Source organism: Artibeus jamaicensis, unplaced genomic scaffold (genome assembly GCF_021234435.1).
Source record: "Artibeus jamaicensis isolate MK-2021 breed Jamaican fruit bat unplaced genomic scaffold, CSHL_Jam_final contig_452, whole genome shotgun sequence".
Lineage (NCBI taxonomy): Eukaryota > Metazoa > Chordata > Mammalia > Chiroptera > Phyllostomidae > Artibeus > Artibeus jamaicensis.
In genome coordinates, this window is record NW_026521837.1 from 11,747,982 (window position 1) to 12,016,204 (window position 268,223).

Here is a 268,223-nt window from a genome sequence, read left to right on the forward strand (position 1 = left end):
AAAGATGTATATTTTGCTGTTTGGGGGTGAAATACTGTGAAGATATCAATAAATCCTTCTGGTCTCAAATGGGCTCTTTTTAATACTCACATGAGTATATGTTTTATTGATTCTAGAGAGAGAGGAAGGGAAAAGAGAGAGTAAGAGAGAGAAACATCAATTGGTTGCCTCTTATAGGGGCTCTGACCTGGGATTGAATCCACAACCTAGGTTTGTGCCCTGGCCAGAGATCAAACCTGAAACCTTTTTGTGGGCATAGGACAACACTTTAACCAACTGAGCCACCCAGCCAGGGCTCATATGTTCTTTAAGGCTGCTCTGCCCTTGATTGTGGTGGAGGGGTCTAGAAGATCTATCCATTGATGTCAAGGGGATGTTAAAATTCCCTCCTATGACTGTGTTATTGTTGATCTCTCCCTTTATGTCCATCAAGATTTGCTTTATATATTTAGATGCTCCTATGTTGGGTGCATAAATGTTTAGTAGGGTCATATCCTCGTGTTGGATTCCTTTGTCATTATGTAGTGTTCTTCTTTGTCTTTAACTATAGCCTTGATTTTCAATTCTCTTTTGTTGGATATAAGTATGCTAATCAAGAATTTTTTTCCTTTCCATATGCATGAAAATTTTTTCCATTCTTTTTTATTTTATTGCTTTCATTTAATTAATTTTATTTACATTTGTATCTTTTGTTTTGAGATGGTCTTTTGTAGACAGCATATATATGGGTTTTGTTTTCTTATCCAGTTAGTTACCTTATGTTTTTTGATTGGATTGTTTAAGCCATTTGCCCCTTTATTCTTTATAACTATGTTACTCTTTTTTGTTTTTTCTTTCTTCCTCTTAATGAAGACCCTTTAATATTTCTCATATCACTGGGTTGGTAGTAAAGAACTCCTTTAGCTTTTTCTTGTCTGGGAAGCTCTTTATTTCTCCTTCATTTTTAAATGATACCTTCTGGGGAGCTCTTTCAATCTTGCTTATGTTTTTCACAGTACTTTTCATCATATTAATTTAATTTGTGTGTTAAACATATTTGTTTAAAAACTACAAAAATTTTCTTTTAACATTTAATATAGTTTTGATTAAGATACTTGCCATGGCTTGGTATCTCAGTGGGCTAGAGCATCATCCAGATATGCCAAGGTTGGGGGTTTGATCCCTGTTCAAGACATATACAGGAATCAACCAGTGCATATACATAAATAACTGGAACGACAAATCAATGTTTCTTTCTCTCTCTCTCTCAAATTAGTTTTAAAAAAAGAAATTTTTTTCTACTAAGATTAATTAAGCTGTATCTATATCAAGGTCTTTGTTAAAATAAAAATACAATAAAGTAAAATTAGATACTTAAAAATAACTGATAACTTGGTTTTATTTACACCAGGTATGTAAGTACTTTATTTTTAAGATTTAATTTGTATGTTTGGTTTTGTATTGAAGGAACAACCATATATGTTTTCAAATTTTCCTTTCTAGAAAAAATTCAGAGAGGGACTAAAATATTCTGTGCAGATTTTAATTGATTTTTTAAACTCTTTTTCACATGCTGAGAAATGTTATTATTAAGAGGCCTTCCCTGACTGGTGTGGCTCAGTGAATCAGGCATCATCCTACAGACTGAAAGGTCACTGGTTTGATTCCTGGTCAGCGTTGTGGGCCCAGTCCCAAGTTGGGGTGTGTGAGAGGCAACCAATCTATGTTTCCTTGGCACATCAATGTTTCCTTCCCTCCCTCTCTCTTTAAAAATAAATAAATAAAATATTTTTAGAAGGCCTTTTTTTCTGTAGGGAAGGCTATAAATGTTACTATAAATAATTGTTTCAGCTTAAAATATTTGAAGAAAATGATCGGGTTACAAGATTTATCCCTTAATCTTGAAATGACTTATTATGATCATTCTTTTTTTTATCTTATTGCAGTTTATTCATCAGTACTCCTTGTCAGGTGTATAAAAACATAACAATCATCAAGGAAGATTATCCTCAATGAAAACATCATTGGGCTGAATCAGACTTGCATGAGACAAACATTTCAGAGATACAAACTTCCACAATACATTCTGTGAGAGCAGCCACATATTTTATTTGTGTATATGTACTCTATAGTCAAATTGTTTGGGTTGGAAACATAGCTCTGCCTGTACTAGCAAGCTGTACAGCTCTGAGTCAAGTTATATTGACTCTGTCCTTTCTGAAAATTATAGTACCTAGAGTCTACAAATGCTGAGGATAATATATATCAATACATATAAAGGAGTTAGAAGAGTACCTAGCTATTAGCGGTTAATAAGTAATGATTATTATTCATTATTTTATTTTGTTCCAAAGGTATTTGCTATGTGTATATGCCAATGTATATAACATATATGTATATATAGCATTGTCATGTGTATTAATATGTACTGAATATGGTACTCCTAATTTTCAATTTATTAAGAAAGTAAAATGTTTTCTTTGGAAAGTACAAAAAGGAAATAGAATTAGGATAAAAATATACCAAGTTTAACCACATAGAAGCAACCATTGATATCATTTATACCTAGTCTTTTTTGTGAATATTAAAATGTAAATTTTAATGTCTAAAATAATAATATTTAAGTAAAGATAGATGGATTTTGTTACCCATACCTCACAAAACTGTAGTTATTTTGCTAAAGCTCTTAAATTCTGAGAAGATGCAGGCATAAAACTTTGGCTCAAGTGTAGTTAAAAAATATGTTGTTATGTGAAATAATCAGATTATAAAAATATTTAGACTCCAGTTTCATATCTCATAGATTTTTTTTAAAGTCTTGCTTCCTTTCTTCATTAGTTAACCTTTCCTAGCTGGCAGAAAGTGAGCTTGAGGAATTTCCCATAATTAATTTTATGAAACTAAATACCAGTAGGTAGGTGCATATTACACACTGGCAGAATTGCATGTGGTGTGTAATATTAAGTATAGTTTTAGTTTAATTATATATCTATACTCATTCCCTAAAATCACTTGTTATAAAAACAATTCCATATTTTAATCAGATTTTTGATAAATTGATATCACCCTTGGTACTCCATTCATTATATTTTGGCTAAGAATGATATGCCTTAATGCATTCCACTATGTCTACACATGTGGATACCTTCCAATGAAAATATTAGTTTCCTTGCTTTTCCCATAGTACATAAAAAGATTTTATAAACATTTAGAGGTACTGTTTTTTGTGTGAAGATATTTTATTGTAAATAAAGCATGTTAAGATTAGATTTCCCCAAGGATATTTCCATCTAAAATACCACTTTTTAAAATGACCTTATTTGTATACTTGTGAGTAATTATGTCCTCATAGCTCTGACACTGATGGAGATACATAATTTAAACAGCATTAAAAGTTCTAAACCCAGACAATGTAAAGGACCAGCTAATGGATCAGTAGAGATTAATCAGTGATTTGGGACAAAACCATGCTTTAAGAAATTGAGATTTAAAGGTCAATTAATTTTAAGTTAATTTGGGACTAATAATAAATTTATATTATCATGATAAATTTAGTCAGTTCATATACTTTATAAGAAATTGGTGTTGCTTTACTCTCATAATGGATATAATGCCATATTCTCTAAAAAATTGAAAAATAAGACAAGGTGAAAAATTAATGGCTTCACAATCCCATCTCCCAAAAATAACTACTGTATTTTTTAAAAAATTGATCTTAGAAAGAGCAAGAGGAACAGAGGGAGAGAGAGGAAAACATCAACTTGTCGTTCCACTTATTTACACATCATTGGTTGATGCATGTACGTGCCCTGAGAGGGGATCAAACCCACAGCCTTGGCATATTGGGAGATGCTCTAACCAACTGAACTACCTCAGGGCCAATGCTTTATATATACAGAGATAATCTCTAAATTAAGAAGTATTTTATTTGTGATTCAGAATAATCACAGTTGCTAGCTCTCTTATTGGTAGAAATATGGCAATGTGAAAAAGAATTTATATCCAGGTTCTAAGTGATGGTGAATGATACCACAATATTTTAATCTAATGAAATGCTTGCAAAAACCAAAAAAAAAAAAAAAAAAGGAATGCCTAACTTAAAAAGCCTTCAGTTTTAGAAATTCAAAAAACAAAAATCCAATATTTTTTCAGAAAATGAATTTCTTTTAAAATCACATATCAGCAGTTGAGGCATGGTAGATACTCAGTAAAGAAGTGTACTGAGTATTTTAATAATTTTAATAATTTATGCTAAGGCGTTGATGATTCTTAGTGACAATTCTCACAGTGAGCTTTGTAAATCACCTGTCTTCACATTTTCCTTAGCTTATTCACCAAAAATGTGCAAGGCATTATAATGGGTACATGGAAAGCTAACAAAACATATTTTTTATTGTTTTAAATTATTTTTTATTGATTATGCAATTACAGTTGTCCTGATTTTCCCTCTTTGCTATCCCCCACCCAGCACCACCCACTCCCTCAGCCCATCCCTACACCATTGTTTGTTTCCACTGGTCATGTGTATAAGTTCTTTGGCTACTCCATTTCCTATCCTGTACTTCACATCCCCATGGCTATTCTGTAACTACTTATTTGCACTTCTTAATCCCATTACCTCTTCACCTATTTCCCCACAGCTTCCTCTCATTTGGCAACCATCAAAACAGTCTCCCTATTAATGATTCTGTCTCTGTTCTTCTTGTTTGCTTAGTTTGTATTTTAGATTCAGTTATTGATAGATATGTATTTATTGCCACCTTATTATTTGTAGTTTTGATCTTCCTCTTTTTCTTAAATAAGTCCCTTTGACATTTTATATAATAATGGTTTGGTGATGATGAACACTTTTAGTTTTTTCTTCTCTGGGAAGTACTTTATTTGCTCTTCAATTCTAAATGATAGCTTTGCTGACTAGAGCAATCTTGGCTGTAGTTCTCTGCTTTCCATCACTTTGCATATTTCTCGCCAGTCCCTTCTAGCCTGCAAAGTTCCTTTTGAGAACTTTGAGAAATCAGCTGATAGATAGTCTTAGGAAAACTTCCTGGAGGTAATTAACTGCTTTTCTCTTGCTGCATATACTAATATGTCTTTATCTCTAACCTTTGGCAGTTTAATTATGATGTGTCTTGAAGTGAGCCTCTTTGCATGCATTTTGTTTGGGACTCTCTGAGCTTCTTGTACTTGCATGTCTATTTCCTTCACCAAAGTAGGGCAATTTTCTTTCATTGTTTTTCTTCAAATAGACTTCCAATTTCTTGCTCTTTTTATTCTCATTCTGGCACCCTTATGATGTAAAAGTTGGAATGTTTAAAGTTGTCCCATAGGCTTTTTACACAATCCTCTTTTATATTTTGGATTCTTTTTTTCCTCCTGTTTTACTGATTGGTTATTCTGTGCTTCCTTATGTTACAAATTGTTGATTTCATTCTCAGGTTCATCCACTCTGTTGTTGTTTTCCTGTGAATTGTTCTTTATTTCAATTAGTGTATCCTTAGTTTCTGACTGGATTTTTTTAATGCTATTGAGGTCCTCACTAAATTCCTTGAGATTCTTGATAACCAGTGTTTTGAACTCTGCATCTGACAGATTGCTCATCCCCATTTGGTTTAGTTATTTTTCCAGAATTTTTATCTTTCATTTAGGCCATGTGTCTTTGTCTCCTCATTTTGACAGCCTCCCTATGTTCATTCCTGTGTCTTAGGTAGAGCTGCTATGACTCCCTTTCTTGGTAGCATGGCCCAATGTAGTAGGTGTCTTGTAAGGGCCAAGAGGCACAGCTTCTTCCCCTAATGCCCTAGATGGGTACTCAAGGTGCACCCTCCATTTGGGCTGAGTACATCCTCCTCTTGTAGTTAAGCCTGGATTACTATTGGCAGATCAATGGATGGGATTTACCTAGACCAGTCCGTGGCAAGGACTGGCTGTGACCACTGACCACCAATCTCTGCCCTCTGTGGAGGATCAGCTTCAGCTGTTCAGGGGCTGGGTGGTGGTGCTCAGACATGGTCAGTAGCTGTCCACTGGGTGCATAGGCTCTGGGGTTTCCCAGGTGATGCAGGCCAAGGCCAGCCCCCAACTGGGTTCTGCCTAGGGTCACCCTGCGAGAGCTATAAAATAGTCTGTGTATCTACTACTCGTGCAGGGCTTGGAGATTCTCAGGTGAAGCCAAACTGTGAATCTAGTCTGGTTGCTGATAGTGCCAGGCCCAGGGTCACTTAGTGAAAGGTAGAGGGCCTTGGGATTCACTGAGTCTGGTTGTTGCTTATTTGATAAGATTTAGAAAGTTGTGAAGCATGAGCAACCATTTATATGGAAAAGTCATGGTTAACAGCTCGGGTAGGCTCATAAGTTGGGTGAGATGGACTCTCAGCTCATCTCCAGGGTGGAGCTAATAGTGTTAGCCAGAGTCTCAGAAATGGGCGCAGCCTGCCTGCTCTTTGACTCTGTGGAGGGAGGGCTCAGAAAGGGACAATGACTTCTGCTTACCTTTGTGTAGAGAGAAAACTGTCCCCCAGCTCTCACCTTGATGACAGACACTTCGGTCCCTCCCTGTATGCCACTGGTGACGTTCAAGCTGCTACCCCTGTGCTGGAGTAGAGCTCAGAGAGAGTGAATCTTAGTAAGTACGTGTGTGGGTTCCTTAAGGAGAATTGCTTGGGATTATAGAAGTTTCTTCCACTGACTCAAATGCTATTGGTTTTCGCAGCCAGAAGTTATGATGACTATGTTCCTGGCACTGGAACCCTGGGCTAGGGGACCTAGTGTGGGACTGGGACTCCTCAGTCCTGAGATATTCCTCCCAAAATTTTATCTACCACACGGGGGGGGGGTGAGGGACCAGAGCATGCGTCTTCACCCCTCCTACCAGTCTTGATGGATGTGGTGTCTTTAACCCCAAGTTGTCAGACTTCCATTCAGCTCGATTTCTGACAGTTGCATGATGGTTGTTCTATTATTTTAGCTGTAATTTTGATGTGGTTGTGAGAGGAGGCAAGCTGTGTTTACCTATACTGCCAACTTTGATAATTTCTTAATTTTTCTTTTTTTTTTTTCATTTCTGAGCCTACTGCTTCTCAACTGTTTCTACATAAAGGCAAACTTGGAAACTGAGGGAAATGGAAAAAGCTACTTCATAGCCTGTCCTGACTCCCAGGCCGAGGAGATTAATTTTAGTGAAATAATTGGGAAATTGTGCCCAGGCCCATTGCTTACTTTCTTGACTTTCTTCAAATAACAACTTTCTTAATATACTAAACTTTTAAAATTCCTGACCTAGATATTTGTCTCTGTCTCATTTCTAAATTCACATAGTCTCTATCCTAAAAACCACCCACAATGACTCAATCTAAGTAAAATATAAGACTGTTAAAACCTGGATCTTGTTATGAGAAATATTCCTCCCTCCTAAAATCTAAACTTAAAACTTCCCAGTACTTTTTCCAGTGCCCCAGTATCTACCCCTCCTGTTCATACCCCTCACTTAATGATTCGCTCTTTTTGTTTCTAGAAATTGCCAGTGAAATGCATAGTCCCTTCAAACTTGCTCCCCTACCTTCAGTATCAGTTATTAATAGCACCCATGAAAACCAAACATGAAACTTCAAAGCTAGTTTTACGAAGTTTAAACTTTTTTTTCACTTCTTCCTTGACCACACATTTGCGTAGGCTTCATGGATCTCTTCTTGGGGTCATTCTTATCCATTAATTCCTTTGCACTTTGCCTGCCTTCATTCTGGCAGGATTCTGTACCAGCCTTTAGAATGACGCTGTGCCTTTGGTCTCTTTCTCCCTAGATTACTAAGTGTTTCTTTAGTTATTAGAATAGTTAGTACTTCCTCCCTATTCTAGACTTCAATTTACTTAATCATACCTATGAGTGGTGTATTTATCTTTCAGGATTAATACTTAAAAGATAAATTGACTTGGAGTAATGTAGGAACTTTTCAAAGACTGGTACTTTATAGTTTATTGGGTGAAACTGTAAAAACTTGTCACAGCCATACCATCTTGTGATTAAAATTTTCTGTTATTTTTTAAGCACTGAAAGAGGATTCTGAGTCATGCATTGGCTAATAAAATGTTAGCTCAAACATTTATACATTTAAGTAAATACTGTTTAGATGGAATATTCTTTAAAAATATTCCTGCTAAGCCAGTTAATCTTTTGATCTACTTTTTCTTTTCTACTTCAGCTTTTTGTGCCCTGGTTATGATAAAGGAAAGTCTTTAATATGGTATTCTTTGTGGGAGGCACCATTGCTTAGCAGGTAGACTTAATGAGGCTAAGGAAATTGATCTGACTTCTCAATGGATCAGTTATCTTCCTATTAGTCTGTATACACAGACTGTCCTTCAAAACATGACTGACCATCTCAAAAACGTTAGTCATGAGCGAGACAGAGAAGGGGAGTCAGAATGGCTCTGGGGCAAGTCACTCTAAAAGAAGTTAAGGCACACGCCCCTACCGGAAGTGGTTAAGAGTATTGTTCTCTTTTACATACAAGTAACTCAGCATTTACTGAATTTCAATAATTTGCTGCAGATTCTGCCTCTTTGGCTTCAACAGTGTTAGTTGCTATTCCATCTCATTTCTCTGACCTTTTTTAAAGTATATTTTATTGATTATGCTATTACAGTTGTCCCAATTTTACCCCTTTGCTCCCCTCCACCAGGTTCTCCCTTTTATTCCAGCAATCCTGCTCCCCTGCCTTAGTTCATGTCCATAGGTCATGCATACAAGTTTTTTGGCTTCTCCATATCCTGTACTGTGCTTAAAATTCCTCCATCTATTTTGTATCTACCAATTATGCTTCTTAATCCTTGTACCTTTTCCCCCATCTCCCCCTCCCCCTCCCCACTGCTAACCCTCCATGTGATCTCCACATCTATGATTCTGTTCCTGTTCTACTTGTTTTCCTAGCTTTTATTTTACTTTTAAAATCTTTTTAAAATTATTTATTTATTTATTTATTTATTTATTTATTTATTTATTTTTAGAGAGAGGGGAAGGGAAGGAGAAAGAGAGGGGAAGAAACATCAGTATGTGGTTGCCTCTTGCACGCCCCCTACTGGAGACCAGGCCCACAACCCAGGCATGTGTCCTGACTAGGAATCAAATGGGCAACCCTTTGGTTCGCAGGCCCCTGCTCAATCCACTGAGCCACACCAGCCAGGGCTGTTTTTTGTTTTTTTTTTTTAAGATTCAGTTGTTGATAGTCATGAGTGTGTTGTCATTTTAATGTTCACAGTTTTTATCTTTTTCTTAAAATGTTCCTTTAATATTTCATGTAATAATGGCTTGGCAACGATGAACTCCTTTAGCTTTACTTTGTCTGGGAATCACTTTGTCTGCCCTTCAGTTCTAAATGAAAGCTTCGCTGGATAGAGTAATCTTGGATGTAGGTCCTTGCTTTTCATTACTTTGAATACTTCTTGCCAGCCCCTTCTTGCCTGCAAAGTGTCTTTTGAGAAATGAGCTGACAGTCTTATGGGAACTCATTGGTAGGTAATGCTCTGCTTTTCTCTTGATGCTTCTAAGATTCTCTCTTTATCTTTAGCCTTTGGCATTTTAATTATGATGTGTCTTGGTGTTTTCTCTTTGGGTCCATCCTGTTTGGGACTCTCTGTACTTCCTGGACTTGCGTGTCTATTTCCTTCACCAAATTAGGGTTATTTTCTTTCATTACTTTTCCAAATAAGTTTCCAATTTCTTGCTCTTCATCTTCTCCTTCTGGCATTCCTATGATTCGGATGTTGGCCCTTTTGGAGATATCCCAGGGTCTTCTTATATTCTCCTTATTTTTTTAAAATTTTGGTTTTTTATCCTGTTCTGATTGAATTTTTATTGCTTCCTTATGTTTCAAATTATTGATTTGGATCTCGGCTTCCTCCCCTTCACTGTTGATTCCCTGTGGATTTTTCTTTATTTCACTTAGTGTAGACTTCATCTCTTTCCTTACGTTTTTACCATAATCAATGAGTTCTCTGAGCATCCTTGTCATCAATGTTTTGAACTCTGCATCCGATCCATTGGCTATCTCTGTTTTGCTTAGTTCTTTTCTTGGAGTTTTATTTTGTTCTTTCATTTGGGCCATATTACTTTGTCTCCCCAACTTGGCAGCCTCCAATTTTGTTTCTGTTTTTGGTAGAGCTGCTTTGACTCCCTGTCTCATCACACCTGTTAAATTGTAAGGGGTGGAACCTTAGGTATGTGCTGGGGCAGGACAACTTGCTTTATCACTTTGTGGTGCTATGTGGGAAGGAGGGATAGGAGAGAGGACAATGCTGCTGCCTGACTTGTAGAGGGTTTGTCTGGTACTTGCCCCATGTCCAACCACTTCACCTGCTTCCCATAAGTGACTGGTGCCCTTCTAGCTGTTGCCCAGACGCTGAATCACAGAGTGGATGGGTTTACATACATTCTAGGACCATACAAGTCCTTTAAATGGACACTCCTGAGAAACCAGCAGTTTTTCTGCCACCCCAACCCCCACTGGTTTTTAGAGCCAGAAGTTGTGAGGCTTTATCTTACATTGAAACCTGGGTTGCACTGGTGCGGCCCCGGGCTGGGATCGCTTGCTCCCAAGGTACTCCTCCCAATTTTTATCCATCACATGTGAATGTGGCACCACCTGTTCTGCCACATAGCTGCTGTCTCCCTTCACAGTACCATGTCCTCTCTGTCCCAGGCTCTCTGTCTCTGCTCCTACGCATCTGGATGAATGTTGCTTCTTTGAATCCTTGTTTGTCTGACTTCCACATAGTTGGATTTTTGGCAGTTCTGGGCGTTTTTGTTTTGAAATTAACTGTAATTCTTCTTGTGGTTGTGAGAGGCTGTGAAGAGTGTCTGACTACAGCTCCATCTTGACCAGAAGTCCCCTTATTTCTCTGGTCTTTAAAAACTGGATGGCTTATTGAATTTACTGAGAGGCAGGTTGTTGAGACAAAAAGGACATGGTGTTTGGATTTCTATCCTCTGCTCTACTTCTATCATAAATCAGTTGTGTGGCCTTGGTTAAATATCTTAACCTTCAAGTCTCTCTTTCTTCCTCTTAAAAAATACCTACTTCCTATCATTTTAAGCATTATGATACTGCACGTAAGTCACCAAGAACAAAGTAAATACACAATAAATGATGAAGGGGTGTGCTTGTCTTCTCTGATGCATAAATAATTCTAATCAGTTGCTTAGTAGAGTTTCATTTGGATACAATTTATTTAACATCTATTTGGTGCCAAGCATGTTGTGAAGTATTTTATATGTGGTCTGTCCAGGAGAAGTCCAGCCATTGTTAATATAATGAGAATGGTTTGGATGACATTGATGTAACCTGTCAGCCAAGGAGAGTGGACTGGAATGTGCATGTGTGAACAGCGAGGACTTTACTGTACTAGTCAGTGGGGGCAGTAGATACCATTCAGTGAGCATGGGTACTGTGTGGCTGTTGCATTCAAAATGACTGCATGGGTAGAGCCATGAATCACCTCAAATTTTGCATTAAGTTTGAACATTGCTCCATGGAAACTATTTGGATGAATCAGAAGGCTGCAGCTATGGGCAACTGGTGATTGGCAACTTCATCACAACAGTGCATCCAGTCATGTGTCATGTCTCATGCAGAGTTTTTGGTGAAACATCAAATTACACAGGTGACTCATCCCCACTATAGCCCAGATTTGGCTCCCTACAACTTCTGGCTTTTCCCTAAATGAAAATCATCTTTGAAAGAAAAGAGATTTAAGACTGTCAGTGAGATTCAGGAAAATGAGACAGGGCAGCTGATAAAGATTGGGAGAACAGTGTGAGGTCCCAAGGTACCTACTTTGAAGGGAACTGAGGCATCATTGTCTAATGTACAATGTTTTTTGTACCTTCTATCTTCTTCAATAAATGTCTTTATTTTTCATATTAAAGGGCTGGATACCTTCTGGGCAAACCTAGAGTATATATTATCTCTACTCCTCATGATAACCTCAAAAGTTTATTTATAATTATCATTTCCTGTAAGATAAAGAAACTGAGATAAGTTGCTTAACCTAAGCATAATATACAGTAGATTGGGGATATAGGAATATTTCTAGGGAACTGGTTTTTAAGTATTATAGTTTAATAGTTACCTAGGGGTCAGGATGAGGGGAGGGAGTATTAGTTAAAAAGGCAAATTCCTGGGGTCCACTTGCAAGGATTCTGGGTCTCTGGGTAAGGCCCAGGAAAATGCGTTTTAACAAACTGCCTATGTCATTTTAGTGCAGTCAGTTCTTTGGAAAACACTTGGATAGATACTGGTCTACGCATCACACCTTAGTGTGGTTCATCTATTCTATACCCCAAGCTCTAAATTGTGGTAGGAGGATGAGGATTCAGAGGCAGAGTAGCACCTATAGGCTGAAATTGAATTTGTCTCTGTAAGTAACACTCCCCTCCTTCTCAACTCTTCTTTATCACCTTAAGATATTTATTCTCTGGTAATACCTTCATACCCCACCTGCAATTATTGACGTCTTTAGTCAACCTTTGTTGATACAGGCCTAAGGTAAATGTCAGCAGCAAACAGATGAGAAGGAACAGAGATGGAACCCTTAGAGAATAACTGTAACCAGTGTCCTGAAAAACTGTCATAAGCTGTAATCTCTTGCAACCTCAATTTTATTAACTATAAATGAGGATGACATTCGTGTTAGAAAGTTATTGTAAAGGTTACCATATTGTCTACCACATGGTAGCTATTTGTAAATGGCAGCTATTGTTATTATTTATTTAATTTTGGTGAGATATCAAATGTGACAACCCATATTAAAGCACTATGTAAATGAGCTCTCACACTAAGAAATCTTTCCCTCCAACACAATCTTTTCTAGAGTGAAATGAGAACTATGGACCAGCACTGTCAAATGAAAATAGAATGCCAGTCACATAGGTAATTTTGAAATTTTTAGTTTAAAAAACATTTAAAAACAGGTGAAATTAATTTAATAACCTTTTAACCAAATATAAAAATCTCATACTGCCAACATGTAATCAATATAAAATTATTAATGAGGTAGGGTACATTATATTTTTCGTACTGAGTCTTCAAACTCTAGTGTGCATTCTTACACTTCTATTATATGTCGATTTGGGCACTAAGTTTCAACAATAAAGTGAAATGTAGTCTTACTCGGACAATAATGTTTAATAGAAATAGGTTACCCTGCCTCTGTTTTTAAATTTAAATTAATTAGACTTACATAAAACAGACAAAAAACCCCAGTAAGTCAGTCACAGTAGCCACATTTCAAATGTTCAGCAGCCACATGTGGCTTAGTGGCTACCATTTGGACAGAGTAGTTTTGGACCTTCTCTAGAATATTTGCACTTCTGGGAATACGCGGACCCTATGAAGCTGATCCTTGCTCTACACGTCCCTTGGTTCAGAATTGTCCTTTTCATGTTTTATAAGCAAACTCATAGTTTAAAAAAGTCAACAAGTTACTTTCCATGTGTTCAATGAATATTTTTCAAGTTTATTTACGAATAAACTCCTTGGGCTAAATCGAAGCAGCTTTATAGAAACTGGACTATCGAAACTTTACTGGAAGTGGGCTATTATTGACTTGGATTTAGAAAAATAAGCTGACAACACAGTGGTTCAACTTTTGGCCGCTGCTCTTTATCACTGCCTTCTGATGTGAACGCAGGGTTTAATTTCTAGATATTAAAGTTACTGATTTTCACCATCCTGACAGGCAAACTTGACGGTTTGTGCTTCTCAGGAAACTTTAAGTTCTCTCTCTCAAAAAAACCCCAAACTAAAACACACACACACACACACACACACACACACACACACACACCCTCCCCCCCCCCCAGGCAGTAGGCGTTGAACTTGCATAGATGGGGATTTAACCAAAGCCCCCTTCTATTTTTAGACAAAGCAACTGCTTGTCAGTTGAGTTTCTGGAGAGAAAAATGCATCCAATGCAAAACAAACTCGCGGAGCAGACGTTCGCTAGACAGTGCTCGAAAATTCTTAAGACTACTCCCACCAGGACTCGGTAGCGCAATTGTCTTTCCGCGGAAGCTCAGCTCGCCCCAGCAAGTCCGAGCGCTGTGCTTCGCAGCTGGCTTCTCCCGCAGCGCCGCGCCGTCTCGCCCAGCCCAAGGGCGAGGCCGGGAGCGAAGGGGGCGTGTCCCGCGCGGGGGCGGGGCCGTGGGGGGGCGAGCCAAGAGGCGGAAGTTCCCGCGGGTTGTGAGGACGGCGCACGCACCACGAATCACTTGTCAGTGCTCCTCTGCGGTGGAGGCATCGCGTCGCTGGACCAGAGGTGAGTGGTCACCCGCCGGGGGTGCGCGTCTCGCGGTCCGGGTGAAGGGGGCGGGGGAAGTAGCGGTCCCCTGGCGCCGAGCGCGAGGGCAGCCCTGCCGGGGAGGCGGAGGGGGCGCCCCTTTAGCGGGCTGTTTCTCAGGTGTTTGGACGCGGAGCGGCGGAGGTGGGAGAGTGGCGTGGGAAGAAGGGCGCTGGGGAAAGGGCTGCGCGAGACTGGGCGTGAGGCCAGTGGACGGGCTCTGGAGGTCCCCGGAGCCCGGTCCAGCCGGGGCGTGCGTGGCGAAGTCAGGGATGCAGGAGCGGGGTGCCCTGGACAGCGAGGCCGGGCGCGGAAGGGCCCCCGGGCACCCTGCACAGACCCGCTGGCGGGCTCCGGGCACCGGTCGGGGCGTCCACGTCCACCCACGCCCGGCGCGAGTCTCTCGGGGGGTGTGGGAAGGAAGCTGGACTCAATGGGAATGGCGAGTTAGTTTTTGTTTGTTCTCACGCTACTGAGAAGCTTTTATCACCCCCTCCCCACCCCCCCCCCCAGATAGTTAGGATTTCGTAACCTGTTTGGGGAAAACTTTGGTGCGTCCGGAAATAAACCTCTTTTAAAAAACAAATCTGTCGTGAACGCCAGGTTTATTAGTACTTGCCTGCTCGTTGGGGCTTTGTAAGATTGTGTCTTCAGTGCGCTTGACAATAAGTGGAAAAAGGAAGGGCGTACAGCCAGGGCAGAGCTTGGAAAGAAAGTTCGTGGCTGCGCCGGGCAGGGCAGGGCTAGGGTGTGAACGCCAGATCCTAGCCCAAGTCCGCCTTCCTGACCGGAGGACGTTGGAACCCGCCTGCCACGGAAACAGCCGGCTCTGGAGCCTTATTTGGCAAACAGGACTAGGCGAGAACATCTGCTGGAAAACTGTCTCGTGGCGGCATTCATCCTGCGCCTGTGGCCTCCGTTCTTGAGCCCTACCTCCACTGCCTCTCAATAGGGAAGAAAGAGAATCTCGACATCCTGCTTCTTAATTTCAGACCCCTGTTACCCTGTGCAGTTCAGCACGAATTCTCTTTTCCCACTTATCATCCTTCAAAGAAACTGGAATAGGAGTGTGGGAAATGACCAATCTTTCCTTCCCAAGTACCAGGGTGAATACATTGTTTAGACTTTTCCTACGAGAAAATCCAGAACTATACAGAAGTTCCAACATTTTCTATGCGTTTGAAAACGGAATAGGCTGCTGTTTCCTGCCTGCTTGGTATTTTAGGAAGAGTTTGGGCACTAATTACCAGATGGAGACCTGGAAAAGGCCAGTAATATTAGCATTGCTTAAGGGATCAGAATATTTTAAGGCAATAAAGCTAGCTGGGGGAGATACTAGAAATGACACTGATTGGAAATGAAATTACATTGGTTTTGTAGCGTAGCTGTGACTTTGCCAGGGCTCGAAACTTTGATAACAAACAGGAGAAGTCAGGAAGGGAAATCCCAAGTAAAAAGAGGTTGAACATGTGTGCATAGATACATGAACACATTTTCTTGTAGGGAACAGTGAAACAGTGAGGCCAGAAGTTGAGCCTAACTTAGGCATTCTTCTCGTGAAAAAGGTTAAAAGATTGAACTAGAAGGGAGGGCAGGCTGCCTGCAAAATATCTGTTAGCTTTATACACTTCTGATTTGTATCATATGTCAATATCAAAACAGTCTTTTCTAGTTTTGAGAAAAATCTTCTCTTACTATTATTATAGGGAGAGGGAATTAAATTATATGTGGCTCCTTATTAGCTCTCTGCTATTCATTTTTCAGGTATATCTAACAGTTTGGCTTCTGGCTTGGCCTTTGGTCTCTTCAAGACTCTGTGCCTATTATGTCAGTGTTGAAGTAATCTGTTCTTGCATAGGACTTCAGTGTAGTGCCATACCAGTGGGAATACTCATTTAGTTTCTAGGTAGATGTCATGCAGATTTTCACTGATTTAATTTTTCTTTAAGTCCCAGACTTATTTGAAAGTTTTTCTCACTTTCCCTTTATGAAGAATACAGAATGTATTTGGTTTTAATATACCCAGTGGTTCAAATATCTACATCTGCCACTATCAATTTGGTATGATGGGATAGAAATTTTGAATGGGTTAAAAATAATTTAAGACAGGTAATATAGGGTGATTTAGTTGAACAGCACAGGTTTTCTGAGAAAGTATGTCTTAAACAGCTTTTTAAAAAAAGTTGTTTTATAATCGTTAAATTATTCATGTGTTATATTTTTAAAGAGGGAAATATTATGTTTCTTAGTACTACCAGTACATCTTAGAAAATGTCCATTTCTCCCACCTACCTATAACTGCCTTAACAACCAGCCACAAACTCCAGTGCATACTTTTTTGCTTTAGTTTTTTGTTAATAAAAATACTACCATGGAGTCAACATGAGCACACTTACAGCAAAACACAAAAAAGAAGGCACTAAAGTGCTGGTTCTTTTCTAAAGCTTCTGTTCCCTTTCATCCATTAAATACTCCTACCATGCTTAGTCAGTCTCACTCTGGTAAATGCTCACCTTCTACTTTGCCTGATGAGGTGTGTACCTAAACAAGAAGCAGGCTCTGATTGAAATATCACTGTGTTGCCTATCATGGCCTGTCTGAAGAAAAAGTATAAGTATTACTTTAAGTGTGGAATATATCACATCCCTCTAAGAGGAAATTCAAGTTACAGCTTATGATTGGAGTGAATAGTTTTGTACATTAAAAAAACTCAGAGCATTTAGTAAGCATGAATGAGATGATGAATTAGCATTCCTTTTCATATGTTATAGTAATTTAGAATTTAAGTAAGTGAAATCGAAGGACTCTTGCCAATTATAGGCAAAAGAATGTATGAAGTAGAGGAAAGGAGGAAACCATTTTGAATTAAACTTGAAATAAAATCTTGTTCTTTTTTACATATAACAAAATGTTGTAAAGTACTTTGAATTAAAGTTTGTATGCAAGAAGCCACAAATTGTAGCAAGTTGTAAAACTGATCAAGTGTCTAGAAATATATTCTGATGTAGAATTTTTATACTATAGAAATTGGCATGAGTTTAGAAATTGTATATTAGCTCATATAGTTCTTTTTTTAGGTTGAAGTAAGAACTTAATATAGACTTTTTCTCTGTAGCCCTTCATTTCCCCACAAACAAAATACTGAACATAGTTTACTTGGGTTTATATTAAATATATAATAGGGCTTCAAATAAACATTTTTTAAGTCATTTGAATTTCTTTTCACAGTTTCACTATCTGGGATTGGACTTTGAGCCTTTAGAACCATGAGCAACTACAGTGTGTCCTTGGTTGGCCCAGCTCCTTGGGGTTTCCGGCTGCAAGGTGGCAAGGATTTCAACATGCCTCTGACAATCTCTAGTGTAAGCAAACTTTACAGATTTTGTTACAGATGTTCATTCAGTGCTTAATCCTGGAAACCTCGGGACTAATTATCTCTGGATGGCCTGTTCTCTACTTACTACAATTGCTTACGGGATTCGATCTGAGCAGACTTAGTTACCTGTAATAAAAGATGTGGTGGAAGGGAAGTTAGCAAGGATAGTTAATTTCAATTTTGTTTATTTTCAGTTTCCCTTAATCATCTTAATGATAAAATGGAAAGCATTTAATTAGGGGATAGCCTTCAGATCTTTCAACTGTAATTACTTTTGGGAATTCTCTGGCTCTTACTTTGTTTCTTCATATGTAACATTAGACAGTTGTACTATGGAATTTCTTAGTCCCTTTCAGTTCTAATGCTGTTTATTAAAAACTGTTGATTAATATTAATGAAATGATTGTCTTTGACATTATTCCTCAGTTTACTTTCTGGTGAAGGTGATAGCCCATAGTAAAATGGCCAAAAGCTGCTTACCTTTGAAGAAGAAATGATAGTCTTGGCTCTGCAATTAGTCAGTTTATGAATAATTGAGATTTGGCTGTTTATATTAGTATGAGTTTAGTTTGAATGGATTCTTTATATACATTTTAAGGATGTTCTGGTGATGATGAAGGGAGCAATTATAACTTTCATTTACTGGGCCTTGACTGTGTCAGGTACTGTTTCAATTTCCTCATCAGCAGGTAATTATTGCTCTTAATTACTTGTATAACTTTCTAGAGTGTTTTTTTGTATATTGAAATAAATGTGAACATCTATTACCCTTTTACTTATATGGTAGTGCATTGTACTACCATATAAGTTTCACACTGTGCTTTTTCTCAGCAGTTTACCATGAAGAACTTTCCCTATGAGTATGTTGAGGGTTTTTTTTTAACAGCTAGATAGAATTTTCATGTAGGGAGGTAACATTTATTTAACCATACACTATTGAAGGGCATTTATATTGTTTCCAGTATTCCTGTTACAGACAGTGCTGTAGTGGATACCATATCTATATAGTTTTCCATATATATGTATATAACTTTGATAGGTCATGCTAATTTACACTTTCGTGCAGTACATACAAATACTTACCCCCTGCCCCCAAATGGCCTTACCATCAAATTTTGGGATTTTTGCTAAGTACTTTACGTGCATCATCTTCTTTAATACTCATGCCGTCTTGCCAAATAGTGGTATTATTACCATTGTCCAGAACCATCTGTGAGCTCACATGACTGGTGTGGAAGAACTGGCTTTCAAGCAATTATATTATGCTGCCTCCCTAGTAATAAATCTTATCTTAAATTTAAGTGGATTATTTCTGTAATCAGACATTAGAAGGTTATTATTTTGTTTAATTACATAAGTGTATATATACATACACTGCTTCTTACAATATATATTCAACTTGATTTTGAAAGATTAAAAATCAGTTTGTAACACTTACATGTCTATTAAAATACTGCAAATCCTGTCTTACTAATGAAGTGATCCTGGCTATGGATTTATAAATAGTTGTCACTAATTTATCACTACTTTCTGTCTTGATTTCAGTTTTTCAGATTTTACAAGAAAATACACACATGTAATCCAGCCTGCAAGTTTTAAGACTTTGTGGTTGGATGAAATTTTAAAAGTAAACCATCCATGTAAAAATGTGCCTTGTGATTTATTCTTGTTTGAGTGAGGCAATGTTTTCTCCTACTGAAGACCTATTATGAGGAGTAGAACATTTGAATATTTTTCATTTTTATGTTTTGTTAACATTATTTCATATTGTTTGAATATCCTACTTTTTGATGATGGACTAAAAAATGTTTTTTTCATTAAAAGTACTTCCATTTCACTGAAAAAAAAGTCCAGAAATAAATTGATGCCTAAATAAAAGAAATTTAATTATCACTTTGTTGTTTGGTAATAGAAATGCAAATTGGTATGTAACTATGTGGTACCATGCTTTTTAAAAAGTTTCCTGTGCTTCAGTTCCCTGGCAGACAATTTGAGGCACTAGCTCCATGTTGTGATGCTGATAAAACAGAACACTGTGTACATACATACATGCCCTCCCCTGGCACTGAAGAAATGCTTTCCTTGTGTAGACAGAGTGCTAATTAAAGGATTTTGAACATACTGATTAAAAGAAGCCCGGTAACAAAGCTGCTGAGTTATTTCTGTTCTCTTACAAAAGTCTCTGCCATCTCCTGTGACCTTTTTGGGCCTTGTGCAGTGGGGCATGCGATTCATTCTGGACTGGAGAGGATGGGGAGGGGAGGGAGGGGAGAGGAGGGAATGTTGGCTCAACTGTGCTGCTGGGCTCTTGGCTTTCCATTGTAGTTATTTTTAACCCCTTGTGTGGTTCAAACATGCCTAGTAACATTGCCTAATAAAGTTGTATGCCTAGCACTTAATTTATATTGTTACAATAAAACTATTAATGTTATACTTCATCTTATTAGTTCTCTGGTTATATTTATTCTGCCTTTTATGTAATACATTAATATTTTAGTGGTCACTAGATCAATAGTATCATGAAGCAATTAAAACCTGAACACGTCGTAAAACATGTAATTTAGTGTTTCTCTTATTTTAATAGTGTGTATGAAATTCTTAGCACCTAGTACTCTTTCATTTATTATAATAATAAAATAAAAAAGAATAATTATTTAGAGACTTGAAACATCACATCCCCAATAATTGTAGGGAACATAACAGTTATATATTTTTCACTTATACTTTGTTGGAATTGAAAAAAGAAAATCCTAGCTAGGAAGCTGCATCTTTATATTTAGAGTTCAAAAGAGTACAATGTTTCCTTGGGTCAAGTATTGTTATTTTGAACTTCAAAGGGCTATTTACCTTGTCTTATAACATTGTACCTCTGATATCGAATGCATTTGACATAAATAAGACATTGGCTGGACTTGAACATTTTGGGTCTGTTTTTTTTTTTCTAGATTTTATCGCTACTAGCATGTGAATATGTTGAATATTACTTGTACCTTAAAAATATGGACTATAAAATTTTAAAATCTCACCCCAATTTGTTCATCACCTATATTGTATTAATTTTGCTTTTTTTAGTGTGTTGATTTCCAAGATAAGGTTCGTCATTTCTGCAAGCTCAGAGGGAATGCCAGATTGCCATAGATTCATCATCACGAGTCATTGTTTTTACTTTCCGGTTCTTAAACTGGAGTGCTGACAACAAGAGTTTGCAGGCTCTTTTTATGACCTTGCATTTATGGAATTACCTTGAACCCATATAATGTAGGGATGGGTTTCATTGTTGCAGTGTGGGTTTCTTAAGTCTTTGCCAGTATATTTTATAAGAAATAGGAGACTTGTTGCATGTTCAAGGCCATATTTTGGCAAGTTGATGTTTCTCATGATGAAATTACAAGAAGGATAATATTTTTGTGAATAACACCTTTTAAATGCAGTATCCTAAACTTGAAGTACTCTGCTGCATGTTATTTTCTGATATGTGATGTTAGAGTATTTTACTTAAATGCCAGTATTTGGATTTCCTAAGAATGATCTCCCATTTATCCATAAACAAGTCTATGGTATTTCTTTAGCACGTAAGAATGAGGTCAGACATTTTAATACCCATATAGTAACTTTGATTCTCAAGAATTAGGGGAGGGTCACTTGTTACCAGCTCAGACAAGATTTTAGTTGGATTTGAAAAGCAGGAGATATTTACTGTTTAGGAGTGTGGAGCCCTGTTTGAGTGAGAGTACAACATAGAACAGAGAAAGAGTCGTGAAGTACTTGGCTGTGAATTCATTCATTCAGCAGTTAAAAGAATACTTCCTGTGAGCCACTGAAAAAGACATAGAGTAATGGAGTGTACAAAGGTTGTGGAGCAAAGAAGTAAGTACAGTACTGGACAGTGTCATAAAACCTGTCATAAGAAAGTGTTTGAGGAAATGGTAAAGGTACAGATAAGTACCTTTCTCAGTTTCTCTGGGCATAGATATTTTTTGTATTTGCCAGGGTCAGCTTCCAACAGGAGAAATTGGTTTTTGAAGGATGAAATTTAAACACCTCAAAGTCACATTTCTCTGTGTTGGTTTTCAGTGCCAAATGAAGAAGACTTTTCTTGCCATTGCTTGTCTGTGAGTGAAGCTGTGAATATGGTTGAGTGATTCTCCAGATGGGCTAGCTGCAGTTTCTGTCCTAAGGGAGGATAAAAAGAGACTTTCAGTTCTCTCAAGCTGAAATGGGAGAACCATTCTACCTTGAATAAATGGACCCATTGTTAATTTTAAGCTGAGTATTTTCTTTTCATTCTCTCTGAACTACCCTGTCCTAGTGCCAAGTTGGAAAGTTAATAATTTAGTTTGTGTAACTACATAATATATATTTCACATATATACTCACTCTGCTTTTAAAACACTAATTACCTTTTGTGTGGGGCTCAGAGATCTTTTTTTCCCCACATGGCAGTTTTCTGTCATTGTGTTCGAAAGGGTCAGGAATGTCAAGATAGTTCTGAAGATGTTTGTCTGGTCTGTTATTTGTAAAGAAATGAAAATCTTCTCAGTATGTTTTATTATAAATGAATAGTTTTAGGAAAAAGCGGGCTTTTATAGATTATAATAAATGTTGAGCATTGTGGAAAGTGGTTTTTTTTTGTTAAAATAAGAGGACTTTCACTGGTATTTAGGACTTTTGTATCTGATAAAGGAAACAATATTGTAGAGGTTGAGTAAGGAACGAATAGCACTTTAGATCTAAGCAAAGGAGATTTTTTTTTTTGTTTATAGCAAAGGAGATTTAAGAAATCCTCACCTTAGGATGTATTTATTGATTTTAGAGAGAGATGAATCGGGGGAGAGAGAGAGAAAGAGAGAGAGAAAAACGTAGATGTTATGCCTTGTGTATGTTCCCTGCCTGGGGACTGAAGCTGCAACCCAGGTATTTGCCATGACCAGGGGTCAAATCTGTGACCTTTTGGGATGGTGCTCCAACTGACTGAGCCACCCAGGCAGGATGCAAAGGAGATTTTAATGCAACCTATTAACCTACTTAAGAGTTTTGTATAATGTTTATTCACTAAAACTGAGAATACTAAAGACTATGGATCAATTTTATTATCAGGTTTGATTTTTTTGTTGAGAACTTTCAAGTCAGAGAGCTTTTCTTATGATGATTGTTGGTCAGGTTGCAGTGCGAACATACATTTAACCAGATGTCTGTCAGAAACATTGTGTTTGCATAGCTCACCCAGATGCCCATATACTACAGGACCAGTCATGACCTTTTTCCCCAGTTACAACGGCATGGAGGAGAAATCTGCTCTGAGTTAATTAATCTAGAAGCAAACATTGCCCTGGACAAGAAAGAAATCAGAGATATTAAGTATGTAATATAAAACTTGACCCAAGCATGTGAAATATTAATATACAGTGATGGGCAAAAGTAGGTTTACAGTTGGAAGGACATGAAACAGTTTTATTCTTATATTATTATTTGTACTGCAACTGTAAACCTACCTCTGCCCATCTTGCATGCATACATTTGCAGATAAATTACATAATGGAAGTGAAAAGAGAAAACATTAGTTTAAGTAGCTAATTAGCAGTGACCATGATGACCCCTGATTTAGGTATTCTAGGTACAGAGTCACTCTCTAGCCCTCCTGGGAATGTAAGTTTGGTTTTTTAATTACAGAGTGGGAAAATCACTTTTTCTAGTACAGCTATTCTGTTTCTGGTAAGATTTTTTTTAGGTAATAAAATATTTATGAATGCACTTGGTAATATTGAATAAGTGGTTTAAATTAGTTTTGGAAGAATTTTTTATGATATTGTTAAAACTAAATCTCTCAAATCTTAGTGACTTTTCCCCATCTTCCCTCAGCTTATTTTTTTCTTTCTGTTGTATAAGTGGAGTTATCTACCCTTCTGTAAACACAGATTTCTTTTACTGCTGATGTTGTTGCTCATTTTGTGTTAACATTACTGGAACAAAGTTCATCAACCTCATTGGCAAATGGAACTCCTAGCCCAGCTAAGCAGTTGCTGCAAATGTCCCCAGGAAGTCTGAATGGAGAAGAGTAAAATTCACTGGGACAGTTGACAGGAGGGAATGCAAAAAGAACAATTTAGATGGAAGGAGAAGAGAAAGAGGCAATTTTTAACAAGGCCAAAATAGGAACAGTTATTTACTGGGTCAAATTTTGTACTTAAGAAATATTCTTTACCCTTCACCCTTTACTCTTACAAAATTTAATTATTTTACGTTTTTCCTTAGATAATACATTAATATGGTTTGAAATTCAAAAGATACAATAGGGTTTACAGGAAGGAGTCTCCTGTTTTCCTACCATTGATTTCCTCTTCCTGGAAGCAACCAGTGTTAGCAGTTTCTTGTGTATATTTCCAGAAATAATTGGTATAGATATATGTAAATACACATATATTTTCACCACCCCGTTTTCAACACAAATAATATCCTTAAAAATATAATGAACTGTTTCTGTATTTTGCTTTTTTTTTTTACTAACTCAGAATCAGTAACTATATCTTTTTTTGTGCAGCTGCATTGTATTTGGCTTTATCATAATATATTTAACCAGTTTCTGTTGATGGGCAATTAGGTTCTTTATAGTCTTTCTGTTAGTGACACTGCAGTATAGTTTTTTTGCCATATGTATATATATTTTTTGTATATGTATGAGCATACCTGTCAGATAAATTCCTAGAAATGGAATTGCTCAGTCAAAGGGTTGTTTGCATTTGTAATTTTGATTGATAATGCCAAATATCTTCACAGAGACACTCCTACCCACAATATGAAAATGCTGGCTTCCTTGTATCTGTGCTGGCACACATTCCAACAGACTTTGATCTTTTTAAATCAGATGGGCCTGTTTCCACCTTTCTTCTTTTTGTAGGGCTTAATCACAGGTACTCTACCAAGGACTCTCTCTTTTCAAGTGGGTCATTATTTTCCACTTTGCCTGAGAATATACAAAATAAAAATGTGATAGCCTTCTTTAAATGACTTTATTAATTTCTAGGGATGCTAGTATTTGAATTTTTTCATCCAGAGACTTGATTAATAGCTCTCTTTACCATTTATTTATTTGTTTTTAGTTTTTTAAGAAAGATTCATTCATTCATTTATTTATTTTTTAGGGGGAGGGGCAGGGAGGGAGAAAGAGAGGGAGAGAGACATCAGTGTGCGGTTGCCTCTCGTGCACCCTTACTGGGGACCAGGCCCACAACCCAGGCCTGTGCCCTGACTGGGAATCCAACTGATGACACTTTGGTTCGCAGGTGAGTGCTCAATCCACTGAGTCACATTGGCCAGGGATATTTCTTATTTCTAAATGGATTTTTTTCTCTGTTAACATTGCATTTTCTCTTCCAATTACATGGTCAAAGACTTTTTGTTGTGCTAATGTTTTTGTGGAACAGTTTTGTGGAACAGTTTATGCCCTGCCATAGACTTTCTGAAAAATTAAGCAAGTAACATTTAACAGATTGATACAGTGTGTAATTTCGAATCCCTCTCTTGTCTAGCTCCTTTTCAGTGATGTGGCAAGGAGACTGGTCATGATGAGGCAGGGTCCTGAGACACAGTGATATTCACCCTTTAGGAGTCTCACTGTGTTTTTATACCAAACTTTGTTAGTCGGTGGAGGTTAATTGAAGTCACAAAGGTTTATATAGTGTTCCTTAGTGTAGTGAATCCGATCTTGCGAAGGCATACTAAAGTGTGGCACAATATATTTCTTTATTTTACTTGGTTGTAAGCAGCAGCAGTATGTGTTGTTACCTTTGGTGACAAAAGGGGTAAGTATATCAGGGATGTTTGTATTCTATGTGCTTAAAAATAAAGGAGGAATTTCCTTTAGTGTGCTGCTGTGGATTTTTAAATATGTTGAGAAGTTTGGCACTAAAGGAGAATTTTCACCTTTTTATTTGAATTCTGTGGACTGTTAAACATTTTTCCCATGTTCTAAAAATTGATTTAACAGTGGCCACTGCTGATAATAATTGTCCTGGGAAAATTTTTATTTACCAAAAGAAGAAGTGGTTGTTTTAATGACATTAACAATTGAATGCCATTTACCTACCATTGATTCCAGAGGGGATTTAAGTGTTATAATTTTGTTCCATTGAGCATCCAATTATTAGCCCCGTATTTCTTACATAATTTTTGAGATACTAACCTTTAGAAATGGTAAAAATAAAAAAATTAGTAATGTATAATGCTAGCGGAAGGAAATTATAGATGAATTCTGAAAGTATTTTTATTTTTGAGAAAAGGTGCTAGAGAACAAGTGTCCTTTACAAAAGGAAAATGATTTATCCTTTATGTAGGAACCCTTGGAGATTTATTGGAGAAAGTTTATATATAAATAGAAGTATTGTTACACATGTAATTTTAATAATTTTGGACATTCTCCTGAAATACCTCTACGGTACTAACATCCAAGTAATCCGCAAATGGTTCTTTTGATCTTTTTATACTGTGCATTTCTGTTTATATATACCTTTATCCATTCTGGAAGATTCTAGTTAGTTTGTATCCAGTTCTCACAGTGATGCTTTGACATTTTAACAATTACATTTATTAGGAGACACTTAGATTTATTATTTCACTTATTTATACATTCATTAGTTGTTTCTTGTGTGTGCTCTGACTGGGTATCAAACTCTTAACTTTGGTGTAGTGGAATGATGCTCTAACCAATGAGCAACCCAGTCAGGGCTGATATTTTTATATTTCAACAGTCAAAGTTGTTTTTAAATTTTATCAATGGCTTATCCATTCCTTAGGCTGGTTCCTCATTCTTTTTTATAAACTTTTTATAATATATTTTATTGATTATGCCATTACAGTTGTCCCATTTCCCCCCTTCACTCCCTTCCACCCTGCACTCCCTCTCCCACCTACATCCCCCCTCCTTAGTTCATGTCCATGTGTCATAAGTTCTTTAGTTTCTACATTTCCCACACTACTCTTGCCCTCCCTCTGTCTATTTTCTCCCCACTGTCTGTGCTACTTATTCTCTGTACCTTCTTCCCCTCTCTCCTTCTCCCACTCCCCTGTTGTTAACCCTCCATGTGGTCTCCATTTCTGTGGCTCTGCTCCTGTTTTAGCTGTCTGCTTAGTTTGCTTTTGTTTTAGGTGTGGTTGTTAATAACTGTGAGTTTGCTGTCCTTTCACTGTTCATGTTTTTTATCTTCCTTTTCGTAGGTAAGTCCCTTTAACATTTCATATAATAAGGGCTTGGTGATGATGAACTCCTTGAGCTTGACCTTATCTGAGAAGCATTTTATCTGCCCTTCTATTCTAATTGAAAGCTTTGCTGGACAGAGCAATCTTGGATGTAGGTCCTTGCATTTCATGTGTTGGAATACTTCTTTCCAGCCCCTTCTTTCCTATAAGATCTCTTTTGAGAAATCAGCTGACAGTCTGATGGGAACTCCTTTGTAGGTGACTTTCTCCTTATGTCTTGCTGCTTCTAGAGCTCTCTCCTTCATTTTAATCGTGGGTAATGTTATTATGATGTGCCTTGGTGTGTTCCTCCTTGGGTCCAACTTCTTTGGGACTCTCTGAGCTTCCTATTCTTCCTGGAAGTCTATTTCCTTTGTCAGATTGGGGAAATTCTCCTTTATTATTTGTTCAAATAAGTTCTCCACTTGTTGCTCTTCCTATTCCCCTTCTGGTACCCCTATAATTCAGATGTTGGAATGTTTAAAGATATCCTGGAGATTCCTAAGCTTCTCCTCATTTTTTTGAATTCATGTTTCTTCATTGTTTTCTGTTTGGTCATTTTTTTCTTCCTTCTGGTCCACTCCATTGATTTGAGTCCCAGTTTCCTTTCCATCATTATTTTTTTTATTTATTTGTCTTTAGAGGGGAAGAGAAGGAGAGAGAGAGAGAAACATCAATGTATGGTTGCTTTTTGTGCATCCCCTGCTGGGAACTGGCCTGCAGGGAACTGGCCTGCAACCCAGGCATGTGCCCTGACTGGGAATCGAACCACGATTGTCTGATTCTCAGGCCCGCGCTCAATCCACTGAGCTACACCAGCCAGGGCCTTTCCATCATTATTGATTCCCTGTACATTTTCCTTCATTTCAATTAGTTTAGCCTTCATATGTTCCTCTAATTTGTGACTAAAATCAACCAGTTCTGTGAGCATCCTGATCACCAGTGTTTTAAACTGTGCATCTGATAGGTTGGCTATCTCATGGTCGCTTAAAAGTATTGGCTCTGGGGCTTTGCTTTTTTCTTCCATTTGTGCCATAATTTTTTGGTCTGGTTGCCCCTGTTACTTAGTGAGGGGCAGAGCCTTAGGTATTCAACAGGGTGGGGCAACCCAGTTGCTGGGTTGTGGTGCTGTATGTGGGGGCAGAGTCAGAGAGGGAACAATGGCACTTGCTTTGCTCCTATTTCAGTCCCCTCTGCCGCTTCCCACAAGCAAATTGGGCCCTTCTGGTGCTGGTTCCCAGGTGGGTTTGCTTGTGTAGGTTCTAGGGCCCTGTGGGTCCCTCCAACAAACTCTCCCGTGAGGCCGGGAGTCTCTCCTGGCACCTCTATTCCTGTAAGTGTTTTCAATCAGTGGTTTGAGGCTTTATTTCCCATTGCTGGGGCCCTGGGTTGTGCAGGCTGTCTCGCTGCCTGTGTTTTGCCTTGTTTATCTGCACATAAACGTGTGACCGTGGTCAGTGGCCTTGCATGCCTCACTGGGTCTGCTCATTTCCTCCCCTCGCCCGGGGTCTGCTAGCCGGTGCTGCCCGCGTGCCCGCCTGCTCGCCTGGGTCTGCCAGCCCCCGGCTTTTTCTTGCCCAGATCCCTCGCCGCCAGCTGCCAACTCTGCCCCTTATACCGGTCTGGATGAATGGTTGTCGCACTTTTGTGCAGTTCAGTTTTCTGTCTGTTCTGGTTGTTTTTGTTTTTAAATCTTTGTTGTCCTTAATTTTGGTTGTGCGAGGAGGCACAGTGTTTCCACCTATGCCTCCATTTTGCCTGGGAGTTCTGGTTCCTCATTCTTAAACTGGCACTTTGCCCAGACAGGAATTCTAAAAATCCTACATTTAATGCATTACTGCCCCATTTAAGAATTGTAAGGGCTTCCTGTTATCTACTGAATTATTGCTTAACTCCCCAGTCTGGCATTTGGGCTGCATATAAATGAGCCTACTCAATACATCTGAGTTTACAATCTAAAATGCCCATTTTGAACCCTGAAATTCTTGGTCTCTTTATTATTTATACATACTATCTTTATTATCATCTCTAACGCCCTACTCATCCTTCAAGGCAAGTTCATATACCAGGTGCTCTTTGTAATGTTTAATTGCTCTATCTCACTTGGGTTTCCTTTCTTTCCTATATTAAATAATAAAAATGAAAATACGCTAACATTTATTGAGCCCTTGTTATTGTCTGGACACTGCTCTAGGTGTTTTGCACATGTTCAATTAAATCCTCATAACAACCCTCTGAGAAGGTATGATTTGAAATCTCTGATGTGTAGATGAAAACTGAGAGATGGAGAAATTAAAAAATATGTCAGAAGTTACACACAGCTACTAATTCATTAGGCTTAGGCTTTAAAACCAGTCAGACTGAGTAGTAACAAATGATGCTTTTACCCAGTGCACTGTTTTTTTGGGAATACATGAGAGTTTCCAGTACTGATATAGCTATGTTTGGCCATATCAAACTATATCTTTTATATCAAACATGATATCTTCGGGTATCTTTTATATCAAACTATATCTTTTATATCAACTATATCAAACTATATCTTTTATATAAAATATAGAATAAAAAACTTGGGTATATGGGAATAATTGAGTTATTGAGAAAAAAATATGACTGGTTTCCAAGCTTATCATCAGAATCATCAATGAGATTTAAAAAATGTAGATTCCAAGCCCCAGACTTTGAATTAAGGATGTTTAGGGATTCTCACATACTTTCTAGATATTTCTTATGTACCATTTAAATTCCATTTGTTCACTAGTGATCGGGAACTGTATGTAGCTTTGATTTTTTTAAAAAATATGTTGTTACTGTGAATCTTTTGTTACTTAGATCATTTCAGCAAAAAAATTAAGGCTAAGTTACAATGAAATTGCTATTGACTAAATGTGCTAGATATGCTTATCTCCAACCCCCAGTCTTTTCCTATTTTTCATAGTTTAATCACTATAGGTCAAATCCTTTATGGAAAAAAGTGACAGTTTTAATAATATATGCTATCAGGCTTTAGTTTATTTACAATGCTGTAAGTATTTTTGTGACAAAAGATTTAAAAGACTTTGAAGTTGGTAGTACTGTGAAATTTAATAATGAATCTTAAATTATCAGTGACTTCTGAAGGAATATTTGACTATACTAGGTTTGATTTGTCACCTCATTATTAATTTGAAGTGGTAAAATTTAAGTTAGAAAGAAGTAGTTACACTCTTTTTTAAGGCCATGGACAAAGGATCAGTTAATATATTTGGTCCTCGTAATAGGTTTTACAGCAGTACAGCTTAAGTACATATAAACACATATATATAGGCTGTATATTTTGTTAAATCATGAATATCTCACCAGGAATAAAAAAAAGGCCCTACACACTGAATCTTACTTATTGAGTGAAATAGGCCAGGTGTTGAAAGACAAATACCATATGATCTCACCTTTAACAGGAAGCTAAACAACAAAACAAACAAGCAAGTAGAATAAAAACAAAGACACTGAAATAGAGAACAAGGGGACAGTGACCAGAGGGGAGAGGGAAGGGAATTTAAGGGAAAAAAGGGGCAGGGATTTGGAGGAACAAATAGGAAGGACACAGGGACGAGAACTAAGGGGGGTGGAAATGGGAGGGAGGTGGGGAGCACGGGGCGGGGGAGGCTGGGATGGGACAAATAGACAAAAAACTGTACTTGAAAAATAACTAAATAAAATAAAAAAAGAATTCCCAGTAACTCTTTAGTAACTATTGACTGATGATCATAATGATAACAGAGGACAGATGGTGGAATTTGCAGTTAAATTTCTTCTAATTTGTTTTGTTAGTGATTGATTGAATTAACTGGTGAAACATTTTAGTTTTCTTTGTGTTTTAATTCTAGTCAGGGTCTAAGTTTCTAGGAAATGTTCCAGAGGTTACATTGTGTAATAGCTCCCTTCTTCCAAGGTACAGAGGCTTCCATGTGTCAGCCAGAATGTTTTCTGTATATTTGACCCAAGGGTCCTTTTGTCCTTTACCGTCATGTACAGCAAAGGATAATCCTCTCTCAAATGATAGCTATTTAAATAGGTGACTCAATTATATTTTCATTCAAGTGATATATTCTGTTGGAAGCCATTTTAAAAAAGGTTTCAATCATGGCAATTTTCATCTTCTCACACCCCTGAGCAATTTATCTTTAAAAGTAGCTTAGGTTTTAAATATCTGTATGATACCCAGGACTGAAGTGTTAGGACCAATGCAGAAATACAGTTTGTAGTAAGGAAACAGATTTTTTTGTGTGTGATTGGACAGTGCAGGGTTTTGAAGCCGTTCTGGGCAATGGGCTTTTTAAAACTTGCGTTGTTTTCTCTGTATACTTTTACACTGTTTGAAATTTGTACAATGTGTATGCCTTTTGTTTTTTAAAAAAGAAAGAAAACTATGCTTTGTACATGTGCAAACTCAGGCTTGTCAGGACATATATGGAGGTTAGGAGAGCCTAAGAGAGGCACGGATGTGTGTTTGTTTGCCTTTGTGATGTATGTATGAAAGGTCATGGAACCTCATAGGAAGAACTTCAGGAAAAAGATAACTGAGGTATATTCAAGTTTAGTCCTTGGGGATTTTATTATCATTATTATTTTAGGAGAGATGGGTAAATTTTTGGTACAGAAGGCATATCTGCTTGGCACTGTCATTCTGAATGACTTATGCCAGAACCCTGAGAGGAGAATGTGTTAGACAGCATGTATATGTTGATCTGTTACTGTGTAGTAGGCCTTGGGAATAGAGGACAGTTCTCTTTTTCTGACACAAAGGCACACGGAAAATAATATGGTGTATAGGAAGGAGCTTGGAAGTAGAAGAGGATGTACATGTATTCGGATCTGGGAAAATGCCACATGGTAATGTGTATATTAACCATATAGCCTCTGTTAAGGATAGCAGAGAACTTCTAGACTAGGATCTAGAATCCATGGGGGAAACACAAATAGCAGTGGCAGATAGAATTTTCTGTATTTACATCTGGGCATGGAGTCATTTAGTCAGTATCATTATTGAGTACGTACTGTATGCTCAGTATTGGTCTAGGCATTGGAGATACAAAGATAAGCGAAACAAAGTCCTTAGTGTTAAAGATCTTACATTCTAGTAGTAGGGGCTGATGACTTACAAATATATAAATAAATAAGCAGTACAATTTAATAAGGTTATGTGCTAGGGAATAATTTGGAAAGAGGAGAATATTGGGGGTAAAGGTTTTACTTTAGATTGAGTGGTCAAGACTGGCCCTTCTGACTGAGGAGGCAACATGGATTTAAGAAGAATAAGAAACCAGTCATCAGAAGAGCAAGAAGAGCATTGCAGGCACAGAGAACAGCAAGTGGAAAGGCCTTGAGATAGGGAAGAGCTTCATATATTCAAGAAAGAGAAATGAGACCCACGTGGAGAAGTGAGCAAAAAGAAAAGAGAGGGAGATGAGGGAAGGGAGTGTCAGAATGAGAGACAAGGAGGTTTAAGGTAGTGAGGAGGATAACACTGGGGTAATGGTGAGACAACTCCTGGACATTTGAGAGGGCTTCTCATTACTCTGGATTAGATCTGAGCTAGAGAGAGTGGGTTCCTATTACTGTGATTTTACCATATCTACAGGCTGCTGTAGATAAAATTAGTTTCAATAGACATTTCAGGGGAAGAATTCCAAAAAACTTTTGAGCAGAGGAATAACCATATAGCCTTCTGAGGTGGCTACATAGAAATAAATTACTCATTTTAATATACAGTATGCTTGTTTTAAAAAGTTACATATAGTTAAGACACACACATTATTATTTTTTTCATTGTTATTTGCCCACTGATTACGTTTTTTCTATTTTGTTTTCCTCCAGTTTTTTTGCAGGTTCTGCTCACCTTTTCTTTTTTTAAAATATTTTTTATTAATTATGCCGTTACAGTTGTTCTATTTCCCCCCTTCATTCCCTTCTACCCTGCACACGCCCTCCCCCACCATTTCCCCCTTTAGTTTATGTCCACCTGTCTCAAGTTCTTTTTTTTATTTTAAAATATTATATTTATTTATCTTTAGAGGGGAAGGAAGGAGATAGGGAGAGAAACATCAATGTATGGTTGCCTCTCGTGTGTCCCATGCTGGGAACTGGCCTACAACCCAGGCTTGTGCCCTGACTGGGAATCGAACCACGATACTCTGGTTCACAGGCCTGCACTCAGTCCACTGAACTACACCAACCAGAGCTTCAAGTTCTTTAGATTCTATATTTCCCCTACTATTCTTGCCCTCCCCACTATCTATTTTCTACCTACCATCTATGCTACTTATTTTCTGTACCTTCTCCCCCCTTCTCCTCCCACTCCCCTATTGCTAACCCTCCATGTGATCTTCATTTTTATGGTTCTGCTCCTGATCTAGTGTCCTCTTAGTTTGCTTTTGTTTTAGGTGTGGTTGTTAATAATGTGAGTTTGCTGTCCTTTCACTGTTCATATTTTTTATCTTCCTTTTCTTAGGTAACTCCCTTTAGCATTTCATATAATAAGGGCTTGGTGATGATGAACTCCTTGAATTTGATCTTATCTGAGAAGCACTTTATCTGCCCTTCCATTCTAAATGAAAGCTTTTCTGGATAGATCAATCTTGGTTGTAGGTCTTTTGGATTGAAATCTTGGATGTAGGTCTTTGGATTAGAATCATGACTTGGAATACTTCTTTCCAGCCCCTTCTTGCCTGTAAGGTCTCTTTTCAGAAATCAGCTGACAGTCTGATGGGAACTCTTTTGTAGGTAACTATCTCCTTATCTCTTGCTGCTTGTAGGATTCTCTCCTTCATTTTAATCTTGGCTAATATAATGATGATGTGCCTTGGTGTGTTCCTTCTTGGGTCCAACTTTTTTGGGACTCTCTGAGCTTCCTAGATTTTCTGGAAGTGTATTTCCTATGCCAGATTGGGGAAGTTCTCCTTTATTATTTGTTTAAATAAGTTTTCCACTCGTGGCTGTTCCTCTTCTCCTTCTGGTACCCCTCTAATTCGGATGTTGGAACATTTAAAGATGTCCTGAAGGTTCCTAAGCCTCTCCTCATTTTTTTGAATTCTTGTTTCTTCATCCTTTTCTGTTTGGTAATTTGTTTCCTCCTTCTGGTCCACTCCTTTGATTTGAGTCCTAGTTTCCTTTCCATTATTATTGGTTTCCTGTGTATTTCCATTCATTTCAATTAGTTTAGCTTTCATATGTTCCTCTAATTTGTGACTAAAACCAACCAGTTCTGTGAGCATCCTGATCACCAGTGTTTTGAACTGTGCATCTGAAAGTTTGGCTATTTGTTCATCACTTAGATTTATTGGCTCTGGGGCTGCGAGTTGTTCTTGAGCCATGTTTTGATCTGTTCGTGCCTGTTATGTATGAGGAGCAGAGCCTTAGTTGTTCACCAGGGCAGGGCCACCCAGGTCGCTGGTTTGTGACGTTTATGTGGGGGCATGGTCAGAGAGGGGCCACCCAGGTCACTGGTTTGTGACGCTGTATGTGGGGGCAGGGTCAGAGAGGGACAATGGTGGTTCCCTCTGCCGCTTCCTGCCGCTGGGGCCTGCTTGGTCCGTCTCACTGCTGGCTCCCTCACTGGTTTATCTCTTTGCGAATGTGTGACTGAGATCAGCCCTCGGTGGGTCTGCCCACTTCTCCACACCTGGGATCTACCCACGGCTGCTGTTGCACCTGGGTTGTGCACCCAGGTTGGTCCAGTGGATCTTTCCTGCCAGGCCGTGCTCTGCTGCTGGCTCTGCCCCTCTTACGGGTTTGTCTGAAGGGGTCATTGTTGTCAGACTTACGTGTAGTTCGATTTTCTGTGGTTTGGCTATGTTTTTGTTGCTAAAACTTTGTTGTTTTTAAACTTAGCAGTGCGAGAAGGCGCAGTGCTTCCACCTACACCTCCATGTTGGTGGAAGTCCCTTCAGGTTTTTTTATTATCTCTATAACAAGCAGCTTGTGTCCCAGATGGCTTCTGTTTTCATTTCCTTGTGATGTTACAACCTTTTCTGCTTTAATAAAGAAATGTTGCATACATATTCAGGAGGTGTTTACAAATTAAGCTCATAACACTTTTGTTAGAGTCTGCCCCAAAGATGTTAGGATGTTTATTGAGTGTTAGGATGTTTATTCTAGGTCAGATATGTTGAGCTGAAAAAGGTTTGAAAATATGTCTCTTAAAATAAATGTTTTGGTTTGTGGGTTGGTTAATGTACCCAATGCAGAAAGTTACGTTTTGTGACCTGTTATGATTTCAGGTGGAGGAAGTTTATGAGATTTAATGTGTTTCATTTCTGAACCTTTCAGAGAGGCCATTTGAGTAGGTTAATATCTTGTAAGAGAAGGCTGACAGTTGACACTTATGTTCAGTTTTTCATACCTTAAATGGGTTATTAAGGGATAAAAGTGTTGTCAATATCTTATAGCTGTAGGTCTGCTGTAATTATAATGCCTTAACAAATGATATAACTTCATATTTAAGGTCAACTTTTTACAGTTCGGGGGGAAAATGAGTTTTCCTATCAGTTTTGGAGTATATTTGCAAAGTAATGCTTTATAACCAGCTTATGAATTATCTGTTACATTAAATATGAGAAAATAATACACTGGTGTAAAAGTAATATTACTGTAAGTGTAGTTTGTTTTTTTAAATTAATTTTATTTTTAAATAATTTTTTATTTTTCATTTATAGTTGGTATACAATTATTAGTTGTAGCTGTACAACTGTGATTTAGATATTTATATAACTTATGACGTGATCACCTCAATAAATCTGGAACCCCTCTGACACTATACATAGTTACTCTATAGAGTTTTCTTAATGATTTTATCTTAAGATTTAAAGTAATCTAATAGTATTTAACCTCTAGCTTTAAAAGACACCTTAGGCCATTGTGATTATAAAATAAGTGGTCAAACACCTGTTAATATTGTATTACCAAAACTGATATTTTGGTATTACTTTTTTATTGTTTTTGTTTTACAGTGATCCTTTTAGGGCTATTTTCTCCCAGTATATCGTTTTAAAATTATGGACAATAATCCTACATACCGTTTGTGTAGTTCCTGTAAGTCCAAGCTCTAAAGCTCAGTACCTGGTTGTGAATCCTGGTTCTGTATTTTATTCTGTAATTGTCTGTAATATTTAGACAAATTACTCAACTGTGCCCCAGGTTTTTCAACTGTCAAATGGGGGTAAGAATAATAATTACAGCATAGTATTATTTAATTTTATAAAGCAACACATGTGAAGTGCCTGGCACATGGTAAGTACTAAGTGAAGATTACTTATTACCAGTAAGGTCACTGCATAGTAATTATTATTTACTAGTAATATTTCATTGAAGCAATTTAAAAATAATATAAATAAATAAATAAATATATATGTATATGTTTGTTGACTTTAGAGAGAGAGGACGGGGCAGAGAGAGAAACACCAGTGTGAGACAGAACCATCCACCAGTGGCCTCTCGTAAGCACCCCACCTAGGGATTGTGTCCGCAACCTGGGTATGTGTATACGCCCTGAGTGGGATCAAACCCTCAACCTGTTGGTATATGGGACCATGCTGCAGTCAGCTGAGTCACCTATCCAGGGCAAAATAACATTTTAAGGTACATCTTTCCTTAGATAATATCATCTTCAAAATTTAGTTCTGTTTTTTTTGTTTTTGTAGATGTTAATATAGGATTCTTCAAAAACAACCTTCAGTGTGTGCATACACACACATGCACACATGATATACACAGACCCTGCAGTTTGAATTATTTCATGAAGCATTCTTTAGCATTTTAATTTTTTAGATACATTTTATTTATTATGCTGTTACAGTTGTCCCAATTTTTCCCCTTTGTACCCAATTCCCTCCAGCAATCCCCCCACCCTTGAGTTCATGTTCATGGGTCATGCATGTAAGTTCTTTGGCTACTCCATTTCCTATAGTGTTCTTAACCTCCCCCTATTTTGTACCTACCAATTTGTACTTCTTAATCCCTGCACCTTTCTTCCCCTTCCCCCTCCCAGGTGATAACTTCCCAAATTATCTCCATATCTATGATTCTGTTCTTGTTCTGCCTGTTTTGAGTTTCTCTTCTAGATTCAATTGTTGATAGTTGTGAATTTATTGGCATTTTAATGTTCATTGTTTTGATTTTCTTTTTCTTATGTAATTCCCTCTAACATTTCATGTAATAATGGCTTCTTGCTGATGAACTCCTTTAGTTTTACCTTGTCTAGGAAACTCTTTATCTGCCCTTCCATTCTAATTCATAGCTTTGCTGGGTAGAGTGATCTAGGTCGTAGGTCCTTGCTTTTCATCACTTTGAATATTTCTTGCCAGTCCATTCTAGCCTGCAAAGTTTCTTTTGAGAAATCTGCTGACAGTCTTATGGGAATTCCTTTGTAGGTAACTCTCTGAGCTTTTTTTCTTGCTGTTTTTAAGATTCTCTGTTTATCTTTAACCTGTGGCATTTTAATTATGATGTGTCCTGGTGTGGTTCTCTTTGGGTCCATCTTGTTTGGGATTTTCTATGCTTCCTGGACTTGTATGTCTATTTCCTTTGCCAGATCAGGGAAGTTTTCTGTCTTTATTTTTTCAAATAGGTTTCTAATTTCTTGTTCTTTCTCTTTTCCTTTTGGCACCTCTGTGACTCAAATATTGGTTTGAAGATGTCCCAGAGGCTCCTTAGCTTATCCTCTCCTAAAAAAATTTCTTTTTTCTTTTTGCTGTTCTGATTGAATGCTTTTTTCCTCCTTATGTTCCAAATTGTTGATTTGATTCCTGACTTCATCCCCTTCACTGTTGGTTCCCTGTAGTTTTTTCTATATTTCACTTAATGTAAACTTGATTTCTACCTGGGTCTTTTTCAAGCTGTTGAAGTACCCAGTGAGTTACTTGTGTTCCAGTGTTTTGAACTGTGCATCTGATAGATTGCTTATCTCCATTTCATTTAGTTCTTTTTCTAGAGTTTTGTTTTGTTCTTTCATTTGGGCCATATTTCTTTGTCTCCCCATTTTGGAAGCCTCCCTGTGTTTTTTTTTTCTTTGTGTTAGGTGGAGCTACTTTGACTTCCTGTCTTAATAGTGTGGACTATTGTAGGAAAGCACACCTGCAAGTTGTGCTGGGCAGAGCCCTACATGGTCACCAGGGTGAGGCAACCCATGCAACCCTCTGTGGCTCTGTGTGGGGGAGGGCTTGGAGAGAAGACAATGCTACTGCCTGGCCTCTGGAGTTTTACCTAGGAGGAAGCTGTCTTCTGGCACTCACCCTGTTGCTAGTCACTTTAGTTTCTCTTTGTATGCCAGTAGCGCCCTTCCAGCCATTGTTCTGGTGCTAAATCCGAGTGGCAAGTCTGTGTACGTCCCAAATTCACTGTGAGCCCTTTCAGAGGAGTCTCCTGAGAATCCTGCAGTTTCTTCCTGTTGCCCCAACCTCCACTGGCTTTTATAACCAGAAGTTATGGGGTCTTTCTGGCAGTGCACCCCCGGGTTGGCTGTTCTAGTCTGGGGCTGGGATCCCTTGCTCCTGAGGTGTCCCACCTGATTTTTATCCTCTACGTGCGTGTGTGTGTGGGGGGGGGCTGCCTGTTCTGCATCTCTTTGCCTCTCCACACATCTCTGCCACTCCTACCTGTCAAGATGAATGTGACTTCTTTAAATCCTTATTGTTAAACTTCCATATAGCTTGATTTTCTGGCAGTCTGGCTGATATTTGTTTTCCTAGTCTAGTTATAATTTTGGCTGTAGTTGTGCGAAGTGAGGCATGTTTACCTATGCCTCCATCTTGACTAGAAGTCTTTTATTCACATTTTTAAATAGAAGGTACATGATAAATATTTGTTGAAGGAATGGGGCATTTCTTTCTTCCATCAGTCATGGTCTGGCATAAACTCAAAAGATTTGAAAGGAGGGTTGGCACCAGTAGTACCTCCAATTAAACATTCTTCCCACAGTGATTGTCATTCACTATGTTTTTATTTTTAATTCTTTTAAAGTGTCATGATAAGCTGTTTTCCTTGTGAGAGACTGTTGTTCTAGGAAACAATTTCCTTCTCCATTGTAGGATACTTTTGATTATAAGAAAAAAATATATAAGTGGAATATAGACTATAGACAAGTTAAGCAATGTTTATGTCATTTGAATGATCTCTCTCCAGGAAATTTGCAACTTCACAGCCATTGTGTGTAGGTCCTTGTGCTTCTTATCTTGCTATCCTGCTTCTGTGGCCATTGCCACTGTACCTGGGTTGGGTGCCGTACTCAGAGGTAGCCATCTATACACAAAGTTAGCAGATCTGTATGTGGTCATACTATTTGCAAGCTCTATGAATTTTATGAAATATAAAATTTAGCAGTAGAAACCAATGTAAATCATTGTTCAGTCATTGATGTATTTACTTATTCCACAAATATTTATTGAACATCTTTTATATGTCAGGCACTATGCTGGGCACTAGGAATATAGTGGTATGAGTAAAAAACAAGTCTATGCCCTCTCAGACCTATGTTTTAGGTGAGTGAAGAAAAGACAGTAAACATAACTGGCTGGTGATAAATAGTATGGGGCAAAACAAAAGAGTGTAGAGAAAGGGAATGATGGTTAAATAGGGATTACTAATTTATAGAGGATGAGCAAACAAGGCCTCACAGATAAGGTGACATTTGAGCAGAGACTCGAGTGAAGTGATGGAAAGGAATTATAGGGCTGAAGGTGAAAACCGTGAGTTGAGCATGTGGGTAGCATGTTCAAGGAACAGCAAGATTTGAGTGGCTGGAGTAGACTGATACAGAGAGTGGTAGGAGATGTTTTTAGAGAGTTGAAGGTAGTTATTTCCCAATATTAGTCATATTAAAATTTACCACTGATTAGTAGCTAGGCATTTTACCTTGAGATTAAAATAAGACCTTGTCAACATAGTGAGAGTTTTTTAATTTTTGGAACATAGTATGAGGAAGAATCCAAAAAACCCCTGGAATTTATTTGTAAAAAATTGTATTCTTACATGTTTAAACTTTAGTCACCTTCAAAGTATTATCTATTTGAGACAATAAACCTATTGAGACATTTTCCTGAAGCTCAAACAGTTTCTGAACTCATCAGTTTTGATGTCTGTTAGAGCTTTTGCCATTTTTTATTTCACCTCTTCCACATCTGCAAAATGTTTCCCTTTGAGGGCTTCTTTCATCCAGGGAAACAAAAAAAAAGTCACATAGGGTGAGATCAGGTAAATAGGGTGTGTGGGGCATGAGGGTCATGCCATTTTTGGTCAAAAACTCCTGAATGCTCAGCATGGTGTAGGAAGGTGAACTTGTAAGTCATCCATCATGAAATGAGCAAACATGTAGAAAGAGTCTTCAAAAAAATTCACCGAGGCCAAAAGCAGCCTCTCACAATGCCAGCTGCTGCATTGATTCAGATTGGTTCTTAGAACACTCACCTAGCTGGGGAACCTGTACTACAAGGGGCCCCCCTCCAGAGATACTCTGTTTTTTGGCGGGTCTCCCTTCATACACTTTTGAAGTCAGCTAGCATTAGGTGATCTGGTAACCATAGTATAATCTTGACTTCTCTTACAATTTCTGGAACTGTGTTTCCCAGTTATGTAACTCTACGGTAATTCAATTCTGTCTTCTCTTTAAATATACATGCATACCACAAATATTGGAATTTTCAGGGTGGGCAAAAGTAGGTTTACAATTTTGAGCATGCAAAACACATTTTGTTCCTGTATTATTATTTATTATTGTATTATTTTCCTTACAAACATCTGTAAAATCACTTTTGCCCATGCTGTATATCGCTCCCAGATCTTTTAAAACTATTAGGTAGCTCTTGTAGTTCTATGGTTCCTAAACTAAAAACAAATTATGTCATAAATATGCCTACATATCTCATGAATATGAAATATGGATGTACTTCACAATTTAGTATTACTGGTGAACATACTGAAACCTGATTCTTCACATATTGATGGTCAGCTGCATACATAGCACACACATACATGAGGAGACCCATGATGTGTTTTACTTTTGGCCATCTGGAATCATCCCCTTTGTTTCCTTTATAGTTTTGTAACATTATTTCTGATTGCATGTTTTTTTTTATGATTCTGATACTTTGAGTGTTTTAGCTTGGGTGGATAAGATAGTCGATTCATTTTTTTTCTTTTTTTAAAAAATATTTTATTAATTATGCCATTACAGTTTGTTCTATTCCCCCCTTCATTCCCCTCCACCCTGCACCCCCTACCCCTACCATTCCCTCCCTTTAGATTATGACCATGTGTCTCAAGTTCTTTAGATTCTATATTTCCCCTACTATTCTTGCCCTCCCCACTATCTATTTTCTACCTACCATCTATGCTACTTATTTTCTGTACCTTCTCCCCACTTCTCCTCCTCCCACTCCCCTGTTGCTAACCCTTCATGTGATCTTCATTTCTATGGTTCTGCTCCTGATCTAGCTGTCCTCTTAGTTTGCTTTTGTTTTAGGTGTGGTTGTTAATAACTGTGAGTTTGCTGTCCTTTCACTGTTCATATTTTTTATCTTCTTTTTCTTAGGTAAGTCCCTTTGACATTTTATATAATAAGGGCTTGGTGATGATGTACTCCTTGCAATTCATTTTTTTAATGTAACTCAGACCTCTCTTCCTACTTCTTTCCACCTAAAAATACAGCTTGTAGAATTATGAAGAATTGCTGTATTTTAATTAAGGGTGTTCTCTATCTTCTTTTTTTGTAAATAGTAATTTATAACAATATAAATTTCAAGAGGAAGCAATATGAGTATAAGATTATATTTGAAAAAATTATTAAAACATATATATACACACATTCCAGTTGAAATTGTGTAGGAAACAATGATAACTGAAAAACTAAAAACAAAAAAAATACCCTACCAAATCCGAAATCCAGTTACCAGAAAGCTACTATAGACATTTCCATGAATATGCTTAAGAACAGACATGTCACTGACATTCTTCATGTAACAGTCCATCTTGGGTCTTCCATCATCAGTCTGTGAAGACTTTTATCATCTTTATTTATTTATTTAGCTTTTTTTATTGTTCTACCTGTTGGTTCCGTACTTAAATTTTTTGAGTTCATATGTTAATGGTTTGAAAGAGGTGTAACAAATATAGAGGCAGGATATTTTTTACCAGGGAGAGACCTGAGTCATACGCCCACCTCACCCCACAGCTTGTTCCTCAGTTCTTGACTTGCTCATAAGAGGAGGATTCAAGTGAGAGGCATTGTGTATAGTGGAAATGAGATCGCAAGTTTATTTATGAAACACCTATGGGCACAAAGCTGCAAGCAGTTACTCAGCTAGTCTGAACGCCCCACGAATAGAAACCAGTAAATTTGTAAGCTTATTAGTAAGTTTGTTCTATACACTTGGGCTAAGGGTACAAGTGGACACCCAGTTAATCTGAGTGTGCTGACTGTTGGGGTTCAGGTCAACTTTTAGATTCTCTCTCCTTCCCCTTCCAAACTTTGGGAATAATGTACAACTACAAAGGCCTTCTTTCTCAGCCAGTAAAGATGTAGAAAGAGTCTTCAAAAAAAGATGGGGGGGGGGTCTTTGTCTTAGTGAAATCGCTACAGGGGCTCCCTTTCCCAGCACAGTCTCAAGGATTCCGTCCTCCTGCGCTATCCCTTCTTGTGGTATTCGGAGCACTTGGCAATCTTACTGGATTGGGCTCATGACTGCTGAGTCAATGGGTGAGACATGTCTCCCTCCTCCTATCCGACTTAGTTTACTACCTATCTTATCTAACAGTATTACAGTGCTGAGGAGTATGTACTCAGAGCCAGACATTGTATGTTCAAGTCCTAATACCAACAGTTTATTCCTCTGTGACCTTGAGCAACTTATAAAACTTCTCTGGGACCCTGCTTTCTCATCTGTAAAATGGAGTTATCAGTAGTGTACTTGTCTTGTAGGATTGCTGTGAAGATTGAGTTCAGATTTTTTAGTACTTGAAATACCTGGTGAAGAGTACATGCAATATAAGTATAAACCTTCTTTTGTTGTTACTATGAATGTTGTGTGTAGGATATTTCAGGATAGAGGACTGTTTCAAATGATTTTAGGTTTTAGTCCAAGCATTGCATATATTATAGTATAGTTCCTTACCTGCTCAAAATTTTGGGTATGATATTATGTCTGTTGGATGGAGTTGGTGTGAGACAAGGGTGTTATAAAGAAGTTTTGTGTTTCAGAGTTCTGGATAGAGTTACTTTTGGTGTTTATCCATGCTTTTCTGGCCATATCGCCTTTGCCATCTCTTGGAGGGCCTTTGACTACAGCTGCTTTAAGTAGAGCCAGCTCTACTATATCCTGGAATCTAGGGAATTGTTTTAAAGGATTTCAACCAAGGCCAGTAAAAGGCAATTTAGTTAATATGAGTTAGTGAATTTTGGCATGTAGTTTAGCCCAGAGATGCACTCTGTAACCTTACTGAACTTTACTTGATTTGTGTGTTTAAACATTCTTAAGGCATTAATAGTGGGCTGTGTTATTTGAGAGACACTTCCTTTTTTGGAAGTGGCCTTTCTGACTTCTCTATATTTATAGGTTTTTAAAAAAAAATTGAAATTTAAAGGAAAAGAGCAAAGCTTCGACTTTTAGTTTTTCATTTTAAAGTGCTTTTTTTAATGGCTTGGAAAAGAATAAAGGTAATGAGACAAAAAATTAGGAAAATTTGGCCTGTGGTTACATATATTCATAAAATTTTACTTCAGTTTAATCTTCTGTGAACCACCTTAAAGTCAATGAAAAGTTATTAATCAAGTGAACCTATTTTCTATTTGTCATTAATTCATATTTTGTAAGTACACTTGTAAAATGATGTTTGATTTCTGACTACTGATTTTTATGTATATTTTACTTTTGATAATCAAGTCAGACATACAGGAAATTAAAGTTACTGTGACCAGTAGAAAACCACATCATAGTAAAGTTCATTCTGGTTGGAAGTATTAGGCCACTGGTTGAAAGTTATAGTATCAGTGATTTCTGGAAACATTGGTGTCTTTCATTTTGTAAAACACACCGAGCCACCATTTCAGTATACTTTCTTTTTTTCCCTATTTTTCTTAATCATTTTTTCTCAAAATTGCCCTTCAAAGGAGTTTGATGAGAAGATATACAAAGGATATTGAATTATTTTTAAGGCAAACCATGATGAATAGCTAAATTATTCTTCGATAATTATATCTTATATTAAGATATGGATAAGATGTAGATAGTCTATTGTATCTTGTGATTTTTTTCACATGCAACCTATTTATCTACTTTCACTCATTTGTCATCATTTTGTAGTATTTGTCTTTGCTTCGATTCAGATTTTTTAAATCCTGGCAGACTTGTTGTAAGTCTAATTTTCAAGCTTCTGTATAAAACTTTCCACTGCTTTTGCACCAGGTTTTGAATTTTTCTTGCTCCTGGGGAAAATGTCACTAGGAGGAGGGGGAAGAAGAAAAAAGTTAAGAGTTTTAGAGGAGACTAGAGCTAAAGTTCATTTAATAGTGGGTTATTAAATCAGTCACCTTTGAATTTAATTACTCTCTAAAAATTTTTTCAAAGACTACTTCTTTTACTCATCACGATGACTTTTTAGATAAATGTAGGCCACAGAGGATCTATATAAGTATCATTAGTGTTAAGTAATAATGGATCATGGGTAATTTATGCATCATAATTTTCTGTGTTTTAATGCCCTCCCCTGCCCATAAAAAGTAAGATCCAGTAAGTGTTACTTTGAATTACCTCTCTTCTTTATTGAGGTATCCCATCCTATTAAGGTCTTGACTTTAGGAACTGAATAATTTTAGGAACTAAATGAACACTCTTGGTGTTTTATACAGGAAATTTTAATACAAGGGATTGGTGAATGGGTTTTGGTAGAGGAGTCAGACAGGGTATGGTGGGCAGTATAGAGATGAGTAACAGCAGGAAACCATTTGCTGTCTTTAGGATTGAGACAGTGAGAAGATGTGGTGTTACCAGAGCCTGGACAGAGGGACTGCCTGACAAGAACTAAAAACCACAGAGAGGATCCTGGTCCAGATCTGTGACCATGGAATGTGGGTCCAACTCATGAGCTGTGAAACCACAGAGAATGTGGAATGTGTAGAAAGTGAGGGGAGGGTGTACAATAGCACACCTTTTCTCCTCTTTGTACCCTATAAGTCTCTGCCATTGTGTCCCTTATTGCTGGGACCAATCCTGAAAGCCAGAGCAAAGGAATGTGGGGAATGTAGTTCCTTGCCATACACAGAGGATGAAGAAGGGCAGGGGCTTGATCTGAGCCAAGAGATAAATGACCAGGAGAGACAATACAAAATATGTTGAGTTTTTTTTCCTCTCAGAAACAGATATTATATATGCTTTCACATTATATTCTAAGACACTCCTCTTCCCCTAGATCCCTTGTAAAAGATGGAAATAATTATGATGTATATGGTCTCAGTTTTCAGGAACCATTTATATTTGATGGAACTAAAGTGTTAATACATTTGCTGCATATATTTTTGGCAGTCTCTTTTCCTTTTTATTGTTTATATATTTTGGACACAAAGTTTATCATTTTTACTTGTTTGGATCTTTTCCTTCATTTTTGAACATTTCCTCAAAGATTAGAAAGTTCCCTTGAAACATTTAATGAATATTCTATTCTGTCATATGCCTTTTCTAGTTTTCAACATTTTCAGAGTCTGTAATCTATCTGGAATTAATTCTGGTGTGGAATTGATGCATTATTTTAAAAACAATTAGGACAGTTTGTTTTTAATAGCTACCAATGCTTTGAGAGTCTTTATCTTTTCTTGTTCAATTGCCTTTGTATGATGGATTTCTTGAAATTTAGTAGATAGTGATATATAGTAATATTTCAAATTGTACTGAAGTATCATCCCTGCTGATTCTTTAATTTATTAACTAAATTGTACTTCTATTTTTAATCATCTTTGAAGTAACTATCCAAAGGCATTTTACCTCTTTTTTAAATATATTTTATTGATTATGCTATTATAGTTGTCCCATTTTTTTTCTCCCCTCTATTCTCCTCCAACTTGCACTCCACCTCCTACCAACATCCCTCCACTCCCTTAGTTCATGTCCATGAGTCATACATATAAGTTCTTTGGCTTCTCCATTTCCTATACTATTCTTAGACTCCCCCTGTCTATTTTGTACCTACCATTTTATGCTTCTTTTCCCTTTTTTTTAGCTGTACATAAAGAGTTAAGCTTTAAAAAATTTTTTTTAGACAGAGGGGAAGAAAGGGAGGGAGAGAAACATCTTTATGTGGTTGCCTCTGAGGGGTCCCCTACTGAGGGCTTAGCCAACCACTTAGGAATGTGCCCTGACTAAGAATCGAACCAGTAACCCCTTGCTTCACAGGCCAATTCTCAGTCCACTGAGCCACACCAGATAGGGCCTTTTATGCTTCCTATTCCCTGTACCTTTTCCTCCATTCTCGCTTCTCACCCTCCCAGGTGATTACACTCCATTTGATCTCTGTTTCTGTGATTCTGTTCTGTTCTAGTTGTTTGCTTAGTATGTTTTTGTTTTTGTTTTAGGTGCAGTTGATAGTTGTTGAGTTTGTTGTCACTTTACTGTTCATAGTTTTGATCTTCTTTTTCTTAGATAAGTCCCTTTAACATTTCATGTAATAATGGCTTGGTGATGATGAACTCCTTGAACTTGACTTTATCTGAGAAGCACTTTATCTGCCCTTCCATTCTAAATGAAAGCTTTGCTGGATAGAGTCATCTTGGATGTAGGTCCTTGTCTTTCATGACTTGGAATACTTCTTTCCAGCCCCTTCTTGCCTATAAGTTTTCTTTTGAGAAATCAGCTGACAATCTTATGGGAACTCTTTTGTAGGTAACTGTCTCCTTTTCTCTTGCTGCTTTTAAGATTCTCTTATCTTCAATCTTGGGTAACCTAATTGTGATTTGCCTTGGTGTGTGCTTCCTGGGTCCAGTTTCTTTGGGACTCTCTGAGTTTCTCAGACTTCTTGGAAGTCTATTTCCTTTGCCAGATTAGGGAAGTTCTCCTTCATTATTTTTTTCAAGTTCTTGCTCTTCCTCCTCTCCTTCTGGCAGCCCTATGATTTGGATGTTGGAATATTTAAAGTTGTCCCAGAGGTTCCTAAGCCTCTCCTCACTTTTTTGAATTCTTTTTTCTTCATTCTGTTCTGGTTGAATATTTATTTCTTCCTTCTGTTCCAAATCATTGATTTCACCCCTAGTTTTCTTCCCTTCACTGTTGGTTCTGTGTATACTTTCTTTTATTTACTTTTCATAGCCTTCATTTTTTTCTCTAATTTGTGACCATATTCAACCAATTTCATGAGTATCCTGATTACCAGTGCTTTGAACTCTACATCTGATAGGTTGGCTATCTCTTTGTCACTTAGTTGTTTTCTGGAGTTTTGATCTGTTCTTTCATTTGGGCCATATTTCTTTGTCTTGGCACACCTGTTATGTTGTAAGGGGTGGAGTCTTAGGTATTTACCAGAGTGGGGCAACACACTTGGCTGTGTTGTGAAGCTGTATGTCAGGGAGGAGTCAGGGAGGGGTCAGGGACAATGCTGCTTACTTGGCTCTCTGCCGGTTTTCAGTCACTTGCCCCTACTACCCACAAGCAAACTGGGTCCTCCTGGTGCTGATTCCTGGTTGGGTGAGTTTTTGTATGTTCTACGACCCTGTGAGTCTCTCCAGTGAACTTTCCTTTGAGGCTGGGAGTTTATCCTGCTGCTCCAACCCCTACAGGTTTTTACAGTCGTAGGTTTTGAGGATTTTGAGACCACTGGAACCCTGGGTTGAGTGGTCTATGTACTCCCTAATTGTTCCTCCCAGTTTATCTTCATGCAAATGTGGGATAGCCAACCTACCTTGACCCACCCAGTCCTCTAGCTGCTGCCTTGTCGCAGGACTTCTCTGCCCAGCTGCCTGTCTCCACCTCTCCCACCCGTCTGGATGAATGTTTCTTCTTTAACTCCTTGGTTGTTGGACTTCCATAAAGTTGGATTTTCTAGCAGCTCTGGTTGTTGTTTGTTTTTAAATTTGTTGTTGTTTTTTTGGTTTTATGAGGAGGCACAGTGTATCTACCTATGCCTCCATCTTGGCCAGAAGTCCTCCCTCCTTTTTTTTTTTTAATGAAAAAGTTTAGGATGTCATGTTGTGATTTGAATTAATTTAAAAACCTTTGGACAAATAGGTAACAAGTTCAGTATTGAGGCATGCATCTCTATTTCTTTATTTTTATTTTAAGATTTTATTTATTTTTAGAGAGAAGAGAGAGGGAGAAAGAGAGGGAGAGAAACATGAATGTGTGAGAGATACATAGATAGGTTGCCTCTTACATGCTGCCAACTGGAGATGGACCTGGCCCACAATCCAGGCATGTGCCCTGGCTGGTATTCTGACTGGTGACCTTTCAGTTCACAGGCCATCACTAAATCCACTGTGCCACACCTGCCAGTGTGCATCTCTATTGCTTTTAATGTGCAGGTCAAGAAAGTACTGTCATGATTTTCATTTTTAAAATATACTTTAGTTTTGGGAGAATAAAGTAACCATATTGAATAATGAGTGTCTAATATGTTTTAAACTTGGCCTTTTAAAATCAGCTGCTGTACTCATATTAACCTGGTAATTGTGTTATGGAATGTTATCTAAATTTAGTAGACAGGGGTAAAAGTCAACAGGTGAAGAGAGAGTAAAGGTAGATAGATTACTTAATTCTTAATTCCTTATCTCTTTCCTTGATGAATTTATTGACCTGTGATGAGGATATTGGAAGTCTGAAAATCTTTAAATAGAGAGGGCATCACTTTTTATTTTGCTTCAGAAATGTATATTATTATGAAGTATTTGGACAGTGATAGAATAGTTACTTAGCATTTTTTAAAAAATTGGGATGTAAAGAATTGTGAAGGAGAAGAGATGTGTTTAAAACTCATTAAGTATCAGAAAACATTCTGAAAAACTTAGCCTCTTATGGTTAGTTTTGAAGTAAGAGGCTTTTGTTTTTAATTTTTTCTAGTCACAATTCTAAATTTTGTATAATTGTTATTAATTAAAAGCTTAATATATATGATATATTAAAATTTTATACTTAGCATTTTTAATGTGAAAAATTTCAACATTATAAAAATAGAATAATATAATGAACTCAATGTATCCATCTCTGGGGTTCAAACACTAGCTAATTTCATTTTATCTCTCATTGACTTCTCTTTTCACTTCTGATTTCCTTTGAAGCAAATTCTACCTGTCACAGCATTTCAACTAAACATTTCAGTATGCATCTCAAAAATAAAAATACTTTTTAAAAATCATAATTACAGCCCAGGCTAGTATGGCTTGGTGGACTAAGTGCCAGACTGTAAAGCAAAGGGTTGCTAGTTTGATTCCCAGTCAGGGCATGTGTCTGGGTTGCAGGCCTGGTATCCAGTAGGGGGTACATGAGAGGCAGCCACACACTGATGTTCTCCCTCTTTCTTCCTCCTTTCCCCTCTGTCTAAAAATAAAGAAATAAAAAAAATATTTTTTAATTGTGATTATATATTTTTAAATCACACCTGAAAAGTTGACAATAATTTCTTAATATCAGATATTAAGGGCAGTGTTCTCAATTGTCATTAATAAGTATATGTGTATATATAATAATAACTATTTTTAATCCTCATTCGATGATATGTTTATTGATTTTAGAGAGAGAGGAGGTTGGGGAGAGAGAAAGAGAAACATTTACGTGAGGGAGAAACTTTGGTTGCCTCTAGTATGCTCCTCAACCAGGGATCAAACCCACAACCTAGGTATGTGCATTGACTGGAAGTCGAACCTGCAACCTTTTGGTGTACAGTACAACACTACAACTAACTGAGCCACCTTGCCAGGGCAATAATAATAACAGTAATAATAGCAACAATGGAAGTAATTAAACATGATAATAATTATTTGCAATAATAATTATTAGACATAATTATTTTTAATCCTTGTCTGAAGATACATTTATTGATTTTAGAGAAACAGAGAGGGAGGTGAGGAGGGAGGGAGAGACAGACAGACAGACAGACAGGAGAGAGTCACATTGATAGGTTACCTCCCATATGCACCCTTACCAGGGAATCAGACCTACAGCCTTTTTCAGTATATGAATGATGCTCCAACCAACTGAGTCAGGGCAATAATTATTATTTTTTTAACAATCTGTTTCAATCAGGATGTAGATCAGGTTCATACTTTAGGATTGGTTTATAAATTTCCAACATCTATTTTAATCTATAATGTCCTTTTCCACTGTTCTTTATTTCTTAAAATTTTATGTTAAAGAAACTGGGTCAGTTGTGAGGCATCTTTACCACAGAAATATACAGGTAGTTCCACCTGAGTGTTTTCTAGATTTGTCATTTGTTTATTGTGTTCATAATCCTACATTTGGTTTTTGCTTAGTGTTACATGGTTATTGTCTTGCTTTAAAACCAAAATCTATGCTTGATTATCACTGTAATTATTTACATTAATGAAATCATGGACTTGTGTCTTTGTTACATTTTAAACTACATTTTAAGATGAATTTAATGATTGAGATAAAAACTGTTTATTCATGTGCCATTTAAAATCATCTTGAATATCACATATTAGGAAACACTGCCTTATATTAATGCTGCTTCTTCCGTTCCCTCCACTCACCTCTTGTGTTGAAATCTAATCAGTTACCCCAAGAGGGACCAATTTGAAACCTTAGATATATTTCCTTCATGTCTCCACAAACAAGGTACATTCTGTGCACAGTATGGTTTTGCTAGCACACTGCTTAATGAGGTGTGTTACCAATCTGAGATCATGGTCTAGCCAGCTCAGCATTCTTATCTTTCAGGTTCAGATTCCATTACGTGAGACATGTAATTTTATAGAGGAAGGGAAAAAGAAAAAGAACAGGGATGTGATTCTGTATTGTCATTGAAATCTTCAGTGTATAGTTGATGAATGGAGTTAAGTAATGGCTGAAGACATTTCTTTTTCTGTTGCATAGGAATTAACTTTTAGGGATAATTCAATTTGAAGATTATAAGTTAAGAAAATTGATTTTTAAAGGTTTCTAAAAATTTGTGGAGAAGGCATTTCAATAAAATAATTTGTTTAAAAATATGAACTTTGGGGAAAATAAAATTTATTAATTTACTTTGAATCAATTTATTTAACTAGATTTTATATGTAAGGGTTATCCCATTGATATATTGAAATAAATATACTGTAAATAACTTACAAAGCTCTTACACATACATTCTTAGTTGTATCTTATGTTACTCTGTAAGAAGTTACCATTCTCATTTTATAAACTGGAAAGCTTTGGGAAGTCCGAAGAAATCGTGTGATTTGTCCATAGACACACAGGTAGAGAACTATTTTATACCATTCTGAAGGCACTGGACTTGAAAGTGGATGTTCTGTACTTAGTGCTATTTGTTCGCTAAGTTATATTAGCTTGAATAATTTATTTCAAGTAATTCTCATTACATATTGGGATATTTTGCTATAGAACTTTCTTGAGAATGAGTAGATAATGTGTAAGTAAAAGCAGTGTGGCCCTGGTTGTTGTGGCTGGTTGGATTGAGCATAGGCCTGTGAACCAAAAGGTTTTGGTTAGATTCCCAGACAGGGCATATGCCTGGGCTGCCAGCCAGGTCCCTGGTTGGGGGTGCGTAAGAGGCGAACATACACTGATATTTCTTACCCTCTTTGTCTCCTCCCTTTCCCTCTCCCTAAAAACAAATAAATAAAATCTTTTGAAAAATAAAAAGAAAAGAAAAGCAATGTGAAATTTAAAAAAATTTACAGAATAAGTTCTTGAAATTTCATAATACTATCAGTCTATTAATTTTAGTAATGCAATCTTTAATAAATACTTAGAAATAAAGATTCATTGCCTTTTTAAAAAGTTATCATAGGAATCTAAGTAATGAAACTAACTGAAAGGCATTTTTTTCTGTATGCTTTCTGTCATAATTGGGTTTCTGTAGAGCTCCTTTTCCTATAACTGGGAAATGCAATGTATAGTTCATTCAGTTGGTGAATTTTGATAGGCTCTGGGGGTACAAAATGAATAATATATATTTTATATCTTTGAAGAGATCGCAGTCGCGTGGGAAATAACAAACTTTGAGAAACAAATGAATTGCAACAGAGCATGCAGACGCTTTGTTAGAGGATCAAAGAGTATAAGAGTTTCGGGGGGATCAATTAAAACTATGATATTATCTACAGGAAAAGACTCATATTCCTACTATTTATTCAGATGTGGGAGATTATGCCCATGTGGGGCTGTTGGACAAGAAGTTGTTGTGGGTGGCTTTGTTGAAGAGAAAATGGATAGATGAAAGGGAGTATGGCTGAGTGCAAGGGGTCTTCCCCCCACCAGGGGTATTTCTCCTGTTGAAAGGATGGTGTTTCATGAAGAAAAGGAATGGGAGGGGAAAGAGAAGCTAACATTTTGAGAGTAGAGTCACAGATGAATCCATACCCATTGGCATCTGTTACTTGATAGCAGGACACAGGAAGGTACAAATCTCTACTTTTGTCTCTTTGACTCTAGCCAAATTCTATTTCTCTCCTGTTAATCCATCCTTGCTAGTTTTCAAGCAGAGTTATTTCTCTTAGGCTGTTCATTTAGTCATGTTAGCACTCTAGGATTCTAACTGTAATATGTCTTCCTTTAGTGATGTGTTGTGCTAGAGCTATGTCTTTAAGTGATATGATAAAAATACTCTGTAAATAAAAGCATTTGTTTCATATACTGCGTGGCCAATATATAGGCTGTAGTAAAGGCAGTTGTGAGTATGTGAAACACAGTTTGTTCTTATATTATTATTTATTAGTAATTGTATTATTTTTCATACAACTGTGAACCTACTTCTGCCCCACTCTGATTAATGCAGTTAGGATATTACCTGGTTGAAGTGAGGGAATTACACATAAGTCTTGTGCTTAAGGATTATCATGATCTCCAATGACTCTTCTACCTCTAATGAAACAAATCATGTGATATCTGCGTGGGGAAGGGCCAAAAATTATGAATCTGGGCTACAGATTTTTAGGAGGTCTCAAAGGCTCTTTTCAGGGTCAGGAATGCAGAACTGGGGTGTCAATGTCCTGTGAGATCTCTTAGAGTCACCTCTCAAATGAATCCTTTGCAACTAAATTTTGCCATGAGTATATCAGTTATAATTTTTATGCTCCAACCACTCAGTACAGATCTGCAGATTACTGCCTGTAAATATCCAGCTTAGTATTAGCATTTCTTTCCTCAAAATAGTCTTTTTATTTGTATTTTGAAACACATAATCAAATAATAAAGGATAATATTAGATAAGGATCCTTTAGCTTTTGAGAAATGGTGTAAGTCTTATATGTACCTTCTAGATAAAGATGATGCTGTACTTATTTATAAGGTTAAGTAAGAGTCTAGGACAGTGGTCTCCAACCTTTTGAGCACCAGGGACTGATATCCTGGGAGACAGTTTTTCCATGGACTAGAGGAGTGGGAAGAATGATTTCAGGATGATTCAAGTGCATTACATTCAAGCTCACCTCCTGCTGTGTGGCTGGGTTCCTAACAGGCCCAGAGGTTGGAGACCCCTGCTTTAGGACATAAAGGAAAGACCTTTTGTGAGTAGTATGTATTGAATGTCAGACCATAAGTAAGCTTTCAAGTGTGCTGAGATGACTTTTCCTGTAAGAAAATTTGGGGTGACAGACACTGCAATTTCCTATCCAGTACTTTTCATGCTCCTTTTTTTTATTACTACCAGTACCCTCTTTTTTTTTTGGCAGGGTGGGGCTGCTGTTAATAGTGTGCCTAGCTAAAAAATCATTTATAATCCCATCAAAAACATCTAGAAATAAATTTGAACAAGGAGGTAAAAGACCTGTATCCTGAAAATGATAAGACACTGATGAAAGACATTGAAAAATATACAAATAAATGGAAAACTATTCCATGCTCATGGATTGGAAGTATTAAGTAAAATGTCCATACTACTCAAAGCAATCTACAGATTCATTGCAATTCCTATCAAAATTCCAGTGGCATTTTTTACTGAACTAGAACAAACAATTATAAAATTTGTTTGGAACCACAAAAACATCCTGAATAGCTAAGCAATTTCAAGAAAGAACAAAGCTGTAGGTATCATACTCCCTTGATTTCAGACTATACTACGGAGCTATAGTACAGTATGGTATTGGCACAAAAACAGACACACAGACTAGTGGATCAGAATTGAGGATAATTATCCCCTTGTTCTCTATTTCAGTGTCTTTGTTTTTTTTTTTTTTTCTGCTTGCTTGTTTGTTTTGTTGTTTAGTTTCCTGTTAAAGGTGAGATCATATGGTATTTGTCTTTCAGCACCTGGCCTATTTGGAGGAACAAATAGGAAGGACACAGGGACGAGAACTAAGGGGGGTGGAAATGGGAGGGAGGTGGGGAGCAAGGGGCGGGGGAGGCTAGGATGGGAAAAATAGACAAAAAACTGTACTTGAAAAATAACTAAATAAAATTAATTAAAAAAAAAACTAGATAAATTAAGTTACCTAGGTAAATGGTTCATTATTGAGAAAAAACAATGTAGCATTAATTACTTAATTTAAAGTTTATTTTCAATAAAAAAAAGAATTGAGGATAATTAATTTACAGTAAGGCTAAGAATTTACAATGGAGAAAGGACAGTGCCTTCCATTAGTGTTGCAATCAGGGAACCCCATGCAAAAGAATATAATTAGACCAATCATTTATACCATACATAAAAATGAACTCAAATGGATTAAAGACTTGAAAAAAAACCAGAAACCATAAAATTCCTAGGAGAAAACATTGGTGGCAAACTAGTTGATATCAGTCTTAGTGATATTTTTGTGTATCTGACTATAAAGTGTAAAATTGTGGGAAACAAATGCAAAAATAAATAAATGGGACTAGTTCAAACTAAAATGCTTCTGTATAGTGAAGGAAACTATCATAAAAAAAGAGGTAAACAACTGAATGGAAGAGAACATTTTTCAAATTATACATCTGATAGGGATTAATATCCAAAATATACATAAAGAACTTAATGAAACTCAACAACAACAAAAAACCTGATTAAAAATGGACAATCTGAATAGGCATTTTTTTCCAGAGAAGACATACAAATGGCCAACAGGTACATACAAAGATGTTCAACATCACTAATTATTAGGAAAGTGCAAATCAAAACCACAGTATTACCTCACACCTGTGTGGTGAAAGGCACTTGTTAGAATGTTTATTATCAAAAAGACAGGAAATAATGAGGGTTGGAGAGGATGTTGAGAAAAGGGAATCCTTGTACACTGTTGGTGAGAGTGTAATGTAAATTGATACTATCATTATGCAAAACAGTATGGAGATTACTCAAAAATTAAGATTAGAATCACTGTATGATCCAACTTTTCCACTTCTGGGTGTTTATCCAAAGAATGTAAAAACACTAATTTGAAAAGATGTATGCACCCCTATTTTCATTGCAGCATGATATACAATAGCCAAGATATGGAAATAACTTCTGTCTATCAAAGGATTGAATGGATAAAGAAAATGTGATTGTTGTGCATGCATGCACTTGCACACACGGTCATTTTGGAAGGTTTTTATAAACTTAAACATGTCCAAATATGCCCAAAAGCAGACTTGCAGAACCTCTGGGCTGGAAGAATCCTTAAATATGAGTCACCTTCACCTAGACCAATGTTTCCAAACTCCCCTGTTGATGGAAAGTATGTGGGGACCATGAGACTGATCTCATCAGCAATACATGCAGCCAGACTTTTCTTTTTCTTCAGTGTCAGTGATTTGGGGCCAGTCTCTCTGTCAATCCATCCATGTTTATGTAGTGCTCACTATGGACAGGCAGTGTTGGGAACACAGTTGCAGGAAAAATGGCTCCTCACTTTATAGAACTTTCAGTCCTGCGAGGAAGACTCAAGTAATCACAGCTAGTTGCTAAAAAAAATTAGCAGTGGAGACTCCATTGTATTTACTGCCTCTAAGCTGCAAATGCTCAGAAATTGTTGTTGACAGCTGTCAACATGACACGGCAGTCATTCCTAAGGTGTGGTGTCAGTGTTTAGGCTTTCCTTTGGATGCTTATGAATGGGCTGTGTTTATTTTTTTAAGAAACTTCAGACACTATAAAGGAGTCTCTGGAACAATGTTTCTTGACCCATCTGTATCAGAATTACCTGGAGCTCCTTAAAAAATGCACATTCCTATGCTTCATTCAAGACCTATTGAATTAGAATCTCTGTGGGTAGCTAGGGGAAATCTGTTTTTTAACAAGCATCTCAAGTGATTCAAGGACACAGATAGTCGAGAAACGCTGTGTTTGAGCCTTTCTGGACTTTTCCAGCCTCCTACACAGGTCCCTCCAGTTGCATGTTTGTTTTACCTGTTCCTTCTGATGAGGAGTGCATCCTTCACTACAGGCTTTTGTTATTAACACTAATGTGTTCTAGCTGGCTATGTATGTGAAATCAGCTTTGAGATTGATTTTACATGAGTGTTTAATATTAGTTTGAGGAAAGTCCTTTGTCTTGTAGTAATTGATATTATTCTCGACTTGAGACAGTGTTTATCTACAAAGAGCCAGGGAGTCGTGTTTTCTTTAATAGTGCTTATCTGATTTTCAAGATCCATATTTATTCAGGTTTTCTAAAAATTCCCATTACCTTCATTTTATTGGGGAGATATTTTTTCCCTAGGTGTTAATTTCTGTTACTCTTTCCCAAAGTTTTTAGAAATGAGAATAGATTTTTAACTAAAAAGTTTTGGTGCCATTTGTAAAATAACTTGTTTCTACCTTTGAATAGTTTTGGAAAATGTGGTGCCACTGTTAAATCATATATTTGCTATTAAGTGTGTACTATAAATAACCATAAAAACAAACATCTCATTATTTTTGATACAAAAATTTCACTTCCAAGGAAAATACAGAGGTAAATACACCTTTTCATGAATGTGAATCTAGACATTTTTAAGATAGTACACTTGCACATTTTAAAGTGTTAGCACTTTTGAGTCAGTTCTTCACCAATGCCTTTTTCAGTTTAGCTAGTAGACATTTTGAGGCCTCCTGATTGAGCATGTGTTTTGCCTTCCCCCTCACTGCCCTTTTCTTTATTGGGCTGTTTCAGTCATCATAAAATGCCTTGCCTTTTAGTAAACCAAATGCCATAAAGAATTTGCCTTAAGGGTAATTATTACTCCATGAGTTAAGGAGGTATAAGGAAGTAACATAGAGAGTACAGCTCATCTCCTTTTATGGAAAGCAATTTTGCAGGAAGAACTACTTTATACACCTCCCATTGAGAGTGGTCATAAAGGTATGTTTTCATTTGTTGATGAAATGCAAGTAACCCTAGAAGATTTGGCAGTCCTTCAGTCTCAGATAGTAGTATGTGGGCTCTTTTTAGTCATAGGGGAATGGAATGGACAGTTGAGACCAGCAGGTTATTCTCACAGTTGTGAACAAGACACAGGTCAGTCTGGAACAAGCCTGTCCCAGATACTAGAACTTCACAAGCTGATTGGGAATGTTTAATCATCTTAGGTTATATAACATGCAGTTCCTATGAATACATATGCATGAATATTTTTCATACACTGAATAGATACTTGTATGTGAATGATAAGTATCATATAAATTATAAATTCATTCTTCAGTTTGGCTCTCAGTTGGTTAAAATTTATTGCTTTTATGGTTTTGGTCATAATATGATCCTTACTACTTAGTATAGAATGCCAAGAATATTGACTAATACCTGGAAGTATCTTTTAAAACAAATATATATTTTTATTTAAAAATTAAAGTTTAATGATACTTATAAAATATTCAAAAAATATAAAGATGTACAAAGTATAAGGGGAAATTCTGTAACTTCCTTCTAGCTATTTACTTTTCCTTTCTGGGAAAAGGCACCAGTCTTTTGCCACAAATACATGTTTTTCTGCAACTTTCTTTTTGTTTTTAATACATACCATGAATATGTTTGCAGATCAGTACTTATAGGTATTTATTGTTGATGTACATAGTTTATGTATCAAAGTTTTTGATATTGTAATAATTTTTATTGCAGAAACTTAAAAAATGAATGTTTGCATTTTTTCCCAGTATATATGTTTATGTGGCTGTTAATAACAGAAAAAATCAAATATGGAATATTGATTGTCTTATTAATGAATGTTATGATGGGTTATATACACATTTTAGTTTTAAAGTTAATTAAGAACTTGAAAAATGACTTAAGCATCTTTTTAAACGGTGATTAAAATATTATAATCTGTTTATGAATATTTTTCTGTATATTTATGATATGAATATTCAAGATCTGTCTTAGCAACTTTCAAGTACATAATACAATATTGTTAATAGTAGTCACCATACTGTATATTAGGTCACCAGAACCTGTTCATCTCATAACTGTATTGCTCATCTTCATTTGCCTTTTTGACATCTTTATATTTTCTTTAGTGATGTTTCTCCACCTACTTTTTCACTTAGCAGTATTCCATGAACTAAAATTTAAGTATTTATATGGATCATATATTTATTGTCATAAAAAGAGGTATAATTCCATAGTCATTTTAATCACTGGATAATATTTAATTTCATGAATTATTATAATTAAAAAAACTCTAAACCTTAAAGATGACCATTTACTATTATAAAAGCTGCTGCTGTAAACCTCCTGAATTCTTATTTAATGAGAGTAAATACTTAGAGGTCTTCTTACTCTGGCCAAAAGTTCATGTATTTTTAAGGTTTTCAATAATTATTGCCAAATTTCCCTCAAGAAAGCTTTTACTCCCACAGTGGAAAATTTGTGAGGGCCAGAAAATCCATTAGAAACCTGCATTGACCAGAGAATACTGTAATCTGCCTTCTCATTCTATGCAATAGATCTTGACTAGGTCACACTGTTCCTAGACTTTCTTAACTCCAGGTCAGTGTAACTTTTTTCTCCCTCTGGTATTTATGTTTATGTTTATATTATTTATATTTATATAAGGCTTTTATAGCCACATTTTTTTGTGCTTTTCTGCTCTGTGTGTCTGAAATTCCCACACCTTTTTTAGAGCTGAAGCCAGTGTGGTGCTCCTCAATGAATCGTTTCTCAATTTCAATCCCAGAGTATAAGCTTATTCCAAGCATGTACTACATTTTGTATATTTGTCTTTGACTTATAGAACCTACTCATATGCTTGGCATATATAAATGGTTTTCCTCAATACTGATGAGTTAAATTATGCCTTGATCAAATAGGGTTTCTTGACTATATTATATTGTATAGTATATGTGTCATATTAATACTGTATTCAAAGATAATTGATGTAATTATATCCCTAACTACTAGCATACTTTAAAGATCCTATTTCTTTTTGAGAATGTAGATGACATCAACACATAAATTAAAATAATCTTTTGTTTCAGAATTTTATAACCTCAAATGACCTAACTGTATAAGCATGGTCTGGTTTTACTGCTTGGGATTATAGAATAAAATATTTTGTTAAACTTTAGCTTAAGACTTTTCATTAAGTTATAATGACCTATAATTATGTTGTGTTACAAGTTGACCATAACAACATCTTTTGTAACATGGCAAAAATTAAAAGAGAGACTAGTTTTATTTTAAAGGTTCAGCCTTGCAGTTATTTGTCTGTCTCCTAGGCTTACAGATTTGTCCATCAAGCAGTGAAAACGTAATTTCCACGTAACAAACTGTCTAGCATGTTTTAAAGAATTACAATCTTTTGAATGTTAAATTGAAATCACTAAGTAAATATATTACTTGCTTTGTAGGTAAAAACAGATGTGACTTTTCTGTTATGCAATTATATCTTTCTGTGTCAATAAATATTTTTGCCAGTAATGGAATTCTTGTGGAAGTCTTATTGGATTGATGAATATGTAAGAGGACATTTTTATGGAGATTAGTACAAGCTGTTTTCCAGTAAAGTCTGAGGAAATGTTTTATTTTTGCAACTTGAATAGCACTAATGCAGCAGTTGAATTAATTTAGGGGTTTCTTTGGTCAGCACAACGATGCCCAGAAAATGCTTGAGCTGATGGCTTGCGAGATGCACATCTGACCTAATGAAGGTGAAGCCAACTGACCATGCACTGCCAATTTCAGTTTCCATTTGATTGGATCCTAAAAACTGGAGCACAAATAAATAACAGCCTACAAATTCAATTAGTTTCAGAAAAATCAGATTTACCTAAAATTATGTCTTGTTATAGTTCCTCTGTAAATATTCACTGATGGTAGTAAGTCAAAAGCATTAAAGTTTGAGTTTTTCTGATTTCAGAAGATATATGCCCAGCAGATGTGACACTTTCAAGTGTACACTCTATGAGTGAATTGTGATTTAAGATTTACTCAAGACTATACTCTGGTGTAGGTTTTTTTTTGAAGACTATGTATGATTTTTTGCCATGGTTATTTCTTTTCTCAAAGGAAGGGATTGTCAATGGATTTAACTGAATTAATGCTCTTCTGTGATATTATTGTGTTCCTGGTGATATTGCTGAACATTATGAGGGCATGTCATAACAACAACATACTTACTGTCAATAAAATCTTTCTTCTCTGTATTTTAAAGTTAAGAAGATAATTGATTTTTTGTCTTACTAGTAAAAATTTACTTTCATTTAAAGATGTGAAAATAATCCAGACATGTAATATTAGTATCCTAATATAGGAAAAAATACCCAGTGAGCTCTATAAAACGTGGGATGATCACGATTGATGAATGGTTACCAGTTGTTTGATACAAAATTCATTTTGGAAAGGTAATGAATTTACCTCCTGTGCTCATTTAAGATTTTTTTTTGCAATTACTTTGTTCCTCTTAGATAAAATGGGAAAACACTGTAGTGAATTATTTTTCAGTTCACACTTAAAGTTTGTTCATAGTGTGACTTCTCTGGTCTGTGTAGCAATACAGAGACACATATAGATCATGAAACAACTTCACTTAGTAAAATGGAAATCTGTTTTGTGTTAACTGTGTATATTATTGCAATGTATAAGAATGCTTATCTGGGGTGCTTGCTGCCTCCAGTTTCAAATCATAGGTTTTGGACCACCATTAGCCTCAACACTTTTCTCTTCAAAGCTGCCAGACTAAGTGTGTAGCTACATGCAGTGAGAGAGTTTAAACTTGCTCGACAGCCTGAGGAAATTATTGGAGACTCCTTCTTGCAGAACTAAAATGGTTATTTTTGCCATTGTTAGGTAAACCTACATGTTCAGGCAGTAATCCAAATGAAGAGTGACCTGGGCTTTGAGATCAGGGCTAAGCATTGAGAAATCAAATGTGTGTAAAAGAGCAAGGGTCATGTGGATTGTACCTGCAGAGAGATACTAGCTTTACATTTGTTCTTCACTCAAATGCAGTGACTAAATTTAAAATTTGCATTCCTCCAGAAGTGATTTTAGAAGTCTTTTGCTCATGGCTAAAAATAAAAATTAAGTATATTTAATAGCTGCTTTGGTTTTCATATATTTTATTGAGTTTTTATATATTTTGCTATTCAGTGATATATTCCAATTCAGGATCTTCATACATACTGATCTTCTTTTTGAAATTCCTGCTGCCTGGCTAACACCTGGACTTTGTGTGTCACCTGGTTGACACATAGACTGGATGAGATACCCATATTATTTATTCTTATAATACCTTGCATTAAAAAAGGTAGTACATTTATGGGAATTGTGTTGAAGTACCATAATTTTGCTAATTATTTAGTCTGTCTACTTTCTGTACTAACTTCACAAAGGCAGGGCCTGAATATACATGTATTTTTGGTTCACTGCTATATTGCCTGATTTCTTATTGCCTACTTGGTGCTTAATGGATACATACAGGATGAATGAATATGTGAATGTATCCATTGTACAATGAGGAGGGGAAACTGAAGCAGGAGGGAAGATCTCTGAAAAATATATATATATAAAGTTTTTTAAAAATATATTTTATTGATTATGCCATTACAGTTGTTCTGTTTCCCCCCTCATTCCCTTCCACCCTGCACACCTCCTCCCCCACCATTCCCCCTTTAGTTTATGACCACGTGTCTCAAGTTCTTTAGATTCTATATTTCCCCTACTACTCTTGCCCTCCCCCTGTCTATTTTCTACCTACCATCTATGCTACTTATTTTCTGTACCTTCTCCCTCCTTCTCCCACTCCCCTGTTGCTAACTCTCCATGTGATCTTCATTTCTGTGGTTCTGCTCCTGATCTAGCTGTCCTCTTAATTTGCTTCTGTTTTAGGTGTGGTTGTTAATAACTGTGAGTTTGCTGTCCTTTCACTATTCATATTTTTTTATCTTCTTTTTCTTAGGTAAGTCCCTTTAACATTTCATATAATAAGGGCTTGGTGGTGATGAACTCCTTGAATTTGGTCTTACCTGAGAAGCACTTTATCTGCCCTTCTATTCTAAATGAAAGCTTTGCTGGATAGAGCAATCTTGGATGCAGGTCTTTGGATTTCATGGCTTGGAATACTTCTTTCCAGCCCCTTCTTGCCTGTAAGGTCTCTTTTGAGAAATCCACTGGCAGTCTGGTGGGAACTCCTTTGTAGGTGACTGTCCCCTTATCTCTTGCTGCTTCTAGAATTCTCTTCTTCATTTTAATCTTGGGTAATGTAATTATGATGTGCCTTGGTGTGTTCCTTCTTGGGTTCAACTTCTTTCGGACTCTCTGAGCTTCCTGGATTTCCTGGAAGTCTATTTCCTTTGCCAGATTGGGGAAATTCTCCTTTATTATTTGTTCAAATGTTTTCCACTCGTGGCTATTCCTCTTCCCCTTTCGGTACCCCTGTAATTCGGATGTTGGAGCATTTAAAGATGTCCTGAAGGTTCCTAAGCCTCTCCTCATTTTTTTGAATTCTTGTTTTTTCATCCTTTTCTGTTTGGTAATTTTTTTCTCTTTCTGGACCACTCTTTTGATCTGAGTCCCAGTTTTCTTTCCATCATTATTGGTTCCCTGTTCATTTTCCTTTCACTTAGTGTAGCCTTCATTTTTAAATCTAATTTGCCACCAAAATTAACCAATTCTGTGAGCATCCTGATCACCAGTGTTTTGAACTGTGCATCTGATAAGTTGGCGATCTCTTGGTCACTTAAAAGTATTGGCTCTGGAACTTTGATCTGTTCTTCCATTTGAGCTATTTTTTGTCGGGGGGTTCTGCTCACACTGTTACGTTGTGGGATGGAGCCTTAGGTATTCACCAGGGTAGGGCACCAGTTGCTGGGTTGTGTTGCTATATGTGGGTGTGGGGTCAGAGAAGGAACAGTGGTGCTTGCTCTGCTCTCTCTCAGATTTCAGTCTCTTCTGCTGCTTCCTACAAGCAAATTGGGCCCTTCTGGTGCTGGTTCCTGGGTGGGTGGGTTTGTATATGTTCTAGGACCCTGTGGGTCTCTTCAATGAACTCTCCTGTGAGGCTGCAAGTCTCTCGCAGCACCTCAACCCCCACAAGGGTTTTCAATCAGTACTTTTAGGCTTTATTTTCTTTTGCTGGGACCCTGGGTTGTGAGGTCTGGCTCACTGCCCATTTTCACCTGGTTTATCTGTATGTGAATGTGTGACCTTGGTCAGCCAACAGCGTTGAGCACCTCACTGGGTCCGCTCATTGCCTCCCCATGCCTGGTATCTGCCAGCTGCCGCCTCTACACCCAGGTCCACCAGCCATCGCTTTTTCCTGCTGCAACTCCTCTCCACCGGCCTCCAACTCTGCCCCTCTTACTGGTCTGAATGAATGGTTGTCGGGCTTTTGTACAGTTCAATTTTCTGCCATTTTTTTTGTTTGTTTCTAAATTTTTTTTGTCCTTAATTTGGATTGCGTGAGGAGACACAGTGGGTCTACCTACACTTCCATCTTGGCTGGAAGTCCCTACTTTTTCATTTCTTGGTTGTCAGAGTCCCATGCAGTCTGATTTTTTAGTGCTTCTGGTAGTTTATTGATTTTTGATTGGTTGTTATTCTTCTTTTGGTTGTGAGCAGAAGCGAAGTGTTTCTACCTATGCCTCCATCTTGGCTGAAACCTGTTGATGCTAAAATCTTCAACAAAATATTAGCAAACTGAACATAGAAATGTATCAATAATACTATACACTATGAACAAGTGGGATTTATTCCAGGAATGCAAGGATGGTACAGTATCCACAAATCAATAAATGACATTGACCACATAAACAAAATGAAGGAAAAAAACCACATAGTTATATCATTAGAAGCAGAGAAAGCTTTTGATAAAATCTAGCACCCATTCATGATAAAAACTCTCTGCAAAGTGAGAAAAGTGGGAACATACCTAAACATAATAAGGGCCATGTATGATAAATGCACTGCCAGCATCATACTCAACAGGCAAAACCTATAAGCACTTCCCTTAAGACAGGGGTGTCCACTTTCACCTCTCTTATTCAACATAAAACTGGAAGTCCTAGCCAAAGCAATCAGACAAGAAGACATAAAAGGCATCCAGATTGGAAAGGAATAACTAAAACTGTCTTTATTTGTAGATGACTGGTTACTGTACCTAGAGAACACCAAAAATTCCACCAAGAAACTACTAGAACTGATAAATGAATTCAGCAAAGTATCAGGATACAAAATTAATACCCAGAAATCAGTTGCACTTTTATATGCCAACAATGAACTAACAAAGGGAAATTAAGAAAACAATCCCCTTCAAAATTTCTCCAAAAAGAATAAAATATGTAGTAATAAACCAAACCAAGGATGTAAAAGACCTGTATTTGGAAAATTATAAGACACTGAAGAAAGAAATTGAAGATACAAATAAGTGGAAGTACATGATATGTTCATGCATAGGAGAAATTAACATACTACCCAAAGCAATCTATAGATTATAGTACAATTTCTATCAAGATTCCAATGACATTTCACAGAACTAGAACAAATGTTTCAAAAATTGATATGTACCCACAAATGGCCCTGAATATCAGCTGCCATCCTGAAAAATAAGAACAAAGTTGGAGGAATCATGCTACCTAATATCAAACTATATTGCAAGGCCATAGTAATCAAAACAGCATGGTACTGGCATAAAAACAGACACATAGACCAGTGGAACAGAATAGAGAGCTTAGAAACAAACCCATGCCTTTTTAGTCAATTAATGTTTGACAGAGGAAGCAAGCACATACAATGGCCTAAGATAGTTTATTCAATACACGGTATTGGTAAAATTGGACAGGTACATTTCAGAGAAATGAAACTAGACCACCTTCTTATACCACACAAGAATGAATTCAATGTGAACCAAAGACTTAAGTGTTATACCTGAAGCCATAAAAATTCTAGAAGAAAACATAGGCAACACAATCTTGGACATTGCTCATAGAAAATTTTTTAACAGATTTATCTCCCCAGGCATAGGAAACAAAAAGAAATGAACAAATGGGACTCCATCAGACTAAAAAGTTTTTGCACAGCAAAGGCAATTGTCAACAAAATAAAAAGATAGTCCACAGAATGGAAGAACATGTTTGCCAATACCTCTGATAGGGGGTTAATATCCAAAACTTAAAAAGTACTTAACACCAAAAAGAAACCCAATTAAAAAATGGGCAAAGGACCTGAATAGATACTTCTCCAAAGAGGACATACAGATGACCAATAGACATAGGAAAAGATTCTCCACATCATGAATCATCAGAGAAATGCACATTAAACCACAATGAGATACTGTCTTATACCTGTCAGAATGGCTATCATCAGTAAATCAACAAAGAACGAGTGCTGGTGAGGATGTGAAGAGAAGGGAACCCTTTTGTACTATTGGTCAGAATGCAGACTGGCCCAGCCACATGGAAAGCAGTAAGGAGATACCTCAAAAAATTAAAAATTCATCTGCTCTTTGACCCAGCAAAGGAACCCAAAACACTAAGTGGAAAGAACGTAAACACTCTGATGTTCATTTCAGCAATCATTATTTATGATTGCTAAGATATGGAAGCAGCCCAGGTGTCCATCAGTAGATGAGTAGATTAAACAGCTATGGGACTTGTACACAATGGAGTACTAGTCAGCCATAAAGAAAATTTTACCCTGTGCAACAGTATGGATGGACTAGGAGAACATTATTGTAAGTGAAATAAACTTATCAGAGAAAGACAAATACCATATGATATCATTCATCTGTGGAATCTAATGAACAAACTGAACTAATAAGCAAAACAAAGACAGACCCATAGATGGAGAACAGATGGCTGCTAGTAGCTTGAGAGGGTGTTGGGAAGTGGAGGGATTAAGGAAAAGTGAAAAAAGATTCATGGACATGGGCAACTTTGTGGTCATTGCTGAAGGGGTCACGTATAAGGGGACTAAATGGTAAGGGGAACAATATAAAGATGATATATTTTAAAAAAGGTTATATATATTTTTTGAATAATGGAAGGTAAAAAGGTAGAAATGATGTTTTAATATTCATTTAATGTGCCATAAGATAAGTTATAGTAACTGAACTGATAATTTTTAAAATTTTATTTACTTCTACTAATTTTCAAAATATAGAGTATAAAGAAGAAAAATTTTAAATTTGCCTACAACTATCAATAGTAATTTCTATTGATAATTAGAACAAATATTTTTGAAATTTCTAAAAATATTTTATTTTTTTCAAATATGAAATTTATAGCATTGAAAAATTGTCTTTGATGTTTTAAATTTTTAATTATTTTCATTCTCACCCAAGCACGTGCTTGTTGATTTTAGAGAGAGGGGAAGGGAGGGGGAGAGAAAGAGAGGGAGAGAAATAACAACAGTGTTGTGAGAAACATCAATTGGTTGCCTGTTGTGTGCTCCCTCACTGGGTGCTGAACCTGCTACCTAGGTATGTGCCACAATAGGAATGAAGTGTGTGACCTGAATAAATGGGATGACACTCCAACTGTCTCAGCTATACCACTGAGGGCTGATGTTTTAATACAGTGTTATTCAAAGTGTTGTCCTGAATGAATGGCATGGCACTCCAACCCTCTCAGCTGTACCAGCCAGGTTGATATTTTAATGCAGTGTTACTGAAAGTGTTGTCCATAGAGTTGTCAGTTTGTGATAACATAAGTTCAAAAATTGAGATAGTTACATATTTTAATAACAATGAGGCTCACTAATTTCATGTCTGTGGAATCAGTAAAAATTGGGCACTTGTATTATATATTTTTTAAAATTATTTTTCTGATTATATTTTTGTTGTACATTTATTAAAATATTGGTCTAAAACAGATTGGACATTTTTTAAAAAATTAGTTCTTATATATTTTGAGAAACCATACTCTGTTATGTCACTGATAAATTGTATTTTAGCTGGCCTTATTCCTCCACTCATCTCCTCAGAGAAAGGCTTTGTATCGTCATTCATGAAGGGCACGCCAGGGATCCTCTTATCAAAATAAAAATGCTGGAAGGTAATAAGGTAACACCCCAGTTTGGAAGGGAGAACTGTACAGGCAGACTTCTCCTCCAGATGAGCCTGTAAATTGGATTTCACAGTAACATTAATTTCAGTAGAACTACAGGGATTTTAAAACAAAGAAAGATTTTTGGGGCTTTATTATTTTCTGCCACTTTCCCTCTCTTCCTTCACTTTCTCTTTATTTTTCCTCCTTCTTCCTCCCTTCTCTTCTTCTCTTTCCTCTGTTTCCCTTTGTTTTTTGGTCTAGATAGTTGGAAATTTTGACTGAGGAATTCTTTTTTATTTTTTTTTTATGTATGATGTTGGATAATTGTGTTCCTACTGAAAGCTAGATGAGGCTTAGAGTTAATCAGGGTAGCAATTTAGAGGTAAGTTTTAAGGGAGAGCAGTTTCCCTTTTGCTTTATCTAGTCTCTTTTATCTAAGTGGGAGGAACAGATTGATGGGATTTAGGGAATAAACTTTTCAAGAATAAAACATGCTTTTGGCTGAAGGTGTCATGTATTATCTCCGGAGGGTAAATGGCTAATGATGTGCAGAGTGGGAGGGCAGCCCGTCTGGTAGTCTTGAAACAGACTTTGGAATCATACTTCCTGGATTCCAACCCCAGCACTGTGACTTAGCTCTGTGACATAGTACTCTGCGGTGTTTTAGGGAGGTCACAGCAGTTAATACGTGCAAAACATCTAACACTGCATTGTTGTTTCCCCCTTTCCTCCTCCACTTCTGTTCCTAGCATCAAGCCAGGTGTCATGTTGAAATAGATGTCTTTGTGGGTATTGCCAGTGGTGTAGGTACTAGCCAAATATAGGATGGGAGCATGGTAAAGTTTCTTCATTTCTAGGTTGCCATTTTGAAAGTTTTATTGTTTTTTAAATCAGCAAACAAAAGCTTGTGATAGTGACTATCTTTTTGTTTTCAAAATTGGGGATATTAGCTATTGGGCATTTCTTAAATTATTTCCAGTATCACCATAGAACCGATTGTCACAAAACAGAGGCATGGAAAGATAAATTGTTAGTGATTAAGACAGCCTGGTTTATATAGACCAAACTACCTCTCCTCCCCCACCACCTTTTCTGAACAGCTGAACAAGCTCGGACAGATGAGCTCACTGACTGGTATACCTGGTTTTGAAAATAACTTTCTTCGATGTTAATTCAGTATTTAAATTATTAGTGCAGGATGATTCCTTATCCTCTCTTTAGCCAGTAGAATTTGAAATTAAGTAATTGGGGAAAACATTCACTGACTTCTCCCAAAATAATATTGTTTAATAATAGCGTCTTATTATGTAGGAAGATATTTTGAAGGTACAACTTCTTATTGGAACAAGAATAGAAGTAATATTGGCCAGGTTATATTTGAATTTATTTTAGAGATCTGGCCAGTTTCTCCTCCTTGGTGTATGTATCTGTCACTTGGCTACCAGAAATAATATTTTTGTTACCAATTAAATCACCCAGTCTCTACCGATAGTTCTATTTTAATTTTTTAAAAATTGGTTTTAGAGAGTGAGAGGAAGAGATACAGAGTATCTCTAAACTTTTGAAAAGTGACCTGAGAGATTTTGATCAGCCACATGTATATATGAATTGCTGCCTTGTAAAACAATAAAACTAGTACTGTTTTTGTATTATATACAGCCTTTTTAACACCATCCATTTGTGGTAAGTAACTCCTGGTAGGATGTAATTTATGGATCTTTTACTGTTTTGACTGTGGTGATTCTTCTGATACTGAATTACACTGATATGGTCTAAACATATAGAATACAGTGGGACTAACACTTGCCCTGATGTGGATAGTGCTTTTTTAAAAAATGCATCTGAAAGCTATTTTACTACTTAAAAATATTTTTTAAAAGTCCTCAACAGACTGTCATAGTATTGACTTAGAGCGATAATACAATCTTTTAAAATCTCCTTGATTTAATTTTTGTGGACTCCTTATCAAGCCTTCTTTTATTGAATTTGAAAATTTTTTGAATCTCTTAATTTTGAATCTAAATACTAGATTATAAATTTATCTTTGTATACAAGGGGAAAGCCAAACAAGCCTGGAATTTATTTATAAAATATTGTATATTTATTATTGCATGTTTAAATTTCAGTCACCTTCAAAATACTTTCCATTTGATGCAATACACCTATCAAGATGTCAAGATGTTTTTACCACTGCTCAAAACAGTTTTCGAACTCCTCCATTTTGGTATCTTTTAGGGCTTCTCCAAGTGTTTGTTTTTTTCAGTCTCTTCCCCATTGACAAAAGATTTCCCTTTGACTTGGGGGTCATGCCATTTTTTCAGGCAGCAGTTGTTCATCATGAAGTGGGCAAATGCATTGACAGAGTCTTCAAAAAGAATTTACTGAAGCTGAATGCAGTCTCTTACAATGCCAGCTGGTACACTGATACAGATTGGGTTCCTACTACCCTCACCTGGCAGGGGAAGCCTGTACTATAAAGGACCATATATAATTGTATGGTCCATATATTATATCCATATATAATTCCAGGCTTTTTGGGTCCCCCCTCATATTTTATGTATTTCCAAGTCAATAAAAAGCTTTTTAAACCTCTCTGCAACAGCCCAGCACACTACTCTCTTTTCTGCCCTGTGGTTTGGCATCTAGAAATTGATACACGTTCTTCCAAAGTCTATAACTAGTTGCTGGAAACAAATATCAACTCAGCTCCAAGAAATGATTTTTGATGATTACAGAGTAATTGTTAAGTGAAAATCAAGAAAGGAGATTTTATGCATTTAATCAAATGCCCAAATACGATTTTAGATTTTGGAGTGAAAAAATGAATATAACAAAAAATCCATTTCAGTTAAGGCTGGATCATGTCTGCCAGTTTTTTATTTTGGAGGGATTTTTTTTTTGTTCTCTTTGTGTTTTATATCGCTTCAAGGAGGAAAGTTTTTGGTTTGCAAATCATTTTGGTAAGGCAAAATGCCTAGTGTCCCTCCTTCCTTTCTTATGTCTTCCAAACAAAATAAATGTAACAAAGGAAAAACAATACTTATTTGAAAAAAATTTTTACTCTTGGAACTTGCTATAATTCTAGACAATTCTCAGTAAAAATTTATGTTTTCTATCCCCTTGGTTTTGTGCCAGAACAATTTTTAGTCCATGAAATGTGCTTGTGATTAAAGAATCTGTCACAAGGAGTGTTTCTTACCTTAGTGTTCCTGTGTGATGAGACATTCCATGTGAGTACGTTGCTCTCTAATTTATGTCTGTAAAGTTGAACAGTGTAGCTGGAGAATTCATAGACTGGTTGGAAGTGTGGCTGGAGAACTCATGGACTACTTGGAAGTTGAACAGTGTAGCTGGAGAACTCATGGACTAGTCATGGACTAGTTGGAAGGTTTTGCTACTGAAATTATTGTTTTCTAATTCAAGTAATGTTGTATACTGTTTTCCACCTTGCTTGGAACTAGAGGAAATGGCTTTTAATAAATGCTAGCAGAGAATAATAGCTAAGCTAACCAGGGGTTTGCTAGATAGATTTTCTTGGAAATATATTCATAATGTTTAACCTTTTGGATAGTTGTTTGCATACATCAAAATATTAATGAAAAATGTTAATCTGTGAGATAGAAGAACAAATGTAGCATATTTCATCTGTTATTAGTTTTTGTCATTTTACTTGTAGAAATAGAAGGTTCTGTTAAGAGAGTAGAAAAAGAGAGTAGAAGAGAGTAGAAAGCACTAGCATAGTGCTTTTCGTATAACGAGGAACTCAATAAATTTAGTTATAAATGTTATTTGTTAATTACACAAACTTTTAACAATGAAAAAATATAACACTATGCTACTTCCCTTCGTGTCCCCTACCCTCAGAAGATACCTTATGCACTGGTATATATTATGTATTCAGTAACCATTTGCTGATAGACTGGAACTCACATCAAATACTCTAACAAAACTCAAATACTTGTACGTGAAACACTGGTCTCTCATCATTAAATAATGATCCACCACTACCAGTTGATAGTGCTGATAGTTTTTGACGGACACAAGAAAAACTCTTTGTAGATCCTAGATTTAATTCTGCTAGTAAAGTCCTGTTTTCTCTAACAATAATGGCTTTAGTCTTGTCTTTATATTTAAGTGACTCTGAGCTCTTACTCTCATGGGAAGAGGTGGTATGTTTCATGAAAATGCTGATGTCATGAGTGGGAAACAGGTGGAAATGAAACAGCAGACAGTATTCTTCAGGCCTATTTTACCAGCCAAGTCAAAATCTTAGCCCCCTCCACTGCCTCAGTCCCACCCCTGTGCAGACTTTGCACAACTAGGAGCAGTGATATTGCCTAATATTTCCCTGTTTTCAGCGTTCTGCCCCCTGCCAAGCCAGCCCAGTTATCTCAGCTCAGAAGCATATGGTACACCAACTGCACCAGAACAAGACTCATTCATGAAGTGTTGCTCCAGTCTCTTTTACTCTAAATTTACAGAGAGAGAGAGAGAGAAAGAGAGAAAACAGTGGCACTAACGTAAGAACATTTCCTTTTCTTGCTGCCATTTGTGACTGTGCATTTGCTGTCTGTGGAGGAAGTGAAACATCTAGAACATCCGTGTTTTGTGACTAGAGACCAGAGCACTAGAAGTCATCTATTAACAATTGGTGCTATCTTGATAAAAGCCAGCTGCACAGGCTGTTTGTCAGGCTAGAAAAGTAAACCTGGGTGGGACTGTGAGAAAAGGCACAGAAGACTTCTTTTTGGTGTTGGTGGTAGTTCTGACCTAGAGCAAGAGAACTGGGAGGAAAAGAATCCCTAGGACTTTTTCTTTATTTGCTCAACAAATCGCAAGGAGGATAAATAACTCCATGTACAGAAACGTTAATTTTATGGGTCCAAGTGTTGATGGGTTGTGGTTCTGAAAGGCTACAGATGTACAAAGGAAGCTGAGGCCGTACTTCCTGCGCCAGGAATGAAGTGAACACACATCCATTTTTAAGGGACGAGAAAAAGCGCATGGTGGAAAAAGCACTGAAAGGAACAAGTTGGCAACTGTGGGTTTCTTGGAAACAGTATGGCATCCGAGAGTGGTAGCTGCATAATGTAAGCCATCTGTTCCAAGCAATGAAAGTTTTAAGGAGACCACACTAGTTGAAATAGAAGCAACTTATAAACTTAGATTCTTCAGAAGTTGTTTATTTTCACATACCGTGTCCTTTGTTGTATGGCTTTTGGCAACCTGGCCAACCTGGACTGTCAGTTTCCTTATCACTTTCTCAATAAAATGTAGGTACCCTGAACCACTTGCCTCTCCCTGAAAAGAGTGGTACTTTCATATCCTTATGTCTTTCACATGCTTTTTGTTTTTGTCTAGTAGATCTTTCTGTCTTGTGTCTGCAAATTCCAACCCATACTTCAGCACTCAGGGCAATTGTTGTTATCTTGAGGAAACCTTCGTGCTACCTAAGTATATAAACTTAGTCATTTCATTCTTTGAGTTATGGGTAACTTTATATATTTTATTATTACCCTGTAGTGTATCAAAGTAATTTTTTTTTACCTTTGCTTGTCCCTCTGCTTGGAATGTTGTCCCTCTAGGTGTCTGCATGGCTCTTTATTTCATTTGAGTCTGTGTTCAATGTCATGTCCCCAGGAAGTCTTTTCTGTCTACCCTACATTAAAAGTGTCTCCTGATACTTTCTATTCCTTTTCTCAGCTTTGTCTTCTGTAATACTTCTTATTTCCTGATATTTTATTATTTATCTATATGTTTGTTGTAGTTATTGTTTATGTCTTTCCCCCTGACTAAATTTAAGTTCCATGAGGGCAAGACCTCACTTTGTTCATTGTTGTGTTACATGCCTAGAATAGCCTGCCATATAATAGACATTTTGATAAGTATGTGTTAAATGATAGAATAAATAGATATTTGTTTTCCCCATTACCCTAATAATTCAATCTGAAATTCATTAATATCTGGCCCATATGTAATAGCTCAGTAAATGTATGATAAATGAATGAATGTATAATTTATCATTGAATTTTAGAGGATATAGCTGCTCTCAGTGGAAAGAAGATTCTTGTCTTTTACGCTAGTTCATTCTAAAAGAAAAAAATTATTTCAGGTCTGAAAAAGCGGATAAGCTACATTCTTTTCTAGTTAGCCCTGAAACTTGGCCTTTTGAATTTCTAATGTTGATGAGGTTTTAGGTTTTTATTTTTGAGTAGTTTATTTTTTATTGTATTTTTCATTACCATTTATTCCCCTTATAACCTCTTCTACCTCCACTAATTTCTCTCCCCCAACCTGCAATCACTATACTGTTATCCATATCCATGAGTCCTTTTTCTTATTCGCTTGATCTTTTCACCCCCAATACTCTCCACCCCCTGCCCAGAGCTGTCTGCCTAAGGTTTTAGTTTTTTAAGAAGCAGACATTTGACATTTTAATGTTTTATAATAGAATGATGAGAATAACATATGTGAAGTAATTGGAGAATAGTACAAAATTAGTGCCAAAGCAAGTAACAGATACTAATTGTAATGACTGTTTGGCCTCATGAGAGATTATGAAAGTAAAGCCTGTGTAAATATTTATTATGGTTTAGAGTTTAAAGGGACCCTAAAACATTTGATCCAACTTTTGGAGCAGAAAGAGGCCAGAGATGTAAATGACTTGCCCAAGGTCACAGGATTTATTAGTTATAAAGATAGAATTACCCTCAGGTTCTTTGGTAATACTAAGAGTTATAAGGGTGTGGATAACAGACACTTTTGTACATAGTTTGCAGAATTATTAATGGCCACAGATAGTCTGGCAATCTCTTGTCATAAATCAAAAATTTAAATGTACATACCTTTTTAGAAATGACTCCTAAAGAAAAATCCAGGTAAATGTGCCAAGATAAATATACAATATAATCACTTTATGTTTAATGTAAGAGCAAAAAAGCAAAATGGAAATGAGTTAAATTACTAAATAATAATCAATGCATTAAATACCTTTAATTTCTAATGTGGTAATTCAGCACACTAGAAAATGTTAATTGTGTGTTATATTTAAGTTCATGTAAAATTGACCTGAAGAGAAATATAGTCATTGCCTAGAAGGAGCATCCTTGCTGGTCTACAGACTAGAAAACTGTTCATTGAAGTCTGAGATGGAATAAGGACAGAAATGAAAAGTATCCAGAAACTTTTGTAGTTTGATAGAGCAATTTTATGCCTACTGAGTCAGATGAAAAAAATTGGGTCTTATATTTTGTATAACTTATTTAAATTTTGTTTTTCCAGTAATTTATCATTACTATAGGTTACAGGTGGCAAACACAAGGCCCGCAGGCCAAATCTGGGCTTCCACCTTGTTTCTAGCTGGTAGCAGCACCGAACTCCTTGCCCCTAGTTAAGGAATAGTTACATTTACACAGTCCTAAAATTACATTTGGCCCTTTGAAGGCAACCGTGAGGCTGACATGGCCCCCAGTGAGAATGAGTTTGACACACCTGCCTATGTGTTATAGAAGAATTGATATATGGCAAATTGGGGGGTGGAGGAAACTTTCAAACAGATAGTGTCTTTTACCATAGGTGGTTTTAGGTTCACTGCTATATGTAGAGTTGCATGCAGATGTGAAAGGTTAAAGAATATAAAATAGGAGATGAGGCAAAGGGCCTGTTCTTTTAGATCTTTTCTCAGAACTTATTACTGAATTAGTGCCTTATTGAAATAGGCCAGTGATTTTCAACTTCTTTCATCTCATGGCATCAGAATAACTACTAAACTGATTAAATTAATTACTAACTAGTTTAGTAATTAAACTAATTACTAAGATTCTATGGCACACCAAAAATATATATATTTTTTGTTTCCGGAAAAAAATAGGTGTAATTTTGATTTCTTTACACTGGATGGCTATTATTGTGATTGTCTGTTGCCATTTTAAAAATTGACAATCTAAGGGAGAATAGGTCAGTGCCCCTGACTAAATAAATAGTCAGGTATTAAATGTTTTAAAAATTCTTGCCACACATTAGTTGAAAATCACTGGCATGGGCTGTTATTAAATGTTAGTGATTTAAACCATGAAGATTTAAAAAGTTTCTTAAAAGCAAGTAGTTTTTCTAAGCTACACTTAGTTTTCACTAGCATGAGAAATCATGATTTTGCACCATTTTTAGTAAATATTAATTCTACTTTGAGTTATATTTTCTTGATGTTAATTAATTTTTTTGTTTTGTTTTGAAACATCTCACTCATGAATATTGAAGGACTTGTGATTTTTTTCTGTTGTGGAAGTATGCTGGCACTGGTGGTTTAGAAACTACACTTTGAGAAACACTGTCTAAGACTTCATTAAATCATTAGTTCTTAACATTTTTGGGGTCATAGATGCCCTTGAGAATTTGGGGAAGGCTATGGACTGACTGAACAGAAAATGCATGCATACTTAAATGCAATTCGCATACACTTTCAGGGAATTCATCTCATCATGAACAGAACCTAGTGAATATGCAGGTTGAATTTCAGTGTTAATCTTTTCCCAGATAAACTAGAGTTCACTAATTCATTTTTAACCATTATAGCTGTCTGATTTTTTCTTAATCATTTTTCTTTATTATAGAGTGAATACAGAGAAACGCTAATGTCTACAATGAACAAATTTGTTTGATTTTGAGATGTATGTAGATGTGCTCTGTTGTTTAATAACTAAGCATCATACTTTCCACATTTCTGGTAGAATTATATTCACACATTAACTAAAAAGCACATGAAATCCCTGGGCTTAAATACATATATATTAGTCATAAAATGAAAGTATTATGTGGCATCTTACAGTGAATTACAGTTTAAGAAGGTATGTGTCAGTTTTATTAGGATGGTGGTAGAGATAAATAAAGATGTTATTTCACTAAAGAAGGACTCATGGAAAGTGCATTTAGACTACTAGAACAAACTATGAGCCAAAGTCCTGTGTTTAAAACAGGTAGCTTCAGTGGCTACAAAAAAGAAGCATATCATTCTATTTCCATTTGGTTTTGTAAGGCATAATGACACATACTTTGAGGTATTCTCCTCATTGTTACCATATAAGGTAAATAAATGCTCAGAGTTTTGCATAAAATTGACTACAGTTTGACATGAATCAGGATTTTACAAAATCAGTCACAGAGAGACATCAGTAATCACTTGTTTTTTTCTCACTATTCTAACCTACAAAAACCCAAATCATTTTATTTCACAGAAAAGGGTATTAAAATGAATGCAAAGTCTCCTCCAAATTTAAAGGGTCGTGTTCACATCAGACATCCAAGCCAGAGATTGGCATTTTATATGTGGTTGAGTAGAATTTATAGTCTGTTCAAGGCATCAACACTATATCACAATAGATAATGCAAGACACAACAACTGTTAAGTGCTGAGTAGTATGGCAGGGCAGATTAATAAGCACCAGAGTGATAGTAAATAAATTAGGACTTGAAAAAAGCCCTAAAGGAGTTAAAGGATATGTTTGAAAAAAAATCAGCACTTCTCAAATGTGTTTTTCTTCTCAGTTTAGTGGCTAAAAGCTCCTAAATTTTATTTGTGGTGTTTGGTAGTGATTGAGTAGCACTCATCCTTTGGCAGAAAAGCAAATTTTGTGAGTTCTCTATTTTGGTGTAATGCTTATAAGTTCTAATGTATTTTTTTAATTTGGGGGTATTATCTGTGCAGAAAGTCACTTTCATGGTATTCTGGGAAGTATGTGGTAGATAAACACCTAGAGACTTTCAGTGGTATCAGTGGTAGACTCATATGTGTCGGCGGCAGATTTTTATTCTATAAGTAGGTACTAGAAAATAACATTGTAAAGTAAAATTGAAGGTTGACCATCAGTCAGGTGTTGTGGGTTTTTTGTTTTGTTTTGTTTTTTAAAATAAGACTTGTCTCACTGCTTTTCTCTGCCTCAAGAAAATTTTTTTGGTCAGACTGAAAAAAATTTTATTGGTATATTTCTCCAAATTTTAGTAACATCACTGCTAGAAAAACAATAGCTTTTATTTTCCCATGGTTTAGTTCCCATGGTTTTCAGACATTGGGAGTTTCTCTTAGTTTTTCCTTCTGTAGCTGTCATATTTATATGTTCCTTTTTCCCATTTACTAAGTCTGATAGCATTCCTGTCATGCCCATGGTGTTAGGGTCATACATTTCCAAGAAGTCCATATTTGTTGAAAACATGCAGGAGGTTGTTACCCATAGTATGTAATAGGATAATTACCAAAGTCAATTTGTTTTCAGTTAGTATAAATGATTCTTACCCATCTACATCAATAAATGGAGGCTCAGAGGTGGTTCCAGCATGTGCAGCCTTGTGTGCTTGCAACTTAAGTAAGACCACAAAGCAATTTTTAAAGAAGAAAAAACAGCATTAGTTAAATTTATGGAAAATTGGACAGCTGTTCTGAAAAGTACATTTAAAGATCAAAAGAGAAGCATTTGCTTGTGATTAGTTTGATTTATACTGGGCTCGACCCAGGAGCTTCCCACAGCTGCTTCCTTTCTACATGTTGTGCATTTATGTAACACACCCACCCTTATGGTTGTCGTAGAAGATGTGTAAGATTTACTAATGACAGAAACTTATTACTGCTTCAAACAAATGCAAGCTATTTAGACTTGCAAAAACAAAGGAAGAAAGAGCTGTGCAAATAATGAGTAACCTTATAGTTTTTCTTTAGCTGCTTATTATTTATAATAATGCTATATAATATCCAATTAAGGCAGGAAATTTATCTTTTTAATGAGTGCATAGCTCGAGGAAGTGGTTCTGGAGACAGATGAAGCTTGCAGGTGTATTCAGTTAGATGCCACTTTTCACAAGTCTTAAATTTGTTTCTAGGCATTGACCCTTTCCCACTATATATAGAGCATTAGTTCAGGCTTCTGGTGATCTTTAGTTTAAATCATGAGTAGAAAGCCTGAGTATAGGATAATAAAGATAGAGATTAAGAAACGAAATTAATGTTAAAAACCCAAGACAGCATTACCAAGTTCAAAAAACTGTAAGCAAAAATGACTGACAGATTAAATAATAATGAAAGGTTACATAGGTGATGATTGGTATATGATTGGTATTTGTTTCCATTTCTGATAATTTACTGAGAAAGAGTTGAGATTAAATATAATTAAATACTTGTTTGATGAAATTACCAAGGGGAACTGTAATATCACTTTAGAGGTTCTCAGAAAAATGGCATTGCTAACTATATTTGAACTGGATTTACTTTGTTCTATTGGAATTACATTTTGATTTTTGACCTTATGTCAGTTCAACCTAAAGAGTAATTGAAGATTGTCATTTTCAGATTAGAATCTATTTTCTCTTTTTGGTGAATTAAGTATACTTCTAGAATTTAGTATATTAAATTGATGTGCTGACTTATTAATTTCTTATGTATCTCAGTCTATCAGATATTTTTCTAATATTCACAATAACCAAGGCTCTTGGAGAAGAGCAAATTATAAAACATGATCCCTGATCTTATGGTGCTTGTTTTGAGGTTGGAATCCAGTTGGTGACAAATTATAGATGGCTTGTATTTCAGGTTTTGGCTTTATTTTACATTGTAGGAAGAAGATATTTGAAGTTTTTTCACCCTCATTTATGAAATGAAGGTGAAAAACTATTTCATACATGGTTTACATGATTGGAGTTCCAGTGTGTAATAGTAGTAGGGCCACCATTAGGGAAATGTGAAGCTAGAGGAGGGAGAAAGGAATGTGGGGTCTCGGAGTAGACAGTAGGGCAAGATCAAGGTGACACATGGTCAGATATGGGCTAGCATGGGAGGAGAAGGGAAGAACGGACAAACTTCAGTAATTTCCATAGATGTGGTACTTGGAAGAGGCACATTTCATGGGAGCTATAGGATTTCCATGTTCTACTATCTGAAAATAAGGTGGTAGAATAAAATAATCTTAAAAAGATATAATTCTGAGAAGTTGGTTTTGAACTTCTTGAGGTCATAGGATCTGGGAATCTAGTTAGGCAGCTGGAACAAAGAGGTAAGAAAAGTTTTATCTGATTTTAACATTGGATTTGATTATTAATACATTGTTCATTACCTTTATATTACTACAAAACTGGGAATATTTAAATTGCTTTTGTTGGGTACATATAGAGAAATGTGCCACAGGTTTCAGTGTTACTATGTTAAATGTACTTTACATTAGGAATAGTGAGGTAATTTAGCTGTGCTGTATTTCTGTTTTTTGTTTTTATGCCTGCCTTTTTTGGCTAAAATAAAATCTGGGATAAATTATGTTTATACTTTTATAGGATTGAAATTTTGATTCATCAGTTGGCTAATTTTAATAGGTGTTCCTTTGCATTGTCAACAAAACAGAGTCTTTAAAATTTGACTTATTTTGGAATTAGATCTGTACTTTTGTGCAGGTAGCTCAAAGGTAGATAAAGTTTAAAACTGGAAGGGACCTTAGGAAGACCTTTGAGATCATCTAGACCAGCACCCATGTTTCTGCAATTAGTAATCTGAGGTCAACAGAATAACAATAATAGCTAACATTTATTAAGCTATAATCTCCCATAATCATTATAACAATCCTATAAACAAGTCCCATCCATAGAAAGCTGTGGCATTGTTGACTCTAGAAACTGTTTTCTTTGTAAATGTCTTTCACAATTTAAACAATTTTGTTCGGTAACATTAGAGAAAAACAATTAGCCTTTTTCTATTAAATGATTTTTCAGATATTTAAATTAATAAAAAATAAATGCTAATTATTAAAAGATGTTCCACACCTATTATTTAATATATAATCATGAACTGCTTAACAACAGGGATCTGTTCCAAGAAATGCATTGTTAGGTGATGTCATCGTTAGGTAAATATCATAGAGTGCGCAAACCCATAGGGTATAGCCTACTACATATTTAGGCTCTATGGTATAGCCTATTGCTCCTATGCTACAAGCCTGTACAGCATGTGCCTGAACAAAAGAACACAAGAGTAAATCAAGCACAAGAAAAAGAGATGCAGTCAAGAGATTGGCAAACATGAGCTCTACGAGGCTGTTGGCAGGCTAACGTGGCATAATATTTTACAGCAACCTTTTTTTTACATAAGTACAAAAAGTAGATTCTAACAATAAAAAAGTGTAGTATAGTAAATAAATAAGCTAATAAAATAGTTGTTTGTTTTCTAGTATTATTTCTAGTATTGGGTACTGTACATAATTACATATGCTGTACAGTAGATCTTTTATAAGACTGGCTGCACAGTAGATTTGTTTTCACCAGTCCCCACCAACACATGAACAATGCTCTGGGCAGCACACTACTATGGCTGCAGTGTCACTAGGCAATAGGAATTTTTAAGCTTCATTATAATCTTATGGGACCACTGCTGTGCACGTGGTCATCGCTGACCAAAATGTCGTTATTCAGAGCATGACTGTAGGAAAACCATATCACTTAATGTACTTGTTAATTGTAAAGACTTTTTTCTAAGTCTTAAATACACATGCACACATTCCTCTTATAATTTAATAAATATGCCTGCCAGTATAGTATTTAAGAATATATGTAATAAAATTCTGCCTTAATTCTTTCCTTCTTGATCCTGTGATTCTGAAATCTAATTTATTTAATTTTCATTAAATTTTGGAACTGCTTTGATAACCATACAATATATAATAAAAGGTGTGTATTTGTATACATATATAATAGTTATATTGATGAGTTTTATATGAGTTAAATTTTTACCCATTTTGTTAGTCTGTAATTTTTATTTTCAGTGACTACATTTCATTAATTTTTTTTAACCCTCATATATCTGGGCAGCTGAAAGGAGTTATTTCCATTAGTAAAAAGATGAAAACAAAATCACTATATAGTATGTATAGTATTTCATATACGTACTATATAGTATGTATATGAAAAAAATCACTATATAGTATGTAGTATGTTTTGTTTGAAAGGTTTGAAATATTTTTAGTACTTTGTGTGTGTTAGCTTTTTCATATCCTTGCTCAAAAAGATATATTTTTTTCTATTTTGAAAAATTTTCTAACAAAATTTTACAGAGAAAAGAAGAAAGACTGGAGATTGAAGACTGTGGTACACAAGAAAGTCTGTCTCAGACACACTGTTCCCTTCCCCACTTGCAAAGTGCCTAGAGCAGGAAACACATCCCTTTTAAAAGATACTTGGGCCTGTGATCTAAAATAATTCAACACCACAAACACTGGATATGAATTGGACTCAACAGGAATCATTGTTCATTAGATCCTCGTGTGTATTACTTTTTGTGTTCAAAGAAGAATACAGCTCTCTGAAGAGTTTTAAAAATTACTTCTAAAAGAGTATTAAATACCCTATTCAGCTTACATTGTTTTTTTTCTTGCTAAGATGTAGCATCCTTCTCTTCTTTTTCTCATTTGTAACAATCTTACACTACTCTTACACAGTAAAGAAATGGAGAATATTAGGGAACCTATCTTATAAAATTATTTTAGTTTTCTGGAAAAAATAAGGATTTAAAAAATAAACATGAATGTTATTTAAATTTTAACTTTACCTGTTAAATAAGATAATTTTTATTACTTTGTCTCATAGTGTATGTATACTTTTATTTTGAGGTAATTAAAAATATACTTTCAATCTGTGTTTATTATTTATTTTTTCAACAAGTGACATTCCTAATTACATCTATTACAGCTAAAAGATGGTGGCAAAGCATCTCAGGCAAATGTGAGAATAGGCGATGTGCTTCTCAGCATTGATGGAATAAGTGCCCATGGAATGACTCATCTTGAAGCCCAGAACAAGATTAAAGGCTGTACAGGCTCCTTGAATATGACTCTGCAAAGGTAAATTGCTTTTTGTTTGGTTCTGAGAGAATATAATACAAAGGAATGTGTTTTTGTATGTCTGATTCGTAGTGTTAACTAACAAGCAGTTTTCACTACCCTTTTTTCAGATAAATAAAAAATATAATGGCTCTTAAATTGAGTAATCAAGCAATGTAAGAATTGGTGAAAGCTTTGAATGATTTCTCCATAAAAAAAGCTTGTATTCACATATTCGTGAAAACTGTGTATACAGCTCAGTGAGTTTAAGAATTCCTAAAATTTCTCAGTGGAGTGCTGGCTAAGAATTCTCATATAGGGTAAAACCTTTTGCGTTAATATTCTGGGCATTATATTAGAGGGTATTCTTTTAGGGTATGATAATGACTTCTCTTAGTATGTCTTCTCTTTTTTTCCTATGTAGAAAAATAATTCTTTAATATATTTATATGAAGTCCAGATTTTTTGAACTTACTTTTTAAAAAAAGTTACCTAGGCTTAATTATAAAATAACTAATCATCTCCTTGATGATAGTATGTCAGGCAGTTTGAATATCCCAAAACTTGACCTATATTGAAAACACATTGATTGCTTGTTAAAAATACTGACAAGAATCAGAATATCTGCAAGTAAGCACCAATAACTTTAATAAGTTTCCTGTGATTATTATGAAGAATAAAATTAGAACCACTGCATTGTTCTGGGCTGAGGGGAAGAGAAAGAAGGAATGAAGAAAGGGTGATTGATAGCTCTGAACCTTTAGGTTTATAAAGATGGGAGCTGTCATTTACCAGGTGGTTATGGAAAGTTTTAAACGTCTTGTTTTTAGTGATTACAAAAGTGTTTCTACTCTATTCAATTTGGAAAACACCTGTTTTCCCTGCAAAGCATCTTATAGTCTTTAATAAATTATCTTGGGTATTATAAGTATTTAAGGGGGAACGATATAAGTGGTGCCTTCCAAATATATTTTGCTATGGAAGCTTTTTTTTTGTTTTGAGTCACTCCTGGACTATTAAAAGCATATGTGAGGTCTGTCTGGAAAAAGTGCAGCCATTGTTAATATAAAGAGAATGGTTTGTGTAACACCAATATAATCTGGCAGCTAAGGAGAGTGGACTGGAATGCGAATGTATGAACAATGATGACTTTACTGTACCAGTCACTGGGGGTGGTAGATGTTGTTGAGTTAGTATGTGTGCCATGTGGCTGTCACATTCAAAATGACTGAGTAGAGCAACGAATCTGCATCAGACTTTGCATTAAGCTTGAATATTCCTTCATGGAAACTATTTGGATGATCCACAAGGCCAAAGCTATGGGCAACTGGTGATTGAGAGCTTCATCATGACAACACACCACTCATGCATCATATGTTGTGTGGAGTTTTTTGACTAAACATCAGATCACCCAGGTGATTCAGCCCCCTATAGCCCAGATTTGGTGCCCTGTGACTTCTGGCTTTTCCCAAAACTAAAACTTTGAAAGAGAAGAGATTTCAGACCTTTGATGAGATTCAGGAAAACAGGATGGGGCAGCTAATGGTGATTGGGGGAATTGTGTGAGGTCCCAAGGTGCCTACTTTGAAGAGGACTGAGGCATCATTGTCCTATGTACAGTGTTTCTTGTATCTTGTGTCTTCTTCAACAAATGTGTCTATTTTTTTTTGTATTACATGGCTGGATACCTTCTGGACAGACCTTGTATATAGGATAAATTATATGTACTTGTCTGGGGGAGTATCGATTTGGTCTTAAAGTGAACAGTAAAATTTTTTATGAACTTAGACTTACAGTTTTGCTTTGATGAATTATGATTTTCTAGCTAGTTCCTCCTTTTTTCTTTTGGGAAAAATTCCTTTCAATCGACTGTTGAATCAAAGGTTGCATTTAAATTTTGATAACTATTAGCTGTACATTTTAACTCCTAAAAGAGTAATCAGTGTGAAAAATCACCTTGCTAAAAAGTTCTGTTTTGATAGTATCCTTTCTGTGAGTGAAAGTACTCCTTTTTATTTATGGGCATTTTTTACTAATCATGCTTTTAAAATGGAACCAAGAAGTTAAGAAGCTTAACTTGTGTGAGGTATCAGCAAAACAAAATAAAGACAGATGATGGGCTGTTTTTCATATTCTAAAGCTGAAAGTTTACATAGGGTGTAAGCTTATTTCTTGGACTGTGTATCATTTCTTTTATACTAAGCTACTTGTTTTCACATTGTGCTCCCTGTTTTATGACCTGGGACCCAGTATCTTATTTTCTATTGAAACTACCTTTAGATCCCATAAGAGTAGAGGAAAACCCAGTAGAGGTTACCCTATATGACTATATTTCCTATTTGAATAATCTGGTATTGCCTCTAATAGAGATTCTTTTTGACTACTTAACTACGAAGTCTAACAAACCTAATAAACATTGGGAGATACTCCTTAATCTTGTCTTCATATTTCTGAATAATTGTATTCAGGGACCCAAAATAGGAGAGAGAATTTTTGAGTCCTGTTGTTATTCATTGTAATTCTTCTCAAGTTTTTAAATGCTTTTTGAGTTAGGTAATGTCAGCCTGAAAAGTAATTTGCATTCAAGAAAATACATGGTATAATATTAACATTGCTATTGAAGAAATACATTTTGCCTTTAAAAAAATAAAACTTTGCAGAGGTATGTTCAGTTCTTTTCTTAGACTTCTTGGGGCCATTCTCCTGTTAAAAGTTCTCTTTCTTTCTCATATCAATGCAAGTATTTTTTCTTCTACTTGTTTCCGAATTTGAACAAGAGCATCCTTAATTGTCCTCCAGACACCTTACCTTCTTTATCCCACCTATCATCAACCAAATTGCTCTGCATTCTTCTTCCAAACGGAGTTACCCAGAGCAGTACGTTTTCTGTGTGGTTCTTCATAAACATGTAGTTTTCTTCATGATATTCCTTTACAGACTTGACTTAGTCTGTTTTCCCTAGAAGCTGAACCTGAGGTGGGATTCGTTTGGAAGTGATATGTTAAAGGGAGTCAGTAAAGCAGGATGGGGAAGAAGAAACAGAGATGATCAAGGTTGTGGTTTCAGAGGGTATCTAGCCTCAGTTTGATCCAGGAGGGAACTTGGGAACAAAATTGTACCATAGACCTTATGGTCTCTCCTGTGCTGAGGTGAGGGAACTAGGTTTTATATTTTGCTCTCCTGCATTTATTAGTGTTTGGCCACCAGCTGTCCTGGAAGTGTGTGTGTGTACACGTGTGTGTACACAGGACAGCTAGGAGGTAGCTGCTGTTGCTTCCACAGAAAGTTGCTGTTGTGAACCATTAGCACCAATGAAGAGAACACCTTGGAGATAAGTGTATCAAACCAGTAGAAGGGTTCCAGAGGACTCAGGCTGGGCACCAGTAGCATGTTTTGTGAGATTCCATCTCGACTCAGGTCTTCTGCTCAGAGCATTAGGCTTTTTGTGATGTAGGCCCACCCAGATTGCCCTCCCCTGAGCATCACTACTCCAAAGGGAATACTGTCTTTCCATTTAAGATAGGTTTCTTACTGTTCATCACCTGGCCTGAAATTCTCAGTTCACCTACCTACCTCTTCACTGCTAATACATGCCTCCACATACACAAACTCTGTATTAAACTCATCATCTACCCGTAGTCTTTTCTCACTATTGCAGCTTACTCATTCTTACGCCTCTGAACTCCTATGACAAGTTTGTGCTATTTCATTCAGTATTTAAATATGTACTAGAAATAACAAAGCAGATCCCACGAGTTTACAAATAAACATAATTAATTAATAGTAACACCCAATACTGCCTATGTAATTGACTGATTACTTCATGCATATCAGTTTTGTTTCTCCAATCAGACTTCTTTTTTTTTTTTTAAGATTTTATTTATTTATCTTTAGAGGGGAAGGGAAGGAGAGAGGGAGAAAAATATCAATGTATGGTTGCCTTTCGTGTGTCCCCTGCTGGGAACTGGCCTGCAGGGAACTGGCCTGCAACCCAGGCATGTGCCCTGACTGGGAATTGAACCACGACTGACTGGTCTGCAGGCCCGTGCTCAATCCACTGAGCTACACCAGCCAGGGCCAGACTTCTTGAAAGCAAAAACCATGTTTTTTGTACTACTTGTATTTGACATCTTGTATAGTTTTGTGTTTTTAGTGTCTAATATGGGTACCAGCATTATTTCCCAAACTTGAAACTATTTATTTACTCTGCACATATTTTTTGAGCTCTTGCTAAGTGCCAGGCATTGTTACAGATGTTGGGGACACAGCAGTGAACAGAACAGGTACAATCCTTCCCTCATAGTGCTGACTTTTTATTGAGCAGATGCAGACAAGAAGTAGAAATGTATAGTAGATGACATAGAGATAAGTGCAGTGGGGGAGAAAGTACCTAAGGGATGTAGGGAAAGCTGGAGCAGGGAGTTGCAATTGAAAATAGAGTGGTCAGGAAAGCCTCAGTGAGAAGGGTATTGGATATCTGGGTCCTAAGTGTTCCAAGCAGAGGGAAGAGCCCATGCACTGGCCCTTTCAAAGAGGCCAGTGTGCCTGGAGCAGAGCAAGTGAAGGAAGACTGGTATGCAGTGCAGTCAGAGAGGTAGGAGGAAATGGTAGAGGTGGGACAGAATTTGTGGGGCTTGTGGGTCACTGTAATGTTTGTAATCAAATTTCATTTTTCCTGGACCTGTAACAAATTGTGAGAAAGACTTGGAGAATTATAGCTACTTGGCCAGATCTCCCTCAGGGTTTGGGAGAGGAATGACTTCATTATTGGAAAAAGGGGCTCAAAGAAGGGGCAGACTAAGCCTCTTCCCAGTCTAGATAGTGGCAGCTGTGCCTTTTACTGTAGAAATATTGGCTGATTACCACTTCTGCTGAGTTTCTGCTCACCTCCACCCAAGAATCCTCAAGGGAAGAATATAAGAGAGAAAACTCATTTTGTCTTTTTAAATGAACATTACCAGCAATTTTGTTGCATGAATTTTTTTGCATTAAGTATTGTTATATGTCTGTCATTGAAAAAAATAATTGATTACCACAGGAAAAGGGAGTGGGGGAAGGTTGAAGAGGGTAAAGAGGGGATAAATAGTGATAGAAGGAGACTTGACTTAGGGTGGTGAACACACAATACAATATACAGATGATGTATTATTACAACTGTATACCTGAAACAAATGTATTTTTATTAATCAATGTCAGCCCAATAAATTCAATGAAAATTTAGGGGAAAAAGTGTCTTTAGGCACAACCTCAGCATTCTAAAGTAGGATTTAAGAGGGGAACAGTAAAATAAAGGCGCTTGGTTAGGAGCACTTAGTAACAATTTTTGTTTCTATCTAGTCTAATTTGGGGGTATGTAACAAACCAAACATATTACCTCTCTCTGATAACCTAAAACAGTAAGACTTGACGCACTAGAATCTGGATATCTGATGAATGGAGAGGTGTAGAAGAAAATTACTTTCTGAAACTTTGATGTCTCACAACTCTATTTACTATATTAGAGTTGGAGTCTATGAATAAGATTTTATTGCTTTTACTTTATTTCAATAATTCTCTGCATAACAGATATCCTTGCCACTAACTTACTGTATGAATTGGGGCAAGTTGCTAAATTTCTGGGCCTTAATTTTCTCAACTGTAAAATGAGGTCATGGGTGATTTCTAACTTCCTTTAAATTGGAGTTCTTGTTCTGGTTTTTTAGCTGTAAAATGATAAGTTCCCTAGAGCTTGGTATTAGATCAAACTAATGTAAATTTGCTTACTTTGGCTGAGTGCATCAGGAAATTGGACTTTCTTCATTGGAATTATCTTAAACTGTGCCAGGTTAGCTAAATGACTATAGTACTCTGCTGACTTTAAGATGAAAGGTAGGTCACATGGGTCTTCGAACAGCAATTAATCATTAAAAATACTGTATATATTTGTCCTTATTTTATACTTTTTAATTAATTCTGTTGGAATCACAAAGAATGCATTTTCTAATCTTTCTTGTTTTTTTTTTAAAATTTTGGTAGTGGCATACCTGTGTTTTAATTTTGTGCCTTAGACTTTATTTACTGTATAACTTGATATGATTAGAAATGAAAGATCCAGAAGGACTGAGTTTTGAAAAATAGTGATGTGCTTTCTTTATGTTTCCCTCTTCTTCCCTATCCTTCAAGAAATAATAGCAAACAATTGTCAGAGGTCCAGTAACTCCTACTAATGAATGACAGATTGGAATAACTTCATAGGTGCACTGAGTTACAGGAAAAAAGAAAAAGTAGCTGTTATACCAGTCTGAAGTTTTTAACCATCTTTTGTTTTATTTTAATGATTGCATAACATTCTATTACTGTTAGTTTTATGGGTTCAACTCTGCTGTTTCTTTCACTAATAGCATAGAGGCCAGACTTAAGAAAGCATTCTTTTTTTTTTTTAATTAAAGTTTTCAGTTATATCTGGGATATTTCAGTTCATGCAGATTTAAAGATGTTAGTTCAGTTGTCTTTTCTTTTAATTGGAGTCATCTGTTATCCCATTTCCAGTTACTTTTTCCCCTTGGTGTTTCACATGCTTTTCTAATGTCTGCTCTGCAATTTAGGTTTTCGGGCTTTTGTTTGCTTGGTGGGTTGTTTCTGGTCTTGGTTTTAGTTTTGGTTTTTAATTTTTAGGTTGGAGGGTGACTATTTTTCAGTATGACTGAATTTGTTTGCATCCTCCTCCCATCATTAAAATTGGAAGTGCTGCTTAGGAAAAAGGAAGAAGACAAGCACACATTGACATGCTTTTGTGCAAGATTTTCCACATTTATCATTTAATTCTTATATCAATCCATTGAGGAAGGAGGTAACATGCCCATTTTCTTTGAGTACATTATGCCTTCGAAAATTTATGTTGCTTGCCTAACACACCCAGGTCACCTCAAAGCCTATGCCCTCTGTACACTCTCTGTGTAGCAAGGGACTTAGTTACTGTAGTCTCTTAATAAAATTTGATAAGATAGAATAGGAATACAATAGGGGTAACTCTTTGACCCTTGTGCTTGTAAGCAATATCATTTCTGTCCAAAACATAGTTTGCACATTCATCCTTACCTTTTAGCACTCTATAATAAATATTACACCTAAATTATTTTCTCTGTGCTTCATAGACCCTATATATTAAAATGGAAGTTTTTTTAAAAGATAAGATTTAATAGGCTTATGGGCCACTAGGTAGGAACATTTATTTGGATAGTGACTTGTGTGTATCATTGCCTGACCTTTGTCAGAATGTCACCTTTAATTTTCCCTGTGAAGTTTATAAGCCTATTGGCTATATTTGCTAATTTATTTCTATATTCAAGTTTAAAGACTTGGTTCTTCAGTATGCTTCTATTTGTGTGTTCCATGAATAATTAAATATTCAGGAATTTAAAAGAACATGCTTTTAGGACTTTTTGCTCAATGTGACACTCTGCAAAAGAGACTGTCAGTCAACAAATCAATCAGTGGATATAGAAGTAGTTCTCTTATGTCATTTTTTCTTCAATTCCATATGGATAAAGATTGTTGAAAATGAACTTGAAGGCTCCGACTAGTTTGTCTTTTTTGATAGTCTGTAGCAATTTGAAAACATGGGTTGGCAGGGTGTTTGGTTTGGTTTTTGCATTCTGAAATTCTTCCTTTTGAACTTTGTATCTTGAAAGTGATTATTTTTTAACATAAAAATCTTATTCCTTTGAAGAAAAAATTATTTTAATGTATTGTAGAATTCTGGGAAAATAATCATAGGAAATAATATATTTCAGGACCTATTTAATTTTAAAGCTTTATTGTAAAACTTTTAACACGTGCAGTGTTTTATATATGTGTAGAATTTTTAAACAAGACCGTGAAATGGAAATATAAAAAAGGAGAATGTTAATAACTCTGGCTTTGAAATTAGGCAAACTTGATGCAAACCTTAATTCTACCACTTCCTAGCTGTGTGACCTTAGGCAAGTTATGTAACCGAGTTTCAGTTCACCATTTGTAAATGGGCATAGTCTTAACTGCCTTGTAGGGCTATTCTAAAGATAAATGAAATAGCACATGTAAAAAACCTAGGACGTAATAAAGGTAAGTTTTCTCTCCTTTCTTCCTATTTCTCTCCTCAGTTGATAAGTGAGTATTAACATAGTGTGCATTGTAAAGGTGTTTCTAGGAGATCATATTTATTTTGATAGTGAAAAATGGGTGTGACTGGAGGAAATAGAAAATGAGAGGGCAATCTGGTAACTAGTTATCTGAGGAAGTCAGAAAGATGATGATGCAAGTATTAGAAGAAAGGAGTGTTTAGTCAAGTGAGTGATTTTGATCATATAATTGATATAATCAATTATATGAAGGTATCAAGGTATCATATAATTGTAATTAAAGCTTTTAAAAAGAGTAGATACAAACATACTTACTGTCTGCTAATTACTGCTTTGGTTCAGTTATTATCTTATCCAGTGATTTATGGCAGCAAAAGAGAAACCAGGACACACCTAGTCTTGTTTGTTCTGTTGATTCCTCTTGTTCTCAGAAAAACAATGCAGATGTAATTCTTTTTTTCTGTGGGTTAAGTTAGTAAAAAAAAAGTTTTTTCTCTCACTCTTCCATACAAATTCACCTCTATTCCCTTAATTCCCTGAGTATCATTAAAATCAGGATAAAATACTAACTTTCAGACTGTGCTTTTAGTAGTACTTTTAGAAATAATTTTCTTTTTGAGTTGAGAAGTCTCATAATAATCCAGATTTATAAAAATTGGACTTTACCTCTAGATTTACGTTATGACTAGCAGTCATAAAGGGTAGATTTAAAGAGAATGATTTATAATTTCTACCATTTAGGAATTTATATCTATTCGTTGGCATTAGAAGAGACAGAAAGTACTACAGGAGTTCAAAAAGAGGACAGCATTTCATTTGAATAGAAATGATTCCTGGAAATGCTGAAATTTGGGCTAAACTTTGGAAAATGTGGAGGATATCTCAGATGGAGAAATATTTCCTGAGGTAGTTTGGAAGTGGCCAGTCCCCTGGCATATGATGGGATAAGCATGTTGACCAGTTGGAAATAGAGATAGGAATAAAAGGAAAGTTAAGTTAGAATAGTGGTTTGCAGGGTCTTAGACACTGAGATATTATAATTTGGGTCAGAAAAGTGACATTTTTAGAGTATTTAGTGAGCTGCTTTGGAAGGAGATAAAGGGACACCAGAGAGAGGATGACTGGTCTGGCAAGTATTGCAGTGACTTGGCCAAGTGTGGCCTTGAAGTGGAAAACAGGGGAAAAGCGAAAAATTAGAACTTGTGAACAGTAATTCTAAAAGCCACAATAATGGCATTGATATGAGGAAAGAGGGAAGAACCAAAGGTTGCTCGGGTTTTTGGCTCCTAGACTCAGGCTCTGCTCTTTCACTTCCCTTTGCTCTTCTGCTTAGTAGAATCTGGTTTCTCCTGTTGTCCTGTCACTGCAACTACTTCACACTTGGATGTTTCACAAATTCTTCAAACTCAACAAGGTCAGAACTGAGCTCAACACCTTGTCTCACCAATTTGCACCTCTTGCTGAATTTAACTTGGTGAATGGTCCACCAGCCGCCTTGTTACCAAGATCAGAAAGACTCATTCCTTGCCTGAACCTCCCACGTTTATCTCTAACCACCTGTTATGTAGCATTTGTTTAAGTCTTAAAAACAGAATCTGAATAGAATAGAATTAATTGGCATGGCCTCAGGGTGTGATAGTGGGAAGAGATACAGCTCCTCCTCATACTGCCTATATCTTAAACAAAAATGTTTAGGAGCCATTTGTTAGCATCTACTAATTGAATACTTGCTGAACTGATCTTTTGGAATAGAAGGAAGTCCTCACTCCTGCCCTCAAAGAGCTCACAGTGTGAACCTCTGGTTTCTAACCAGAAATAAAGACCCCTGCCCTTTTTAAAATGTCAGATATTTTTGGGGCAAGCTCTTCTCTCACCACATTAATGATTGTATTTTTTGTAACTGCAGATTTTATAAGTATTGTAATAAGTTTTAAATGAAGAGGAAGATTTTTACACTTGTGTACAGGAATCCACATTTATTTAAAAAAATCTCAGTCTATATATGATTTAATCAGACTTTTAAACAGTGTTTGGTACACAGGTGAATTTGTGAATCACTTGTGAAAAGTTACAACTCTGCCAGTTACCTGCTTCAGATGTGGTTCACTGATTGGGAACCACTGGCCAAGAAACATTTTAGGCCATCTGAAAGTAGACAAGGAAACAGAAACATCTACAGGGAAGGCGAGGCTGAGGAGAGACAGCCTGAGGGTGTGGAGGGAAAGCAGACAGCGGGACAGCAGGACAGCTGAAGGAATAGAGTAACATGAGAAGATTCTCCTGGTCATCTCTGCTTAACAGATTAAAAGGACCATGATCCCACTGGATTATACCAAGTTAACCTTCATTATCATTTTAAAAAAAGAAAAAGAGCTGAATTTCAGAGATTTAATGAGAAGCATGCAATATGTCCTTGTATGAAAAGGAGTGGCTGGTAAGATGTAATACGAACACCAATTAAGTAGCAAGAAGATTATGCCAAACTCTTGAAGGGCAGAACTAATGTTCTATTTATTACATTCTCTAGTACCTATCACTGTAGCTTGGACATAGAAGATAGATACTCAGTAAATATTTATTGCCTTGAGTTGTAGGAAATTTAAAAAGTCATTATTTGTGCTACTTTTACTTGATAAATTTAGAAATAAGTCACAAGAAGTTTATTAGTGAAATGAAGTGAAAAACTGGTCATTCTTATTCAGCAGACTCCTTGGACTTCCAAATAAAAATTTTTGTTCATAGCATCCAGAGCATTTGAAAGGATTGAAATTCAAGTCATTCCCAACTGTTTCCACTGGCTGTTGTTGCTATTGAGGGTTTCAGAGACTGAAATAGCCCAGGCTTTATATGACTTTAAAAGGAAACAGGAGAGGCTGGCTGTGTAAAGTACATGAGCAACAGAATTTTTACACTGACAAACTTACTTTTTCTTTAATCCATTTTAAAGTCTACATTTTCATAGAAAACCAGCTTTATAAATGTGTTTTTAAATGCTACTAGTCCCAATAATTTCTTTTACCAGCCATGAATAGTCTCTCTCTGAAATTTAAATGGATAAGAAAATAGTCTTTCATTCATCTATTATGTGTGTATATGAATTTTAGTTTTTTGAGTAATACAGAAAGACTTCATTTCTGCATTACAATAAAAGTCTGTGATAATCCTGAATTCAATGAATTCTCTTAGAATTAAGTCTGCCTTTATCTTGACTGTTTTGTACCATTTTCCTGTGTAATTCATCCTGTTACAGTGAACACGAGGGACTTTCCTGATTATTTTGTTTTACTGGAATCATGTTATATAGACTGTGCTTTGAAACAATGGATTATTTATTAGTCCAGAATATTTTTTTTTAAATCCTGAGAATGTTACCAGATTATTTGGTTACCAAATTATTCTTAAAACTAAGAAATGTATTTTTGTATTTGAAAGATAAACTAGTTAACTGCTTTTTCAAGAAATATTTTAATCTCTTTGACATCCTAAATTATAGAGCAACATGTCTTTTTTAATATTTCATAAATTCTCTAATGTTTGTGTAGATTGCACTTTTAAATGAGAAGCCTATTCTTCCTGGTGAGGCAAAGAATTATCCCCATGGGGCCAAAGTGAATTGTTCCCTTACCGAACTTTGCTGTGATGTTTTTGATTTTTGCATTCAGTTTTTTTGTTGTTGTTGAATAATATGTACAGTGAAATTTTGGTAATTGCATAAGAGTTTCTTTTTATTTCTTCAAAGAAATTTACATTGATTTTAAAAATACTTCTGTTTCCAAGAACTTAAGATAATAGTTTTTCTTCTGAACTTTATGGTAGGAAGTGTTAACAATTGTTAGGAAAGCAGTTTTTGTCTTGTTTCTTAGTATACACAATAGGCATTTAGTAAGCAAAGCATTAAAGAAAAAGAAACTAGCATTTTAAATTTCTACTCTAACAAGTTACTGAGCTAGGAACTTTATACACTTTAGTCACTTAATCTTCAGAGCAGTTACTGTGGCACCCCACTTTATGGAGAGGTTAAGTACTTCAGAGCCACACAACTTGTGAGTAAGTGAACTAGAATTCAAGCTTGGGTTTATTTCCCTCCTAACATAATGATTTTTCTACAATATCACATTGTCTCTTTAAATAAAGGAATGAAAAAGTATTTTTATTGTACAGTCATTTTAATGCCTGTTGTCTAAAAGTTCATTTTGCTCTTTCAAATACATCAGAGTAAGAATTTTTGCCATTAAATTTGTTCCATAGGAGACAGAGAAGAGGTGGTTATGGAGACATTTATTTGATATTCCAGTAATTTCTAATGCCATGGAAAATACTAGCAAGAAGCCAGTGCTCTTTGAAAAGTTTGCTGTTTTAAAAGTTCACAAAATATTCCAGCAGTAATATTACCTCATTCATTCCTTTAGCAGCGCCAATGTATGCATTCTCTGGGCAAATTAAAGCGACTTTAATAGTAACTTCATCTGTGAAACAGTTTTGCAGTTGAATTGATATGCATGGCTAAATTCAAGTACTGAGAACAGACTTCATAGATTCATACCGTTTTAGAGTTTGAAGCCACTCCATCCATCAACCAATAGAGCTCTTAGTCCATCTACACCATTTGTCTGTATTGATACTTGGAAATTTTGATCTTTGTAAAAAAATACTGACAGTGGCATCTCTGTGACAGTAGTGATGCTGGGATTGTAGTTGTGCAGCAGAGGAGGAAAGGAGGAACAAACAGATGTCAGCCTATCAGTTTATGAACCTTCTCACACTACATGCCTGTTCCCTGGGATACTCTTTTCTGTCTTTCTTGTGATCTAATCAAAACCGGAGAAGTTGGTGTTCATGCTGCCTGTCACTACCAGAACCAATAGCAGAGACAGGGATTAAATCTTTATGGGCACTTTATTCAGATGGCTGACGATCGGAGAAGAAGGTGGGTTGTGTACTGTCTACATTTCCTTTTAACCCAGCCTTTTATGTAAGAAGGAAAAAGTGTAGGTAAGGGATTTGGAATTCGAGAGAAAGAAGTGTAGGTAAGGGATTTGGAATCCAGGAAAGAGGTTAATCAGATAAAAGCTGTAGTCCAGCATTTCCCCTAAATCCTTTTATCTACTGACCAGTGATTTTCTGTCTAGGTCCTATGTCCTGTGCCCTGGGCGATTTTCTTTATCTGTTTTTCTGGGCGCAGTGGACTGTCTCTCCCTGTAACACAGTGGCTCAGATACCATCTTGATTACTTATAGTTTCTTCCAGACCACAATGGTCAATCACTTGTGGTCTCCTGGAGTCAGGGTGGGTCATACCTTCAGTTCCTAAAATAATAGCTTTGTATATGCATTAACTCCTAGGCTTATTAACTATTACATTAAACTAAAAATTTCCAACTCTTGAGTTGGAAGCTCCCACTGTTGGTTTTAAAATAACTTACTTATATGAAGTCAGTTTTATATGGAAGTACTCATTTTACTTTTGAGCATGTATCTTAGCATTAGACCGTCTGGTAGGGGGCTTAGGAATACACTTAATTGCAGGTCCACATAAAGGGGCACATTTTATGCAACAGCAAGCTATGGTACTGAAAAAGAAATGACAAGAATAAAAGTAACAAATGCCTCTTGAAGACGAGTGATACTAGGCAACCAGGAGGTTAGTTTAGAAAAATCAATGACATAGAATCCCTGTCTTTGTTTTATATTGTACACTACATCATTTACTTGCTTTACTTTATGCTCTATGAGCTATAAATTATCAGTCAGGTTGAAACAGCAGAGTCCTTGAAATTCTTTTTTTTAAATCATATTTCATTGATTATTCTATTAAAGTTGTCCTGATTTTTTCCCCTTTGCCCCTCTCCACCCAGCACCCCCACTCTCTCAGGCAGTTCCCACACATTGTTCAGGTCCATGGGTCATGAGTATAAGTTGTTTGGCTACTCCATTTCCTGTACCGTACATCCCCTTGGATATTCTGTAACTGCCTATTTGTACTTTCTTAATCTCCTCACCCTCTTTACTCATTCTCCTGTACCTTCTGCCATCTGGCAATCTTCTGGTAACTAGCTTCTCTTGCTTTGAAGTTCTTCACATCCATGATTATGTTTTAAAAGGAGGTACTCTATAGCCGCGTATTTCTCCAATACTGCTTCTCTTAATTTGTCCGAGTTCTTGACTGATGGCAATGATGGCTGGTGAGGTTGAATTTAAAGCTTTTGCCATAGCACCAGCTAATCTATTTACATTCAAATAGGTTACCATGGCTGGCATTACAAATATAGTTAAAGACTATATGCAGCGAGGCTAAAAAGGTATAAATCACTGTTACACTCAGGTGCAGGGGAGAGTTCCCGTCCAGCCCTGGTGGGGTGGAGCTTCTGAGGCAGGAACACCGTCAGTCTTCCCAGGGAGCATGTTGCCTCAGGACTGTTTGCTGGAACATAGGAATAAATAGTCCTTCCACATATTAGAAACCACCCTGCAGGCAATTTAATGTGAGCAAAAGCCTAAGATACATTAGTGGTGGTGGTGCAATTTATCTTCACATCTACTGAAAGGACAAAACAGTTTTTAGTACAGTTGACAAAAGTTGCACACTCTTTAGGTGGGGCTACATTAGTGACCTTTAAGGAAAACATTTTCTTGTTTTTTAGAGTTGTCATAGGTCCCCAATTATCAATATCAGAATAGGTCATTTCCTTATTAACATTTTTAAACACAGTATAGTTTTGAAGGCTTTCCAAGCAATTACAAACCACGTGTGTGACATGAAGTGAAAATTTATTCAACACAAGTTCCCCCTGCCAGACAAAAGTCAGAAATGTTTGCAACATTTTTTTTTTGCTATGTATACCCAAACATTTTCATCTTGTTTGAAAGGAATCAGTACAAAAAGTAATGAAAACAATGTAAGTCATTATTTTTGAAAGATGACTTTAAGGTCTTCTTGTGGTTTGGTGGTCCATTGTTCCTCCGGTGCTTTCTGTACTCTGATGTGATGAGTCCAGGGTTTTATTCCTTTTAATTTTATCATAGTACATCCCAAGGCCCAGACCACTTTTCTTCTAGTTGGCTCTCTAGAGATCCTGTCCTCCAGGTCTTGAGTAGCATCTTGTCTCCAGGCTCAAAGGGATGTAGCAAACCTGTGGGGAGAGGTCTCAAATACAAGCAAGGTCATTAATTACAACTAAGGTCTGACATAAATGTTGTACATATGTCTTTACCTTCACTTCTGGATCCATATACAGATCTTCCATCCTAATCATAGCCTGAACTTGTTGCCCATGCACAATTTCATAAGGACTCAATTGAATCCAACTCCAAGGAGCCACCCTTATCCTGAGCAAGGCAGTAGGGAAAGCTTGATTCCAATTAGATGAGTTTTTTGACACAGCTTGGCTATATTTTTGTTCAAGGTGTGATTTATCTTTTCTACCTTTCCAGAGGCTTGAGGTCTCCATGCCATGTGGAGTCTCCACTTGATTCCTAAAAATTGACTAACCTTTTGTGTAATTTCTGAAACAAAAGCAGGTCCATTATTGCTCATATGCTGCTGGCCAGGCCAAAGGGAGGGATTATTTCCTTCAGTAAGTACCTTGAGGTTTTCTCCATTCTAGCAGGACAGGCTTCTACCCATCCTGAAAAGGTGTCAACAAAAACTAGCAAATATTTCCACCGTTGCACCCTTGGCATCTGGGTAAAGTCTATTGGCCAGTCCTCAAATAGACTCTGTCCTTGGTATTGCTTCCCTTCTTTCTTTTGATGGGGGTCCGTCTTGGGGTTGTTCTTCTGGCACACAACACAACTAGCAATTACTTTTTGTAGGGTTTTAGCAATTCCAGGACCTGTGAGCCACAGTTTGATAATAGGCAGTTAATGAGTCTCTTTCATAGTGAGTAGCCTCATGAAAATGCTACTTGACTGGTTCTACTAAATGTTCAGGAAGCAGTATAATTCCTTTCTTACTTCTTCGTCCATTATCAGGACCTTCTTCATCAAAACCCCAATCCTTAGCTTTCTCTAAGTCTGAAGTTGAATATTCAGGGTCAGATTGTGATAGGGCTGGGACAGGTACCAAAGGCATTATAAGTGTTCCTTAAGCAGCCTCCTTTGCTGCTCAATCAGCCAGATAGTTTCCTCTGGCCACTTCAGTGTCCTCTTTCCGATGTGCAGGTCAGTGCATAACTGCCACCTGTAAAGGTACCTAAATACCTTCTCACAATTCTAAAATTTCTGCCATATGCTTAATCTCCTTTTTATTGTAGGTTAATAGTACTCTTTCCTTCCATGTGCTTTCCTTCCACTGAACCATGTGCATGCAAAATTAGAAAGGCATATCTTGAGTCAGTACACACATTCATTCTCTTTTCGTGTGACAATCCAGTGCCCTCTTCAGTGTATTCAGTTCAGCTTTCTAGGCAGCAAGGTTCCTAGGTTCCTGGTAGCAAGGCCTTGACCTCCACACTCCTTCAAAGTTACAACTGCATATCCAGCCTCTCTGTTTTCTTTCTCCATATAACTGCTTCTATCTGCATAGAGTCCAGTCTGCTTCTTTTAAAGGATGGTCCTGTAAATCAATTCTGATAGAATAAATTTCATCAGTAATCTTGGCACAGTCATGTATTAGTGCAGCTGAGTCAGGCTCTGAGAAAAGAGAGTCAGGATTTAACTTACTTACAGTTTTGGAAGAGATGTTCGATTGTTGAGAATTGCTTGTACCTGCCTATTTTTCTAGCAGTGACCCACAAATTTCTTTTGCTCCAGCAGGCTCAACACTTGGTGGGGTGCATAAATGGTGGTAGGCTGTCCCAAAGAAAACTCTTCAGCATCTTATAAAAGCTCACAGGTAGCTGTCACAGCTCGCAAGCAGGCTGTCCACTCCTGGACAGAGTGATCTAGTTTCCTTGACAAGTATGTGATGGGTTGTGAAATATCACTAAGTATTAGGCTGAGGATTTCTAGGGCAATGCCCTGCCTTTCATGAATGTATAGCTTGAGGGCTTTAGCAGGTTTGGAAGCCCCAGGCTGGTGCAGAAGTCAGGTACACCTTCAGGGACCTAAAAGCTGTGATATTAGTCCTTCATTCATTCTAAAGGGATATACTTTAGTCCTTTCAAGTTTTTCTGGTTTGATATAGCTGATGTAGAAAGCAGAGCATGTTCCCACAATATCCAGCAGGCTGGCTCCCTAGCCTGACTCCCACTGGAAGTCACTGCAAAAAGTATCAACCTGCTCTGGTAGGGGCTTGTCCTCTACCAAATTTGGTTCTCTGATGGTTTCAACACCATGAGACCAGTTCAGGTGTACTTTCACCAGTTCCATTAGTGGAATAAGAAGGAAGATCCCCCAGGGCTGCAGGGGCCATGGGAACCCTGATTGTACTTTCAGCAGCCATACTATCTAGATCTTCCTGGGCCATCTCCTCTGAGCTTCTGCTATCTTTCACAAGCAAAAGGGAATTTTTTCTTGTCCTTTAATCTGTTTCCTTTTAATCCTGCATTTTTATTATATAAACTCATAAAAGTTTCTAGGTAAGGCATCTTGTCCCACTTCCCTGATCTTTGACAAAACAACTCTACCTGTAGTAAAATACAGTAATTTAAAGACCCATTCAGTGGCCAGCACGCTCCTGAGTCTTAGATTATACCATACATAAACCAAACAGTATTATAATAAAAACTGCTTTCGTGTTAGTCATAGGTTTATAAGCATAGATCAACCAGTCTAGCTAGAACTCACCCCAAAGGGCTGTTTCCTGGAACAGAGGCATTTCCTCCAATTCTACTAGACAGAACTCACTAAGATCACACAAACCAAACCAGAAGGCACTTTAATTAAACCAGAAGATACCGTTTTTACCAGACAGAGTTCTGTAAACCAGAAGGCTCCTTACTTTCCCATGTTCTACGCCATGACCTGGGATTGCAACCTAAACCAGAAAGCGCAGTGATTCAACCAAAAAGTAAAGACAATGAGAGGTGCTGAGAGTTGAAGGAGGAGAGTCCCCAAATGAAATTACTCAGCAGATGCTAGGGAGTCCCCAAATCTGTACCTTGGTGCCCCCAAGTCCAGACAGCCAATGGGACTCCCCACCAAATACCCAGACCTATCGGAGAGCCCCCACAGTCTGTCCCAGCAGAGTCGCCAGAATATGAAACTGGAAAAAGTTGGCATTTCTGCTGTCTGTCACTACCAGAACCAATAAGCAGTCAGGGATTGAATCTTTATGGGCACTTTATTCAGATGGCTAGTGGCCTGAGGTTTATGTACCCTAACAGACTGTCTTACATTTCCTTTCAAGCCAGCCTTTTCTATAAGAAGAGAAAGTATAGGTACAGAATGTGGAATTCAGGAAAGAGGTTGATCAGATAAAAGCTGCAGTCCAGTATTGCCCCTAACATCCTTTCATCCACTGACCAGTGATGTTCTATCTGGGCCTCATGTCCTGTGTCATGGGCAATTTTCTTTCTTTTATTTTTATTTTTCTGGTTGTTCAAGTACAGTTTTCTGCCTTTTATTCCCATCCCAGCCCACCCCTCAGGCCTCCCCACCTCTCTCCCACTTCCACCCCCCTTGTTTTCATCCATGTGTCCTTTATACTTGTTCCTGCAAACCCTTTCCCTTTTTCCCCTGAAATTCCCTCCCCTCTCCCTTCAGGTCACTGTCAGCCTGTTCTCTATTTCAGTGTCTTTGGTTATATTTTGCTTGCTTGTTTGTTTTGTTAATTAGGTTCCTGTTAAAGGTGAGATCACATGGTATTTGTCTTTCACCGTCTGGCTTATTTCACTCAGCATAATGCTTTCCAGTTCCATCCATGCTGTGGCAAAGGGCAGGAGCTCCTTCTTTCTTTCTGCTGCATAGAATTCCATTGTGTAAATGTACCATAGTTTTTTGATTCATTTATTTACTGATGGGCACCTAGGTTGCTTCCAGCACTTGGCTATTGTAAATTGTGCTGCTATGAACATTGGGGTGCATAGGTTCTTTTGGATTGGTGTTTCAGGGTTCTTAGGATATAATCCTAGCAGTGGAATTGCTGGGTCAAAAGGCATATTAATTTTTAGTTTTCTGAGAAAATTCCATACTGCTTTCCATAGTGTTTGTACCAGTCTGCAGTCTCAACAACAGTGCACTAGCGTTCTCTTTTCCCTACAACCTCTCCAACACTTGTTGTTTGTTGCTTTGTTTATGATAGCCATCGTGACTGGTGTAAAGTGGTATCTCATTGTGTTTTTAACTTGCATCTCTCTGATAGCTAGCAATATTGAGCATCTTTTCATGTGTCTTTGGATCCTGTGTATGTTCTCCTTGGAGAAGTGTCTGTTCAAGTGCTTTGCCCATTTTTTAATTAGGTTGCTTGTCTTCTTAGAGTGGAGTCATGTGAGTTCTTTATATATTTTGGAGATTAAACTCTTGTCTGAGGTATCATTGGCAAATGTATTTTCCCATATGGTTGGTTCTCTTTCTATTTTAATACTATTTCTTTAGCTATGCAGAAGGTTTTTATTTTGATGAGATCCCATTTGTTTATCTGTGTCCTGGGCAGTGGACTGTCTCTCCCTGTAACACAGTGTCTCGGGTACCATCTTGATGGCTCATGGTCTCTTTGAGAACACAAAGGTCGATTGCTTGCGTCCTCTTGGAGTCAGGGTGGGCCTGAAACGACAGCCATTTACATGCATTAACTACTAGACTTATTAACTATGACATAAAGCTAGAATTTTCCAATTCTTGAGTTTCCCATCATTATTACAATGTTCTTTTAGGTATTCTATGTGAGAGTGGGAAATATGCTGGATTTAGTGGTAAATTGGTTTGTAGCAAATACCATGAACATTAAAGAAACCAACATATTTTCTCTTTTCTTGAACCTTTCTCCTACTTTAAGTAGCTTATTTTCCTATAATCTTTTTTTCTTTCTTTAGAACCCTGAAGCTGTTCCACTTGACTCTAAGGCATTAAAATGTATTTGCCAAGTGATACATATTTGTAGCTTCAATTTTGTTATTAAATTACATAAATAGAAAAAAATGTTAGTATCAGTATCAGTAGACATAGAGGCCTTAAAAATATGAAGTATAGCTGTCCTGCTCTCTCCCCTGCACATGCACAGGTAGGATGAATGTGGTGGCAGGAAGGAATGGAGTAGCATTGTTCAGTCATCTGAAACTTGAAGCTTGGAAAAGGAAGAATTTCTTAGATTCAGGATAGTACAAAAGTTTGCCAGGATGTTAGACAAGAGAGAGCATAGTTCAGAGTGATTCTATGTTTAAATTCCAGGGTGAGTTATATGTTAGCACAGAAAGTGCTCAGTTTTTCTAGGAATCAAATCAGATGAGCTAGGCTGGAGGTCAGGATCAAGCATAAATTAGGAAGCTCAAAAGTATTGTAAAAAACCTTAGCAATATATGAATGGGTCACAGATTAACAGTTTTCTGTGATTTATGTGTGTGTGTAAATATATACATATTTATTTATTTATTGTATAATTCATACTCCCCAATTTCCTTTGTAACTCCTTCAGAAAACATCTATTTAACTATTGTGGTATGCCAGTACCTATGCTAGGACTGGGGAAATAAGCACCTAATGGGAAGAAACAGACATTTTTATAATACAGGTCAGTGGTTTTCAGAATATCAGTATGTACAGGTAGCATCTGCAGCATAGAATAAGGAGGCAAAAGAGGTGTCCCACAAGTAGAAGCTTGATTATTGAATAAGAGTTTCTCAGTGGTCAAAAGTAGGAGCCAAGAGGGCAAAGAGGCAGATTGAGGAAGGCCACATGGTGTTCTGAGTCAGTAGTTCACTATGGATGAAATGTAATTTTTGAGAGAATAAGAAGACTAGGAAATGGTTAGAGGGTTAAGAAGGTTCAGATTATAATAAAATATTTCAGCTGTCATAAATAAAAATTTGAATTTTGGTTCTTAGTTGATGGGAAACTATTGAAGAATCATTTTTATTTTTATTTATTTATTTTTTTAATATTAAATTTATTTATTTTTTTGAATTGATTATGCTGTTACAGTTGTTCTATTCCCCCTTCATTCCCCTCCACCCTGCCCCCCCAACCCCACCATTACCCCCCCTTTAGTTTATGTCCATGTGTCTCAAGTCCTTTAGGTTCTATATTTCCCAAACTATTCTCGCCCCCCCATCTATTTTCTATCTACTGTCTATGCTACTTGTTTTCTGTACCTTCTCCCCCCATCTCCTCCTCCCACTCCCCTGTTGCTAACCCTCCTTGAGATCTTCATTTCTATGTTTCCACTCCTGATCTAGCTGTCCTTTTAGTTTGCTTTCGTTTTAGGTGTGGTTGTTAATAACTGTGAGTTTGTTGTCCTTTCACTGTTCATGTTTCTTTAACTTCTTTTTCTTAGATAAGTCCCTTTAACATTTCATATAATAAGGGCTTGGTGATGATGAACTCCTTGAATTTGGTCTTATCTGAGAAGCACCTTATCTGTCCTTCCGTTCTAAATGAAAGTTTTGCTGGGTAGAGCAATCTTGGTTGTAGGTCTTTAGATTTCATGACTTGGAATATTTCTTTCCAGCCCCTTCTTGCCTGTAAGGTCTCTTTTGAGAAATCTGCTGACAGCCTGATGGGGACTCCTTTGTAGGTGATTGTCCCCTTAGCTCTTGCTGCTTCCAGGATTCTTTCCTTCATTTTAATTTTGGCTAATGTAATTATGATATGCCTTGGTGTGTTTCTTCTTGAGTCCCACTTTTTTGGTACTCTCTGGGCTTCTTGGATTTCTTGGAAGTCTCTCTCCTTTGCCAGATTGGGGAAATTTTCTTTTATTATTTGTTCAAATAGTTTTTCCACTGGTGGTTGTGTCTTTCCCCCTTCTGGTACCCCTATAATTCGGATATTGGAGCGTTTAAAGATGTCCTGGAGGTTCCTAAGACTCTCCTCATTTCTTTGAATTCTTGCTCCTTGACTCTTTTCTGTTTGTCCATTATTTGCTTTCTTCTGGTCCACTGCATTGATTTGAGTCCCAGTTTCCTTTTCATCTCTATGGGATTCCTGTGGAATTCCATTCATTTCCCTTAATTTAGCCTCCATATGTTTCTCTAATTTGTGGCTGTAATCCACCAGATCTGTGAGGAAGGTGATGACCAGTGTTTTAAACTGTGCGTCTGAGAGTTTTGCTATTTCTTCGTCATTTAGATTTATCTCTGGGGCTTTGAGTTCTGCCTGCGACATTTTTGGTCTGTTCTGGCCCTTTAAGTGGGACAAGCGGCGCCTTGGAGTCCCAGGTCGCTGGGTTGTGACGCTGTATGTGGGGGCGTGGTCAGAGCGGGAAATGGCGCGCCGCCGCCGCCCGCCGCCGGGCGGTCCAACCGCTCACTCCCTCACTCGCGCGCAACCAGGCAACCACAGTCAACTCGCTGCCACCGCCTCCCCACTGTGTCCTCTGTAGTCGCTCCCCCGGTGGGCTGCTCCGTGGCTCACTAGGTCCAATCCTGGGTTTGGAACCCGTGCGACTGGATTCGCGCGTCTGGATTCCACGCCCAGTCCGACCGAGCCCTCCTTTGTAAGTCCTCACCCGACGCCGGTTTCGCCCCTTACCTGTTGGGAACCTTACACCTGGCTTCTAGCTAAAAACATTGCATTGATTACAGGAACCTGTGCGCTCCACAAAGCCAATCGGCTACAGGTGCATGAGGTGTGCATGCACTCCCCAAGCCAATCGGCTACAGGCACATGAGGTGTGCACGCGCTCCCCAAGCCAATCGGCTACAGGCACATGAGGTGTGCACGTGCTCCCCAAGCCAATCAGCTACAGGCACATGAGGTGTCCACGAGTACCAGTTGCACCCAAGTAATCAATAAGCGGGCCCTTCTTTGTCTCAAGCTAGCCAATAGCAAGCAACCTAATCTCCTTCCTCTCCCTCCCCCCCTATATATATACCCAGTTCGGAAAAATAAAGTTTGCAGCTTGATCAGAATCTTTTGTCTTGCTGCCATTCTTCGCGCCTCTTGTCCCCCCCAACTCATTTGTTCTAGGTAGGTGGTCGAGCCCCAGTTGATTGCTCCGCGGGCCGGAGCACTTACCGATCAGGCTGAAGAATTTGTTGTTAGTGGACTTCCGAAAAGTTCAGTTTTCCGTGTTCTGGTTGTGTTTTCTGATGCTAATATTTAGTTGTCCCTAAACTTGGTTGTGTGAGGAGGCAGGCACATCCAGCTAAACCTCCATCTTGGCGGAAGTCCTGAAGAATCATTTTTAAATGTAGTAAACATAATATATTTACTAATTAAAGTTAATATTTATTGAGCAGGTATTATGTGCCAGACATTCTTTTAAATGCTTTATATTTAACTCATTTAATCCTTTCAGGAACTCTGTAGTTTAGATGCTTTTATGAGTCTTCTATAAAAGATAAGAAAATGTTGGAGAGGTTGTAGGGAAAAGGGGACCCTAGTTCACTGTTGGTGGGATTGCAAACTGGTACAACCATTATGGAAATCAGTGTGGAATTTTCTCAGAAAACTAAAAATTAATATGCCTTTTGACCCAGCAATTCCACTGCTAGGATTATATCCTAAGAACCCTAAAACACCAATCCAAAAGAACCTATGCACCCCAATGTTCATAGCAGCACAATTTACAATAGCCAAGAGTTGGAAGCAACCTAGGTGCCCATCAGTAAATAAATGATCAAAAAATTATGGTACATATACACAATGGAATTCTATGCAGCAGAAAGAGAGAAGGAGCTCCTACTCTTTGCAACAGCATGGATGGAACTGGAAAACATTATGCTGAGTGAAATAAGCCAGGCGGTGAAAGACAAATACCGTATGATCTCACCTTTAACAGGAAGCTGAACAACAAAACAAAACAAGCAAGCAAAATAAAAACAAAGACACTGAAATAGAGAACAGGGGGGTGGTGACCAGAGGGGAGAGGGGAGGGAATTTAAGGGGGAAAGGGGGATGGATTTAGAGAAACAAGTATAAAGGACACAGGGACAATAACCAAGGGGGTGGAAATGGGAGGGAGTGGGGATTACGGGGCGGGGTGGGCTGGGATGGGAGAAATAGACAGAAAACTGTACTTGAAAAATAATTAAATTTTAAAAAAGATAAGAAAATGGAGGGAAACAATACCTAAGGTCAACCATCAGGATTACAGCCCCGGGTATTCTGGCTGTGCTTGATATGTGTAGAGCAGAGAAAGAAGGAGACCAGGGAGGAGACTGTTTCGAAGCTGTATGTGGGAACTGATGAAGGGCTGGGCTAGGAGAAAGTTGTGGTGGAGGAGTGAGAGTTCTGATGGTGAAAGCTAAAGTTTCTGGAACTGGTTAGGTAACTTTCCTTACAGCAACTGTGCTGATTCATGCCTTATTGCCTCTTTTCTGTTGCTTACCTCACATTGGAAACTGCCCATTCCTTTTGTTTAGTTTTTCTTTCTTCTCCTCTGCCATTAGTAACACTTATTTACTCACTTTTAAGCAAATATTTATCAGGTTTCCAGTTGGTGTGAGCCTACATTGGTGTAATTACAGGGTAAAAAAAGGACACTGTTCCTTTTTTTTGTTTGTTTTAAGGACACTGTGCCTTAAAACAGTATTTGTGGTTGTATGACGAGTAAGATTAAGCACAGAACCTGCAATTCAAGTAATTGTGAGAGAGGTCATCAGAATGATACAGCCTTCTGGGAGAGCTATATTTGTTTGAGTGTATACTTAATCCTCCATTTCTATTTCTAAAGCTATTCAAGATCGTTCTGCTGGGCTGTTGTGAAGCTTACAGCTCCCTGGTTTCCCTAAAGGTTGGTACTGGATCCTTGCAAAGCCATTACGTATTCTATATTTTTAGGGGTGTACAATACTGAGTGTCCCTCAGCACATACACACCCCACACCCACCCTGCATACCTCTTCCTAATTTCCTACCATTTTGGCCTTCAGAGAAAAAAATCTCATGATGTAAAATGTCATTTACATTTGCTGGTGGGCATAAGTTCTTGAGGACAAAGGTCATACCTGTCTTGTGTACGGTAGTATGTCCTGACCTTTTCTATGGACTTGCCTCATAGTGTGTGCAAAAATATTTGTGGAAAACTACATCTGAGGGTGAAAATTTCCTTGAAATACTTTAACCAGTAATTAGCACATGAAAGCACACAGAAGTACAGAAATTAGTAAGGTTTTGAACACAAGCTTGTGATGGTAAATAATACTACAATAAATTATAGCCACTGATGGGCAAGAACAGTTTTGTGTGGCAGCCCCACATGCCATGTCCCTCTCTGGGGAGTATACTTTTGTGTTGGCATTTTAAGGTCTTCTTTATATATACTTAGTCCCTTCTTTTGTCCATTACCAGCTAGGGAGTGAGGTAATTTATTCTTCCTATGGCCTCTGCTCATTGTGAGAACTGAACTTACATTCACATCTTCTCTGCACACCTGAGCAGGGGCTAATGCAGCATACAACTTCTGTCCATCCAGATTGCTTCTCCCCTGAGAGTGGAGTCTGTGCCTGATTGGTCCTAATTCGATATTCATTGGGCCATGTTTACCAACGAATGTAGTAAACTGAGTGATAATAGGGCCATCATTTCTAAGTCCACTCACTTCTTCACCTTCTGTTCTTAGGTGTGGCAGATGCCCTGGGCTGAGGAGAGGTCTGCTGGTCTCTCTCACTTCCTGTTTCTTTTTAATCTGAAGTTTTCATAAGTGAATGGAGACAAGGAGATGGAATTTAAAGAGTCCCCTCCTTGCTCCAACACCAAATAGAAACCCCATATTTTGGGCCTTAAAAGGGGCTTTCATTTTTAAAGTCTAAGGCCTTTATTTACTTCTCTTTACCTTTATTTCTCACTTGCCAACCAATTTTGGTAGATCATAGCCCTTCCGAGAAGGAGGTTTCAGTGATCCATTTACTTTCTAGGGGAGAGGAGGTGTGGGCTGCTATGTTTCTTTGGGTTAGAAGAAGAATTCTTCGTGCTTCAATAGTTATACACTGACTAAAGCAATTTTTTACAAGTTGGGTAATGCATTTTTTTTCCTTTTCCTTGTAAATCATACACCCTATTTTAAAAAATTATTTATTTAGTTATTTTTAGAGAGAGGGGAAAGGAGATGAGAAGGAAAGGGAGAGAAACATCAATGTGTGGTTGCCTCTCATATGTCCCCTGGGGACACAAAACCTTTTGGTTCACAGGCTGGCACTTCGTCCACTGAGCCACACCAGCCAGAGCTTCATTCACCCTATTTTTATAATCCCAACTGTTTCCAATGATCCCAGACTCCTTTTATTTCATCTACTTAATAGATTAAGAGTGAATGGTGCTTCCTCTGAGGCTACTAGTAAATTTAGCTTTAGCCTAAGTTAGTGAAATAAATAAGAAAAATCATTAAAAGAGGTAACTATTTGTCTTTCCTAGAAATAAAGCTTAATGGTAACTGCTGGTAATTTTTTAAATGTATTTATTGGGACACCCAGTACATTTTGACAATTCATTTCACTGTGAAGAAAGAAACGGGTGATGTTTTCCACCCTGAGAAAATGCAAAAACAGACATTTGCTTATAGAATGAATGGTTATCACATATCTATTTGTTCATTAATAGCAATCACTAATATTTGTTGTATACATCAAAGTGCTTTGAATACATTCTCTCATCAAATCCTTTCAACACTCTGTTGTGGTACTATATTAGTTTCCTGTGGTAGATGTAACAAACTACCACAAACTGGATCTCTTAAAACAACAGAAATCTGTCCTCACAATTTTGGAGGCCAGAAGTCTGAACTCAAGGTGGCAAAAGGACTGCACTCCCTCTGGAAGCGCTAGGGGAGAACCCTTCCTTTCCTCTTCCAGCTTCCAGTGGCTGTTGGTATTCCTTGCACTGTATCACTCCAGGCTCAACCTTCATAGTTTTATCTCCTCTTTGTGTATCTGTGTCTTCACTTCTGTCCCTTTTAAGGAGATTTGTCATTGGATTTAGGGTCTACTCAAGAAGTCCAAAATGATCTCAAGAAGTTTAACAAATAGAGAACACTCACAGGATCTGACCATTAGGACATGGGCATATTTTTGGGGGGACCACTATTCAACCCACTACAAGTACATAATATTATTATCCCCATTTTCCAGGGAGACATTGAGTAAGTGGTGAGTCTTAAGAATAGGAGCTGTGCCTCTCCACCACCACACTGTGATGTCATGTGAATTTACTCAGCTCTATTTGTAAATGATCTGTTTTGAGGAATTACTTTTGTGATATATAGTTCTTTAATTAGGAATGACTTAACACCTGCTAAGTTTCTTCTGTTTATTGCACAGTGTGTGTTTTGGGAAGTTATATGCATAGGATAAATTGCAACCTATTCACCACGGAAGAGAATTCATTGGTGAATTCTCTTGATGGAAAACTGGTGTTATCTTGCTGTACTTAACTTTAGCAGAAGAAGAGACTGCTTCCTGCTTTCACAGCAACATAAACTTGTTTTTCTGGTTCAGTGAAACCAATCAGAAACATCAGACTTCTAATCCTTACTTCATCACTTACTGGTTGTAGAGGTATGAACAAGTTATTTTAATTCTTAACACTTCAGCGTACTTACCTATAAATTAGGAATCTCTATTTTGTAGAGTGGTTAGATTAGTTGAAGAAGTTAAACCTGAGCATTTAATAAGCATGTTGCTTAAATTAAGCATATAAATATTTAAAAAAGTATAATTTCGGTGTCTCTGAATTTCTTCAGGCTTCTTTGGCATCTTTAACTAGTAATAAAAGTTATACTTTTTTTTTGAGATTTAAATAAATGAGATTTATTTATTTTTTTACATTGTTTTTTTTAAATTAATTTATTTTTTATTGATTATGCCATTACAGTTGTTCTATTCCCCCCTTCATTCTCCTCCCCCCTTCATTCTCCTTTACCCTAACCCCCATCCCCACCATTACCCCCCCTTTAGTTTATGACCATGTGTCTCAAGTTCTTTAGATTCTATATTTCCCATACTATTCTTGCCCCCCATCGATTTTCTATCTACTGTCTGTGCTACTTATTTTCTGTACCTTCTCCCCCCTTCTCCTCCTCCCACTCCCCTGTTGCTAACCCTCCTTGAGATCTTCATTTCTATGTTTCCACTCCTGATCTAGCTGTCCTTTTAGTTTGCTTTTTTTTTAGGTGTGGTTGTTAATAACTGTGAATTTGCTGTCCTTTCACTGTTCATGTTTTTTTAACTTCTTTTTCTTAGATAAGTCCCTTTAACATTTCATATAATAAGGGCTTGGTGATGATGAACTCCTTGAATTTGATCTTATCTGAGAAGCACTTTATCTGTCCTTCCATTCTAAATGAAAGTTTTGCTGGATAGATACATCTTGGATGTAGGTCTTTGAATTTCATGACTTGTAATACCTCTTTCCAGCCCCTTCTTGCCTGTAAGGTCTCTTTTGAGAAATCCTCTGACAGTCTGATGGGAACTCCTTTGTAGGTGACTGTCCCCTTATCTCTTGCTGCTTCTAGGATTCTCTCCTTCATTTTAATCTTGGCTAATGTAATTATGATGTGCCTTGGTGTGTTTCTTCTTGGGTCCAACTTCTTCGGGACTCTCTGAGCTTCCTGGATGAAGTCTATTTCCTTTGCCAGATTGGGGAAGTTCTCCTTTATTATTTGTTCAAATAAGTTTTCCACTGGTGGCTGTTCCTTTCCCCCTTCTGGTACCCCTATAATTCGGATGTTGGAGCATTTAAAGATGTCCTGGAGGTTCCTAAGACTCTCCTCATTTTTTTGAATTCTTGCTTCTTCACTCTTTTCTGTTTGGCCATTATTTGCTTTCTTCTGGTCCACTCCATTGATTTGAGTCCCAGTTTCCTTTTCATCACTACTGGTTTCCTGTGCAATTCCATTCATTTCAATTAGTTTCGCCTTCATATGTTTGTCTAATTTGTGGCTATAATCAACCAGATCTGCGAGGATCCTGATCACCAGTGTTTTAAACTGTGCGTCTGAGATTTTTTGCTATTTCTTCATCGCTTAGATTTATGGGCTCTGGGGCTTTGAGATCTTCCTGAGCCATTTTTGGTCTGTTCGTGCTAAGTATGAGGAGCGGAGCCTTGGACTTCCAGGTCGCTGGGTTGTGACGCTGTATGTGGGGGCGTGGTCAAAGCGGGTAAATGGCAGCCCCCTCTGCTGTTTCTCGCAGCTGGGTGAGGAGCAGAGCCTTAGGTGGTTCCCCAGGGCAGGACCACTCAAATCGCTGGATTATGACACTGTATGTGGAGGTGGGGTCAGAGCGGGGAAATGGCGGCGCCCTCCGCTGCCGCTTGCCACTGGGGCCTGCTGGGACCCGTCCAATCGCCCACTCGCTCACTTGTCTATCTGTGCACAAATGCGTGACCACTGTCAAATCTCGGCCCTGCTCCCTTGCTGTTGCCCAGCGGTCGCTTGCTCGGTCGCTCATTAGGTCCAACCCTGCACCTGGGTTCCGGGCTCCCGAGTCAGTCTGACCGAGTTTTCCTGTGCTCCCTGCTCCGCCAGCTGGTTTTGCCCCTCTAACGGGTCAGGCTGAAGAATTTGTTCTTATCAGACTTCTGAAAAGTTCAATTTTCTGTGTTCTGGCTGTGTTTTCTGTTGCTAATATTTAGTTGTCTCTAAACTTGGTTGTGTGAGAAAGCACGGCATCCCATCTTGGTGGAAGTCAATCAAAAGTTATACTTTTTAAACAGTTCTCTATATCACAAATAATGGAGCATGTTCCTATAAATTAAAAATAAATACATCAGCATCCTTCATTATTCATGTTATATATATTGTATCTTTTAAAGCCCAAATAGTATTTGCTTTGCCAGTTTGTGGTGTCTTCCTCAGTGCTTTTTGGATTTATTGTTTGTGCATTTTTTAAAAAGATCATTACTCTTACCAAGTGCCAGACACATATACCAAAACATTACCTGGTAAGGCAGACATTGCCAGAAAGAGTGTTACTCAGGTCACATCATTGTATTAATGTAGTTTCAGCATATTGTCAGCATCTTGCTAAGGAGACATTCTTATTAAGGTTGGAGGTCACCGTTTATTTTTAAGAGTACTATGTTTCGATTCTGAATAATATTTTTCTAGACAGGAAACGTGACCATCTTTCATTTTATTGTCCTTTTTAGCAGATGTTTCTAGAGAGAACTAGATGCTGATAAAACAAACTACCCCAGTCTAGTTGCTCTTCCTTAATCTTGTTTGTTTTTCACAGTTACATAAACCTATTTGATAATGTGATGGTGGTTGGATATACTTTCTCTACTTTTTAATGAAAGGCCTAATTTTTTCAGTGTTGTCACTTATCCTATTACATTACTAACAACTGAAAAAAATTCAAAAATGGATCTTTTAGAAAACTATTTTTTGAAATGTTTTATTTCTTGGCATTTTATAAAAAATTTTAGACTAGTATTAATGTAATTTTTTTTAAATGGACCCATTGTGAGGTTTTAAGTATTTGTAAATATTTGTTTTCCCCTTTGTGCAGATAATACAAATGATGAATGTAAAATACATTTTGTCCATTAGCATTTGTGATATTGGTTTGAGAAATGTATATTGTAACAGAACTGAATATAGTGATGGATTTTTAAAAATATTCTGACCCAAATGATAGGATATGGCATTATTAACTGTCCCTACTATTAATTTCTTCCCAGAATAAAAATGGTTTGTTCCTACCACAACCCATTTAAATACCCAGACTCCAGTATCCTTGTGTATACATCCATATTTCTATTAAAAGAAGAACAGTTTCAAATTGGAAGTAAAGATGTAGAAAAAGAACATAAACTTTACCTAGAGAAGTAAATGTAAGTGAAAGGGGGACTCCAGAGTTAAAGATTTTAACCTTAGTCATAGTTGATAGGCTTAAGTGATTAGTGCAGTGGAAAGCTGTTATTCCAGGAACTGGTAGTGATTTTAGGATTTCAGCAAGTAATTTAACCTTTGTGTTCCAAGGGATCAGCAAGCAATGGAGATGGTATCTGAGCCATCGTGTTCCAGGGAGAGAGCACTGATAAAGAATTGTTGATCAGCACACAAAGAGGAGCTAAGAATATCTCTCCTGACTGCAACTCTTATCCAATTAACCTTTTTTCCCCAAACTCTTTACCAACCCTTACTTCTCCTCATAAGATTACTCATCAGTTGCTGTTGTAGCATTTAAACTCAGGTTACTTAATAGGAGAGCCCATGCTTATCACTGGACTGAATTGCCATCTAACATTCATTCCAAACCTCGAGTCTTTTCTTGCAAAATCCATTTGTCTTGACATTTTAATAAAGAGGTCTTTGCGACTAGAAGGGAGAACCTTACATTGCACGTAAATTTCATTAATGCCAGGACGATAGTAAAATAGAATAACTTTCACTCTGCTGGAATCTGAGGGATAATGTCTGTGTTTTAGTGGATTCAGTAGAAATAGTTCACATACACCTAACTTTTAGTATAGGGAGAATAAGGAATTGGGCTGTTTTCATGACCTTTTAAGGGAAAATAGGAGAGGAAATAGAGAGGTGAACCAGAAGACATCAGATATAAAGTGCCTGTTTACTCCCTGTGAGTCACTCACATTATTCTGCTTTAAAAACATGTCAGGAATTCATCTAATCTTCTTCAGGACACACCCACTTCCCTGGAAGCCTAGTATAGTTCATGGATAAAGTGGTCTTACTGAGCTCACCACTTTTATTATTTAGTCACCTTGCCAATGGTGATTTGCTGTCCTGCTACAGGCCAAATTCTTCCTATTCTGTCTCAGTTTCTTACTTCCATAAATGAGTACCTGACTAACAAAGATTTCACCTAACCCTAAACTCTTCATTGCCTTGGCAGTGTTCCTGTGAGCTCATAAACCATCTAAATTACTAAGTACATAATGGTCACTTTGTCCTTTAATTCATGTTTTGCTTTAATTGGCTGCTCTTCTTAGTTTTCTACATTCTTTGTTCTCACAGATGATTATTTGCAGAAAACATACCTTTTATGCATATATACTCTGTCCTAAAGTTTAAGATACCTCATTATCATGTCAGTGCTCTGTTTGGGGCAAGATAGTGCCTGAAAGCTTCATATTCTTATGTATAGTGAGAAGATTTTTAACTGAGTAATACATGGTTAGTTGCTAAATTACTTTTACACTCTTTTATCTCTATTTCAATGCATGCATTTTCATTTTCCTCTTAGATGGCCTGTTTGTATGTACTCTCAGAATAGGCCATAAGAGGTCTGGCAGTATGAACTTACATTTTAACATATTTATATTTTGTAGAAGATGTAAAAATATTCTCTAAATTGGTGTAAAATATTCTTTAAACTGTACTAAAAATTAGGATTTACACTCTTTGCTTGTCAACTTTTTTCAGAAAGATCTAGAAATCTTTTATGCCCCATTGGTTAAACACATAAGAGTGACTGAAGTTACAGAAGTTTGGTATATGAATAGTCTCTAAAATATTCAAGGCAATACCTTGAAAATGATTCCTGCCTCTAGCAAAAGTGTTTTAGAAAAAAATATAGATATTTATATATATAAATATTTAAATATACATAAACATTTATATATATATATATATATATATATATATATATATATAAAATAATTTGGGGCTGAGAAAATTCAGTGAAAACCTGAGAAAATTTTTTGATTATGGCAAATTATTGCTATCTCAGTGTCCTGAATAAATGAATATTCTTTTTAGCTGAAGGAGACCACATGATATAATGGAAGGAACATGGGAGCTGAAGTTATATCTTGGTAACACTTGATCTCTGTATTAGAATTTGCATGATTTAGCATTTTGAGAGAGTTCAGATTTTTAAAAATAGGTAACGTGTATTATAAAGTGATAAAGATGCAATTATACATGGCAGCATGGTATAATGAAAAAATTTTTCATTTGGTTGTTAGCCCAAGATTTAAGTCACTGCTCTGTCCTTTACTAGCTGTAGGGACCTTAGGAAAATTTTATTTTTTTCTTCTCTTTTTAAAAGGCAAAATTTTGTTAATTAATTAATTTTTTAATGACCAATATTCTCATATTCTTCAGAACACAAAAGGTACAAAGGTTTTTAATGAAAATTCTCTTCCCTCTTATCCCTTAGTTATCCAATTCTTTAGAGCAACCGTTAGGAAACAGTTCAGTATATTTTGATAAAACTGTATATTTAAACACTATGCAGCTCTATTTTTCCAGATACTTTATGTCATCATATCTTGCTTTTTTAACTTTTTAAATTATCAGCTAATCGTGGGATCTTTCTATATCAATAATAAAAACTTGCTCATTTAAAAAATAGGAAAATAGGTACATAATATTCTATTATATGGATCTACCAAAATACATTGAGCTGGTTTCCTATTATGAACATTCATTTTGCTCTTAAAAGAGTGTTAATGGTTTACTTTATGCACCATTTCATCCATGTGCAAGTACATCTATGGGGTAAATATCTAGACGTGTCCATTTTTCATCTTTAGTAGAGAATAGACCCTGCAGACATCAGAGTGCTGTTTGGATAAAGTGTTTTGTGTGCTCAAGTAACATTGCTTTTCTTTTGTCCCTGCTGTAGCAAGCACATATGATATTGTGAGGCATGGGTCAGCCAAATGCAAGTTGAGACATCACGAATGCCAGCATTCTTATTGTTGCTTTTGATATTCCTGTATTCATAGAATGAGCCCTTTGGGTTTTTTCACCTGGCTGTCCTCCAGAAGTAGTTTGTGTTTCAAAGCAGAAACAAACATTTTCGAACTCTCTTTCTCCTTAAAAATATCAAATTTTTTATAATTACATTATGTCCTTTGACATGTTATACATCATGCCAAGATTGAAAATACTATCTTTGATGTTTTTTAAAAATCACTAGTAGAAAGGAAAGCAGGCATTTTCTTGTAACCTTGCTCTTCTGTTTTACTTGTAATGTAATTTGTTGGTATGGGGGAGAGCATTCTTGATAAGCATAAGAATTGAAGCTTACCTTTATTTATTCCACTGCTTGCAAATTTTCCTAAGGCCTCAGAAGATTCATCTTCTTCTGCTTTTGACATATGACCATGTCACAAAAATCTTGAGAGCTTTTTAATTTTTATTTTCTAGTTTGAATCCTTGGCTTTTGGCCCATTAACATTTTATAATAGTCTGGGATTTTTTATTTGCCTGTATAATCTCAGCATTTGAGTGAACTTTTCTAATAGCATTCATTGTCTGAAGCACACCTTGCTGTTGGATGGATAAGAAGATGGTAAAAATGAGAACAAGAGCCATGTCCCAGAATACCTGTTAAATAATTAATAATAGCTAAGTCATTGTGCTGATTTGTATATAATAATTCATATAATACAGCATCTTCCCTATGAAGTAAATGATATTCTTTTCCCCCACTTTATACAATATATGAGCAAGGTAAATCACAGTAAGACTAGGAAATTTACCTGAGGTTACCCCTTTAGTAAACAGCAGTACCTTGCTTTGAATCTAGAAAGCCTGACTCTAGAGTTCATACTCTAGTATGCTACCTTTATGTAACAGATGCATCCTTAAGATGGTATAGTAGAGCTCTTAAGGACTACTGAAATCTGCGTTAAATGGCTTTCAGCTTCCTCCTATTGCCTGTTTCTACCTGCCCTTCTTTCACACCTTCACCCTGCATAGTCTCAGTCGGTCAAGCCCCTACCCCCAGCCCCCTTCCCCCATCTTTCTCCATCTCAGTCTGCAAGCTGGCCTATGGCCAAAATGTCACTGTGGCACTAAATTTAGATTTGTACTTTCACTCACTTTTTTGTGTTCTGGTTCTTTTCTCTGAAGTCTGCCTGTTTTTTTGCTACCCTGCCCTGTCTCTTTTGTCACTGCCAGTGTTGCTTATGACCCTCCCATATTGCTCTTCTTTTTGAATTCTTTTTTATCTTTGGCACCTGCTACTTATCAGCATTGTACAGAGACTATAAATCTATTAGAACAATCCTCTCTTTTGGCATAATGAATGGATCAGTCACTTTTCTCAGCTATATTTTATGGTCCTGGTTATCAGAGGTGGCTGCCTTATTATCGAAGGAGGAACTTTTGCCAGCTACTCTGCCCATTCATTCTTGAACATTTATTAAACACCCCTTGGGCCAAGTTTTTTACAACTTCTAGGAAAGTTGAGATTGATAAATTGTACCATGATCAGAAGGCTTGGAATCTGGAGAGGTCTTATACAGGATTCTACAATTCTTTTTTTTTTTTTAATTTTTAAAATTTTATTGATTATGCCATTACATTTGTTCTATTCCCCCCTTCATTCCCCTCCACCCTGCACACCCCTCCCCCACCATTCCCCCCTTTAGTTCATGAACATGTGTCTCAAGTTCTTTAGATTCTATATTTCCCCTACTATTCTTACCCTCCCCTCTATTTATTTTCTATTTACTGTCTATGCTACTTAGTCTCTGTACCTTCTCCCCCCTTTTCTTTCTCCCACTCCCCTGTTGCTTACCCTCCATGTGATCTTCATTTCTATGGTTCACTCCTGATCCAGCTGTCCTCTTAATTTGCTTTTGTTTTAGGTGTGGTTCTTAATAACTGTGAGTTTGCTGTCCTTTCACTGTTCATCTTTTTTCTCTTCTTTTTCTTAGGTAAGTCCCTTTAACATTTCATATAATAAGGGCTTGGTGATGATGAACTCCTTGAATTTGATCTTATCTGAGAAGCACTTTATCTGCCCTTCCATTTTAAATGAAAGCTTTGCTGGATAGAGCAATCTTGGATGTAGGTCTTTGGATTTCATGGCTTGGAATACTTCTTTCCAGCCCCTTCTTGCCTGTAAGGTCTCTTTTGAGAAATCAGCTGACAGTCTGATGGGAACTCCTTTGTAGGTGACTGTCCCCTTATCTCTTGCTGCTTCTAGGATTCTCTCCTTCATTTTAATCTTGGCTAATGTAATGATGATGTGCCTTGGTGTGTTCCTTCTTGGGTCCAACTTCTTTGGGACTCTCTGAGCTTCCTGGATTTCCTGGAAGTCTATTTCCTTTTCCAGAATGGGGAAGTTCTCTTTTATTATTTGTCCAAATAAGGTTTCCACTCGTGGCTGTTCCTCTTCCCCTTCTGGTACCCCTATAATTCGGATGTTGGAGCGTTTAAAGATGTCCTGGAGGTTCCTAAGACTCTCCTCATTTTTTTGAATTCTTGTTTCTTCATAGTTTCCTGTTTGGTCATTTTTTCCTTCTTTCTGGTCCACTCCATTGATTTGAGTCCCAGTTTCCTTTCCATTACTATTGGTTTCCTGTACATTTTCCTTCATTTCAATGAGTTTAACCTCCATATGTTCCTCTAATTTGTGACTAAAATCAACCAGTTCTGTGAGCATCCTGATCACCAGTGTTTTGAAGTGTGCCTCTGAAAGTTTGGCTATTTCTTCCTCACTTAGATTTATTGGCTCTGGGGCTCTGAGTTGTTCTTGAGCCATGTTTTGATCTGTTCCTGCCTGTTACATATGAGGAGAGGCGCTTTAGGTGTTCGCCAGGGAGGGGCCCCCAAGGTCGCTGGTTTGTGACTCTGTATGTGGGGGCAGGGTTAGAGAGGGAGCAATGGCGGTCCTCTCCGCTTACCCAGTCCGCCTCATCGCTTGCCCCCGCCTGTTTATCTGAGCACAAATGTGCGAGCCCGCCACCCTACCCCGGGCCTGCTCGGTCTGTCTCAATGCACGTCTCTTCACTGGTTTATCTGTGCGCAAATGCTCGACCTCACACAGCCAGCCACTCCGCACCTTGCTGTAGCTACCCCGCACCTGGGATCCATGGGATCCATGCCCTTGGCTGCTTTCGGGGCCGTCCAGGTCGGGGGGATTGTTTTTGCTCTACCCAGTCTGCTGCTGGCTTCGCCCCTCTCACCGATTTAGCTGAGCAGTTCGTTATTTTCGGACTCTGTATTGTTTGATTTTCTGTGATTTGGCTGCATTTATTGTTGTTAAAACTTTGTTGTTTTTACATTTGGTTGTCTGATGAAGCAAAGTGTTTCCACCTATGCCTCTATCTTGGTGGAAGTCCCAGGATTCTACAATTCTTCATTAAATCTTCAATAAATATAAGTATATCTCTAGAAAAATAATAATGATAACTAGTATCATACTTTTATGGTGATTTGTAGATATGTAAAGCTTCTTTCATATGTTTCCTTGCTGTAGTCAGCAGTATAATATTCAGCATATGCAGAAATATACACATTAATTATATAATGATTCCATAGAATTATAATCTGAGTAAATTTTCTTCATTTGCTTATTTTATAAAGTTTGATTCAAGACATCTCTGTAATCTTAAATATTATGCATATCCTAATCAATTATTATATATGAATTATTCATATATAAAATCTATTTTACTCTCAGTTTTTGAATTCAAGATTAAGTTATTTCAGAAAGATTTATGCATTATTTAGTAGAAGCCTTTTGGTTACTTTTTAATATGTAAAAGCTAAATGAATCACAGAAGATGAGGAATTTAAAAGACTTGTTAGCAATTATTAAACATGTGCTGTTGTCCCTATAAAATTATTTTAAGTTCTGTCTATTGTCACACACTGAAAGATACAACAAAGCAATGTGACTTTGACTAGAGCTTATCACTTCTCAGAATAACTTTCTAGTATTAACTTTAGTGGTGTTTCAGCTTAGTGACCCCACTTCAAAACATCCATCAGACACACCACAGATTGACTTAAGCTTTGATGAGTTGCAGGCCCATAAATGTCTAAATTTGGAACTCTAAAAGTTTAAAATTCTGAAACTCTAATTTTGATATTCTACATTGCTTGACAGTAGTTTACTCATTTAAGAGGAAAAAGGGAGTACTGTTATTTTGTAATTAATGCTGTTATTTTTTTCTTACTAAAAATTACCCATCATAATATTTTGGCATCTTATTTGCACAAGCATTACTAGAAAGAAATCCATAAAAATAGTGTATAACTTTTCTTGGAAGTACACTTGACCTGAACTATCAGGTCCTTATTGGAGTAAAATTGGATACAGAAAGAAGAGAATGAAAAATGCCCCCTTCCAAAGAAAACCAGACAAAAAGAATAAAAGCTTGAATTTAACACATCAATTAAAAAATTCAAATAAAAGTGCAGAGAGTCAAGAAGAGTTTAGAAGATTTTGAAGAACAAGGTGAGAGGGTCACTGTACCATGTATCACAGCATAAAGCTAAGGGTAGTGCAGACTTGGTGATATGAAGCTATAATATCATTTTAATACTTCTGCTAGAAGAGCGCATTCCCATCTCAGAGTTTTCTAGTTTATCTGTCTCTAGCTTAGTTAAATCCAGTTTTTTTAGTGAAGCTTTGTAATTTATTAATTACCATTTATTTAATAAACTGTTGTGTACCTGTTTTATGCCAACCATTCTGTCAAATGCTAAAAAAAGAAAAATTAGTGATTTGAACAAAGAGTGTTGGATTTACTGTTTGCAGGGGGCTCCATAAACTACTTTTGTTAAAGCTGGATCTTAATGAATTTATGAGTGTCCAAATATATCCCTTAGAGTCTCCAAAATCAAGGTCCTTAAACTCGATTGAACTTAAAAAGGTTGAAGCAGATTACTGAGTTACATCTTGAGAGATTTTGATTCTAAAATGCAAGTCTTTCTCACTCCATAGATCATACATTTAACACTGGCCCTTACTGTTTTGTTTTTTTTTATTTCATTTCCTCAAATAAATGTTAAGATGCTGGGAGGAAAGATTAATTTTTTATTCAGTTATGTGGTATCTCTTACAAATATCTATAGCAGTTTTACCATACTGGAAAAGCTGAAATACGCATAAACATAAAGAATTAAATCCAGGCAACATGGCTATTATTTAACTAGTCAGTATGTTTAGTATATGACTGATAAAGGAAAAAGTAATACCAGCTGAAGTTAGCTCAGAAAGGGAAGTCTTCCTGGGCAGCTGAGTGTAAATTGTTCTATAACAAGAAATGGAGGCATGGAAGAAGTGTGCTTTTCTTTTTGCTTTAGAAAATGTTAGTTATTCATTCTCTACAGAAAGACTCCGTGACTTTCCCCCTATATGTGGACTGATTGTTTCTTATACATTAAATAGGCAAAAATATCGCATAGTTAAAATTGTTTAACATAAGAGTTTTAACTCAGCCCGACAGTTTTAAAGCTTGCTTAATCATTGTTCTCATTAACTACCTAATGCCCAACAAGAGTGTGCTTCTCTAGCTGAGGTGACCTGTAGGTATATGTCCCTATGTTTTGCTGCAGTTGTAAAACAAACACTTTGATGATCATTTTTCATGTATCATTACAGTTAACTATTTTCAGAATCTGAGGAGCTTAAAATTCTTTATAAGTCATATATTCCATTTAGTAACAGCTGTTTCTTCACAGTGTAATGTATACTCTAGTATAATTTTAAAATACCCACAAGTTGTCAGGTTAAGTGGCTGAGAGATTTGATTAAAGAAATGTGGGCAACATTCTTGTGGATTGGAAATAACAGGGAGAAAATGGAAGTATTGTTTAAAAGATGTTTTTAAAGCTTGTATTATGATATGGCTTATAGTTGAGATTTAGAATCTGTTTTTAAAATAAAAATGAAAACAGACTAAATTCTAATTCTGTAAATATTAAGAAGTCTCTTAAAGAGACAGTATTAGAAATAAATTCTGATAATGCATTCTGTGCTCAGTAAAGTGTTCATTGACTAATTGAATGAAAATAGGTATAAACATCTCTTGAGTATAACAAAGTTTACTCTAGGTAAAATCTTGTCTTAATATATACTAATATTATACAAATATGCTAGAATATGAATTTTTCATAAGAAAAATATAAGAACAAATATAATCACAGAAAAGGAGAAGTTTTTTTTTCCCCTAAATTTTGTTTTGTAAAATAGTGGTATTTGATATTGGCTAAAAAAGATTGATCTAGTTTCCTAAGGTGACAGTAGGGAAAAAGACACATCAGGGAAAACATTAGGCACATGTATGAAGTACGTGGCTATGGAGCATGGGACGAGAAGGGAGGACTTGAGAGGCTTTAGTTTGTCTAGTTTGATTAGTGCATCTGGAGCAGGACGGAGTGAGTAGCTAGCTATGTAGTGAAGGTATATATGATGATAGATATGGACTTTTTGTGAGTTTCCTATATTTTGTGTTTTAGTAAATCTAATTTTCTTATGTGATATTTGAAATTATTAGCCATACATTCTCTCTTTGTATGTGTATGTTTATGTCACTATTATACTTTATATCACCAGATGCAGTTGTTAAAAGTTTATTTTATTTTTGTCAAACTGGGTTTTTTTTTGCAAATAGTATAAGAAATTAAAAGGTATACAAACAACCCAGTTGTCCCTTGTTTCTCCTCCCTTTACCTTGTCTCTTTTATCAGAGGCAACCAGTTATTTCCCTTGGTATTTTCCTTTGTATAACTCTTGAATCATCAGTTTGTGTTATTTTTCACTGACTTCCTATTCAGTGGGTGAGAATTTTACCTTCTAGTTCTACTTCTCTTTCCATCTTGTCAATATAATCATTTTGGAAAGGTTATTTAATAATTTTTAAAAAGATTTTTATTTATTTATTTTCAGAGAGAGGGGAAGGGAGGGAGAAAGAGAGGAAAAGAAATATCAGTGTGTCGTTGCCTCTCACATGGCCCCTGGGGACCTGGCCTGCAACCCAGGCATGTGCCCCGACTGGGAATCTAACCGGCAACCCCCTGGTTTGCAGCCCACACTCAATCCACTGAACTACACCAGCCAGGGCTATTTAATAATTTTCTAAATCTATATTCAGTCTTTTGAGTCTTATAAATATTGCTGAGCTAAAGTTTGGGAGAATTCAGTATATCAGAATTCAGTAAGAGAGTCTACAGTGTCCCATGGAGAGCACTTCAGGTATTGTGAACCCTAAAGGGAAGTATGTGAGCCACTGCCCCACTTAGTCTGTATGGGTTAGCTTACTGTGCCATGCCACTAACCCTGGAACCCGTCTCTGTCACATTGCAGAGTACTCCATGTATAGTGTTTAGTGTCTGCATGTTTGAAATTCGGTTTTTATGTACAGGGTGGGACAGAGGGAGGTTTATAGTTGTGAATATATGAAACAGTTTATTCTTGTATTGTTATATATTAATTGTTGTGTTATTTTCCATACAAACAACTGTAGACCTACTTTTGCCCTACCATGTCTATAAAGACATTCAGCATTTCAGAGAGTATATATGACATGGCATTGAAAGGTAAATGGATTAAATAAACTTATGGGGAATGTAAAATATTTTCTAAAATACTTTTTGTAAAAAAAATCTCTTCTTTCATATCTCTCATATATTTATTTATATTGTTCCACAGTGTTATCTTCATATATAATATTTTTGAATCACATTTTCATTAAAGTTTTTTCTAGAAATGAGACATTCATCTTTCTATTTGTTATTGCACTTCTAATCATTTGCTTGTTTTCATACAATTTTTATTGTTTTATTATTTAAAAGTAGTTCATTGTTTTTCTTTGACCTTTTTTCCTGAGTACATGTGACAATTCCACTGAGAGGCCAGCTTCCATCAAGAGCTCACAAAATCATTTGAGTATAAGTGACTTTCAAGTCAATGCTGTTGGTTTCCTTATTCTCTGTTTTCTTTTAATCTTTTATTTTTTCTGTTATTTTTTAAAGCATTTTTCTTTTTATATTGAACATTTGAAAGATACAGAAAATAAGATAATTTACATGCCCCCCAGGGAAAACAGATATTTTTTATATGCTCTTTTAATCTGGCTGCATATATACACACACAGATTATACCTTCTTTCACTACCTACCTTAAGAATACAGGGGTGAATAGTATAGACATATGTATAGATGCAGATGTGAACGAAATCAGCTCAATCTCTGTGTCCTGGATTTCGTGCTATGACCTTTGACCAACTTCATTGTCCTAAGCAAGCGTATTCAAGCTTTCTAGTTCTTGATTATCTGTGTTAAAATGTAGCCATAAATATTTTTGTTGTAGCAGCCAGAATAGATGGCAACTAGTATAAATGTCAAACTGATGATAGTATTGATTATAAATAATTTTCTATCATAAGACCACCAGGAACTATGGCCCCCAGCACTACTGCATTCTTTTTCCTTTGTCCTGTCAGTCATTAGTACCTATGTGTACTATTTAAAAAGTACTATAACAAGTATCTGTTAGTGGAGAGTAATTTGTACCAAAACTGCTGGGCTATCTGTCCAGTTCAGCCCAATCTTCCCATAAGAAAATTACCATATGATAAATTCTGTTATATTCTATTGTGTTGCCTAGTTCATCTTTCATTCTGAAGCTGCTTTCTTGTTACCAGTGCCTAGTGCACCTTTGTCTACCCCCACCATCCTCTGCCACCCAACCCCTATTGGTCAATATGGTACCTGCCATCATGAAAACTGCTACCTTACTTGATACAGGAGATAGTCAACATATAATAACATAATTATTTAATTATAATTTTGACAAATGCATTTGGTATAAGAACACAGTTTTAAGGAAGGGAGTAGCATCAAATTCATGAACAGGTTATGTCATTAAAATTTATCATAATATATAATAAAATGTCTCTGTAGTATGTTATAATTGTATGAAAACTTAGTCTCAAATGTATGAGAGTTTGTCAAATACTATTTGTCCTTAGGAGATAGTATAGAATTGTAGTCTAGTAGAATTGAATACTATTTTGAAGAATCCTTCAGCTTTTAACTTTATCTTTATAAAGTATAAACCTTTTCATTTAGATCTTATACTTAAGCCATTACTGACTAGTGAGATTTACTGCATATAATAAATTTGCCTGTGAAATTACCATATTATGATTATAATGGTAAGTATATTCACTTTGTAAATACATGGAAATGCCTTACAAATTCTAGGCCAGTTTATTTATTTACTACAAGTTGTAGGTATAGTGCTAGATAATTTTACATACATTATATCATTTAATTTTCAGAATAACCCAGTGAGACAGTAGGTGATCTATTTTATAGATGAGGAAAGTAATTCAGAGAAGTTAATTAACTTGAACTATCTAACTGGTGTAAAGTAGTATTGAGATGTTATTTTTTCCTGGCTCTAAATAAAATAAATGCTTCTAATTTTTTTGATATTGTGCTCTCTCCTTGTAATGGTGAGATAGATGATGGGAATTATTATACCCATTTGTCAAATGGGAAAAATGAGGCATATAATAGAATAGGCAATGAAATAGTAGTCAACATATTCTTTCTGAACTTCAGTTTTCCTGTTTGTATATAAGAGGGTTCATCTATAGCAAACTCTACCCTGAAGTGTCTACTGTGGTGATATCAGGAGGGCAACTAAGTGCATTCTGAGTTTCTGCCTATATTTGTATTTTGACTAGAGAAACTCTATTTTGTTTTTATATTTAGACTTTCAAATACATTCAAGTGTAACCTAGCATTTGTTTGGGAATAAAAATCTTGATGAGTGTTTTTAATAAAACCACGTATTGGGTTTTCTCTGCAAGTAGTTATGATTTTTTTTTTGTCTAGAGCATTTCAACTTAGCAGTGATATTTGAGCCTATGTGTAGATATTCATACTCACTATTTTTGGTAAACTAATAAAATAAATTTATAGAATGAAGAATTTTGGTTAGACTAGTAGGAACTTGAATAGACACAGCCTTAGTTATTGTTTGTCTATCAGGAAACCTGAAAAAATTAAAAAAAGGCTTTGTTATGATTTGATTTTGATATTGCATAAAATTAGTCTAGATGAGCTGTGAAGATCTATGTGATTGTCGGATTTCTCAAGACTTTACTGAGGATTTTGTCAAGTTTCAGAAACTCATAGTTTTCTTAGTATTCAACTTTATTGAGCATAGGCTACAGCAAATAGCTAGGTTGCAGCAAATATTTTTGGTGACTCTGAAATGGAGAGCTGTAATTATCTGAACTGGACCTCTATCTAGTGCTATTTTTACAAGGCTGCTCTATCGCTATAAATGTCCCTTCTAAATAACTGGTTTCTTATAGCCATGCTCATCAATATCTCAGCATATTTAATGGTTGGTCTCTTTCTTCAGAACTCACATAAACACAATTCTACAGGAAGAGCAGTGAGTCATGCCACATCTTGTTTTTATAGGAGCACCAAAGTGTAAGCATATGCCAGTGTTTGCTTTGGGGTAGATTTCTCTAGAAAACAGGAGATCGGTGAGATGCTAAATTGCAATTTTATATGACAGCTGAAAACAAGGCTGTGTGTGAAATCAGCCAAACTCTTAAATGTAATGCATGTCAAAATGGGAACAAAAATTATAATGGAAGTTTAATTTCCTCAAATATGGGCCCCAGCATTAATTAAGATATGCAGCTCACTCACAGCCTTGGATTATAGCCCATGAACACAGCTGCTAACTCTGATATGCAATTATTATTATTTTATTTTATTGCCATGTATGACTGGGCCTTTGGGTTGTAACCATTGATACAAAATGAAAGAGGAAAAAACAAATCTAATGAAAGTTAGATTGTGGTAACATATGTTTTTGGCTTTGGCCGTTTGTGTTATAGCTTTTTTTGTTCATAGAACTCAGCACTTGGAAATATTTTTAGAGAAAGTTTTAATATGCTGGATTTTATCACAGGGATTGGGAACACAGCTAGTTCTCTGGCCAGTCTCTCAGAGCTTTGTACTTTGTTGACTCTGTCATAAATCACTGTGATGGTTTTGAAGTCATCCAAGACTCACACTGTCCCCCAAATATTACCTCCAAGGATAGTGCACGTAACTGCATACCACGGTGAGCCTAGGCACGCAATTGCTTGTACTTGTACCTTGGATTCAGTGACATGCTTAAGGGAAGTTCAAAAGAAGAGAGTTATGGGCTTTACCTTGGTGATTTAATACATACTGCCTTCTCCTCCATCTAACTTTTCAGAAATGAATGTAGCCATCACCCCCTGGAGTGCAGCTATTTGAAACACCTGTTTAAAACAATGTCAAGTAGACTTTAGTTATACTCTGGGGATTTAAGGGTGCTTTTGTATATTATGGATGATTGGACTTGGGTTATCTCTCCCATTTCCCAACACCCTAATTTCTCCCCCATTTATTATGGTAGCCAAGAGCTGCATTTTCTGAAATGAGACTGGTAAGGTGGCTTTTACAAAACTGTGTCTTGTTTAGTATTAGACTCTTTTCTCTCACAAAAGGCTAGAGCCTGGAAGAAGTTTATAACTGCCAGTTGTGTTCAGTTTTTATGTCATGGAGGATGATAAATATCACTGTAGATACTGTAAGAGTATCTATTTCTATGGCAAGCACTATTCCAAGCACATACTTTTTTCCATCCAGTTTTCACAATAACTATATAAGATAAATAAGTATCTTATTCAGGCTTAACTTACAGGTAAAGAAACTAATGCAAAGAGCTTAAGTCACTTTCTCTAGATGGAATAACTAGTAAATGGAGGAGCTATGAGTAGAATCTGGACTATGTGCTCTTAATTCTGTGAGGTAATGAATATTCTAGGGGCTACACTGCTTATCAAAGTGACCAGAATAAGACTTGGGTGAATTTTGGGGAGGATGGTCTGGGATGGGAGTATAAGACAGAAAACTGTACTTGAACAATAAATAAATAAATTTAAAAAATTCACCTATGTGTTGCTTTTCTTTGAGGCCAGTGTTAGTGTCAGGCTGATTTGCCAGTCTGATCTGAGTCTGTCTTCCACCTTGTTATATGTAATACATTCCTAAGAGAAATGAAAGAATTAGCTAATATAGACAGATTTTCAGAATGAAACAGGACACTGCATGATACAAACTGTGTTATAGAAGCATTCATGTTCCCCTGGGCTTGAAGGAACCTTTGGGGCAATTGGTCTGGCCTTCTTCTACAAAACAATCTCTGAAACAGTGATACACCTCCTGTGTGAACCTTGTTCTGGAGAGCACATTCCAAGTGGACAACTCTAATTAAGAGAAAGACCTTTAATTAAGACCTCACTATTGGTATTCAGCAAGACAATTTTAGAAAAGCAGCCAGAAGAGCTAAATACCAGAATAGTTATGGAAGAAAATAATTATTCTTTTGAAAGCAATAGGAACTTTGATGCCAAAGTTACATAAATGCTTTTTTGTTTATTGTTTTTATTTTTAAGATCACAGTATAGAGCATATTGTGTGTTTTTCTATGAACTAGTTCTAATTCTTTGTGAGATCTCAGGTTCTTCTTTGAAGCTAATGAAAGAGAAAGTAAGTATGATAAGAATCTTCCATTCCCATTCTCTAAAGATCTTTTAAGGGCTGCTTAGCACTAATGTGAGGGAGCCATCAGGTAAGAGGATGTGTTTTTCTCCCACTAAAGAATCTAATACATTTTATATTATTTGTCTTAAGAGTTAGGTTTTAGTGTTTTGGTTTCTTTAAGTTTTCCCACATTATCAAATAGGGAAAATCTCTTGTCTAGTTCAGTTTATAAATAGTTGCCTAGAGGGTATCACTGTTAGAATTTTGCACCATCAGCACTCCTGTTCTGAGTGATTGCAATTTTGTCAAAAGCAAGTATGGTGAGGTTGACCTTTACAGACATGCCCTAGCCAGAACCTTCTGTTAATTATTGTTATTGCTAGGTCTATTTATTTTGGGCCTTTGATAATATTATATAATGCAATGCTTTTCAAAAATTAAAACTAGTTTAATATTATTTTATGAGTGGACTGTTTCAGTTTAGCAAGCATTCCTTGTATGAGACTCAGTGATGAGAATGATGGACAAGATTATATTTCCAAACTGCTTAAATGTGAAGTTAAGGGCTCATCTTAAAGTTATTAAACAAAGATAGCCATATTTGATCATTAATTTTTAAATACCTTGACTGAGTCTCCAAATTTTAGAAAAACTTAAACCCAGACAAGTGTTAAATGAATGGAAAAATCTAAGTTGAGACTATGAAGAATGAAAAGTTTTTGTTTCTGGTCTCTCTACAAGACAGTAGACTGACTGGGTTTTTCCTAATAAGGCTCTGCTAAATGCTGGAATGCTAGTCTTGACTGTTACTGAAATTCCTAAAAATACCCACTTTACACAAAAGTTTCCAATTTAATGTGCTTAGCAGAGACAAGAATAGGAAAAGAGGTTTATTTGGAAAAAGTTAGTGGCAAATTTTGCCTACAATACGAGCACAGAGCAGAGAGCATATAAATGTGAACCTGAAAGTGCATTATGTTGCACTTCAGATATATGAAGAACAAACTAGAAATTTTGCTCTTTTTTGTAAATATTTATTTGTCTTGATATATATTTAAGATTTGGGGCAAGTTGTAGTAGTCCCTCTCTCCCTCCTTAGTCATTAAGTAGGTGTATACAGTACAAACATGTACACAGGCTAATTTATTGCCCAACACTTTATTTTGATTTAACTGTGTTTGAGATTTATATTTAACTTTCTTCCAAAATGAAGTGCTGTGTTTAGGAATACTTTTCCATCTCACTTAGAGGGGTAAAAGACAAGGTCTTTGTAGTGGCATAAAGTAGCTTGTATATTCTGGCTTCTACTTTTTTGGCTTCATCTCTCACTGTTCTCCCAGGTTTTACTTCCATTCTAGCCCAGTTGACACATTTCTGTCTTGGAGACTTGATATGCTTAGCCCAGAATTCTCTGCTTCAGGTCTCTGCAAGATTTCATCTTATTATGGAGTCTTTCATTAACTTCTTTATATACAATAGTCTATTCCTACCTGTGTCCTGCTTTATTATACTCATTACCATATGAAATACTTTGCTTATTTGTTGTTATTCTGCTTCTCCCAAGCAGAATGTAAGCCCCTTCCAAATAAGGGTTTTGTCTGTTTTGTTCATTACTATTGTTCCACCTTCTATAACAAAGCCTGCTCTGTTAGGGGCTCAATAAATATTTGGGGAATTGATTAACAAATTAATGAAACAAATTAAGTTAAGAAAAAGATATAACACATTATGCTCTTGAACTTGAAGTGACATTGGGCATAATACATAATGCTCAAGAATGAGAAGGTATTTGATTAAAATAAGTTATGGCAGTATAAATAGCCAAATCACAACAACTCTGACCATAACTTTAAGGGTGTGTGATTGTTTTTAAAAATACAGAGGGGTTCAAAAATGATTGAACACTATAAAAATGTATCATCCAATGTCTAGGTATATATAAATATGTATGTAGGTATATATTCAGAGACTAGGTATATGTGACTATATAGCCAAACCAAATAGAAAAGACACTGTCATCGATATTTCTGTAATCTTACATGCTCTTTATACACCCCTATACCCTTATATCACAGGGCTACAGGCAGAAACCTATCATCAGGTAGAAACATGTGGTTCTTGATACATAACCACAATAAGTTCCTGTGATGTATCTTGGGATATGCATAGCCACAAATTTCAGAAGCTGGTGGTTGTTTTGTGCAGAACACCCAATTTAGCACCACAGACGATGTTCATTAAGGAAGCTCAAACCCCATCCTGCTGGAAAATGAAGGTAGAGAATTCCTATTGCTATGGGGAAAAAATCCTCCCCTTCTTTGGAAAAATAAGAAAGAATGGATATAAGGTTCTTGTTTCTGTGTTTCTGCATGTTCATTAAGCTTTAATTGGGAATTTTCTGAAGAGCTTAAACATATATATGTATATATTGCTCATGAAGTAAAATTGTACCTTTTATAGAGAAACAGGTAGATACCTACATATATTGTCTAAATCTATATCTATATTAACTGCATATATACCTGTGTATATGTATTACATTGAGTAACATGTTTACAGGAATTAAATCAAAGATGGCATTTTATAAATAATGTGATTGAAAACAAGTATTTATTAGATAATGAAAAGTTAATAGTTACTAATTGTTTGAAACTGTTTCTCTCTGAAGTTTCTTACCAAAGTTACTTTTGTAACTTTGTTTGCTACTATTCCTAGAAGACAGAGTGCATATAAACATCTGGAGGAGTTGGGTTTAAATTTTGGTTTTGCCATTTTCAAATTCTAAGTGTGGTCAAATTATTTAACCTATTTTAACTTAATTAGAAACAGAATAATTTTCAGAACTCCAGGGGTGGAAAGATGATGTCTGTCATTCTTTACTTTGTGCCTGTTACTCTGCCAGGTGTGTTACATCCAAGACCTCATTTGATCCTCACAACAATTCTGCAAGGGAAGGATTGCTATCCCCTTTGTACCAACAGAAAAAAACTCTATAGTAGCTACTTTATTTTGTTGCTAACTTAACTTGCAACTTTAACTGTTTCTCCTATTTCTTAAGAATTCCTTTATCAACAAAGAGCAGAATAAGAAAGAGCCTGAATATGGAAGGTAGGTTCTGTCTTTCTAGGACTCTAGGCTTTTCCTAAAAAGAAGGAAAAAATTAACTAGACAAACATCAGATTATGAATGAAGCCTGCTTATACTACTTTTACTATTCTCCACCATCTGATCCTTATCTAGGTTTTCCTGAAGCAGTTAGTTTTATATGCATTGCTAGGAGTGTGTGAAAATCCAGTTTGTATTTGCTTTGTTATTGATGCCTATTCTCCTAATATGAATCTCAGCCACATTTGTTGCTCAATGGCATCTTAATAGTGTCATGAAAGAGCCAGAAAAATGTAGATATATAAATGGAACTTCTAATTTTTTCACAGGCAGATTATTTGCTTTGCAAATTATATTTTCATATTAGCAATGAAGAACTGTGTTCATAAAAATCTTTTTTTTCTCTACCTGACTGGAGCTGGAAAAGAATATACATTAAATAGGATTACCATATTGCTCAAAGGAAGATGTAAACCTAGTCGGTTTTCAGAAAATAAAACTGTTGTAGATTGTTTATTTATACCAGTCCTAAAAGTGTTGAAATCCGTACCTGATGTGAAGTAAAGTATATAGTTTGGGTCAAAAAGAATGGGAAAGAAAGATACTATACTTTCAGCTTCTTTTACAAAACACAAAAACTGTACTTGAATAACAATAATTTTTTTTAAAGGAGAAAAAAATAAAAAGCATCCATTATTATAAAAAACACATGGTGCATCTCTTTTAGTTGTTATTTTAGAATTAAAAAAATACATAACCAATCTATTTCTAATATGTAGAAATGGGAGATAAGAGATTTTTTAGTAGCCTCTTTTATTATTAGCAAATGAGCTGAGGTGCTGAGTGGTAGAGTTAAATATAGTGCTTAAATGTCATCCTTAATCCAATAATATTAAATCTCTCCATCAAATTTCAGTTATCAGTGCTGGGTGTTTTAGAAGGTTGGATGGATCATTCAGTTGCAAGTAGTGTGAGAGTATAAGGTAGAGGAGGTAAGAGGAATGTTGCAGCCTCAGAGAGAATAATGAGAAGCTAAACTCATTTCTTAGACCCGTTTGTGTCTGGACAAATTGTAGTTAGGGGGTTGTCATTATGCAGAATGATTATGAGGCTTAGAGTCCCAAAGAGCCACGGTCGTGTCAGATTATTTCCCAGAAGGTTTGTTATCATCAAAACTATAAAGTGATCTAAACCAGGGGCTAGCAAATTATGACCTACAGGACAAATCTAGCTTCCTACCTGTTTTTATAAATAAGGTTTTATTGGAACATAACCATGATTACTCATTTAGGTTTTGTCTGAGTTATTTTTCTTGCTATAACGACAGAGTTGAGTAGTTGAATCAAGATCCTGTGACCCACAAAGCCTGAAACATTGACTCTTTGGCCTTTTACAGTGAAGTTTGCCATTTCTTAACTATGGGGCATATAAAATAGATTTCTTACAAAAACACTTTATTGAAATAGTATTTTCACTGTAGAATTTCACCCACAAGAAGAATGAATTATCCTGAATTTTGAAATTCTTCTTACTTTATCATGAACACATCTAAGATATTATCAAATTACTTCAAATTATTTTGATAGAAATTATTTTATAAATACTAGTTACAAAAATGTATTTTTTCTCTTAAATGATTCTGAGGTTGAATTTGGACATTAGGCATGATAGACAGATGAAACTTTCTTCCCTTATAAAATGTCTTTGTGGAGCCCTGACTGGTGTGGCCCAGCGGGTTGAGCTTCATCCCGTGGACCAAAAGGTCACCGGTTTGATTTCTAGTTAGGGCATAAGCCTGGGTTGTGGGCCAGGTCCCTGGTTGGGGGCCTGGGAGAGGTAACTAGTCCAATCAGTTTTTCTCTTGCACATCGATGTTTCTCTCCCTTTCACCCTCCTACCCCTTCTCTGTAAAAATTAATTTAAAAAATATTTTTTAAATGTTCGTGTGGAAATAAATGTTGAGTAAAAATAAATTTCTCCCATCTAAAATCAAGTAGAATAATGTGAAAATTTGCATTTATTACTATTGAGACCGTCCTACTTATTGGCTTATTATCTGTCTCTTCCATTAGAATGTAGATTACAGGCAAAGACCTTTTTTGACTTGTCTACTAGTATGTTTCCAAACCTTGGAACAGTGACCGTGGCTCAGTAAATATTGAAGACTGGACAGATGAAAGGATGATCTCAAGTGAAAGATGTTAAGAAATGCATAAAACTGTCACCAAAAATGAGTTATTTGATTGATTAGTAGTCAGTGTGCATTTCTGAAGATCTTAGTAGTATTGAATTGGTGAATTTCAGTCACAGAAAATGAAGCAGCGTATCACGAGAGGAAGAAATATTTGTTAATTTTTTAGCTCTTGTTGGAGGAGATGGCTATATTAGAGGGAGGATAATGTAGACATTAGTGTTAAACTTTTTAGTGGTCAAGTTATTTAACATTTCTACACTTTATTTCTAAAATTTAAGCAATATATTATACATAAGCACTTCAGCGTTGGGCCTCTAGGGAGACCCCCATAAATGGCACTGTAATGCCGATACTTTCTTATTTGTATAATGGGAAAAATACTTCATTATTTTAAATTTAGCCTGATGCTCCCTTGTCTGTTCCACCTCCTTCCCTCTGCATTTTCTTCTCCTTGACAACAGTGTATCCGTGTGGATCAGGGAAGCACACAGACATCCTTCTTCTTTCCTCTGTCTCACAGTCTCTGCTTTTTAGAATTAATCGATGAACGTTTCTTCTCAAACCCCATCAACCTGAAAAGGATCTTCACAATAGAAGCCTTTCCCTTTACCAAGGGAAATAATTATCCCATAGTAATTGCCTGTTGTGGATATATCAGAGCCACACCTAGTTTCAAGCCATGTCCAGGCAGAGAGGGTTTGGCTATGCTTGAGTCTTCTTATAGCCTGTCCCGCTCTTCAGAGTTTGTCCAGCATGGGTATTTCTTTCTCTCGGGGTGGGGTGGGGTGGGGGGGAGTACTTTATTAGTTCCCATTGTAAGATAGAGAAGATGCAAGCAGAGAGAAAGAGCGACTATGTGGATGAGTGCACATGTATGTGGGAAGTAATAGCTTTTATAAGCTGAGAGGTACTGATAGATAACTATTAATTAGTGTACTTTTGTTTATAGAAAACATAATCTTTACATATTCTCAATATTTAGGAAAAGCCACTGATACTTTGCCATGTGGTTTCAATGTTTGAGGTTAAGTTTTTAGGAAAGTAGACTGACTTGAAGCACAATAAAATATGGGAAAATTGTATAAGCGTCCCTCTACATACTTGAGTGCTCACTCTTTTTCCTTCTGGAATTGCTTTGTTTTTGCAAATTGACAATTTTGCAATTAAAGTGATTGATGGCGTGCCCTAGTGTTTATGGGTCCTGAGGTCACTGATCCCCAAGTTGGCCATGCTTTCTGTGGGAAACTTAGAGCTCATCTCACAGAAGATAATAATTCTCCTCTTTTTGTATGATTGTTCATGAGTTAAGTATATTAGAAATGGTTGAAGGGGTCATGAAGACATAATAAATAATGTGAATAATCTTTATTAGCCTAGTTCTGTTGCTTAATTCCTCATTATTAAACACTAATGTGAACATTCATTGGCTACTTTATTAACTAAAAACATGTTACTTTATAAAGCAGTATTAAAATGGATTAATTAATGAAAAATATAACTTGCATATAACACCATTCATTGGGTGTTCATAAAATGCAGTTTTGCTTGGTTCCTTTGAATCTCATCCTTGATAGAACTATTGCTTACTTGTGGCATTATTTTTCCTATACATTATTTTTATCGGAGCATCACAATTCTAATTTCTAATACACTGTTATAAGTCAGAACTCTTTCAACTATTCAGCCAGAAGTTCTGAAACTGGTTGTAATATACCAGGGATTTTAATTTTGGATACTATTCTTATAAATATGAATCAATTTTCAAAACAGATTGTTCTAGCCACACTGACAGCTTTGTTCTTTGAATTCTATGAGCTGAGAATAGTACTAGGCCAAGGCAATAGGCTGTCACCATTTTGGTTTACTCCTGTACAGTGGCTTTACAGTAAGGGAAGAGAGAACAATAAGCAAATTGTCGAGTCCATGGCACTAAGCCATTGCCAGGATCTCTGCTGGTTTGAAACACACTATACAAAAGTGACTTGTGGTAATCACTGTGGTTGAAGAGGAGATATATTATCCCATTGTATATTTCCAGGATTTGATGAGGAAAATGTAGGAATAATTTTTAACAATTATACCTTAGTTTTTAAAACTTTATTTACTTAAAAGTCTTTACCAAATGTGGATTCTGAGAAAGAAGATACCCACTGAGAAGGGCTCCTGGTGGCCAATTGGGCTCAAATTAAAACAAATAAAAACAACAGCAGAGCGTAGCAACCATTTCTTCCTGGGGGCTTCTCACACCAATTGCACTTCAGGTAGAAGCCTGCGCTGAACTACTTGCCTTTCCACTGAATTTCTGGCCAGGCCTGTGTTTCTGCCATCTGAGCCAGCCCTGATGAAAGAGTTCTCAGAATCCTATTTCAACCAATAGGACTGAAACCAATCAGAGCTGCACAGCTATATCCCCATCACCATCTTTGTGAGAATGGCTCTTTTCTGAGCAATCAGGATAGTGTTTTGTACCAATCGAGCTGCAATGATTTGGAGTCCTCATTTGCATGAGGACAGACCAGTCAGAGATCAGGCGTGAGAACTTCTGTCTATGTAAGTCAGTGCTCCTATATAACTCAGTGCTCCTCTGAGAGAGCATTTTCCCTTTTCATTGAAGATTGGTTCCCTGCTGGAGTTGAGCAGAGAATGGAGCAGCAGACCAGTGCAGGACAGAGTGGCCTGACACAGAACAGAGCAGACCAGAGCAAAATGGAACAGACCAGTGTAGGACAAAGCGGATCTGCCAGGAGCAGAGCTGAGCAGACCATTGAGGAGCAGAGCTGAGCTATCTAGCTGGAGATGGGTCTAGTCCCAGGGATGCCTGGCTGCAGGGCTGCCTCAGCCACAACTGTGCTATATCACAATTGAGCTGTTTTGCACTGAGTGAAATTTCTTTCTTTACATCACCCCAAATTGTAGATTCCTGTTGTTGAATTGGCACCAACAACTCTCAGCTGACAAAAATTATTTACTTATACGTAATCTATGACATTTCTAAAGTAAGGGAACAAGTGTTCAATATAGTGTTTTTCTTTTAAAAAGACAACTATAAAAATTTTAATTTTGAGAAACAGTTCTTTTTTATTCATATGTTAGGATTTTGTATTCATGGACTATAGGAAATTTATATTTCAGTTAGATGAAGGAGATGGGGTTTTCCATACTTAAACATTGATTAAATTATGTACATAGTCCTTGGGTATTAAATGGAGCTCAGGAAAGCACTAGTTGGATAAGAATGAGATTTTTAATAGTTAAAGATTTCAAGGCTTTTATGTATTGTAATATTTCTTCTCCTTAATTTTAGCCACTTATAGGAGACCTAAGTAAAAGTTTCAGACTTAGAAAGATTTACTTTCTTTTAAATAGCATCTCCTAGAGGGGTTTCCCCCTTCCTAACTCCAGTCTTGAAAAGAATTTCCTAAATAAGTATTCTAGATAAGTAAGTATTTCATACTTCAAATGGGTATGGACAACATTCTACAATATTCCTTTTCTTTAAAAAAATATTTTACTGATTATGCTATTACAGTTGTCTCAATTTTGCCCCTTTACTCCCATGCACCCAGTATCCCCATGCCCTCCAACAATTACCCCCGCTCTTAATTCATGTCCATGGGTCATGCGTATAAGTTCTTTGACTACTCCATTACCTATCCTGTTCTTAACATCTCCCTGTCTATTTTGTACCTACCAATTTGTGTGTCTTAGTCCCTGCACCTTTCCCACCAGTTTTCCCCTTTCTCCTCCCAACTGATAACCCTCCAAATGATCTTCATATCTATAATTCTGTTCCTGTTCTTCTTCTTTGCTTAGTTTGTTATTTGGGTTTAGTTATTAGTAGTTGTAAATTTATTGCCATTTTAATGTTCATCATTTTGATCTTTTTTCTTTTTTTTTAAAAATTTTATTTAGTTACTTTTCAAGTACATTTTTTTAAATCTATTTCTCCCATCCCAGCCCCGCCTGCCCCGTCTCCCCCCTCCCTCCCATTTCTTACCCCCCCCCCCCGCCCAGTCCTCATTCCTGTGTCTTTCATACTTGTTCCTCAAAATCCCTCTCCATTTTTCCCCTTAAATTCCCTTCCCTCTCCCCTCTGGTCACTGCCCACTTGTTCTCTATTTCAGTGTCTTTGTTTTTATTCTGTTTGCTTGTTTGTTTCATTGTTTAGCTTCCTGTTAAAGGTGAGATCATATGGTATTTGTCCTTCAATGCCTGGCCTATTTCACTCAGCATAATGCTTTCCAGTTCCATCCATGTTGTTGCAAAGGGTAGTAGCTCCTTCTTTCTCTCTGCTGATCTTTTTTCTTATGTAATTCCCTTTAGCATTTCATATAATAATGGCTTGGGGATGATGAACTACTTCACTTTTACCTTGTCTAAAATGAACTTTATCTGCTCTTCGATTCTAAATGATAGCTTTCTTTGCTGGATAGAATAATCTAGGTTGTAGGTCCTTGCTTTTCATCACTTCGAATGCTTCTTGCCAGTTCCTTCTAGGCTGCAAAGTTTCTTTTGGGAAATCTGCTGACAGTCTTATGGGAACTCCTTTGTAGGTAATGCTCGGCTTTTTTTTTTTTTAAAGTGTAAATAGTGTTTTACAAAACAATTTTTTTCTTTTTTTTAATTGTTGCTAAAGTACAGTTGTTTCCATTCCCCCCACCACCCATCCCCACCTCCTACACTCCCTATGCATATTTTATACATATTCCTTAACTCTTAAGATTCTCTCATCTTTAACCTTTGGCATTTTAATTATGATGTGTCTTGGTGTGGTCCTCTTTGGGTCCATCTTGTTTGTAATTCTGTGCTTTTTGGACTTGTATGTCTATTTCCTTTGCCAAATTAGGGCAGTTTTCTTTCATTATTTTGTCACATAAGTTTTCAGTTTCTAGCTCTTCTTCTTCTCCTGCTGGCACCCCTATGATTCAGTTGTTGGGACATTTAAAGATGTCCCAGAGGTTCCTAAGTCTATTCTCATTTGTTTTGAATTCTTTTTTTCTTCTTGCTGTTCTGATTGAGCACTTTTTCCTTCCTTGTGTTCCAAATTGTTGATTGGATTCTTGACTTCATCTCCTCTACTGTTGGTTCCCAGTAGATTTTCTTGATTTCAGTTAATGCAACCTTCATTTCTCCCTGGTTCTTTATTATGCCATTGAAGTACCCAGCGAGTTCCTGGAGCATCCTGATAACCAGTGTTTTGAGCTGTGCATCTGATAGATTGCTTATCTCCATTTTGTTCAGTTCTTTTTCTGGAGTTTTGTTCTGTTCTTTCATTTGGGCCATATTTCTTCGTCTCCTCATTTTGGCAGCCTTCCTGTGTTTGCTTCTGTGCATTAGGTAGAGCTGCTTTGATTCCCTGCCTTAGTGTACCTGTTACGTTGTATGGGACAGAGCCTCAGGTGATCACCAGGGTATTATAACCCATGTCAGTGCTTTGTTGCTCTGTGTGGAGCAGGGCTTGCAGAGGCGACAATGCTGCTGCCTGGCCTCTGGAGTTTTGCCCAGAAGGAAGCTGCCTCCCAACTCACACTTTGCTTTCTCCCCATTTGCCACTAGTGCACTTCCAGTTGTTGCCCTGGTGCTGAATCTCAGAGGGGATGAGACTGTGTGAATCCTAAGTCTGTTGCAGGCTCTTTAAGAGGACGCAATTTCTTCTGTTCAAACCTCCACAGGTCTTTACAGCCAGAAGTTATGGGGACTTATCTTCCAGGTGCTGGGACCCTGAGCTGGGATATGTAATTACATTTAAAAGAATATTACATATTAACAAGAATATGTAATTACATTTAAAAGTCTTTTGTAGCATATTGGTCTTTTAAAATGTAATTAATGCATGTTATAGATTTTTATGTACATATGCTGTGCATTAAAAAATGTTTTTCCAGTATTTTTAATGTGGTCAGGTTGACTTACTCTGTTTACTCCAAAAAACAAAATACACAAAAATGAAGACCATTTTAAATGGAAGTATTCGAAAATTAAATGGCTTAAATTGTGAGCTCCTATAAGTATTCAAGCTGAGATCAGATGAGTACCTGATTGGCCTGTGATAAAGTAATTCTAAAGAACCTTCTAAGTTTCAGTGTTCTTTTGAGTAATTTGGTGCTTATTTAAATATTTAAACAAACAGAAGTCATTTTTATTGCATCTAGTGTTAACTATTTTGACATTTAATAATAAGTCACTATATTTTTTCTATGAAATGTGTGTTTTTTTAATGTGTAATGGACTCAATCCTGGGATATTGAGCACATGTTGACCCTCTTTTCTTGTCTTAGTTCCTGTCACTGTACTTGTGAGACCTTATCAAAAGGCAAGAAGAACAGATTCAATTTTTAGACTTATAAAAATTTTTTAAAGATTTTATTTATTTATCTTTAGAGGGGAAGGGAAAGAGACAGGGAGATAAATATCAATGTGTGGTTGTCTCTCGTGTGTCCCCTGCTGGGAACTGGCCTGCAACCATGCATGTGCCCTGACTGGGAATCAAACACGGTCCTCAGGGTCACAGGCCCGCACTCAATCCACTGAGCTACACCAGCCAGGGCAAAATTTTTTGTGAATATAAAATATCAGACAATGTTTTTGTAGAACTTTCGGTCCGTAAAATGTTAGTATTGATTATTATCCTATACCTTTTTCAATAAAATAAGTGGTTGGACTCCAAAATTGATGTAAACTAACCATTCTGTGGTTTTTGCTGTTATTGTTAATACTCTTCAAATAAAAACAAGTATCTAGAAAAAAACTAAGGTTTTGGTTTTCATATACTTAGGATCTGTGTATTTTATTCTGTTTGTAAACCTAGGGACTATTAAACATCATATTCTTTTTCATAAATTGTTATTCCATTGCTACAAGAGTTTCATGCTTCATTAAGTTTCCAGATTAAAAAAAAGAATACTCTCCTCTTTATTATGGCAAACTGTCAATAATGCCTTGGGTGGTTTTACAACACAGATCCTTTGTGATCTGCATCTTATTGTGAAATTTCCATGGAAGGAAGAGTCTATTGTTCCTTTCTTCAGCTTGTTTCCTTTGCTTGTTATAATAACCTTATAGGTTAAAAGAGAAATTTGAGAGTACAAATGGAAGGTCTGTTTGAGAGTGCACATGGAAAGTTACACAACTCACAGGGTATAATTCTATATAGCAGTAACCAAGCATTAGCATCTATTCTGGCCTCTCGTTAGGTTAGTCAGTTTTTAGTCAGTGTTTACTCAAGCAAACCAAATTAACATAGGAAAATTCATTTGTTGCCAGAAATGTTTGGACATTGTTACTAGGTTATGTTCATAGAGACCAAATATCCTTTGCTAGCATCTTCTTTCTCTATAAGTAAAATAATCTCATAGTTTGTAGTTTAAAATGATTGCTTATTTACTTACAATGGTATATTTCTTAAACTTTGCACTTGATGACTTATCCTCAGGTTTGTGTAATATAAGAGGAGCCAAACTGCTTCTGGCATTATTAAACATAATATGTACCTTAGTACTGGGTAAATAGCCTTCGAATTATTAGAAACTTTCCTAATCATTTAGTTACTGTTCTTGGCTACAGCCAGTATAGTGTCATATGTAAGAACTGCTGGCCTTATCTTCATTCTAGTAAGTAATTTACTTTAACTTTGAAATTCCTCATCTGAAAAGTCAGGATGATGATAGTTGCCACTTTGGTTATTTTTCATGATTTTATGAGATAACTGCTTTAAATCAATTACTGCAACTATTAGTCCATGTTAACCAAAGGAACAATAATAATAAAAAAAGCATATATTAAAAATAATTAGTTTGAATTTGGAAATAGTCAAGTCTGTACATGGATTATTGCCCTTCTTTCCTTGCTCTCTTTCCACACTCATTACTGGTAACCTCTCGTCCAGGCACAGTGCTGACAGAGACACAGATGTGACATGGTCATCACCTTCTCTGAAATTACAGCCTAATGGAAGAAGTTACAGTTTAGTTTTACCATAACAAATAAACTGGTAGAAGCAGTTAAAAATATAAATACAAAATAAATACTCATTTGGTGACTTGTATAACCAGAATTTATTCAATCTCTGTATAAAAAGGCCAATATCCTATGATGGATTTATGGATGTTATAGGAAAAGGCAGATACTGTTGGAGATGATTCAGATGAGATATTTCAGGAACCATTTAAGTATCAAAAAGTCGTATTTATTATCCTTTGACCTTTTGGATAGGGAATAGCTTTAATGTAAAGATCAACATGAGTGCATTATAAACATGGTTGTTGTTTGTCTTTCCTCATTTGAGTGTGTAGAGAACTAATGTGTGTAAGGGTAATACTGGATCTTGCAGCACTTCAGTTCTATAAACTAATTAATAGAATGTGAGTTGTCAAAATCATGAATTATGGAACTGTAAATTCTGATGATTCTGTATACTAACGTGTATAATAAAATAAATTCCATTAATAAGTTTACAACTTTATAAATTTTTTCTCTTTTCTCTCTTTTTTCCCCTAGAGCATCTGCTACATCCAAGCCTGAACCAGTTCCTGTTCAAAAGGTGTGTTTCTAATCTAGTATCACTAGGGTACCATATGATAGTTCATTCTGAACTACTGTAATTTCCACTGTTTTCTCAGGCCATACTGACAATTTACAGTTTTAACATAATTTTCCTCATAGTTCCTTCCTTTAAAGATGACAGGGAAAAGTGGAAATCAACACATACAAAATGACCACCTCTCTAAATATGCCTATATTTTAAAACATCATTTCAGTGCCACATATTATCAGTAACTTACATCTAACTTTTTTACATATACTTTTAATTTCCCTGTTTTTATTAAAATATTCTAGCCCTGGCTGGTGTAGCTTAGTCGATTGAGTGTGGGCCTGTGAACCAGAGGACCGTGTTCGATTCCCAGTCAGGGCACATGCCTGGGTTGTAGGCCAGTTCCCAGCAGGGGACACATGAGAGGCAACCATACATTGATATTTCTCTCCCTCTCTCCTTCCCTTCCCCTCTAAAGATAAATAAATAAAATCTTTAAAAAAATAACATAAAATATTCTAAAAAATAAATATTTACTAAAAATGAATGTGATAAGTCTTTAATCACATTTTATTTATACTATTAATAAGTTTTAAGTTATATTTTCCAAGTATTCTTGGATTAGGTTATTGGCAAATGCCCTTTTTCTCTCACAGATACCCTCAAATTGTCCCAAATGATTATTTATACACATCTGCTTTATGCCACTGAGGGTTTTCTTTTAATTTTTACTTGTGCCTTTCTATCAAATTACTTATCATATTGACTTGCTGAGATACTAAGGTATTTTCCCCCCTCTGTTAGCTCTATTATTTTCACAAGATTAATTTAGTTATCTTTGTTTTCTTAAAATTAAACATTGCCATTGTATGCTTTTAAAAGAATTTGTTTTTATTCCAGAATGGTAGAGTGAGTAGGGATTTCTTCTTCAATTTCTTAAAAATTTATACTTGCTTTGGAATAGGGATTTGTAAGTACAAATTCTGTTAATTTTAGGAGGATTTGATCTTTCTTACTAGTTACTTTTTTCTTTGGCTGATGGCAGTGAAGAAACAATTTAGATCATTTTTCCCCCTATGTAAATATTAAATATTTATTTCGGAAAAGGGAAAATTTATTCTTCCTTTTTACTTTGAATGATATCTGAAAACATTCCAGAGAGAAGAAGAGGATTGATTTTTGTTTTGTTCATTGGTTTTTTTTGACTTTTAAAAAGCAGTTTCTTTAAAAAAAAGCAATTTCTTGACTCAAAACAATTTCTTAGAATGTGCACATTTCTGAGTTACATGAAAACAATCTTACTCCGGTTTTTTTTTTGTTTTTTTTTAATGAAGAGTTAGAAATTTACTGTCATTTCTGCATGAATCAAATGATTATACTCTGGAAAAGTAATTAAACATGTTTGAAAGGTGGAATTATAATTGAGACTCTGGAATTTTAAAATAAACATTTTGGTTATCAATGTATTATTTATTGTGAGATATTTAAACATTTTTCCTTTGGAATATGTCTAAATTGACACATATCTGGTCTTTAGGCTTTTTGATAGCTTTCCTGCTCTATTTTCTAAATATTTTGAAACTGCTTTCATTTTTATTAAAAAAATGTCCTCAGTGTGTGCATCTGTGTTATGCATGTTGGGAAGAGTTAGCATGCATGGTATGCAATATCAACGTAATTGTTTTTATTTGGAAACATGTAAAGTTTGAGCTGCTAACATTATTGTGTTTGTCTTTTTAAAAATGAGCTGTGTTCTTTTCAGTGAATCTATTTTGCATGTATTTGGTGTGTTTTTGTGTATGTTTATTTTTATTCTACATAGGGAGAACCTAAAGAAGTAGTTAAACCTGTGCCTATTACATCTCCTGCTGTATCAAAAGTCACTTCCACAAACAACATGGCCTACAATAAGGCACCACGGCCCTTTGGTTCTGTGTCTTCACCAAAAGTCACATCCATCCCATCACCATCGTCTGCCTTCACCCCAGCCCATGCAACCACTTCATCACATGCTTCCCCTCCACCTGTGGCTGCTGTCACTCCTCCCCCATTCGCTGCATCTGGACTGCTTGCTAATGCCAATCTTAGTGCTGACCAGCGTTCACCTGCACTGAGCGCTGGTAAACCTGCAGTTAATGTCCCACGGCAGCCCACAGTCACCAGCGTGTGTTCCGAGACTGCTCAGGAGCTAGCAGAGGGACAGAGAAGAGGATCCCAGGGTGACAGTAAACAGCAAAATGGGTAGGTGGCCAAGGGCGCTTTCTGCTCTTATCAAAATTCTTCTTTCAGGCAATTTCCAGGAAACAATCTAAATTCCCCCCAAATCAGCTGTTCTTTGAAGGAAGGGAGATGAGATTTTATTTGCTTCGTTAGCATGTAGCTTTATTTTGTATACATACAGCACTTTCTGCAAAGCAATTAGAGGTTAATCAAAACCTAATTATGCATTTTGACATGTTATGAATTGTGTAACATACGTTATAACTCTTTTTCTCCAAGTCCTGGCACAACATTGAGCAGCTGGCACTTGTAATGCAAGGAAAATCTTATATCTTTCTTCCTTAATTTTTTCATCCCTTTATTAGCCACCAAAAATTTAAACAGAGTGGGTACACTTGTGTCAGTTTGTCAGTTTATGTATTGCTCCCTAAAGAGAGAGAAAATGAGGAGTGTGTGAGAAGCTTTTCTTTTCCCTAGGAATTAGTCTTACAAAGACAGAAGATAAAATTTACTTGTGACTCATGTCTATGTAAGATGCATTAGGTTAGGTTAAATAGCAACATTCTAGTCCATTGCCTTAACCGCTCGTCCACAACTACAAATAGCAACATTCTTTTCAGGTAAGGTTTTGCTTGAATTTAAATGTCAAAGATGCTTATAAACATCAGAAGCAAATTAGAGAATATTTTTATTGTGAAGATTTTTCTAAAATAAATGATTTAAAGCAATGGACACTAAATATGTAATGTTAGAAGTTTCTGAAAATCTATTCCTTATCATTAAAATCTATTCCTTATAATTTTTCCCTTTTGAAGTTTGTTTGCAGCAGTCTTTATGGCTATTTTATTCTTTTTTGCACCCAGTGTTCATATTTTAAGCCAAAGTCATTTTTATAAACTCATTTTGACTAGATTTATTGTTCCAAAAATACTTTAAAAAGGAAAACAAAGGGAAATAATCTGCATGTGTCATGGTTTTTACCAATGCCAGTTCCCAAGAAAATATAATTAAAAGAATTGTGTGGCTAGGTTCTTTCTGAGATAATCCCTTCCAAATGGTAATTCATGTAATGAAGGCACTGTGCTTGGGGTAGCACTGTTGCTATGGCAACTTTGTGGCTTTGAAAAAGATGTGGCAAGGTTCCAGGCTGCTGCTGAGAGAAAGAGCAGGAGGACGTCTGGAGGGACAGCTACTGGTCCCCACATATGGTTCTGTGGTTGTGGGTGGCTCTTTAAAGTTTTCATGTATATATTAAAGAAAATTAGTGTCCTTCAAAGAATAATATTTCTTTTTCATGTGAGAGAAAAATAGTATACAGTGTTGAAGTGTGTTTGGTTGTATTTTTTTTTTATGTCTAGTTTAAGACAATAGATTTTAGAGTAATCAAAGAAGATATTATGAAAAGACACATTCTGCCTGTCAAATGCTAGCCTCACAGAAAACTAGAAGCAGAAGTTTACTATGTTTATTAAATTCCAGGGTCAGTAGAAAAAAAGTCAAGTGAAGGAAGTGTTTGCACTAAAATCTTTTCTTCTTATTAATACTTCCTGAAATTTTATGTGAAAGTCTTCTTAATGGAAAACTGTAGAGATAAAAGCAAATTGCGCTTACAAAAAAGTATTACATTTAAATATGTGAAAATACCGAGTTTGAGTTTTGTGTTCTATGAGCTTTGATGATTACACTTTAAATGACTTAAGGTGTATTGGTTTTAAACCGAAACTGTAGTCAGTGGTATAACTACCACTGACTACATGGTGGCTTCTTAATCAATCACCATGTGATCATTGAGCATATAACTGGTGTCTAGCACTGTGTAAGATTCAGGAGGAAAGACATTATTATGTATTTTGCATCATTAACAAGCAAGTTACTGCTTTGCATTTGCAAACTGGGTGTATTTAAAAATAGCTTGATTTCAAATGTCCACATGTTAGGACAGTGAAAATTTGATTACTCTAAAAATAAAGTGTGGTGCCTGTGAAATTCTAAAACAGATTTACAGTGCCCTTTCTCTTACTACATTAGATTAGAGAAATCAAAAATAGCCTGGCTGGTGTAGCTCAGTGGATTGAGCGCGGGCCTGTGAACCAGACACTCGCGGTTCGATTCCCAGTCAGGGCACATGCTGGGGTTGCAGGCCGGTTCCCTGCAGGCCAGTTCCCAGCAGGGGACCCAGAAAGGCAACCATACATTGATGTTTCCCTCCCTCTCCTTCCCTTCCACTCTAAAGATAAATAAATAAATTAAAAAAAATAAATAAATCACACACTTGTCAGTGATGTGTCATTTTAAAGATTAGGTGTTTTGTGTTATTGACCAATGCATTTCCTGCATCAGGTGCCAACTTTTTTAAAATCACTGTCAGACTAATTATGTGATTATTCAATTTCCAATATTTTTATGACATTTCAGAAGATTTGGAACAAAACATTTTTCAAAGTTGAGAGTTATTACTATTAATTACTTTTTACTTAAAGATAATATATGCCAGTAGCCAAAAATTTAAGATTTCAGAAGGATATAAAGTAAAATGAATGTTATCTTTTTTCCTCAAAGCAAGAGATCTTAATTTTTAAGTGATTTGAAGTAACTAGTTAATTTGCCAGTTTGATAGACATCCCATCCAAATTTATAGTATTAGTAAACATGACATAAGTGCTTATGAACTATGTATCATTACTGAGAAATAGCTACTCATCCTATCAAATAGTATGAGATCAATGATTATGTTGATAATTTCAGAGTATTTCTTAATAATGTGATGTAAGCATTCCTGTTCCATATAAACAATAATGAACAAGGCGCTTTAAGAAATTCTTAATCTTTCTTTAACATATAAAAATTATTGGTCTTGGCTTGCTACTTTTGTACCACTCTCATTACTCTACTTAGAACAAATGCACTATATATTCCAAACTGAAAGAGAAGCTATTTTGCAGCAAGTAGTTTAAATGATTTACCTTTCCCTTTTCCATATGTCCTTGCATTATAATGTGCCACTGCTTTCAAGAGGTAAGTCTTTCTCTATTAATTTCAATTTTGCTGCACTGCAGTTTTTTTCTAACAGTTCCTATGTGGTATTTTGAAGAACTTGGCCTTGGAAGATAAAAAGTATAATGATATGGTAGTAATATTTTAAAATGCTTTTCTCTTTGCAGAAAACACAAGTGAAAAAGTTAGTATCCACATTACTGGAGAGAAAATATGGTGATTTATATATGAGTAAACAGCATGAATGCCCAATTTTTGCAAAATTAAGTTAAATTTTGCAAAATAGCTGTAATTTAGAATAACCACATTTAGTATTTTCAGTAAGTTTGGTTTGCATTGCTCTGTGGTGGTGAATTGCTTTATAGTAATAAATATTAGTGTTTGACTTCTGTTATAAAATGTATGTGGAATTTGCTGTGTAATGGTTTAAAAGAGGTAATGCTTTGGAGAATGTCGCAATGTGTACCAGTCTAGACTGCTAGAAGACAAAGTAAAGGTGGAACAAAAAATTTAAATATACCACTAATGATTGGCATATGGTAAACTGAATTAATTTCCAAATTCATATCACAAAACAAGTGTTTGACAAGTAAAGTCTCTAATAACATTTTTGATTTTTCAAACAATGTTGCTGGAAGGTTTAGCCCTCTATATGTGTAATCGTGTATCACTGGATGAGAGAAGGCCTTTATACCTTTGAAATCAGTTAGGAGAGATAATTATCAACTTACTATATGTCACAGGCAGTCGGCATAGACATTGGAAATAAGTGTAGTGTAACTTAAAAACCTTGCCATTGTATTTGTTGGTGTTGACAGTAAACTGGCTGGGGAATACTAACTTTAAACATGGATTAAAATCACAGTAGATAAGAATTTAAAACAATTTTGTTTTAATTAATTATGACTATTCTGAGCTGAAATTCATCATTACTCAACAGAGAGAATTGGAAATAGGAAATACCTACCCTAGATTAACACTAGTTAATATTGGATTATAAGAGCAACTATATTCTAGTGTGGCTGTGGTCTCACTGAATAGTTTCATGTTACATACAAAAAGAATACTGCACATCAAGGTACTAGGGAAAAATTCCAAACTCTGATTTATTGCTTGTCTATTTAAAGTTAAATTCTTATATACAAAGATTTTGACTAGTTACCAGATTCCAGTAAAACAGTTTGACTTGTGAAGGGGGAAATGGGACTTAGGAAAATAAAATATAAACAGAATTTATATTAAATATGTATTTATGTTTAAGATTCACATTTATTAATTTATCAGGTATTACTATGCATTGTGCTAGATGTTTCTAAATGTATTATGTGATTCGATTCTCATTTAAACTGAATACTGAGAAGTTACTTAATTTTCTCAAATCAGGCAGCTTGTAAGTAATAGAGCTAAGCTTGGAGCCTACTTTTTTTGAATTCAAATTTTGGTGTGCCTTCCTCTGTATCACCTGTTTGTGAACTGGGCTTATTTCTGTTACTTTGATTTCATATTTGTTTTTTAAACATTATGGACTTGAGGATAAATTAAGTGAATTGAGGCCATGAGTACATAATGTGTATAAGTTAAAGTGGGTTTTGCTAGTACTTTTTTTTTATACTGGGCAGTTGAGGGATCTATCCTAAAAACAACCTTGTATTTGTGTAGTTTTCAGAGTGATTTCAAATTAATATGTTAAAATAGCACCTGGCAACAAGTCTGAAAGAAAAACTGCAATTCATTTCACTGTTGAGGAAAAAGAGGCTTTTTTCTGTAGATTGCAACTTGCCTGGGGGAAGGTGGCAATGTATAGCCAGGGTAAAAAGCCAAGTCATCTGACTGTCACATTGGCGCATATGCCACTGTGGTATATGATGTGCTATTCCAGTTAGGCAAATTTTCTAAAATGCATGAAAATATTTGGCATATTCAAATTGGTACCTTTATGTTGAAACCAATCAACCCTCCATTTGCTGTACCTCACCCCACTATAGACATCTTCCCTGAACTCTAAATGTTTAAACATCTATCTAAAATTCTGTTCTGTTGCAAGAAAGTTATTTTGAAAAACTGTTTTCCTACTATTTAAAACAGGAAGGCATAGGAAGAGGCATGCTTTGCATTTTGGCTAGAGAAGAGTAACTATTGGTAAACTATTGAGATCAACTTACTACTGTGTCCCACCCCTGTTCAGTGAAACAGCCTTCTAATGAGTTCATGAAACTAACTTTGATATTTGGAAATATAGCCACACTGCACAGTCTTAGTATTAAACCTGGCAGGGAGTTTTTCTTACTGTGATATAATGAATTAGAGTTTATATTTTATTCTCTCTGTCCTTAATGGAATATGAATATACAGTTGACCCTTAAACAACACGGGTTTGAACTGCACAGATCACTTATATGTGGAAATTTTTCTATAAATGTACAGTCGACTCTCCTTATCCTTGCATTTTGCATCTGTGGACTCAGCCAACTGCAGATTGAAAACAGTGTTTTTGATCCATAGTTGGGAACCACAGATGTGAAGGGTCTACTGTATGTATGCATTGTTCCACACCACTTTGCTTAAGGACCTTGAACATCTGTGGATTCTCATATCCAAGAGGGTCCTAGAACCTTGGAGGATACCAAGGAACAACACAATTTTGGGGTAATCAGAAGTTATACATGGATTTTTAACTGCAGGAAGGTCAGCACACCTAACCCCCACTCTGTTCAAGGGTTTAATTATATGTTTTAATGATTCTATACTTAATAGGCTATGTGAGCAAATTATGTTTTGAGGTTTTCCCTCTTCAGATGTTTTTAACCTAGTTCCTTTATTATCAGACATGCCTGTCTGAGTTAACTAGGTCACTGATAATGCAGAGGTCCTGCAAATCAGTTCTAAACTTGCTGGGATTTGCTTGTGAATGAGGCAGTGATAGTGATGGACAGGGGAGTGTATGAAAATTAAATAATAGCCCATTATTTATGACCCTCTGTACTTCCTGTATTTTCATAAAAATCACTACATTTTAAAAAATAAGAAAATTGACAGGTAATGTATTATTTCATCATACATGCTTCAGGATAATTTATGTGTGATTATACTTGCTATTACTATATACGGCTTACATAAGTTATTTTTCTCATATTTTCTGGTTTTAAAAATAACTCTAGGATAATTTATTTCTACATCTTGCATTTAATAATTATTTTAGTCTGTGCCTTTTGTTAGGAACTTAATAGGAATTTGGGTTCATACTAAAATGAATTTTAATAGCCTAGACTTTTTTAAAATAATGGAGTTTTCTGTTGGTATTAGTAACTTGAGACTTGAACTAACATTGATATATAAAGTAATTTTTAGTGATTTTGGAAACAAAAATGCAGATGAAACAGTTGTTCAATAATAACAGTGTAACAAAATTTTGACTAACATTGTTCATTTTTGTTTGCGCTTACATGATTATTTTGAAGCATGATGTTTGTATAACATCTTCATGTAAATTCATTGTTTTGAATGTCTTTATTTCATTTTTATCTTTTCTTCTTTTTTGGCCTCTTCTTTGTCTGTTTTTCATCATCCTGGGAACATCAATGTCTCCTCTACTCTATCACATTTTGTGTGTGTGTGTATATTATTTCTCTTTCAGTAACCCCGGCCCCGTGTAAGTACCTAATTAGTAGCTCCTCTTACAATTTTCATCATTGCCCTCTGTAACTGTTTATCTTGCTTTCAACTTACCACCACCAGCACATTTTGTTAGTATCTTCTCATTGTAAGAATTTTCAAATATGTTAAGGAACCCAAGAAACATGTTTTTCATGATAGAATCAGTACGTATGTTTAGAGTACCCACAGCTTTGCAGTGGAAAAACTTAGTAAGTTAAACCTTAGGGAGATAGGTAAGTATTATACACAGTGTATATTGGCATTAGAGATGTAGTTTGGGCCTTCTTTGTAAATTATTTGTTCTTACTAGTTAAGTTTATATTCTATTCCACATACATTTTTAAGAACAGAATAATTGAGATTATTCTCTTTTTTAATTGTAGTCATCAGAGTCTAGAGTTTCAAAGCCAGAAAATACTAAGTAAATGTTTGGAAATTTCAAATAATTTTAGCACAATTCCTTTGCTGTGATGAATGTCACAGAGTCTAGGGTGTGCTATTATTTTTGCAAGTGTGTCATAACTAAAAATTACTGTGTTTTTTATTATTCTTGGTATCTTAATTTAACACTGTTTTGTATTTTTATTGACCAAACCTCTTATAGATTAAAAATAGTCTTATGCCTGAAATTGGTACCATTTAAGAGTAAAATTACAGTCACTAATTATAGAGAAATTGAAAACAATTAAGTTTATTGTAAAAAAAGATAAAACTATAAGCTTAATAGCTAAAATAAAATTATTCAAGTAATTGCATAAGATAAAGTATTATCTACTTAGGAATTTATATCAGTCAAAGAGGTGGTTACAAAGTAATCTGTGCCTATTCTCATTTTTAAAAATTTTGTCTGTCTTAAAAAGGATTAGGTTTTGTTCAATATTAGTAAAAGGTGTTTTACATATTTTATTTCTGGAATATTACAATTTTACCAAAAATTATGATAATAAGTATTACTAATTTTCATATAAATACTTTTGATTCTGTTTCTTATATATGCAGATGACCCATACTCTTAGAACATGCATGGCAAATAATTTTTTTGGTAATAATAAAATAAAACATTATGAGACCAATACTACTAGCTACTGTGGAAAACACATTACATACACTATCTATCTTATTCATTCCTCAAAACAACCCATTAAGGTAGATGCAGCCCCCATTTCTGATGGGAAAAATCTAGATTTGGAAAAATTAAATGACTGGCATAAAACACACTGAGTGGAAGATGTGGTGCCTGCGCTTTTCTTTCTTTGACTCTCAAGCCACTGTTAATGTTAATTCTATCATGTTCTTTACTGGACAAAAACTCTTCTGGCATACTATGACAGATCTGATAGTGGAACCATTAAAATGGCAATGGGCATGTGGAATTCTGATAGCACTGTGATTTTCTAGCAGGGAGTTACACCTAGCAGGTGTTGCTACTCGCATCTGATACTCTCAAAGCACTTTTCCTACTTGGGTCTTGTGCCAGTAGTCTGCTAGTGCAGACTCAGGTTCCTTTTTCTGTTCTGAAGTTAAACCCCAGCCTCCAAAAGTTTGCATTTATCCTATTTTGGGCGGAGGGAGGAGAGATGGAAGGAATATTTATTACATTCACTAGATTTTACATTAAAGTGTTAAAATGGTATACTTTATAAATTCCCCAATATTTATGCTTTATTAAGAGAAAAATAAATGTTCTTATCAAGCTTTGTGGTTTATAAATCTCTTTTACATATATTATTTCATATAATCTTCAGAACAGTGTGACTTTGTATGTGATATTCTTGATGAAAGAACATGTGATGAAAAAGTGGGAGTTAGGGAGATTGGTCCAAAAAGCACACATATGAAAATCATGGAGCCAAGATTTACATCTTGGTCTTTTGATAAATATTTCATTGTTTTCTGTTAATACCATAGCTCTTCTTCACTATATGCTGGTTCTGTATGCAGTTTTATTAAGGATGTGGGATATCTATTAGTACATATGAATGAGAAACAAGAAAATAACACTTCTGTTCCTTTTCAAAATTGTTTGGAATTGCTGGTGTAGCCTGTACCAAACCATTCTTGGTTCCTGGGCCTAGTGAAGACACAGTCATTTAATTTTACAAAAGCTGGTACATTTTAGCAGCATGCCGATGTTTGGCAGTGATTGTGAATTTAGTTTCTGTCTGTCTTTTGTTAGGCATTAGATGAAAAATACAAGTACTTAATTTCAAATTGTTTTATTTTAACTTCTGTGGACTTTTTAATTTCTCCTTGTTTCCTTCTTTTCTTAATCTTTTCTTTTCCTTTTCTTTATGTTGGAAATCTCTTCTGCTGCCCTCTTCTGTCATTTAAAAAGGAAAATCCCACCTAAACGGTAACCTTTTTTCTAATTAAAAAAGTCTTATTTTAGAAGAATGCTCTTTATAAAAAAGTGAGGCTGTGTATGCTTACAAAAGCAAAATATATTAATAGAACACAAGATTAAATGTATACATTATAAATAATTTGGCAGAGGGTATTTTTCTTAATATAATTATAAATATTTTTTCCCCTTCCTAATTCTAGCCCGCCAAGAAAACACATTGTGGAGCGTAATACAGAGTTTTATCACATACCTACTCACAGTGATGCCAGCAAGAAGAGACTGATTGAGGACACTGAAGACTGGCACCCGAGGACTGGCACCACCCAGTCTCGCTCTTTCCGAATCCTGGCCCAGATCACTGGCACCGAGCATTGTAAGTGACTGCCTGCGGACACTAACAGATGAATGTTCCTTGCTACAAAGAAGTAGCATGTAGACAGATAGACGATTATTGGAAAACAGTAATTTTCTTCAGTTTGCTTTTAAGTTATGCCATACATAATGTGGGTATTATAAGCAAGTAACCAGGCCAGGAGAGTTACATTGAAAAATGTAGAAGCAGTAGTAATAGTAATACTGATTATAGTATACAGCCAATGACAAGATGATAATGGAATTTTTTTTAGTGGCTTTGTGCATCTTGACTATTTCATATTGATTGGTGCATGTAATTACTTGAGTCAGCAATTTTCAACCTTTTTCATCTCATGGCACACAGAAATTAATTGATAAAATTCTGTGGCACACCAAAAAATGGTTTTTTGCTGATCTGACCAAAAAAGTATAGTTTTGATTCCTTCACAATGATGGCTATTGTTGTGTTGGCTATTATCATTTTTTATTAGACAGTCTAAAGGAAAAGATGTCAGTGCCCCTGACTAAATAGTCAGGTATTGTATGTTTTAAAAAATTTTGCGGTGTACCAGTTGAAAATCGCTGGCTTAACTGATTTTAAAGTTTACAAAGCAAGCTAATATTAGATATCACTTATTATATTTCAGTGAAGGAATCTGAAACTGATAATACAAAGAAGGCTAAGTAAGTTGTCCATTTTTCTTTTTCGTAAATTGAATACTTTCCTTTCATAAATGTGCTGTCTGTTTTTGTTTTTTACATTTTCAAGTGTAATGGTATGGCATTTTTTCTTTGCAACTAGAAGCTAAGCATTTGACTTTGTGGAACTTATGTGAACAACTTACATATTTTATAATTAGTAGATATTGTCTGGATTTTACGTCTAAGGTTTATTTTCTTTAATATTGAAATAAGTGGGCAGAAGGGTATGTTTTGGTTGCTTTGCTAACATTATAGTCTCTGAATGTGATCATGTGATCTTGAAGTGACTTTATTTTGGTCATAAAAATTGCAGTTGCTCTGTAGATTAATTTCTTATTTCTAAATATGCTCTACCCTACTAAAGTCTTTTGCTATTAAATAAAACAGCTCTGTGAAACTAAACTTACATAAGGCATGTTTTCTGCATGATGAACAAAGTGTGGAGACTTTTTGTGCTCTGTCTTATGTATGACTCTTCTATCACTTTTCTTTTTTCTTTTCTCTTCTTTTTTTTTATTTCCACAGGGAAAAGGTACCCCTTCACGTGTTTAGCCCCAAATACACAAAATTACGTGACTGGCACCATGAAGTCTCAGCACGTGCTCTTAACGTACAGTGATTTATGAGCTTTGCCCCCTCAAGCAGCCAGCACATACCTTTTCGTTCATTTTTTCTTTTTTTCCAACTTCATAGCAAAATCTGTATAAAATTTGCCTTATGGAAAAAAAAATAGAACCTTTTCTATACTCCCTAACCATTTCCTGATTTTATGACAATAAGGAGAATGAACATGGTAGGTGGTAGCTCACAGATGTTAAACCAGGAAAGTATATTGAGGGACTAAATTTGTTCACTAGATTTACATCTGTTTCCATTGTTAACAGGGTAGTACTGTTGGAAAAAGTTCTTTTTGTAAGTTGAATTGTTTTGGGCATTTGAAGCAGAGGTAGATGAGCAAATATGTCCTCATCTAATTTGGAAAATCCTTTATGGCACTACATTTCCCAAGATTACTTTTAAGTTATTATATAATGTTCAGAGTGGTTTGTGAATTAAAACAAGAAGTCTTTACTAGAATAGAGTTCATTATATATTTGGGTATTTTTTCAAGCATGCACTGTATAGGATAGCTATATAAAGAGGAGGAAGTCTAGATTTGGCTCCTAGAAAAAGGAAAGAAGAGAAGTCTGCCCCTCTTTACAATGGGGAAAAATACACTGTTCTTTTGGTTTGGTTAATTTAAAAAACCCTGTTTTCTACCAAAGGAAGTATTTCTAAGCTGATAGATTTTATCAGGATATACATAACTTCTAGGTATTAACTAGTAAGATATAGAAAAGATAGAATTTCTTTGTTTTTAAATCCGATGAATGAACATAAAGAAATTGCAATGTGAATAATTATGCAACACCAGAGAAACATTTAAACTCTTATGCATTGCTGCTATTCCTAGGAAGTGCTGTTTTGGGAAATACATTCAGCTAAATATCTGACCAGAAATGCTTTCTGTCTTGTAATATAATGTATTATATATTAGATATAAATGCAATAATAAATGCATTTTGAGGTTTGGAAAAGTATTGTAATAAAGTTGCCTTTAACTTAGCTTTGTACCTTGTTTTCTGTTTCCTTGAATCTAGTACCAATGCCATCCAAGATTTGGTACAGTATTACTTGGGTAAAATAAATAATTATCTTGACTTTTCATTTCGGAAACCTTTTTAATTCTGTGAGGTAACTAAAATGTGAGTGTGGAATATGACAAAGGCCAATATATAATCCCCTGCCCTGAATTGTTACATGATTTAGCATAACATCTTATGTAACACATCAGATCAGTTAGACCGAGGCCTCCAACCAAGCCACAGAGCAGGAGGTGAGCTTGAATGTAATGTCCTTTGAATCATCCTGAAACCATTCCCCCACCCCAGTCCACGGAGAAATTTTAATTTTTCCATATACTTTTTACCATTGACTAGGACAACTGCCTGGTTATTTGGAGAAACTAACATTAATTTCAGTTGGTGATTACTATTTAAAATTTGGCATGCCAATGCATTTGAAAAATAATTCTAGGATTTATCTATGCTCATTTCCACTCTACTTCATAAAAAAAATTCCTCATCAGCACCATAAAAAGCACAAAACCTTTTGATCTCAACAAATGTGAAAGAAGATAGAATCAAAGCCTCATGAAAATTAATTGTGTGGGTAGAGTGAACATGGTATTTTCCACCATATTTGTAGAATAACTACAGAGTCGAGAGAAGGAACTACTAGAGAGTTTTAGGTCAAGAAAATAACTTTTCCCTAATCAAGACAAGAAAATTGTGTATAGAACTTTATACCTTGAAATAGGTGCAGGTGAAATTAAGAATTTAATGCCTTGTTTAGTTATTAATGAAGTATTTAATGAATGGATAAACTTAGATAAATGGAATGGTCTATATTGAGCATTCGGGTACATGTTTAGCCAGGATAGCAAAGGACATTCCATTTGACCCTGTCAGAGGTTGAATTCCTGAACTCGCTTAATCTCCTGGGACATTTTATATTCCCAGCTTACAAGCTAGCCAAAAATTAGAAAAGCTTCTTGCAAAAATATTATTGTAAGTCTAGTGACTTGATTTATAACTTGTTTTTGTTTGTCTCTCTTACACAGACTTTCTTTATTGTAGGCTTATTTTTAATGTAAAATTGGAAAGTGATTCTTAAGGATTTTCAGCATTTTTTTCTTAAAACACTTTAGCAGTTAGAAGATGGAATATCTCCCACACAGTCTGTAGTTTTGTTACTTCAAAAAATACATTATTTGTGAAACAGAAATATACTCATTTTGTACATTATCATGTCCTTTAGGAAGATTCAGATAAAGAATACCTTAGCTTGTTTTAAAAAATTGATATTAAGATGGTAGCAATAGCAGTTCCTTTTAAAACTCAAATTTATTTAGACATGTAGAATAAATTGATTTTCTTCAGATAAATAATATTGCAATTGTTGTGTTTCTGATGTGTATTTAAAATCATATAAGTCATAAACATTCATTGCCTGCATTCATTTTTTTCATGTGAATAATTGTTGAATATTTAAATACTAGGCACTGACATGTGCTAGGGATTCAATAGTGAATAACAGGTAATTATATAAACACATTGATATGAGACAATTGTGTTACCAAGATAATATAAGTTAATATAAAGGAAATTTGGCTAAGGCAGGGAGGGAGTAATTAGTGTGAACCTCTGAGGAATCCCCTTAGTGCCATCACCTGAGAGACGAAAGGGGTCAGTCACGTGATGTCTGGGGGGTGGGTGTCCAAGACAAAGAAAAGCAGTGCGGAGATCCTGAGGTGGGAAGGAATATGGCAGGCACAGAACAGAAAGCGCAGTGTGGCCCAAATGCAGTATATGGAGGGAATCATGACATAAAAACATGGTATTTATGCACATAAAAGGCAAAGAACTTATATTCTCATTACTAACATGGCATTTTAAATGGGAAGTTGTCTTATTATCATATCTAACCACTTTCAAGTAAAATTAGAAAATGAAGAACGAAGCAGATTAATCAACTTACTAAATGAACAAACACTTGCCTGGTTAGTTTCAGCCCCTAGTTATCAATTTAATGCCTTTCCCATTCAGGCTAATTGAAGACCTAGAAAAAGCAGGCATTTAACACAGTGCATGTTGGTAACATGCAGGTGGGGAACACAAAGCCATTCAAAAACAAAACAAATGTATAGAAATTTGGTATATAATGCTCTATTTATAATGTAGTGATGCATTTAACTATTCACTACCCTCTTCGTAAACTTTCCTAGATGTCTGGATTCATTACTTTTGTTTATCCCATTAAAGAATATTCCCTAAATCAAGTAAATATTTCCTTGCTCATTCTTCCCAAAGCAGACATCCACATTTCATTTTATATTTTTCTGGTTACAGTAGTGAAAAACAGGGAATGATAAATTCTGGGTTTTATACTCAGGTTTGTAACTGACTCCTTTCTTGCCCCAGCTTCCACTTTAAAATATGAGATTAGAACCAGTAGAAGGCACCGTGATGCCCACCCAGATCCTGCTTTCAGTAGAGGCCGTGATGCCACTGCTGTTGGGTTTACAGGGGATAAGAGGGTAGGGGTCAGCACCTTCACACAGCACCTCCGCTGTCCACAGCCCTGCTGCAGTATTGCTGCCTTCATGGGGCTGTCCAGAAGCAGGGACCCGACTGGAGAGCAGAGGAGGTGAAAACTGGTCATTGCATCCCAGGAAGGGACAAATTGGAAGGGCCATTCTAGGTCCCACACTTCCTTTCTTTTCACCTTCCATAGGTGTTGATCTTAGAGGTACTTATTGATAAGTACCCTCCATGCTAAACTCTGTTTTGGTGTTTGCTTTCTGGAGAACCTGATCTGCAACAGAATCATAATCTTTTAAAAATTATTTTTTTGTTTTAATTTTTATTGAATTTATTGGGGTGACACTGGTTAACAAAATTATGCACATTTCAGGTGCACAGTTCTACAACACATCATCCATACACCGTATCACGTGTTTACCACCCCAAGTCAAGTCTCTGTTCATCACCATTGATCCCTCCCTTACCCTCTTCTACCTCCCCCCACCTCACCTCTCCCCAGCCTACCTCCCCACAACAATCACCACACTGTTGTTCATATGCCTGAGTTTTTTCTCTTTTGCTCAGTCCCTCCACACATCCCTAGCCTCAGCTCCCTGATAGCTGTTAGCCTCTTCTCTATCTATGAATCTGTCTCTATTTTGCTTGTTAGTTCATTTTGTGGTACATTTGCACAATGGAATATTACTCAGGCATAAAAAAAGAAGGAAATTTTACCCTCTGTGGCATTATGCATGGACCTGGAGACTATCATGCTAAGTGAAATAAGCCAGTCAGAGAAAGATAAGTACCATATGATCTCATTCATGTGGAATCTAATAAACAGAATCATAATCTTTCAGATCCCCATTTGAACCTCAGTTGTATGAGTTCTCTTCAGTATGGTTCTTGTCTTCCTCTTGTCGTTATTCACTCTTTCTTTGTCGCCTGTCTCTTCTCCTTATGTCTGCAACTCAGATCACAAACAGCATTTAGGTACTGCTGTTACCTAAATCATTAAAGTGAGAGATACCAGGTAAGTCAGCCTGAAAGGTGTATCAAAGTCAAAAGGAGAGGATGGGTGTTTGTTCGTTGCATCAGAAGTATCCTGGAGTAAAGAGTAGGAAAAGGTATTCAGGTAAAGGTATTCAGAAATCAAATATAGTCAGAGCTATATGAATGACTCTGTGAAATGAGAAACTTTCAAATAGAAAATTAGGATTTACTCTGAGTAAATGTAATAAACACTTGTAACTGGGAAGCAGCACTTAATAAAATACGATTTTGTGTGTTACAGTTTTACATATGGAGCATTTTAGAATCAACTGTATTAGTCATTTAATCAGTCACTTAATAAATTTTATTTAAGCACCTCTGCTGTTTTCTTCACATCCTTAAAAGTTTACCTCTGGTTCTGTTCTGAGAGAGATGCTGCTACTGAGTAGCCTTTCGTAATATATAGGGTGATAATACAGGTATTAAACGGCCAGGAGGGTGCTCCGGGGGGGCTAAGGATGCTAAATGGAATGCTGCGAATAAGTTCACGGGTGCAAGCATCATGCTTCCCAAGATGCTAGTGCTGTGCCAGTGAGAATGGCACTGAGTGCAGATGCTCCCTTTTCCGAGGTTTCCTTATCCCTTCCTAAAACTCCAGCCACACACTCCCGCACAGCAAGTGCACCCACCACCCTCCACAGCAGAAACACTGTTTTCATCCCCAAAGTAACAGACTTGATTCATTTTACCCCTTTTTTTGGCACCTCCTTTTCTAATTTCTATTATGGATATATGTCTCTATGTTCTAAATCTCCCATGAGAGTGTGAACTTTTGGAAGATAAGAGTCTTAGTATAATAAAGTTGGAAAAGAAGGAAAAGGCATTCAAATAATCATGGCAATTCTTCCTGGATGCAGCTGTAGTTATGTAACTTAAGTTTTGTATATTCAGTATATAAATCCATGTACATAAATGGAAATTTATTAGAGATGTAAACATAAATATAATATAAACATATAAGTATACAAGTATATAAAATTACAAACTCAATTAGAAAGTAATTCAATTGTAAGATTCATCTCTGGTGAACTACTTCCTAAATTTGAAATATTAACTCAGGCTGCAATAACAAGATACCACAGGCTTAGTGGCTTAAACAACAGAGATTTATTTTCTCACAGTTCCAGAAGTTAGGAGGCCAAGATTCAGATATCCACAGAAGTGCTTTCTGGTGAGGCCTGTCTGGCTTGCAGACGGCCACCTTCTCTCGCTGTACCCTCAACACGGCCCTTCCTCTGTGCTCACAGAAGAGTCCTGGTGTCTCATCCTTTTCTTACAGGAACACCAGTGCTACTGGACTAGAGGCCTGCTGTTATGACCTCATTTATCCTTAACTGCCTCCTTAGAGGTCTGCTCTCAAAATGCTGTCACATTGGGGCTTAGGCTTTCGACATACGGATTGGGACAGGGGGCACACGATTCAGTCCACGATGTATACCAGCTGCCTCTCTGTACCAATACTCAATTTGACAAATTAGCATTTTTAAAAAGTATTTCATAAGTGGAATCACTGACCTGGACCCAGTTGGAAGCACTGTTGTTGCCTCTGCCGGGGCGCCAGTTTTTCTACTTCGGCTGACAGGTATTTGTCTCCTAGTGTCGTCTCCGTATCTAGAGTACAAGCTCTTTGAACACAAGAGTTTCAGAATCCCACCATAGTGGGCACTAACAAGCACTAAAAAGTGGTTCCTAATTGTATATAATTGGATATTTTTCCAATCCCCTAATTGTTGAATTTTAAGGAAATTGTTTATAGTATTGCTATATGCAATTTTTAAAAATAATTTTATTAATTGATTTTAGGGGGGTGTGGGGTCGGGGGGAGAGAGAGAGGCCAGTGTTCCACTTATTTATGAGTGGAACTCAAGAGAGTTCCACTTATTTATGCACCCACTGGTTTCTTCTTGTATGTTCCCTGACCAGAGATAGAAGTTGCAACCAAGCAGGATATAGACAACTTTTAATTGAATATAAATTCAATATTAAAGTCACATTTTCATTAAAATGCCAACACATTAATACCTATACTGAAAGTAAAGTGGAACAATATCCAAGTTTAAAAGAACAATTGTTGTGCTTTTTGAAATCTAATTGGCAAAAGTTGACACATTTCTCCTGATGATATCTGTTTAATACTCATGGAAGACTTTAAAAAAAATTAAATGAAAATTTGTGTTTGAATTCATCTTTCTCTGTGTTTTTGGTCTTTTCTAACATGAATACTCAGTGACTCCTGTGAGGAGACAACACGTGACTAATTTTAGAAATAGGTAGGTGAGAAACTTAGTGCTCTGATTGGAAAAACCAACATGAATAATTTTATCATTTTTCAGGATATGTTTGAAGTTAAGAATCTACAACATTGATTAAAAAGAAGCAACAGCCATGTTATTAGTAATATACTAATAATGGAAACATGGTTAACAATATATGGCTTACCAGCATAGAGAATTATGGGAGGCCATAGAAAATTTCATGGAAAGATAATTCTTTTAAAAACATATGCTTAAAATACATTGTCAGGCACCATACAATTTATTCTAAATTAAATGGCGATTTTCTTGATCTCACCCTTTTAATATATTTCACTAAATATAAAATATTTATCTAATAACCAGATTAAAAGTTTCATGCTTAAATATGTCTATATAAATAAGCATATAGTATTTTAGTTTAGCAAAAAGTATTAAATTATTATGATGAAAGCATACTTTCTATGAGTCTTTTATCTCTCTTGTTCAAGGATTGTAAGTTCTGATTTTTTCACATCTTATGGTTAAGAATTACCTGTAATAATAAATGGTATGGATTTATAGTTTTCAAAGACTTAAAGTACTCATCAAAGGAGGTGACTGCCTCTATCTTTAGGAGCAAACAGTTCAAACTCCTGTAACGTTACACAAAACTGAAACAGTTATGGGGAAACAATACCCTCCTATATGCTGTCCTGTAGCACTACATAGTGTTTGCGTGATTTCTAGCTGAAGGCTGTGGGAACAGATCTTAAGTGACTTCTTTAACAGAAACCTGTACTTTTACACATTCACTGAAAATTTAGAAAGCAGAAACTACATCAATATTGCTAAACATTCTTTTTACAGCTAGTTTTTAAAACATTTTAGCTTGTCCCAGATATCATACAACCCACATAGAATAGATTAATGAAGACGCAGTGTACTGACCTGTGCCATGACTTTGTTACTGCTGTGTTTCATGAATATGCTGGACTCTAATTGCATATCCTTATTAAGACTCATTCATTTGACTAGATTACCTAAAATTACTATCCTTCATAAGCTATGCAAAGAAATCAGAAGTCATTTCCTAGTCTCATATTCTTACATATTTTCATGGGGTAAGAATTTAACAACTGAATTTACCTTGAAACATAGAACACCAGTGTTTCCACAGCATAGTCTAATTTTAAAAAATAAAAGTGGTATCAGCCAGAATGGATTTTGTAGTTGATACCATCATATACATTCCTGCACAGTATGTACCCCAACCTGAAAGAAATACTACAAGCCAAAATAAAAACTGGTATAAAACCAAGAAATAATTTTGTCTTTTGCAAAATATGGAATATTTGTAATTTACCTTTCATTTTCTTCTGGTGAATTATACTATTTTATGCAAAGGATGGTTTAGTGACTATAATGTAGAGGTCGCCATCTATTGATCATAAGTAATTACTACATTTTGCTTATGAATAGTAACTTTATTGAAGCAAGAAACAAAATTCCTTCTTACCGTGTGTGTGTGTGTGTGTGTGTGTGTGTGTGTGTGTGTATTCACAGAGCAATTTGATTCTCTGTTTAATTGTGGAAATACTTGTGTTTTTCTCAAATTGAACTGGGATACTACCCCTTCTAAATCTTTTTCATAAAAATCTGTGGAATAATCATTCTAAATATGCCATCTCATTTGCTAGACACCCCAAATCCTATGATGCTCTACTCCAACTCCTGTATCTACAAGCCATAGAACCTAACATTATTGTAGTAATCTTTATTCTTCTCAGCAAAAATTTACTCTCATAGTCCAGAATTTACACTAAGTTCCTTAGAAGTTTTATCACATCAGCAACACCTTTCTTATAATGCTGTTTGGATAAATTCTTTCCACTTTACCTTTAGAGAGAGGAATAACACAACAAAATTATTTTATTGAGTTAAAGCAGAAAATAAAAGAAACTTGCCTTCTTGACTAAAACTCAATATTGGAGACACTTCCTGCAGTTTACTTTTTGTAACTACAAAAGAAATCACAACTTAGCCCTCACTGGTGTGCCTCAGCTGGTTGGAGCACCATCTAGTAGATCAAAAGATCACAAGTTCGTATCCCAATCAGGGCACATAACCAGGTTGTGGGTTTGGTCCCCAGAGTGCATACGAGCATGCAACCAATTGATGTTTCTCTGTCACATAGATGTTTCTCTCTTTCTAAAATTAAGCAACAAAAAGTGTTCTCGGGTGAGGATAAAAAAAAAAAAACTAATTGGATGGGATATAAGTAATCTGGAGCATCAAGTTTCTGTGCTATATCCACAGCAATTAAAAATTTAAAATAAAAAGATTGAAGAAAAAAGAAATCACAACTTTAAAAAAAAGAATCAGGAGCATTAATAATAAGCAATTTTGTACCACAATGGAAGGCTTAATTTTCTACCTTTGGCACTATTCAATTTTACATATTTCAGTCACATTGAAACTTTCAGAAGCCCAAGTTTTTTCTATATGTTATTTGCAGATATGTTTATGATGATGGTATGGTTTTTATAAGAGAAAATTGAAATTATACTACATAATATAGTATAAAACCTATGACAGGTATGAATCTTTAAACATTTTAATTTTCCTTATTCAAATTAATGGACTATTTTCAAATTACATTAATCTTAAAAGCATTCTCAACCTCCATGTCTCCGCTTTTGTATTTCTCTATTTTTATATATTTTATCAAGTATATGTTGGGTGCTGCTCCTGTGTCCAACTTTATTGATAGGGGTTTATCTCCCAGATGCACCTAATTAATTACTTCTGAAATGTTTGTATTTATTTCTTGGACTAGAGACTTTTTTAAAGCTAAGGTAAGACTAATGCATTTGTCTTTACATACTTTAATTCTTTATCCCAATCTCCTAAGTAGTTCAGAAGAAAAAAAATGTTTGAGAAAATTTCTAAAAGATTTTCATGGCTTCATTGTCTATCACAGGTTCATTGGGTGAATTTGAGATTTTAATGTAAAGAAGCAGCACTTTTAGACTTGGTAGACTCAAACTGATCATTTGGTTACAGCAGTGGAATCAAAGTTAAAAACAGCAGATCTCTTTGCAGTGATATTAGCAGGGGTATTGAAGCAGTACCACATGAATGTTAGAAAATGTACATCCACACATGCAAAAAATATTTAAATGTGAAAAATAAAACGACCATACAATATTAACTCGAGATAAAAAGTAGTAAAGTGATACGGTTATTATGAAATTAATAACTGTTTATTGTTGAGAGATAATAAGTAAGCAAATAAAAATCACCCAAAACTAAAAAAGCATTGGTTTATTTACATTCTGGAGAGAATTGTAGTCTTAGTTAGAAAGTGCGTTGAAATGCACTCTCTGTAGTATCTTTTTCTCAATGATTTATAAAGTTCAGGAATTTAGAGAACTTACAAATAAGATTTGCTGAGTAGTATTACGTGCATTAAAAAAAAATCCTGGAGAATGGGAAGGAAAATAGAAGACCAGGAACAGGTAAATATAGTATTGATCTCCAAAAAAGAAAAAGGTTAACATCTATACCATAAACTGGTTTGACCTTGAGATCACCTGGAAGAAGTTTAGAAGGTACTCTTAAAAGCATGGCTAGAGAGCACTAAGAAAAGGAGGGCAGAATTGTCAAGATGGCAGAATTAAATTGCTCTCAAGAAACAAATCACATCCAACTTAACACACTTGGATAGATTGGGGGAAGTGCTAATTTTAAGTCGTCAAGGAAAGACCCTTAAGGTCTCATTGAATTTAAAAGTGAAATGAGGCTAATGACTAAGTGTAGATTCATAACAGGTTGAAGAAATTTAACTAAAGGATGTTGTTTAAAGCATCAGTCAGTGACTTGGATGAGGACCCCTGTAGCTGACTGCCTAACCTCATGTGTGTCATGAAGCAGGGAGGAATAGCATACATGTTGCATAGCCAGAAGTATATTGGAAGTCTATTTTTTAAAAATAGGGAGAGAAAGAGGAAGAGAGAAAAAATATTTAATATGGTTATGTGCAGTTTATATCCAATCATTCTTATTCCTACAGGGCATATTTGGTGGTGGGGATAAGACTAACAAAAACAAATATAAAAAATAGGGATTTTAAAAGAAAATAAACCCAATATGAGTTAGTTGTGTTATATGGCTCCTAAAATTGTAAGACAAGCACAATATAGTTCTATTCTGCATTAGTTAAATGTCACGTGGCATATTTATGTTTAATCCCTGGGATTAATCTTTGACAATTACATAAATAATTCCAAGAAAACCAACTGAAAAATCATGGGATAATTAAGCTGCATTTAGTTAGAGGTAGTTATATGAATAATTGGTTGTAGTTTTAATAAAGACTAGCTTCTTGATCTAAATTAATAGCTACGTCTCTTCCCCAAACATTCTCCCTTAGTCTCAGCCCTCATAGATTAGCAGTGGTCTTTGATCATGTCTTACATATTGAAATATATAATAAATAAATCCAAAAATTGCCCTATAGGTTGTATTAAGGGAGTCAGATTCTAGTACCAATTCAGTAGGAAGCCAAATATAGGATTTTAATCATGGGAGTAATACCTGGTGTATGTTTTTAAAAGATCACTCTGAATACTATGGGAAATTGATTGTAAGGGAGAAGTCATGAAAGCAGGAAACTAGTTACATGTATTCCTTTAATTCAGACAAGAGAAGATAGTGGCTTATGCCTTGAAGATGCTACTGGAGATGTGGAGAATTGGACAGATATATAGTTCAGGGGAAGAACTGACAGTAGTGTGGAAATATCGGGGGTTGTGGGGATAGATAATGGAACATTGCTGAGTCTGGTAAGAATTAATTCAGTTGGTAAGAGTCAATAATATTAATTGGTAAAAGCTCATTGTAGTAAAACTAATAGAATCAAGAGGTAGAGGAGTGACTTAGAAAAGGCATTTCTTAAAATCCAGATCATAGACATGTCATACTTGTTGATAAGAAAGTAAAGGTTGTGAGTGCTGGAGTAGCTGAGGGAGTCCAGGACTAAGGCAACCTTAGGAATTTTGATTGAGGTGAGGAAGTAAAAAATTTAGCAATTACGTTATTCAGTGACTCAACATGATAACATTCAAAGTCATCAAGATAGATTATTGGAATGGAGTAAAGAAGAGGCAGAAGCCAGGGGCTAAAGCAAATAGTGGGTGAGGAAGAGGCAAGAAAATGCATGAATAGGCAGTGAGTGGGATAGTCTGATGACATGAGACTCAAGGGACTTGGGATTCTTGAGGATCAAAGGGGACTCACAATGTTAGAAACAGTAATGAGGAGGACCTTTTATCATCTCCAGATTTATACACATATGGGCTATGAGAGAAAAAGAACCTCCGCTTGAAGGTACTGCAAGGAAGATGTAGAATGATAGATACTTTTTGAGGGCTGAGAGGGATGGGGAATTGATCAGGTTAGGAGATACATAAAACAGTAGAGAAATGGGTCCAGGAGATGATAGATGACCCCAGGGGATTTTACTTCTGGTTGTGGTGGGTGAATGGGATGGAAACTATGATGGCACTGGTTCTTGTGGTACATTTGAAGAAAGTGGACACTAGAATAAAAGTTTAGTGAAGGCAGGAGATTAAAATGGGCAATAGAATATGTGAGGATGCTTGGCATGAAGTGGCAATTCAAATGCTTTATTATTGAATGAATATTTGAATGTGGTGTGTAATTGAATGACAGAGCTTAGGATATAGGATCCAGAATATTTAGTTAAAGGGCATGTGGCTCTTGCCTTTTGTTCTTTTGTTCTCCACATTCTCACTGTCACCTGAGCTGCTGTGGTGGCTTTGTTAGGACATTTGACTTCTCCAAGGATTTACACAATGGGTGGCTATTGAACAGTAGGCATTCATACAGATTCATTTATATTTTCAAGTAGGTAACAGATTGACTGAACACTATTTATTGAATAATGCATCCTTTCATCCTGCGTTTGAAAAAATACCTTTATAATGTGTAAATTCTTTTTATAGCATTAGGATTATGTTAATACGTACTACAAAATGGTAGATTTTTACCCCATAGAAGAAGTTATTCCTATGTGCTAGAAATCACTGAAATCACTTACAGGAATGGTCCAGTGGAACAATTGGTGATGGGGATTAGTGGGAAGTACCTTGTAAGTTATTGAGGGAGTCAGGCTTTATCAGAGTATTATTCCAAGTAATGATTAAGTTGATATTATACCTTAAATATTTATATTGTATTATAACTTTAAATGGGCATAGTATATGCTTATTCATTGTCTTATCTTTAGACCCCATATTATGTTTTCTCTAAAAAGATCAATAAATAAGTAGACTTCCACCAAGATGGAGGCATAGGTGGAAGCACTGCACCTTCTCACACAACCAAATTTAAAAACAACAAAGTTTTAGCAACAAAAACACAGCCAAACCACAGAAAATTGAACTACATGGAAGTCTGAGAACAACGAACCCTTCAGCCAAACCAGTAAGAGGGACAGAGCCAGCAGCAGAGCGGGGTCGGGCAGGAAAGATCCACCAGACCGACCGGGGCACGCAACCCAGGTGTGCTGGCAGCCATAGGCAGATCCCAGGTGTGGAGTAGCGGGCGGACCCACTGAGGGCGCAAGGTGGTGGACTCACTGAGGGCTGACCAAAGTCACACAATCGAGCAGAGATAAACTGGTGAAGGAGCGAAGCGGTGAGACAGACCGTGCAGGCCCGTGGCAGAAAGTGGCAGAGGGGACCGCCATTGTGCCTCTCTGACCCCACCCCCACATACAGCGTCACAAACCAGCCACCTGGGTGGCCTCTCTCTGACCAGCCCTCACATATAGCATCACAAACCAGCGACCTGGGTGGCTTCGCTCTGGTGAACACCTCCTTGTACATAATGGGCCCAAACAGATCAAAACATGGCTCAAGAACAACTCAGAGCCCCAGAGCCAATAAATCTAAGCAATGAAGAAATAGCCAAACTGTCAGATGCATAGTTCAAAACACTGGTGATCAGGATGCTCACAGAACTGGTTGATTATAGTCACAAATTAGAGGAACATATTAAAGCTAAACTCATTGAAATGAATGGAAATGCACAGGAAACCAATAGTATTGGAAAGCAAACTGGGACTCAAATCAAAGGAGTGGACCAGAAAGAGGAAAAAAATAACCAAACAGAAAAATATGAAGAAACAAGAATTCAAAAAAAATGAGGAGAGGCTTAGGAACCTCCAGGACATCTTTAAACATTCTAACATCCGAATTATAGGGGTACCAGAATGGGAAGAGGAACAGCCACAAGTGGAAAACTTATTGGAACAAATAATAAAGGAGAACTTCCCCAATCTGGCAAAGGAAATAGACTTCCAGGAAATCCAGGAAGCTCAGAGAGTCCCAAAGAAGTTGGACCCAAGAAGAAACACACCAAGGCACATCATCATTACATTAGCCAAGATTAAAATGAAGGAGAGAATCCTAGAAGCAGCAAGAGATAAGGGGACAGTCACCTACAAAGGAGTTCCCACCAGACTGCCAGCGGATTTTTCAACAGAGACCTTACAGGCAAGAAGGTGCTGGAAAGAAGTATTCCAAGTCGTGAAATCCAAAGACCTACATCAAAGATTGATATATCCAGCAAAACTTTCATTTAGAATGGAAGGACAGATAAAGTGCTTCTCAGATAAGATCAACTTCAAGGAGTTCATCATCACCAAGCCCTTATTATATGAAATGTTAAAGGGACTTACCTGAGAAAAAGAAGGTAAAAAAGATGAACAGGGAAAGGACAGCAAACTTAGTTATTAAGAACCACACCTAAAATAAAAACAAACTAAGAGGACAGCTAGATCAGGAGCAGAACCACAGAAATGAAGATCGCATGGAGGGTTAGCAACAGGGGAGTGGGAGGGGGAGAAGGGGGGAGAAGGTACAGGAAATAAGTAGCATAGACGGTAGGTAGAAATTAGATAGGGGGGAGGGCAGGAATAGTAGGGGAAATATAGAATCTAAAGAACTTGAGACACGTGTTCATGAACTAAAGGGGGGGAATGGTGGGAGAGGGGGTGTGCAGGGTGGAGGGAAATGAAGAGGGGAAATAGAACTGTAATGGCATAATCAATAAAATATATTTTTAAAAAAGATCAATAAATAATATAGGTAACTGAAGACTTCACATAATATCAAGACAGGACATTTAATGATGGTAAAATTACTGGGGAAAACAACAGCAGAGAAGCATATCAGAGTTAAGGCAGAGTTTGAAAGGTGTGAGGAAGACCAGATATATCAACCAAGAGTAAACTCTTACCCAATGCAAATAATAAGTTCCAGTTCCTTCAGAAATCTTACTTTTTGTTTCCCTTTTTTCTTGTTTTGGTAAAGTGGAAAGCTCCAAGAAAAATCATTTCTTTGTGTCAGTTCTATTTCTTTGCTCTCACAAAAACTAAACCTCATTTTGGGTAGTTTTACCACATTTGATAATTTACTTCATGATCTCATAACCTCTGACGGTCCTCTCTTGCTTCTCTCTGTGCAGAGCAAGGTAGAGCAAGGGTGCCCTTGCTTGCTGATTTTAAATTATTTTCAAGATGCATCCATAATGCATGTAGAATTAGCAGTCTAAAATCATTTTAGACTGCTGTAGACAACAAAGCTATTGAAATCAATCAATGAATTTAGCTTGTGATTAAGAGTACCAGAAATTTCTAACTGCTGTTTAGTTGATTTAATTTCCCAGAAGGGAAGTTATAGCTGCACGTGAACACAGTCACCATATATATTGTCAGGAAGCCAGTGGAAGATACTCATTTTTCCAGATGATTAGAACTTTCTTTGGCTAAAATAAATAGCTTTGCTATGCCAATGAACTCCCAAAGTTTAGACTTTTGACCATCGTATATTTTACTCTCAGCTTAGCAATATGAATGTTTGCTTTCTGAGAGAGTGAAAATACTGAAGAAAGTTTTGTTTTCCTGCTTTACCTGCTATAAAATACATATTTTAGGTTTTCTGACTTTCTACTCTTATTGAAAACTTGCTGTGTTGCAGTGTAACAAGTCACACTACTTATTTTATAATATTTATGTGGAGAGTGAGGAGGCATTGAAATTCTTAGTTGCAGACTAATGTTTTCATGCTGCCAAAGAAAGCTTCTGCATTCTTTTTAAAGGTTGGCTTTATAAAGAAGTTATGCTTATATAGTTTGCATATCATTTCATCAAAATATGGGTGAGTCAGATTAACGTTTTGAAATTTTATAATTGATGGAGAGCTTTAGCATCCTGCAACCAGTTCATGGCCAGTGCAATAGTTAGTAGTAGAAAGTGAAGAATGAAAATTATCCCTTGAGTTTAGCCACAAAGAAGCCATTAGTAATCTTGGCAAGAATATGGTTTTTAAAGGTCGGGGAAGGAGGCCCGCTAGAGGTTGGGGAGAGTGACAGGCAGGTGAGGAAATGGAGACTACATGAGCAAACTATTTAAGTTTGGCTTTTAAGTAGGATAGGAAAGTAGACTGCGATGGTAGTTTTGCTGTTCTTGTTTTTAAGAGAAACTAGCATTTTTGAATAGGGACGTGAAGCATGCAGCAGAGAAAGAGAAATGGAAAATCCATGGGAAATACAGGTAGACCAGTTGAGGCCCCTGGGAACAAGGGAGGAAATGGAACGCACAACGGAAGGATGTTGCTGTTTGACAGCTGTGCTGTCAGGACTGTGGAACAGGAACAGAACTCCTCTCACTGGTCCTGCAGGGCCATCAGGATGGTGAGTTAGATGGGCAACTTTGGGGCTGCTTTAACCTGGGCAGACTGCTAACATGGGTTCTCTACTGGAAAGCATAGAAAGACCCTGCAAAGATTGTGTCAAGAAAGGCACAACTGCAGAGAAAGATGATGCAGAAATAGCTCTTTGTTCATTTTCCCTAAGAAAAGCAAGCCAAAAGGGCATATCTCCAGATGTATCTCCAGACATATCTGGGAAGGAGAAAGCCTTCATACCTCTCTGGTGAGAAATGAAACCTCATATAAATCTCCAGACATATCTGGGAATCTCCAGACATATCTGGGAAGGAGAAAGCCTTCATACCTCTCTAGTGAGAAATGAAACCTCATACAAAAGACAAAGCAAAAAGTCTGGCTGCTGCAGAGGTGCTATTAATCAAAGCTTCTTCAAACCCTGAAAAGAATAAATATTAGGGAGTGGTAGAATGAGAGTAGATATTGATGTTTGTTCCACATGTAATGAGCCTAGTATTTCCTAAACCTAGTATTTTTAGACATTAGCTAAGCAAAGGAATAGGTATTGAGTGTGTAACACATGGGCAATCTTCCAGGTGCATTTGGTTTGGCAATCTGGCTTCTAAAGGCATTTGATGAGTTACGTGCATTTTATTCTCAACTAGCACTCATTTTTCCAGTCAGAATAGTTCATCTATGTATTAGTAGATTCAAGTTCAACTTCCTGTTCTTACCTGTTCTCATTTATATAATAATAATAATGCAGACATGGACAATTCTTTATATTTTCTATATTGATAAAAAATTAAGTAATATCATTGCAGGCAAACATTTGTTGTGTAACTGTATAAAATATTTACATCAACATAAAAATACCCAAATAATTTCAGATCTGCAAACTCAACATTCTGACTTGAAAGGCAATTTCTAGTTGCTTTTTTGTACACTGTTTGTAGTACAGTATTTGGGCAGCTGCCCCACAAGATGCTGGAAAACAGTTTGTAATAGAAGTGGTACAAATTCCATCTGACTTTTTACTAGGTATATGACATTAGACAACTTAATTTATTGGAGCCTAACTTTCCCTGAGGCATGCAAAAGACATAGTATATGGGAATTCCTATCCACTTTTCTTCCCCTGTAATCATTATCTTATCACATGGAAGTAGCCATATTAAAAAATTGGGGGGGAAACAACCTGTATTTGGTGGTAGTGAGGGGGGTTGGTTTTGATTTTAACCTTATACAGATATGAAGTTAAAAAAAACAGCAGCATTCTACAAATGAAATCTATGTACATTTAAAAGGTAGTATAGGTAGTATTTATCAATGTCTGTACATTTCGTTAGTATTTCCTTTGCCTTGTTTATTTAACTTCTGAAAACTTACATTTGACAGTTCTCTGGAGGAGCTACCCAAGAGTGGACTTCACCCACCTGCAAGTCCTCAGGTTTTACATGTTGGTAGTCAAGTAGCCACACTTTCTAAAATAACGCCATATTCTAGGTAGAGTTTTTCCTTCTTGGATATGTCTGAATTTTAATGCTGGTGGTGAAATTAAGTACTAAAACTGTTTGACTTAAAAGAAAAACTGATCATAGATTATAGAACTTACATCACTAACATGTAGACAGAAAGCTTGGCACTCAGCATTGGAACACCACTTTACACGGCATTTCTATTTTTCACATTTTGTTTAGATTCCACATTCTAATAGAGAGTCAGGAAATCCGTGCCTTTTATTTATTCACTATGATTTGGAAAGTCAACTCCCTTGAGTTTGCCATAAGTTTACTTTACTAATAAAAGCATTCACTTCCAAAAAAGTCATGATAGAGATCATATGCTCCAGATACCCAGACATAATCTAAAGGTATTCAGGTTAATTCTTCTTATGAGATTTTGCTAAACTCTGCTGATGCTAAGTCCTTTGATATTACTATTGTGATACAGTATGATGAAAGAAATTCATTAGTTTTTTTCTTGAAAGAGAAGAGTAATTTAGCTGATTTATCTTTTATGTGATGTTTTTATAAAGTGAAGTTTCTTGTTATTATTCACCATTGCTTCCTCAAATATTGTAGTAGCCTTTGCCCCAAAGATGCAGAGTAATTGAAAAAGTCAAAGTTGAATCACGTGGTGACTTTATTCTTCCACTTGGCATGACACCCATGTTACTCTGCTCTGCCACTGATGGCATCTTTCATTTCTCTTTCCAGTCCCCAGTCTGTCTTTCCTAGCCATTCACAGCAGTTGTTAAAACATGACCATACAGTTCAGTTAACTTTAGACTTGCAAAAAAATTTATATCTGAAGTTAAGCAAATCTTTATAACCTCTTCTTTAAATGGCTTGCCACCATTTCTTTAATTTGACTTCTAGTGGTTTATAAAGTTATAGCCAATGACTATAACTTTATAATCCAATGGTTCTGACAGGGAGTAGAGACTTATGTCAGCCTCACAATTTTCAACAGCTGACCTCTCATTAACCTGGGATGAGTTTGGCACATAATTATGTTGTGTTGGAAGTACACAGTGTCAAATTTTGGAAAAAATGATCACAGTACAGTGAGAATGTTTATTAATAACTTGTCATAAATTAAGAAGAGACACTGCAGGTTTTTACCCTGTGCATTTCAGACTTTCTTTTTACTTAGTAAAAAAGAAATTCTCAATTCTAATTTGATAAACCAATTTGGAAATCATTACATTCCTAATGATGGAGTGGTAATTCTTCTCCAGGTGTTTGACCTTTCCTAAAAGACCAGAGGAAAATAATTATTATTTCAGATAATAAGAGTTCTGAAGGTAAAATTTCATGCCACCAGTTTTAATCTTAACAGGACAAACTGAAATAGAATTGTAGCGCATCAGCACACAAGGTGCTGTTATATTTACTGTAACTATTTTTTATTTTACAAAGGTGCTTACCCTTCCCAAATAGCTTTACTTTCAATATTTTAAACAATTATTTCTCATTCATAATACTATGTGTTAATGCTTCTGAATAGGCAGCTGGTTGTATCCACTTACCCTGAACATACAAATCTCACTAAGATGTCAGGCTCTCAGAGTATATTATCTCTAAGGGAGACATTTTGGAAAAATCAACATCACCTTTCTTCTTTCTCTGCTTATAGAAACTTTATGTTTAGGTTTATTTTCTACTTAATTGTTGACAGATCAGTCTTCAAGTGTATGTTATGTGATGTTGGTTTAATTTTAAATAGGATTAGACACAGTAAACTTAAATATATTCAAAAGTATTTGTACTTCAAAAACAAGTTTTATGGAGGATTATACTATATCAAATTTTAATTTCTGAAAAAGAATCATAGCAAAAATAAACAAATGGCCTGAACTCTGATTACATTTCTGACGTGTCACACCTGCATAGTGTCTACATAGTAATATGAGATGGTTGCTGTCTTACCTTTATTACATTATCTCTTCTCACTTTCTTTTTTGTTCCTCTTCTCTGTTTTTCTTTTCCCTACATATTAATTTAAGCAGCTCCACAAGGAATGTGGTGACAAGTTCTTTGGAAGCTTTTCCAAATTTTCCTACCTTCTCTTCTGCTAGATACAGCGCTGCGGTTGTGCGCAGCGCAGCCGCTAGCGTGGCTGCTGTGATTGCTGCAAAAACCAGGTAGAACTGCGTGAACCACGTGTGTCTGATGAGATGCCAGCACTCCTCCCTGCCTCACTCATCACCTCAAAGTAAACATACCCATTTGAAACAGTGACAGCTCTGTTATGAGAGCTTAATCATGTTACGGACACTGTCTAGTTGTGGATATATTCCACAATGTTAATACTGACTTTGCTTTAATCATCCTTTTATCTTTTTACTGCCATTTGTCTATGGTACTTCTCAGTCGTGTGGATTACTGCATGTCGTGTGCCTCTTGACTTTGGGGGTTTTATAATTCGTATTTTTATACCTGGAACAGAACCAGATATAAACAGCTATTTTAAGTTTCTATTAGTTTTATCTTCTTCCACAAACCGATTGTACTTGAGGGTACTCTAAAGGCTAATAAAAGAATAATCATTTACATTTTTGTGGGTTTTTGTTTATACATAATTTCTAGTAGTCTTTTATAGTTTCACATGCCTTTTAAAACATTATATTGTTAGATGTTGATGAAATTTTAATCAATTCTATATTAATAAGTAAAATGGTATAATAGATTCTTAGCCCTTCTTTTCATCCTCTTTCTACTGTTCCTTAGTTCTGTCTGTATCTATCTCTGCCTCGCCTGGAAATGTTTCTAATTACAGACTATAAAAACTACTCTCTGCTACTGGAAGAGTGATTTTTCAACTAAAAACTCTCTCTAAATGCTCACCAGGCTCTCCAGTCCTGAAAAGTGTCACTCACTCCTGGATGCACTTTGCATCAACCCTGTTTCCAAGCCTTTAGCTTTTTCTTATCTCCAATCCTTGAGGAAATCAACTGGCTCTATCCAGATTAAGAGAACAAGGTACTGTGGGGGCATATTTCACAGCAGTGATGTGCTGTAAAAGCTTCTGCTTTCTGTAACACTTAACTACCGTGGTAACAGGCCAGATGTGCAAATCCTAGAGCTGATTTATGTCCGGCTTTAAATGCACTGTGATTTCAATGCAATGCTAATGCATAAGCACATTATTTTGTATGATGAACTTGCCTTTTAGCCCTTTGTGACATTTTATTAGCACACGTGGTGTTTGATATGAAATTATGAGTAATTGTGCAAATATTTAAATTACAGTAGAATTCTGTCTCTTATTGCATGGATGTGGCTATATTAGAATACACCTAAAACAAAAGCAAACTAAAAGGACAGCTAGATCAGGAGCGGAAACATAGAAATGAAGATCTCATGGAGGGTTGGCAACAGGGGAGTGGGAGGAGGAGAAGGGGGAGAAGGTACAGAAGGTAAGTAGCATAGACAGTAGGTAGAAAATAGATGGGGGGGCAAGAATAGTATGGGAAATATAGAATCTAAAGAACTTGAGACACGTGTTCATGAACTAAAGGGGGGGAATGGTGGGGGTGGGGAGGTGCAGGGTGGAGGGAAATGAAGGGGGAATAGAACAACTAATGGCATAATCAATAAAATCAAATAAAATTAAAAAAAGAATAGTTGAATGTTTAGTAAGATACAACTTTATACCTTTTGAAAAAAATGATAAAGAATAATAAGATAATTGGTTTTATCTGGCTGCTATGTTATAATTATCAAATATGAAGGCTTTTCTTGGGCCATGTCTGGGAAATACTGAAACACAAAAATTAATTTTTCTTCTAAACCTACAACAAAAATTATTAAGCATAATATAAATAATAAATATATCCCAAGTGTCCATTATTAAAGGTGTAATCTTAATGAAGTAACTGTCTGAAATTATTTCTGACAAAACATGAAATTAATGGCAAAGTGTACAACTGTGACTATAGTTAGTTAAAGCCTGATATGATATAGGCTCTCTGTTGATCGTATGTTTATATCCTTCCCACTGTTACTCAGGTTTTCAGTATACTTAGTTGTAATTCCAGGTAACTTTATAAACACACAGAGATGATTAAACACAGAGAAAAAGCATTGTACATTTTGCTTTAAGAAAAAATATCTGGCCCTGACAAGGTAGCTCAGTTGGTTAGAGCATTGTCCTGATATGTCAGGGTTATGGGTTTGATCCTCAGTCAGAGCACATACTAGAAGAAACCAATGAATTCGTAAATAAGTGGAACAACAAATCGATGTTTCTTTCTCTTTTTCCCTTCCTCTCTCTCTAAAATCGATAAATAAAAAATTGAAGGAAAGAAAATATCCAAAATTATTTTATATTTGTGGAATTGGGAGTATTAAAGTAGCAGACATTTTTCATTGTCAGGGCTAAGCCTGCGTACAGTGACAGGTTGCAGACCATACTTGGAATAATCTTCCCGTAAAAGCTCCTAGTACATTTTTTAAAAGATTTTATTTATGTATCTTTAGAGGGGAAGGAGAGAGGGAGAGAAATAGCAATGTATGGTTGCCTCTAGTGCGTCCCCTGCTGGGAACTGGCCTGCAACCCAGGCATGTGCCCTGACTGGGAATTGAACTGCGATCCTCTGGTTCGCAGGCCTGCGCTCAATCCACTGAGCTACACCAGCCAGGGCTCATTTTTTTTTAAATTAAATGGTCGGTGGTATGTTTTGATGGAGAATAAATGGAGATGGGATGAGGAAAAATACTGGCTCTCTGAAAACACTCCCTTCTCCATTTGTGGCATTCAGTTATCTTTGTATTCCAGTAAGTTATTTTGCTCTCATTGTTTAACAAGAAAAGAACAACATAAAAATTCTTGCATACTTTGTTCAATTGGAAATTTTCAGTGCCTTTCATTTATTATAAAATTAAAAACAATTCTATAACTTTTTTGTACATAGCTACTATATATAGGGCAATCTATTATCTTTCAGCAGGGATGAAGCACTCTAAAAGAAATAAGTCCTAAATGCTTTACCCTTCAAGTCAAGCATCTTGCTACTTAAATAAACTTATTGTTTAAAAATAAAAGGTATGTTTGCAGTTATGGACTGACTGAGCAAGTGTTAGTAGTTATTATCACTAGTTTTTATTAATAGCAACTGGCACAATCTAAATATGTGTACATATTTGAGAAATGGCAGTGGTCTCTACCAGGTAAGCTAGTTGGCATTCTGGAAAATGGGAATGCAGGATACCCTGATGGAACCTTGCTAACTCAGTGAGAAGGGTACCAAAAAGAGCATTTGGGATAGTGTCAGAGGTGTTTTGTCTTGGATTTTTGCTTTTGTATCACAGTAAACTTTAAAATTATAATAAAGCATAGTATAATAATCAAATTTGTTTCTTGCCATGATAGTATATGTAGCATTTTGAATTTTGGTACAAAAAGTCTAAGTTAAAGAATTTAGGGCTTCCAGAAAAGATGGAGGCATAGGTAAACATGCCTCACCTCCGCACACAACTACAGTTAAAAATACAATTAGACTACAAAACAAATACCACTCAGAATTATCAAAAAATTGAGGTGTGTGGAAGTCAAACAGCCAAAGACTTAAGCCACATTTATCCAGACAGGCCATGCTACTAAGACAGCGAGTCAAAGCAGCTCTACCTAATACATAGAAACAGACAGAAGGGGCTGCCAAAACGAGGAGACAAGGAAATATGGTCCAAATGGAAGAACAGAACAAAACTCCACAAAAGAACTAAATGAAATGGAGATAAGCAACCTATCAGATGGACAGTTCAAAACACTGGTTATCAGGATGCCTCAGGAACTCACTGGGTACTTCAACAGGGTGAAAAAGACACAGGCAGCAATGAAGGTTGCATTAAGTGAAATAAAAATTTATAGGGAACCAACAGTGGAGGGGATGAAACTGAGAATCAAATCAATGATTTGGAATGCAAGGAAGGAAAAAGTGTTCAATCAAAACAGCAAGAAGAAAAAAGAATTTAAGAAAATGAGGCTAATCCTAGGAACCTCTGGGACATCTTTAAACATACCAACATCCAAATCATAGGGGTGCCAGAAGAACAAGAGGAAGACCTACAAATTGAAAACTTTTTGGCAAAATAATGAAAGAAAACTTCCCTAATTTGGTGAAGGAAATAGACATACGAGTCCAAAAAGCATAGTCCCAAACAAGATAGACCTAAAGAGGACCACACCAAGACACACCATGATTAAAATGCCAGAGGTTAAATATAAAGAGAGAATCTTAAACGCAGCAAGAGAAGAGAGTTACCTACACAAAAGTTTCCATAAAACTGTCGGCAGATTTCTCAAAAAAACCTTTGTTGGCTAGAAGGGACTGGCAGGAAGTATGAAAAGGGATGAAAAGCAAGGACTTACAACCTAGACTACTCTATCCAGCAAAGCTATCATTTAGAATTGAAGGGCAGATAAAGTAAAACTCAGGGAGTTCATCATCACCAAGCCATTATTGTATGAAATGCTAAAGGGTCTTATTTAAGAAAAAGATAAAAATGATGAACATTAAAATGGCAATATATCCACGGCTATCAATAATTGAGCCCACATTACAAGCTAAGCAAACAAGCATAACAGGAACACAGTCATTGATATGGAGATCATTTGGAGCATTATCAGTTGGGAGGGGAAAGGTGCAGGGATTAAGAAGCACAAATTCATAGGTACCAAATAGACAGGTAAATGTTAAGAACAGCATAGGAAATGGAGAAGCCAAAGAATTTAAATGGCCCATGAACATGAACTACAGGGAGGAATTGCTGGAGGGAATGGGGGTAATAAGTGGAGGAGGGCAAGGGGGGAAAATGGGACAATTGTAATAGCATAATCAATAAAATATATTTTAAAAAATCAGCCCTGGTTGGTGTAGCTCAGTAGATTGAGTGCAGGCCTGCAAACCAAAAGGTTGCCAGCTCAATTTCCAGTCAGGGCACATGCCTGGGTTGCAGGCCAGGTCCCCAGTAGGGGGCATACAAGAGGCGACCACACAATGATGTTTCTCTCCTCTTTCTTCTTCCCTTCCCCTCTCTCTATAAATAAATAAAATCTTTAAAAAATAAAATAGGTTAGAATTTTAAAAGATGGAATTTTGCTTAGGAAAACACACAAAAAAGAATTGTAAACAGGTATCTGGAAGGAAGGAAACTCATGACTCCCCTGTATGTCCTGGTTCTTGAATAGAGTTCTGACAGAATTCTATAAAGTAAAAAGTTGCTTATAATTATGACCCTTTCAGAAATAATCCTTTCCTACCACATCAGAGTCTGTATATTAGTGCATCGATTTTTAGAAGACTTTAACTAAAAGTTGTTTAATTTAAACCTTGATGATGAAACATATGCTATACAATTAGCTTTTTTAAAAAATCTAAATATGTAATTAGAATAAAAGTCACCTCAAGAACATTCTTCAGTTTTTCTTTGAAAATAGACCTAAAATTTCCAACTGTTCTCAATCTGCAGCAGAAGTTTGTTGTAACAGTTAAACAAATGCGGGAGAGGAATGTAAACTCCAGATAAATCAGGTTGCTGACACTGAAAGTGAACTTCTCTTCCTTTTTCTGTTTTTCCTCATTAGCTCCATTTTTCAAAGAAATCTTTGCTTCATTATTATATTTTCCTCCATTTTCGGTTTTTGAAATAAAAAACAAAAACTTTGGTATTCTTGAAATGGAAATAATATACTTTAACATTTTATTTCAGTTTGTTTATTTGGCAAACTAGTGAAAATGACCTTATTTGATACTTAGTTTGCATGGCATGAGTCAAGGGTATTTATGGATTTATTCTGATTTCCTCATTAGAGTCTTTTAGAAAGCATTTTTTAAAAGATTTTATTCATTTATCTTTAGAGGGAAAGGGAAGGAGAAAGGAAGATAAATACCAATGTATGTTTGCCTCTCGTTTATCCCCCACTGGGAACTGGTCTGCAACTCAGGCATGTTCCCTGACTGGGAATTGAACCACGATTCCTTAGTTTGCAGGCCCGTGCTTAATTCACTGAGCTACACCAGCCAGGGCTAGAAAGCATTTTAATTTTGTTCATAATTTAGGTATTCCTTAAACACTTTAAACTTAGAAAAAATCATGAGTTATTATTTTAGAAATAAGATAAGAATCTAAGTAATTATGTCATACTATATTAGTAAATTAGTCATTAATTTAAAATATTTTGCTGTTAATATTTATTGATAACATTTTATTGTCAAACAAAATAATATGGCCAGTGACTTTATTTATTTTTTAATATTTAGTACATATACCTAAAGTTCATGTATTTTCTTTAATGGTAGTTAGTAGTTAAAAATTAAGAAAAAAACCCAGATTTTTAGATACCTAGGCCTCATATATTCAGATATGTGATTGTTTAGAGAAAACCAATATTCTCACATTACTACATTAAGTATTTTTAATAAATAGAGGTCCCCTGAGAATATTGAACTCTACTGATCAATCCTGAATTTAATGGAACATCTTTCTTGTTTATTATTTGAATACCCTTTAAGATTTAAACATTTTAGGACTTTTAAGAGAAAATATATACAAGACTACATACAAAAGAAACAAAGAATAAAAACATTTTGGGGATTATGAGATACTTATTAAATGGGGATTTTAAGAAATATTGTGTGTTATTTAAAATTGAGTTGAAACAAGCTTGTATCTGTTCTCAAAATCCTGAAACGAAACTATCACAGACTACTTTTGGAAGTAAAATCATGAGTACAGATGAGGGGTTTTTATTTAGTGAATGTACTTATTGCTAGGTATCACAGGATGTGTCATTTCTTGTGTGTATATCATGTGCTTCTCACTGTGGTAAGTACTGTGTGTGTATTACTTTGTTGTATCTTATTTATTTCTAATAATAACCTTTGACTAAAATAGCATTTTCATCTCATTTTACAAATGAAGAACCTTAAATAGGGTTAAGTAACATTCCCAACATCACAGTAAAGGCCCAAATCTTAGTTTATAATGTAGTGGAGGAGATAAGATACATAAAAAAGTTACTAATTTTTTTGATAACCCTGGTTATCACAAATTGAAATGTAACTATATGCCATGCAGTTAATCTCTGCCGTGAACTACAGGAAAGAGTGTCTATTCTTTCAGAACATTGCATGATTAAATGAAATCCATTAATTGCATAGCGTGGGACACAGTACATGATGGGTATTATTGTTACTACTGTTACTTATGGATATGAACTGGACCAGTGCAGATGGAGAGTGGGGAGAGGTGTCTTCTGTGTACAGCCTGGAAAAAAATGGAGAACTGTGGACAGAGGGGAGGCGTGACCAGAATATAGTTTGTATAGCAACCTGGTAGGAAATATGATTGGACAGGGAGACTATAGCTCCATCTCAGAAGGTGTTGAATGTCATGCAGAAGTATAACTTAGCTCTCCACCCTCTGAATGGTTAAATTCGTTCTATTGCATCTTCATCCTCTGATTGAGTACCTTCTGGAGGCAGATCTCTCCTGAAAGGTGTTGTTAGGAAACAGATTTTTCCCCCTTTTGACAGTTTTTCATATTAGGAAGTACTTCCTTTTATTGACTCAAATCTCTCTCAGTGTAGATTCTACTCAACATTAGGCGAACAGAATGTATCCACGTTGAGTGAATTCACTATCACATATTTGAGGATTGCTCTTCAATATGTGATTGCTCACAAATATGTGATTGCTTTCCTGAATTTTTTCCATATCCTGGACCAATATCACTAGTTCTCTCAATCAAATTTCATTAGGCTTGGCATTGATTTCCTATCATGCTGGTCCCTTCTTCTAAGTAAGTTTGTCTGACAACTCCCCTAGAATTAAATTTTAATTCTTTTACCTTATTAAATATTAAATGATGATTTGGGTTTTGTTTTTGTTTCCATATTATGTTTTTTGTTTCATCTCGAATTTCTAGTATTGCTTATTCATAAATTTTCTTCTTAGAACTGTGATTGTATTAGTTAGTTTTTAAAAATCCACATGAGTTGGCTCAGTTGGTAGGAACGTCATCCTGTAAACTCAGAAGTCATGGGTTTGATTCCCAGTCAAGGCACGTGCCTGGATTGTGGGTTTGGTTCCAGGTCTGGGCTCATGTAAGAACAGTTCCCAGTAGGGGCACCTAAGAGAGGCAGCCAGTCTGTGTTTCTCTCCCACATTGGTGTTTCCTTAACTCTCTCCCTCCATTTTTTTCTCTCTTAAAAAAAAAGTCAATACTCAGATCAGGTGAGGATAAAAAATAATAATGATAAATAAAATAAAATGACCTGTACTTATGTATTACTTTCAAAAATCATTAATTTTTATTTTCTAAAATTTCGAAAATATTTTACAATTTGAATATATTAATTATTCCTTTCTATGTTAACTTTATATTCCATGCCTTAGAGTATGTTAAGCACTATGTACATTATTATTTAAGACTTGTGGACCACTCATAAGCCAAGTATTATCCCCACTTAAAGTTTAGTAACTGAGGCTTAGAGGAGTAAAAAAATTTGTCCCTCACAAAGCTTTTAAAAGGTGCTCATAACCATTATACTATAATGCTGAAACTGTTTCCTTTAATATTATTTACTGTCATCTTTACTGGTAATTGTGTCCAGCATTTCCATTAAGTAAGCAATCTTTCACTTTTTATTTATTATAAAAATTAGTAGAGTGCTTAAATTTTTCATTGTATGGTATGTTTAACATCAAGCATGCTTTAGTTTTTTATTAAACTGATTAGAAATGATACAAGAAGGTGGTGGCTCTATCATACTTGAATTTGAGATAACAGTATTTCAAACAAGTTAAAACAGCTCTGGTGTGTATGATTTTTCAAAACTGATCAGCGTCAGAGGCGCCCTAAGACCACCCCCAGGTTTGCTGATTCACTGAAGGATTTACAGAACTCAGGATGTAGTTGTACACATGATTAAGACTTATTCCAGTGGAAGAATACAAAGCAAAATCAACCAGAGGAAAGGTATGTGGGATCAAGCCTGGAAGAAAGGAGACTCATGTTTTCTAAGGCCCTCTCCCAGTGAAGTCTAACAAGACGTGCTTGATTCCTACAGTGATGAAAGCTAACAAAACGGGCGAAGTGTTGTCTGCCAGAGAAGCTCATTAGCAACTAAGTACCTAAGACAAGGTTTTTATTGAGGTTCGTTATGTAGGCACACTGTACCTAGTTCACACTGAAATTCCAGACTCTCAAAAGGAAAGCAAGTATTTAGCATAAATAACATTGTTTATATAGTTTAGGCAGTGAGTAACTCTTATCTTTAAGAGGAAGTTTTATATGACTGTAGGGAACTGTTTATGAGCCAAGTTCCCAAATGCCAGTCAAAGGCCAACCTTGCAAGCAAGCCTTCCACAGGATAGGTTGCCTCATGCCTGCTTAGTTAGGTGTTATCCAGGATTCAAGAGGCATTGGGGAAATTAGGTATTCTTGTTTACTTGTTAGTATAGTGGATGTGATTGAATTTGACATTTATTTTCCTTGAAATATTCTCAACCTAAATGGTATACTTAAGTGTATTTATTTCATTGAAGTCATTAATATAGTACCCTGTTTTTGTTAATCTGTTTTTCCAGCTATTGCTTTCAGATGTTGAGGAAATTCAGTTTTTCTGCATAGAATTATTTATAACCAGCAGCCTCAATTTTTATTGAAAAGCTAGTAGGATTTATAATTATTGCTGTCATAATAACTATTATTATTATATTTCACTTGAGAGAAACTGTCAGAGTGTTGTGTCATTCCATTGTGCATATTATATAATTTGAGCTATTTAAAAATTTTTGGAAATGATATGTAATCATAAATAACAAATAACTGGGTGAAAAAAAACGTATGATCTAAATGAAACTAGAACCAGCACTGATAAGGCCTCCTGTTGAACAAGGAACTCTGATGGAGAATGGACAATGCTGGTCTTGTGTCTTGTTTTCTCGTATTGTGAGCACAGAACAGTGCATGTTTTATTAGACTGGGGTGTCGTTCCTTGTTTACCACTGTGTGGCCGGCATATAGCACAATGTCTGGCAGATAGTAGGTGCTTAAGTATTTATTGAATGAATTAGTGACTGAGTCTGTGAATGAAAAGAGGGACTTGTGAGATGTCAGAGAAAGTTAGTTCATAAAATACCGGAAGAATGTGGGAAAGGAGAAAGAAACATCTGTGCCGTTTTATAGAGATTTTTAGGGATTCTTTAATAATTGATTATTTTAATCTGGTGATTATTTATAGAGAGGAACAAGAAGTCAGCTTACTAATTAAAAGGGTTGGCTGTATTAGTTTCTCAGTAGCCTAATTTCTCATTGAAGACCTTTTAAAGAGAATTTCCAAAGTGTTGAACAAATAAAACGCACTTTCCTTTTGTTTTGTTTTAAAGAGAGGCGGTCCTGATTATGGTTTTAGAATTTTTTTAAATATCAGTTAATTGATTATTATTTTTGGTTTCCTTAGAGATTGAATAGGTTGAAAAAAGAAACAATCATTGCTAGGTCGGCTTGCTACCATTTCACCAAAAATGTTTTATTTTCTTTCCAGCAGCACCCAGGAGCCTTCTCAGCCATTTGCTTCATCAGTAGCTTCAGCACAGCGAGTGCCTGAGAGGCCTGAAAGCCCAGCCTTTGCCAGACCAGGGGTGGCCAGTCTCACAACCGCTGCTGCTTTCAAGCCTGTGGGCTCCACCAGCATTGTCAAGTCACCAAGCTGGCAGCGGCCAAACCAAACAGGTGTGCCAAAGAAATCTCTAACATTTTGTTTTTCTTAAGTGTAATTATGAAAATGTGTTCTGTGGTATATAATAGAATTAATTGGTGAAACCTGTTCTCAGCCATCTAAGATTTTAAAAGAACTACAGAGAATAGGTACAGCTGTTTTCCTCTCGAAGCGTTTCATAAACATTTTCTGTATGTTATTGCCATTTGCTATTCATGACTATAGAACTGGGCATTTTCTTATTTTCTAGATTACTTAGGAAGCATGTGTTGTGGATTGTAAATTTGGGGTCTCATTAATAAACCGTATTGTTGGAAGGTTATCTTGGGAAATACAACATTTTAGTTTTGATGATATATGCAGAATTAACAACAGAAGCATTTAATAAGGATCTTCAACTTATTCTGAAGATTCACAAGGCAGAAAAGGAGGACATAGAACTACAAAGAGCATTTGAATGGTGTTAGGATGGAACAGTTTAGGGTCAGTCTGGAAACTTGAGTTTGTTTTTTTTTTCCCCTCATTCATGTTTTTTTTTTTAAGATTTTTTTCATTTATTTTTAGAGGGGAAGGGAAGGAGAGAAACACCAATGTATGGGTGCTTTTTTTTTTTGGTGCATCCCCTGCTGGGAACTGGCCCCTGCAGGGAACTGGCCTGCAACCCAAGCATGTGCCCTGACGGGGAATCGAACCATGGTCATCTACTTCGCAGGCCCACACTCAATCCACTGAGCTACACCAGCCAGGCCTGGAAACTTGAGTTTTCATTCACTTACATAGATGAATAACTTTAAATAAAGTCATTTAATAACCTTTTTGATCCTCAGTTTTCTCATCTGCAGAATGTATGAAGACTGAATGATCTCCCGTTTCTCCCAGAGTGAACAAAGTTTGTAACTGTAGGGCTAAAGAAACTGTTTTAACAGGAAGATGGGACTCTACTGAAATGTTGCCAATCCCACACTGAGCTTTCATCTCTTCCTGTTCTTCACACTGCCCCTGGATGATCTCTTGTCCAGATTTCTTTTGGTACCTAGTCACAGTCCCTCTCTCTTGAACCCCACGCCCTCAGACCTTGTTAATCCACTTGCTGTTTCCTGATGGCACCTCAAATGCAACGTGTCTGAAATGTCATTACCTGTCTCTGGGAGTGGAACACCCACCCAGTCACCGAAGCTGGATTGAGAGCTTGAGACCTCCCACCCCACTCCCCTGTTCTCACAGTAATTAACACCTAATGATTCTACATCTTAGTATTTCTCAAATTGTTTTTCTTCTCTGCATTGCCTTGTCACTGCAAACAACCCATAACTGATTTCCCTGTCTCCTTCTCCCCTTATCAGTCAGTCCTCCATTCCCCAGCAATGATTTGTCTAAAACTCTGGTCTGACTCTGGCCCCAGCTGTCTCCACAAGCTCCTCTCCTGCTGCTCCCAAATGGATATGATCTAGACTATTTTAAAGAGAAGAAGATTTTATTATTTTGAACACTTAAAATATTTAGAGTAGTGTAATTAACCTTTGAAATTTCTGGACTGTTAATTAACTTCGCAAACCTATTCTTTGGGGGGAAAATTCTGACAGTTCATACATTTTAAATTATTTCCATTTACTTAAAGCTTATCCATGACAATAGAGATTCGCTGTAAATATTTGTGTGTGCATTAAAATAAAGAAAATAATTCAGAAAAAAATTGGTAAAGTAATTAGAAGGGAAGAAGAGAATATTTCCTAAAAGAGCAAGGGAAAGACTAAATTTCAGAGGTAGAAACTGATAAAGGACACAAAGGATATGACTGTGGAGGGCAGAAAATAATATATATGGCTTTTGGCAACTATGGTCAAAAGGGCACTTTGCTTATTAGGGGGAAAAGGAAAAATTTCACTTGATGTGAAATTCCTAGAGAATACACTACAGCAAAATTACCACCAGAGGGTGACAGACTCCTTTCTTCTCTGAATAATGGAGGCAGGCAAATAATGCAATTACAATTATTACTCACATGGCCACCATTTAAAATATACTTTTTACAAAACATAAATGAATTTAACTAGAAAGACAACACTATGAAACATTAGGCAATATACATTATAAACCATTAATATCATAAAAATTGAAAACGTTTTGCCATTGTTAAGTCTTTGTTGAGTTACATCATGATGCTTAGCTCAAATCAGAGAAGGTATTTGCAGAACACCTGCTGTATCTTGCTCTAAGTGCTACACACTGACACTCAATGAGTTGTTATGTTATAAATAAAAGTACTTATTTTACAATATTTTGTAAAACTGTAATAAATGAAAAATTGCCAGCTCTCCAAATTCTTTTATTCTACTCTAATAGTATCTCATATTTTAAAACAAAACAAAACAACTCAGAATCTATTCTTAGTCTTATAAACAGTTTTGAGAGCTTCCTAAGGCAAATGAAAAGTAATTTTGATTTAGAAGGTGACAGGTGCCTCGTTATGGGTTCTTAGTTCTCACAATTCACTTGTGAAAACTGCAGCGTCAACAGAGGGATGCAGAGCTAGAAGGGCCAGTTGCGGGCTATGTGGCGTTAGGTACAGCACCAGGGCCGGTGCCATGACTTCTCTCACCTGAGAAATTCAGCCTGCTTTCTCTTCATAATTCACAGCCGTGCACCAGTGTGGGTGGAAAATAATGAAAACAAGTTTTTAATTTTTCTATCCCCTATCACTGAAGAGTGACTGTTACCAGTGATGTCATTTTAAAATAATTCCTACAGCTGAGTGGGAGAAGTGGGATCAAAATCACTTAGCTGCAGTCTGTGACCCACCTGGTTGATCCTGAAATCAGTTTAATGGACCACAGACAGTATTTTCATGAAAAAATGAAATAGAATAGAAAATACAAGAATATTTTCATATGCTAAGGAAAATATGTTATAAAATGTGATTTTAGTTAATATATGTGTATACAAGTAAGTGTACTTGTATTTATACATGCAAACATGTTTTGGGTTAGAAGGTAAAGTATATTTCATCCTGCTGTTTATGGTTAGAAGTCTGAAAGTCATTTATTTAAGTAGATTTTAGTCATACTTTGTCCTTTGGGATGACTAATAATGTTTGTGAACTGATAGCTTAGGGAAAAAGCCTGCATTAAAAGGGCTAATTGAAAGTTCAAGACCTTCTACTACATTCTGAACCTGTCTTGCGTTTCTGTTACCTCCACTGAAGTTCTGGCTTTAAATCTTCGATCATTATTTCACTTTGTACAGTGTGTGTTACCCAGAGAGAGAGAGGTCTTACAAGAACACAGTAACGCTGTTCTAGTTGATAAATAGGAAATAGGTATATATAATGGCATTATAGTTTAGATTAGATCATCTTTTTCTCAGGCATATAGTTTAGTATACATATGCAAAATTGCCAGTGGCTGCCAAAAAGCTAAATATTTTAGGATGCAAAATGTTCAAAATTTCATAGTCTAAATGAAAGTACTAAGATATAAACAAAGTAAGAATCCAGGACTGAACTCTATTTAAGCCAGCAAACCTACTTCCTATTCATCTTGCCTTGGTTAGATTTCTATAATTCATATGTGAGAGTCCATTTAGAAATGTTGATTTGATTTAGGAAAATACATAATAGGTGAGATTCTTCTTGTCATTTTTCAGAATTGGGGACTTGTATTTTTTAAGTTATATTTTAATTCATTTTATTTGTATGTCTTAATAGATTTTAGAATGTTTGAAACCTTCATATTGTATATAATTAATAAGTGGTTAGATAGATATTTTCAAAACCTTTGTAAATTTAGTGGTATAAGTTGAAAAGTATGTTCTTGTGTTTATGTAGGTGACCTAATTTGCTATGTAATGTTTTTCCTATATTCTGTTTAGGTTATGGATACCACATTAGTTCATTCAATGCAAGTATACGTATAAAATATTACTTTCTTACCAAATTTAGTCAGCTGTTTTTCACAAATACAGTATTAGAGTCATAAAGAGCCATTACATGTTGGAAGCACATCCGTTTTTTAACTTTAATTGTATACAAGGTGAGGATGACTCATATGGGGGTGTCCAATCTTTCCATATCTCTAGGCCACACTGGAAGAAGAAGAGTTGTCTGGGGCCACACATTAAATGTATAGACACTAACGAAAATGGATGAGCAAAAAAATAGGTTTTAAGTAAATTTACGATTTTGTGTTCAGCCGCATTTTTAGCCATCCCGGGCCACATGCAGCCCGTGGGCCATGGGTGCTCTGCTAGATCAGGCCTATTGTTTATTGAGCCTGGCTTCCTAGCTGATGGTGGTGAGCCTAGCTTCCTCGCTTCCCCAACTACAGGAAGCCCACCTTGTGGAGCTGAATTTCAGAAGGCCTGAGATGTTCCCCAGATGGAACCTTTTGAGCCTTCAATTTGTTTATCTGTTAAAATAAGGGTCAGAAAAAGTCCCTTAGAGCATTCTTGTAAAACTCCAATGATATAACAAAGTGCTTGATATATAGAGGATACTCAGAAAAGGTTTCACCCCTTTCTTCTTTTTAGAGATAGTGTTAATAACATATACTGTTACCATCCAACAATACAGTTTTCATGTGACCTCCCTTCTTGAAAATATTTTGGGCTCTCTGCTGCCCGCACATTTAATGTTTGGCCTCTTAACAGGGCTTGTGGTCTCTTTACAACCTTATGCCAACCTTTTCCAGCCTCATTTTGTAATATTGTTCCTTATATTCCCTATAGTCCAGTCACACTAGAGTTCATCAGTTCATGTAACCCTTGGGCACACACTTCTGTGCTTTGTACAGTGGCTCCTTTTATTTGAAATGATTTTATACTCTTCTGTCCCTGGAAAATTTCTCTTCATTCTTTAAGACCAGATGTCATCTTCTTTGTGAACCATTCGTGAGCCCTAATCATAGTTGCCTATCCTTTCTCTATGTTCCTACAAAATTTGGATAATGACCTTATTATAGCATTCATCATGATCATTTAAACTGTTTACATATTGTCTTTTACCGCTGTTTGTAGATCCCCCTTAAGGACAGGGATCAAGTCTTAGTAATCTTTATTTTACAGCATGTAAACAATACCTAGCTAAGATTATGGGCTGGAAGTAAATGTCAGTGAGGGAATAAATGAATGAGTGGACAGGTCAGTTTGTCTTATTTTTTATGTCTTTACATAATTTGAGGTATTCACAGCATTGTTCTTTCTTCCTATAAGACCTGAAATTGTGACAGCAGTCATTGAACAAAGGTGAATGTGTACCTGCCAAAGCTTGCCACTAAAAACTATACATGTTGATAAGGAAGGGGAACTTCATGCTGCTTGAAGCAGGGAATGCCTGTAAGACGTAAAAGTTGTGAAAATAAGCAGTACTGTAACTAGAGCTCATTAATTTCCAGCAGTTAACAAGCTTTTAGATCTGAAGCCCTATGGCAACATTTTCCCCCTCAAAAAAATGTGGAATTTATGGCATATAAGGAATCAAGCAGTGGAGTACAGAGTAAATATTGGGGATGTTCACCCATTTTGTCACTGTGGACAAATCAACTTGGATGCAAAACACCAGTAAAATAATGGGAATGTGCAAACACAGTGCAAAGAGTTAAATCAGATTGCAAGGTTCAGGTCAGAAGGCGTGGAGGTCCGGATCAATCTGAAGTTCCGGTGATACAGTTTTGAGGCAGAACATGCATTTGTTTATAATGGAGTCCTGTTTTATGCAGGAATAAAGTGTTAACATTTGTGTCTAAAGTAAAATCACCTGTAGTCAAAACCTGTGAATATTTTGAGGAAGAGGCCACCTTGGAGAGGGAATAACATACGCAAAAGCTCACAAAACTCTTGGCTTCTTTAAAAAACGGCAAGTGGTTAGTACTGTATAGTGGCCAGAAGGAACGTGGGGTGGGTTATTGGGGGCCTTGTCAGAAAGAACATTTGAAAGTAAGGAAAGTGACACAATCAGATTTGCATTGTTAAAAAGATCATTAGAGTGTCAGTGTGTTTAAAAGGTCATTATAGTCACACTGTAAAAAATTAAAGATTGGAGTCATAGAGACTCTTTAAAGAAGCTGTGGAGGTAATCAGGATAGAGAGGAAGATAATGATATGACCCTAGGCAATGACAATGGCAGTGGCAGTGGAGAGAATTCCTAGGGCAAGAGAATGCCAAGTACTTACCTTTAACCTGACTGGGATGTACGTTTTGACCATTACTCTTCCAGGGAGCCTTATTCCCTACAGAGTATTATTTATCCTCTCTAAAAACGTTGGTAGAGGATGTATTTGGTGTGGAGAAAATATACTTCTTTCTAAGTCAGATTATGACAGAGAAAAATGGTTGAATATATTTTAGTTTTTTGGGTTTTTTTTAACAGAATGAGTATATTTCAATGTACAACTTCTTTATAAAACATCATAGTAAAATAAAACATCATAGTAAAATAACAAAAACATTAATGTGTCTAGTTACAAAATATAAATCTTGAGTGGATTGCATCTTGTAGTTGAAAAATAAGTTAAAGTTTGCTTTTATAAATATCTAGTCCACTTTTATAGCACTTCCTCAGGCAAGTGCATTTATTTCCCCTAGGTTAGCCTTTTCTATATATTGATGCTTTCAGTTCTTTATGCCTGCAGATATGAGACTGGTAACACTGGCATGATCCTTACTGCACCATATGCCTTTGCACAAAGCACCAGAACTACAAGTCATGGGAATAAACATTACGAGAGAGAAAAGGGGATTCTCCCAAGATAAAAAGGAAAAGTTCTGTAGAACCCTGATGGTCAAAGATTAAATACTTAATGTTGCTATTTGTACGTAATACAGAAAGCTTTAAATCTGTAGATAGACTTTAAATTTTTTTAAATTAATTACTGGGCCTTTTTTTTTCCTTTTCCACTTTCAAAATTATGTTGATTTTGAGAGCATTTGTAATGATTTAAATGTACTACTATTATAAGTGTTTAGTAAGTAATTTATGAATTCTTACTCAGAAAGTCATTGAACTATACAATATTGGCTAATGCTGTAATCATTATTTTCTATAGAGAAGAAAGGCTATTTCATAGAGCCATTGAAAATAAAAAGGCTTTGTTATGTTTTCATTCAAAGTAGCGTTATGGTGTTATCTAGCTGTGTTAAAATCTTTTTTCTGTGTGCTGTTTTCATTAGCTGTTCTCACAGTGTGTTAAAATGATGCTGCCTTCATGTTCTCTTTAATTGTGTATACACACAACTCCCTGTTTATTTAGGTCCCGTGATGTTGGGAAGAAATTAGTGGATTTCTTCCTTTTTATTTTTTGCTTTTATTGTTAGATGTGTCCACGGAGGCAAATATTGCAGTGAAGAAAGTGAGGGCAGGTAGTTAATGTTATGGTAACACAGTCACCGCACTACTACTGTTTTAACATTTAGTAGTAGACCTTCTTCATCTCTGATACTCCATACTGAACAAATATTAGTTTCCTTGTATTCTACTTACGGCATTATTCCCTTTATATGTATCGTGTAATATGTATTTACACTTTTTATTAGTGAATCATTATTTTCTCTTGAAAATAGTGATGAAACAGTTTTAATATATGTAGTAAAGGCAAGCTCATAAGTGATAAAGACTTGTAAAAATTGGTGATTCTATTTTAAAATATAAATTGTATTTTGAAGAAACACAATACAAGTATCTGTAAACAGAAAAGTTGGGATCATTTGCAGGTTTTTTAGGGACACAGTAGATTTTTTTTTGGTGAGATCAAAAATGGCAAAAGACACAAAATTACTTTTCAAAATGAATAGTTAATTTTGGCTTTTTTTTTCTGTTGTACTCTGCATTGGTGAGTACTTACCATCCTTATTTGGACATTTAGAACTCAGGAATGTAATGGGTAGCCTTGAAGGGAGTAACCCATTTCATTTAACAGTAAATGGCAGGTAGTGATAATTATTTTTTTAATATTTTTTTCAGTATTTAAAAGTATATTTTTATTCAGAATATACAGTAAGATAATGTCATGAAAATTTTAAGTACACTCCATTTTACCAATGAACTAAACAGAGTCTAGGAGAAGTCAAAAGAATCACCCAGAGTCCTGTGGTGATTTGAACCCAGGTCTTTTGACTAAATAGGGCTGTTTCCTGTATCACAAGATAACATCAGTGAATAAGATATTTAAGGAGGACTAAATCTCTTAGAGATAATATAGAAAGGATTCTTCCCTTGCATGGGGTGGATAAACTAACAACTATTAAAATGTTTCAAGTAACATTTTCTTTGCATCTAAACTCCATTTTTAAAACTTAGCTAAGATTCTAGTTAACTGACTCTTTATCATACCCTGCCTTTGCAGTTTGCTACATTTTAGCAATAAAGAAAAGCTTATTTATTCATTATGGACAGAGCTTTAGAGAGATCCAATATATTCTTTGTTCCCAGCCCCCCCCCCCAAGGAAGACTCAGATATATTTGTGAGATCTGATTAGATCAAAAACTGAATGATGTGCATCTCAGTTATAAGTGGATATAAATTCTATCTTTTATTTGAAATCTAAAGGAGATAGGGGTGAGAAAGGAAATTACTGTTTCTCCAACCATCCCAAATTTCATTGTAGGCTTTACGCTATAATAATAAATCGAGATAACTAGATTTGCTTAGCTAAGATGGATAGATTTATTGCTTCCATTTTAAAATTTTTATATGAATAAGTAAACTGCTACCAGTTGCTTATGTTTCATCTCTTCTAATAATATTTTATTGCCATCTGCTCCCCTGCTTTTTGACATCATTAAACTAAACAGTCCACTGGCCATAAAGGCCTGACTGGAGCTGTCCATTGTCAAAACCTTGGTGTGAAGCATGTAAATATGCTCTATCTCTTTACAGAACAAGAAGATATTTTCATTTAGAATCATGACTCTCAGGAGAAAAAAAGGAAAAACCATTAACTGCCTTCTTCCTTTTTTTCTAAATGTCTTATTGGAATTTATTTCCACGTTGGAAGCTTTCCATTGCAGATACAAGTACACTGTCCTAAAAGCTCTTCTTTCTCTCCATTTTCCTTTCAACCTGAGATTAAAATATTAAATCTTTTATAGGTGAATATACTTGGACTTATTCATATATGCTTTTAATAAAGAATTAATACTTTTTATTAATCGATGCATATGGTTTAAACTAGAGATTGGCAAACTGGCCTTTGGTCACATCTGGGCCACCATCTGGTTTTGTAAATAAAGTTTTATTGGAGCACAGCCATGCTTATTTGTTTGCATGTTGTCTATGGCTCCTTTGTGCTGTAGTACCAGAGCTAAGTTGTTTCCACATAAACCATATGGCCCACAAAATCTAAAATATTCTCAGGCCATTTATGGAAGAATCATTGTCAACCCTAGGTTTAAATCATAGGATTAAGAAAAATTATACTTGATAATTCTGCACAATAGATACAGACTTTATTGGAGTCATGAGTACCGTTGACAGCACTAATGAGTGGTAAGCATTTTTATTGCCTCTTTGCTTGTAAAATCACCTGTAAGAAGATGGAACTCTTGGAGCAGGAATCTTATTCTTTGGTGTACCATTTGTATGTATTCTATAAGTAGTTGTTGAATGAGTGGACACTGATTAACATTAATCAGGCATATCTTACAAACCAAGGAACTATAAGTGATCCCTTTACTTTGCCTCCTCATTCAACCCTCTTACACTTGGAGCTATTTGTTATTAATGCTGTTTTACAGATGAGGAAACTAGGACGCAGAATGATGACATTTCTAAGTTCATACAACTAGAAATTAGCAGAACAAGGAGTCCAAGATGTCTTAACATTAGTCTTTATGCTCAATAAGAAAGTCTGTCCAGAAAGTATCCATCCATGTAATGTGCAAATAGAGACATTTATTGAAGAAGATACAGGAAACATTGTACACAGAACAATGATGCCTCAGTTCCCTTCAAAGCAGGCACCTTGGGACCTCACATAGTTCTCTCAGTATCTCTTCCACTGTTCAAAATGCTCTGCAAAATCCTTTGTTGGGATTGCCATCAGCTGCCCCATTGTATTTTCCTGAATCTCATCAACAGTCTGAAATCTCTTCCCTTTCAAAGGTGACTTTAATTTTGGGAAAAGCCAGAAGTTGCAGGGTGCACCTCTGGGCTGTAGGGAGGCTGAGTCATCTGGGATATGTGATGTTTTGCCATATAACTCTGCATGGGATGCGATGCATGAGCGGGAGCATTGTGATGAAGCTGCCAATTGCCAGTTGCCCATGGCTGCAGCCATTTCCCTTGTATTGCATCTCTTAATTGATGAAGAACATTGAGGGAGTACTTCTTATTAATTGTTTAGCCTGGAGGAGTGTACTTTTGATGGACAACACCTTTTCAAACAAAAAACGCAGTTAACATTGTCTTGATCTTAATGCAACTGTGCTGCGCCTTCTTCAGTTATGAGGACCAGATGACTTCCATTGATAAGATTGGACATTCATTTCTAGATCACAGCCATAGAGCCATGATTCATGTCCAGTATGACCTTCTTGAGGAAATCTGGTTCACCGGTAGTGGTTTGAATCAAGTCATTAGCAACTGAAGCATGATGTTCCTCTGCTCTGATAGCAGAAACAGTGGAACAAAATTTTTTTAATATACATTTTATCGATTATGCTATTATAGATGCCCCATGTTTTTCTTCCCCTTTATTACAAATTTCTCCATGACACATTTCATGCCAAGATTCTGAGTCAAAATCTCAGACACAGTAGTTTTTGGAATCCCCAGATTAGCTTCTAGTTCTCACACTGTCAGTTGTCTATCCTTGCTGACTGCTGTCTGTACAAGTTCAACATTCTCAGGTGTTCTGCTTGTTGCAGGCCTTCTAGAACATGGATCCACTTTCAACAGATTCTTGGCCATTTTTGAGGCATTTGTGCCACATTTTTATTTGTGCTGCACTCATTGCATCATCCCTGAATGCCTTCTTCTGAGACATCTGAATAGTTTCTGCAGAGGAATGTTCAAGCTTAACTCAAAATTTTATGTAGATTTGTTGCTGTGCTCACTCAGTCATTTTGAATGCCATGGCCACACAGTTCTCATGCTCACTCAATGAGCATCTACTGCCCCCACTGACTAGTACAGAGAGGTCGTCACAATTCACACATGCACATTCCAGTCCACTATCCTTGGCTTCCAGGTCACATCAGTGTCACGCAAAGCATTCTCATTATATTAAACAATCGTTGGACTTTTTCCGGACAAACCTTGGATACTATTTCCTCTAGCCTTAAGTAGCTCAACAATGTTCTCTGCTTTTAAAAGAGGTAAAATTCAAACATAACTTTGGGTAATGATAATAAAGTTGAGTTTATTTCAGGGACCTAATGACTTTAATTAAGAGATATATCTTAGAGAATTAGTAGTGGTAATAGAAATATACAAACTATCCCAGGCGTAAAATTTTATAATTATCGATATGGCTTGACATAGGGAGAGCTCCTTAAATATTCTTTTTTTTCCTACATCAGATTTTTTCTTTTTGCCTACATTAAAAGAATTCTGTTTATATGAGCAATTCAAGCCTGAGGTACTTTTCTCCTTTATTTCTGAGATTAGGATGCTTTCTCAATTATATAGATGAAAATCGGTGGGAAAATGGTAAAAGCAAAGCTTATCTGGGTTTTATTTTACTTTAGAAATAAGATATGTGAAAAATCCAGATATAATGTGAGTATAGATCATTTTAATATATGTTTTTATACTTTTCTTGTACAAATATGAGCAAAATTCTACAAATTTAATGTGTTAAGTAACTTCTTAGGTTAGGATCTGTATGAATTCACTAGTGATTCTCTTTAATATTTCTGAGGTCATGAATCATGCCTCAAATTTGTTTTTGTTTTTTAAAATATTTTATCTGAGTTTTTCCCTCTTTCGTTTATTTTCCTTTTTTTCATACCCACTGCCTCCCTCCCCCCTTTTTCATATAAACATTCAGCACCCCCAATTAGAACATAGATTTGTCTTTGTATTACAAAACTTGAAATTGTAACAGTGATATTGAGATAATTTAGAAAATACTACATATAAGTGATAAAGAATTTCTTAACTTTTAAGTGAACAGTGGTAAAACCAGATATTTTATGATTTCATGTCTTTATCTGCAAGGTGCACACTGGGTTTCTTTTACTTGTGACTCTGACCAAATGGAAGTTTTCTTTGTCAGTTCAGTTAGAAAGGAGTAAAAAGCAAGTCTGACTTTCCTGAATTTTGATGATGTGTACTGCAACAAATTAAAAAAGAAGAGAAGTGATCCTCATTCAAGTCCCCACACTCTAATAATTAAGACACTCTAGATCCAATTTAATCTGAGTTCTTAGAGTTGAAAGGCTGGCTGCTAATGGAAGAAACTAACCTTCTGAAGTTGCGGAAATACTTGATACTTAGCCCTGGGTGCACCTGTTCCAATTCTTTATGGCATACATACCAGCATTCTCCACTGCTTAGAGAAATGATAATAGTTTAATCTGTCCAGTTTTGCTTTTAATCGTTGAATAAAAATATCCCTGATTCCATTTAATAAAACTTGCAGAAACCTCTCCAGAATGTACTTTCCTCTGATCCTAGATCTTGGCTTAACTTTAAACCTTTTCTATTTGTACTGGATATGATTTCATGCCTGGATTATGGAGAGTAGACTGTTGTTTATATGTTCACCATAAGGAGCTTGACAGACAAAATGCACAGATTCTGGGCTTCTTGGCCGCCATCTGTTTTAGATGGTAAGGAATGGGACAGAGAAGAAAGCGCTTACTGCACACGATAGTGAGCAAGTGTGTTGCCACCACTGCTGCCCAGTTTAGTATGTGTAAAATGTCTACCACGCTGCTGTGCACATATTCTCTGAGATGTTGAATTACAATGCTTCATCTCCCCAAGAGTGCCAGAGTGTCACGTTGATGTAGCCCAGTTATTTCTATGAGGACAGCATTAGCTTCAGTTTATAACAGGAACACCCCTTGCAGTTGAGAGAGTTGTTTCCCACACCATAAAACCTCTTATATGATCTCCGTCTTCACAGTGCTATAAATATTTGTCTTTTTCCTTTTGGCAGGGGCTGGGTGGGCAGGGGTGCAATGTTAGTATTCTTGATAACCTTATTTCTGACTTAATAAGAGTGAAATATTATAGGATTTTAAAAAGAACATAGTATAATTATTCTTAAATTTACTCTCATACCTTTTTCTCCTGCTGTATCTTAATTCAGATGTAGTAGTTGAAATGCTTACACTAATACAGAGTTGCACAACAAAATGGATATAGCATTCTAATGCTTCAATTCTGTTTTTCCTCAGTAAAAGTATTAGATCTATAATTATATTTCCCTTTTTGAGGCAGTTCATATAAATCCTCTTAAATGCTCTCAAAACATGAAAAATCTAGCCTTACAGTCTTATGTTTTAGTTTACAAACTTTGCAGCCATTCATTATAATGACTGAAAGTATGGGCAGCCAGGTTTAAGAAAGAGAGAAACATCTCTGTATGAAACTAAACTAATTTTTCACAGAATACAGAAAAGGTTTAAAAGTAATAATCTATTAGGCACATCAAGGCAAATAAAAAATAATGCTTTGACATTATTCCTCAGTCTTTCCTACCAGGCTCATTAAGGAAATTAGAATAGAAGAAATTAATCATCTCAGTTATCACTATCTCCTTATAAACTGTCCCAGAAGTTAGTGCTTCTCAGTTTAAATCACATTTGAGGAGATTTTTCTTCATGTTTGTATGGGGCACGGCAGTGACTGGCAAAGAGCTTGACTCACAGTAGGCACATGATACGTATTTGATGGGTGGCTGCATGGGGATGCAAGCTTCAGAGTCAGACAGATGCAGCTTTGCATCCCAAATTGTCCAGTTGTCCACTCTCCCTCCCCCTTTGGCTTCCATGACACACTCTGCTAGTTTTTCTCAAATTTCCTCTCTCTCTGTCCCGAAGTATTTATGTTATTAGTCTTATGCCTTAGAAGCTCCTATATTTTCATGTTATTCTTTCCCAGAGCAGTCTCCTGAACTTCCACAACTGCAAATGTCAACAATATGCTGACAACTCTGGACTCAGTTCTTTTATCTCAGATCCAATAGAAAACTAATACAGAGCATAATCAGAAAAAAATGAAAATTGATTGGTTATTTGATATTATTTTAAAAGAGTACTTCTAGAGGTCATACTGAAATAGTATGTATTAAATGATAAATCTTAAAATTGCTTAAAAGTAATTCAGAGATGCAAGGGAATAAGTGGGATACAGGTAAAACATGATCACTTATGATATTATACATTGTTAAAACTTTATTCTTTCTCTTCATTTAATTTTTGCTGGTTTTTAAAGTAAGAATTGGTTCTTTAGCATTATTTAAAAATGATCAAAGCAATTTCTTTTTAAATATTAGAATTGTCATGAGCTCCTAGCTTTAAACATATTGGAAATATTTTGATCTTCTGTAATTATTATTATTAATGCTGAAACTGTCGTGTCTGCTTTGTCAAGCCTATTCAGTACAATAGCAGTAGTCTTTGATAGCATCCTTGCTTTCTGATTTGACAAGATATTCTAGACATTCCTTGTTCATTGTTTTACCCAGTTCTAGAATCAGCAGTGTCTCTAAAAAGTGTGGTTCCTTTTAATGGGAAGACATTTATTTTGGTGCTGGAGTCATTCACTCTCTAAACAAAGATTTATTAAGCAATATGTCAAGGACTGCTATGTAACAAACAAAAAACAGTGTCCTTGGCCTCAAGGTGTGAAGAGATAGATAATAAAAAACAATAAAAAGAATACAGAATATGTGAGATGAATGCTGTGGAGAAAGATAAACCAATTAAAGAGTATAGGGAATGCTGGTTTGTGGGAGAGGGGGTTGCTGTTTGTGTGGGATGGTCAGAGAAAGTCATATTGATAAATGGTCTTTGAGCAGAGAGCTGAAGTAAGTGAGGAAACAAGCCGTGCATAGGCTGGGGGAAAGATGTCCAGGTGAGGAATTAAAAAAGCTCAAGAGCCCTGAACCAGAAGCGTGCTTGCCGTTTAGAGGAATAGTAAAGGGGTCTGTGGTGTATGTAGTGGGCCAAGGAGGGAGGGACAGATCAGGTCAGGGCAGTAGGAGTCATCAGATTCTATAGAACCTTTAGTTTTAGTTCTAATTTAAGGAGGAGCTATTGGAAGGTTTTGAGCAGAGTAGCAGCATAATCTGATTTAGGCCATAATCTGGCCTCTGTGTTGCTGGCAAGCGTGGAAGTAAGACCTAGAGGCAGTAACTGCGGTAAGCCAAACGAGAGATGACAGTGGCTTGGACCAGGATGCACTGTGGGGCTGGTAGGAACTCATCAGGTTATGCATTTCTTGTATTATTGTGAGCAGTTCATCTCCCAGCATCAAACTACTTCTACTGATATGTTCTAATGATATGTTCAGCAATTCAGAAGCACTACATCTAATAAGGTTAACGTACCTGAGAAGACACTACTAATACCTGTTGTTACTTAACTTCGTTTTTTGCAATATCACTACCATCCCACTTCCCAACCCCAACTGGCTTATGTAAAATTGTCAAGTAAGATTTGACACAATGTAGTACTTTTTACTTACAATATTAATAATAAGAATATTTTGCTGAAAGTTGAATAATTTGACTTGAACCAAAAGAGTTATGAATTTATTTTCTATTCAAGTATGATTTAGCCAGTACTTTAATGTATACACTGTAATCTTCACTATTGTTGTTTTTAAAAATATTTTATTCTTTTTTTCCCTCTTCATGTCAACCAGCTGTTTTTTAAAAAGATTTTATTTATTTATTTTTAGAGAGAAGGGAAGGGAGGGAGAAAGAGAGGGAGAGAAACATCAATGTGTGGTTGCCTCTCACACGTCCCCTACTGGGGACCTGGCCTGCAACCCAGACATGTGCCCTGGCTGGGAATCCCCCTGGGCAACCCTGCGGTTTGCAGGCCAGCACTCAATCCACTGAGCCACACCAGCTAAGGCCACTATTGTTTTTTTTAAGTGTATTGGATTAGAGTTAGCAGCCTTTTTTGGTACAGGGATGAAAAGAAAATATGTCAGATATTCTTAATTTGATATATTTTCTTATTCTTAACATAGTTGGAAAACATCTGTTTTCAGAGAATTCACAGATTGTATTACCTGGAATTCTATTGCTCTTAATCAGTTTTCTTTCTGTAAACTTCTTATTTAGGTAAATATGTGCTTTTTAATGAGCTCAGTTATTTTTGAAACACATAGTAAATAATTAGATAATTTACAATTCCTTATTATTACATAGTATTTTATAGTATTGTATATTACATATGTGTAAACAAACTCCCGATAACATACTTATTTGGCCCGTAGTACAGAAGCTACTTGGGTAAACTTGATAATTGCTTGGTTGGGGCCTTATAATGATTAGAAAAGAAATAAATAAATCTTAGAATAAGATTGTATTAACTAATTTGCTAAATAACACAAACCCCAATCATCTGCTTTGGGGGAAAAAAACGCAGTTAAGAGATTTCTAAAGTAAAGAAGTTTCATTTTATCTTTCCAAATAACATCACAAAGTTACCCAGTAATAGAAAGTAGGTATTCTTCTAAGTTAATGAATATTATGCAGTTCAATTTTTTAAAATTCTGTATTGTTTGTTAATAACGTGCAGTCCAAATAAGGTGACTTTTGTATTTCTTGGTAGTAAAGTTCATATTTAGTAAGTCAGAAGTCTGTTTGCTCTTTGAAAAAGTATTGCCCTGAGAATTGTCAACTCTTTCACCATGGCAGACAGATATTTTGAAAACTGGCAACTCAACATATTGTAAATATTAAATTTTACTGATAATTTGACAACTTTACATATATATTCTAAGAAATTATTCTATTATGCCCCTGTATGTTCCCACTAATTTATGTTTACTTATTTAATGATAATCTTTATAATTTTAGGTTTGACTATCATAGTGCTGAAAAACAAATGCATAGAGTAATTATGAATGTATGGCATATAAAATCTTAGAAGACTCATAAATGACCATTCTAAAGTAAATAAAAGATATTCTCAGCAACACTATTGGATTGGAAAGTAGCCAGTGGCTCTAAATTTCTACATGAGTTTTGTGCTGAAATGTAGTTGATACAAAAGAAAAAAAATGTTTTTAAAACATGTTCCTAGTAGGCTAGAGATTAGCCACAAAAGAAGCCAAATTTAATGGAAGTAGCTCAAGATTAAGCTTAACAGGAAAACTTCCTAATGTTCCCATTGTGACCCTTTACTTACTCATTCATTATTCAGTTAGAATAAATCACTTAATTTTTTTGTGACTTAGATTGCTAGCTTATGAAATGGGCTAATTCCACATTGCTGTTTAATAGTTCTACTGGGACTTTAAAAAGAAACATTACAAATAAGTAAATTGTCATCTTTAAGCTGTCACTTCTAAAGAGATGTATTTTGTCTGCCTTAATGTAGGTGATTTTTAGGATGAGTTCAACAAATTCAAAGTGTTTTTAGTCACTATTATCTGTGGAAGACTGTTTTCTCTGTATGGTTGTCCATTCTCTACAGAGTTCTAAAGGAGGCAGGGCTCATTTGTGGCGCTTTCCCGCTCCCAAGACCTCACCTTTTTACACCTCCATGTCCCCAGTAAGTCAAGTGGGCAGAGGCCAGCAATTGGCACTCGATGACTTAAAGATTGCCCATTCCTGTGCTAGAGTAGTGAGAAATTCAATCTGAAGAAATGAAACATCATTTTACTCATACAGGAAATAACTGGGTCGTGGAAATGTTCAGGGCTTGGTAATGAACAGGCTTTTGTAGCTTTGTGCGGGCCAGTGTGCTAGCAACACAGCAACAAAATAGAGGTGTGAGAACTTTGTTCTTATCCAAAGTGGTTAAAATGGGGCAGGAACAGAAAGCAAGGCTTTTTTTCACCAGAAAGGAACAGCAGTTAATGTAGAGCCTTTTTCTAGGTGCTTAGGATGATCAGATGTTTCATGTGTAAGAATGGCTTCTCATGTTAAATGAATTAGTTCCCCATGTACCTTCTCTTTGAGGCCTGAGCCAGGTGGATTATGTCCCATATTACAATGACCGATGCAGAATTACCACACTCTCTTATTGCTAAAACTGTCTCAGTTTTAACAATAAGCCCTAAGTTCTTTAGGGCTTATGCATAGATAATGTGATAAAATAAAAGCATGTTGTAGATGAAAGGGTTTGACTCTCTTTGAGGTCTGATTTTCAGATTTTTCAACTGGTAATTTTCCCACTGTTTGAAATCCTGAACCTAATCCACATTTTTAAAATCTATACCTTAATATTCTACTTTAAAAAGGCAAAATGATAGTAACTTAGAACCTTCCCTTTTTTCATTTACTTGATAAATTTTTTTTTTGCCCTCTGTGTTTAAGACAATGTTCTGGTAATGGGTATAGTTTGTCCTATTTTTTAAGAGTTTGTCGTTGAGTTAGGAAGCAAAAGGTACTACAGGTCCTATCAGTAAATAGCAAATAAATCATATAGGTCAGGTTGTTAATAGATATTAAAGGGAGCAAGAGAACACTTCTAGCTGGGATGGTCAGGGAATACTGAGGACAGAAATGGAACTTTCACGAGGCTTGTAGAATGAGAAAACTGAGTAGCAGAGGTCGAAGGGATATTTCATTGGCCAAGGATCACAGAAGCAGGGGATGACATACCATGTTCAAGGAACAGTGAGTGGCTGATAGTGTGGTATTTAAGAGCACACTCCAGAGCCAGACTGCCCAGATCCAGGAGTGCCCTTCATTTTGTGTTTGACCTTGGACAGGTTTCTTAACCTTCTTTTGCCTCTGAGTAAAAAAGTGGTACTGATCATGCCTAAATCATAGGGCTGTTGTAAGGATTTGAGAATAGTGCCAGCACAAGTTAAATATTAAAGGACTGTAATCGAGTGTGATGATGATGACAGGGATGATGGTGAGTGTAAAAGGCAAGATTATAAAGAAGACTGTAGTGAACTTGTTGAGGGACCAGACTGTCAGGACTGCACATAGTTCACAGTGGGGAGGTACTAGACCTTTATAAAAAAGAATATGTGAACAGACTTGTGTATTTGGCAAAAGAATCTAGTAGAAGAAGTTGAAAAAGAGACTGGCAGTGGAGAGACTGCTTTGGAGACTTGAAGTGGTCTGGACTGGAGGGATTCAAACCAGGGCTCCAAGGCTAGAGATGGGTTCCAATTAGAAAGAAGGGACAGACCTTCTGTCCCTTGCAAGGAAATGCTTGTAATGAAACCATTGTTAGCACCTGGAGACTGAGTGTCAGGGAGGCAGAGAGCCATGTCTGAGTAAGTAGGAAAATTCAAACCATAGAAGTTGTTAGGAAGAGCTGGCAATGTGTACAAGAAGGTAAAAAATATTTTCATGCCATAAACATAAAGACAAGAGTAAGATTTGGCATTATCTGGTGCTCCAAGAGAAATGAGACCTGGGGATAGAAACTGAAGACCCACAGAGGCAGCAGTTGTGCTGTGTGAGTAAACGAGATGACAAGGAAGAGAGTGTACAAAGTGAGTATTACAGTAATTTTCTTTCCCGTTTCTATAAGAGAGAATGTGAGCTAAAGAGAATGAAAACATATTCCAAGTCCAGGTGACTCACTTGAAACATGGGCAGTAGCAGAGTTCCCTGGCCTGTAAAGTGCCAATTTACAGCTCTAGTGCCAGGCAGAGCACTGTGGATGTGCTAAGTGTTTGTAAATGCTCGCTTTCTGGATCTGTAACTAACAGGCTTCATTCTGGTGAGGGAGAATTATTCTCTCACTTATCCTAATTAATCTTATCCAGTTTTGACCACACCTTTAATATGGATTATTATACTATCAATATATATCTGTCAATATATACACATGTGTACACACATACACTTTGTTAATTTGTATTGTGTGTGCTTTTCTTAAAAGCTGTTCCTTTTAAACCTCTTTAATGTACATTTCTTCTCTTCCCTTACATTTTACTTGCTTATGAGTAAGAAGCTGGCCTTCTGTTGGTATCAGTTCTTTATGGTCTTGCATTTGTTCACTTACTATTTATTCCAGTTTATTTATTCATTCATTTATTTACTCCAGACACAATATTAATTGTGAGGGTAATGGATAAGACAGTTCCTACTGTCAGTGAGCTTACTATAGTTGGAGAAGAAGACAGATAAGTGTAGTAGAAACAATAAAATCATTCACAGAAAATTATGGGAACATTCAAGAGAAATATTTAATTGGGGTTATGTGGAGGGAGAAGCAGGGAGAGGTAACTCAAGGAGGATTTTTGGAGCAATTGACTTTTGGGCTGAATCTTATATAGTAAGCAGTGGTTAGTAAATAAAGATGAAGAAGCATAGAGCAATGACAGGAAAGACCTGTTCACAAGAAAAAGTGAGGCAGCTTGGTATTGCTGTAGCATAAACCGAAAGGCAGAGAACCCTAAAAGATGACGTAATGGAGCAGGCAGAGACCACTGGTGGGACTCGTATGCAGAGATTAGAAGTATATGCTATATTCAGTGGTTGAAGAATGGGAAAATCCTAGAACGGGGTCTGTGACCAAGCCATACTGCAGTCTTAGGTGGCAGTTGGGAGTATGAATTTGTGGAGGATAAGACAGTTTGGTGGCTAGTCCAGGAGGGAGACATTGAGGACCTAAATCAGGACAGTATTGTAGAAATGGAGATGAAGAGGTGAAACTAAGAATTATTGTGATTTAAAATGATCAAAACCCAGTATAACCACAGATCATGGAGGAGAAGGTCCTAGGATAATTCTTTTGTAGCTACTTTATATAACTGGATGACTGAGTGCACAGTCTTCTTAGGTAATACAGGAGGAAAGAGAGTAGATAACAATAAAGAGTTGTTATTTTCAACCCACTGAAATCTATAATGCACCGATGATATTATTTCAAGTTAAATGTAATTAATGGTTTAAAATGTTATGAATATGCACCCTGACCATATCTCCTGTTGGAGGTATTTCTTTTTCCAAAACACGTTATGAACACATAACTCTTGATGTTGTAATAACCCTTGATTCTTCTTTCCATTTATCCCTGTAGTCAGTCTAGTGTTTGGTACATAACCTCTTCTTAAATGTGAGGGAGTGAATAGATTATTTTTTAAAGTAATATTACTTATTAGAAAAAGTTTGTATTTGGCTTACTCTCATTCTGATTATTTTGTGTGTGTGTTTTAACTCCTAGCACCTTCCACTGGAAGAATCTCAGGAGCAGCACCACCAGCCAATTCAGCTGTGGGGCAGCCCCAACCCAGCGACCAGGACACTTTAGTGCAAAGGGCCGAGCACATTCCAGCAGGGAAGCGCACTCCAATGTGCGCCCACTGTAACCAGGTTATCAGGTTGGTGCTTTGGGAAGTTTCTTAGAAGTGTTTAATACCAATGTTAATTTTTAAAAATATTCTGATTTACAATTTACTAGGGAAAATATTCTTGCCATATTTTTATAGAAGTTGTTATTGAAGTAGATAAATATGAATATAATTGTTGGAATCTATTTTGATGAAAAGCACTTCTGGGCCCTTGAAATTAGGACTAAAATACTATTTTTTTAGTTATTAATTTCTAAGGAAAAATAATGATTAATGTAGCCTTTCAGAGAATAATAAAATTTTAAGCCTTGAAGGGATCCTGAAGCTCATTTATTCGAACTTCATTGTTACAAATTATAAAAGTGAGGACTTTCACGTAGATGAAAAATAACTAGTGACATAACAGAAAGAACTTTGAGTCCTATAGGGAAGAAGATTGGCTTTTTGAATCCCTAAGCACTGAAAAATATAATTACCTTCAGACTATACGTAAATGCTTTAAATTTTAGATTAGATAACCTGTTTCGATTATAACCTGTTTCTTTATATTTTTATCAAAATCTTTATTGTCTCTTAAATTCCAAGTAGGAAAAAAGGCCCAGAGATCTTAAGTGAGCATACTGTACTGGCACTTATTAAATCTCTGAGCATTCCTTACCAAGGGGCTTTGGAAATGTTATGAGGTGAAGGTGTGAATGGTGACTGCAGGATCCCACCAGCAGGTCCTCCTTGCCACTCTGTGAGTCCGCCTTGTTGGCGGTAACAAATGATCAGTCAAAAACTCTTTCCTCATTTTTAATTCACCCTGTTTAATTTACACTGCTCAAGCCCTTTGCTCATTTTTAATTTACCCTATTTTGAAATAATTGAAACAGAGTTTCTCTAAAGTTGAGTAAGGTTAAGACTTTTCCCCTCCTCAATTACATAATTATTGCTTAGGATAACGTGTCTTGTTAATACTGAAACCAAAGCCCAAGAAACCTTAATACTTTCTTTAAAAATCAGGTATAAATATTCTTCTCCTGGACCCACAACTAAATAATAAATGAGTCAAGAACACAGCACACAATACATGATTAAAAATAAAACAACTTTATATTTTAAAGGTAGTCCATGTTCATTGTGACATTTCAAAAATATAGAAAAACTGAAAGCAAAAATAAAAGTTCATCCATAATTTCACTTCCTAAGTGAGCCACTGTTAGTGTTTTAAGTCACACTTTTAAGACACACACACCTGAGGACAGATTTTATTTACAGAAATGGAATCCTAATACACTTTTTGTAAAATGTTATTTTTCACTTAAATTGTAATATTGTCCACAGTGGGTGGCGCCTGCTTACTAAGAGTTAGCCCGTAGCAGTGGTAGCAGTAATAGTGGTTATGAGGAGAGGAAAATCAGCAGAGGTTCCCCCCAGTCCAGCACCGTAAACAACACCGAGGTGTTCAGTGAATGTGTGACCTGAACTGATCGCACAGGACTCTAGACCCACTCAGGTTCCAGGCCATAATGTTGATTTGGTTGGAGTCATTTTTCTGAAAGCACTGCCCTAGTGTGGTACTACCACTTTATCCTAGTAAATAAAACACTGTATTTTCTTATTTTATTAAATTTATTGGTGTGACATTAGTTAATAGGGTCATACAAGTTCCAAGTGTATATCACCATGACGCACAATCTGTACACTGCCCTGTGAGCCCACCGTCCAAAGTCAGATCATCTTCTTTCACCATGTATTTGGCCCCTTCATTGTTTTCTAATCCCCCAGCCCCTTTCCCTCTGGAAACCACCACACTGTTGTGGAAACCACCACACTGTGTGTATAAGTTTCAGGTTTATATCCCACGTGAGTTAAATCATATGGTCCTCAGCTTTTTCTGACTGACTTATTCACTTAGCATAATAAAACACTTTTTAATTAGTGTATTTAGTTGTTATATTTTTAGGTTTAATTTTTAAAATTTTTACTTATTGATTTGAGAGAGAGAAACATCAGTTTCTTGTTCCACTTAATTTATGCATTCAGTGGTTGCTTCTTCTAAGTGCCCCTGATCAGGGGTCAAACCCACAACCTTGGCATATAGGAATGATGCTCTAACCAACTGGGCCAGCCAGCCAAGGCTTTAGGTTTAATATTAATGAAATAAAATATTCTAGCTTGTCACATTGCTTCTATGAGTTATGGTACTTTGGTTAGCAATACAATGTACTGGGCACAGACACCCTTTATGGAGACAGGAGTCTCTGCTTCTTGAGTAGCTGTTGTAAGCAAGTAATTAGATGGGTTAGTAAAATGTCAAACCATTTCAGTTGTTGGTTCATATTGTCTGATTATCAGATTCTGTGATATCCTGTAATCACTACTACCAGCACATCTGAAAAACTTATAAATGGATAGAAATTATATCCCTACCCCTACCTACCTTGTTTCAGTTTTAGTAGTAGACCAGGATGAAATTTTAGTGCACAATGTTCTTGTCAGGGAAATGAATACATATTTTGTTAATAACATGAGTGGCCATCACTTACTGCTCCCTCATCTGTTAAATTTTATATTGCTCTGAATTACCCCAGCACTTGTTATCAGTTAAACATTAAAGTTTCATTTATAGGGAATCTAATAGGAACAGGGATTAGTTCATGTCAAGATCTTCTAACAGTAATTAACATAGCACATTTGCTTGGTGCTCAAATGCTAAAGCAACTTGAATAGACTGTGGTCAGTTTAGAGACCTAGTCAAAGCATAATTCTAGTTCTTGGCCTCAAACGCCAGTATCACTTACCAAAGCAAGGAGGTGTTAGATCAAGTGACATTCTCTTGTACACCTGTTTTAAAAACAAGCTGCACACACAGACTTGATACTTTCGGTATAGAGTATTACAACCTGGCAAACTTTAAGAAGTTTAAAATTTTAGAATTTATATTGTTTGTATTCCACAGTGTAATTTATATTGTTTATTTTATATTTATTTTCTAAATATTTTACATTTTCAAACATTTTTAAGTAAATCCAAACTAAGGCAAAGTTGGTGTTTTATTTTACTTTTAGCAAAGGTAATTGTTTTTGGAAAAACCTCAGAAACCTGTATCACTGAATATTAGTACTGAACTCTGTCTTACAGAACATATTTGGCTTAAAACTCTATAAATCATTTTATTTGATCTAATACTTAAAATTTGGGGCTCATTTGAATCCTGAAAAGATTGTGAATATTCTGCCTATGTTGTATTATTTAGGCACTACTTTGATTAGGTAGTTGCTTTTTACAGATGACTAAGGTGTTAAAATTTAGGAAATTCTGCTGAAGCTTTGATTAAGTTTGCCATGAACATTTACAATCCATTTATGATAGAAATACCATTTCTTCCACTCATGAGTAGATTGACTGTTGGATTGCTGGCATAATAGGAAAACAGAAAATCAGCCTAATATAGCCAAAATCACATTTTAGTTTCCATGGTACAATGGGCTTATGAAAACTCTGCCTTATTTCTTGACTGTTACATCTAGTAGCATTAAAATCTATTGACCCCTTGTATTAACTATATGGAGTTAAATGAACCATTCATGTTTAGCTCTTTAGCATCTTTGTGAAAGAAGTAAAGGGTTTATGGTGCTTGAATTTCTTCTTAGATAGGGAATGCTTTAAAAAAAAAACAGCTGCAATACTATTGTTCTGATTTTGCCTGCATTACAGCCCCGAACAATCACGTTCAGTCAACCCATAGTTAATTCTAGTGAGAAAGAGAATTTTAACACTACTGAATTATTTCTTGCTCAGTGATTTTCATATTTTTCTCCTAAGGAGAGGTATCTCAGTTACCCCAAGGAGAGGCCGACAAGTGTGTTTTGCCTGTCTCACCATCCATCCCAATCTCTGAACACTCCTTTGTTAATAGGTTTTATTGATTTTCCCTCTGGTTAAGACTCTACTTGAAAACAAAAGGTTTCTTGGTTTAATGTGTTAGTCCCTTAATTTAAGGAAACAACTGAAGACCCAGAACAAGATTTCAGATTTACAGTTAGTGAAAAATTGCTGTTTCCTTTGCCTAAATTCTCTCCCCTGAGATTTTTGCATAGCTCACTTTCTTCTCCTTTAGGTCTTTACTCAATTATCAGAGTATGCCTGGCCACTCCCAGCCCCCCACATATAATCTCCCTATCTTGCATCCCTGCTTCATTTTTATCCCCAGCATTTAAAATCTAACGTACCACGTATTGTATTTCTTTGTTGTTGTCTCTCTCTGCCACACTAGAATAGAAGTTCTGTGCACACAGGCTTTTTCTGGCTTTGTTTCTTGGTATTGTGTCTGCCCCCAGAACAGTGCCTGGCACTTATCATTGCATTTAGTAAATGTTCAGCTGGTGAATGAACTTTTAAAAAAATATTTGAAGGAATGCATACTCTTAGTCTCGCCAAATTGAAATTATATTCCACTTGTCTTATTATATAGAATCACATTTCTCCTAATTTTATAATAATTTCAATATAAACTGACTGTAATTGCCTCCAGTAAGCTTGTTTTTAAATTATCTATTAATACTACCTTTTTTAGAACTTGTTCTTTTATGTAATGTTATGTTTGGGCTCATTTTACCTGTGCATTTATTCTTAAAGAGCATGTTTTTCATGTCTTTCAAATAAAAAAGCTATTTATAAGTGGTCTTACCACCTTTTAAAAGCAGTCTCTTAAAGGACTATGAGTTAAAGATGATACTGTGAAAAACAAATGGAATTTCCTCAAAAAAATTAAAAATTGAACTGCCTTTTGATTCAGTGATTCCAGGGCTGAGAGGATTATACCTTAAGAATCCCGAAACACCAGTTTGAAAGAACTTAGACACCCTGTGTTCATAGCAGCACTGTTTACAATAGCACTTGGAAACAGCTCAAGTGCCCATCAGTAGATGAGTGGATTTAAAAAAAAAAAACCTGGGGTATATTTACATAATGGAATACTATGCAGCAGAAAGAAAGGAATTCCTACCTTTTGCAACAGCATGAATGGAACTAGAGACTATCATGTTAAGTGAAATAAGCCAGGTGGTGAGAGAAATACCATGTGACCTCACGCATAACTGGAATCTAATGTACAAAATAAACTAATCAGAAAAATAGAACCAGAGACATAGAAACATGGAACAGACTGATAGCTGTAGGAGGGGAGCGGGGAGCAGTTAATCGCAGAAGGAAGGGGAAGGGATTAGTCAGAGAGCATGTTTGAATGACTCATGGACAAGAGAGAGAGGAGTGACTGTGGTAGGGAGGCGTGAGCTGGGTAGAGGGGGGCAAAAGGGAAAAAACTGGGGCAACTGTAATAGAATAAGAAGAAAAGAGAAAGAAGGAAAGACAATTAAAGAAGTATTTTTGTATGTTCTTAATTGGAAAGTTTTGGGATAAACCAGTGGAAATGAATTAGGCGTGTCAAAAATACAGTGTTTCTAAATATTGGGGAAGATTTTTAATATTTCTAATTTCAAGTATCATAAATCACGAAAAATAGTCACTTCGTTCCATTCTCTTATACTCTTCTCTTCCTGCATGTGTGTTTGTATATCTTTGTGACTCTGTGTGTTGTGCATTTTCTCCCAGTAATCTTTTCTATGTCATTTTGTTTTTCTGGCGGTGTTGTTCTTAGACTGTTTTCTCATGCCTAGGCCCTTCCTAAAAGTTGAGCATAATATACACTAGCTGATACATTTTCATTATTTATTATACCTAGTTAAGTAGAATATCAGCTTCCATATGCATTTTTGAGCATGTGAGTTTTTTTATATGACGTTTAACATCTATTGCTACAGTAAGTCTTGGCCCAATAAAATTTTTAATCTATAGTGGCTGGGCCTTGAAGGGTCCAGCTCTACAGTTCATTGTCCACCATGATCTTAGGAAAGTTGGCTAACTGCTGCAATGTTAGCTTCATCTGTTTTTTATAGAGTTAATGTATGTCACTGAGAGTTGTTGTGAAAATTAAATAACAAAGGGAAACAAGAAGTAAGCATTTGTTTTCCGAGTTAAATCCCTGCTGGATTGTGCCTGTTGGAATTTGCAATTCCTTTCACTTTTCTATTGTAAGCTTTTCTTTTCCTCTTAGCATCCTTCCCTGTCTCTTCTTTCATATTGTTTTTTTTTTTCCTTTTTGGCATAAGTCTCACAGGAGATAAACAGGATAAAAAGTTTCATGCCATAGCTCTTCTCTCAGCCAATCAGTGCTTCAACTCCCCCCCTCCCTTCCTTTGTCAGTCAACAAGTATTTAGTAAGTGCTCTTGAGGCACAGAGTATTATAAGAGGTAGTTGAATACTTAATTCCATTTGCAGTTATCCAAGCCTGTCATTCCACTTTACGGATGGAAACCCAATCCTACACGGAACAAGAACTTTCTTCAGTGTTAATCCTGTGTTAATGAATTTGTTAAATGAGTCTCCGCTGACACAGAGAAGAGAGTACTTTGTTATAAGTAGAAGATTTTATTGTTTAATCTGTTTATATCTTCAAGGGCATTGATGGAAAATGCTCTTCCAGTGCAGCCAAGGGATATCAGGGTAGACCAGTATCTGCCCAGAGCATGTTTGTTAAAGAAAAAGATTTGGCTGGAGCAGGGGTCATCTTCAACTCGATTTTTAAAGGTGCAGAGAGAGTTTCTTTATTGTTGTTAGGATCTTTCACTATTTAAGTTTGATAAACTAAGACAATATCTTAAAATTACACTTTTGGTGGACAATATTACTGTTTATTTTTGTAGTGGATGTTAGTCCAGAAAGCTTTCAAAAACACTTTTAAGAATACATGAAATACAAGAAAATCTTCTAAATTGCAAAAGGGAGCAAAACAAGAATGAAAATCTTGAATGGGACCATTGAAAATGAGCACTGGACAGAAATTTTTCTTTGCAACTAGACAAGACCTACAACATTGACTTACATACTTGCTGTGGTTGGACTAAATTTGGCTTTCAGCCTTCAAACAGTCAACAAAAAACGGAATTAATTTTCCTAAGTACTATACATTGAGATGAAAAATAATTCTGTTACTCAGAAGAAGCAAAACGATTCTTGTTGCAAAAATCTGAAAAGAATTTCTCCAAGGAATCCATGTGAAAATGGCCTTGTGTGATCTAACAAAGAACACTTTCAAACACCAACTTGGAGGAAGAGCCGAGATGGATTCCACAGAGCTCTTTCCTGTAATGAGGGTCAGTGAAGACTGATGGTATCCAGCTGAACACTGGTCATTAAAGGAATAATTCTGTGGAATGGGTCTGTCTCAGTTTCAGAACCCATCGCTCTGCTGGTCTGAGCTGATCTCAACACACATTTTAGAAAATCTAGAAAATAGATGTTATTTGTGGTCCTCAATCAATTTTTCTTAAATGTCTTTATTTTCTCAGATGAACTTTGTTAACAGCCTGGTATCACTGATAGAAATGTTCCAGGAATAAAGCTCTTTATTCCACTTACATTACTAACCCTTTGCTTTAACGGCATGTGGAGTTTAAGGTTGGTTGACTGCTTTTGCAAACTGAGAAGACTCAGCATGCTGGCCACAAGGGGCCATTCACTACCTGGAGGAGCTGAAGATGTGCTCTTATAAAAAAAATCACCCCAGTAAATTTTACCGAACTACTTTAATGTTCAGACCAATGAATGTTACGGTCACAGAAAATTTAGCTTGGCAGATTTTTCAGGCATATATAACCAGGTGCCCACCTGGTGGAAAAGCTTAGACTTCTCATAAAACTCTGACTAGCTTCGAGCATTTCAACTTCTTGGTTTATATTTGAAGGAAAATTACTTGCCATATATATACTGAAAAAAGTGAAAGAAGGAACTTGTCTAGCAGGACAGTTACTTCTAAACCAGTTCAAAATTGAGAGACAACCTACTGCAAGCAACATACTTTGTTACGTAGTATGGGGACCTGTAGCCCTTTCTCCTTCTGGCAGGAATCAGCTAACAAAGGCATTCCTTGTTAAGTGATAATACAACCATAGTATCCTGAAGTTTAAAAGACAATAATAATTACTTTTCTCAAGTACTAAGAAAGCACCATGCACTAGGTTACACAAAATGGCATATTATGGAATTAAGTACAAATTGGTAGTTTATAAAATATTCACAGGGATGTAAAGTACAGCACAGGGAATGTAGTCCATAATACTGAAAGAACTGTGCATTGTACCAGGTGGGTACTGGAAACCCTGGGGGGGGCACACTTTGTAAAGTATATGATTGTCTAACACTGTGTTGTACAACTGAAACTAATACAGAATAACACTGAATATAAATTGTAATTGAAAAATAAAATATTGTATCTTTTAAGAAAAAGAAAAAAAGAAACAAAAAGTGGAGCTAGAAAACACCCACTCATACCCCACAGAACACATTTGAAACATTCAAGTGCCTTTCTTCTTCCTTGAGTCCTTCAGAATTAGGTACAGATTCCTAGTAAACATCACTGTGTATTTGCAAAGAATTCCCAATGGGGCATAGTTCCTGATTATCAGAGGCTAAAAAAGTGCTTTGACTTTATTTATGCTGCTTATTACTGTGACTCCTCTTATTAGTAATGTGACTGGAAGTAGGTATTTGATAGTAATAACAATTACCCTGTGGTGGCCCAGTGACAGTACCTGATGGTAAGGAGATCAGAGGCAGAGAGCGTCAGTTGATTGGAGCCGTATGCTAGGATTCAGGACATTCAGCTTCTGGCCCTCAGTCAGAGATTTTTATGGTATTTGTCATATCTTTTGAATATTCTATATCTCAGCTACTCCATCTGTTAAACTGAGGGCACAATAACTGCCCTGGTCTATCTCACAGGAATGCTGCACAGATAAATTTGATAAATGTTCATGGGCCTTGGAGGTAAAGCTGCTCTATGAATAAAAATTAGTGTGATGCTACTGAAAAGAAAGTTGTAGAGGCTAGAATGGTTAAGCTCCGCAGACTTCATGACTAGATAAGACTTCATAATGGATTCCTGTCCAGCAAACCAAACCTTATCCTATCAGTTCATGACTGTATGATATTTAATGGGGAAAATCTCTTTACAAATATTTGTTACCTTGATATAAATATTCATTAACAACAAGTCATGTTTAAATTAAATAAAACCTTCCTGCTCTGGCCGGTGTAGCTCAGTGGATTGAGTGCGGGCCTGCAAACCAAAGAATCAAGGTTCAATTCCCAGTCAGGGCACATGCCTGGGTTGCAGGCCAGTTCCCAGCAGGGGATGCACGAGAGGCAACCATACATTGCTATTTCTCTCCCTCTCTCCTTCCCTTACTCTCTAAAGGTAAATAAATAAAATCTTTTAAAAAATCCATTCCTTAAAAAAAAAACAACCTTCCTTAGTAGCTTCAAACAATCTCTGATACCCAGTTTACAGTTTCTATAGTCATTTTGGAGGGGTAATGATTTGATATACTTAATAAAGTTGAGAAATATATGAACCTGTGTGTAAGGAAGAGAAATTTATTGGATAATATTGTATTTAAGACTCTGACATTACCAAATTAAGATTTTTCCTTTTTTTTTTTTTTTATGCAAATGCCAAACTCTCATCTCTGCTTAAACCACATTTTTTCCGGGTCTGTTCTCTGTCACAGTTAACATCCTCATACTCAATCCTAATCACGACAGAGAGACTCACTCATTTCAACTCAGAAAGCGTAACTACCAAATCTCTTGCAGGTAGAATAAAAGGGGAGGGGCACATGGGCTTTCAGTGCTCGTACTCCTCCCCTCCTTCCACATGAATGTGCAGGAAGTCCCTATGTAAAGTGACATGCGTTCATCCCTGAGAAGGACAATTATACGAGCATTTAATTGTTCAGATATTGTATAAAAGAGATCCTACCCAGGTAAACTTTAGAAACTTTGATTCCTGAGCCAGCTTGATCTCTTTACTTCTTTCAGGGGACCATTCCTAGTGGCCCTGGGAAAATCTTGGCATCCAGAAGAATTTAACTGCGCTCACTGCAAAAATACAATGGCCTACATTGGATTTGTGGAGGAAAAGGGAGCCCTGTATTGTGAGCTCTGCTATGAGAAGTTCTTTGCTCCTGAATGTGGTCGATGCCAAAAGAAGATCCTTGGAGTAAGTAAAAGAAATCTCTTTATTCTGAGTGGGTTTTAAAGCAGAACAGTTGTTGTTATCAACCCCTTCCATCATTGTTGTCATCGGTAATTATTACTGTAAAGCAAAACTAAATAGACTTCTGTAGATAGGACTCATGGGGCCAGGTCATCTTTGGTTTTGTCTTGCCAAGCGCTGGTTTGTCTGGTGAAAGTCTAGCCACTGAGAGAGGGAAAAACAATTTACTGTGGGTGTACTACTTCAACAGGACCCTGTTTGCTGGCAATGAAGAGGCCGCACAGGACCACACACATCAGAGTTCTCAGAACTGACACCTTCGCTGTTTTAAATTAAATTCCATAGCTTTTATAAGATCAGCATTGCCCTATTTGTCAGGGTTCAAGCAGAGGGCACAGATCTCATGAAATATATAAAACAGACTTATAAATGATATGTTTTTCTTGAATGTATATAATGTTTAAAAATATAACCTCAGTTTTATGAGAGCATACCTGTGTAGAAAAAATAATAAAACCACACCTTTTTAAGGTTTTTTTTTTTTGCATAAAGGGAGTAATCTAGGTGTCAGGTACATAATAAATAATAGTGAATGAATGAATTTCCTACTCTGCAATATCCAGCTTGCAATTACTAAATAAAAGCCAGGCATTTCCTATGGGTGACCAGGAGTTAGACTTTTACTTTAGAAGCAGCCAAGTTGCCTATTCTCATACGAAACTCATATAACTAATAGAAAATTTGGAAATAGCATTGCCGAATTCTGATATTTCCAATATGAAAATATAATAGTGAAACTCTAAATTCGTATCAAGAGAAGTTAGCATGAATTATAGAGTAGTCTTAATTTTAGGCTATATCATTAACTATATCTAAAACTTGGAGGACACAGAAATTGTAAATATACCACATGAAATGCCACATGAAATATTAATTTGAACAATATATTGGGAACAAAAGTATAGAACAATTCAAGCTGTACCTTCCCAATGACAGTTAATAAGTAGAATATATTATTAGTGTTTTAGTGTATAAATCTATGGATTCTAGAATAATTAATAAAACAAAGTCAAATAACAGTCTTGGAACCAAAACAGGTTCTAGGAAATGGAAACCTGACGCTCATTGCTTCAGAGATAGGCACGAACTTCACTGAAAGGACAGATTCCCTGGACTGTGTTTTAGTTGTTTGATTACCTGTTAAAGAAGGGATAGTAATCTGTCTCAAGAATATAAAGGGAAGCATGTGCTAGAAGCCTTGAGAAATGATCCGGTTGATTGTACATTTGTTGTACATGTTCATGGTCATCCTTTTTGGGTCTGAACAGCTGTCATTTCTTTTCACTGTTCTTCAGTAGTGAATTGTGGCATTTTCCATGGCCAATAATTTATTCTATATAATTTTCTTTTGACAATATTTTTATTATAAGAGAAAATATTTTACTCTACAACAATTAGAAAACACAAAAAAGTATAAAGAATGAAATTAAAATGACTTATTTATTTACCATTCCCAGATAATTCTTGCTAACCCTCAGATGGATTTTCTTCCAGCTTGCCCCTTATAACTAATTCATTTACAAAATAATAACCATACTTTGTATATGGCGTGCTATTTTTATGGTAAATATTATGGAAAGAGTAAGTTTTCATGTTATTGACTATTCTTCAAAAATGATTTTAATGGCTACATCTCTTTCTCTCAATTCAAAGAAATGATTCCTTGCAAAATCTTCCCAAAACTTCTGCTAATTAAAATCTGGCCCAGGTGTTTGGTACTTGGTATATTTAACTGTAGGGCCATTGTTGACTAGAATCCTTGCTTTATGGTTTAAGTTTTAAGTACTCTTTTGAGTGCACGCTTAGTATAGTCACAGCTAATTTCCCAAACCCTAAACATGTGCTAAACTGATTGGTTCACACTGATTAGGTTATTGCTTCCAAAATGCACTGAAGTATGGGTTTGTTTAGTTTTTAAATGTTTGCCCTTTCTCCATGAGATTTTCAAGAAAATACTGTGAAACTTTTATAAGTTAATGTTTCCTGACACCCTTTGAGAGAAAGCAGAATGTATTGTAGCAAGTGCTTATGAAATGATTACTTTATTCACCACTCAAATGATGTTTAAACAATACACTAATCATTCTTTAAAGAAGTTTATTGATACTATTTGTGAAAAATGCACATTATATAGTGCATCTGTTTAGATGATTTGTAAGCCTGTTCCTTTGTATCTCCTGTTACTTAGGAGGAAAGCTCAAGGCAAAGACAAAGCATGTGTATGTACTTTGTTCAGTTTGAAAGGGCTGTATTGGTTGAGCTAGTCAGAGAAGTATTTGTGTATTGTTATCTTTTTTATATCCAATTACCTTTCTGCAACAGGAAGTCATCAATGCTTTGAAACAAACTTGGCATGTTTCCTGTTTTGTGTGTGTGGCCTGTGGAAAACCCATTCGTAATAATGTTTTTCACTTGGAGGATGGTGAACCTTACTGTGAGACTGGTAAGCTTCTGAAGCCATTAGTTTAAGTTTCAAATGAAGGTAACACATTAACCCTATATTGCTATGAAGTTGAAAAGATATATTAGGCAGAATAGTTTTCCTCATTGTTTTGGGAACATTTAATGTTACCCTAAATATATGACAAAATAACTACACATAATTTTACGTGACTGTCAAAACAGATAGCCCCAACTTAAAATTAAGAGACATGAGCACGTGTAAGCTTTACTTAGGAGAAAAACACTTTGCCTGAATTCCTGATCATTTTTGTCTATAAATTCTGCCAAATCCTATAGCATTCAGCTACCTCTTAAAATCCAGTAACTAAAATTTGAGTTGTTATAAACATGGCAAGTATTCAATTTTTGAATATGATACTGATTTGCTCTTTAAGGCAATTTCCTTAATAATCATTTGGAAATCCTTTGTTACTTTAACCAAAGGGGAGGGTAATCCTGGCCCCAGTTGCTCCCTCGGTAAAGTGAATTTTAATAAACTAGCTCTAAGGACCAGACATTTGCTTTATTATCTGACATCTGGACACTTCCTTTTCCTCCCTAGAAGCTGCGAGTGGACTTTCATAGCACTTAATCATTAATATTACCCTTGCCTAGACTTTACTACCGTGCATATATTTTTCAAAAATAAAATATTTCCCTTTGTCATGCCTTCACTCACTATACTGCATTTCGTCTATGGAGTTTTGTTGTTGTTCTGCCTTGAAAATCTGAGAGCAGTATTAGAAGAAGGAATTATTCCACAGTAGTCAAGTTAAAGGAGCAGTCCGCTTCTAATTTGAGGCCAGTCAACATCACCCAGTCCTTTTTTGCTCACTCAGTATCTTCTTATTTTCACCTTTCTTAGTTCCCTAGTTAGGACCAATTTAGATCCATGTCACACTATGCAGTGGGAGGCCCTGCGGAAATCCTAGTGAACCGGCCCCTGGGCTTTACTGGGACAGGTGGGCTACAAGCTGTCCCCCCTGGTTCCATCAGAATACTTTACATTTTGTAATGCCACTTAATTCTTCTGAAGAAGGAGCTTTTTGCTTTTTTGTTTTAAAAGCTTTGTGAGATATTTGGACTAAATGGTAGATAGTCCCTATCTAGCCAAAACATATAAAAAAGTATCTAGCTTTAATATATTTAATGTATGTAAGAAGTCCTATTTTTAAAATGCCAAAATTGAGCCCTGGCTGGTGTGGCTCAGTGGATTGAGTGCCGGCCTGCGAACCACAGGGTCGCTGGTTCAATTCCCAGTCAGGGCACATGCCAGTTGCAGGCCAGGTCCCAGTAGGGAACATGCAAGAGACAAGCACCCTCATGTTTCTGTGCTTCTGTTTCTCCCTCCCTTCCCCTCTGTCTAAAAATAAAATGAATAAAATCCTAAAACCGAAACCCCAAAAATTGCTTATAGAGAGGGAAAAGCATTATTGAAGTCTATTTTACTGTCACTTCTGATCATCTTGGTCTATTTTTGTTCTTTTTCTTTAACCTCCTAGCCTTGTTTTTAACCCAGCCTTTCACTATCCCAAAATCTAGTAGTCATCTGGGATTCTGCACTTTCTCTCATTCTTCCTACATCCAGTTTATTTAGTAAATTCTAACATATACCCCCTGTGTTTACGTCTAACTCATTCCTTTCTCTCCATGTCAGCCGTCATGTCTAAATGCAACTCATTCTCATGCTTTGCCTGGACATTGTAATTGCCAGCTCAGTGTTACATCCTCTGTTCCCCAGCCCTCAAATAGTGGTCATTGTACTACTATTACAATGGTAGTACAGTGTTTAAATGTGAATTATACTGTTCACAGGTTCTGTTAGGAGTAAAAATTGTATTCCTTGTGAGCACCTGCTTTGCTGGTGTTACCTCCCACCACCTTACTTACCTGCAGTCCCTGGCTTCTAGGTTCCATACAGGGGCCCATACAGCTTGCTACAATCCTTCCCACCGCAGGGCTTTTGTACTTGCTCTCTCTTCTAACTGGAATGTTCCTCCCCAGCTGTTCTCTGGCGGTTCCTCCTTTCTTTTTCCAGTCTCAACATAACTATTACCTCCTCAGACAGGCCCCCCTATGTACTGTTATATTATATCATAGTTATTTTTTATCCCCCAGTTAATTTACATCACATCACTATTTTCTTTCCTTCATGGTAATTTTTACAGTCTGAATTTGTTTGTTATTTATTTTTAAAATGCAATAAATCATGACATCCTGCTCGCAAGGATAGTAAAAGCACCACGAGGAGAGCAACACATCAGTTTCCTTCGCCACCGTAGCCCTGAGTGCATGGAACAGGGCCCGGCACATGGCAGGACTCTGGCTGTATGTTGAACAGGTAGTGAACATTGAAGGTTGGTGAGAAAGGTGAATCGGGTTGCACAGATAGCCTGCTTTCTCCAGCCCAAGCTGGGTGGAAATATCCAAGGCCAAAAGGTGAACCATGAGTAAACACAAGTAGTGAGAGTACCTGCATGTAAGAAAGTTAAAGTGCCTATAATTCTAATTTAGTAATAATGAAGAAATACCTTGACAAATTGCTTTCTTCAGAAGGAAGTCCTATTACTATTTTATAACTATAATCTGTGCCAAGTAAATAGTATTCTCTGGCTAATGATTTTAAGCATGAAGTCATAAAATTGTAAGGGAACTATAGCAAAAAAAACAAAACAAACCTAGTGGCTAATATTGTAACATGGTCCAGCTGGAAACTCGGTCATGGATCTTTTTCATGGAAGTTATCTGTGACTTTTTTCTTCCTCAGCAAGTCAGGTATGCTATAAAATTTGCTAATACCCATTATTTCTTTCTGGTTGAAGTTTATTAGGCTTTATTATTGCTAGTTATTGGAAGTTTTTTTGCATTGTATTGAAGTAGTCATGTCTGTTGATAACTTGTGTGTTCTTGTTTATATATACATATTTGGGCATTTAAATAGTTGGAGAGAAATGAAAAGTATTACCTGGGAAAGTAGAATAAAGGGTGTTAAGTTGTATAAATAGTATTTACCAAGAGTAACCTGAAACATGCCATGCATGTATCTCAAACCAAATACTATGCCACCTGAAAATGTTTCAGTTACTAATAACTTTTTCAGTTACTAATAACTTTTTCATTCAATTCCAAATTTGTTGCTGCTTTCTAGGAACTGTCATTCTAAAGCTCTGTCATGTTTGAATGATGTCTCCTCCTCCCCCAACACAGATTACTATGCCCTCTTCGGTACAATCTGCCGTGGGTGTGAATTTCCCATAGAAGCGGGTGACATGTTCCTGGAAGCGCTAGGCTACACCTGGCACGACACTTGCTTTGTGTGCTCAGTAAGTAAACACATTTCTGAATTAAAGGAGCACAGTATGGGCAGTTCTAGCACACACACTGAATGGAATGAACAGTTCTTATATCTTTCAATCCTTTAAACCTAAAAATACTTGTACAGTGATTTTGAAAGTTGTTTATTAAAAATTTTGGCACTTTTAAAAATTACTTGGCATGGAATTAAATGCTTACCATTTAGAGAAAAATCATGTTTTTAATACAGTTTTGTTTCCAAGGAGAAGCCATATATTTATTAAAACAGGAAGAGTCCTTTACTTTAAAAAAAAAACTCTTTTTATTGGAGTTTTTTAGTAATTTTTAGAAGCATAGGTACTTCTTAAAATATAAATAAACAATTATTTTAAAATCTATTATTGAATTAACATTGGGAGTAAACTATATGTTAACTTTCTTTCTTAGCAATAGTTTATGAATATTTTTTCTTTTTGAGACTACAATAAGCTTGTAGTAATAGATTTACCTATATTTCATATTTTAATACTTTTCATGAGCATAGATTCAGAGATTAACATTAACCCTAGATATGCATTTTTTATTTAGCAAGTATATGTTTAATAAAGATAATCCATTCAGATGTTTGACTTTAAAAAGATTAATATATCTAAAGTTTCAATAACTATTGTATGAAGGGAACAAAGTAATGTTAATGGAAGTTGAATGATTATCCCAAATGTTACCATTAAACTCAATTTTGTTTGCCTTATCCATCTCTTAGATGTCATAAAATCTATTAAGCAATTTTTAGCAGATTTGCCCTCGATTCTCTTGTAGAGCTTCTCATGAGCACTTTAATTAACAAAGGCAATAGGAAAGACAAGAAGACATAAATGTGAATAGTTAACGGACTGCATAACCATCCAGCAACCAGATGGTGACCAGATTTTTTATTATAAGAAACTAAAGGATGTATTTAAAAAAAAAAAACTCTCAAGAATTTTATGCCTGTGTGTCTAGGGGCTTAAGAATGTTTGGTAAAGCAATTGTGTTGTGTTTTCTGTTTGAATGCCTTGGTTGTCTGCAACAAGAGGTAGATTAAAAGCATTGATTAGAATTTGGGAAGAGAAATTATATCAATATTTAGTGTGACCTCTTTGGGTGTTAATTTTTCATTAGGGCCAACTCTCAATAAAGAGAAATAATGATAAGTAATTTAAATAAATTAGAATACATTCCAGAAAAAGTCGTTCTTTATTGCTCTTCTTCCCTCCTAAAAGAGGAAATGAAGTAGAGTAATTGTGAAACGTCAAGATGTCTAACACATCCCAGTGAAGTGCTTTGTCATCATATCCATTGGGTGAAAAACCATTTTCCCCTTCATGCATACTTGATAAAATAATTATATATTACCTCATATCTTACTTTTTTCCCCAGGTGTGTTGTGAAAGTTTGGAAGGTCAGACCTTCTTCTCCAAGAAGGACAAGCCACTTTGTAAGAAACATGCTCATTCTGTGAATTTTTGAAAGCCAGCATTTCAGAAGACAAGAAAGAAATTTGAAGAGAAAGAGGAGAATTAAAATTACCAATTGATTTTTAGATTCAATATTGATATGGATATTTGAAAAATAATAGTACGCCTTAACCGATAAACTCCAGATTTAAAAATGAAATCTATGAGGAAATATGTGGCTTCATAACATAGACAGTATGACACTTGTTATTACTTTTTTCTGTATTTTCTGCTCATAAAATGGGTTTTATAAAAATGAATTTCCTGGTTGACTATTAAATTGATCTTAGAATAAATTAGTGACGAATTAAATTTTAGAATAAAAACTCCAGCCTCTGTGCTGAAATAATTATGCTTGCTTTCCTTAATAGGTAGTTACAAGTAAATCTGTAAATGGCAATGAAAATGCCTTATACTTTCTGTAAGTGACACATTGAGTTTTTTTAAAAAATAGTGTTTACCTTTAAAACTATTTAAAATATGAGTTTAAATGGAGAATTTTATCAATAGTAGTAGCAGGTATCCATTTTTAAAAGCTGTGGATTTTAAAAAAATTTCCCAGTTGATCATCCCACTGAAGAAAGGACAACGAGATTTTTGATCAAAATGTGTCATACCAATAAGAGATGCTATATTTTTATACCCCTCGAAAGCCACCACATATAGCTCATAAATCTCAAACTTTTGTCTTTTATTAAAACATGACCATTTTTATTCATTGCATACGTTTTATCACCTATGGTAAAGTCATGTTCCTTGTTTGTCTCATTTTTTTATGCTCTGATAAAGAGCTAATTGAACAACTTGGACTGTGATAGTTTTCCCTCTCTTTGAAGAGAATAAATAGAAGAGAATATGACTGGGAATTATAGTATATTAAAGTATTGGATCCAAAATATTCTCCTCCCCTTTTTGACAGTGAATTAGTTTCACAGTTGTCCTACTGACTGACTGATGAACGTTTGAGAGCTCTCTGCAGAATAATATTTTTCTTAAAGTCACAATTAGAAAAATTTTAAATTGGTTTGTGGATGTGATAAAATCTAAATTATTTTTTTCTTTTTGATAGTTCTCTTTCAATAATAAACGAACCACTTCCAGATGTGATCACGAAGTCTGGAAAACTTTTATGCACAGCGGTTTGGTAGTAGAGGAGGGGAGCGTGATTAATTACCCAGTCTGGCCCACTGTTTGTGTTCTTCATTTGGGAGAAACATACACAGGTACAACATGAAGACAGAGAAACAACTGTGGTGAAGTTGTAATAGATCCTATTGACATTTGCCCAATGAGAAAAGAAATCACAACATTTGATGTTTTTCTCTTTGTTTCCAGAATGGATGAAAGTTCATGATCCCGCTAAGTGATAGTTTTAATTTGTTTTGAGGTGCTTTCAAATTTGAGATTGAACCCCAAGTCCTTCCTCCCCCATCACTTACTGATGACTTCACTTCCACTGTGTACGTGTTTGTGATAGAGAAGGATTTTAGGCTACCATATTTGTTTAACCTCCCTAAGAATCTTTTAAGGCATCTGTCCTGAAAGCTGTTAATTTATGGTGTAGCAGATGTAAACTTTATGCAGATAATAATTAACTGGGGATAAAGAATGAGAAGGGCGATACAAAGTGGCAAACCGAATGCTTCACCAGTAGCAACCCTAAGCCACCTTTTCACCCTGCATCTTGTAGGCAGGTGGGAAATTGCTCGTTTTGTTTTTTTAAGTGCTGGAACGGAATTATGTATTATTTCTCATTGCTGCTGAAACCACCTATAGAAGATGTACACGCTAATATGCATTGTCATATCTTAATGTCAGTCTTTTGCTTTACACAGTATAAAATCAGTTGGTGGTTTTGTTTTGGTGTGGTAGAATGTGTTGTTGTTTAGTTTTGCCTTTATAGATTATATGCCGAGATAGTTTTTGGTATGTCAATGGCATTTGGGTATTTCCTTCAAAGAATTTTATTTGACCTGGATTTTTTATAAAATGATCTCACATTAATATATCATTCTATTAGATTTTTCTTTCTGCATATGATTCATAGAGTATAATGTTGGCATTTCTTTAAATTTTATCTTTAAGAGAATAACATTACTTCCTAATTTATCATTGTCATTGTGCTTTGTTCTGCTTTTCTCTGTCAGTTCCTAAAACAGTTAATCCTATGAAATAAATATTGATTATAACCCATAAGAATCTCTGTATTTTCTAGTGGGTAATGCCATATTTAATCCACCAGCATCAATCTTTTAATAACTCAGGCAGAGCACTTTATTCTTCTGGTAAGCTCCCTGAATATTTATTTTCCTGATTAGAAATATTCTATGTCAGTAGCATTTTTAAAATTATTATGTCTTTACTGTAGAGCTTTAACTTTTTAATCCCTCAAGATGTATATGTTGGAATTCTGTACTTAGTACAATGCAGATTAAAATCATAGTACGTGACTTTAAAAAATCCCATATTTGGACTTCCAAGTTCAAGATGTTAGTAATAGGTTCGGACTTTAACATTTCTCTAGACTGACAAGGACAGAATGTTGCCCACTGAAGTAGCAAACCTAAAAACAATCCCGTGTGCTTACCCTTACAGTAGCTCACACATTTCCTATTGGTTCATGTAGAGTCTGAAACTAACATCTAATCATTTGATCAGTATTAAAACAAATAAGGGTTTCAATCTTCAAAATATTAGTGTAGCATTATGTTTAAAAATTATCTATGGCAAAAATGTATTTATGGTGCCATTTTCAAGGAGTACTATCTTTGGATCAATTTTATAGAAAGGAGTTGCTTCCTCTCCCTGTTCGTGTGTGAGTCTAGCATTGGCCTGTTAACACTTGTGCGAGGCTTGCACTTCAGTCATCCCTGTTGGGAGGAGAGGCTTTTCAGAGGGGTGGCGCACACGCTGAGTAGTTTTCCACAAACCCAGTGTGGCTTCAGTTCGTCACTCTTCATCCCCCAAATGTTTTAAGGTATTGGGTTTGGATTCTCAATGTATCATTTACCTTATCTATTTATCTCCATTTTCTGTCTCTTTACATTTTTAAGTTTGTATAAATATCTGTGCCATTTTGCTTTTGGATGTATTTTCTAATTAAAAAACCACATACAAAATATAATCAGCATACTAATACCTTACTGAGCCCATGATAAATAAATAGCTGCAGTGATGTAGACGGACTCCCCTGGTTTTTCTTTTGGGGTGGCAAAGTGGTTTCCGTTATTGTGGGACAGGCTCAGAGGACAGGAAGAGATGTAATAACTCTCAAGAGGATCTCCTTACAGCTTATCAAAATGTCCCAGAAATAAAACATTTGAAAATACTGTCACATTTATTTTACTTGAATCCAGTTTTATGCTCTGCACGTGTCATATGTATACAAATGTTTGTGGATTTAGTTGATAAATAAGCTCTTTGTCCTTTTAAAATATTTATTACTGAAAGTATGTATGGGAGTAACCTGCCATATCAAGCATTATATTGCATCATATATCATATTCAAACAACATTAAATCATCTTCTACATTTTTAGATTTGTCATCGACCAGGGTAGGTTACTTCATGCTTAACGCATCCCAGTCTCATTAGCGAACTTTTCTGTAACTAGGTAGGCTCACCTATTCCTCGTTTGTTTATTGGTGTGAGTAAGATTTTTTTTTCCAACTGTGTAAAGTTAAGAGGAATGTTTCTGTCACAGGCTGTATATTGGGAATAAAAGACAAATTCAAGTCTATTTGCTCACAGTATATTAAACTCCAGAAGCCAAACTTACAAGGGCATCAAGTCTGCATCTGACACTTTAATAGCTGCTGTTTGGTTTCTATCAATCACGTCATTGCACATTAAAATGCACCGACAAAATAAGAGATCTGTCATTCCTTCGTTAAGAAACAGTAATCCAGTACAAGATTTATAGGTTTAAGACTCAACAGCGTGTGTTCACAATAAATCCCCATTCAGTGCTCAAACCAGAACAAGCCTCCCTGTCGTTCAATGTTTTCTGCTCAAATGTCCCCAATATAAGATTATCAAAGCTTTTCTTACAGAACTACATATAAAATCCTTTTTGCCTGCAAAAGCTTAATTTAGGTTGGCGGTTTCCCTTTTTGAGTAGTTTCAGACAAGATCTTGGTTATATCAGAAACACATAGGTACTGATGTATTATTAGCAGGCCTGGTGTTAATTAGGGAGAATTACCAGAAATAGTTTGCTTTGTGGGAATTTATTACAGAATCACACTTGACTGATGGCAGAATAGGAGTTGCTGAGAGAGAGCAGCTCCCACTCATAACCACTAATTAACAGGGTGCCAAAATTCCGCAGAGAAGGTTTCATCCCAAGTGTGGGGGCCGCACAGGGAAAATGGTTCCTTTGCAGTATTTAAAGTTTAAAAGAGGAAAGGGGCTAGGACACATGGCTACCCAAAGGGACTCAGACTGATACGGTTTTGTGTTGTACTTATGAATGAGAGCATTTAACTCAGGAAGCACCAAGCCCAAAAGTTTGTGAAAGAACCCCTTTCCCCCCAAAAGTCAGTAGTGGGCTGTGTATTTATCATACTCAGGAGAGAGATGCATAGTATTTTGAATGTGGCAAGTGTCTGATCCGCTCAACTGTTACGTGAGGAGAATTTAGAACCCACTATTTGACTGTGGTATTATATTTCTGACCTTTCACTCTACTCCATGATTTAGAAGCTGTCTGAGTAGGTGGCAAGATTGCATCAATGATTAAAAAGAAAGGTGTGGCTTCCACACCTTGAGCACCAAGCGGGGGGGAAAGCAAGGTGTGTTTCGTGATCGCCACTAATGACAGGGCGCTGAGGGAGCCCTAGTAAATGAGATTGCCAAGAAGGCACTTTTTGCCTGTGTTTGTAACTGTGTGTGATCACATACAATAAAGCTTGGAGCTGTTGCTTAGCATAGAAGAATAAAACATCTCCATGTCCGAAAACCACTGATCGCTGACCGCAGGGAGAAAAGTAAAACAATTCAGAATCCACAGAGAACACAATTTGTCATTTTCTCTTCAAGCAAATATGGTTCCCATGTAAAATGACTTTGCTACCCAGTCCATGAATTGACTGACGTGGTTTCTAATGCATCCACGCTTTAAGGCACAAAGTTCTTCTTTAATAATTGGGGTCTAACTTAGTTTTTCATCATGTTCTAAATGGTCACATTTGCTCTCTAGTTCAAATATACTTCAGGTTTGTTTTTTTTTTTTCTTTCACTTGTAAAGCATGCACAGCTGGTGCTATTCTAAACACTCAAAAATGCTGTTGTTTAAAGTATTTCAGTAGGCTATAGAATCTTCAGAGGTGTCTTGGTTTTTTATTCCTACTGCATCACCAATATGCCAAATGGTTCCCTTGGTAAATAAGACAGTAAATTGAGCTCCAGTGACTGATCATACAAATAACAAATTCTTATGTAAATAAAAGTCTTCACTTAGGTGACTCTATATGGATGCCATCTGCCCTGGAAGCTTGAGAATCCTGAGGATCTCCAGCCTCCGTTAAATGCAGTGGAGAGCAGAGAATCATGGAGCTTTTCAAGTATAAAAATTCAAATTATAAGTTAAATTTATTTGGGCTTTATAAGCTGAAACCATTCATTTTGCTCTGTTAAATTATTATGCTACCACGGCTTAATAATTTGTTCTGGAACCATTATCAATACTTCAAATGAAACATGAATTTAATAAGCACCAAAGTGAACCCAGTATTTCTGCCCCAAGAAAAGACATAAATCAGTGATGTGACTCTATTATAGTCTGTTTGTTCTTGAGTATCCAGGAAGTTCTACGTGATCTTTAACAACATTGGCGTGGTATAGCTGTTGAGAGGAAGTCAGAGCCTGGGGGAGATGTGTTGGATACTCCTAGAGGGTCAGACTTGGAACCAATCAGGAGGCAGGAATCACACAGTGACTTAGCAGTAGAAGTGTAATATAAAGCATTACTAGCTAAGCTATGATAAGACAGTAACTCTGAAAATACAAAGAGTACTCAAAAAGGGTAACCTAGGGCTGAGAGAGAGGACCCACAGAAGGACAACCTTAGATGAAGTACTCCTTCCGAAGGCTAGAGGTCAGACTTTGTTGGGAAAAGTGTGGTCAGGGTTTACCGAACAACGGAGGAGTGCTCTGCTGAGGCTGGAGGTGATCCTCATTTGCTGGGAACAAGGCAACGGGGTTGCAGATAAGCCAAGCTCGGTGGGTGGGTGTGCGAAGAAAGTTGAGGTCCTGCTGCGGGTACGAGGCCTGCATGTAGAGGACTGCAGCAAAGTGGCGAGGGAGCCTGGCCACGCAGGGGAGTCACTGTTGTGCACTCCAGATGCATCGCTGGGGCAGAGCGCCACCAGATGTCCCCACTCACATGCACCATGGATGGACAAGCAGCTGGAGCAAGGAAGAGCAAAATGCAGCACCTGAGCCCAGGAAGAGAAGCCCCTTACTTCTGAAATATTTCTTCAGCTCCCTTGGCCTATGGTGGACAAAGCTTAACACTGTGCTCACTCTGAAGGAGAAATACTTAGAGTCCATTCGTTACCACAGAGCAGGTAGTGAAGGCAAACTTGCAACTGAGAAATCAAAGCGGCAATTGGCACAACCGGGCACAATGTAAGAATTTTAGATTTTCAACTATACCTCACAATCCAGAACACCTGTGCATGTTCTTGGGAAATTGGAAAGTCAAACCCTACATTTTTTTTTATTGTCAGAAACCTGCTGATAATTACGTCTTCTGGGTGAAAAGTAAACGTGTCTCATTCATTGTGCTTTTCAGAGTCTGTCCTCTATAAACAGCCCATTAATTGAACAGTTCTAAATATTTAAGAGATTTAGTGGGGACTATACTCATAAATAACCTGGGTTTTTCATGGGTTTATTTTATTACACTGCAATGCTTTTCCTACAATTAAAAATGAATAAAACATTCTTAATTGAAGGTTTGTGTTCATTGGAATTTCAGTTAGAGGTTTTTCTGTATAAACCCAAACCTCTATCAATAGCAATGTATTGTTTCCTGAGATTTTATTTTTTTTAGACCTGACTGATGCAGCTCAGTTGGTCGGGCATGTCCTGCAAAGCCAAGGTTCGCCGGTTCCATCCCTGGTCAGGGCACGTGCCAGGCTTGCAGGTTCAGGCCCTGTTCTGGCGCCTGTGGGAGGCAGGTGGTCAACGTTTCCCACACCGATGTTTCTCTCCCACCCCCTCCTTCTAAAAATAAATAAAATCTTTTTCTAAGGTTTTTTTTAAAAAGGAAGAGAAACAACAATGCGAGAGAAAATTGATGGGCTGCTTCTCACACACTCTGACGGGATCAAACTGGCGACCTTTCGTTTTGCGGAAGAAGACAACAACCGCCTGAGCTGCAAAGGTCAGGGCTAAAAGGGATTATTTTTATATTCAGTAATAGAAAGCAAACATTAAAATTTCCCTTTCACAATAAACTACACCATGAAGGATAAAGCCCAGTGGGTCTATAATTGTATTTGTTGTAGAGCCTTTGTAAGTCATGTGATATATTACCTGTTAAACTAGAAAACACTGGTACACCTCAAGGTTCTAAAAACTGGAGAAACTCTGAGAGTCAAGTATTTTTAACCCATGTATTAGGGATGAGGAAATGAAAACTCAGAAATGATTCTCTGAAAACATAAGTTATCTGGCAAATTTGAGACTTAAACTTTCTATTAGGAAAAAACTTACTCTTACATCCACATTATTTTAGCAAGATAAAATAATCTCGCTAAGATTATTAATCTCACTTATCTTATTAATAAGGGGAAATTCCCATATTTTCAGTTAGTAAAGGACAGGTTTAAGAATTACTTAATTTCTCTCTGTAACTATCTGACTGATACAGTTGCCTGCTGCACAGATGTCAATATTCGGGGAGTTTGCAACTGGACCATCTGTTCCGGGAGGGTATTTGTGACATGGTAGGCCTCTCTGCAAGGCACCATTTGTGCTGTTCTTTGTGCTTTTAATACATTTCAAAGAAGCACAGGAATAATAAGAGTAAGTTTATTATTGTTTAAAGTGTAGGTAATGCCAAATGTGATACCAAGCAAATGAAATGGCTGTAGGAAATGCAATTAAAATTACTTCCACAAATGAGAAGGCTGTAGGAAATGCAATTAAAATGACTTGCACATGCAGAGCTCAATAATACCCATTTATAAGATGTTGGGAAACAAGTCAGGATGGCTGACACCCAGTTCATTGTTTACTCTGCAGTGTGATAAAGACAGTTCCGGCCTGTGAGTCTGAGGAGTAGAAGATGGAAAAGGTGTGACCTCAGCATGAAACTGCATACACGTCCAATTATGCAGAGAAGGGTGCCTGAGATTCGTTTTATTCAATTGAAAGAAAATCTCTCTGCTGTTTGGTAATGGCAGGCACCACCGCTAAGTCTGCTGAAGCACAGCTGGAAAATCCAGCTGCCCCCACATCTGTTTTGCATGACCTTTCAGTCGTCAGCAAATACTTCTGCCTCTCGGAGTGGAAGTCTAGGTAGGGTATGGCCGTGTGACTTTCTGAGCTACCTCTATGGAAAACATACGGGAACAAAGTTCACGCATGCCATGCTCTGCGCCCAGAAATTACAGACTTGTCTGGGTAACGTTAAGGTTTTGACCTATCGAGAGTGCTCACACCTGCTTCTTACATTCAAGTTGTTAAGCCTTTGTTCACAGAATGAGACATATTATGAAATATGTTACTGGACTGCCATGGCTTACATCTTAAGTGCTTAGGCTCTTAAACTGGTTCAAACTAAAATCACATTGATAAAACATCGTCCTTTAGACTTCTAACGTTGACATTTATTACACATCAGAAACTTCTGTCACTTCACTTTACTCTCAAATTCTTTGAAAGCCATCACTTAGTTATACAGTGTTTGCTTGAGGTCTAGGTTGTAGTGAAATGTTCTGAGGATACAAAAGGGCAAAATCACTAGAGTCTCCTGAAAAGATTGTAGTTAAGTGCACTCTTGTACTAATGAATTTCATTCTCCCACTAATAGCATGGGAACCTCGGGATGTGTTTACGAACACAGTTCTGTTTATCTCAAGAGCGGCTTAAACTTTGGCAGAAGTAGAGCATTATGGTGATACTGCGTATGGTAATTTTATGTAAATCTATGAGTCACGTGCTTAAAGAGAGCAGACTTTGACCTGAAGGAACGCACACATTGGTATTTGATAGACCTGTCTGAGTGTGCATCTTGATTATACCCAGGTTGAACCTGTACATATGGTTGTCCCAGCCAGGCCAATAATTTGGATCACCTCTAAATCAGTGGTGTCAGGGTTTTTTGGTTTTCATTCAACATTTACGTAGAGGGAGGACCGAGTGCTTTGTTGAGAGAAAGGAGGGGGTGGGGGTCCCTAGAAGAAGAGCTAACCTAAAAAGCTCTGATGTACTCAGCTCAGCCCCTCACCTGCCCACCCCACTCGGGAAAGCAGCCCTCAGACAGGAGTTGCCTGGGGTTGCTCCAGAATCTCCCTGAAGAGTCTCAGTCCCTGACTCTAAGGGGCTGCTTATCAACCCCATCCAACCCCATGGCGTTCTCTTGCCAAGACTGACCTGAGGAAATTACAATTTTCTCCATCTCATAAAGTTTCCAGTGATGTTTCAGAGCTCCTGGTGGATTGGCAGCCTGGGCAGGCGATCAGCAGGCCGACTTCTTTAACTGGCGTTCCCTCACTTAGGGACCTTCTGACCTGGGAAAGGCTACAGAACTTGGTTAAGCCTGTGTTTTTGTTGTTGCTGTTTGCTTTCATTGTTTCTGTTTTGTTGTTTACTGGAGTGTCACCATCTCGAAGGGTAATTCCCTGAGACCTCGGAGAGGTGTGGCCACACTTAAATGAGAGAGTGTGCTACAGAACTACAAAGAACGTATCAGGCCTTTTTTTTTTTTTTGAGGCGACAGTAGGAGATACTAATCAAAACACAAATTTAAATTGTTAATATTTTGTTCATAGAACGAGACATACCAGGTAATGTGTGAATGGACTGCGATAGCTTAAGTCTTAAGTGCTGCCAAACAAATTTGGGAATTGCTGTCAGCTATCTGAGAGACTTACAATACATATTTAAGCTGAATAGTTTTTTTTTTCTTAAGATTTTATTTATTTATTTTTGGAAAGAAGGGAAGGGACAGAGAAAGAGGGAGAGAAACATCCGCGTGAGAGAGAAACATCAGTTGGTTGCCTTGTACCTGCCCCAACCAGGAACTGAACCTGCAACCCAGGCATGTTCCCCCACTGGGAATCGAACCTGCGACCCTTCACTTTTTGGGATGTTGCCCAACCGACTGAGCCATGTCAGCCAGGGTTAAGCTAAATCATCTTACTATGAAAAATGTAAATAACAATTTTAAATAGGCATTTCCTTAATATACTTGACCACAAACCCCTTTATTTAAAGAACATCAGTTAATACCTTATTGTACATAATACAATTTGGGAAATACTGGCTTATCCCCCACCCCCTTTTTTTGTTGAATGCCCTGGGTCATGCCTGTCTCCGCATTTTAAACCAGTGGTCCTCAAGCTCTGTTACGTGTCCACATCTTCTGGAGAGCGCGTTCAGACTAGATTGTTGAGCCCCACTCCTGGAGTTTCTGATTTTGTAGGCCCGGAGCACAGTGAGTATCTGCAATCCACCAGGTTCCCAGGTGATGCTGAGACTGCTGATCTGGAGAACCCTCTGGGAAGCACCTGTTCTAGATCCAGACCAAGGTAGCCACTTGACTATGCAAATAACCAGGGCATCTTGCCAAGAGCCGTTCCTGGGCCCACCCAAGAGATTCAGATTTCGTAGGAGTGGGATGGGGCCAGTAAATTGCATTTCGGAGGAGCTCCCAGGGATGCTCCTGCTGGTCCACAGGCCGCACTTGGATGAGGGGTTCGCTGGCTCAGGTGTCCCGAACCAACATGGTGAGGAGCCTACAGAGACTACAGGTAGAAACCGACATTTGCTCTCTTCCTCTTGTGTCTAATATCAGAGACTCACGCTTGGATTTTCAAAAATTAGATACATAGAAAAATATGATCTACTCTGGGAATTCTGCAAGTTTTTTTCACACTTTTTTCTCCCCAAGACTTCTGTGGCTGTTGGAAAGCAGAGCAGGCACGGCAGGCCCCATGGACTCGGCTACTGCCCGGTGGAGCGGGGAGTGGGAGCCCTCCTGCCTGCAGGGCTTCTGCGGCTGCTAACTGCAGGCTTTGTTCTGTCTTCCTCGTTCTGGGTTAGGAGTGTTAATTTTCCCAACCTGCAAAGATAAGCTTTGTGGAGGGAGGCAGGGGGACAGGAAGTTACAGAAGAGCTGTGAGTAGTAGGTTTGGGTGTTTGGCCTGGTGACTCTCTCTGATCCTGGAAATGGTACTTAACCAGCCCCGACCAGACCTTCCTTTTCTATAAAAATTACCTAGATCAGTCGTTTCTGCACTTCGTTTGTTTTAGTAACTCTTTTTAAAAAATCCTCACCCCAGGATGTGTTTACTGATTTTAGAGAGAGAGAAAGTGATAAAAACATTAATTAATTGCTTCCTGTATGCACCCAACCCTGACTGGGGATCGGACCTGCAACCTTTTGGTGTACGGGCTGATGCTCCAACTGAGAGGCAGTAACTCTTCTTTGAAATATCTTCAAAACATAACACAGAAAACAGTCAAAGGAGTAATAATTTGGCACTTTAATTTCTTAATTTTAGCAGAAGAAAATTTGCAAAAAGTGTGAAAGAACCTGGATTCCTCTGTCTGCCTGAGTTTCTGCCCATCTCTTATTAAACCACCTGTGGGGGTTGCGGGTGTGTACTGAGGGACCCACGTGTATTCACCTTCCCTGCAATGAGTTTGGCTTCTCCTAAAAAATAGTTTGGGAGGGGGGATTATTTCTGTCTTTTATCATAATCCAGTTCTTCAGTGCTCTCCCCACCCTAAAACTAACAAGCAGGTGGTTTTCTTTTCTCTTTTTTTTTTTTTTTTTTGTTTTCCCTTTTCTATTGAAAACGACTTCAGTCTGGGAGGGGGAGGTAAGAAGAAAGGTTGTCTGCAGCCTCACGGGGAGGTCTGGGAGTTGCTTTGTTTTCTTAGCTGTGCTGTGCAAATGAACTGAAGGTTTAACACTTAGGTGCTGTTTGAAGATATAATACAACAGAGCCCCCAGTCGGGAGCCCAGCAACGCCATTGCCTGCCTTGCCCAAGGCCCCTCGGTACAGCTGTTCTGAGAGCTGCAAAGCTGAAATTTGTTGCCATGGCTTAGACCTAAACAAACCCATGTCTGTTCTGGTATGTAGATTATGTTCTTCGAGGACGGCGCTGCTCACTCATTTTACGTCCATCTGTGGGACACGCGGGTTTCAATCATTTCTCTACCATTCCCATTCTCAAGCTGCAGTTCGTTATATGATATAGTGCCTTGTCACTTAGCCGCAGACGCCATGGGGTTGGAATCGGCCTATTTCCCGGCTATACTGCAACCTCTGTCCTCAGGGGCCTTGCTCTGGGACCACCTTGCAGGCGTTAATACTTTTCCCACTAAACCTGCTTGGACAGAGGCCAATGTGAGTGCTGTACTCAACAGAGTAATGGAGATTCCAGGATACCTTCAGATTAGCTTGAAGGCAGCAGAGCGCAATATTCCGCCTCTTCTATCAGGGTCTCATGGTCATCCTCTTAATTCTCTCTCTCTCTCCACCTCTGCCCTCCCCTGCCCCCCTCCAACCTCTGCAACGCACACTCTAGGATAAGATTCTCCTTTTGGTCTATTCTAGTACAATGATATTTGGCCTTATTTTTGAGTTTCCTCCAGCTCAGAAGCAATTTTAAGGAACAGGAAGTCTCCTAAGAAACAGTAAAAGAACATGACTTCTAATTCCATGCAACGTAGCAAGGGGCTAGAAAACACATATGCATTCTTGTATCAATATAAAGCATAACCAGCAAAGGAAAGTTATAAAACAGGCAAAGAGCACAGATCACTTCAATGAGAACAGCCTCTTATGTGTGCGCACACACACACTTTCCATGGATTAGTAACAACAGTGGTGTTAGGTTCTTTTCCTGGCAGCCGAGACAAAGGCACCATGCGGTCTGCACAGTCAGGTTTAAAGGATGCAAACAAGCGTCATTCTGGGGAAACCTCCTGGCCCGGGACTCCTGGAGGAATTTGTTGCGCTGATTCTTGCAGGAGAGACCTTAAGTAACAAAATGGCTCATGTTTGCAGAGTCTGGATGGGAAGGAAAAAACATTCTTTACATGAAATCATATTTTCATCAGCCGCTTCTAAGAGCAAAATATTAAATCTCACCTCCAAGAAACATTTTTGCAGGGGAATCAAGCAAATATGGCCCATGAATGCTGGTGCCTCATCCGGTCTTTCACACGCTCTTTTATTAAACAAAGGTGTATGGGGGCACCTAGAATCGACCATGTACCATTTCAGTCACTGGCGATTGAACACAAGTCTTCCCTCCAAAAGTTTACATTCCAGTCAGAAGAGACACAATAAACAAGGTAGAGACCGACTACACTGCCTTATAAAACTACCACATAGCATGATACAGAATGCCTGCTGGTAAAGGAAATGAAGGAAAGAAGGATGGGGCAAAGGGAATGTAAGAGTGGATAAGCAAGACGGAAAGGAAAGGAGGGAGGGAAACACATGGATGTTTGAAAGAAGGTTGTTCCAGGCAAAGGAAAAGTCTTGGCACGTTCAAGGAACTGTAACGAGCCAACGTCACTGGAGTGAGTGGGAGAGAGAAAGGAGATTGGGGAGGGGGTGGAGGGATTGGGAAGGCCCCGGAGTGCCTGGTAGACCATTTTAAGGACTTTGGCTTCTACTTTAATGATAAATAGTTAACAAGTCCTTTAGGCTGGTAGATGTTATTCATTTTCTCTCTTTCAATCCCCACTGGTGAGGCAGGCCTTGGCAACTGGTAGACCACATTCCAGTGTCTGAATGAATGAAGGCCTGAGTGTGTCTGTAGCATTACTAACCACCTTTGACTTTTACGGTGATTTGCTCACAGGGCAGGGCTTCCTGAATACTCTATTTTTGGGTTATAAGAGAAATTATGTAGTTCTCATCTTGATGAAATTTCACAAGTCTGGAATACATTTCTGTGTTCCTCTCATGTCTGTAATGCAAAATGTAGTAGTCTCCAATTTTCCTTTTCTTGTTTCTTGCTGTTTGGGGGCCTGGAGGAAGCTCATCCTCACAGGACCACCACACTCTGAGATGACCTGCGACGATGACCCCTTATTCAAATCTGCAATTACGCCCTGGGAAGGGGCTTCCCATGGAATCCTTAAGGCCCCGGATGAGTGGGAAGTAGGTGAAGCGACCAGATGTTAAGTTGCGGGAAGGGCAGGAGGTTAAGTAGATGTACCTGCATCCACAGGTGCAGGAAAATACCTCTGTCTTCTTCCCCTGAACCCCTGACAGAGCTGTTGTGGAACTTCACTTGAAGTTAAAAGTGAGACTCTTATATTTTGTTTGTTTCATTGACTCATGGTCTTAGAGTGATTCTAACTCCTGCTCCAGGGACCTCCACAGCTTGGGGGAAATCACACTGTGATCCCCACCCCAAACATTTTTTTCTGGGAAAAATAACCATCGAGAGCACTTAAGAGGTAAGGGGGGGGTCCCAAAACATAGCATGTTAAGAACATATGCATTGTTAAGAGAATATCTGAAGGTTTAAAGACTTCGTCTTGGTGTTGGGGATTTACTCGGCGCTGGCTGGGCATCTCCCGTGCTGTTAGTGCTGTCAGTCAAACGGCTTCCTTGGCCACCATCCCGCCTTCCGTCTTGTGCTCATTTTCTGGAGTTACCATCCATCCGGACAACATTCACCTTGTTCTTCAAGCTGCTTTCTGGTCATGTAACAAAATTTTCAAAGCTTTCCACACGGTCACCTCTAAGCACAGGTAGAATGGTTCATACTCATGACAGTATTTATTCCTGCTACACTCCTACTACACTGTGAGCATTTGCCGATTTGTGTGGCTAGTTTTTATGAGATTCAGAAGGTAACAAACAGTTGGCAGTTGATCTTTCATCCCATGTAAGAAGGGCTCATCGGTACTGTGTCCTTCACAGCCACTGCCTTGACCCATCATTCATCAGAGTAATTCCCCCAAACACATTAGTCTAATTCTGCTTCCAGATCACCACTTCTATGTGACATCATGGAAACTTAGTGCAAACAAATCTCCAGAGAAATCTATGCTGGACAGATATTGAAATGGATTGCCTAAGGAGAGCATTACTTATCTCCTTAGAGAGCGGGGTTTATCGCTGAAGCAAGGCTTTGATGGAAAACACTCCCGGGGCTTCCGCGTACCTCGATGCATCCAAAGCATTTCACCAGCAGGTCTGGACGTAGCCTAGAGCAAAATTAGAGCAGGATCTTATTAGCAGCTCAGAAACTAGGGCCATGTTTTGGGAGAGAAGAAGAAGCAGATGTGACAATACAGTCTAAGGATTTTTATTACTGATACTGCTATTGTTTTCTAACCAGCAGGGTAGAAGTTCCTGGTTTGTGGCTATCACAGCTGGCCCTTGTTGGTGTTGAGAAAGCATGGAATTATCATGCATGGAAGTTTTATATTACTCTGGGGGGATTGTATGGCTTATTTATGGAATGACGCTTATGACTAATCAAAATTTGAAACCTACACGATTTATTAATGTTTTCCTTTCAAGTAATTATAGTCTTTCTGAGGTTAGAATTTGACAATGTGCTTTGTCTGTGACAAGAAAATGACAGACAGAAAGAAATTTAGTGTCACAAGAATTGTATGGCACAAACAAATGCTCATGGTAGATTTTGCAAGATAGCAAATGGCAGAACTAGACTTTTTCTCCAAAGCTCGTGTTCTATACTTTCATCTATAAATCAGGAGTGTTGGACTCCATTGCTGATTTCAAGAACACGATAAAAAGAAAAGGTATTTGGGGCCCTAAAATAAGTCAGGGCTACATGACAGTCTTAACAACCAGAATTTTTGTCTTTTGTCTCAGAAACTGGAAATGAGTAGATACAAGTGACTGCCTACACAGGCTGTAACCTTTCTATGGCCATCAGGTTTCAAATTTTTATTTATTTTATTATTTATTATTATTTTTTATGTTTATTTTATTGATTATACCATTACAGTTGTTCTATTCCCCCCCTTCATTCCCCTCCACCCTGTACACCCCCTCCCCCACAATTCCCCCCTTTAGTTTATGTCCATGTGTCACAAGTTCTTTAGATTCTATATTTCACTTACTATTCTTGCCCTGCCCCCTGTCTATTTTCTACCTACCATCTATGCTACTTACTTTCTGTACCTTCTCCCCCCCTTCTCCTCCTCCCACTCCACTGTTGCTAACCCTCCATGAGATCTCCATTTCTATGGATCTGCTCCTGATCTAGCTGTCCTCTTAGTTTGCTTTTGTTTTAGGTGTGGTTGTTAATAACTGTGAGTTTGCTGTCCTTTCACTATTCATATTTTTTATCATATTTGATCTTATCTGAGAAGCACTTTATCTATCCTTCCATTCTAAATGAAAGTTTTGTTTGATAGAGCAATCTTGGTTGTAGGTCTTTGGATTTCAGGACTTGGAATACTTCTTTCCAGCCCCTTCTTGCCTGTAAGGTCTCTTTTGAGAAATCCCTTGTAGGTGACTGTCCCCTTATCTCTTGCTGCTTCTAGGATTCTCTCTTTCATTTTAATCTTGGCTAATGTAATTATGATGTGCCTTGGTGTGTTTCTTCTTGGGTCCAACTTCTTCGGGACTCTCTGAGCTTCCTGGATATCCTGGAAGTCTGTTTCCTTTGCCAGATTGGGGAAATTCTCCTTTATTATTTGTTCAAATAAGTTTTCCACTGGTGGCTGTTCCTTTCCCCCTTATGGTACCCCTATAATTCAGATGTTGGAGCGTTTAAAGATGTCCTGGAGGTTCCTCAGCCTCTCCTCATTTTTTTGAATTCTTGTTTCTTCATTCTTTTCTGGTTGGTCATTTTTTTTCCTCCTTCTGGTCCACTCCTTTGATTTGAGTCCCAGTTTTCTTTCCATTACTATTGGTTTCCTGTGCATTTCCATTCATTTCAATTAGTTTAGCCTTCATATGTTCCTCTAATTTGTGACTAAAATCACCCAATTCTGTGAACATCCTGATCACCAGTGTTTTGAACTGTGCATCTGTAAGTTTTGCTATTTCTTCATCACTTAGATTTATGGGCTCTGGGGCTTTGAGATCTTCTTTAGCCATTTTTGGTCTGTTCGCGTCCATTAAGTATGAGGAGCGGAGCCTTAGGGGTGGTGCGGGGCCTCCAGGGCAGGGTGGCTGGGTTGTGACTGTATGTGGGGGCGGAGCCAGAGCTGGGAAATGGTGGCCCTCTCTGCTGCCTCCTATCGCTGGGACCGGCTTGGTCCCATCTCACTGCCTACTCCCTCGCTGGTCTATCTGCACAGGAATGCACCAGCATAGTCAATCCTCCGCCCTGCACCCTCGTCGGATCCACCGGTCACTCACTGAGTTGCTCACTGGGTCGGCCCTTTGCCACCCCACCGGGGATCCGTGCGCCTGAGTCCGCCCGACCGAATTTTCCTGTGTAATCCTGCTCTGCCAGCTGCTGGTTTTGCCCCTCTTACGGGTCAGGCTGAAGCATTTGCTGTTATCAGACTTCCAAAAAGTTCAATTTTCTGTGTTCTGGCTGTGTTTTCTGTTGCTAATATTTTGTTGTCTCTAAACTTGGTTGTGTGAGGAAGCACAGCATCTCCACCTATGCCTCCATCTTGGCGGAAGTCCTCCAAGTTTCAAATTTTTAAAGCAAAGTTTCCAACTTTCAAAATTCTGAAGACTGTATACCAAAAAGTCAGATTTCCATTCTTATTTCAAAAAAAAAACACAGGAAGCTTGGCACCTTCCTGGTTGACCCTGAGGTGGCGCTGTAGCTGAGTGGCTGCTTTCTCTTGGGCCTGAGTTTCCGCCGTGTGGCCGCATCACTCAGGGGCTTCGCTCATCTCTGCCCCCTGCTGGACGGGGGCGCACTGCAGTGTGAGTTCCCTGATTTAATATTGAAGAGTCCCGGAGGACTCGCAGGAGAGTAACGTGATTAAAGTTTTCAGAAGCAAGAAAGAGGACCCAGTGATACATGAAAATAGATCTTTCAATTTGCTGCATATGGCTGTTTAGGAAACGGCTAGCGATCCTTAATATTCACTAACCTCCGTTCAAATCTTCCCACTGAACCCACTGTTCTAGGGAGTACAGTCCTCTCTGTGAACTAAAGGGGCCCGTAAGCGTGCAGTGTCACTGTTGGAGGTACTTGAGCAACCGAGTCTGACCCTGGTTTCACCTACTGTTGAGGACGGAACGGACCATCTGGGAAAAGCGACTTTGCCTGAGGCTGTGTGATGTGAGGACTGTTCTCTGTTGAACGTGGGTGAGAAAGTTCATTCCCAATGGTGTAAATGATGCAAGGGTTTCAAGTAAAGGTCCTAGTGGAACTATGTGGCATAATGAGGCTGATTTTTAATCTTTTTCTTTTTCTTGAAAAATAATGTTCTGACTCCCCTGTGTAGATGACCAGGGTCCCCACATGGGGGCCCTGCTGGGCTGCGGCTCTCCAGGGGCATCTGTGCGCCCTGGGATGGGGCCTGAGAACTTGTAGAAGGTCTTGGCGCCCCACCCCCCACACTCTGCCCCCTCCTCTGACAGAGGGTAAAAGGGTCTAGTCTATCTCAGAGCAACTCGGTTGCCTAGAAAGTAAAAAAGAAATAGTTTTTGGTTCTGAGGTTTTGGAATTTTATTCAGCATTAACATTCCCAAAAACAATAAAATTCAGAGGCTGTCAACTTTTAGACTTTCCATAGATTGACAACTGTCATTTGCTATGGGAATCATTACACAAAAAGGAATATTTTGATATCAAAGAAGTTCTAAGGACATAATCTGAGAATAACTGGCAGCTGTTGCTGAGAAAAGACGGCCGTCGCGCTGACATCGTGTGTGCATTTGTCATCACAGGGACGGATCAGTCTGATCTTGCTCTGAATGACAGAATATTTTAGCATAATCTGGTATTTGGGAACATTTGTTCCTCACAGCACCCAACTACAAACTGAAATAGTTTTACTGCCACTGGGACTGAATTTTGATTGTTGCTTGGTTTTCACATTAACCATCTGCCAAGTTCTTTTTCCATTTTTTATTACAAAAGCCATTATCACAACACATTCCTATGTTAGTAGAAATCAACTTACAAATATTTATAGTCTGAGTTCGGTGCCACTTCTGAGCACATTCCCAAAACCTTGCAGAAAAGGACCCGTCTGTCTCATGTCCTCGAATTTGCAGTTCTGTCTGTGGTTGTACTTTGATTCCTTTTAATATAAGCTGTTCAGTGGAGGTGATTTTTACTCGCTGGTGGTCATGGGTAAGGCAATTACGAAGTCTGACATTATTCTTGGAATGATTTTAAGCAAAATATCATAGTTCATCAAAACCTGTCTGCAAAACGCCAACAAGTTAATAGTCATTTATGTACAGAAGGAAAAAATTATGGCTGCCAGACCACCTTCATGTGGGAGATTTGGTCATAAATTTTAAATATCCATTGTGAGAATTATATTATGTGTAAGGAAATCAGCATCCTGCAGTTTTACAAGTGGGCCTAGAAGGGCATAATGCACAAAGAAAGATTTAACAAGAAATGTAAGCAGAGCAGGCAAGTCAGCCACCTCTGAAACCTCTGGTGCCTCCTAGAAAGCTTTGGGAGAGGGCAGAGTTTTGAATGCATTCGTTTTTCAAGACAAAAGCATGGCACAGTGTCTGAAGTACAGTGTGTTTTAAACACTCAAAACTGCTACCAGTTTCGAACGCCTTCTACGTGCTAAGTGCCATATGTGGATCATCTAAGGTAAGTTCTGGAAGAGCCCCATGGGTGGCAGACAATGAAGCAGCGCTCGTCTGCAGAGAGGCTGGTAACTTGCCCAAGATCTCAACCTGGTAGGCCAGCCTGTGTCTGGCCCTGGTACCAGATTTTTTAAAAGGCACCATCTAAGGGTAGGCAAGTGACGGAAATTGCTGCACTAGGCAAAGGAGTTATGGAAAGTGTCAGCCCCCTATGTCCGTAGAGGCCCCCACCCCAAAGCGATTCAGCCAAAATGTCTGGGGTGTCAGTATCATCTTTGTCACAAGGGAGAGGTGCCCCTTCCTCGGAGCAGGGCCAGCCCTGCACCAGGGCACAAGGCGTGTTGAGCAGTAAGTTGTTTTCACTCTAATTCTTGCCTGACTGCCCTTGCAGCTTTGGTGCATTACATCAGCTGCCTCAGGCAGACCGCAGAGCGAACAAGCAGAGTGCTTGGGAGCCAGACCCGGGCCGTGCAACCCTGGAGGTACATGCTTAGAGGGGATTCTCTGTAACCTCCCCAACTCCTCTTTAATACCTAGTTGAGCCCAATGGGCAAGTGTCTCTGTCATCCATGCAGGTGACCACAAAACTGTTCCCTTGTCTTCTCCTTCCACCACCGCTCTGTTTACTTAAACCATATTTGCCTTTCTGTCCTGAGTGAGTGGGACCGCATGGACCTCAACTTCAGAGAACTCATGTCCCAGAGATGTCACAATTTCCCCAGCAGTTACATGAGCAGTTGATGCCCATGCAGGTTAGTGCTATTAGAGGCAACAGGAAACGAGCCCAAGAGGACAGAGGAGAGCGCCTGACCTTGACATGGCATCAGAGGAGAATCCCAGGGGCAGCCATGGCTAAGTAGGTAACTGCAGAAGGAAGGAACTCGCCTTAACGAGAGTGCGGCATGAGATGTGCACTGAGGGAAATGCCACAGCTCACTAAGTGCCTCACGCCCCACGACAAGGAGTCCGGACATTATCCAGTGGCTGAGGGAGACGCCGGGCGGTTTTAGGCAGAAGCGTGCTCCGAGGTTTGCCTAATCCGCTCTCCGGACCGGATTCGGCCGCCGCTGGCCTCCAGCGCAGCGTTTAGCAGGATTCCGGTGACGCGCTTGTGTCTGCAGTGCTTCATTTGCTATTTCCCTCTCCCGAATACAAGTTCTATGTTGTCAACGTGAGAAACCTTCAAACCTGTAAGAATTCTTTTTAGTTTATCTGAGCCAAACTGACGACAATTGCCGAGAAGCAAAATCTCAGCAGATTAAGGAAATATTCCCAAGAATGGCAGTTTTGCCCATTATTTTATGTATAAGCATCAAATGAGGAGGCCTAACGGTGTTACCCAAAAGAGGGGCAGGAGAAAGCAATGTATGGGAGGAATCTCTGGAATTGGATAAAAGGTAAAAAAATAGACTCATACTTCTTTTACATAGGTGAGTACACCACACGATGATGATAACACGGGATAGACTTCTGGTCTCTGCTCGGCTGCAGTGATAGTACTTTGAGAGGTCTGGAAAAACAGAAACTACTTTGATTTTCCAAAGGTATGTTCTCTGGCATGTTATTGAAGATGCAAAGAAAAGACAAGAGACAATCGATGTGAAGCTTGACCTTCGTTAGGGAAAAATACCGGCTTAGGATGTGACTACCGGCCATGACCTGTTCTCAGTCAGGAGTTTTATGTTCAGACGGTCCTGGGCGGTTAATTTAGGTCTCTGGGTTCATGTGGCCACCATGTGGACACGTGGCCTCTTTTCTTTCCACATGTGGACCGGGGAACTCAGCTGTCCTGTTCACTCATGTAGCAAATGCTCAGTAAATATTTGTTAAATAAACATCTAGCAGTCTCCAGCAGATGATCCTCAGGAACTAGAGCCCAAGGCCTGATTTGGAAACTCCCAGCCACTGAATGGGAGTTTAGAACAGGCTCCCAGATTTGCACACAGTTAAAATCATGTTCCCATAGCTCTCCTTGAGTCGACAGGACATCGGCATTGTGTTTCCTCTTAGGGAATCCACGCCCATTAAGGGTCTCATTATGAATAGGCATAAATTATTAGAGACACTTGCCTGTCACTGAAAACTAAAACTTTCTTTGACTGCTTTAGCAGAGGGTTGCCCAATCTCTTCCTGAGTTAGGGAAGACTTTAGAACTGAGAAGTCTGTAAAAACCCCTATCTTAACACCTACTGACATGTCCTGTTTGGGGCTTCAAACCGAATCGCACATTGGCCTTCATCAATTCAGTAAATGTTTATTAAATACTTGTATCTCTGGACATTGAATCTGGCTCTAAACTAGTCAGGAACAGATAGTCATTTTCTTTAGCCACTCTATTAGCTTCTTATTTCTGCTATAACAAATTATCACCAATTTAGTTTTTTAGAACAGCACAATTTTATTATCTCACAGTTCTGGAGGTACAGAAGTTGTTATGTTGTGATTTATAGTAAACATGTATTTAATTTTTGTCCCCATATCTGGCACAGAGGTCCTAAATGCCTTGTAATTTCCTAATGATGAGAGCAAAAAAAAAAAAGGTATCTTTGTTATGTTAATGAGGCACCTCTTTGAAAGCACCTAAGGATGGGGCTGGTTGCCAGGGAATCAAGCCTGTGATTAAAGGGCTGGAACTTTCAATCCTACCCCGACCCCAGTGGCGAATGACTTAATATGGCCTGTGTGATGATGCCTCCAAAATACCCCAAAAGTTTGGGGTTAGGACAGCTCCTGGGTTGGCGCACCTGCACCTGTGGAGGTGTCGGGAGAGCGCAGTGCAGTGGTGGAGAGAAAGAGCATGCCCTCTCCCCGGGCTTCTCCTGAGTTACAGCCCTTCATATTATCCTGAAATCTGGTAAGTCGACTGTTTATCTGAGTTCTGTGAGCTGCTCCAGCAAATTAATCAAATCTAATGTGGGCATTTTGAAACCTCCAATCTGTAGTCGGTTGGTCGGAAGCATAGGTGACGACCTGGACTTGCCTTTGGCCTCTGAAGCGTTCTGGGTGGGGAGTGGTGTGCAATTCCACGGGGGCCGAGCCTTTAACTATCTCCAGGTGATAGTGTCAGAACTGAGTTGTAGGACGGTCAGCTGGTTTCCCAGCATTCCGTGGTGTGGGGAAATAAATGCATGGCGGAATTGAAATTGGTACCACGACTGGAGAGGTCTGGATGCATCTCGGAGGGCTAATAACAAGGGTGTGGCAGGGCTCTGTTACACTTCTGGGGGTTCTAGGGACAAATGTCTTTCTTGCCTTTTCCAGCTCTCAGAGGCCTCTTTGTTCCTCGGCTCTCAGTCCCTTCCAACAACTGCACCACTGTGGCAACTGTTTCCAGACTTACACCTCCTTCCCTGACTCCCTCTTTCGTATATCAGAACGCTTGTGGTTACCTCGGCACATTTAAGCACATCTTCAGAGTCCCTTTGCCTTGCAGACACATGTGCTCAAGCTCTGAGGATTACGATGTGGATGTCCTGGGAGCTATTACCTGCCTACTTCAGCTGGATCATGGGGCTTATATCCAATGGGTTTAGAAAAAATGGTATGGGTTTCAGACTCAGATTAGACCTAATTCCCAGTTCATCCCCACTACTTCCTAGACATACAACCTTAGGAATATCATTTATCTAAGCCTCAGTTGTCTAATTTGTCAAATGGGGAAAATATTACCTTACTTCATAAAGTCATGAAGTTCATAGACAATAGTAAATATCACCGCCTGCAGCTAGTAAACACTTCAAACTATTACGCATTATCATGGTTAATTCCTATTCCTTTTTCTTTTTAGAAATATGTTTATTGATTTCAGAGAGAGAGGAAGGGAGAGAGAGAGAGAAACATCAGTGTATGAGAGAAGAACTGATGTGTGGGAAAAAGACCAATAGGTGGCTCCCTTACACACCGCGACCGACCTGGGATTGCGTCCACAACCCGGCGTGCACCTCAGCCAGGAATAGAACCCCCACTGCCCCGTGCATGGGATGGTGTTCCAACCGACCAAGCCCATCGGCCAGGGTTAATTCTCTTTTCTCCAGCAGGCATCCCCGATAGTGCATGATGGTCTTCAGTTTGGGTTTGCCATGATATTTCAATATTTTCTTAACTAAGATTTGGGTCAACTTAAAATTTTATGGTTTTCATAAAAAGAAGTTATAAAATACTCAATAAAAGTAAGTTAAGAAATAGTCACTGAGAGCAATACAAGTATTCAAAAACAACTTTTAATTCCAGAAAAAATTTTTACTTAATTTAGGGACTGGGTATGCCCTCGGAAATATTTTAAAAGTACATCACTATAATTTCATTGGGTTCCAGGATCCCCTCGGCCTTGGGTGCGTGTGGTCTTTCTCAAAGCCGACTTTCCTCTCTCTTCAGGACTTGGCACAGTTTGCTTCCGGACTCTTACTAGAAATCATCATGACATATTTAGGGCTTGCACTGTAAATTAGCCTATGCACACCCTACTCTCCTCTCTACAGCTAAATTCCCATAGAATAAGACTCATTTCCTGCTGCTTCTTTTCCAACTGACTTTTGGATAATCAATTTCTTATAAATTCAAAATGAGATGCCAATTTGCCATAAAAAATTTAAGAAGATCCTCAACAGCTGCCTGAACTTGCCGGAAGGCAAGGCTCCATTGCGCCCTTCCATTTCCTCCCTCCTTGTTGGAGAGCAGCTTCGCTGCTGCCGTCAGACCTCTGTTCTCTGCTTACCGCTGGCACTGGGTGTCTCAACACTCAAGTCTGGTGACGTGTTTGGAAAAAACGTGCCAGGACTAAAGGAACACTGCCTTTATCAGGGCCATTCCTGGAAGCTCTGAGCTTTGACTAGGACAATTTTTGGCTTATATACCTTTGCACAAGAATTACAAAGAATTATAAAGTATGATTATAGAGTAATGAAGTTGGTTTGTAACAACATCCAGAAATTCTACATCCAGTGCTTGTAGATCATCCATTGACTTATGGGTATTAAGTTCAGCCAATATTGTTAAATGACCACAGTTTTTACCTAGGAGTGGTACACATTAAACTGTATGATCACATGGTAAATGTAGCTTATTACTTTTATAGAATAGATGGTTCCTGAAATAGTTAGTTTTTTATAATTAAGTTGCTATTCATGTCCTAAAGGATTTAATTATCTTTTAAGCCTTCCTTCAGTAAATCTTTTTCTAGAAATAATACATTCTAAAACAGCAATTGGAGTAGTAACACAAGCACAGATAAATGGATCAATAGCAGCAAAGGGAAGATCCAGATTTAAATCCACAAATGCATGAAAATCTGATCTACATCGGAGGAGGCTTTGCACATCAGCCACAGAAAGTCACCTTTTCAATAAATGGTGCTGTAGTGACTGGTTTCCTATATAGAGGGACTATCAGGTTTGTTCTTTAATTATACACAAAAACTTATCTCAAATTTATAAACATGGAATTGTTTAAAGTCAACCTTCAGAAGCACTAAAATACAATGCAGGAAAATTTTTTTATTACTTTGCGGTAGCATAAAAGTTGTCAAATACCTTACACACACACCTAGGTTGTTTCCATATCTTAGTTATTATAAGTAACAATGCAATGAATGTGGTGGGGTATATGTCGTATCTTTGAATTAGTGCTTTTGGGGTTTTTTTTTTGGATAAGTAACCAGAAGTAGAATTGCTGGATCCTGCAGTGGATCTATTTTTAATTCTTTTAAGGAAACTCCACACTGTTTTCTATAGTGGCAGCACCACTTTACATTCCCACCAATAGTGCAAAAAGTTTTCATTTTTTCCACACCCTCGCCAACATATTTTTTATCTTTTTGGTGATAGTCATTCTAACAAGTGTGAGGTGACATCTCACTGTGATTTTTATTTGCATCTCCCTGAAAATCACTGATACCTTTTCATGAACCTTTGTTGGCCATCTGAATGTGTTCATTAGATGTCTATTTGTGCTGCCCAGTTTTAAATCAAACTGTTTATTTTGTTGCTATTGAATTGTATGAGTTCTTTCTACATTTTGGATATTAACCTCTTCACATACATGATTTGCAAATATCTTCTCCCATTAAATAGGTTGTCTTTTTATTTTGTTGATGGTTTCCTTTGCTGTGCAGAAGCTTTTTAGCTTGATGTAGTCACATTTGTTCATTTTTGCTTTTGTTGCCTTTCCTCTTGGTGTTAAATTTAAAAAATCTTTGCCAAGATGCCTTCCTACCACCTGTGTTTTCTTTTAGGAGTTTTATGATTTCAGGTCTTATGCTCAAGTCTTTATTTAGCCCATTTTGAGTTCATTTTTATGCATGGTACCAGGTAGTGGTTAAATTTTATTATTTTGCATATGGCTGTCTAAGTTATCTTAATATTATTTATTGAAAAGACTGTCCTTTCTCCATTGTATATTCTTGACTCCTTTGTCATAAATTAATTGGTGATATATGACATGAGGGTTTTTCTCTGTACTCTCTTTTCTGTTTCATTGATTTGTTGTGTCTGTTTTTATCACAATTCCATACTGCTTTGATTACTATATAGCCTTGTAATATAGTTTGAAATCTGGGAGCATGATGCCTTCAGCTTTGTTCTTCATTTTCAAGATTTCTTTGGTTGTCTGTGTGTGTTTTCATACAAATTTTAGGACTGCTTTATTTCTGTGAAAAAATGTCATTGGAATTCACAAGGATTGCATTGAATTTGTAGATTACTTTAGGTACTATGGATATTTCAACAATATTCTCACAGTGCATGAATACGAGATATCTTTACATTTATTTTCATCATCTTCAATTTCTTTCAATGTCTTAGTTTTCATTCCTTCACTTCCTTGGTTAAATTTATTTGTAGATGTTTTAATTTTTTTGATGACATTGTAAATTTTATTGTTGATTTGCCTTTCTGATGGTTCATTATTCGTGGATAGAAATGCAACACATTTTTCACAATGCTAGTGAATTTGTTCATTCTAAAATGTTTTTTTGGTGGAGTCTTTAGAGTTTTCTATATATAATATGTCATCTGCAAATAGTGATGGTTTTACCTTTTCTTCTGACTTGAATGCCTTTTGTTTCTTTCTGTTACCTACTTGCTCTGGGGAGGACTTCCAGGACTATTCTGAATAAGCATGGTGAGAGTGGGCATCCTTGTCTTGTTCCTGATCTTAGAGGAAAAGCTTAAAGGTTTTCACCATTGCGTATGACCTGTTAGCTTGGGCTTGTCATATCTGACCTTTGTTATGTTGGGATACTGTACCTCATTTTATGCATTTTGAGGCCATATTCTGAGATGCATCAAACTTTAAAAATTGGTACTTTCCTGGTGAGTTAAATATTTTGTTTTTATTAAATGACTGTCTTTACTTCTAGTAATACTTTTTTTTTTTTAATTTGCCTTCATGTGTAATACAGTTTTGCCATCTGGGGACACTGCTAATATATGGCCACTTCAATTTCCTTATTCAAGCCAGGTGCTGTGAACTTGGACAGCAAATCAAGGCAAGGGCCAGCTTACCTATGGTTCTCAACATTATCCTAAAGGTGTGGCTCATGTGCACCCCAACTTGTGGGAGGACTTCCTATATATGACTGCTTACCCTGCATGAACCCAGGCCTCTGATGTGTTTACCTGGCAAGGCAATCTATTGGGCAAGACAATTTAAGGAAACGTTTATCTGGCAGGGCAATTAAGGAGACATTTGCAGATATGAACATCTTAGAGGAAGAAGTATAAACCACATTACTAAAACTATATAGATGCTGAGTGCTTTTTATGCTTCTGAAGTATTTAAATGGTGAATTTTATTTGGAAGCAGTTAGAAGAATAATGGACAAAAGCAACAAATATATTTCAGTGATATGTTTCCCACTTACTGCTACAAAATAATCTTTTTAGAAAAATATTATTACATGACTAGCATGTGGTGAGCTTAGGATTCAAATCCAGACATTCTGACTGCAGAGCTTACATAAATCAGGTGGATTTTTACTTTGAATAAAAAGTTATTCAAAGTAAGTGCCCTCCTCGTAGAACGTGGCTGTATTTCTACCTATCATGTGCCCTTCTAAAAACACCTGTTAGAAAACCAAGATTTCGCATCCATTAGAATAATAAAGTCCTCCTTAACCAAGTTCTCTTCTTTGAAATTCAACTAGTATGACTAAAACAATTCAAAAATGCCATTAGAGAAATCTGTGTTGTCAGTTGATATGTGAACAAAATGGTGTGTTCTCTTTAACACAGATGTACCGCATCAATCAGTACTGTTCTTCAATTCACAAACTACTTTCATATTATACACAACACTCTGTATTTGGAAATGGTTTCATTTTCTTTGCCTCACTAAAAATATAATACGGATTTCTCTTCTAATTGTGTGTAAAGCAAATAAATGGTGTGTTATACCCGCAGGTTAACATACCCCTAAGTTTCTGTTTAGGATTTGAAGGTCTTCTCCGTCTTTAATTTTATTTGAAGTAAAACATTCTATCTTTAGCCCTCATTTTCTTGCAACAATTATTCTGCTTGTGGTGCATAATAATACAAGCAGGTAAAATGTTTATTTTCTCATCTATAACTAAGCCACTTTTGCCATTTTTCAGTAAGCCCGTCCTTTAGAATTTTCTTTTTTTTTTTTTGTTTAAACTGTGGAAACTTTGGTACTACTGGCTCTTGATCTAATGGTTACAAGAGAATATTTAATGGGTTGGTGGCAGTTTTATTGCCCCTTAAACATTTAATAGGTTTTCTGCATAATTTCTCAATGTGTTCTTATTTGTTTACTTTTTTATATTTTTGGTGTAAAATTGAAAACTTATGGTATTGAATTTTATGACCCTGGCATGACTTCTTCCCCACAGTTGTACTATGCATTTCCATTATGCTCTTGTTTCTAGGAGCTAAAATACGAACTTAACAGTGCAACATGGCCTTGACCCACACATTTTATTTGGGATCACTGCTACAAATTGAAAACTTTTTCATTACTACACTAATATGGTTATAGTTTCTTTCTATTTTCATTGTCATTTATTCTAAGTATGCTGGCAAAATCTGGAACTGCAATTTATTATCATAAAAAATTAAACATCAGATTGGTCAGCTTTGTTTAGGTTGCCTAAGGATGTCTTCCTGGAAGTGGCACCAGGGTGGAAATTCAGGAAATTCAGATTCTAGTCCTAACTCTGGCTCCTTTCCATGCTCTGTGATCCTGAGTCTCAGTTTGTACCAGGTCATAGACTTCGAAATTTCTTCAGGCTTTCAACAAAATCTTACTACTTGAAAATCAGAACATAGCATATGAAAAAGAGTGAAATACATTACTCTTATTAAGTTACTTTATAATTCCAGAATAGTACAGTTTACTCGGTGAAGCAAGTAAATCCTTACCAGAAACTGGAGAGAGATTTTTTTGTTGTTTGAAATGACTATTTCGGTCTCCACGGCTATTTGATTTACAAGCATAAAAATGATAAGCTTAGAAGGTAACTTTGTTAACAACTTTTGCATATCAATTTATAAAAACTTGCTATCAGTCTGTGTACCTATCAGTCTGTATTTCTATTGACACTTATTTAACAATTTAGTAAAAATAAAGGTTAAAGAGGCTGTTTCTAAAAGTCCATACTTTCCATGGGAATAACCCTAAATAATACTGTGCTTTTAATGTGGTATTTAGACTTTGTGTAAAGTGAACAAACATAAACCTTTTTGTTCTTAAATTTTATACATGAGAAAATTATATATAGTTTCTTCTTTAGTCCTTTGGAAAAAACTTGGAAGGAACCTGACTGTGTTTCTCAGACCATTTCAGACGAACCATTTAATGCACAATTCAGAACCCACTGTTAGAAGACAGAACGACATTCTGTTGTGTTAAAGAAAAGCTGAGCGTGGATGTCCACTTTACCTTTTTGTTCGTAAGTCTGATCCAGAGCAGCGCCCACGGATGTCTTCGAGCACTTCCCTTTTGGTGACCTGGCCCCACCTTCATCTGTGTGCCCACAGCCCCTGCCAGGGGAAGGGCCTTTCAGCCCCTGTCCTCCCTGTGGGAATGGCTCCCTCCACCAGTGCAGGTTTCTCTGGAAATCTACCCAGGCTCTAACTCATAAACCTGTTCATTTCCCTCTCTCACTCTCACTTTCCTACCAAAACTTTTCAGCATGCGCTCCCTCACGCTGGGTGTTTCAGACCCAATCTCATGTCCTGCGTTGCTTTAAGCCATACCCTACAGCCCAAGCCTCAGCCCAGCCCCTCCTCACCCAGGCCTGACAGCCACTGTATTGCTCTTGACCTGACCCTGGCAGACACAGCCTCCCGCCGGCCCTGTGGGCCCCGCCCTGCCCAGGAAGGGCGTCCCCACTGAGGAGCAGGGCCACTGAATCAGCACCACTTAGAACTGTAGTGTCGCTTTTTTTAGCTGAGTCAATTCTAAATGAAAAATGAATTTATAGTTTAAAGTCATAGTCATTTAGACTGGAATTCCTCTTTTAGTCCAAAGAAGGACTAAAGACACCTGCAAAATCATTTTCTTCTTTTTTCCCTTGCTGGTCTCCAAATCAGCTGAGATCCTTAAAAAGCTTGCTTTGTCAGAACCGCGTAACACAAGTCTTCTTTGGATGAACTGAATGAATGCTCAGGTGATTGTTTTGGACCCTACTTGATATGTGCACTGATTTAATTTGTATTTGAGTTAGTATTTTTTATTCCTGTTGCCTTAATGAATAATTCATACACAGTTGTAGCATTGAAAGGATCTTTGGTTTCTGTAGGTGGGCAAACACCTGAAAATACTGACGTAGGTATTATTTCTCTTGTAATTTATTCTTTCATTGTTTGATGAAACAACATTTATAAGGCATTAACGCTCTACAAGATTCCATAAGGGCAAAGTTTACAATCAAAGGAGTAGGTCAAGATAATAAAAGTTCATACCAATATGTATTTTTCCCCTCTGTTAAAAAACAAAATTGGACTGAGTAAATCTGAGGACCTGGGTGGTTTTAATTCAGGGATTCATGGATCAGGAGCGTCCTTGCAGCTGCCGAACTGGATGCTGCCTGATTCCCGTGTGTTTTCCAGTGGGTTGAAGTCTTCCCCTGCCACATGGCTGATACCTTCAGGGTGGCAAAGACGCTGTTAGAAATGTGTTTTCATGCCATAGAAAATAGTCACCATTAGACCAGTGTATTGTTATATAATCTTTGGTTGATCCCTTGTCTCATGCTGGTAAGACCAGCTACTGTTAAGTCTTAATTGTTTAATACTGAAGCCTGTCAGTAGCAGATAGAGGAAGATTTCCCAGACTCCAGTTCAAGGGACCCTGTTGATGACAGTCTAGAGCCTTGGAACTGGGTGTTCTGGAAGCTTTATCAGAGAAGCGCAGCCTTCATGCCCCACTGAAAGGCACATTCCCAAGTACTCCTGACCACTGGCCCTGTTGCAAAACCAGAAGGCACCGAGCTTTGGGCACACATCTCACAGCTGAAGAAGGCTCCCCCTTCTGATTCTTCACACCAGCTAGAGACCCCCAAATCAAACTGACTATGGAGAGAAATAGCTGACATCAGTGTAGACTGCTCCCACCCAAGAAGCCAGCTCAAGACTTCCTGCCTTAGCTAACCATGAAAGCTTTCTTTTCTTTTTTTCCTTTACTCTGGCATTGGACTACAGATATAAGACCATCATCCATATTCCCCAGGCCACTGCTGAGGGCAGTAACCCCTGGGACTTAGAACAACCTTTTATTCCAGGCTGGGAGAAAACCTCACAGACCCTCTGGCTTGAAGGGGCAACTCTATCAGCAACATTTGTCCTTGTCTGTAACAGCTACCACTTTTCTTTGAGTCTGTAAGTGCCTAGATTGCTCTCTATAGCTGAGAATGCCTTAGATTACTTAACTGCTCCTGTGATTATTCTAGAAAGGACACACCAGGAGACTTTTCAGAATTTCAGGGTTTCTAACCATGGCAAAGCCATGATTTCCTGTTTAGAAATGGAGATCTTTAGGAATATGACCGGAAGCCTCTCCTTCACTCCTGGAGACATCGCAGATTCCTTTGCTAAGGTGTTTGCTCTGCGGAACAGGAAGGGGTCTGTGCTCTGGCCAGCACCACCTGCTCCACCTGGACCGACCCTGCTGTGGAAGTCGAAACCCGGTTACATAAAATCATTGAGAAAACCACCTGGCATAAAGGGATGACTCCTACAAAAGCACCTCTCTCCGATTAGTTTGGGTCCCTGGGCTCTGAAGTTCACACCAAACACTGGTATGCTGGAATCCCTCAAAAACCTTAAATGTTCTCAACAGCTAACTGCCAAGCAAACGGCCTCCCTAAGGCTGGAATGCCAAAGAGGGAACACAGGGAATGGCCCAAGCGTGGGTTATGAGCCTGGAACCCTGGCCTGTCGATGTCACAAAGAGTAAGCAAAAAGGCCACGTCACACGGAGGGTCAGCACAGCTGCAGCACAGTAGTCAAGAGTGACACTATCGCCTTAATTTTTGATCGCGTCTCTCAAGTGGATTAGTTCACTTAAATTTCCTAGTCCTACCCTCATTCTGCCTGTAAAAACCTTCCATTGTGTACAACTCGTCAGAGTGCCCTTTTGGTTGCTGGGTGGTGTGTTACTCATTTGTGGATTGCTTCATTAAAGCCAATTAGATCTTCTCATTTACTTGGTTGAATTTTTTAAATACTTCCTTAGATGTTTATCATATATGTTCATTTGTCTTCTTGCAATAAGAACAGAATCCCTTTTAAATGTACCGTTTTCTCTAAATCATGTCATAATTCCACATAAAAGCTTCAGCCCTTGTACTGTAAAATATAGCATTGTACCTTAAATCCCAAACATTCTTGCTTGTAAGCTGAAAATTAAGAATCAGGATCCAGTCAAACCCTTCCAATTGCTTTTGGAACAGGTGCTGGGGCCAAGCTGTGAAAACAGAAAGCCGAGCACCAAGAATTCCCATGGCCCTTGAGAACGAACGGGGCAGACAAAACCACAGGGCGGGCCAATATGCACTGCCGAACGACATAGCATGCTCTAATCGCTGCATATTTTGAGAGCAACTTCACGGCAATAACAACTCTTTTTCTTTGTTTTTACATTTTTGAAAAATAGGTACTATGACGGTTGTGAGAATTTTCTGTGTTGGAAAGAGATCACGGGGAGGGCTCTGAAATGGTACTTTTTTTTTTTTTTTTTTAAATCAGGGAAGCAAAAGGAAGACTCAAGTCCCTGTTTCTGTCCTGAGTCTCCTGCAACTCAGGAGTCGGAGTATCTCCCCTGGCCAGGAGGGCTTGTGGGAGGACTTAGGCAGGGTGTGTCACTGTGTCCTACACACTGCTCCCCAGGTCTGCCACCACCCTGGGACCTCAGCCCGCTCTTGGGGCCATGCCCCCCCCCACCCCAGGTCCTGCCCGCAGTGCCGCTGGAGCCCTGTGGGCTCCAGAGCTGCAGGGACGCAGTGCTGGGGGTGCCCAGGTCTTGTTTTGCTCTGTTAACCAATCAATAAGCATCTGTGGGACTCAATTTCCTTATTTGAACACAGGATAAATAACACAGACCTCTCTACTTCACAGGGTCAAGTAAAAGAATGTATATGAATGTATTTTTAAACGCAGAACTCTAAGGTGTGAAGGTAGGTATTTGAATTTGCTCTATGAACTGCCTTTTTGTGTGTGTGCTTAGAAGTGCGAGGGAGAGAGCCCACGAGCCCAGGAAAGGTGCTGGATGGGAAGGCAGAACTACAGCACTGCCAGAGGTGGAAGACCAGAGTAAAATGAAAGGAAAAGGAACTTAAGGGGGAAATGGACGTGAAGTCAGAAATGTGAGGTGACCCCTAACACTGACTACGTGTAGGTTGCTGGATGCAACGCAAACAATGAAAACAGATTCTGGAGGTCTGGGGGGGGGGCGGTGGGAAGGAGAGAATTGGGAAGGGCTGTGGGGACCCCAAAAGCACATTGCAAGCTCCTAAAACAGGGGCCATTTTTATCTATTTACTTCACCTGGTGCAGATGGGTACTTAATCAGGTGCAATAATGATCTTTAAATTTATAAATAAAGCCTTAGATGTTTACAAAGTGAAAAGAAATACACCTCTGACAATCCTAAAAAGAGAAAACAGAGTTGTTTATTGGAAAGTCACTGAACAGCTCACAGAGTTCCCGGGAAAACCTAAGCGATCAGATCTGCTCGCAGGAATGAATAGGGCCTTTCAGGGCTCCATCGTGGCCACAGAAGTGGCCGCGCTTTCATTTTTCTCCTGACTAAAATAAGCAGAAAAGAAGAAACAGCCCAGAGGTCTCAGGTTGGAATTGCATGATTTTGTTTAGCTTTTTATTTTGAAGTAATTTAGATTTACAGAAAAGTTGTGCAAATAGCACAGAGTTCCTGTCCGCCCTTCACCCAGCTCCCCGGATGCTGGCGTCTTGTGTCACACAGGGTGACTACCGAAACCAGGAAACGGCCCTGAGGCTGTGCTACTGGATAAACTGCAGATCTTTTCTGGGTTTCACCGTCTTCTCACTAATGTGCTTTATTGTATGGACTCGTATGCAGGATACCACACTAAATTCACTGCCATCTCCTCAGCCCCCTCTAGTCTGTGAGGTTCCTCACTGCTTCCTTTTCTTTCTTGACCTTGACGCTCTTGAAGAGTACTGGCCGATTATTTGTAGAATGCCTCCCATGTTTTCAAGGGTTAGCCTTAGGTTGTGTATTTTTGGCAAGAACACTACAGAAATGATGTTCCCTTCTGAGTATATCACATGAGAGTCTACAGAATGGCAATTTTTTGTTGTCTTTTTTTTTATCCTCACCGAGGACATGCATATTGAGTTCAGTGAGAGAGGAAGGGAAGGAGGGAGAGAAAAAGTGAGAAAGACCCACTTGAGAGAGAAACATCCATCAGTTCTTTGCCTTTCATACGCGCCCTGACCAGGGATCACACCGCAAACTACTGTTTTTGGGACGATGCTCCAACTGAACCCCCGGGACTGGGGCTCAATTTGTCTTCTTACTGGCGATCTTAACTTTGCTCATTTGGTTACAGCAGCGCCTGCCAGGCTTCTCTGCTATAATGTTACTATTTTTCCTCTTTGTTATTAGAAAATACCTTGTAAAGAGATACTTTCAGAGGATGAAGTATACTCATTCTCACTATACTTTTGTTCACTAAATTTGACATCCATGGATAGTTTTTGCCTTAAAACAGTGTTTGCCTAATAGTGGTTTTTCTGCTTTTCTCACTTCTTTTCTCTACTTATCAAGAATTCCATGATTTCTCTTTTGAGGGGGAAGTTTTTTTTTAAGATTTTATTTATTTATTTTTAGAGAGGATAAGGAAGGGAAAAAAAGAGGGAGAGAAACATCAGTGTGTGGTTGCCTCCTGCACGCCCCCTACTGGGGACCTGGCCTGCGCATGTGCCCTCCACGGGGAATGGAATCGGTGACCCTTCGATTGACAGGGCAGCCCTGAGTCCACAGAGCCACACAAGCCAGGGCAGAATTCCACGATTTCTTAATATTTGATTGAGTTATGATCATGATAACCATATTCATAAAAACAATATTTTTATTGAAAACAACAAAACTTGCTTATAGAAATCCAGGTTCATTTACTGAGGCCTCCTAGAATTAATAGCTCCCAATTAGTGCCTAATCTACTAATTTATTGAATTTCTCCAACTATTGTACCCTTATGAGATGCCTTTTAAAAAAATCATGGAGAATGTGGAAAAATGAGAAAACTACTTTGTGGCAGTTAAATATATACATAAACTTCTTATAAAGAGGATATACAGTCCCTTTAAAAAAAAACCAAGTGCCAAATGCAGGAATAGTTCCAAAAAGAAGCAGCTCCCAGTAAGTGTGGGGAGAGTTTTATGAAATAATTTGCCACCATTTTGATAGAAGCAGAAAGTGCACGGAGGCTCCGAGCTCTAGCCTCCAAGTCAGGAACAGCCCTGGGGGCGAAAAATTAAGAGCCTAGAGTAACCAGAAGGTGTTAAGGAGGCAATAAAACCTTTTCCTCTACATGGCAGCCAGGAACTGGCTGAAGGAGAAGGTGCCAGGGGCCATGAAAAAGTCCAATAACTTGAACCTGTGGCATTATTTCAGATCACAAAGTTTAGTTGGAATAACTGATAAACACTTTGCATAAAATGAAGTAAATGTTCCTAATTTATAAGGTCAAGGGGAAAATGAAATAAAATAAAGCATACTTAGCGATGGCTGGTATTCAGTAAACAGTGAGTAACTAGTATTCATTTTCACAACAAACATCTATTGAGTTTTCATGTAGTTTTACACCCAGCCATTTCGAGCCTTCAGCCTTTGTACTCAAACCAAGGACTTCTAAAGTGCCTTTTAACTCTGACATGCGATGACTACACTGTGTAGACGGGGAATTTAAAACAAAAACTGCACGCTGGGCTTGTGGAAAGGACTTGTGGAAACTACCTTCAGTTACTCATTTCTTAAACACTGGCTATGAGACAGGAATGGTGCTGAGGTCCAGAAATTAGTGCACTAAATAATAGTACTCACCCCTGACGTGCCTCAGCCTCATGTTCTATTTTGACAGATGACCATACGAACAAACTACCGTGTAACATGATAGAGTCATGGGAGAAAGGGGTAGTCTTCCTGCATAAGTGAGGGCTGGCCCATGAAGAATAAGGAGAAATTTGTTCAGCAGGGACCAGTACACATTAGGTAGAAGAGTTTCCTTGAGAAAAGGCACAGGAATATGGAGGTGCATGGTGGTTTAGGGATGAGGACTATACTTTGGTGTGTGGACAAAAAAGTGGCGGAGACCTGGACGGTGTGGCTCAGCTGGTTGGGCGTCGTCCTGAAATCTGAGAGTTTCCAGTTTGACTTCCCAGGGTGGGGCATATGCCTGGGTTGTGGGTTCAATGGCTTAGCAGATTTTACAGTGAACAAAACAGAACTAGACAAATGATAACTGGAAATAAAAACTCAATGGGTAGCTTAACTGCAACCACAGCTGAAGACGGAATTAGTGAAGTTAGAGAGGGGGTATTATTAAGAACCAGAATTTGCAAAAATCTAGGGCAAGAGTACTTCAGACAGAAGTAATAGAAGAGCAAAGAACCTGAGAAGGGAAAATACTTATGTGCTAGTGACAGAAAGAAAGCCATGGGGCTGCAGCATAGAAAATGAGGCAGAAAAGGGTAGCAGTTGAGGCCAGAGGGGGAGGAGAAGGCTAGAATGTACAGGACTTCCTGTGTTCATAGGCCTCCTTGCCATATTGAGTTGAATGCTGTAAAAAGTGTGACTGGAGAAAAGATTTTAAGACGAAGTCTGAATTACATGTGACAAATCACATTCTGACCATATTTTATATAGAATAGGTTCTAAGGAGATGATAGTGGACACAGGAAGACCATTTAGAATGCTGTCAAAATAGTCTCAGTGGGAGGTGACAGCAGTACTGATTATGGTAGAAGGAATTACAAACACTTGGATATCTGGTGTGTGGTGGGCGTGTAGGGAGACAATTCTCTGTGGGCCTCTGATATTCCTGTATATCTTGTAAGAAGAGGCACTGACAGTTTTCATTTGGATTATCTTTTCTGGTCTATCTCCCTCTGTGTAGGGAAGAAGCTTTGGGAACAGAGATAGTGTCTTTCTCTGGAGCAAAGAACAGCATGCTCACTGGCCATTATATAAGATTTGAGTTCTTCAAGGTCAATGTTCCTTTCCTGGGAATCAGTCCTCTGGGTACACAAGTGTCACATGGCCCTCTTTGCATTGCCCTGTGGGAACTGGGTCTTAAAGAATTGGTATAAGAAAATGCTAATACTCTGGCTCTAACTATTGGGTAATTAACCCCTTTGTCTCTAACTGAAAATCCTCATGTCTTTGCCGGCATGAAACAGAGGCAGGAGAACTTGCTAGATTGCAAGTAGGGTAACATAGTTCTTGAAAGAGCTTGAGACTTAATAATGACCTGCACATTGAATAGCACAGTTCCAATAAGAATGAAATATTATTGTTAAGAGGTAAATTCCTGGTAACAGAGCACCCAAGACAGGGGTTCTTGGAAGTTCAGGCAATTTATATGAGAAAGTCAACCATAAGAAGGAGAAATAAGATCCTGGCCAGGAGTATAAGGACCGAATATTCTGGGGAAGGTGATTGATAAGATCAAGATAGGACTTCAGTACTAAGTGTGCCAGGATACTACATTAGAATATCAGAAATACTTTAAAAGGGCGAGCATAAGAAAACCCCGTTTATATGAATGAGGGCATGCAGAGGAAGCAAAACTCAGACAGGAAGCCCACACACAGAAACGTAGAGGTAGGAGAAGGTTGAACAGTGTGGTGGCATACGAGACAAAGAGCGTAACATTTCTGGCAACTTCAGTTGGCAAACGGCAGTAGAAGCAGAGGGTCAAAGGGACTCAGTGGGGACACTGCAGGCAAACTGCGGGGCACAGCTCTGACCTGGGGGCGTGGACCCTCCTTCCCATGAAGAAGAGAAGCACCTCGGTACAGCTTTACCAGAAGGCAAGGCAGATCATGGCTAAGGTTGTTTTAGTTACTGTCTGCTGCAAATCTGGACGGATTTCAGAACTCAGGGTGTGAAATGGGCAGATGGCTTGTGGGGGCTGAGAAGGTCAGAGGGACTGATGTGAGAGAGTCAGGTGCTGACATGCGTACTTATGCTACAAGCAAGTGCCATCTAAGCAGGTCTCTCTTTGCTTCTTTTCAAATAAGCCTTCATCTACTTAAACAGTTTGTGAAGCCTTGGCAACGAATGTCAATAGGTAGGAATTTACAAATCTGCTATATCTGCCTTAATGTTATTAACTGATTATTGAGGGAAAAAGCCCCTTTCTTCACACTTAAGCCCTGTGGTAATTATAAACTCCGTTTTACCCAGAGCACTTGAGGGCCTCCGTGAGTGTGTGATACGGTGGAGCAGGTGCCGACATACCACCAGCTGACACGGTGTTTCCCTAGCACCTCGGATGTTTATCACAGATGTGGAGTATGTGGTAGCCCTGGGAAGGTATGGGGTCCACAGGACCCGCAGGGCTCTGAGCTGCACGTGTGTTTAACAGCCGAGGTCATGCAGAGTGGGGTGAATCCAGCCCTGCTGCCTGTGTGGTGGCAACCAGCTAGAGAAGACAGGGCCCCAGAGTGGTCCCCACAGCATGTAAAGAAAATTCAGCAATACAGTTGCGACTGGTCCTGGACACAGACTGTGTACCTAAGAGGAGCTGACTTCTGAAATAAGTGGATTTTACATGTGATTGAAATGCCGGGGCCCTTGGCTGCTGTGGCTCAGTTGGCTGGGCATCGGCCTGCAGACCAAGGGGTCACCAGTTGGGTTCTGATCGGAGCTCGTGCCTAGGCTGTGGTTCGGTTCATGTGCAGGAGGCAGCCAATGGATGTTTCTCTCCCTCTTTCTCCCTCCCTTCTCCTCTCTCTAGAATCAATAAAAGAAAAAAAAGATTAAATGCCTGAAGTGCTAAAGTTAAGTAAAAATAATTGTAAACAGTCAGAAAACTGCTTTGATAGTCCCATTCTTTTGCATAAATGCCTTCATGTTTCTTAGCACTGCATTCTGCAAATCTTTCAAATTTGTTTCTCATTTCCACCTTTTGCATGCTGTAAACAGTTGACATATGCCAAGTCTATCTCCTCAGCCCTGTTTCCAAGACATATTTCCCTTAGAAATGGATTTCTTAAATAAGTTGTCAGTTATTTTATCAGGAATACTTTCAATAAGATGTAACAGAATACCCAACTAGCTGTGGCTTAAGCAGTAAAGACTCAAATGTTTTACACAGCAAGTGAAGGTAGGTGTTTGCAAGTTTCATGGAGACACAGCAGTATCACCAAGGTGCTGGCTCCTTCTTCCTTTCTATTCTGTCATCTTTTGTCAGGGTAACAGTTGGGCTGTCACTATTCCTCACTTCAGGGATGCGAAGCAGGAAGAAAGGGAGGTAGTCAACACTTTTGTCTCCCAAGGTTCAGTCTTCACCTGGGAAGAAAACTTGTTTTCCAGAAGCAATAGCTTTCTCCAAAGTCCCTTTGGCTAGAACTGGGTCCTTACACATTGGCCCAAACTGGGTCCCATGCCTACCCCAGGCCAATCACTAGGAAAAAAAAAGGGACTACCATGAGTGACATAGGACAGCACGTCTCAAGTTTTGTTATACAACAAAGTCACCTTCAGAGCTTTAAAAAACACTGATTTCCGAGTCTGACCTCCAGAGAATCCTGATGAAATTGTTCTGGGCTGTGGTTCAGGCTTTAGAGTTGTTTATGTTTCTTAGGTGATTCTAATATGCAGCCAAGGTCGACAACTACCACCTGAAATGCCCATGGTGATCGCTAAGGCTTTTTTCAAGGGATCTCAGCTGCCAAGTGAATGAGATTGAGGTAGAAAAATGACTGTTGGTGTTCTTAGATTCACATTTTCTTTCAACCTAGCCAATCCAGTGGAAAATTCTCTTTGCCAACACTTCCTGTAAAAGTCCCGAATTGAGTCTCTTTCTTTGGGTCTGTGCTGTTGTTGAACCAATAGTTATGGCCAAAGGACTAGAAAATACTAATGGACCAGTCCTGGGTCGTGTGCCAGGAAAGGAAATTACAGGAACGGAATCAAGTGGACTGTAAGTGGGAAAGGGGAAGCAGTTTTCCCCTCAAAGGACCATGCAGGTTCTGTTATTAGAAAAGGTGGAGAGAAAACCCCTCAAGGCGCACTAGTACTCAATATATATTCATTAAATAAATGAGTAGAATTCTATTCATTTCTCATCTTTTCCACTCTTCAATGAGCAAAGGGGGTCATTAACACACTTCAGTCTCATTTAATCTGAGTTCTATTCTTTAGAGGGATTCTATTGAGTCATGGAATGTGTATCCTTGAGATACAATTTAGTTTCTTTTCATGTGTTAAGGATGGTTATTTCTGTTCTCGGGCAGTGAAGAATAAATTCCACTAAACAGATAATGAGGACAGTTGTATGAAGGACATACATTTAGAAAATAAAATGGCAGGTTTTTATTCAAGTTCCTTCCTCTGATTAGTGCAGTACCAATTGTTCATCTATAATTGTCAAATATTTAGTATCAAAGAATACCATGCCACCTGGTTACTAATTTTTAGTAAGCAAAAGTATTGTCCACAGAAAATACATTGTTATTATCTTCACAACCAGTTTTCCTGCCCAGTCCCTCCTATCTCTGGCTAAGCCAGCACTGTTGTCATCTCCTCCAGTGGCCATCAGGTCATCTGCTGGGACCTCATCAGCTGTGACAGGAGGTTTTCTGACATCCACAAGATCCGGGAGATGGCAGACAGGCTGTGCCCAGAGGTGGGAGGGAAGAGGGTCAGTACGACTCCGTCATTGGTGGAAATGCCTCCCTGAGGACCTGAAGGGCGAAGGTACTGAAAGCACGGTCATCACTGGTGTCCATATTGTCATGAATCACCATTGGCAGGAAACCAGCATCACGAAAGGATCCTGTAAGAGCGCGTGAAAGCTGACGTGAAATCAAATGGGCACTGAACCCTTTTATGACGGGGCTATAGAACAAATGAAGCACATCCTCACTAATTTCAAAACTGCCCGTTTTTTAAAAAATCCTTACCCAAACATGTTTCTATTGATTTTAGAAAGAGAGAAAAGGGGACAGGGGTGCAGAGAGAGAGAAGTTATAGACATCTACATGAGAGAATACTCATGGATCTCTTGCCTTCCTTACGCTACCAGACACCAGCCTGCATGGACCTGCAACCTAGGTGTGTACTCTGACGTATGTGCCCTGACCCAAGTGGAGCTGGCAACATTTTGGTGCATGGAGCCATGCTCCAAGACACAAAAACTACCAGCTCCTGATTGGCAGAAACATGAATCCAGATGGCATGGTGGCTCTGCAGGACCACGGTGAGAATGGTGCGGCCCTATGTATGATGCTCCTTAAAGATGCTTTAGAAATTGAAAAGTGTTAAGAATCTGGAATTTGGATCTATCACCTGTCATCATAACTGGCTGCTGCTTTCCATCCACACACCAGGACTAGGACGACTGGGATTGGTGTTGTCTTGAGCTGTTTATTTATTTTGACCTCAATTTATTTGGATTGGAGGCATTGTTTTTAAGGGAAAAAAATATGTCATGTAGGTTGTCTAAAAATAAAATGCATATAAACTCAAAACACAAAAAAAACAAAAGAAAACAAGAAACAAGTCCGTCCTATGGTGGCTTGTTATCCTGTCTCCGTCGTCTATCTGAGTGTTAGCATAGCACCACGGCACAACCTCTGTGGGTACTGCAGGAGCATCAGAGGATGGGGAGGGAGCAGCCACGGAGTAGTCAATGTGAGGAAGGCAGAAGCGCGTCATGCAGCCTGTATCCTGACTTTGCAACCCTCTGCTATGGATGAACCGTTCGCTTTAGGGTGATTGCTCTGCCTGCTGAGTTTGCTGAGTTTTTATTTTTTTCGGGAGTTTTTCAAAAGATATAAAAATGGTCATTTTCACAACAGCTTACACGAGGGAGCAGTGAGGTGCTTTTTACAAATCTCCAGGAAGGGAGAATAGAGGAAAAACTACAGTCTTCTCAACATCATTCTGTGACCCTTCACCCAGGTCAAGCTGGGAAAGGAAAAATGCTGATGAATCTTATGTTTCTTTGTTTGTTTTTTGGTTTATGTATGTGCTTGATTTTATTGATAATAAAATAAACAAAACATGTTCTTGCCAGTTTGCATTGTTTTACTGACTCAGAGAAAACAGCAAAGGAATCAAGGGTTTCCTCGATGGTCACTCCAAGTACTTTGAAGGGAAGGATTCTGCAGAGGCAAAGTGCCCAGTGCTTCCTTGGGAAGTGGGCAGCATGGGAGGGAGGGAGGTGGGGGCAGAAGCAGGCACTCAGTTCCGGGGGTTAGTAACAATGCACAAGACGTAGGACTCAGGGGTTGGATTATGTTTTAATCCCTGACACTCTAAAAATAACCAGTTAAGATCAATCCAGTAAATTTTACTGGATTTGTGTCTATGTGAGAAACTTCAGTCCTACCTACAGTTATACTCCCCTCTCCCCACCTTTTGGTTGACTTTCATTGGAAATTTAAGAAAGATAAATGCACACAAAGAAGAATATATTGTTTCACATTTCTACTACTCAGTACTAACCAATCTTAGCACCCTTTCTTCATTCATTTCTATTTTTATTCCTTCAACTTAATCGCTCTTCTGTTTTTTAAAAGATACATATTGTTATAAACAATCCCGACAATGAATAAAAATACAAAAATGAAAGAAAAAAAGCCAGAGTCTATACTGAGAAATGACCATCATTAACATTAGGTGAACATCAATTGTAATATTTTTCAATCTATGTAG

The 268,223-nt window shown here is 37.1% G+C and overlaps 1 protein-coding gene across 11 annotated transcripts; it reads left to right on the top strand.

Annotated features, from left to right (window-relative positions):
• Positions 1–14,183: 14,183 nt before the first annotated feature.
• Positions 14,184–228,713, top strand: PDLIM5 (PDZ and LIM domain 5). 11 transcript variants are annotated; one of them, XM_053666355.1, is made up of 17 exons: positions 14,184–14,286; positions 17,536–17,669; positions 82,154–82,305; positions 142,419–142,461; positions 144,602–144,693; positions 153,656–153,673; positions 153,865–154,037; positions 154,666–154,702; positions 173,273–173,389; positions 175,398–175,532; positions 176,239–176,370; positions 185,943–186,130; positions 207,377–207,533; positions 217,429–217,609; positions 219,989–220,109; positions 223,316–223,431; positions 224,822–228,618. In XM_053666355.1, the coding sequence occupies exons 2-17, from the start codon at positions 17,574–17,576 to the stop codon at positions 224,909–224,911; spliced, it is 1,848 nt and encodes a 615-aa protein (XP_053522330.1). In that variant the 5' UTR covers positions 14,184–14,286; positions 17,536–17,573; the 3' UTR covers positions 224,912–228,618. The 11 variants fall into 11 exon arrangements, with proteins under 11 accessions (XP_053522330.1, XP_053522323.1, XP_053522324.1 ...); XM_053666348.1 differs by lacking the exons at positions 173,273–173,389; positions 175,398–175,532; positions 176,239–176,370 and having other exon boundaries at positions 144,275–144,693; positions 224,822–228,613; XM_053666349.1 differs by lacking the exons at positions 173,273–173,389; positions 175,398–175,532; positions 176,239–176,370 and having other exon boundaries at positions 144,275–144,693; positions 185,946–186,130; positions 224,822–228,613.
• Positions 228,714–268,223: the final 39,510 nt, after the last annotated feature.

Coding starts and splice junctions, on each gene's coding strand:
- PDLIM5 (XM_053666355.1), top strand. CDS start 17,574: ATGAGCAACTACAGTGTGTCCTTGGTTGGCCCAGCTCCTTGGGGTTTC. Junction 186,131..207,376: donor GCAGCGGCCAAACCAAACAG/GTGTGCCAAAGA, acceptor TTTAACTCCTAG/CACCTTCCACTGGAAGAATC. Junction 207,534..217,428: donor CACTGTAACCAGGTTATCAG/GTTGGTGCTTTG, acceptor TACTTCTTTCAG/GGGACCATTCCTAGTGGCCC.